Below are 237,064 nucleotides of genomic sequence, written 5' to 3'. Positions count from 1 at the left end.
CATGCATTTTGGTGTCCTTAAAGGCAGTTTTTTCCCCCTTTCCAGCCCAGTTGAACTGGCTGGCCAAGCTGTTGTCGAGGAGGCTACGCAGCATCCGCCTCACCGTGACCCCTACATCAGTTCCGCCACAAAGGGCTAAGGTAGACACCTGATAGAATAAAATGTAGCATGAAGACAATGTGAAAGTATTCAGTGTTTATCATTGTTTCATTGATTCACAACGACATTAAATATTTGTGTTTCCTTTTGCAGGTGTTGCAGATGATTGGAAAAGAAAGGTAAGAATAAGTACCATCAGCTGCTTTTGTTTGGCATTTTCCTTGACCAGGGCCTCTGCTGCCAAAAACTCCTCCATGGTGGAGAGTGGGAGCTTGGTAAGGGGTGATGTCTGGGGTGTGTCTTGTCTCCCCATCTCTCTCCTTTGGGCCCTGACCTCTTGCTCCAGCCTTCCTATCATCCCCTTCATCTCCCTGTTTTCCCCCTTCAGCTCCCTGATTTCCTCCCTCAGCTGGCCAAGGAGAGAGATCACGGTGCTGATGCCCATGTCTGTTAAGTAACACGAAACATTAGGACTTTTGTTACGCATTGCTTGTCATTTTTGAAAAGTGATTACAGTTGAGGACTCACCACGCAGCAACTCATTGTTCCCCTGTTGGGATGGCAGAGGTGTGGCTGAAATATCAGAGTACAATTTAGTTCACTGCAGGGTGCTTAATTTAAATGTCTGTTCTAAATTGACAATTTTCATGTTGATTGATTTCCTCTTTGACTTACCATGGAAGCGGTGACGTGGCTGGGGTGAATCTGAAAAATTGTATGGTCAGTTGATCAGAACACATCTACATAGATGTTTTTTTTTTAGTCGTTTATGGCATAAATCAAGGCAATGTATAGTTACCATGGGTTAGTGGCTGACTGTGATGTAGGGGGCCTGGCGGGGTTTCTGACGACGGTAAATCTGAAAAATAGTAAGCAGTCAGTTTCCCTCCCTCAGCTGGCCAAGGAGAGAAATGACTGTGTTGATGGCCATGTCTGTTAAGTAACACCAAACATTAGGAGTTTTATTTCACATTGCTGGTAATTTATGACCAGTGAATACAGTTGTGGACTCACCACGCAGCAACTGATTGTTCACCTGTCGCAACGGCAGAGGTGAAGCTGAAATGTCAGAGAGTACAATTTTGTTCACATTTAGTTTAAAACACATCTACAGTACATAGACATTTTTTTTTTTCAGTCATTTATGGCATAAATCAAGGCAATGTATAGTTACCATGGGTTAGTGGCTGGCTGTTAAGTACAAGGCCTGGTGGGGTTTCTGACGGCAGTGAATCTGAAAAATAGTAAGCAGTCAGTTGATCAAAACATCTTCACTTACTTACTGGTATTTTAGTTTCTGGCATAAATAAAGGAAATGCATAGTTACCATGAGTTAATGGCTGGCTGTGAAGGAACTGGCTGGCTGGGTGTCTACTGGCTGACTGGGTGTCTAAAGACGGAAATGAAATCATTATTATTTCAGACAAGTTCTAGGTCTTCAGTAGAACAACAAGAAGTGGTACATATAGTCACCTTCATTAAGGGAGGGGAATTGCCACTCGCTGTCCAGCTGAGTGGCGTCAATAGATGGTGGCCTCCTCCCCTTACGCCTTGGTTGTGCCTCCTTCTCGCTGTCCTCCTCAAAATACCTTTTGTTTGGACTTTAAAATAAACACAGGACCTTACTGCCACAGCTCAAAACACAAACGAAACTGTACTTGAACTTATAACTGCAAGTTGTGATTTAAAAAGAATTTTTACCGTCTTTTCCTGGGCCCCATCTCACCATCAGACTGCAGGTCTGCTGTAAGGCAGCCTTCCTCCAGCGATCGGTTGAGGCAAGACCTGGCTTTGGCAAAGGTGGCTGAAAGGGAAGGCAGTCTTAATGATATTGGCTTAATGCAATATTGAAGTATTGTCATTGGTTTAATGAAGTAGCTATGCAGCTCACCACAGGTTGTCAGCACCCTGATTTTTGGGTGGAATTGCCATCCTTGTCCCGGGGGGATGGAGTTCATGGCGGCCTTCTCAGCTTTTTGGCCACTATAGGGTGGCCAGTAGCATCCCACTTCTCCGTCCACCTCTACCACCCAGCTGAGCGGCACAACTGCTGCACTCTGGTCCTGGAATTCCACCAAGTTCCAAAGCTGTGCCATCTATAATAAAAATAATAATAAAACAAAGCACTCCATGGAAAGGATAGTTAGTGCCTGCCATTCAGCTGGAGTACTCCAACTGTCCAGATTCTAATGTAAAAGTAAATGTGTTCTTTGTGTGTGTGTGTGTGTGTGTGTTTTTTTTTTTTTCTTTTTCTCCCCATATAGGTTTACGAATGGTGACGAAGAGGGATTGCCACAAAGGTCTCTCCATCTGGGAACAACACACATTTGCCCTGGACAACCTCAAGCTGGTCAACGTTAAGGCAGCTGTCTATGCCAAATACTCTGTAGCAGCCAATGCTTTTGGAGGGGCAAGGATAGTGGAAATATGACTCCCTCCTCTTGAATTTCATGTAAACCACAAAGACAGAGTCACAATGTTTAATTATGTTTTTCACCATTACGATTTCATTTTTAATCACTAGGCAATCATCGCCCTGCTTTGAAGAAAAACAGAAATCATTGAAATGCACTTTTTTAAATTGCTGGCCGGAACTTAAGTGTTGGGGTAATGGGCCCTCCTGGTGTGGGTGTAACAGCTGTGGTTGTGTAGGTGGTGGTGGAACTAAACGAACTGGCTCCTCTGAAAGGCGTTTGACAACCTGTTGTAAAGGTTGAGATGGCTTGCGTAGCATTTTTTTTAGTTTACCCAAATAATTCTCGTAAGGAAAGGATGAGATGTTGTCTAGGGAACCATACAGGCGGTACTCATGTGTCAGATGTATCGTTTGATGTACGCTAAACACAATCTCGTCTTTACCATACACCTCTCCAAAATGCTTCACAAAAGCCATTAACAATTTTTCGCAAAAACAAACCATACTTTCAGAAATGTTTGGTGTGAGTAGCAAAAACATGGCCACAGAAAACAACATGAAGTTTTCATAGAGATCTTGTGGAAGAATGTCCCTCAGAACTACTGGCCCACTGTAAATCATAAATTGCCGCAGCTCTGCCGCTTTCCACCTATCAATTTCGGCGAGTTCACGGGGTTTTCATGCAAATTCAGCTGGAGTATAGGGACGAAGCTGTATCAACTTTTCAGAGATGGCTTTAATGGCTCTTGTAGGCTGCCTTGTAGAGTTTTTCCCCCTCATCCAAAAATGTATCAACTTTTTCGTAACGCCTAGGCAACATAAATGCATGTAATCTATTGGGAAGGCAGACACCATTTTCACCAGACCAGTCAGAGGACTTCTGTTGATGTGGTGGTCCTCATCTACCATATTTTCAAACTCCTCGTCTGACCTTAGCCTAACATCAGTGTCTGGATACGTCATTTTTTTCTGCCAAATACCAGTCTGATAGCACTTATCGCATCCGGAGTACCCATTATGGCATTTAATTTGTTTTACAAATGCTCGAGCAGGAGCATCACAAATGAAGGATGAAATGGCCACCCTCAGCTTTCTACCTCCAAATGTTACCCCACTGCAAAGCAGAGCAGATAGGTCTTTAACAAACTGCGTCAGATAATCAAACACATTGGACAGGGTCTCTGCACATTTCTGACCAGCAAAAATAATACTTTTTAAGACCATTTTAAGACCACTGAGTATAAAAAATAAGACCACTACCGCGGAACAAATACGTACAGTAAAAAAAAAAGCACACTCTAGGTTAAGTTCAAAGCATTTTTTTTAAATAAATAAGTGCATCTTCTGCAGAACCCACAGTATTTCTGCCTTCAGCGTAGCGGTTGGGGCGAATGCCGCGAAAGCACTTGTGCTGGGACCCGGAGACCAGGGCTTGAAATTAACTTTTTTTCTTTGTGTCCCCCAGTGGTCCCGAATTCTGTGTTGCATTGTCCCGAATGGAAGCAATAGTGTCCCCATTTTTTTCCTCTCTGAAATAACCAGTGGTTAATATTATCATATGAAGTTACTATTATATTTATAACTATGCGATTTTGAACCCTTTATATCATTTTTACAATAAGTCACAAGACACAAGCGACACATGTCCTATACATCATCTACTTCAAAATTACAGTTATTGCATTTTCAGTTTATTAAACTTTGGCGATCTCACTGTATGAATAGATACCCGTTTATTTAAAGGGGCCAACTAGCTCATTCAGAAAATGTTTCAACTCCCTACATCTGCAGTACACTTTAGTTGAAAATAAGACCCCTTTTATGTTCATTTCATCTACTTATACCTTGAATATCTGTTGGCACTTATAAGGCCAACTTATCATTTTCACCATTACCGTTATCCATTTTATGAACTTTCCGTTATCCATTTTATCCATTTTTTCCGTTATCCATTTTTTCCGTTATCCATTTTATCCATTTTTTCCGTTATCCAGCCACATCATTCCTGTTGTATTTTATAACGTGTCTAACAGTGTTCATTCAGTTCATTCAGTTGCTAGCGTTGCCTGCAGACCAGGCGATGGCACTTTGGATCCTGAAGGTCCCGGAGACGTTATGTCTGGGCTTTCAGTTTCTTCCCCGCGGTCGGTCCGCTTCAACCACTTCAGCATTTTTGTTCTGGCAAGAGTCGGCGCAGCGTGTGCGGTAGCGATTCCATTCCAAGTCCATATAATGCGGACTCCGGCCGAAGATTCTCGAACAGAATGCGCTGCTCTGTAGCCTACGGATGCAGGGGCATCGAAAGTGTAGCTACTATGTATTTTTCGCTGTTAACGTTTTAAAATTAAAATTGACAAATTAGGTGAATGTCTACGTATGTGTTACGGCTTTGTAAATAATATTAATGTAGAACTTTTTTTCTAGATCTATTTTTTTCCATTGTCCCGGGATTGTCCCAGATATAATAATTTTGTGTCCCGATGACATTTTTTATGGTCCCCGGGACGTCGGGACACCGTTAGTTTCGAGCGCTGCCGGAGATGCTAAAGCTGGCGTTGCACTTTTTGTGACCGTAGAGGCGAACATTGGCATGAGGACTGTTGTTGCCCGACTAGCAGCATAGCGCATATGCTTTTCCCCTTTCGAGTGAGCGTCAAGGGCTTTACAGCCCATTGTTGTTAACTTGATGTCTTTCCGACATACCTTACATCTCGCTTCATATTCTGAAGTTGCTGTTGTTAGCCAACTTTTGTATTTTGGCTCCTCAAGCCACTTGTTACTAAACTTACACTTCCCCATCTCCGTTCATGTTCAAGTTCAACCACTTCTTCCTCGTCTGCTCTACTCTCAATGGTTCTACTACATGGATAAAAGAACACACTGCCCCCTGTGGCGTGGTTCCTGCGCTATTAGAACTAGTGCTAGACACACAACGGCTCTTGTGCTACTTGTTCAGCATCTTGATAACAAACGACGCTGGTTGAATAAATAACGTTAGCGCGGAAAAAAAATCCAGACATATGTTTTTTTTTTCATTTACCGTAGGCTACCCGGATGAAATTTAATACCTCCCATGTGAATTTTAATACCATAGCTCAAAAAATAGCGAAATATAATGCTTTTTAAGACCTTAAAAAACACATATTAAAAATAAGACTTTTTAAGACTTTTTAAGGATCCGCGGAGACCCTGATTGGAGGGTTTTCCAGGGCCACAAAAGATGCCAACTAAAAATGGTGTTCTGGTGTAATCGCAATCAATCAGTGCCAAAATAGGCCAAAACTGAAGCTTGGTGCTTTTGAAAATAGGGAGACCATCGATGTTAAATTGAAGTCTTATTGTTTGAATAACATCTGGTAAATGGATGGTGCTTAATTTGGACAAAATTCCCTTTGCCAAGCCAAAATGGTAGTATTCCCCATTACCTACAGTCTGTAATGGTACTGCAGGCTTAGTGCCCAATAAGGTCCGAGCATCCTAGGGCAGTTCAGGGTGGCTTGTTCTCAAAATGGTCAACAGCGCAGTAATGGCAATCAAAGGCACAGAGAATGATGCAGCCCAGTGTTTTAATTTTTGGTGAAGCCCTGACTCTTCAAAAGAGTCACCATCAATATGACTGTCACCCTCTGAAGACATGCTACTGCTGTCAGACTCTGCATCACTGCACCCTCCCAACTCAACAGAATCTCCACCATCCTCATCTAAACCCATTGATGATGCAGGCCTGGGAGAGACTGGAGGAGCAAGAGAGACTGGAGGAGCAAGAGAGACTGGAGGAGCATGATTACGCAGAGCTGACTCAAAATCAGACAGAATCTGCCTTTCTAACATTTCAGTAGCCTTCAAAACACGTCTTCTTTTTGACCAATAAGAAGCCATATTCTCTCCCCTAAAGAAATAAATGACTGCAGTACCTTTTGAGGGAATGTCGTGGTAGTGGTCTTCAGGTTCCATTGAGGTAAACATGGGGGGGGGCAAAGACAACATTTACGTCATTACATTTGAAATAACCTTACACACACACACACACACACAGGTCAAACAATTGTTTTATAGAAAGTTCTGTTTTAACACCAACAATGTTTTAATGCCTGGATTCATGTTGTAATGGCTGCGACCCATAGGCCTACAGTGTTACAAAACTTAGAGTTTAAATCTAGCATGTAGGCCTAGGTTGCATGTTGTTTTGAGCTGACCTGTTCGTTTGTGTAGCCATGGCGGCCATGAACTTCAAAGATTATCCAGGCTACTTCTGTAGTGACCACTTTGTTTGAGGTACCACGAACGAAATTGCTTATATTCCCTCAACTCATACAAGAAACATGCAGAAACAATGCATCTGCATGTTTGTTTCAAGTGGACACACGCACGCACACACACATTTACGCCATTACATTTGAAATTACCTTACACACACACACACACACACAGATCAAACAATTGTTTTATAGAAAGTTCTGTTTTAACACCAACAATGTTTTAATGCCTGGATTCATGTTGTAATGGCTGCGACCCATAGGCCTACAGTGTTACAAAGCCCAGCCCCCACAAGCTAGGTGTAGGCTAGCTACCAGTTATAACCGCGGCCTGTATACTCGATTGAAATGCTTTTTTTCCAAGACCACAACTATGACCAGTTTTCGGCTAAACAATGCATCTGCATGTTTATTGTATGAATTGAGGGAATATAAGCAAAGTTGGTCGTGGTACCTCAAAGAAAGGTCACTACAAAAGTGTTGGTAGCCTGGATAATGTTTAAAGTTCATGGCCGTGACCCAAACACAAAGCCGCTACACAAAATAACAGGTCGGCTCACAACGACATGCAACCTAGGCCTATGGCGTAGGTGATATGACTGAAGTTCATCTTCTTAAACTGCTTGAAATTGTATTTAAAATTCCCTTTACTAATAGCGACTGAATAATGGTACGTACCAGATGTCCAGGGATGAATGAAAAAGTAGCGTCTATCAGCAGGCCGATCCACAAGAGAGTCGCGTTCCAACTAGTGTTGAAGTTAACCTGCAGCCAGTATACAGTAACGCAAATGACGTCATGCAGTAAACAACGGTGCATTATGGGATAGCATGGGTCATCCAACGACATCGCAAGGCCTGCCCTTCTTTTTAAATCATGCCTTGAAATCAACAAACTGTAAAAAAAAAAAAAAAAAACTTTCATAGAAGGTCAAATATTGCTGAGTTCAGACAGTAGACCTAAATTGGTTTTATTCCTTTTTTCATCATTTACTTATCGTTTACTTGCCATTATCACTTAGCCTATATAGGCCTACTTACTCGTGTCTATGTGTAAGCAGCATAAGACAGACAGACAGACACACACTAGTGGCAATTTATATTCTGAGCAATCCTACCCATGTTGAAAACTGGCCGGCAAAAGTGACGATGGTTCAACGTCGTATATTCAACCTTCTCTGACGGTCGACAGATCAACCTTTACCCACGTTGATTCAACGGTGATAAATCGACCCTCTCAGACGGCGGAGAAATCGACGTTTCACGGCGCCGTTTCAACGTTGATTTTCTGACGTACGACGGAAACCGACCATTCTGACCAAAACTCTACGTCGTTTCAACGACCCTCTGCTATCGGGGCTGTCATTACAAGGTTATGAAAATGAATTGAGAATGAATTTAATTTGCAAAAAAGTTAACATATAATAACAGTAAAAATAGCAATGATAATTATGAACATATGCATTTTAAAGAGATACAACAATTAAGGAGCATATCAGGAACAGATAAAGAAGAGGATCCATATCTGATTGTGAAGTGCAGCGCTGGTGGCTCAGTCTGCAGCGAGAGACAGACAGACAGACGGTGGGTGGGTCAGTAGGCTATATAGGTGCTATTTTCAGTAGCAGTATATATTTTTAGCAAGATCAATGCCATTTGGCCAAATACATACCAATATTAATGCGACGGATGAAGACCGTCTCAGCCTCAAATCTTCCTCAACATCTCCCAGTCTTTGCCGATGTTTAGTTGCCGATCGGCATTTAGTTTTGCCGATTTCAACCAGTTGAGCATCGCGAATGAATGAATTAATTAACGAAGCCACAAACTACTGCAGAACCGTTACGGCGTAGAAGAAGAGTTAAAAATCGCCATTACATTTTTTATCTTGCGCACCCCCTAGTGGCAGCTCGTGCACCCCCGGGGGTGCGCGCACCACACTTTGGGAAACACTGACTTAGGCTAACATCTGCATGTATACGGGCAATACATTATCACACAGAGAAAGTGGACATTGAAGTTGCTGTGAATTTCGCTGTAGTGGATGACCTACCCAAAATACAACAACACAATCAATCAAAATTATGTGCTGCTGCTTCATTTTCACACAACTTTTACGATTTTCACACATTTATAACATCATGTGCTTCCTTTTGAGTTACTGCAATTTCAGAATCTGGAAGTAATGTAGATATGGGTGGTAGAATTGGGAAGAGTTTTGGTAGTTGTAGTGCATTTTGCAAAAAAGTTTATTCATTAAGTTGAAAGGGTTAAGTGACAATTGTTTCATATTTTTACATTTTCACATTTTATTGCAGAGGTTACATACATACGCATATACACATGCATATATACATAAGCATATACATGCAAACAATGAGCAAGAAAAAAGTAAATATAAGTAAACATTTAGCATTACCTACAAGCATTTATTAGTGTGTGTGTGTGTGTGTGTGAGAGAGAGAGAGAGAGAGAGAGACAGACAGACAGACATAGAGAGAGAGATTGCAAACAGAAACTTCTTGCTGTTACAGGATCATATGACAAAAGGTGTTTTTGCCTTCTGAGGCAGAAGCTAAACAATTGGAGACGAGCGCTTGGGAGAAGAAAACGTCACTGTCTGAAGAGGTTCTCTAACAAGGCTATTTTGCTTTGAATAGCTTACCGTTGACTGGGTAAATAATGTCTTATGTCCTCCTTACGTTTTCTTTTACTGCCCGACATCACTGCCTGTGTGCTGTTTTGCTGTAGCAGCGAGCTGGATGCTGATTTTACCGCTTGCTACTGCTTACAGCCAATGACAACAAAAAACCATAGCAACGTCAAGGCAACGGGAGGTGGGCCAATCAAAGCTTCATAAAGCTTTTTTACCTGCTGTCCCCACCAATAGTCAGCCGTCTTTGAGAGGTCTGTTCACAGCTGAAAATCAGCTGGAAGCGATACCGCGTTTGGTGTTTTTATTCAGCGTTTCCCGAATCACGGCTTCTCCATTCAAAAATGGTATGGACATTTTAAACTCAGCTGAATATTGGTATGGACGCGTCCATACCGTCCATACGCATTTTTACGCCCATGGCACCGAGTCATAGTGCGAGACTCCATGAAACGGCGAGAAGTTTCAACAAAATACAGCAAATACTGTGTAGAACATGACTCTAAGGTGGTGTTTACATTAGACCGTATCAGCGGATCATCAGATTAACATTTTTAAAACAATTCGCGTGCACACAGCAACGCCAATACACGGATACGCTAATCACATGACTAATTAGACGGCACGTCACATGATCCCAGTGCATATCGGGCATGCGCAAGTCACTCACCACTTGCAAGTGGAAGGATGGCAAGCGAACACCTTCTCCAGCAGATAAACACACCTGGCTGTGATGTTCATGTTCTCACTGAGTTTAAGCGCCTGAAGGAGGTAAATAAGTTGAAATGTGTAAATAAACCTCAGTGCAGCTCAGCGCTTCCTCCTGCGCTCCAAATCACTCCGCCCTGAACAGCGAGTGCCCTCTGGAGGGTGCGCACTCCGGCCCTGCGCAGCTCACAGAGCGCGCGAGTGAAGCGCACGAGCAGTGATTCGGGACTGAGCCGCTGTGTGTGTGATCCCAACGCCAGCGAATCAGGAAGGTGGATGTCACAGTGACGTTGTCCAATGACGACGTCAGCTAGAGCTCAGCACTGCGTTTCCTCGTTCCTCAGTGTTTACACAGCACCGGATCAGATACGAACTGGGTTGAATACGTGGGCCCTGGCGGATTCAAGTTGTTCCGCCTGTGGAGTCGTTTCCCGGCGTTTTAATGTGCACGGACAGTGCATCCGCGACGAAAACGAGACGGATACGGTCTAATGTAAACACCACCTAAACTCCACAAAGGCGTTACCAGACAATAGAGTGAAACCAGAGGTGGATTTACATGACTGAACATGGAAATAAGAAGCCCCTACCCCACTCCACCCGACTTCATCCCACAGTGTTAACACCCACACTCACTATATTTAACACGATGGTGCTAAATCAACTCCTGCTGTGTTCGAATATTTTATTTTTATCCTAAATATGTACACACGTGATAATGTGCTAAGAAGAGTTAAGTCAATACTGCAGAGCTTCATCAAACACTATTATTCAAATGATACAACACTCAAACCAACAAACAATGTCTATTTTCATGTCCAACACAACTTTAAACTTTTTGTGTTCAGGAAGAAAAACAGTATCACACTTGTGCTGAGTTCTTGAAGTGCTTAGGCTTTTTCTCTTTAAACTTCTTTTTTTTTGCCAGCTCGCTTCCTTTTCTTGTCAGAATTTAACCAGCCAATAGGATCCGAGGTTCGAGTTGGGTTACTGGAAAGAAATGTTCAGTACAGTCTCCTCAAACAGGAACCAAATCAGATTCTATTCTTCCTCACCTGACTACAACGACAACGACAATGATGGTGAAGAAGAAGAAGATGAAGAAGATATTGATGGTGTAGATGATGTTTGTTCATTTCTTGTACTACTTAAACCTATCTTTCACTACATTGCAATTCTGTTTAAAACAAAAAAAAACTCTGAAAATTCAAGATGAAGCAGTAAAAGTGACCTGATGTTGAACTGAAGTTGCTTACATGGAAAAGGAAAACTTCTGCAATTAAATGTTTCATAAAACAACAGATGTGCGTTTATTTATTATTTATTAGGATTTTTTTTAATCATGCTAGCATGTTTTCTTTTGCCCCCTCCATACTATATTACTACTCTGTTACTCTATTATTACTACAGTAATTACTACATTGGTGGTGATTATTATTATTAAATTAAATATAGGGGGAAAACAAAAAGAAGTGCACTAATGACAGCTTGCTTGTGATTTACATTCTTTATATGAGCAATATGGGGAAAATACAGGGGATGATCAAGCACACACACACACAGAGAGAGAGAGAGAGAGAGAGAGATCTTATAGCAGTCTGTTTAAGTTTATAATCATCAGAGTGGGTAAATTAAAAAAAAAAGCTATAAATAATAAACAGAGTTTTATGAATCACACAGCAGCCTTTTAAACCTGTTCACTTTGGGATATTATGCAATAATCCGCCCGCGCTGACTGAAAGTCGCATAGCTGCCAACATTGTTGGCCTGTCCAGGTCTCCATCTAACCAGTAGACAACCAAGTGATGGGGGGGAAAAGCTGAAAATTGGACTCATCAGAAAGGATGACCTTACTCCAGTTCTCTATGGTCTAATCCTTATGGTCTTTCGTAAACCTCAGTCTGGCTCTTCTTTGCTTCTCATTGATGAAGGGCTTTTTTTCTGGCTTTGCATGGCTTCAATACCACTTGGAGGAGCCTGTTTCGAACCGTCCTTGCTGTGCACTTAACCCCAGCTGTCATTTACTGTTCTTTCTGTAAGTCACTTGATGTCACCCTATGGTTGAGTTGACGATCATCCCGGTAAGTGGAGAGTCAATTTCTCCCTCCGCCCATCTGTAACTTTGTTGTCCCCAATGTCTCTTGCTTGACCTTGCTCTTATGAACTGCCATCTTTGAAATTTTGAGGATTGAAGCAACCTGACGCTCACTGTATCCCTCTGCCAGTAAAGCCAGAATTAAGCCCTTCTTTTTCTGACTCAGCTGGCATGAATAGATATTTTTGTAATCCAGTTAAATTTACCGTACTACTAGCACTGTTTTTTTTCCATCCAAATTGATTCTACTGCAAGAGGATAGCAATGACCACAGCAGTGGTTTTTATACTTTTCCTTGTTAAATAAGATGTGGATCAGGTGATTACCTAATCAGTACCTCCTTAAGTAAAATTAGGTGTGCTTGTGTTGGAACTGCAGCACAGGCACTGGAATGAAATGGTTGCTATCCATAGAGATGCTGATGTAAGAAAAAGATTGAAATGGTCTCTTAATTTTTTCCAAAGCTGTGTCTCAAGGAATATTCTGCTCTAAAACCTTTTCACAGACATGCTTATATTTGGAAAACCTTATAATTCCAAGGTCCTTATTTACCGGTCTCATATTACAGCGTCATACACACTGAGGACTTTATTCGAAACACTATACGAACACTAGAGCCTCCCTTTGCTTTCAGAACAGCCTCATTTTTTCATGGCATGGATTCTAGAGCATGTTGGAAACATTCCTTTAAGATTCTGCTTCATGTTGCATCATACAGTTCCTGCAGATTTTTCACGTGCGCTTTCATGCTGTGAGTCTCCTATTCTACAACATCCCAAAGGTTTCCTACTGGATTCAGATCCGGTGACTGAAGTCTGAACACTGAACTCATGTCATGTTCATGAAACCAGTCTGAGACGACTTTTGCTTTGTGACATGGTGGATCATGCTAGATGCAACCAGATGGTAAATTGTGTCCATAAAGGGATGCACACGGTCAGCAACAATACTCAATCTGACATTCAAGCAATGATTGATTTGGTGTTAACGGACCCAAAGTGTGCCAAGAAAACATTCCCCACACCATTACACCACCTCCACGAGCCTGGACTGTTAACACAAGGCAAGTTGGATCCGTGGCTTTGTGCCAAATTCTGGATCCATGGATTTGTGCCAAATTCTGACCCTGACACCTGTGTGCCTCAGCAGAAATCGAGATTCAGCAGACAGGCTATGTTTTTCCTGTCTTCAGCTGTCCAGTTTTGGTGAGCATGCCCAGTGCAGCTTCCAGGGATGAGAATGGGACATTTAAAACAAACTCTGAAATGTCTGCCAACTTTCCCACATACATATTTTTTATATATATGTTTTCAAATTCAGTGATGGTTTAAAACGTTTATAAACTAAGATAAGTCCCTACAGATTTTTATTTTATATATATATATATATATATATATATATATATATATACACACACACACATATATATATATATATATATACACATACATATATCTTGTGAGCAATAATGGAGGTAACCGTAACGATATATTAGATTCCTCCTGACTCCATCTTTGACAATTTAAGTAAAACGTACCTTTGTGCTTTTTGTTTTGATGTGCTCCTGGATGTTTCTAGCTCCTCTGTTTCCATAATTGATCATATCTCAGCACAGAATACACAGAACCTTTCCCGGCACGTCCACTTTTCGGATACGTTCCGTCAGGCACGTCGTCACAGTTTGTGTCCCTATCTGCACGGTAACGCTACTATCGAGCCATGCCCATCGGAAACAGTTCTTTATCCTGTTCGATTTATCGATTTCCCTGGCACGATCCTCATTTTTGCGGTCCAAAACTTGCGCCATATTGGCGAAGTAACTTTGAAAACTAACCAAAATAACTAGAACTTAAGTGATCAAAACCGTGTACGTATAGCTTGTTTCTCCGTGAATTGTAGAAGTGAGAAGAAAGCAATGACGATTTCCGTTATCACAGCTGCAACTAATTCTGCGATGAGTGTTGACAAAAGATGCTGGCGGGTGGTTGGTCGGTCCTGCCTGCTTGTGCCACCACAAGCCTCGCCTCGTGCTTGAGAGAGATCCAACCCCGAGAGTAGCTCTATGCACCCTGAAGTGTACAGAGCTTGGAGTTATTGACAGCACTACAACATTGAAAATCTCAGGGGTCAAAGGTTAAATCAAGAAAGCTGTAGCACTGATTGGTGCACAAGAACCAAAGGTTTCACAATGTATATTTGCTAAATCAACTTGGCATATGCTTGCTTTAATGGAGGACAAAACTCTATACAATTGGAGAAAATGGTCGATCAACAGCCTGTTTAGTGACAATACAATTGACGTTATTATAGACTGTAGTCCAGTGGAGGAGTGTAAGGCCCAAGTATTGGTGCTCTGTGTAAACAGCAGAAATCACACTCTCCCATTGGAGTGCAACATTAATCTAGATGAAGAGAACACTACAGAAAAACTGCAGTCAAGTTTACATACAGGTCATGGCAATATTTGGGCTTTCAGTAATTTCATGGGTGGCACGGTAGTGTAGTGGTTAGCGCTGTCGCCTCACAACAAGAAGGTCCGGGTTCGAGCCCCGTGGCCGGCGAGGGCCTTTCTGTGTGGAGTTTGCATGTTCTCCCCGTGGGTTTCCTCCGGGTGCTCCGGTTTCCCCCACAGTCCAAAGACATGCAGGTTAGGTTAACTGGTGACTCTAAATTGACCGTAGGTGTGAATGTGAATGGTTGTCTGTGTCTATGTGTCAGCCCTGTGATGACCTGGCGACTTGTCCAGGGTGTACCCCGCCTTTCGCCCGTAGTCAGCTGGGATAGGCTCCAGCTTGCCTGCGACCCTGTAGAACAGGATAAAGTGGCTAGAGATGATGAGATGAGAGTAATTTCATTGAACTGTTCTTTTTCTGTGGCAGAATGATTGTTTAAATTAAAGATGTATGCTGTATAAACAAATTTGGTGCACAAGTTAATTTTCTTTGGGTTTCTGAAATCAACACCGTCAAAATTAAACATCTCATATTTGGGTAAAACGTCTCTTTGCGAGATTCACCTTAACCAAACATTTGTTTACAAGCTTCTGGCAGAATTCTGGTTTGATATTTCAAGACTTATGATAGAACTGGTAGAGTTCAATTAATTTTTGGCATGGACTCAACTTAAGCACAGTCCACATATTTTCAATAGTGTTGAAGTCAGGACTTTTAAGCTTATTAGCCTGCTTTGACTGAGTCATGCTTAGGTAAATGCAGTTTATAAATAATTTGTAACAATATCTTTATTTGGAAATTGGTACAAAAATTTACAACAGCCAAAACATTAAGTTAAGACCAACAGTGAGTGGTACTGCTGTCCATTACTGCTAAATATAAAATTAAATACAAATCTGAAACCTCAAGTGAAACTGAGGCAGTGTAAATGCATTAAGGTCGAGTCCGCAACCATGATGGGGTGCAAGTAGAGTCCGTACATCAGCTCAGTGCCGTGCCATCAAAATTCAAACAACTGAAGGGCTTTAAAAAGTCCCAGTCCAGAGTGGCTCAGGAGCTGCTCAACATTTCTTTTTTTTTTTTAAAGATTTTTTTTGGGCTTTTTTCACCTTTATTGGATAGGACAGTGTAGAGACAGGACAGGAAATGAGTGGGAGAGAGAGATGGGGAGAGATCAGGAAATGACCTCAGGTCGGAATCGAACCCGAGTCCCCGGATTTATGGTATGGCGCCTTAGCCACCTGAGCCACGATGCCCCCACTGCTCAACATTTTTAGTCTCCTTTTTAAATGTTCACACTTCTTCCTGAGATGCTCCTTGAAGTGCAGGAGCTTTCGCTCATTGCTCTGCAGTCCCACAATGAACTCCGTGGCGTTTTTTTTTTTTTAAGATGACCACCTTGGCTGCCTTCTCGTTGTTGGCTCCAGCCAGGACCTCATCATTCAGCACAAAGCGACTCCGCTTGAGCTTGTTACGCTGCTGGCGCTCCAGGACCTTGCGAGTCTGCCACAGTTTTTTGTCCTTGGGGTCCAACACTTTGGGACTCATGACGATTTGTTTGGGCGCCTGCACACCTCCACCACTACTGTTGTGGAAGCAGAGCCACTTAACAGCAGGCTGTTCACTGCACATGCATGGCTGCACCGCGCGGTTGTGCTGCTGGCTGGTCATGTGACCCCACTTCAGCACCACAGGGCTTGCATCACACTTCTCAGCAGATTTCCTTTTTTCTTCTGTCACATCAATCTCCTCCTCGTTGTCACCTACAGGGGGGAAAAAAAAAAAACACCCTAGTCAAATCCCACAAGAAGCACCATCACCCTAATCAAAGCCACACCCACACCAGTAAATGACTGGAGTTGGGAGACTGAGAACAGCAGGCCACACCCCCTCACACAAGCACTTGTACTTTAACGTTCTAAACAGCAGGCAATGCACCAGGGGCGTATCAAGCTTTCCAAAATTGGGGGTGTTCTGGAATGGGGAAGCCATATCATTAGAAATCGGTTTATGGCTATGTACATGCCCGGCGTGTACACTGATGTACCGTACTGTCAATGACCGATATGGAACTTTTTCATACCCATGGTCCATGGATGCAAATGAAAGGGAGGACAGCAGAAAGCCTATAAATCCAGTTGACTCCAGCCAAGTTCTGCATTTCATGCAGAGATCTATCATGTTGGGTTTTGGTGTTGTTACTGCCAGGGCTATGTAATTATTCAGTAAGTGAAGGCAAAAAGTATTGAGTGATAATTCTAGGTAACAGGATACTGTTCTATAACAGAGATGTCAGTATTGCTGCCTACACTAGTATACACTGATATAAACAAAACCAAAAACTTCACATAGCCCAAGAAGTCATACTTGGTGTATAGATCATACACCATCATGCATAACAGGGACTGGGATCGCTTTGTGTGAGCAGGAGGCATGGCTAATCAGTTCATGTTGGAGAAGCGCAGCATCCTGGAAGGACCTCTTTAGTATAGCATTCAAATAAGACGAGGCAGTTCCTGCTTTTAATGTCTAATTATTCAAACTCGTGTATAAAACTTGTTTGCATCATGCATTACATGCATGGCACCTGGGACAACTGTTTGAACGACGGCATCGCAAGCGCTTTGAGAAGGGTCTGTCTGCAGAGCCAGGCACAGTAAGCACCGCATACGACGTCAAACCTGGAACAGTGAATCAGGAGCGGTAAAACTGGTGTTGGCTCTGCAGACAGATACTGTATTATTGAGCGCTTTCGGCACGCTACGCAAACTGGCTATTATATTCACGCAACTGCTGATTGGTCGGGTAAGAAAAACTGTTTTGAGTCCATTGCATGGCTGTTTTTTGTCTAACGTTATGGCAATAGTTTACTTCCTTGTTACACTTTTTATAGTAGCTGTATAATTTTCATAATGATGTCATTTTAATCTGACAAAAGTGCAGGGGATGAAATGGTGTTTCAACAAAAGTGGGGGGGATGAAACGTATGCATCCCCCGCGGGTGATACGCCCCTGCGATGCACGTTTATATTCATCTTATGCAATTATATAAGCTGTACTACTACTAAATAATAGGACCTACCGGACTCACTGTCACTGCTCTCAAAGTTGGGTGGAGCGTCCAGAGAGCGCTCGTCACACTCCTTACTGAACTTCTTACACACTGTGGGCAGGTATGGAAACACCACTGAAGGGTCCGAAACAGAGTTGACATTAACGTCCTGCAGGTAGCCGGCGTTAGAAACAGAGTCCTCTGAGCACTCGCTCTTCTGACTTGAGCTTTTCCGGGCTGCTCTGAGGCACGCAAGCCGCTCCGAGACTGCCCTCTCCAGCTTTGCTGCTGCCGAGAAGCTGCTCCACATGCAATCCTGGATAATAATGGACTTGAGCAAAGTCTGTGACGAATCTGCATCGCAGATGAAACTCTGGTTCACCAAGTCATCCCCAAGGAACTCTGTGACCATCTCGAGCTGATCAGCAGTGGACGGGAAGGAGCTGGAGAAGGACGAGCGCCGGCTTGGGGACAGAGGAGGAGTGGGCAGGAGCTCGAACTTCTTCCAGATGTCCTCACTGAGAGCCGGCGGCTGCCCGTGCTGCTGTGTGTAGAACTCATCCTCCTCTGTGTCAAAGTAGAAGTAGGGCTGGTACGAGTCGTAGTCATAGTCGTAGTTCTTACTGATCACGTTCAGCGGCATGATGACTGCCTTTAAGAGGAAAGGTAGTTAAATTAAAACCCACACTAGTGATGAATCGACTCCAATGAGCCGACTCATTTGACTGCTCAGCAATAAAAGCAAATTCAACTCTTTACCACATCTTTAATAAAAATGGATAAACGGCACTTAGAAAAAACATTACACTAAACAAGTTAAAATTAAAAATTAACATTTATATAGACTGCTCGCTTAAATGACTCGATTCAAATGAGTCGACTCATTTCCAAACACCAAGAGTCATGCTCATCTCTGCACCACTGACCCCAAAAACAAATAAAAAGATATCAGGTACCACTTTAACAGCAGTGTATACAGACAAAAAGTTATTTATAGAATAACAGGACTACATTTTGGGGAACAGCTAAGAGAGGAATGAAACCGACTCACAAAACGGCTAGAATGAACAAAACTAGCTTCCTAGCCACTAAATCTACTTAACCATTAAATTAAGGTCAGGGTACAGTTTATAAACGCTAAATTAGACCTCAAGGACGTTAATTCATTAGTCTAACCGAGTTAATTTCGACAAAAACAAACAAAAACCTTAAACGACTCTGAATCAGTTAGTGACAGCAACCGAATCGTTTGGGTAGTAAAGCAGCGAGTGCACTATTTGTTTGCTTGTTTATTTACTCACCGTAGCAGTGTCAGAGGAACAACACGATAAAATAATATTCACACCGTCTCCCTGCTGAGTGAAAATAATCCCAGGTGTTAGAAATTCACCGCGCCGGGTTCTCTACCAGCCAGAGCGCGCTGTGATTTTTCTCCAGCCGGTCTCGAGTCACTACAGAACCTCCAGCCGGCGCCTTTTAATCCTTTATTCACTCGTGTGGTATTAATGCGCGCACACACCGCTTTTCCCCGCCAAATAACCATTGCGTAGTAAAGCAACATACGAATCAAATCGTGCTTTCAGTCCTCTCTTTTTCACATCACAAATCACCACATCGTATTAGACAATCTCTTTTGATTTGTGTAATCGTGTAGATTCGGTAAAAATGTCTTAGACACGGAACTATATTTTCTGGCGGAGTGATTCAGTCAGTCAGCAGTAGGTTCAGTGCATGTGTCTGAGAGTGGGAGGATTCAGTGTTGCCAGATTGGGTGGGTTTGGATGGGCGGGCCCAGGCTATCTCACACCCAGAGAGAGACATACTCTGAGCAGGAAGTTGAGGGCAGTGAAGTGGAAGTTGAAGGCAGTGATGTTTATAAAGGGCACATTTCACTCTCACCGCAGTGTGAGACGTGTCACTGAGGGAAAAGTACAGTTCATATAAACACACACTCCACTCAGTGAGGATGAAACTAGGATGGAGGCCGAGACAGTCGAGAGAACACATGCTTAGCCGGTTGTAGATGATTATTTCGCCTTAAACTTTACAATTATTACATGTGAACAGAGGCGATTCTGGAGTCTGTTGTGGCCCCAAGCAAAAATTTCCAGGGGGCCCTTCTGACCAGTGTTCATCACCAATATGTTATAAATAATCTGATACCAACGAAAAATGTATGAAACCAAAGTTTTTTAAATTCCAAATGTGAAAATACAATGGTAAAGAACAATAAAAACAATAAAAAACAAAATAAATAAGCCCTCTGGCCCCGACTCTCGGGGGGCCAGGGGGCCCCAAGCAGTTGCCCGCCTTGCCTGTTCACAAGCTGCGCGTCTGCATGTGAACTTACTAAATTGACAGACCAGTTTTCTGTTTTTGAACTTTGGACTCTTATGAAGACTTTCCTTGAAACTAACTATCATCGAACTCCGATTTCGTTTGCCCATAACACATCTGCCATGGGAGACAAACGGTCAAGAGAGAAAGGCAAGTCCAACAGAACTCTTTCATTTACATCATTAGTGCAAGATTTGGGAAACAATATGGACATATCTGCAATAAATGGGCATGCATACGCCCAAGTTGAAGTCGTTTTACTCCCCGAATAGGCCCCTTCCACTCCCGCCATGAAAAAGGGAAAGATGGAGCCAACTCTCTCCGAACTGCAAGACAACATTTAGTCATGAAAGTGTTCCGGATTTTCCCGGAATTCCGGATTTTTAGATTTTCATGAAAATTCCTCTGGATTTTTTCCGCTAATGACGAAATACCCGGAAATCCGGATATTTGACAAAACTCTTGAAAATCTCCGGTTTTCCGAATGGAGAAATTTATTTTTCGGATTTTTCGCGTTCTGAGACGCGGCGTAATACTTCGCATCGTCCTTGCATGGGTGCAGTCCTTAAATAGCCCAAACACAGTTCATTGATTAAAGACAGGTGTTCTTTGTTAACGGCGCGCGTGCCGGAGCTCGTTTGGCGCGCACGCCCAAGGCATGCCTTCAGATGCACGTGCTAAGGCACGCAGGACTGACACAGTTCTGCGCAAGCGCAACACAATCGCACTAGAAAGCATGTTCAAGCTGCCAGTGCAGCTGCAGGAGGTGGCGGTAACAGACCAATAGACTGGACGCCAATCGCTGTAAGACAACAAAAAGACGACGAAGAAGACTTGGGGAGGACGTCACACGGAACGTCGTTGATACCAGAGAAGAGAAGAGCTGCAGTGTTCAGATGTCGCTATAGCGGTCTTTTCAGAGAGAGTAAAAGGGATTAGGCTGCATGTGTGTGTGTGTGGACCGGAAATAGAAGTAGAACTGTACAGTGAATGGAAAGTGGACAATGGCAGAAGAATCAGATGGTTATAGACAAGATAAAGAGAAGGTGGATGATGATGATATGTTTTGGGAGGAAGTGAGGAGAAGGCAAGTGAGACGACGAAGATCAGATGGTAGCAATAGTAGCGGATCTGTAGAAACAGTTAAGAGAAGTAAACCTATGAGTAAACCTGATAAGGAACCAGCTTGGAAAGTTATAGTTTTTGAACAACAAGGGCCAGATTTATGCCCCATTCATGTCACCAAAGCCATAGAAAAAGAAATAGGTAAAATCAATCATCCACGCTTCTTAGGAAATGGAAGACTAATGATTTTTGCGATATCTGAAGATCAGAGAAGGGAAATCTTAAAGAAAACATCACTAAATGGATATAAAATAACATCACACGTCCCAGGAGCAATATCTAAGAAAAGAGGAGTTATAACAGGGATTCCAGTTTCAGTATCCATTGAAGATATTAAGAATAACCTGAAAGGAGGAGAGATAGTGGATGCAAAATGACTCACCAAAGGTAAAGAGAAAACAGAAAGCCTCTCGATTTTACTTTACTTTAAAGATGAAATGCCTGACAAGATACAAATGGGTTTCATGTGCTACCCAGTGAGAGAATATATTCCTCCCCCTTTGCGATGTTTTAAATGCCAACGATTTGGACATGTAGCAGCCCAATGTAAGGGTAAACTTAGATGTGCAAAGTGTGGAGAAGGACATGAATATGGGAAATGTGGAGAAAATGTTCAGTTAAAATGCTGCAATTGTGGAGGTCAGCATAGTGCTGCTTATGGAGGATGTGAGAGGCAGAAAGAAGCAAAGGAGGTCCAGAAATATAAAGTAACTTATCAAGTCTCATATGCAGATTAGAGCCCTGCACTCCCGTGGGAGTCCCGCGGGACTCGCGGGACCCGCTGCAAAGCAGTGCGGCGCGGGACAAATTTTGAAAGCTCATTGCGGGTGCGACTGGAAGTGCACATATGCCCGCGGGCGGGAGCGGGAGTGCACATATACGGCGCGGGTAGGAGCGGTGATAAGCTGCAGTCCCGCTAACTAAAAACGTGCTTGAAATAAAATTTATAAATTATTAATTTATGTTTATCATATATAATTTGTGCTGGATATTTTATTTGGCATTAATAAAAACATTTTAAGATGCCTAAATTTGCAGAGAAAGTCAGATTGCCAGATTGAGTGAGAAATGGCATCTTAAACTTGCCATTGATCACCCTAAGGGGAAATTCTTTGATCACTCTAATGACTCGCAGTTCACACCCAGGTAGCAAGAGAACCATGAGTGAACTGATTTACTGCTTGCGTTAGTCTACAACTTTAATCAGAGAGACGTTACACAGTGACGGTAGGCTTGACTCAATGCTATCCCAGAAATCCTTCCTGTAATATGCAAATTTGGCCGTTTAATCAGAGGCGGCCAAATTTGCATATTACAGGAAGGATTTCTGGGATAGCATTGAGTCAAGCCTACCGTCACTGTGTAACGTCTCTCTGATTAAAGTTGTAGACTAACGCAAGCAGTAAATCAATTCACTTCTCTTACTAGCTCTGCTCTGCAATAAAAAAAACAAAACAAAAGATTGGTACAAAGCAAGCCCATTCACTTTTTTATGCTGATCAGAGAATTACAATGGTTTCTCATGTGATAAAAATGTGCGATTTACGATTAAATATTTTAATCGTTTGACAGCACTAATTATTATTATTAGAGATACTACATGCTGAATTCAGAAACAAAGTAAACAATAACAAATATGAGCTGTAGATATTTATGCTCAAATCCACTCAAAGTAGGGGGCGGGGCACCATCACGCTGTGTCAAGACAAGAACTTTCCTGAGAAATAACGCGAACGTCTGCATCATGCGGGATTTGCGGGCGGGAGCGGGACAAAATATGGCAGGCGCGGGCGGGAGCGGGACTGAAAATCATAATTTTTTTGTGGGCGCGGGCGGGAGCGGGACTGAAAATCATAATTCTTTGCGGGCGCGGGCGGGAGCGGGACTGCACAATGCGGGCGGGAGCGGGACTGAAAAATCCGACCCGTGCAGACCTCTAATGCAGATGCATTAAAGGAAATAAATAAAGCTAAGAAAGACACCAATGCTAATAGAAATGTCTCTCCATCAAAGCAAGTTTCTTGGACTCCAATAAGTTATGCCCACAGCTCTAGCTTTGTAAGACAGAATGATGATGGGACCAATATGTCTCAGCTAACAAAGGTAGGCCTAACAAAGTCTAACCCAGAGCCAAAATGTTGTGAATGTAAAACACGCATTACAAATGACACCCTTTTGATTAAGGAAAATGAATTTACTGCATTCATTTGTACCATAGTAAATGTTACAATGCAACACTCTAGTAAGAGTGACCGAATTAGATCAGTTGTAAAAACTGCAAATGATTTTTTGGGTATTATAACTAAAGCTGATGAAATTCATGAAATGTTAAATAGCAAGTATGGAGAGTCACAAGTTGGTTAAATGCCTAATGGTTTTTATCATTCTCCAGTGGAATGCAAGAAGTCTGATTGCAAATGGACAGGAGTTTAAAAGGTATGTTGAAGAATTAAGCAGTAAACCAGATGTTATATGCATTCAGGAATCATGGTTAAAACCACATTTAGATTTTGTCTTAGAAGGTTACAACAGTATAAGACAGGATAGAATAAAAGATAGAGGAGGAGGGTGTGTGACCTTTATCAAAGAAGGGATATCATACAGACATTTAAAAACAGCTGAAGAGCATGAATGTATTGTGAGTGAAATTTTTAATGGCGATAATGGCAAATATACAATTGCTAATTATTATAACCCATGTAAAGCTTTAATAAATGGGCTGTTGAAAGATATTTTCAAAAGATCTCATAGAGAAATATGGTGTGGGGACTTTAATGCCCATAACAGTCTATGGGAAGTAATTATACAGATCTGAATGGGGAAGTTGTAGAAGAAATGATAAATGACAGAATGCTTGTATGTTTAAATAATGGTACTGGTACAAGGATAAATGTATACAAAAATAAAACATCATGTATTGATCTAACTCTGGTAGACAGGAAATTAGCCAGTATATGCGAGTGGGAAGTTAATATCCTGGAAAATAATACAGAGAGTGGACTACTATTAACAGACATCAGTGACCACCTACCTATTTTTAATGTATATTGCTGTAATTACAGCAAGAAAAAGGATACTAAAAATTATAAATATATAAGAATGAAAACTGAAGAAACCATGATTGCACTAAAAAATGACTTAATGATACAGGACTGGAATGTAGTTTATAAAGAAAAAGATGTTGATATAGCATATGAGGAATTTTTAATAATATTCAATGAACTATATAATAATTGTCCTATAAAGAAATACAGTAATATACATAAATATACAAATAGTCCGTGGGTCACCAAGGGGCTACAAAATGCCTGCAAAAAGAAAAATATATTATACAGACAATTCTTAAAGCATCGAACTATAGAGGCAGAGGAAAAATATAAAAATAAATTAACTAATATTATGAGGATATGTAAGAAAGACTATTATAATAAATTAGTGGAGAAAAATAAAAACAATATTAAAGGTATATGGACTGTACTAAATGGTATTGTGAGAAATGGATCCAAAACTACAAATTACCCGGAGTACTACACTGAAAATGATAATACCATAAATAATATGGAGGATGTGGTGAATGGTTTTAACCAATTCTTTGTAAATGTGGGACCAGATTTAGCGGCAAAAATAAAGGAACCCGAGACAACACAATGTGGGGAAATAGAAGATATGGGGGACAGAAATCCAAGTACAATTTTTCTAACTGCAACTGATGATGAATAAATTATGCAAATTGTAAGAAAATGTAAAAACAAAACCTCTGCAGACATGATATAGACATGTTAACAGTAAAGACAGTTATTGAGGGAATTGTGAAACCACTCACCCACATCTGCAATTTATCTTTTCAATCAGGTACATTTCCAGACAAAATGAAAATTGCAAAAGTGATACCATTGTTTAAAACCGGAGATAGACACCATTTCACAAACTACAGGCCTGTTTCTTTACTCCCCCAATTCTCCAAAATACTTGAAAAACTTTTTTCAGATAGATTGGACAAATTCATTGAAAAACACAACCTCCTTACGGACAGTCAATATGGATTCAGAACGGACAGATCAACATCGATGGAACTAATAGAGGAAATCACAAACTGTATAGACAATAAAAAAATAGCAATTGGAGTGTTTGTGGACCTAAAAAAAGCATTCGATACTATTGATCATAGTATATTATTAAGTAAACTAGAAAAGTGTGGTGTTAGGGGAGTTGGGTGGAGCTGGCTGTCGAGCTATCTAAGAAACAGGCAACAGTTTGTGCAGATAGGTGACCATAAATCTGATTTCATGAACATTACATGCGGGGTACTACAGGGGTCAATATTAGGTCCGAAATTATTCATATTATATATCAATGACATATGTAGAATTTCGCAAGTACTGAAATTTGTTTTGTTTGCAGACGATACCAATATTTTTTGTTCCGGTGAGAATTTGCAGCAGACTTTAGAGACAATCACAACTGAAATAAATAAACTAAAACTATGGTTTGACAAAAATAAATTATCATTAAATCTAAGCAAAACAAAGATCATGTTGTTTGGGAGACACAAAATAGATTGTAATGTAGAATTGATAACAGACAATACTAAGATAGAAATGGTACAGGAAATTACATTTCTTGGTGTGATTTTGGATCATAAAGTCTGCTGGAAACCTCATGTAGGATATGTACGAGCAAAACTGGCAAAGTGCTCGGCAATTCTGTGGAAAACAAAAGATATTCTTGATTGCAAATCTATGCATACTCTATATTACTCATTATTTTTGCCATATCTGACTTACTGTGTTGAAGTCTGGGGAAACACCTACAAAACCACTCTGCAGCCGATATGTACAATACAGAAAAGAGCAATAAGGACAATAAACAAAACAGGATACAGAGATCACACAAACCCACTATTCATAAAATCACACATGTTGAAATTTATGGATCTGGTCAAATTCAGAACAGCACAAATAATGTACAAAGCGAGAAATAACCTACTGCCAAAAAATATACAAGGAATGTTTAGTGAGAGAGAGGGGGGATATAATCTAAGGGGAGGCTTAAATTTTAAAAAAACAAAGGTTCGAACAAATATGAAAAGCATGTGCGTATCGAGCTGTGGGGTGACTTTATGGAACAGACTGGAGACAGAAATAAAACAAAGTGCAAATATAAATCTGTTTAAAAAAAGGTACAAAAATATTTTTAAACAAGTATATTGAAGAGGAAGTATGTTAACGGAGGATGATGAGGGATAAATAGAATAAGGTTGAGTGTTATATTAGAACTAACAGTATATGGTATATATAGTTTATTTATGGGGATAGTTTATATCTTCTTATTTACAGGGATAGGTATGTAGTAGATATTTATTTTTGTAATTATATATTTATATAGATATTTATGAAGTGTATATATGGTATATAGTATATATATATTTTTTAATTATATATATATATAGATATTTATGAAGTGTATATATGGTACGTAGTATATATTTATTTTTGTAATTATATATTTATATGAATATTTATGAAGTGTATATATATGGTATGTAGTATATATTTATTTTTGTAATTATATATTTATATAGATATTCATGAAGTGTATATATGGTATATATTTTTATAGGTGTATTAATATTAATATAGTTTGGATTTCGGGGTAGTTAAAAAGGGGTGGGAAATTAAAAAAGCATTGTACTTCTTCCCACTCCTTTTTTGAACAATGTGCGGTGTTTTGTAATGTCTTAGCTCTTTATGTTATTTTATTTATTTTTTCAATTTCTCATTTTCTTTCTTTGTATGTACAAATAGTTACATACATTTTTTTTACATGTTCGAAATAAAAATAAATTCATTCAAATTCATTCATTCAATGTACATCAAAGAAAAAGGCTTAAAAGTTATAACTTGTTTTAGTGAAAATAAGCACTAAAATGCACTAGAATGCAGGATTTTGCGTGTTATGTTATTAAAATATTTTCGGGGGATGTTGCAAACCCCCCCCCATATCTTAGTTTGACTTTCAAAAGTTCAGGGTTTTTTTCTTTGCTCCACTTTCATCTTTAAACATTGTGAGGTTGGTAGCGGAAAAAAATGAAAGAAAACGCAGACTCTTTAGCCTGTTTGATAAAGAAAAATGCGGATTCGATTGAGTCTCTGAAAGATTCGACGGAATTTCTTGCAAGAGAGGTTCAGATCGTTAAAGCTGACATGACATCATTAAAGCAAGTTAGTGAGAAGCACCAGGGAAAGCTTACAGAGGTGGAAGACAAATTTAATGAAATAGAACGCTATCATCGTAGATGGAACTTAAGATTATATGGACTTGAGGAAAAGGAGATGGAGAAGTGGTGAAGGAATGTGTGATCGACATTTGTAAAGCTATCATACAAAGCAACAGCAGTGAGGATCTGCGATTTCACGTGGACTTATCCCACAGAATTGGCAAGAAGGAAAAGGGGAAAACGCACCAAGTCATCACTTGTTTCACGTCGAGATCTACACGGGAATTGGTGTGGAAATGCGTGAAGGATTCTGGCTACCTCAAGGATAACAAGCTCAAGTTTGGAGAAGACCTTACTTCTAAGGATAAGGAGGCGTGCAACATGCTATGGCCTCAGATCGCCGAGGCTCGTAAACAAGGGAAAAAAGCCTTCTACGTTGGCGCGAAAGCCATTATCAGTGGCATAGAGATCAGAGCCTGTGAATGAATTGCATTATTAACGTAGCCTCTGCCTTCTTAATGTACAGTTGAAACCGTATATTTACATACACTTTAGGAAAAGACACAATCTTTTTTTTTTCTCATAGTCAGACATGAAATCAGACATTCACGTTAACCTTTTCATGTCTGTCTGAATATTTAAAATTATTTCAATGTACTTAATGCCAAATTAATCAGAGGAGTTTTTTATTCAATATTTTAATTGCTTTTATCAAATCAGAAGTTTACATACACTGCAGTTTGTGTGCCTTTAAACAATGTAGGAACGCCCAGATGATGATGTCATGTCTTTGGAAGCTTCTGATAGGTTAACTGGCAACATTTGAATTAATTGGAGACACACCTGAGACACACACCTGTGATTGTATTTTAAGGAACACCTCAAACACAGTGCTTCCTTGTACACAACATGGGTAAATCTAAAGAAATTGATCAAGATCTCAGACTAAGAATGGTTAACTTGCACAAGTCTGGCTCATCTTTGGGGGAAATTTCAAGAAGCCTGAAGGTGCCACGGTCTTCAGTTCAAACCATTATACGAAAGTATAAACAATGTGGGAATGTCGAGCCATCATACCGCACAGGAAGGAGACGGATTCTGAGTCCCAGAGATGAGCGGGTTCTGGTCAGTGCTGTGCGTAAGAACTCAAGAATGAATGCAAAGGACCTCGTGAAGATGATGGCTGAAGCTGGTAAGAGTGTGTCACTGTCCACGGTGAAACGAGTTCTGCACCAACATGGGCTGAAAGGCCACTCTGCCAGGAGAAAGCCATTACTCCAACACAAACATAAACAGGCCAGATTACAGTTTGCAAATGAACACAGGGGAAAGGATCTCAATTTTTGGAGACATGTCTTGTGGTCGGATGAAACTAAAATTGAGCTGTTTGGCCATAATCAACAACGATATGTTTGGAGAAAAAAAGGAGACGCTTACAATCCTAACAACACCATACCAACAGTGAAACATGGCGGAGGCAGCATCATGTTGTGGGGTTGTTTTGCTGCAGGAGGTACTGGTGCACTTCACAAAATCAATGGAGTAATGAAGAAGGAACAGTATGTGGAGATACTGAACCAACACCTGAAAGCATCTGCCAGGAAGTTAAAGCTTGGCCACAAATGGGTCTTCCAAATGGACAATGACCCGAAGCACACCGCCAAACTGGTCAAAAAATGGCTTGATGACAACAAAGTCAATGTTTTGGAGTGGCCATCACAAAGCCCCGACCTCAACCCTATTGAGCATTTGTGGGCAAAGCTGAAACGACATGTGCATGCAAAGCAGCCAAAAAATATGGCCCAGTTATACCAGTTCTGTCAAGAGGAATGGGCCAAAATTCCTGTCAAGTATTGTGCAAAGCTTGTTGAAGGTTATCCAAAACGTTTGACCCAAGTCAGACAGTTTAAGGGCAATTGTACCAAGTACTGATGAAGTGTATGTAAACTTCTGATTTGATAAAAGCAATTAAAATATTGAATAAAAAACTCCTTCTCTGATTAATTTGGCATTAAGTACATTGAAATAATTTAAAATATTCAGACAGACATGAAAAAGTTAAAGTGAATGTCTGATTTCATGTCTGACTATGAGAAAAAAAAAAGATTGTGTCTTTTCCTAAAATGTATGTAAATATACGGTTTCAACTGTATGTAGGTTAGGCTATCAAAGGCCTACTATCAAGGTTTACTTTTTGTCTTGATTGTTGATTGTTGTTTCTCAATTGATTGCACTTAAGTTCAGCATTTGCTCTCATAAGAACTATGAATGGAAATGAAAACAAAACATTATTTTTCCTCTTTAATACATATATATATATATTTTTCTTTCTCTAGGATACATTTTTCTATCGAGAAACTTTGGTTTGGCAGTCTATAGATCGACTTATTCTTTTTGTTCCTGGTATTGATATTTTCTGAGTCAGAATAATGCAAATGCAGATGTTTTTATGGTTCATAACAGTTTTTCAAAGGTGAAGTTCATCTATGCTGGTTCTAAAAGCTCAAGTTTTTTTGACAGGTTCCTGTTATAGTGCTCAACACGGCACTTTACTTATGTTCACTCAATGTTAGGGGTATTCATGAGCAAATTAAGAGGAAGGCTATTTTTTTATTTTGCAAAAATCTTAAGGCTGACTTTTATTTTCTTCAGGAAACCCATGCTTTACTTTCAGACTTTCAATTTTGGAAAAATCAATGGGGGGATGACATCTGGATGTCTTATGGAAATAGTAATTCAGCTGGGGTGGCAATTTTAAAGGGCTCTTTTCAAGGGAGAGTATGCAAGAGTATATCTGACAACTCTGGAAGATGGTTAATTCTAGTTGTGGAGTTTTTCATCTCATCTCATTATCTCTAGCTGCTTTATCCTGTTCTACAGGGTCGCAGGCAAGCTGGAGCCTATCCCAACTGACTACGGGCGAGAGGCGGGGTACACCCTGGACAAGTCGCCAGGTCATCACAGGGCTGACACATAGACACAGACAACCATTCACACTCACATTCACACCTACGGTCAATTTAGAGTCACCAGTTAGCCTAACCTGCATGTCTTTGACTGTGGGGGAAACCGGAGCACCCGGAGGAAACCCACGCAGACACGGGGAGAACATGCAAACTCCACACAGAAAGGCCCTCGCCGGCCACGGGGCTCGAACCCGGACCTTCTTGCTGTGAGGCGACAGCGCTAACAAGTGGAGTTTTTGAATGACATTTTTATTTTAGGTAACATTTATGGTTATAACAGTAGTGTAAGAAACAAAACCCTGTTTGAACGGTTTGAGGAGCAAATTCATGCACTGACAAATACCTTTGTGAATGCTAAACTTATCTTGGGAGGGGATTGGAACTCTATAAGTGATCCCCTTGTAGATTGTTTCCCCCCCAAGACCAATGGGAGGGTCTTATGGTGAATTTAGAAATTTATGTTTGCACTTAAATTGCTGTGATATATGGAGAACTAAAAACCCTCTACAAATCCAGTTCACTTGGAATAACAAAGACCTGTCTAGAAGGTCTAGGATCGATTTCTGGCTTGTTTCTAATGAGCTATTAGACAAGGTGAAGGAAACAAAAATTGACCCCTCAGTTCTCTCTGATCACAAAGTTATCTCTCTTGCTTTACTGATGGAAAGTTCTCCAAATAAACGCAAGTTAAACTTGTGTAAATTAAACAATACACTCTTAAAAGATCCTATCTTCAAAGAAAAAGCCATAGGAATCATTACTGAAAATTGGAATAAAGCTCAAGAAGAAAAAATATTCGGCAAACACTGGGAATATACAAAATTCCAAATTCGTAACGTTGCAATTTCAAGGGGTAAGGAAATGGCTAGAGAAAAAAGAGCTCTACAAGATAAAACTCTTAAGGACATAATAGCCATTTATGAAAAAGACACACTGTCCCAAGTTGACATCAATAAACTATCTGGTCTACAACTGCAATTAGATGGTATATATGAGAGCATGGCACAGGGTGCCTTTGCTTGCTCCAGACATAAATGGTTGGAGCAAGGTGAAAAGAACACTAGATACTTTCATAATTTAGAAAAAAGGAATGCCAGCATTAACAACATACAGTGCCTTGAAAAGTATTCATACCCCTTGAACTTTTTCACATTTTTCCACCTTACAACCACGAACTTAAAAGTTTTTTATTGAGATTTTATGTGATAGACCAACACAGAGTAGCACATAATTGTGAAGTGAAACGAAAATGATAAATGGTCTTCAAAATTTTAAACAAATAAAAATCTGAAAAATGTGATGTGCATTAGTATTCAGCCCCCCTGCATCAATACTTTGTAGAGCCACCTTTTGCTGCAATTACAGCTGCAAGTCTTTTGTGGTATGTCTCTACCAGCTTTGCACATCTAGACACTGAAATTTTTGCCCATTCTTCTTTGCAAAATAGCTCAAGCTCAGCCAGATTGGATAGAGAGCGTCTGTGAACAGCAATTTTCAAGTCTTGCCACAGATGCTCAATGGGATTTAGGTCTGGACTTTGACTGGGCCATTCTAACACATGAATATTCTTTGATCTAAACCATTCCATTGTAGCTCTGGCTGTATGTTTAGGGTCATTGTCTTGCTGGAAGGTGAATCTCCTTCCCAGTCTCAAGTCTTTTGCAGCCTCCAACAGGTTTTCTTCCAGGATTGCCCTGTATTTAGCTCCATCCCTCTTCCCATCAACTCTGACCAGCTTCCCTGTCCCTGCTGAAGAAAAGCATCCCCATAGCATGATGCTGCCACCACCATGTTTCACAGTGGGGATGGTGTGTGCAGGGTGATGAGCAGTGTTAGTTTTTCGCCACACAAAGCGCTTTGCATTTAGGCCAAAAAGTTCAACTTTGGTCTCATCTGACCATGGCTTCTTGGATTCCTGTTCTACAGGGTCGCAGGCAAGCTGGAGCCTATCCCAGCTGACTACGGGCGAAAGGCGGGGTACACCCTGGACAAGTCGCCAGGTCATCACAGGGCTGACACATAGACACAGACAACCATTCACACTCACGGTCAATTTAGAGTCACCAGTTAACCTAACCTGCATGTCTTTGGACTGTGGGGGAAACCGGAGCACCCGGAGGAAACTCACGCGGACACGGGGAGAACATGCAAACTCCACACAGAAAGGCCCTCGCCAGCCACGGGGCTCGAACCCGGACCTTCTTGCTGTGAGGCGACAGCGTTAACCACTACACCACCGTGCCACCCATAATTGAATGCATCAAGGAATTTTCAAATATATCAGGCTTGCATTTAAATCTCAAAAAATGTGTTCTCTTCCCTCTAAAAGATGACTTATCTCTAACTGAACTTGAAGGTATTCCAGTGTCAGACAAACTGACCTACCTGGGTATTGACATTTGCAAAGATCAGTCAGAAAGAGTGAAATGTAACTTTAACCCCCTTATCCCTAAAATCAAAAGAAGATTTAACCTATGGTTAACGCGTGACCTTTCTATCAAAGGCCGCATTTTACTTTCTAAAACAGAAGGTTTATCTCGTTTAGTTTACCCCGCTAGAGTTCTTGACATCCCAAAATCTATTATTAAAGAAATACACGCTACTTCATTCAATTTTATTTGGAGGAATAAACCTCATTATTTAAACAAACAAGTTCTAGGTAGCCCGTGTGATCAGGGAGGGTTAAATGCTCTAGACTTTCATTCATCCAATACAATTTTCAAAGTGAACTGGATTAAAGATTATATATAAAAAACAAGTTATGGTACCTTTTACCAAATCTTATTTTCCAGAAAGTCGGTGGCATAGAACTTTTGCTTCGTTGCAATTTTCAGGTTGATAAACTCCCTATTAAGTTATCTAACTTTCATAAACAGGCTCTCCTTTGTTGGCTTCTGACTTACAAACATAATTTTTCACCACACAACCATTTAATTTGGAATAATAAACATCACTTTTAAAAACAAATCTATGTACTTTGAAAAGTGGGTCTCCAATAACATTTTATTTATTTCTCAATTGATTAATAACGAAGGCCAATTTCTTACATATATTGAATTCTTAAACAAATTTGCCATCCCAATACAACCTAGAGAATACAGTAGTGTTTGCTGCACTTCCTGACGGTTTTCTTAGAATACTAGGCCCTCAAGCTCCCTGCGAGTGAGATATCACTGAATGGTGTTAGCATAAAAAATACAAAATGCAATAATAGATGGTTAAGACGAATAGTGCAGCTGCCTGCTATTCCACGTTGCAAAAGCTGTTGGGACGGCATCTTTGACGGAATCCATTGGGACAGGGTCTGGTGTTGTGTCAATGATTTTATATTAAATAACAAAGTAAAAGAAATATACTATAAAATAATACACATGTTCTATCCTACCAACTCATCTCATTATCTCTAGCGGCTTTATCCTGTTCTACAGGGTCGCAGGCAAGCTGGAGCCTATCCCAGCTGACTATGGGCGAGAGGCGGGGTACACCCTGGACAAGTCGCCAGGTCATCACAGGGCTGACACATAGACACAGACAACCATTCACACTCACATTCACACCTACGGTCAATTTAGAGTCACCAGTTAACCTAACCTGCATGTCTTTGGACTGTGGGGGAAACCGGAGCACCCGGAGGAAACCCACGCGGACACGGGAAGAACATGCAAACTCCACACAGAAAGGCCCTCGCCAGCCACGGGGCTTGAACCTGGACCTTCTTGCTGTGAGGCGACAGTGCTAACCACTACACCACCGTGCCGCCCATCCTACCAACTTTTTGTTAAAAAAAAATTTAGAGATACTTCAGACTCCTGTGTTTTCTGTGAGAATATGACTGAGACTATTTCCCATTTATTTTACCAATGCTTTTACACGAGGTACTTCTGGACTGAAGTAGAGAACATGTGTGGTGTGTTATGGTCCTGCAGTGTTACACTTAATCAAAAAGATGTTTTGTTTTTTGAGTAAGAAGCTGTGGCAGCGGGGGCGTGGTCGAGCGCCGGTCTGTGACAGGAGGGCGGAGTCAGGGAAGGTAAGTGGCAGAATCACTACACCTGACGGCAATTAACCTGTGTTTGTGTGTGTCTTCCCAGTGACTGCGCCCTATTTAAGGAGGGAGAGTGAGAGCGGAGGGGAGCTTCCCCGGACGAGAACACTCCAGTGTGTGTGTGTGTCTCTATCGTTTAAGTTGTCAGACTGAAAAGTGCGGCAATAAAGCTGATATTTAACCCTGACCTCTGTCCTGCCGTCCTCTGTGCTCCACCCCCACGTACGGAATGTTTACAGAAGCCTTTTGTAAAAATTACATTTTCACCATAAATCTTATCCTGTTAGGAAAATTCCACATCCACAAATGTAAGTTGGGGGGGGGGGACCCTCAATCATTGCATTTAAAAATGAAATCAAATCCTATCTGAACACTTTAATGGGACTATACAGCCAGAAAGCAGACAGGACTCTCTGCGTGCTTGCAGATTTGCATTCCTCTTTGTGATTTATTTTTTGTATTTTTGTACCCCATGTATGTTGATGTATGTATTACGATTTTTGACTTGATCTAATTAAAAAAAAAAAATTGGGAAAATCCTGGACTGGACTGGACTTGTAACACCAATCAGTTATACAGGAAGGGACAGAGCAGGCTATACTTCCTTCGGAGGCTGCGGTCCTTTAACATCTGCAGGAAACTCCTGTGGATGTTCTATCAGTCCGTGGTTGCCAGTGTCCTGTTTTACACCGTGGTGTGCTGGGGGGGCAGCACATCCAAGAAGGACACATCCAGGCTGGACAAACTGATCAGGTGGGCCAGCTCTGTGGTCGGCATGAAGCTGGACTCTCTGGTGACGGTGGCAGAGAAGAGGTCTATGGACAAACTATTGAACATCATGGACGATGCCAGTCACCCTCTGCACACTGTCATCAGCAACCAGAGGAGCCTGTTCAGTGACAGAATGCTCCTTCCCAAGTGCAGGACGAACAGACTTAAAAACTCCTTTGTCCCTCACGCCATCAGACTGCACAACTCCTCTCTGGGAGGGAGGAGGGGTAACAGGAGGACAGAGGACGGGAAGGAGCAGTAGCCTAGCCTGACAATAAGCAATACTGGACAATGTGCAATATAATGTGCAATATCTCTCCTACCGCCCCCCCTCCCCCCTTTTCCCCCTCCCCCTTCCTCTCTTCCCCATATCTTATTCTTTTTATATTTGTATATGTAAATACTTAATTTATTTTAATTTATCTAGAAGTTTTCTCTATTTCTTTTCTCTGTTTATCTGTAATGATGCTGCTGGAATCTTAATTTCCCTGAGGGAACCCTCCCAAAGGGATCAATAAAGTTTTATCTAATCTAATCTAATCTAATCTAATCTAATCTAATCTAATCTAATCTAATCTAATCTAATCTAATCTAATCTCTGTCTCTGTCACTCTGGGGAAGAGGTGTGTTTTCTGTCTGAGTCACTTTTCTTCATCTCCTTTCTGTACTGCCATCCACTACTTTTATAACTATGATTCTGTATATTATTTCTTTTTGTACACCCCCCCTTATGATATCTTGTCTGTTTTCATGTATTTTGTTGTTCCTTCATTACATGGTGTAACATAAGCCTGTGACTAATTAACTAGCCTACCTAGTTACTGTGTAATTACACTGGTTAGCGATTAGCAATCGCGATTATTTCGTGTTTTTTACTCTTTATAGGAGTTGGGGAAGGAGCTCACCCATGCTGTGTGTGTACATGTCTCAAGTCTCATGTATTGAGCGTGACAGTCACGCTTTTCGGCAGTGTTGCCAGATACTGTTGATGTTTTCCAGCCCAAAATATGTTCAAAACCCGCCAAAATGCACTTAAAACCGCCCAAAATGTAAAATGTACTTGATGCCTATCTTGTGAAGTAAAAATATGCAGCTAAAGACCAGTATACTATTTGTAAATCGAACAACAATGCAAACAACTTCTAAATGGCAACATGAGACCGTCAGTGCTGGAGGTGAAAAATCTGCTGTCTGGTGGGGGTGTGTGTGTGTGTGTGTGTGTGTGTGTGTGTGTGTGTGTTGTTATTTTAAGAATTTTGACTTTTCCATGTTTTACCCCCCTAGAAATATGGAGATGGTCCATCTATGTGGGAAAATGTCAAATTTTATTAAATTGAACTTTGCTAACCCCCTTGTACATACCCTCTGAAAGTTTCCATTCTTACAATATGACAAAATACATTACAGTGCTGTTTGATATTAGAATGCTGCTTTTTTTTAAGTTATCGATGAATGCGAACCTCTTCAGGTATGCCACTAGGTACGACTACAACATTTTCAGTGCAGATGATCATTATTTTAAGGTAATAAGCTTAGTGGTAAGTAACCTTACATTCAAGTAAATTAAACATATGGTAATTCTAAGTTTTAAAGTTATTGATGAATGTCACACTCTTCAGTAATACCTCAAATATGAACTATTTTTAAGCACAGAGGATCATTACTTAAGGGTACTACCGGTAATTTAGTTTTAAGAACCAGTATGCACAAATGATTCATATCTGAATTATATCCCCCAATGTATTAAATAGTCATTATTTGTATTCTTGCAGGTAAATAATGGCTTCTGTTGCAACGCGGTCAAAAGCTAAGAAGATACTAGGTGTAGTAGAGTACATAGAGCAGGCTGAGTTCCCTTCTGGGATGCTTCCAACAGGGAAGGACATCATTCAGAATACGCTCGATCTGCTGCGGCCGAAGCGTGCTGGTCAAGCACAGAGATCCAGGGATGCTGCTGCTCAGTTGTTGGCAGAACTTGTTCAAGAGCACTGGTTATTTTGTAACTTATACACCATCCACACCAGACATATAAAGAAGCTAGTGTTGCCACCTGTCCCGGTTTTTCCTGATTGTCCCGGATTTTCATGGTCTGTCCAGGAAAATAAAAATAAAAATCCGGGACACTGAATGTCCCGGTTTTTTGTACATAATGGGCAAAATGTGTATTTCAACTTGCGAGCCAGCTGAGAACCAGTTTGCTTTTCCGAGCTCGCCGTGCTAAGCGGAGCCACGTCATTACGTCGCTGTATACGTCGGTTACGGCGCTACGTTTGCATAAACCTTGGCGCGAATATCAAAGCAAAAACACAGAAGAAGCAGCAGCAGCAACAACAACAACAATAATAATGATGATGGCTGACTTCGCGTTTGTACAGCTGCTGCTTCTCGTCGCTTAAAAATGGCGATCTTTCGCGGCCTTGTTATTGTTGTTGGTCTTAACAACTCGGCCCCCCCCGCTGACGTAAGCGGTTCTTTCCTCTGGCCCAGCAGAGAGTTGGTGCTAGCCTGGAACCGGTTTTTCTGGCCCCAGAGCCAGTTCTTTGTCAGTGGAAACAGAAAACCCGGTTCCAAACTAAGCACTGGCCCCGAACCAGCCCTGGAACTGCTTTGGTGGAAAAGGGGCAATGGAGGATGCTTGGACTGATAAAAGAAACAGACTCTCTGTTGCAATGGTGAAGGCTGAGCTTCAAGTCAGGCTAAACTTTCAGTTGTCCTGTACTGAGTTCAAGACATTCATTGAAAATCAGCCAGGACTCATAGCAGCAGCAAAGAAAAACACCAAATATAAATGGAAGATTAGGTAAGGTTTTGGTGAATTAAATGAAATCCAAATAGTCTTATCTGCCTACTCCTGTATGTACTGTATGTGCCCAGTTATATGTCCTCCTATGTATTTGTTTAGCCAAGAGCAGCAGAGGCACAGGCAAGCACAAGCAAAGCACACACCACACTCTAAGCAATCAGGTAAGCTGTTTGACACTACACCTTACATTGTTACATTCAGGTATTCTTAGATACAATGAAAAATTAGATTATTTTTATTCCACATAAGCAAACAAACAACTTAATTATGTATTCCCCTTTTACCTGTGCCCACTACTGCCCCCAGGTGTCCACAACCAAAAACTGTTGGAAATAAACCAAAATAATGAAGACCTGCTATATTATGTAAAGCAATTAACTAAACAAATAACTAGCAAAAGCGTCATTTTTACTAATTAGAGCAATACAATTTCAGCGTAGAAGGGCGATTTTTGTCTTGGGTTAGATGTGTGAAGGGCGCCGTTGCTTACAAGCAAAAAGGTCGATTGGATGGTCGAAATGTCCAGGATTAGCATTTTACAGTTGGCCAAATATTGGTATTTTGATTGATTGATTGATTGATTGATTCCGAACAGTAAAGAAGATATAAAACAAACAAAAAAATAAAAATAAAAAATGCAATCATCAAAACATCGTCATAAACAGAATAGCGTAGCCACAAGGCAATAACATAATAATGTTCGGAAAGGATTAGGAAGAAGTAAATAACTTATCAAATCCTAACCCTCTATACCACCGCTAATCAAACGTCACTTTCCACCATAATAAACTATATATACAAAAGAAAGAAAAAACAACAACAACAACAACATACCAAGACAAACCAACATGGTATAATATCGCCCAAATCAAATCATATATATACAAATACTTATGCTATGCATATATACACACATACAATACATATATACAGTACATACATATACACATACCTATAAGTATACACATCCATACGTACACAGACGCCCATATCATAATTATGCATACTATGCTTATATATTATATACAATTATGCACTATACATACATATATATATATATATATATATATATATATATATATATATATATATATACAAACACACAAATACTCACTTTTTATATAATATATCCGAATGTACCCATACCCACATATATACACTTACATATTATCAATAGCATTTTATTGTAGTTCCTCCTCCCTATACCTCATAAAGATCTGTTCCTTATACCTTTTTTTGAACTGGTTTATAGTTGTACATTTCATGAGCTCCACATTCAAACTGTTCCATAGCTTTACTCCACAAATAGAGATACTGAACATTTTTAACATTGTCCTAGCACTGCGAATTTTAAATTTCAATTTCCCCCTAAAATTATTGCCCCCCTCTCTATCTGAGAACATTGTTTGGATATTCCTTGGTACTTTATAATTCCTTACTTTCTACATTACTAAGGCAGTTTTATATTCTATAATACCCCTGAATTTTAAACATTTTGAATTTAAGAATAGTGAAATAGTATGATATCAGTAACCAGCACTATGAATTATTCTTATAGCTCTTTTTTGAAGTATAGTTATTGCATGAAGTGAACATTTATACGTATTTCCCCACACCACTGAGCAGTAATTTAAGTATTTCCATACTTGGATCATACAGTACACTAAATATCACATAATTATTTCCATACTTAGATAGATCATCTCCATATTTTGGAGGGGGTAGAAAAAATGTTTTGGTCTAAACCCCCCCACTCGGCTGAATCAGATTATAACTCTGTAATCCTCTGCTGTGTTCTGAATCCTACATGCACCAGTAGGTGGCGCACACGCAGAATATTCTGTAGGCTATGTTAGGCTACGATGCATATCTAACATCTGTATTGCTGAGGTTATTTATTTTTTGTCTTTTATTTATTTATCTTTGTATTTATCTTGTTTGTTTTATTAATTTTATAGGCCTAATTATTCTGCTTAATTTATTTTTGTCTACATCCATGCATTTTCTTCATCTGTTATCCTGATTTTTGTGGATTTGTTAGATTGTACCTGTTTTACACTACCGTTCAAAAGTTTGGGGTCACTTTGAAATGTCCTTATTTTTGAAAGAAAAGCACTGTTCTTTTCAATGAAGATCACTTTAAACTAATCAGAAATGCACTCTATACATTGCTAATGTGCTAAATGACTATTCTAGCTGCAAATGTGTGGTTTTTGGTGCAATATCTCCATAGGTGTATAGAGGCCCATTTCCAGCAACTCTCACTCCAGTGTTCTAATGGTACAATGTGTTTGCTCATTGCCTCAGAAGGCTAATGGAGGATTAGAAAACCCTTGTACAATCATGTTAGCACAGCTGAAAACAGTTTAGCTCTTTAGAGAAGCTATAAAACTGACCTTCCTTTGAGCAGATTGAGTTTCTGGAGCATCACATTTGTGGGGTCGATTAAATGCTCAAAATGGCCAGAAAAATGTCTCGACTATATTTTCTATTCATTTTACAATTTATGGTGGTAAATAAAAGTGTGACTTTTCATGGAAAACACAAAATTGTCTGGGTGACCCCAAACTTTTGAACGGTAGTGTATATACTTCAATTAAAAAAAAAGTGAGGCTGCGATGCATGGCTGAATGCAACATGAGAAGAGAAAATGGAGATGGATTGCGTCATTCTTATTTACTAGTTTATGAGTTCAGTTTCTGCACTACGTTACACACATTCATATTAGTCTTACAGTTACATCGACTTTTTTTGGTTTAAATAATACTTAATGAAATTAATGTTTATTGTTATTGATTAATTTAGGCCAGTGCTCGAGTTTGGTTGTTTAAAACAGCTAAGGGTAAACTAGGTCTCTGACTCGCCTCAGTTGATCAAAGAGAGCTGATTTCCTTCGCATATTCAACAACATCATTCGGCTTCGGTGTTTACATTCTCTCCCATCTCTGCTTTCTAGTGGGAGTGAACATCTGATAAAAACCCGCACAACTAACGTCAAAACCGCCCAATCTGGCAACACTGCTTTTCGGTCTTTTGTCGCGCACTCCCGCCACACATTGCATTTCTCACGCTGAAAATAAATTATAATATAAATGTCTCTGGCGCGCCGCTATCGCTATGGAAACGGCAGGAAACAAGCACGTCTCTCATGAGTCGAGCCTGCCACTTACCAGCCAATCAAATAAAGGGAAAGGGCGGGGCTACACAATAGCCAATCAGAAGCACTATTGTATCTGGGTCGATAACGCAACAACCAATGAAAAAAGCATTGTTATCCCGGAAATTGTTCACGTTCCAACCAAGCATATCCTTAATCAATGTTGGGAGCATGGCAAGGCAAACTTTAATAGTTTTGGGTGGGTTGGAAATGATCAGGCTGGAGAGCTTGGCTTAACCAAGGTGGCCCATAGCTCTGTGGTACCACTGCCAGCTATTCCCCCCTGGTTTTTTATTATGCCTGAGGTGGATCTTAACCTGGTGAAGATGCGCGAGGAAGCTGAGGATGATAGTAATGTGAAATATTTAACCAACTTTCACATTCGCAATAACTATCCTGAAGGGGTTCAAATTTTTACAGACGGCTCTGAAGATCCTGAAACTGGGAAAACTGCAGCTGCGGTTTTTATCCCACAGTATAAGACAAAAATAGCAAAAAGGACGTCTGACCACCTTGCAGTTTATTCAGTGGAGTTATTTGCCATTTATCTTGCTTTAATGTGGATTGATGACACTAAATCTAGATTCAATGTCATATGTTCTGACTCCCTGTCAGCATTGAATAGTATCCTTCACGGCAAGTCTAAGTGTAGGCCTGATTTACTTTGTGAGGTACTTCAATATCTTTTTAGACTACACCAGCAAGACATTTTAGTAAATTTCCTGTGGGTTCCATCCCATTCGGGCATTGCAGGAAATGAGGCTGTGGATCAGCTTGCCAAAGAGGCTTTGAAATCTGAAATCCAGTCTAACATCCCACTAAGCAAAGCGGAGGTCAAGGTTATTATATTCAGGAAAATGTTGGGTGCATGGCAGGGGCGGTGGGATAGGGAAAGTAGGGGCAGCTTTCTACGAGCAATTCAAAAACAGGTCCCTTCAAGAAGATTGGGCAGCGGTAGCCGTAGAGAAGAACAAGTAATCACAAGGCTTAGAATAGGTCATAGTAGATTAAATGGCAACCTCCACACAATTGGCAAACATGCCACTGGTCACTGCATCTACTGTCAGGAAAGAGAGACTGTAAATCACGTGTTATTAGAATGCCAAGCTTATAGTGTCCAGAGAGCAATTCTGTTAGAACGAGTTAGAGAGCTAGGGGAGACTAGGCTCACTCTTGATAGGTTACTTGCCTTCTCAGTACCATCTGCTTGGAAGCATGTTTTTGAGTTCCTTAAAAATACAGGCCTTTTAGGTAGGATTTAGTGTATTTATTGTTTTTTTTTTTTTGGTCACTCCTCCATTGAAACTCCAACTAGATAGTGTCGCAGTTCCGCAAAAATACAGTTGGTGGCGGTAATGCACCATAGTGGATGCCAACCGCCATTAAACCTTAAAGAAGAAGAAGAAGAAGAAATTGTTCACGTGATTCTACTACAACCACCTTCTGAAAGTTTTGTTCAGTGGACACCATAAGGATGAGCTCCGAGCAGCACAGAGCAAGTCATATCCTGTTTTAACCCTTTGATGCAAAACATATCAGTCCCCCCAGGATTTCGTGGGCGGTTTTCCAAAAAATTGCGATGAAAGTTGCGGTGTTTTTTTAGGTGTTTGTTGCGATTACATTGCAGGAGGAAGTGAAAGTTGCGAGAAATTGTTGCGATTTTCTCTTTTTATGATTAAAATTGAGTGATATGTTAAATATGAAGTTATTGAGAAATGGTCCTATAAACAACTTTACCAATATAAAAGATTAGCAGGACTACAAAAATGCAGAAAAATAGGCTTTACTTATCCAAATGCACCTGTTGGTTCAAAAGTTAAAGTGCAGAGAACCTCACAGCACAACATGAAGTTACCTTCAAATATAATATAAATGCCTCAGCTTTCATGTAAGAAAAAAAAAACTATTAATACTAGTGCTGTGTGCAGGCAGTCTCTCCTGAAGACTAAAACAATAATTATAAACTAATAAAATAAATGGCTCAGGCTTCATAGAAGAAAAAAAAACAATTTGAACAGAATTTCACAGTATGATGTTGAAGCTGCCTAAACAATGGAAAATAAAATACCATTTTGGCAAAAATGTTGGCATCCATTAATTTCTTGTATTAAGTAAAAAATAAAGTGCGCACAGTGCTTCACTGTAAACATAACACACTTTCAGTAACAGAATTTAAGCCTATATAAACACTGACTTGCCACATACTCTTTCTCTTGAATGTATACAAATATTTATGGACCTAACTGTAACATAGAATTGTATGACCCAGACAAATATGACCACCAGCAGGCCTCATTGTGTAGTAGAGATTACTAGCCTGGCACAGCCATCCCCACTACTATACCCCCACTACTATATCCCCCACTACTATATCCACACTACTATATCCCCCACTACTATATCCCCACTACTATATCCCCCACTACTATATCCCCACTACTATATCCCCACTACTATATCCCTCACTACTATACCCCCACTACTATATCCCCACTACTATATCCCCACTACTATACCCCCACACTACTATATCCACACTACTATATCCCCCACTACTATATCCACACTACTATATCCCCACTACTATATCCCTCACTACTATATCCCCACTACTATATCCCCACTACTATATCCCCACTACTATATCCCCACTACTATACCCCCACACTACTATATCCACACTACTATATCCCCCACTACTATATCCACACTACTATATCCCCACTACTATATCCCCCACTACTATATCCACACTACTATATCCCTCACTACTATACCCCCACACTACTATATCCACACTACTGTATCCCCCACTACTATATCCACACTACTATATCCCCCACTACTATATCCCTCACTACTATACCCCCACACTACTATATCCACACTACTGTATCCCCCACTACTATATCCACACTACTGTATCCCCCACTACTATATCCACACTACTGTATCCCCCACTACTATATCCCCCACTACTATATCCACACTACTGTATCCCCACTACTATATCCCCACTACTATATCCCCACTACTATACCCACACTACTATATCCTCACTACTATATCCCCCACTACTATACCCACACTACTATATCCCCACTACTATATCCCCCACTACTATACCCCCACTACTATATCCCCCACTACTATATCCACACTACTGTATCTCCCACTACTATATCCACACTACTGTATCCCCCACTACTATATCCACACTACTGTATCCCCCACTACTATATCCCCCACTACTATATCCACACTACTATATCCACGCTACTATATCCACGCTACTATATCCCCACTACTATATCCCCACTACTATATCCCCACTACTATATCCCCGCTACTATATCCACGCTACTATATCCACACTACTATACCCCCACTACTATATCCCCACTACTATACCCCCACTACTATATCCCCCACTACTATATCCACACTACTGTATCCCCCACTACTATATCCACACTACTGTATCCCCCACTACTATATCCCCCACTACTATATCCACACTACTATATCCCCACTACTATATCCCCACTACTATATCCACACTACTATACCCCCACTACTATATCCCCACTACTATATCCCCACTACTATATCCCCCACTACTATATCCCCACTACTATATCCCCCACTACTATACCCCCACTACTATACCCCCACTACTATATCCCCACTACTATATCCCCACTACTATATCCACGCTACTATATCCACACTACTATACCCCCACTACTATACCCCCACTACTATATCCCCACTACTATATCCCCACTACTATATCCCTCACTACTATACCCCCACTACTATATCCCTCACTACTATACCCCCACACTACTATATCCACACTACTGTATCCCCCACTACTATATCCACACTACTATAATCCCCCACTACTATATCCCTCACTACTATACCCCCACACTACTATATCCACACTACTGTATCCCCCACTACTATATCCACACTACTATATCCCCCACTACTATATCCCTCACTACTATACCCCCACACTACTATATCCACACTACTGTATCCCCCACTACTATATCCACACTACTTTATCCCCCACTACTATATCCCTCACTACTATATCCCCCACTACTATATCCCTCACTACTATACCCCCACACTACTATATCCACACTACTGTATCCCCCACTACTATATCCACACTACTGTATCCCCCACTACTATATCCACACTACTGTATCCCCCACTACTATATCCACACTACTGTATCCCCCACTACTATATCCCCCACTACTATATCCCCCACTACTATATCCCTCACTACTATACCCCCACACTACTATAGCCACACTACTGTATCCCCCACTACTATATCCACACTACTATATCCCCCACTACTATATCCCTCACTACTATACCCCCACTACTATATCCCTCACTACTATACCCCCACACTACTATATCCACACTACTGTATCCCCCACTACTATATCCACACTACTATATCCCTCACTACTATACCCCCACACTACTATATCCACACTACTGTATCCCCCACTACTATATCCACACTACTATATCCCCCACTACTATATCCCTCACTACTATACCCCCACACTACTATATCCACACTACTGTATCCCCCACTACTATATCCACACTACTATATTCCTCACTACTATACCCCCACACTACTATATCCACACTACTGTATCCCCCACTACTATATCCACACTACTATATCCCCCACTACTATATCCCTCACTACTATACCCCCACACTACTATATCCCCCACACTACTATATCCCTCACTACTATATCCCCACACTACTATATCCACACTACTGTATCCCCCACTACTATATCCACACTACTGTATCCCCCACTACTATATCCCCCACTACTATATCCACACTACTGTATCCCCCACTACTATATCCCCCACTACTATATCCACACTACTGTATCCGCCACTACTATATCCACACTACTGTATCCCCCACTACTATATCCCCCACTACTATACCCCCACTACTATATCCCCCACTACTATATCCACACTACTGTATCCCCCACTACTATATCCCCCACTACTATATCCACACTACTGTATCCGCCACTACTATATCCACACTACTGTATCCCCCACTACTATATCCCCCACTACTATACCCCCACTACTATATCCCCCACTACTATATCCCCCACTACTATATCCACACTACTGTATCCGCCACTACTATATCCACACTACTGTATCCCCCACTACTATATCCCCCACTACTATATCCACACTACTGTATCCCCCACTACTATATCCCCCACTACTATATCCACACTACTGTATCCGCCACTACTATATCCACACTACTGTATCCCCCACTACTATATCCACACTACTGTATCCCCCACTACTATATCCCCCACTACTATATCCACACTACTGTATCCCCCACTACTATATCCCCCACTACTATATCCACACTACTATATCCACACTACTGTATCCCCCACTACTATATCCCCCACTACTATACCCCCACTACTGTATCCCCCACTACTATATCCACACTACTGTATCCCCCACTACTATATCCCCCACTACTATATCCACACTACTATATCCCCACTACTATATCCCCACTACTATATCCACGCTACTATATCCACACTACTATACCCCCACTACTATATCCCCACTACTATATCCCCACTACTATATCCCCACTACTATATCCACACTACTGTATCCCCCACTACTATATCCACACTACATCAACACTTGATTCCTGGCACATATTTGTTTATCTTTACTAGTGGTTTGCAAAAGTAGTAATCGAGTCTTCACACTTTGTTTTAATTTGAAATACCACAGATATTCCATTTATTTATTTTCTAAAAAAAATAACATCAAAGCTGTCAAGGTAAGAAACATCTGCCTAGTTGAGGTGATTGACACTGGCAAAGGTGAGTGGAAAATTATAAATTGTAGGTAGGCCTGTTGATATTATTAATAATATTAATAATAATTGTGTGCAGCACTTAATAAAGGTCAAATAAATAGGCCTATAAAATAAATACATTTAAAAAAACAGTGAAATTATAATATGATCAATAGATCAATATCCCACAGCAGTTGTGCTGTGTCCTTCACGTCATTGCTCTCATCCATGGCCAAAGCAAAAAACTTGAATTCTGACGCTCTCTCATTCAGCTGGTCAGACAAGTTGTCCCCCAAATCTTCGGTTCGCCTGGTCATAGTAGGTGTGGAGAGACTCACCGCGTTGAGCGCATCCTTCTTGTCGGGACACACCTCCTCGGCCACAGCAAGCATGTATACTTTAACAAAGTCCCCATCAGTAAACAGCTTTCCATGGGTAGCTAGTAGCTGAGCTACCTTATAGCTAGCTCGGACAGCAGCCTGGTTGATCTGGGTTTGGCGAAGGAATACATTCTGTTGTGCAGCCAGTCCGCATTTCATCCTCTGAATCCTGTCTTCTCTTGTTTGCCCTCGCAAACTAACATACTCTGTGGTGGGTTTCGTAGTGACGACGCAGATTATATTCTTTGAAAACCGACACACTTTCTTTACATACAGTGGTGCTTGAAAGTTTGTGAACCCTTTAGAATTTTCTATATTTCTGCATAAATATGACCTAAAACATCATCAGATTTTCACACAAGTCCTAAAAGTAGATAAAGACAACCCAGTTAAACAAATGAGACACAAATATTATACTTGGTCATTTATTTATTGAGGAAAATGATCCAATAGTACATATCTGTGAGTGGCAAAAGTATGTGAACCTTTGCTTTCAGTATCTGGTGTGACCCCCTTGTGCAGCAATAACTGCAACTAAACGTTTCCGGTAACAGTTGATCAGTCCTGCACACTGGCTTGGAGGAATTTTAGCCCATTCCTCCATACAGAACAGTTTAAACTCTGGGATGTTGGTGGGTTTCCTCACATGAACTGCTCGCTTCAGGTCCTTCCACAATATTTCGATTGGATTAAGGTCAGGACTTTGACTTGGCCATTCCAAAACATTAACTTTATTCTTCTTTAACCATTCTTTGGTAGAACGACTTGTGTGCTTAGGGTCGTTGTCTTGCTGCATGACCCACCTTCTCTTGAGATTCAGTTCATGGACAGATGTCCTGACATTTTCCTTTAGAGTTTGCTGGTATAATTCAGAATTCATTGTTCTATCAATGATGGCAAGCCGTCCTGGCCCAGATGCAGCAAAACAGGCCCAAACCATGATACTACCACCACCATGTTTCACAGATGGGATAAGGTTCTTATGCTGGAATGCAGTGTTTTCCTTTCTCCAAACAAAACGCTTCTCATTTAAACCAAAAAGTTCTATTTTGGTCTCATCCGTCCACAAAACATTTTTCCAATAGCCTTCTGGCTTGTCCACGTGATCTTTAGCAAACTGCAGATGAGCAGCAATGTTCTTTTTGGAGAGCAGTGGCTTTCTCCTTGCAGCCCTGCCATGCACACCATTGTTGTTCAGTGTTCTTCTGATAGTGGACTCATGAACATTAACATTAGCCAATGTGAGATAGGCCTTTAGTTGCTAAGAAGTTACCCCGGGGTCCTTTGTGACCTCGCCGACTATTACATATCTTGCTCTTGGAGTGATCTTTGTTGGTCGACCACTCCTGGGGAGGGTAACAATGGTCTTGAATTTCCTCCATTTGTACACAATCTGTCTGACTGTGGATTGGTGGAGTCCAAACTCTTCAGAGATGGTTTTGTAACCTTTTCCAGCCTGATGAGCATCAACACCACTTTTTCTGAGGTCCTCAGAAATCTCCTTTGTTCGTGCCATGATACACTTCCACAAACATGTGTTGTGAAGATCAGACTTTGATAGATCCCTGCTCTTTAAATAAAACAGGGTGCCCACTCACACCTGATTGTCATCCCATTGATTGAAAACCCCTGACTCTAATTTCACCTTCAAATTAACTGCTAATCCTAGAGTTTCACATACTTTTGCCACTCACAGATATGTAATATTGGATCATTTTCCTCAATAAATAAATGACCAAGTATAATATTTTTATCTCATTTGTTTAACTGGGTTCTCTTTATCTACTTTTAGGACTTGTGTGAAAATCTGATGTTGTTTTAGGTCATATTTATGCAGAAATATAGAAAATTCTAAAGGGTTCACAAACTTTCAAGCACCACCGTACAAGACAAACTGCACGGTCCTTACACTGAACGAAAAAAATAATCGGTGGTCCACTGTTCTTTAAAAACTCTGCACTCTCTGTCAGCTTTTCGCTCACCGCTAGCCATTTGCTGTCCTGAACACTGACAGTTCTCTGCGCGTGCGCTGCCTGTCACTGCTTGATCGCAAGCATATGATGAAAATTCGGAAAATATGAATAGTTCATTTTATAACTAAATATCAATTTTAATTGATAAAATAAACAAAATATAAGATGCAGACATGTTATTATTTGCTAAAAAGCAATTTAAAAAAATAGGCCATGACCACTTTTGGGGATTGCCTCATAGGGCCGGTTCAAGTGGTGGGGGGCAGAGGGGCTGAGGGGCCGGTCAAAGGGGGGTGGTGGGCCGGAGTCGGCCTGCGGGCCGTAGTTTGATGACCCCTGGTTTAAATGATCCCCTGGCTAACAGCTCCACTTGTTCACAGGCAATAACAGACGCTGGTCAGTAATAATAACAGTGACACTAACGTGTGTCACTTATTAAAGCAGCATGTGAATACCAGTAAGAGTGAAGATTTTTTAAAAAATTTGTCATTAGTTATGAAAGACCCTTTTATGAAAGATTAAGTTTGTATTGTTCCAGCAGGCAGCACTGGCCTTTCTGGTCAGAGCTGTGGAGTATGCCATGGATAAACTCCTGTTGGAAGATGCTCTCCTGAAACATGCGAGATTTATTGATGTGCAGCTGAGGGCTGAGTGTGGGGTTGAAGATACCCTCTACTTTCTAGACAGGCAAGGGTTTTCACATAATGACTACATATTTTTAAGTTTAATGGTCATGATCACAAAACAAATCTGTCTCTCACTGCATTCTAATCAGTCTTGTACACATTGTGCTCTTTTTATGATACCAGGAACTCCTTCCTTTTCATGACCCAAAGGAACAGGACCAAATAAGTGAAGTTTATGGAGTACCAACTGATGGACATTGCCATGCCCCAGGACCCAACATCCTTTGACATTGAGGAGTTTTGGGGAAGAATGTCCTCAAAAAAAGAACAAAGTAAGAAATTTTTTGCACACAACATGACTTGCTCATTATTAAGATAAAAGGAAAATATTTAAATAATAGAGGCCCTTGGGTTCTTTTTCAAAGGTGACTGGCTTGAACCAATTTGGGAGGCTATCAAAGATTGCAACCTTGGTTTTGGTGCTTCCTCATTCAAATGCTGATGCCAAGAAGGTATTTTCAGTGGTCGGTCTGAACAAAACCTCAACCTGAATCACCTTGTCTCTGGACGGGACATTGGCCTCTATCATCTCATCTCATTATCTCTAGCTGCTTTATCCTGTTCTACAGGGTCACAGGCAAGCTGGAGCCTATCCCAGCTGACTACGGGCGAAAGGCGGGGTACACCCTGGACAAGTCGCCAGGTCATCACAGGGCTGACACATAGACACAGACAACCATTCACACTCCCATTCACACCTACGGTCAATTTAGAGTCGCCAGTTAACCTAACCTGCATGTCTTTGGACTGTGGGGGAAACCAGAGCACCCGGAGGAAACCCACACGGACACGGGGAGAACATGCAAACTCCACACAGAAAGGCCCTCGCCGGCCACGGGGCTTGAACCCGAATCTTCTTGCTGTGAGGCGACAGAGCTAACCACTACACCACCGTGCCGCCCTGGCCTCTATCATGACCCTGAAAATGGCTGGACTTGAGCCAAACTGTTTTAAATGGGAGCCAACAACACAAATGATGAAGGACTCCAAAAAGGCAATAATCAGTTACAATAAACAACACCAGTCATAATCTCTCTCTCTGCTCTCTCACACACACACACGTACACTTATTCAATACATGGAAATTGAATAAAGACTTTGTATTTGGTTGAATTGTCAGTGCCATGTGTCATCCTTTCTTCTGCAAGTCTGAGCAGTTATTAATAATGATAATAATTAATAATAATAATTATTAGTGTGGGCGGCATGGTGGTGTAGTGGTTAGCGCTGTCGCCTCACAGCAAGAAGGTCCGGGTTCGAGCCCCGGGGCCGGCGAGGGCCTTTCTGTGTGGAGTTTGCATGTTCTCCTCGTGTCTGCGTGGGTTTCCTCCGGGTGCTCCGGTTTCCCCCACAGTCCAAAGATATGCAGGTTAGGTTAACTGGTGACTCTAAATTGACCGTAGGTGTGAGTGTGAATGGTTGTCTGTGTCTATGTGTCAGCCCTGTGATGACCTGGCGACTTGTCCAGGGTGTACCCCGCCTTTCGCCTGTAGTCAGCTGGGATAGGCTCCAGCTTGCCTGCAACCCTGTAGAAGGATAAAGCGGCTAGAGATGATGAGATTATTAGTGTTATTAACAGCAACACTAATAATATTATTAATTCCTGCGACCCGTTCAACTGGCCCCCCAAACCAGGGGGGGGGGGGGGGGGGGAGATGTCACTCTTGCCTGCATTCAAAACTTGAGAGTCCTGATAAATTACTGTTGTGACCCTTAGCATGTTAGCTAATTTTTCTTATGCTAGGTCCCGCTAGCATAAGAAAAATTAGCTAACTAATCTAGCTAGCTAATCTAGCTAACTCCGTTACATAATCTAGCAAGGAGTTAGCTAGATTAGCTAGCTAACTCCCACTGTATTTGAATGGGAGGCTAGGCTATCCCTGGACATTTATTTAGCTTTGGTTGCTCCGTAAAGTGTTGCAAATTATCTGGGAAGCCTGTAATGTATTTGTTTGGTTTTATTTTACTTTATACTGTGTAAATATAGTGCTTGGGTTACGTGCCCTATCTCTGTCACCCTGGGGAAGAGGAGTTGGGGAAGGAGCTCACCCATGCTGTGTGTGCACATGTTGGTTTTGCAGTAAAGTTTTTTTTTTCTCATTTAAACTTTATTAAGTACAATTAAACAGAGCGAAATCAAGAGAAAAATACAGATATGAGCAAGACATTCCAAGAACAGACTTAAAAAACAGAAAAAGAAAAAAAAACAGAATAGACTAGAGAGTAATTAAGTGTGCGAGAGCATATTTCATGTAAACAAATTTAATGATTTGCAAATGTTGATAGTCTTTAAAGCCTTTGTATTTTTCGATGAAGAGATTGTCCTCATATATTGTTCAAGTTCTTTTAAGTACAAAGAGTTCAGGCTTGGGCGGCACGGTGGTGTAGTGGTTAGCACTGTTGCCTCACAGCAAGAAGGTCCGGGTTCGAGCCCCGTGGCCAACAGGGGCCTTTCTGTGCGGAGTTTGCATGTTGTCCGTGTGGGTTTCCTCTGGGTGCTCCAGTTTCCCCCACAGTCCAAAGACATGCAGGTTAGGTTAACTGGTGACTCTAAATTGACTGTAGGTGTGAATGGTTGTCTGTGTCTATGTATCAGCCCTGTGATGACCTGGCGACTTGTCCAGGGTGTACCCCGCCTTTCACCCGTAGTCAGCTGGGATAGGCTCCAGCTTGCCTGCGACCCTGTAGAACAGGATAAAGCGGCTAGAGATAATGAGATGAGATGAGTTCAAGCTTTCTGTTGATGAATTTGCACTTGTGTATGTGAAACTTTGCTAAAAATAAAAACATGTTTATAAAAAAGAATGCAACTTCATCTTTGTGATTACAATTATGAAATCCAAAAATAACATTCTTATAGTAAAGGTGAAAATCAGAAAAGACAGAATCAGCAACATACCTGTGGAAGTCCCTCCAGAATTTATAAGTGAATTTACATGACCAAAACAAGTTTCAGGATGCTTTTGGCAGAAAGAACAGTGAACATCAATATCATTCTTAAATCTTGATAAATATTGTTTTGCAGGGTAGAATTTGTGTATCAGTTTAAATGAGATCTCTTCTTTGTGGTAACGTCCAAACTTTTTTCCATTCAGTATCAGACACAAAATGGGCCCAATAAAATGATGCTGGTGGGACAGAGACTAGGCCATCCTGAAACATGGCTCTTACGTTGGGGTTAAAAAGCTTACCAGATGAAAAACAAACCCTACTAAGAGAAGACTGTGATACATCAGGAGGATTGAATGATAAGGGAGGAGAGCTGTAAGAGCCCCTGAATAGCATACACAGACCAGAAGGAATAGCATCAAAAACCACTGAAAATTCTCTAGGTGTTATTGGTATATTATATCTCATAAGAAATTCAGAATAATTATACAGCAACCCGTCTTTTTTGAACAATTGACTAACCGTAACAATTCCGTTGTTAGTGTTTTGTTTTTATAAACAATATTACGGTTATTCCAAATGAAGCAACTCTGCAGAGAGAAACTGTGTTTGTAAATCAATGTCCATGCGAGAAGAACCTGTCGATGGAAGTGAGAAAGTTTCAGTGGTATTTTTGGGATGCTGTAATTGCAGAGCAGCAGGAAATTAAGGCTGCCTAAATTTGAGAATACATGATGCGAAATGAAATTCCAAATAGATGTGGGGTTTTTCAAATACTTTTTGATCCGTTGGTTTTGCAGTAAAGTTCCCGAAAGGAATCAGCTGTGTCGGGGTCACTTTTTATACCCACCCCGGACCAATCACAACGCAGAGCAATAAACGACTGGTTACACAGCACATCAGCTGGTTCCACATTGAATGAATGTGCATATTTGCACATATGTGCAAATATGTTGAGGTCCTGGAACCTCTCTCCAAAGGCCTGGAGTAGTTTTGCACACTCCCCAGCATATTCAGATGTCACAGCAGGGTTTTGTTCTTGCAAAGTAGGAAAGTGCACAGTGTTTCCCCTTTTCAGTTGCACTTGCCACAGCTTCAGTTTAGCTTCAAATGATTTCACATTTGAAAACATTTGAACCCATCACACCCTGGTCACATGGCGGCACAGTGGTGTAGTGGTTAGCGCTGTCGCCTCACAACAAGAAGGGCTGGGTTCGAGCCCAGTGGCTGGCGAGGGCCTTTCTGTGTGGAGTTTGCATGTTCTCCCCGTGTCCGCGTGGGTTTCCTCTGGGTGCTCCGGTTTCCCCCACAGTTCAAAGACATGCAGGTTAGGTTAACTGGTGACTCTAAATTGACCATGAGTGTGAATGGTTGTCTGTGTCTATGTGTCAGCCCTGTGATGACCTGGCGACTTGTCCAGGGTGTACCCCGCCTTTCGCCCGTAGTCAGCTGGGATAGGCTCCAGCTTGCCTGCGACCCTGTAGGACAGGATAAAGCGGCTAGAGATAATGAGATGAGCTGAGACACCCTGGTCACAATCTGTTTAATCTTTTCCCCTCAGGGAGGCGATATAGATCACTGTATGCAAAAACAACCAGACACAAGAATAGTTTTTTCCCCTCAGACTGTCTCTGTGATGAACAGCTAAAATTCAGATTCATATATCAGTAATATCACTTGCAAAATATCTGCACACTCATACTGTTATTCTGTGCTCACTGTATACTTTATCTATTTCATACTTGACTTACTTGGATTACTTTGCACTATGCACCTATTGCACCAATTTTTTGTTTGTTTGTTTGTTTTGTGTATACGCTTTTTATCTGTTTTGTACTATGAGAGCTACCGGAGAAACCGGAGTCAAATTCCTTGTGTGTCCCCACATACCTGGCAATAAAAGTGATTCTGATTCTGAAAACAGTGAGCTGAAAAGCTGGTTGGGACCTCGGAGCTTAACATTCAGTTCTGAGAGGTACTTGATAATATCCACCATGAAGGCCAAATCACACAGCCACTTGCTATTACTGAGTTCAGCGACTGGTTTGCCCTTCATCTCCATGAACTGCTTTACTTCTTCCCTCAAGTTGTAGAAGCGTGCAAGCATATCTGCACGACTCAGCCACCGCACCTCACAATGGTAAACCAGGCCTCCGTACTCTGACTCAAGCTCACTCAGTAGCTCTTTAAACTGGTGGCTGTTAAGTCCTCTGCTTTTAATGAAGTTGATGGTGGAAACAACAGTAGTCATCACATTATTGAGCTTCAGGGAATGTGCACACAGGCTCTCTTGGTGTATGATACAGTGGCACACAACCAATTTGGATTCAGACTGAGACGACTCATTTCTTTTTTTAACCAACACAGTCAATCCTTTCTGCGCACCAACCTCAGATCTTCTGTCTGTGGACTTTTGACTGTCCCACATTTTAAACTGGCATCTATGGGTGGCAGATCATTCAGTGTTGCTGCTCCTAAACTTTGGAACTCATTACCACAATCGCTTTGTGACTGTTCCACTCTTTTTCCTTCAAAGCCAATTTGAAAATTTTCCTCTTTACCTCACACTACTCTTCCTAGTGTGGCCTTTTTTTTTGTAACTCCTGTGTAAAGTGTCCTTGGGTTTGTGAAATGCGCTATATAAATTGAACTTATTATTATTATTATTATTGCCAACACCAGCAGCACTCATGCAGCCCCACATAAGGACACTGCCACCACCATGTTTCACTGTAGGCACCATGCAGTTTTCTTTGGATTCCTCACCTTTGCGACGCCATACAGTTTTGAAGCCATCAGTTTCAAAAACATTTATCTTGGTCTCATCACTCCAGAGTATAGAGTCCCAGTAGTCTTCATCTTTGTCAGCATGGGCCCTGGCAAACTCTAGGCGGGCTTTTTTGTGCCTGGGTTTTAGGAGAGGCTTCTTTCGTGGACGGCATCCATGCATGCCATTCCTCTGCAGTGTACGCCGTATTGTGCCACGGGAAATAGTCACCCCAGCTTGGCTTTCTACTTCTTTAGATAACTGCAGTGAACTTGCATGCCGATTTTCTTCAACCCTTCTCATCAGAAGACGCTCCTGTCGAGGTGTTAACTTCCGTGGACGACCTGGACGTCTCTGTGAGATGGTTGCAGTTCCATCTTTCTTAAATTTTTGTACCACTTTTGCTACAGTATTCTGACTGATAAGTAAAGCTTTGCTGATCTTCTTGTAGCCTTCACCTTTGTGGTGGAAAGAAATTATTTTCTCTGGGGAATTCTGAAGAGACAAGTTGAGCATCACTCTCCATCCAGCATCCAGTCACTAAAAGAGGTCATTGTTGAAGAATGGAAAAAGATTTATGTTGCAAAATGTCACCAACTTGTTCATTCCATGCCTAGAAGACTTGGTGCTGTCATTAAAAATCATGGAGGCCATACAAAGTACTAGATGTAGTAGTTTTTGTTGTGGGGTGTACTCATTTTTGCACCACCCTAATTTGAGTAAAACTGAAAAATGTGTAATCTAAGTTATATTATTAACCTTACTTTCCTGTTATAAGTTAAACAGATGTTATATTAAACTTTGTCTTGTCAACATTTTGGAAATCGTTTGTGTTTATTGAGATATTGTTTAAAATGTTACTTTTCAAAGGGGGTGGACTCATTTACGCTCAGCACTGTGTGTGTGTGTGTGTATATATATATATATATATATATATATAAAATTATTATTATTGTGTGTGTGTGTGTGTGTGTGTGTGAGTAATTATGAAATTGTCTTGCGGGCCGGATCAAACGGTCTCGTGGGCCGTATACGGCTGCAGGCTGGACGTTCCCCACCCCTGACATAGAGCCATGTTTGGGGAGTCTGCCGCATGCTGTTGGTCAAACTCCAAACGTTTTCTTCAGCAATGACCTTTTTTCTGGCCACTCTTCCATAAAGCCCCACTTTATGGAGTGTATAGCTTAAAGTGGTCCTATGGACAGATACTCCCAACTCCGCTGTGGATCTCTGCAGCTCCTTCAGTGTTATCTTTGGTGTCTTTGTTGCATCTCTGATTAATGTCCTCCTTGCTCAGTCTGTGAGTTTTGGTGGGCGGCCTTCTCTTGTCAGGTTTGTAGTGCTGCCATATTCTTTCCATTTTGCTATAATGGATTTAATGGTGCTCCCTGGGATAGTCAAAGTTTGGGATATTTTTTATAACCCAACCCTGCTATACTTCTCCACAACTTTGTCTCTGACCTGTTTGGAGGTTCCTTGGTTTTCATGTTGCTTGCTTAGTAGTGTTGCAGAGTCAGGGTCCTTCCAGAACAGGTTGCTTTATACAGACATCATGTGACACTTTGATTGCACACAGGTGGATCTTAATCAACTAATTATGTGACTTATGAAGTGAATTGGTTGGACCAGCTCTTATTTAGGGGTTTCATACGAAAGGGGGTGAATACTTATGCACACTCCAGATTTCTGTTTTTTCATCTTAATTATTGTTTGTGTCACAATAAAAAAACAATGTGCACCTTTAAAGTGGTAGGCATGTTGTGTAAATCAAATGGTGCTAACCCTCCAAAAATCCATTTTAATTCCAGCTCGTAATGCGACAAAACAGGACAAACACCAAGGGGGATGAATACTTTTGCAAGACAGTGTAGATGTAAATACCGTATCCGGAAAATTAAAGCTGAAATTCTGATCTCATATTCATGTTTTGATCTCAAAGCCAAATGTCTTCAGTGTATAGCAAAAACCAAAGAATTGGCCTTGCTGTTCCAATACCTTTGGAGGTGACTGTGCTTAGACATTTATTCGTTAAGATTGTACTTTATATTAAGTTACTTTCTAACTTTGCCTTGATGGCTCCCTGCAAAAATCATGTTTCATAAGGAGCCAGTTTTACAAAGTTTAACATGGTGGTGGGGCGGCACGGTGGTGTAGTGGTTAGCGCTGTCGCCTCACAGCAAGAAGGTCCTGGGTTCGAGTCCCGGGGCCGGCGAGGGCCTTTCTGTGCGGAGTTTGCATGTTCTCCCCGTGTCCGCGTGGGTTTCCTCCGGGTGCTCCGGTTTCCCCCACAGTCCAAAGACATGCAGGTTAGGCTAACTGGTGACTCTAAATTGACCGTAGGTGTGAATGGTTGTCTGTGTCTATGTGTCAGCCCTGTGATGACCTGGCGACTTGTCCAGGGTGTACCCCGCCTTTCGCCCGTAGTCAGCTGGGATAGGCTCCAGCTTGCCTGCGACCCTGTAGAAGGATAAAGCGGCTAGAGATAATGAGATGAGAATTCAGTTTATAATCAGATACTGGCTGTAGAATGCCTATGGTGCTCCTGCTCCATCACATCATCATCAAAACAGTGAACCACATTCAAAAAGACACGAATAAAACAAATTGGTGAACAGACAGATGTCACTGCGATTATTTTCCCACTGATTTAAAAGTGAGTGAAGTGATGGTGATGAGGCTTGTGTTTAAATCCCAGAGTAGCTTTTACCCCAGGTGAAGAAACTGAGATGGATGTGGATGATACACACGAAAGTGGAGTGCGATAATATGGAGGTCGAAGAGTTACTCCAGGTTAAGATGGAGCTCTTGGCAAGATGAAGAATGTTAGTGATAGTGGTGAGTGCAAAACTTTTGGCACTCAGCAGAGGGCACTGTTTCTCTACAGTGAGGTTTTAAAAGAAAACAAACAGCAAATCAGTTGGATCAAATAGCCACCGCAAGTGCATTTGGTTATTTTTTAGGGGAAAATATAATACTTTGAGATATCATTTCTCATAACAGTTAATTAAAACATGATTGTGAGTGTTTGTTTCATTACATTTACTAAAATTTGGGTCTTTGGATCAGTTGTGATGTTATTTTTATCAGTCTCCAGAACAGTTCTGCCTCTTTTCCCATGAAATGTCAAGCTGTTAAACTGTTACTAAAGACCTACTTTTGCATTAAAGGAAAGTGAAAATTAATAAAATAAAAGAGAAAAAAAACCAGGATGAAACATCTTGAACCACATTGTCACCCTTTAATCACTGTGGAATAAAGCTGTCATTGTCTGAACTGGACAACTGTAAATATCTGAACATCGACTGTGCATTTCCTCTGCTTTGGTTCAAGCAGTAATGTTTAATACAAAAGGAGCATGGCCAGACATTGCTCATCATCACAAACAAAATCAAACAAATGAATGCTGTAGACATCATAAATACTTGTGCAGAAATACTTGTGTTTATAGTTACAGTAGTGTAGGACAGGAAAGGGATGATCAACTGGACTTCATGGTTCATTTTGTGTGATATATATATCTCGATCAGCCATAACATTAAAAACACTGACTGGTGAAGTGAATAACATTGATTATCTCATTACAATGGCACCTGTCAAAGGGTCGGATATATTAGGCAGCAAGAGAACAGTCGGTTCTTGAAGTTGATGTGTTAGAAGCAATAAAAATGGACAAGCGTAAGGATCTGAGCGACTTTAACAAGGGCCAAATTGTGATGGCTAGATGACGGAGCCTGAGCATCTCCAAAACAGCACATCTTGTGGTGTGTTCCCAGTATGCAGTGGTTAGTACCTACCAAAAGTGGTCCAAGGAAGGATAACCGATGAACCGGCAACAGGGTCATGGGTGTCGAAGACTCACCTATTCACATGGGGCATGAAGGCTAGCCCATATGGTCCAATCCCACAGAAGAGCTACTGTCTAACTTTTTCAGCAGTTTGTGCGACAGTAGTTCTTCTGTGGGATTGGACCATATGGGCTAGCCTTCATGCCCCATGTGAATAGGTGAGTCTTCGACACCCATGACCCTGTCCCCGGTTCTCCTTCCTTGGACCACTTTTGTTAGGTACTAACCACTACATACCAGGAACAACCCAAAAGATGTGCTGTTTTGGAGATGATCAGCCCCAGTCATCTAGCCATCACAATTTGGCTCTTGTTAAAGTCACTCAGATCCCCATGTTTGCCCATTTTTCCTGCTTCCAACACATCAACTTCAAGAACTGACTGTTTTATTGCTGCCTAATATATCCCACCCCTTGACAGGTGCCATTGTAGTGAGATAATCAATGTTATTTACTTCACCTCTCCGTGGTCATAATGTTATGGCTGATCGGTATATAATTGCAATAAGTTACATCCTGAAATTGAAAATAAATGGCCAAATTAAATAAGTACTTTTTAAAAATACTGCAACAGGCATGAGCATGAAAAGAAAATGCACGGCAATATCCTCCTTCCTTTTCCCACCACATACAGACTTTATATCACCCATACAAAACGGTACCAGAGTTTATACACCTATGACATTGCATATTAAAAAATAGTGCCTCTAAAATGGCCCGCAAACTTCAACCACTTGTCACTCGGAAGCCATTTTGTTCATCTAGTCATGTTATTAATCTAATACACACTCAAATCTGATTTAAAAAATCTGTCTGTATAGAGATGTATTAGTGTGTGCATCTGTGACTCTATTTTAAACATTTCTAGAATAAAAGGTCTCAGCTGTGGAGCAACATTCGGGTTCAGAGGTCCACGCTCCTGGAAAGGTAATATCTTCTTTCTGCGGTGTATGCAAGATAAAAAATAACAACCAAAGATATTGACATTCCAAGAAGATGAAGTTAGTGTGTGTAGAATTTTTGTATTTATATTCCATGTCAGGGTTCATAAACGTTTAGGACGGCAGCACAGTAGAGCTCAGAGCATAGAAGAAAAGCAGTTAACACGCGACATTGCTTTGGTACAAATCGATATCTTCATTGTCCTCTGCACAGAGGTTTCCGACGACAGCTGGAAAACATCTACCGAGATGTGCATGTGTGGTTGAATGATATTTAATACAATAGAAATCTGTCCTTTCTGTCTTTCATGATTTCTAACTACAGCTCCCTTTTTAAGCATCCTCCATGTGCACATTGCAAAGGGGGAAAGAGCAGCAAAAGGGGGCAGGAAGCGATGAAAACACTGCCCTGCAAAGCAAAAGATCCCTGGTTCCCCCCCTCAACACATCCTCCTACGAGCACTGAACATAACCAGGAGGAATGCACATGAGGCCGACGTCTCAGAAAATCATGAGCTCACTCTTCTTCCTCATCCTCCTCTCTCAGTTCAACGATGTCATCTATCCGGCGGCCAGAGCGCACCTCATTCATCGGAGCTGAGTCCTCCCCCTCGATGGTTGCCTCCCCGTCACAATCTTTCTTCTTTTTCTGGGAAGAGGAAAATAAAATCCATTTTTAAAAACTGTTAAAACCTTACTAAAAATGTATCAGCCTGAAGGGTGTAGAAATGGAAGAGGGAGGAATGCTGGCTGAGGAAAACTCAAATTTCATCAAACTAGGTCAAGGTTCTTTATTGTCATTTGCATGTTTCACACGTAAACGAAATTTGTGCCTCAGGGCCAGCAGCGTATATAAATAGAAGAATTAAAATTAAAAATAAATATAAAAATAGAATAGAAAATAGTGCAACCGTGATTAAAAAGTGTTCAGGTGAACAGTAAAAACTTCAATATGTGCAAAATGAGGGGAGTTGGGGGGCAGCATCAGAGCTTAGGCTTAGTGTTCATTAGTCTCACAGCTTCTGGGAAGAAGCTGCGCTGGAGCCTTGATAGTTTGGCCCTGATGCTGCAGAGTCTTTTTCTGGAGGGGAGGAGACTGAATAGTCTGTGTGCTGGGTGGGTGGAGTCACCCATGATGCAGGCCGCTCTGCTCCTGCACCGGCTGTTGTTGATGTCTTCTATGGACGGCAGGCTGCAACGGGTGATCTTCTGTGCTGTACACACCACCCTCTGCAGAGTCTTCCTGTCCACAGCTGAGCAGTTTCCATACCAGGAGGTGATGGAGGAGGTCAGTGTGCTCTCCACCACACACCTGTAGAAGGGTCCCAGGACCTCAGGGCTCAGTCCGGCCTGCCTTAGCCTCCTCAAAAAGTAGAGGCGTTGGTGGGCCTTCTTGACCATGCTGGCTGTGTTCGTGGTCCACTTCAAGTCGCTAGAGATGTAGACCCCCAGGTACTTGATGCTGTGGACCATCTCTACAGCTTCTCCTCCGATGCAGAAGGGGGAGGGGGCGTGGTCACCTCTCCTGAAGTCCACAACCATTTCCTTTGTTTTCCCCACATTGATGCAGAGATTGTTGTCCCTGCACCAGTCCACCAGGTCCTCCACCTCCTGTCTGTATGCTGACTCGTCACCGTGGGATATCTGTCCCACCACCACTGCTGTGTCATCCGCGAACTTCACAATACGACTGCCTGGATGTTTAGCCGAGCAGTCATATGTGAACAGAGTGTAGAGCAGGGGGCTGAGGACGCAACCCCGGGGGGAGCCGTTTTTGAGGATGATGGTAGAAGAAGAGACACCGTGGATCCTCACTGTCTGTGGCTTGTGTGTCAGAAAATCCAGTACCTAGTTGCAGAGGGATGGTGGTAATCCAAGCGGCAGCAGTTTGTTGACTAAAGTCTGCAGGTCGATCGTGTTGAACGCCGAGCTAAAGTCCAGGAAGAGCAGCCTCACGTAGGTGTCTCCGCTCTCCAGGTGGGTGAGAGCAGAGTGGACGACGGATGAGATGGCGTCCTCTACAGACCTGTTCCTCCTGTACGCATACTGGTCTGGGTCCACATTCATGTCCACCTTCTCCTTAATGTGGTCCATGACCAGGCGTTCGAAGCATTTCATGACTATCGGGATGAGAGCCACTGGTCGATGGTCATTCATGCTCCTCACTGCTGCACACTTGGGCACTAGAACGATGGAAGATGTCTTCAGACACACTGGCACCACATCCTGGGAGAGGGAGGTGTTCAAGATATCTGTCCACACCTCAGTGAGCTCATGTGCGCAGGCTTTCAGGACCCTCCCCGGGATGTTGTCTAGTCCTGCTGCCTTGCGGGGATTGACGCATATACTGAAGTAGTTGGCAATAAAATAGAGTGCCCTCCAGAATTATTGGCACCCTTGATAAAAATAAACCTAAATGAATATATAGAAATCATAACACGTGCAATAAGTGATCATTTGAACTCAAAAATACAGGGAACAACACAAAGCAGAGGGTTGTTTCTCCCTCAAAGTGGGTTAATAAAGGATAAACATATTTAACAGTTATTCCACGAAATCGAGGCGTACGTGAGCTGATAAGCCATGTATGACGAGATTGAGTGGAATAACTGTTTTATTATATCTACATTCACTGGATTTTGAGAAACAGAGCATTTTTATTCTTTACAAATTTGATAAATAAAAACTATATACTCTCAGTAGGAGTGCTGAAACCAACAGCGCTAACCAAACTACAAACATGGCTGCCGAAAACTACAATGACCAAGATTCACAGAAAGTTCTATTTTGGTCTCATCCGTCCACAAAACATTTTCCAATAGCCTTCTGGCTTGTCCACGTGATCTTTAGCAAACTGCAGATGAGCAGCAATGTTCTTTTTGGAGAGCAGTGGCTTTCTCCTTGCAAATCTGCCATGCACACCATTGTTGTTTGGTGTCCTCCTGATGGTGGACTCATGAACATTAACATTAGCCCATGTGAGAGAGGCCTTCAGTTGCTTAGAAGTTACCCTGGGGTCCTTTGTGACCTCACCGACTATTACATGCCTTGCTCTTGGAGTGATCTTTGTTGGTCGACCACTCCTGGGGAGGGTAACAATGGTCTTCATTCCCTCCATTTGTACACAATCTGACTGTGGATTGGTGGAGTCCAAACTCTTTAGAGATGGTTCTGTAACCTTTTCCAGCCTGATGAGCATCAACAACGCTTTTTCTGAGGTCCTCCGAAATCTCCTTTGTTTATGCCATGATACACTTCCACAACCATGTGTTGTGAAGATCAGACTTTGATAGATCCCTGTTCTTTAAATAAAACAGGGTGCCCACTCACACCTGATTGTCATCCCATTGATTGAAAACACCTGACTCTAATTTCACCTTCAAATTAACTGCTAATCCTAGAGGTTCACATACTTTTTGCCACTCATAGATATGTAATATTGGATCATTTTCCTCAATAAATAAATGACCAAGTATAATATTTTTGTCTCATTTGTTTAATCAGGTTCTCTTTATCTACTTTTAGGACTTGTGAAAATCTGATGTTGTTTTAGGTCATATTTATGCAGAAATATAGAAAATTCTAAAGGGTTCACAAACTTTCAAGCACCACTGTAGATGGACCAGTAAATTGAGAGCTTTGCCTTTTGGCTCAGCTCTCTCTTTACCACAACAGACTGGTTTAGCGTCCGCATCACTGCTGACGCTGCCCCGATCCATCTGTCCAACTCCCGCTCCCTCTTACCCTCACTCGTGAACAAAACCCCGAGATGCTTAAACAACATGCGCCACCATTTTGTTTTTCTTCTTCTTTAGGTTTTTTTTTGGTGGTTAGCAAACCAACTTCACCAACGGTGGCACTACCGCCACTGACTAGGCTGGAATGTGGAACAGGAGATATGGGGGGTACGATAACACTATATTCTTTCAGCTATCTCTGTTTCTTTTAAATACTTGATAATTTTTGGGGTTTTGTTATCAAGTGGAGTTTTTATTTCGTCCTTGGTTGGTTCAGCAACATGCTCTGCCATTTTGTTTTTCTCTACTCACGGTATATGAGCTGATAGCCTATTAGTAGAGTAGCCAACCAGAGAGTGTGCGATTCCTCAGATCCAGTGAATGTGGTTAGAATAAGTGTGCCATTCCCTCTAACCAACAGCGATTTGCCAAATATTAGATTTTAATTTATTAATGAACAACATCATGCTTTTTAACCATTTATAGCTACATTTAATGTTATGGAACGTCCATAACACAAGTTATTCCTGTTATCACTTACATTACAGAAGCTACAGTGGACACAAAGTCTACACACCCCCATTAAAAATCAGGTTTTTGTGATGTAAAAAAACAAACAAACCAGAAACCAAGATACGTCACGTCAGATCTTTTCCATGTTTAATGTTATACAGCAGAACAAAATTCAAATGAAATACCAACAGGAACTTTTCAGGAATAAAAGAAAAACCTGGTTGCACAAGTTATTAAAGATAGAACATTGGAAAATGGTCAGAGATTATATATTGTATCTTGGTTTCATTTTTTTAACATCACAAACATGCAGTTTTAACAGAAGTGTGTAAACTTTTATATCCACTGTATAAACAGTTGTTCTCTCTCCCTTGAAGTTAAAAAGAAAAACCCTGTAACTCGTCATGTTACTGAGAAACCAGAATGTACAAAGTCCTCTGTCCTGAAGACTTTCCTGTGTCTGCAAACTTATTGACTGATTATGTAGCATATCTGTCCCTGTAAGTTACTATGAAAATGATAATGTATTTGAAGAAGTGCATTAATATAAACCTATCATTTACATTACGGCTAGAACTACTGTCAGAGCTGCCGTTATAGAAAATTAATCAACAATTTCTGACTTGTGAAGTCAACAGTGTTGTGAAACAACAGGATATATATAGCTGTGTTAAAAAAAAGAGACCACTGCAAAATTATCAGCTTCTCTGGTTTTACTATTTATAGGTATGTGTTTGAGGAACATGAACATTTTTGTTTTATTCCATAAACTACTGACATTTCCCCTAATTTCCACTGAAAAATATTGTCACTTCAAGCATTTAATTGCAGAAAATGACAACTGATTAAAATAAAAAAAAGACGAAATGTTTTCAGACCTTGAATGACGCATAGAAATCAAGATCATATTCAATTTTAAAACAACACAATACTAATGTTTGAACTTTGGATGAGTTCAGAAATCAATATTTGGTGGAATAACCCTGACATTAAATCACAGCTTTCATGCATCTTGGCATGCTCTCCACCAGTCTTTCACATTGCTCTTGGGTGACTTTATGCCAGTCCTGGTGCAAAAATTCAAATCAGCTCAGCTTTGTTTGATGGCGTCTGACAAGCCAACTTCCTCTTGATCACATTCCAGAGGTTTTCAATGGGGTTCAGGTCTGGAGATTGAGCTGGCCATGACCGGGTCCTGATCTTGTGGTCCTCCATCCAAACCTTGATTGACTTCGCTGTGTGGCATGGAGCATTCTTCTGCTGGAAAACCCAATCCTCAGAGTTGGGGAACATTCGTCAGAGCAGAAGGAAGCAAGTTTTCTTCCAGGATAACCTTGCACATGGCTCGATTCGTGTGTCCTTCACAAACAAAAATATGTCCCATTCCAGCCTTGCTGAAGCACCTCCAGATCATCACAGATCCTCCACCAAATTTCACAATGGGTGCAAGACACTGTGGCTTGTTGGCCTGTCCAGGTCTCCATCTAACCAGTAGACAACCAGGTGATGGGGGGGGAAGCTGAAAATTGGACTCATCAGAGAAGATGACCTTACTCCAGTTCTCTATGGTCTAATCCTTATGGTCTTTAGCAAACCTCAGTCTCGCTCTTCTTTGCTGCTCATTGATGAAGGGCTTTTTTTTCTAGCTTTGCATGACTTCAATACCACCTGGAGGAGCCTGTTTCGAACCGTCCTTGCTGTGCACTTAACCCCAGCTGTCATTTGCTGTTCTTTCTGTATGTCACTTGATGTCATCCTATGGTTGTTGAGTGACATTCGAAGGAGTTGACGATCATCCCGGTAAGTGGAGAGTCAATTTCTCCCTCCACCCATCTGTAACTTTGTTGTCCCCAATGTCTCTTGCTTGACCTTGCTCTTATGAACTGCCATCTTTGAAATTTTGAGGATGGAAGCAGCCTGACGCTCACTGTATCCCTCTGCCAGTAAAGCCAGAATTAAGCCCTTCTTTTTCTGACTCAAAACTTTTCTTTTTTAATGCTTTTGGCATGAATAGATATTTTTGTAATCCAGTTAAATTTACCGTACTACTAGCACTGTTTTTTCCATCCAAACTGATTCTATTGCAAGAGGATAGCGATGACCACAGCAGTGGTTTTTATACTTTTCCTTGTTAAATAAGATGTGGATCAGGTGATTACCTAATCAGTACCTCCTTAAGTAAAATTAGGTGTGCTTGTGTTGGAACTCCAGCACAGGCACTGGAATGAAATGGTTGCCATCCATAGAGATGCTGATGTAAGAAAAAGATTGAAATGGTCTCTTAATTTTTTCCAAAGCTGTGTCTCAAGGAATATTCTGCTCTAAAACTTTTTCACAGACATGCTTATAATTGGAGAACCTTATAATTCCAAGGTCCTTATTTACTGTTATCATATTACAGTGTCATACACACTCACTGAGGACTTTATTCGAAACACTATACTAACACCAGAGCCTCCCTTTGCTTTCAAAACAGCCTCATTTTTTTTTCATGGCATGGATTCTAGAGCATGTTGGAAACATTCCTTTAAGATTCTGCTTCATGTTGCATCATGCAGTTCCTGCAGATTTTTCACATGCACTGTGAATCTCCTATTCTACAACATCCCAAAGGTTTCCTACTGGATTCAGATCCGGTGACTGAAGTCTGAACACTGAACTCATGTCATGTTCATGAAACCAGTCTGAGACGACTTTTGCTTTGTGACATGGTGGATCATCATGCTAGATGCAACCAGATGGTAAATTGTGTCCATAAAGGGATGCACATGGTCAGCAACAATACTCAATCTGACATTCAAGCAATGATTGATTTGGTGTTAACAGGCCCAAAGTGTGCCAAGAAAACATTCCCCACACCATTACACCACCTCCACCAGCCTGGACTGTTAACACAAGGCAGGTTGGATCTGTGGCTTTGTGCCAAATTCTGGATCCATGGATTTGTGCCAAATTCTGACCCTGACACCTGTGTGCCTTAGCAGAAATCAAGATTCAGCAGACCAGGCTATGTTTTTCCTGTCTTCAGCTGTCCAGTTTTGGTGAGCATGCCCAGTGCAGCCTCATATTTCTGTTCTTGGCTGACAAAAGTGGGACCTAATGTGTTCTTCTGCTGTTGTAGGCCATCAAGCCTCAAGGTTTGACATGTTGTGCATTCTGATATGCTTTTCTGCTCACCACAGTTGTACAGAGTTGTTATCCGAGTTACTGTATCCTTTCTCTCAGCTCGAACCAGTCCATCAATTGACTTGTATTGGATTGAGCACTGAGCTCAGCCTTCATCAGTTCTACTTTCCTACATCTTACAAGAATTGCCTGAGTATTAACAGACACTTGCACATGCTGTAGCAAACTAGCTTGAAGTATAGTTAATGAAATGAAACAAGGCCAAGAGATAGAAATTACAAAAGGCAAAGCAAGAGAGATGTCCTTATGATGAGTCCAATCATGGATTCTGTAAGATTTGATGGTACCTCCTCACCTGTTTCCGGTAGACATAGCAGGCTGCGATCGCTACCATTGTAGACTCTCCAAGGAAGCCAGCTAAGAGAGATCCAACCCCTAGAGTAGCTCCATGCACCCTGAAGTGTACAGAGCTTGGAGTTATTGACAGCACTACAACATTGAAAATCTCAGGGGTCAAAGGTTAAATCAAGAAAGCTGTAACACTGTGATTGGTGCACAAGAACCAAAGGTTTCGCAATGTATATTTGATAAATCAACTTGGCATATACTTGCTTTAATGGAGGACAAAATTCTATACAATTGATGGAGAATGTTTGATCAACAGCCTGTTTAGTGACAATACAATTGACATTATTATAGACTGTAGTACAGTGGAGGAGTGTAAGTCATAAGTATTGGTGCTAAGTCATAAGTATTGGTGCTCTGTGTAAACAGCAGAATCACACTCTCCCATTGGAGTGCAACATTAATCTACATGAAGATAACACTACAGTGCAGAAAAACTACAGTCGTGGTCAAAAGTTTACATGCAGTAATATGAATGTCATCTTGGATATGAATGTCATGGCAATATTTGGGCTTTCAGTAATTTCTTTGAACTGTTCTTTTTTTTGTGGTAGAATGATTGTACAGCATACAGCTTTAATAAAAAAAAAAACACTAGAATTTGGTGCACAAGTTTGAATTTTCTTTGAGTTTTCTGAAATCAACACCGGGACAAAATTATACATACAGGGTCAAAAATATACATACAGCACACCTAATATTTGGGTAAATGTCTCTTCGTAAGATTCACCTTGACCAAACATTTTTGTTTACCATGAACAAGCTTCTGGCAGAATTCTGGTTGGATATTTCATGACTCTTCATGGTAGAACCGATAGAGTTCAATTAAATTAGTTTTTTTTTTCTTGGCATGGACTCAACTTATAAGCACGGTTCATATATTTTCAATAGGGTCATGACTTGCTTTAAGATTAATATTAGCCTGCTTTATCCTCCACAACCAGCTCTGATGCTTGTTTGGGTTCATTGTCCTGTTGTAACTCCCAAATTGTGTTCAAGTTTCTGATGGTTTATGCTGAAGAATTCTGAGGTAGTCCTCCTCCTTCATTATTCCATCCACTTTATGCAATGAACCAGTTCCACTGGCAGCAAAACAGCCCCAGAGCATGATGATCCTACCACCACCACCAGCTGGTACAGTGTCCCTCTGTACATTGTAGGTGCAATTGGTAATTAAGTGATCAATCTCATTAAATCATTGAATCAGTCTCATTAAATCAGTCTCATTAATTAATACCATTAATTTTGGTGCTTAATAATAAATTACCAAACAGCTAAATTTTGGTATATTCCAAATTATTATGATCACTTACCGTGTTACATAACTCATATGCACCTTGGAATTCTTTGAGGTTGGGTACTTCAAAAATATCAGAACAACAAATAAACACACACAATTTCAATAATTAATTGAATTTATTATAACAAAGATAAAATGAATAATAACAGTTGGAATCATTATATACAAATATGATATATACTTGATGAGCGTGTGTGTGTGTGTGTGTAGGCCTCGTGGTAAACAAAAGGTTAGCCTAGCTTGCTAACGAGACAAAAGAATTAGCCGTGTGGCTAGCTAAGATGTGTTTGTGTGTGTGTGTGTGTGTGTGTGTGTGTGTGGAAACAAAAGAATTGGCTCTGGTAGCTAACTCCACGTGGTGGAGGCCTTGTGGTCCCTTGAGACAATACAATTAGCCCTGGATGCTAATGAGACAAAAGAATTGGCCGTAGGCTAATTTCACTAGCTTATAGCATTACTAAATCCACTGAAACCTTGATAAGGTCAAGATATGTGTAAGAATGAAATTAAGAGTGTTAGGAAGGAATAGAAGAAAGCATGCAACAGCCTATCTATTAAAACAACTGAGAGGTCAAAACAAAATAGAACAATCATCAATTCAACATCCTACGTGTTTACAGTGTACACAATTAAACCGTTCCTGAGTTTAAATTCACACTGCTTCATAAAAAAGCTAATTCCTAAGACTAGTTTTATGCCCAAATGCCAGTCTCTTACTTCAGTATCTCGCCTCTATCGGAGGATTATGAGAAGATGTTCCGAGACTTTTGGAGTTTCACCATTGTGAAGGACGTGAGTCGCTTCCGTGGAAGGCAGAGGATTCCTTGGTCCGACGCGTGGTCGCTCGTGATGAAAAGAAATTCTCTGATCAGACAATGTGCACAGCTTTTTAATTAGAAGGATCTGGTCACTTCTAAACTTTAAATGAACTGTTCCGGGCTGCAGTTCGTAACGTTACTATAATAGACAAACAAACCGGCTGTAGCTCAACCGAGAGAGAGATGGCACGATTTAAGTGGTCTACCGTGGCCAAGGGTAAACAAAAACCGTGTTGAATCGTATTCTCGGGAGAAAGACGTCTTTTCTTGGGTTTTCTGGTGTGGGGTATCTCTTTGTGTCCAGATGGCTTGACATCCAAGACGAGAGAGACGGAAGCGTTGTTCCGTTACTTATGCCTTCAGGGAGGAAGTGACGTCATGGAGGACGTGACGTAGGTGATCCCGCCCAGGCGTGACGTAGGTCAACGCGGAAGTTGGCTGATGGGAAATGTAGTTTGTTAAAGGGACTGTGTTGTACCTACAACATGGTGGTCATTGTGGCCAAACAACTCAATCTTTGTCTCATCTGACCATACAGCTTTCCTCCAGAAGGCTTTTTTTTGTCCATGTGGTCAGCTTCAAACTTTAGTTAAGCTTGAAGGTGTCAGTTTTGGAGCAGGGGGTTATGTCTTGGATAGCAGCCTCTTAGTCCATGGTGATCTGAACTGTTGACAGTGATCCATCAGCTTCCAGTTCATGGCAGGGCTGTGCCATGGTGGTTCCCAGGTTGTTGCTGACCATCCAAACCAATTTCCTTTCAGCTGAAGATGACAGTTTGGGTTTTCTTGAAGCAAAGTGGCTTGGTAAAGTGACTATGCCTCACAATAACTTATATACAATTGTTTGAACTGATCTTGGAATTTGCAGTTGTTTAGAAATGGCTCCAAGAACCATTCCGGGGTTGTGTACATCTGCGATCCTCTTTCTCCGATTTGCACTGAGCTCCTTGGACTTTCCCATTGTATTATGTGTTGGTCAATCCAATGAGTGCTGTAAACAAACCCTTTTTATGAAGGCACAGAGAAGCTACCAGCTGTAGTCAATCATGATCACTCAAAGGAAGTTAAGAGACCTTGGCCTTGCCAAGATAAGAGACATTTTGGAAGTTTCAGCACCTCTGAATTAATAATCTAAGTCAGCGTATGTAAATTTGAACCTGTATGTATAATTTTGACCCTGTGTTGATTTCAGAAAACCCAAAGAAAATTAAAACTTGTGCACCAAATTCGAGTGTTTTTTTTAATTAATGCTGTATGCTGTACAATCATTCTGCCACAGAAAAAGAACAGTTCAAAGAAATTACTGAAAGCCCAAATATTGCTATGACATTCATTTCCAAGATGACATTCATGTGACTGTATGTAAACTTTTGACCCCAACTGTACGCTGGATGAGAATTTTGTTAATTAAGCACAGATGGCTTCTACAGAAATCCAAAATGAAAACCATTTAAAGTACTTATGGTGGTAATTCACACATAGTCTGAGCACTGATGTAACTATTAAAGCAATACTCGTATTATAAAATATGTTGTGGAAAAGTCATCATTTTAATATATTTATTTGGAAGACTGATGCTGAGTCACTCTATGTGTTCTTCATTCATTCATCTTCAGTAAACGATTCATCCTGGTCAGGGTCGAGATGGCTCTGGAACCATTTCCAGGAACACTGGGTGTGAGATGTGAATACAGTGGTGCTTGAAAGTTTGTGAACCCTTTCGAATTTTCTGTATTTCTGCGTAAATATGACCTAAAATATCATCAGATTTTCACACAAGTCCTAAAAGTAGATAAAGAGAACCCAGTTAAACAAATGAGACAAAAATATTAGACTTGGTCATTTATTTATTGAGGAAAATGATCCAATATTACATATCTGTGAGTGGCAAAAGTATGTGAACCTCTAGGATTAGCAGTTAATTTGAAGGTGAAATTAGAGTCAGGTGTTTTCAATCAATGGGATGACAATCAGGTGTGAGTGGGCACCCTGTTTTATTTAAAGAACAGGGATCTATCAAAGTCTGATCTTCACAACACATGTTTGTGGAAGTGTATCATGGCATAAACAAAGGAGATTTCTGAGGACCTCAGAAAAAATGTTGTTGATGCTCATCAGGCTGGAAAAGGTTACAAAACCATCTCTAAAGAGTTTGGACTCCACCAATCCACAGTCAGACAGATTGTGTACAAATGGAAGAAATTCAAGACCATTGTTACCCTCCCCAGAAGTGGTCGACCAACAAAGATCACTCCAAGAGCAAGGCGTGTAATAGTTGGCGAGGTCACAAAGGACCCCAGGGTAACTTCTAAGCAACTGAAGGCCTCTCTCACATTGGTTAATGTTAATGTTCATGAGTACACCATCAGGAGAACACTAAACAACAATGGTGTGCATGGCAGGGTGGCAAGGAGAAAGCCACTGCTCTCCAAAAACAACATTGCTCATCTGCAGTTTGCTAAAGATCACATGGACAAGCCAGAAGGCTATTGGAAAAATGTTTTGTGGACGGATGAGACCAAAATAGAACTTTTTGGTTTAAATGAGAAGTGTTATGTTTGGAAAAAGGAAAACACTGCATTCCAGCATAAGAACCTTATCCCATCTGTGAAACATGGTGGTGGTAGTATCATGATTTGGGCCTGTTTTGCTGCATCTGGGCCAGGACGGCTTGCCATCATTGATGGAACAATGAATTCTGAATTATACCAGCGAATTCTAAAGGAAAATGTCAGGACATCTGTCCATGAACTGAATCTCAAGAGAAGGTGGGTCATGCAGCAAGACAACGACCCTAAGCACACAAGTCGTTCTACCAAAGAATGGTTAAAGAAGAATAAAATTAATGCTTTGGAATGGCCAAGTCAAAGTTCTGACCTTAATCCAATGGAAATGTTGTGGAAGGACCTGAAGCGAGCAGTTCATGTGAGGAAACCCACCAACATCCCAGAGTTGAAGCTGTTCTGTACGGAGGAATGGGCTAAAATTCCTCCAAGCCGGTGTGCAGGACCGATCAACAGTTACCGCAAACATTTAGTTGCAGTTATTGCTGCACAAGGGGGTCACACCAGATACTGAAAGCAAAGGTTCACATACTTTTGCCACTCACATATATGTAATATTGGATCATTTTTCTCAATAAATAAATGACCAAGTATAATATTTTTGTCTCATTTGTTTAACTGGGTTCTCTTTATCTACTTTTAGGACTTGTGTGAAAATCTGATGATGTTTTAAGTCATATTTATGCAGAAATATAGAAAATTCTAAAGGGTTCACAAACTTTCAAGCACCACTGTACACCCACCATGGTCACATATACTCACACATGTGCACACACTCATTTACACCAAGGGGAAAATTAACATAGCCAATCTATCTACTAGCATGGGAGGAAACCCACATGGACACAAGGAGAATATGCAAAACACCACAGAGAGAGTAACTCAGACTCAGGAATGAACTGTAGACCCTGGAGCTGTGTCAAATATTTTCAGTGGACCTTCACGAGAGTTTAAGTAGGAAATAAAACAAAATGCATTCTGTTGGGGGGGGGGATCAGTGATGGCGTGGTGTAATGCATAGTGAATTTCCGTGACCACCCTAAATTTGTTTATTTTCCAGCACACACACAAGTGTTTTTTATTCATCTTATACCACAACAATCTGGCAGCAATAATTTCTAATATGTTAATGAACAACACATGCTTTTTAACCACAATGTTGCTGAATGTCTCTGAGGCAAGATAGTCCCCTTACTGGTTTCTCTTTTATGAGAATAATATGACAAAGAACGCAGCTTGCCATGGTAAAGAGAAACCTGGAAGTGCAATGTCCTTTGTCCTGATCACTTTCCCATGGCAGAGAACTTATTCACTGTTACAAAGCACTGACACCAAAGACCTGTTTCATAAACATTAAGTAAACATATCCATATTGAAAGCTTCAATATATCAACTATTGGAAGAAATTTTTCTTGTTAAATAGCACAACACATTTTTTTAATCTATTTTTTAATCAGCCTTTGACTTTATATCCACTGTACAACTCTGTTCACACTGCTGTTACTATAGAAACACTAATGTATTAGAACAAGCACATTCATATAAACCTATCATTTGATGTACCACTGGAACTAGTGTAATAAATAGAGGCTGGTGAAGGAAAGAATTTATATCGACTAATTTACAGTAAGTTACAAAAGAGATGAACTTGTTTTGCGAACATTCCACAAACATGAAAAGAAAAGTATGACACATCATTCTTTAACTTGTTCCAGTCTGCCAGCAGAAGGGAAGTAGACTTATCAGGCATTTTCAATCAGGATAAACAAATGAATTATTTTATCGTTGCAAGTCTGTTATAAGATTAGCCAGGACACTGATGGGTTCTTGTGTGTAAAGTATTGTGACTCTTTAGCTGCTTTTACATGGGCACTTGTGCTGGAATAAGTCATTCCCGGAACAGCTGCCTGTCTAAACACGATTTGTTCCGGAACAAGTTGACACCGGTAGGTGAAACTTGCTCCCCTTTTTGAGGTGGCGCAATTTGCTCCTGCTTACCGTCTAAACACAATTGGTGGCAAGTAGGAGGGATTACGCCTGCGCAGTAGCGTTCATCCGGGTCATTTTTCATCCAGACAAGACTACTTCATGGCAGTGTTGTAGTCAAGTCATTAAACCTCGAGTCCAAGTCCAGTCTCGAGTCCCCAGTGCTCAAGTCCAAGTCATTAAAAAAAATTTTCAACTCGAGTCCGAGAACAAGACTCCAACCGCACCATTTGACGGGGACTGTTTTAGCGCCATTAACATTAGTTTGTTCCTGAACATGATGTATGAACAGGTGAATGTGCTTCTCTTTATCAGGGAGTGTGAAGTATTCTGTCAGAGATGGTTGGGAGACGGATGCAAGTGCAGAAGATCTCATCTCATCTCATTATCTGTAGCCGCTTTATCCTGTTCTACAGGGTCGCAGGCAAGCTGGAACCTATCCCAGCTGACTACGGGCGAAAGGCGGGGTACACCCTGGACAAGTCGCCAGGTTGTGGGCTGACACATAGACACAGGGCTGACACATAGACACAGACAACCATTCACACTCACATTCACACCTACGGTCAATTTAGAGTCACCAGTTAACCTAACCTGCATGTCTTTGGACTGTGGGGGAAACCGGAGCACCCGGAGGAAACCCATGCGGACACGGGGAGAACATGCAAACTCCGCACAGAAAGGCCCTCGCCAGCCACGGGGCTCGAACCCAGACCTTCTTGCTGTGAGGCGACAGCGCTAACCACTACACCACCGTGCCGCCCAGTGCAGAAGATGTGTTTATTAATACAAGTGAAGACAGATAAACAATCCAGAATGGCAGGAAAAATCGTAAAACAGTGAAACAGGCAAAAGGTCGAGCGAGGCACAAACAGGCTATCGTAGACTCGGCAGAATCAAAGACGAGAAACAGGAAATCAGGGATCAGGAAACCAAACAAGGAAATAAGGCTTGGTAATGTGTCAGCAACGCAACTCAATACTTCGCAAAGGAAGTGTGTTTTCATAGTTTTTATATTGGCACGCTGATTGCGCCTGCACAGGATTAAGGCGCAGAGTCGTTTACAGCATGCGTGAGAATCTATCTGATCCACACGTCAAGGTATGCAGGTGTGACACTTTTGCATGAAATTAGTACAAAATTAATGTAGATATAAATATCTTATGCCAAATTATTATGGCATGTTACAAAAAATAAAGAAAAAATCTGAGTCCTAATCTCCAGTTTACAAGTCTGAATGCAGTTAATGCATGAGTCCAAGTCATCAGTGCTCAAGTCCAAGTCAAGTCACGAGTCCTTAAAATTAGGGCATGAGTTGGTCTCGAGTCTGAGTCCTGGACTCGAGTACTACAAGCCTGCTTCGTGGCAAATTCGTATCTTTTTATAGCTCCAGACTGAGCATTGAACCAGTTGGACAAGGACAGGAACTACTGTCATCAATATCAACTTAAAAGCGATTCTCTCCTGCTGTTGACGTTCTTGGAACATCCTGATGTGACACCGGGCATTTCTGTTTATGTTCTGGATCCTTTGTCATCGTCTTTTTCTTATAAGAACCATGAAAATGTTGAAAAATATGAAAGCATGTCTTTCATCACAGCCCACTATCGTGCTTCTGATCACTGATTTGTGCATGCACACTTTTGCGTTCACCTGTCTAACTTCCTATTTGCCACCGATAGGGAGTGAGCGTGTAAACACGAAGGAAGGTGGCTGCAACTTGTTTTGGGAGCAACTTGTCCCTGCTGCCCGTGTAAAAGCAGCTATTGTTTAGCTGGTGGTATGCAGGGCAAAAGGAAATGTGAGTGTGCGCCCCCTGCTGGACAAACAATTCACAATAACACCTCTCCACAATAACACTGGTACAGAGACAAAACAGACACCATGACTAAAGCTTTTCTGACAGTAAACCACTGTATACAAGTGCCAAAATACAATTATAACATTTAAACCTAGTAGGCTTTTTAAAAAAAACCCTGCAAATTCCTAAAGCCCTGAGTGTCTACTTTCATGTGAGCCATTAACCACTACTATGGAGTGTAACATCACAAATTAATTCAATGCTGAACACAAGCATCTCAGAAACAGGAAGAAATGACATTTTTTTAGCCTTTGGAACTCAATGCCAATGGTGTTGATGGGGAATCGTCCATCACAAGTCCAGTTCTTTGTTTTACTAATTTGTATGCCACCCTGAAAATATCCTTGATAATTCCATTTCAATCCTACAAACATTCAACCACACTAACAAGTATCTTGGATGAACGCATGAACAGATGCATGTACAGACCACCTGAATACATGATTTCTCCACCACTCATAGGTGGAGGCGTAAAAACATTATCATTGGCAAACTGCTGTGGTATAAGAGAAACACTTCAGGACATGCTCTTATTGAAAAGTAATGAACTTCAGAGTGGTAATGGTACCCCTGCTTTGTGTTGGACTGCATCACACCACCCAACCATTTAGTATTTTTATATAATGGCCTGCTGACAAGTGTTTTATCACTTATACTAGTGAATCTCAAAAAATTAGAATATTGTGAAAAAGTTCAATATTTTCCATCAGTTATTTAAGAAAGTGAAAATGTTATATATTATAGACTCATTACACATAAACTAAAATGTTTCAAGCATTTTTCTATTTTAATTAGTATGGCATACAGTACAAAAACATAAAAAAAAATCTCAAAATATTAGAATATTTCATTTCGAGTTTGAGTAAAACAGTATGAACACAGTGTATCTCTCGGTCTAGTTCAGTACACACAACCACAATCATGGGGAAGACTGCTGACTTGACTCTTGTCCAGAAGATGATCACTGATGCCCTCCACAAGGAGGGTAAGCCACAAAAGGTCATTGCTGAAAAGGGTGGCTGGAAAAGGTGCACAAGCAACAGGGATGGCCGCAGTCTTGAGAGGATTGTCAAGAAAAGTTGATTCAAGAACTTGGGAGAGCTTCACAAGGAGTGGACTGAGGCTGGTATCAATGTATCAAGACCCATCATGCACAGACATCTTCAAGAAAGGGGCTACAACTTTTGCATTCCTAATATCAAGCTACTCCTGAGCCAGAGACAATGTCAGAAGTGTCTTATCTGGGCTAAGGAGAGAAAGAAATGGACTGTTGCTCAGTGGTCCAAAGTCCTCTTTTCAGATGAAAGTACATTTTGCATTTAATTTGGAAATCACGGTTCTAGAGTCTGGAGGAAGAGTGGAGAGGCACAGAATCCAAGGTGTTTGAAGCCCAGTGTGAAGTTTCCACAGTCTGTGATGATTTGGGGTGCCATGTCATCTGCTGGTGTTGGTCCACTGTATTTTATCAAGTCCAAAGTCAACACAGCCATCTACCAGGAGATTTTAGAGCACTTCATGCTTCCATCTGCTGATGAGCTTTTTGGAGATGCTGATTTCCTTTTCCAGCAGGACTTAGCACCTACCGACAGTGCCAAAACTACTACCAAATGGTTTGCTGACCATGATATTACTGTGTTTGATTGGCCAGCCAACTTGCCTGACCTGAACCCCATAGAGAATCTATGGGGTATTGTCAAGAGGAAGATGAGAAACACCCGACCCAAAAATACAGATACGCTGAAGGCCACTATCAAAGCAACCTGGGCTTCAATAACACCTCAGCAGTGCCACAGACTGATCACCTCCATGCCACACCGCATTGATACAGTAATTCATGGTAAAGGAGCCCCAACCAAGTATTGAGTGTATAAATGAATATACTTTTCAGAAGTTGGACATTTCTGTATTGTAAATCCTTTTTTTGATTTATCTTGGGGAATATTCTAATTTGAGATACTGGACTTCTGATTTTCATGAGCTATAAGCCATAATCATCAAAATTAAAACAAAAAAGGCTTTAAATATTTCACTTTACATGTAATGAATATAGAATATATGAAAGTTTACCTTTTTGAATTAAATTATGAAAAAAAGGAACTTTTTCACGGTATTCTAATTTTTTGAGATGCACTAGTATAAGAGTCAAGTTACATGTCGTATCTATTCAGCCGTTTCACTGTTGAATTTTCTGTTGAAAAATCCATCCACTCATTTTGATTTTTGCACACTACACAGCACACCGCTGACCATTCACAGAATTTAGCAGTACTAAGTGGTGACAAATGTACAGAAGAAGTACAGAGAAAAGCAGAACAGTGGCAGGAGTTGACACTCACCCCATGTAGGGCAGCACCATAAGACTGGTGATGAGCACGATGATTCGCAGCACAGAGCTTGGTGCCAGGACGAAGGTTTTCTTCAGGGTCATGAGCCAGCCGGTTAGGTGAGCACGCACCGTCACTTTTCAAACAGTAACAATAAAAGCAGGTCACACTGAATTGCTCCATAATGAGCTAGAAGAAAACACTTATTGGATGGATGTAGTAATCTAATATACCGTGCAATGAGGGGCTCTGGTTGAAATTATAGATTCTCAGAGGTGACTGGCGCAGCCCTGAAGAAAATAGTACTATGCCAGTCACTGAAGAGAATCCATAATTATTGGTGCCTCTTAGTACATGGTATATTAGATCTATATCCCTCTTCAAAAAATTCCAAACTAAAAGTGTTAACCACGAAGAATTAGAAATAAATCTGAAAAAATATTGGTCTAAATCACCGTCTTCGTCAGCTGTTCCTCGCATTGACCGTATCGCTTGAGATTGTGACGTCAGTTCATGGAATATCCAGGATATACCATGACTGACTCACACCATACCCATTTTTAAACTATTTGCTGTCACAAAATACATTGCTTAATCAATGGTGGAACTATTTCATGCCACGTGAGCCATCCTTAGCCAATCCCTGCACGGGAATTTTTTGATGAGGGATATAATTCAGAAAAAACACTATCAGGCTGAAATGTTACAGAATGGTCATTTTCATTACCTGTTTGAAGACAAATGTTTGCAAAAACTACAGAGGTAGGGCTGGCAAACTGGTTTTACATTACCAAATGTAGCCAAACAGGCCAAAGCACAAAAATGATTAAGGATACAAGTACATATTCACTCACCACTTTAATAGAAACACTTGCACATTCATGCATTTATCCATTATCAGCCAACAATGTCGCAGTTTGCAGTACAATGCATAAAACCATGCAGCTGCAGATCAAGAGCTTCATTTAATATTAGGCGTGTAACGATATATCGTGCAACGATAAATCATGATACAAATTTATAATGATTCAAATCAATGAAATAACAAATGAATCGTGATTATCATCAGGCTGTGTAATCTCTTAGTTTATCCTCGCTGTAATTGTGTTGCTTAGATGCATAATGTACAATAGCGGGAATACACGTGACTTCACCCTGGACGGAAATAACACAGCACTAATGCTACAAAACACAGACACACGCACACACACACAGCTAAAATGGGAAAGAGCTGTTGTGTGATTGATGTGCAAATATATTTAACAAGAAATCAGAGCTCTCTTTTTACAGAATGCTGAAAGCTAAAGAAAAGGGAAGCAAATGGAGGGAGTACAAATGTTCATAAAAGATTTTTACGAAAAGGCCAATTTATTCTTCACTTTTTAAATTTTAATTTATAATAAAAGGAATATTTTAGTTAATAGGCTATTTTATTTTACTCCAATTTTGACAAATGTGGATACATAATTATAATGATTAATAATATAATTCCTGGTTATTAAGACAATTTTTTTTTTAAATTCAACAAAAGGAATGTTAAAATTGACAAAGAATAGGAAAACAAATGTTGCAGGTTTTTTGTTCATAATTTTTCTTTCTTTATTTTTTCAAAAATATTGTGGAAAAATCAAATCGTGAACCCAATATTGTGAATTGAATCGAATTGTGAATTGGGTGAATTGTTACATGCCTATTTAGTGTTCATATCAAACAGCGAAATGGGTGAAAAGTGTGATCTCTGTGACTTTAAAGAACTGAAGTCATTTTTAAACTTGCTTTATTTCTTAATTAACATGTTATTCAATTACGTTTTCGGTTTTAGTAACCTTATATTGTGACTTGTATTGGCAACTAATTGCAATTAAATATTATACTTATCGGCCTGTTCGGTTTTTAGCCATGTTGAATTTAGTTTGTTTGGTCCACGGCAGGTGTTGCTTATCCGCGCGATCTTCACAAGACTTGTGCGAGACTTCGAAACGTGAAGTGTCAGCCAGGTGTCAGTGCCACCATTTTGAAAACTGTTTTCCAAACGAAGTATTGCACAAAAACAAGTTTAAAGGCGTCACGCAGTGGCGATAAAAGTCGCATTATTCTGCACCAGAATGCTTTCGAGATTCGAAATAAATTGACCGTCGATTTTTCAAAAGCTTCCCGCGGTTGTAATCGGTCCTTATTTGGTCATGCCCATCACTTGAAATTTCCCGCGTTCGCAGCGCCCCCTCTCGGTCAATGGAACAGCTGCGTGACGTCATACCAGTAACCACTCGGTGCAGTTGCAACGGCGGACACACCAGAAAATAGGAGCGATGCTGAGGAAATTAGCTTTGATTTTACCGATACAGAAGAAGAAAATGGCCCACAAGTAGAGATTTTGACAGCTGAATGTCCTGGTGGTATCCAGCCTTACAGATTTGAACCTGAGCGCTCATCTTCAGAAGAAAATGAGGACAGTTCTGACGACGACAGAAACGAAGATGAGAATGAAGAAGACCGGCGACTTGAAGACTTGTTTTGGTTGGTTTCTCTGACTAAATCACTACTTGTGTGTATTTTTAAAGACCATTTTCACTTGAATTAGAATGCTGTGTGATTAATCTATGATTATGTGTAATACTGATAGCTGTAGGGGGTGAAAGTATAGCTAGAAAGATTGAATTCTAGCAACTTGACAGCTTGCGATCTCGCGAAATGCAGTGGGCCTTCTGATACAGTAGACCCCTTGATATTCCAGTTTTCATCATTTTCCTTTTATTGCGGTTGATTTTAACTTGGGCGGCACGGTGGTGTAGTGGTTAGCGCTGTCGCCTCACAGCAAGAAGGTCCTGGGTTCGAGCCCCGGGGCCGGCGAGGGCCTTTCTGTGTGGAGTTTGCATGTTCTCCCCGTGTCCGCATGGGTTTCCTCCGGGTGCTCCGGTTTCCCCCACAGTCCAAAGACATGCAGGTTAGGTTAACCGGTGACTCTAAATTGAGCGTAGGTGTGAATGTGAGTGTGAATGGTTGTCTGTGTCTATGTGTCAGCCCTGTGATGACCTGGCGACTTGTCCAGGGTGTACCCCGCCTTTCGCCCGTAGTCAGCTGGGATAGGCTCCAGCTTGCCTGCGACCCTGTAGAAGGATAAAGCGGCTAGAGATAATGAGATGAGATTTTAACTTGATATTCAGTATGTTATAGGCTGGGAGTATTGAGCTTTGTATTGTATTGTTTAGTAAACGTACAATCGTCAGTAATAAGTGATAATTATTAGTTAAAGGCAGCTCTGTGGCATAAATCTTTCAATTAATCTTCTGTCATCCATTTGCTAAAATTATGTGCCACATATGTTATCAAGACAACACTTCATGTGACAAAGAAAGATATGACAAATACATAAATGTATGAAAATAATTTTGTACAATTAATGATTGATACATAGAAACACTTAAAACATGTTTTTAAAAAAATATTTTTTTTCTATCAATACCTAGCCATGACCTTGAAATCAGATCCATTGATAACAACAGTCACAAATAGTGTTCAGTGTTCGTTGTTACAGCCAAACACAATACACCGATTAGGCATTTTGTATCACAGAATATTAATACATCATTTCATAGTGTTTTGAGTGTTCAAAACTATCCACAAACTGAATAAATCCACAAAATCCGCAATGTAAACAACTCTGGTAAACGCACGCTATAGAGAAAACATGCGACAGGCCAGCATCACCCAAGGGAGGTTACTGGTATGACGTCACACATAAGTTGACCTAGTTAACGGCTGGCTGCCTAAATCTGGCTGTGTGCGTCAACTTTAAATGCTTGTAGCGGGCGCATCGTGACACTGAGATCGCGGGAAACCGAGGGGCTTGAATAACCCACCAAACCCGACATTTTGACACATGATATAGCCTGATTGCTGAAATTACCGCACGACGCCTTTAAATGACGATTACTGCCGACTTTTTTTCAAACTTTCCTGATTGCTATCAAAACAAATAAAACTTCCGGCTTGATTACGTCAGCATTCGAAAGAGGGCGCACGCATCTTTTGACAATGTTGGCAGATGTTGGCCACTTTGATTTCCGTTGTACGTTTTACTTCCGTCCTACGATGTCCCGCACAGGTCTCAGCGAATCTCGTTTACGGCCATCGCTTTGACATATGGACTGATATATTACAGAGCGTATTTCAAACACTCATAACATGCTATAGCAGTGACAAAATAGCGATCAAAAATGCATTCCTATATTTAATAAAATGAGAAATAGAATTTTGATAATAAAAAAATTTGCCTTCAGTTCTTCTTTAACCATCCAGTCATCAAATCACCATTCTTTACAAGCGTGGTACACAGAAAAGGATCTCACAGTTCACAACAACTGACAATACAAGAACTGGACAGAAAAAGATCAGGAAATGTTTTTCCAATTTTCAGCTGTGCAGTTTTGATGAGCCTATGTCCACTGTAACCTCAGATCCTTATCCTTGGCTGACAGGAGTGAAACCCTATGTGGTCTTCTGCTGTTGTAGCACATCTGGTTTAGATGGTTTAGTGTTTTGTGCTTACGAAGATGCTTTTCTGCTCACCAAAGTTGTAAAGTGTAACTATTTGAGTTCCCATAAACTTCCTGTCAGCTTGAACCAGTCTGGCCATTGTCCTCCGACCTCTTTCATTAACAAAGCGTTTCTGCCCACAGAGCTGCCACACACAGGATGTTTTTTGCCCTATTGTTTGTCAACTCTAGACACTGTTGTGAATGAAAATCCAAGGAGATCAGCAGTTTCTAAAATATTCAAACCAGCCTGTCTGGATCCAACAACCACCAGGTTCCCTGTATCTGCATGACTTTATGCATTGCATCACTGCCATGTGATTGGCTGATTGGATAACTGCATGAACATGCAGGTGTACAGGTAATTCCTAATAAACTGGTCATTATAGTCTTTACTATCCACTATATCATATGCCTTTTCCCTTAGACAGCATAGTACAGTTACTAACATGAATCCAGGTATACAGTATATATACCGGGAAAGGATCTTCACAACATCGCAACAGAAGATCTATTTTTAATTCCTTAAAGAAATCATTTTTAGCCATGATAAACAATCATTTTCTAGAACAAACCTTCACATTCTTTCATGTGACGGTAATATTTATGGTGCATTCTTTTTGGTCTCTGTGGCACCAAAAAATGGTTAAAGAGCCACCAATCACAAATGCCTTTAGGATAGTGACTCCCTAACTTGTTTGTCAGCTAAACCCCTCGTCTTAAAGGGTTAAGTCAGCTCACCCTTCCAAGAAGCCTCTGTGCCAAGTAGCGAGTTGCCATTTTTGCATGCATGGATGTTCCACTGTTGGAAAAATGAAACGACTGATCGTTTTCATTTGGTTATTCCATTGTAATGGACCAGAACTGGCCTCGGCTGTCTCACAGGCGACCACAAAGGAAAGAAAATATCAGGCATGTTCTATTAAAAACTTCCACGTATGACACGTGGATGAATAACAAGTTCAAGATGGATTTCGAAGGGATCATTAACAGTGAATTTGTAGACGTTTTGCTGCACAGAGAACGAAACAAAAACAACAAGCTGGATTCTGGGAAGGGTGAGTCGGCCCCATTAAATACCCTTCGATATTTAAAATGTGAAATACACCAATCAGCCATAATATGATCACTGACCGATGAAGTGAATAACATTGGCATCTGTCAAGGGGTGGGATATATTAGGCAGCAAGAGAACAATCAGTTCTTGAAGTTGATGTGTTGGAAACAGGAAAAATGGGCAAACATGAGGATCTGAGTGACTTTAACAAGAGCCAAACTGTGATTGCTAGATGACTGGGTCTGAGCATCTCTAAAATGGTACATCTTGTGGGGTATTCCTGGTATGCAGTGGTTAGTACCTACCAAAAGTGGTCCAAGGAAGGATAACCAGTGACTTGGCGACAGGGTCATGGGTGTTGAAGGCTCACTGATTCGTATGGAGCATGAAGGCTAGCCCACATGGTCCAATCCCACAGAAGAGTTACTGTAGCACAAACTGCTGAAAAAGTTAATGCTGACACCTTTCTGTTTTAGCCAGCATTACCTTTTTCAGCAGTTTGTGCTACAGTAGCTCTTCTGTGGGATTCCTCGGACCACTTTTGGTAGGTACTAACCACTGCATACCGGGAACACCCAACAAGATGTGTCATTTTGGAGACGCTCAGACTCAGTCATCTAGCCATCACAATTTGGCCCTTGTTAAAAGTCACTCAGATCCTTATGCTTGCCCATTTTTCCTGCTTTCAACACATCAACTTCAAGAACTGACTGTTCTCTTGCTGCCTAATATATCCGACCCTTTGACAGGTGCCACTGTAATGAGACAATGTTATTCACTTCACCGGTCAGTGGATTTAATATTTACGCTGATTGGTGTATAGTTACATTTTAAATTTGTTGTATTTTTCGTATTACAATTTAAACGTGAAAACATCTCTTTTACATTTGAATTAGTATTTAATGTGACATTTGGGACAATCTCTCAGTTGGGAAATCCGGCTTTAGGAAACCAAAGCATCACTCTGAATCTTTGTCACTCATTGCGGTCGAGTACCTGTGTCCATTTCCCACTGCGTATGAGACACCTGAAAATACAGATTGTCTTCTAGAGGTTGTTATTTATAATCCTTAATAACTATATTAACAACATTGTTTCTCTGATGTAGTTTTTGGTTTACAATCGAATGTATTTTTCATAATGGCAGTTGCCTGATGGTGATTTGGTTTTATTCTTATTTCCCGTTCTCTTCATATGCCCCTGTTTAATAGTTTCCAGCATGAGCAAGAGAAATAAGGACAATGATTTACCACATAACACTGTACCATACTGTCTGATAGAAAAGCACTTTTATTTTCCCTATCTCCTGTAAAATGCCCTATGCCCTCTTCTTATAACTGTCCTGTAAAAGTGTGATCATAATCATTGCTATTTACAGCATGGCTCCTCTGACAGCAGCTAAAGTTTACTGCTAAACCTTCACCAGATTATATAACACCATTACTCATCATGAACATTTCTACATGTGTGAAGTTACACAGCTGCCCAGCGGTGCACTTTTGTAGAATCTGTAAGGGACTTTTTGTATACACAGGTACTGTATATATCCGTAAGTGTGTGCAGTGTGTGTGTTTTGGTGTTTTACCTGGGAATGGAAAGAAAGAAAAGATTCGTAACGGGGCAACACAGAGCTCAGCAAAGGCATGGTTCACACCTATGATGTCCACCAGGATACGCTCAGAGATGTGTGGTGTCCAGAAAACCACGAAACAGAGCTGTGCAAACACACAGATGGCCAGTAAAACACTACAAAGTTGTTTTCAGATTTTGCCATTATCAAGCTTAGTGGGGGAAAAAAAAGAAACACCATTGGACAACCCTTCACCAGCAGGGCATAAAAGCTGATAATGATTTTAGTAGCTTTTATTGTTACCTCGCATGGGACGGAGTCCACCAGGGGGCGAGGTATTGTTTTCGGTCGGGTTTCTTTGTTTGTTTTTTTGTAAACGATATTACGGGAAAACGGTTGGATCAATCTTCATGAAACTTTCATGATAGATGGGCATTGGTCTCAGATAGAACCTCCAACATTTTGAGGGTCATCCGGTCAACGTCAAGGTGACCAAAAAGGTTAGGGGGAAAAAAAAAAGCTCTGAGCTCAGACTGCAGGAGCGCTGCCTCGGAAAGACTCCCACAAACACGCTGACTGGATCACTATCTGCCTCATTTGCATACACTGTGCTGTCATTATATGGTTATATTTTACTTCTGTGATTTTTTTTTTAAATTGTTCATTTTTGGATTACGCTTCATTTTTGTGGCTACTACCTCAGAGTACCGTAAATATATATGCTATATTTACTGTGTGGTTTCTTAGTTCGTTTACATACGCAAAGGAAAGGGTTTTGGCCATGCCCACTTTTAAACCCCACTGATGATAACTTCCCCGCTCTGTTGATTTATTATTATAAATTATAAATAAATGGACTAGACTAAAGAAATCGCTTTCAGACATGTTTATGCTTATTACAGAGGGAAAGTGCGTTCCACTGAGCTCTAGCACCGGGCCATTTCCGGGAAATAAGAGTTTGGGTCATGGCAACAGCGCGTGTATGTCGGCTTCGGTTCAGAGGTTTCAGTTTCGAAAACTATAAGAGGTAAGAGTAGAATAATATAAAGTACAGACACTTGGTATATCTTACTTCTGTGACTTTAAAATTGTTCATTTTTGGATTAGGCTTCATTTTTGTGGCTGCTGCCTCATAGAGTAAATGTACTAGTACATCTCAAAAAATTAGAATATTGTGAAAAAGTTCAATATTTTCCATCAGTTATTTAAGAAAGTGAAAATGTTATATATTATAGACTCATTACACATAAACTAAAATGTTTCAAGCATTTTTCTATTTTAATCAGTATGGCATACAGTACAAAAACATAAAAAAACCCATCTCAAAATATTAGAATATTTAATTTCGAGTTTGAGTAAAATAGTATGAACACAGTGTATCTCTCGGTCTAGTTCAGTACACACAACCACAATCATGGGGAAGACTGCTGACTTGACTGTTGTCCAGAAGATGATGATCACTGATCCCCTCCACAAGGAGGGTAAGCCACAAAAGGTCATTGCTGAAAAGGGTGGCTGGAAAAGGTGCACAAGCAACAGGGATGGCCGCAGTCTTGAGAGGATTGTCAAGAAAAGTTGATTCAAGAACTTGGGAGAGCTTCACAAGGAGTGGACTGAGGCTGGTGTCAGTGTATCAAGACCCATCACGCACAGACATCTTCAAGAAAGGGGATACAACTTTCACATTCCTAATATCAAGCTACTCCTGAGCCAGAGACAATGTCAGAAGTGTCTTATCTGGGCTAAGGAGAGAAAGAAATGGACTGTTGCTCAGTGGTCCAAAGTCCTCTTTTCAGATGAAAGTACATTTTGTATTTAATTTGGAAATCACGGTTCTAGAGTCTGGAGGAAGAGTGGAGAGGCACAGAATCCAAGGTGTTTGAAGCCCAGTGTGAAGTTTCCACAGTCTGTGATGATTTGGGGTGCCATGTCATCTGCTGGTGTTGGTCCACTGTATTTTATCAAGTCCAAAGTCAACACAGCCATCTACCAGGAGATTTTAGAGCACTTCATGCTTCCATCTGCTGACGAGCTTTTTGGAGATGCTGATTTCCTTTTCCAGCAGGACTTAGCACCTACCCACAGTGCCAAAACTACTACCAAATGGTTTGCTGACCATGATATTACTGTGTTTGATTGGCCAGCCAACTTGCCTGACCTGAACCCCATAGAGAATCTATGGGGTATTGTCAAGAGGAAGATGAGAAACACCCGACCCAAAAATACAGATATGCTGAAGGCCACTATCAAAGCAACCTGGGCTTCAATAACACCTCAGCAGTGCCACAGACTGATCACCTCCATGCCACACCGCATTGATACAGTAATTCATGGTAAAGGAGCCCCAACCAAGTATTGAGTGTATAAATGAATATACTTTTCAGAAGTTGGACATTTCTGTATTGTAAATCCTTTTTTTGATTTATCTTAGGGAATATTCTAATAATTTGAGATACTGGATTTCTGATTTTCATGAGCTATAAGCCATAATCATCAAAATTAAAACAAAAAAGGCTTTAAATATTTCACTTTACATGTAATGAATATAGAATATATGAAAGTTTACCTTTTTGAATTAAATTATGAAAAAAGGAACTTTTTCACGGTATTCTAATTTTTTGAGATGCACTAGTATATGCTATATTTACTGTATGGACATGGGATCAGAAAACAATTTTATTTATAAGCAGTAGCCACATGGACCCATAGGGTACCTATTTTTTTGCGATATCTTCTTTCATATTCATCATAAGTGCGACTGGGTGAGGTTTGTTTTGCCTGGCAACACTTGTTAGTACAGTTTTCTTTGACTAAGTGCCACATGACTTTCCAGTTACATGAACCTGCTGTCCATAATGAAGCCCCACACAGGGGAAAAGTTGAAATCCTACTGTAGATGCTGCACTTGAGCGATTTTGTCTGTGAATTTTTCCATTGATTCATCACCAGTAACCTCTTTATCCGAGTCAGGGCTGTGGTAGGACCAGAGACACTAGCGTAACTGGGAGGGACTTCAGGTTTTTAAATATTTTAATGCAGTTCCAAATTCATCCTCGTGGGTGTTTAATATAACACACATACGGCATAGCTGATTATACTGTACATGTGTCAAATAACATGTTTTGTCCAGTAATTGTGCCATAACCACAATCATAAAAGGTCAATTGAGTCATCGTTACAATATCATATTTAACTGCCACTAATGTGAAATAAACACATCCCTTCGTGCCTTCCCCCCCCCCAACTGAATTTTAATGACCACCAGCTTTTATGGTGAGAAACCGGATTAATCGAAATCATGCTGTGGCAGCGGGGGCGTGGTCAAGGGCTGGTTTGTGAATGGAGAGCGAAGCCGGAGAAGGTGAGGGGCAAAGTGGAAGCACCTGCTGTGGATTAATGTGCTGTGTCTGTGTGTCTGTGTGCAGTGACGGGGAGCAGATAAAAAGGGGAGAGGAGCAGAGTCTTTCGTCTTCCCCGGGCTGAAGTTGCGCCGTATGTCGTGCCAACAAGCTTTAGTTAAAAACTGCTGAAAAGTGTGTGTGTTTGACAAAATAAAAACCTAAAAAGTGAACCTGAACCCGCCTGCCAGTTCATTCAGTGTCCACCATAATCAGGGAAACGTTACACATGCATTTCCCTATTTCAGTTTGAAAGCACTTCCTGAAGATAAATGAATCAAAAACCCTTTCAAGTCCGGGACAAAACAGCTCAAGTGTTATATAACATTCTAATGTTGTTAATGAATAACATCATGCTTTTTAACCATTTAATGTTACTGAATGTCTCTGAGGCAAGATAGTTCATAGCATTCGTTCCCTTGCTGGTTTCTCTTTTTTCTCGCTTATGAAAACAATGTGACAAAGAACGTAGCTTGTCAGGGTGAAGACAAACCTGGAAGTGCAATGTCCTTTGTCCTGATGACTTTCCCATGGTAGAAAATTTACACACTGTTACAAAGCACTGACCTCAAAGACCCATTTGATAAATATTAAGTAAATATATCCTTATTGAAAGCTTCAACATAACTAGAAGTTTTGCTTGTTAAATAACACATTTTAGCATACTTTTAATTAGCCTTAGATTATATATTTATCATACAACTTCCTTCAGAGAGCTGTTACTGTTAAGAATTGTGGTAATAAGAATTGCAAAATAGCTCAAGTGCAGTCTCTACAATAAGACTCAATCTCCTACTTTTTGCCATGATATCTGCTAACCAATACAATTTAAACAAGTCAAAGCTTAACCAGTATTTCCACCACTAATGAAACTAACTACACCAACAGCTGGTGTTTATATGTCCATTTTATGTAAGCACTCCTAATTCTGGCTCTCAGAAGCCACCAGATTATTGAAATCCTTACTATTTTCTATTACACTGCAACCCTGGGCGGCACGGTGGTGCAGTGGTTAGTGCTGTCGCCTCACAGCAAGAAGGTCTGGGTTCGAGCCCAGTGGCCGGCGAGGGCCTTTCTGTGCGGAGTTTGCATGTTCTCCCCGTGTCCGTGTGGGTTTCCTCCGGGTACTCCGGTTTCCCCCACAGTCCAAAGACATGCAGGTTAGGCTAACTGGTGACTCTAAATTGACCGTAGGTGTGAATGTGAGTGTGAATGGTTGTCTGTGTCTATGTGTCAGCCCTGTGATGACCTGGCGACTTGTCCAGGGTGTACCCCGCCTTTCGCCCGTAGTCAGCTGGGATAGGCTCCAGCTTGCCTGCGACCCTGTAGAACAGGATAAAGCGGCTAGAGATGATTAGATGAGATGAGACTGCAACCCTGCTATGACTAACTCTTCTACTATGAACTTTCGCATATAATGAACTACGTTTGTGTTTCCTGCCTTTAATGACAATGAGTGGGAGTCTTAAAAAAAAAACACCACTGTGTCACGTCTATGTGCTCAGAGCGTGCAGCAGATTACAACACTCATGCAGCACCATTAGGACTAATTACAGTACTATGCACCTGTTCCGGATTACAGTGCAATCACAGCGTGTGCTTATAAGCACTCTCTAAACACGCAGACTTGGTGAAGTATATGCGCCGTACCTAGTGTCTCACATTACCAAACCTTGTATCTGTGTGTTGCCTTTCTGGTTTTGATTTTGTTTTGTGCATTTGGACTCACTTTTTTTGCCTCTGCCATTCTGTTTGTGCCTCTTATGTTTCTGAACTGTTTGCTTGTCTGTTTGGAAATAAACACTCTTCCTGCGATTACACCTGTCATTTGCCTGCTTACATGACACACTGAGGGCCCGTCCACACGAGTACGTTTTTGTCGAATCCGCATAAATACTTTATCGTTTCGGCCTCGCGTCCAGACGGATCTGGCTTTATCGAGGTGTGAAACCGGTATTTTTTGAAAACGGGTCCCAGAGTGGGAAAATCCTAAAACGCCGGATAACCCGGAGTTGTCTGGATGGCGAATGCAGATTTTTTCAGAAACGATGACGTATAAGCCCCGCCTCTCTAACCTTTAACCTCAGCCGCTGCTGCTAGATGCGTCATAACAACAACAATGGCGGACTACAGGCTTCTACCATATAGTTCCACTTCATTGTCGGTCCACACAAAAGACTCTCCTCTTCCTCTCAGAGTTGTGCTGGCCATGATCGTCCTCTTCTCGTGTTATGAGCTTGTTTGTAAACAGCACGTGACCTTTATACGCATGCTCCATGGCTTCTCTTCCGGTTTTAGTGTATTGGTGTGATGGTGTCACAGCGCCACATACAGGCCTGGCATATGTACTACAGCGTTTTGGGTCGTTTCCAGTGAATCCGTGTGGACGCAGATATTTCTGGAAACGACACCGTGTTTACGGAGATTTTTTTCAAAACGACAGCGTATTGGGTGAGGCCGCGTACTCGTGTGGACGGGCCCTGAGTCATGAGTTCCTCTTCCCACCAGAGACAAACAATAAGCAATCAAGTCCACAGTCAAGTTAACAATATGTGTTAACGCCACAAAACAAAGGCTTAAGTAGCCCAGTTTAGGTGTCGATCACTAACAATTATCGAGAATGGTGATCAAAGAATCGATAAAAGGATTAAATGACTGCTGATACTGTGAAACTTAACACCGAGTTAAAGTGTACCGGTGGCGTTTTTATACCCCCCACCCAGCCCTGTGGTGCGACATAAATGACATCATTGGTGATTTGCAACACATGAATGAACTGAGGCTACATCCACACGACAACGGCAACGAGATGTTATTTAAAAATATATCGCGTCCAAATGGGCAACGATCAGTAAAATATCAGGTCCATATGGCAACGCAACGCTTGCTGAAAACGATGCAATACACATGCCACACCTCTAGGGGCGCTGTAAGACGGTCCCTTCGGAGACACCAGAACAATAGAAGAAGTAAGGACGCATGCGCATAAACTATTATGCGCGAGACTTCATATTAGCCACAAAGTCAGGAAAATCTGTTCGTAAAATTACATTATAATGACCAAATACAATGAAAAGTATTTTTCCAGTCTCACCTGTGAAAGGTAATCCCATGTGATCTCGTTTGGACGGCAAACCTGTTGGTACAGTTAAACGCAGCTAATCTTTATTCTCCGCTTTGACCTATCCAATATGGCGGCGAGGATGACGTATGATTCTACGCGGAAGGCGGCGTCTTTAATGGTCCGGAATAAATTGAATGCTACACGTTGGTGGATTAATTTGTTGTTTCTCACCTGTGAAAGGTAATCCCATGTGATCTTGTTTGGACAGTAAACCTGTTGGTACAGTTATAGGATTTGTTGACAACTCGCATCGAGTTCGTTACACTTCTACCCAGCATGAAGCACTCACAGTCATGTGGTTGTGACGTCATCGTAAACAAATCCGTTCTACTCATCCAGACGACTTCACAATGGCAACGTTGCCAGATCTTTCCACTCTGGAACCCGTTCTCAAAAAGATTGCGTTTTGGGCACCCAAAACGCTGGTGCCGTGTGGACGCCAGGCCTAAACGATAAGCAATTGTATCGGAGTCACCTGAATCCGTTGCCGTGTGGACAGGGCCTGAATGGTGAGGATTTAGAAAACGTAGTGAGTCAGTGGGTGGACATTGACAATGATACACTGGTAATCTCCATCATTTCCAGAACAGATGAAGAAATCATCACTTCCATCTATTCGTGATCCTTTAACTCAGTCAATTAACTGCAATAGTGACTCGGAAGGAGAAATTCATGATAAGGAGTATGTGCCTAAAATTTCACATATAACATGAGTGTTTGGTGTGACAAGCGAGTCCATTTCAGTATTATGAACTTTCTGATATAACGGACTATTTGGACTTTCCGATATAACGGACTCCCCCAAGGAGTTTGTTATTGCGGGGTTGCGGTGTCCAACTTAATGTGCGCAGGTAATTGACCACCAAAAGTAGTTGAGACACACTATAGTTCTAATTTAATTCACAATTTTACCATTTTACGTCCATAACTAGTAGCTTGTTGGACAGTTATATAACAGTCTATGTGAAAATAATAAGTCAGTTGTACTGGTAAAATATTTTGCAAAGATATTTCACCACTTGCTTTGCTTCCTCAAACCTAAAATGAGTCCAGTCACCCTGACTTGGCTACTTCTGACCATCTAAACTGACGTTGATAGCTGAAAATCTTCACAGTCTGTGGGATAGCTCTTTACAGCATGACTGGATTATACTCTCTGTGAAGTAACACCCCAGTGAGTGCCACCCTGGCAAACATCTGGAAGCAAGTATCCATGACACACAAGAAAAGCTACTTCCTGTTATTGCCCTCAGACTCTTGAAAATGTCTCTGGTACATTCCTTAGAGAAATAAATAAATAAAGAGTATAATAAAAAGCTGTACAGAGTACAAAAGGTGTTGCCGGAAATCAGGGGTTATCAGACCACATGTTCCAGATGCAAATTCAGGAAAGTATTTCAGCAGATCAAACTGAATACTTGAAATACTAATGTGACATAAACAATGCATGGAATTCAGAAACTGGCTGTAGTTCATTGGCTTCAGTTTTCTGAACATTAACCAGTGCAGCTTCTGTGGAAATCCTCTGTTGCAGCCAGTCACATACACTTACGTTAATTATTTACATCGAACCAGAGACTAGTTAAGTTTAATTTTTAAGTTTAAGTTATTAAGGACATGTGCATTAATTAAAATGTCACATACAGTCCTGTGCAAAAGCCTTAGGCACCCTATATTTTTTCATACAAACTTTATTATAGATTTCTATTTTCTGACTTCTACATTATCGAGTCAGTACAAAAACATTTTAGAGTTCCAATCATTCCTTTTCCAGCACAAAATTAAATGTTACAGAAAAAAATGCTTGTATCTGAGTAGCATTCATAAGATACCGCTTTTCAGATTAAAAAAAACAGTGAAGGCGACTGGGTTTCCCTGCAAAATTAAAGGTAGACTGCCTTTCAGATTTTTCAAGTGTAGGTCGTTAAAAGAATTTTCCCCGACACCCAGTTATTTTTGTTTAGTGGACTGAAAGCTACTGAATTCGAAATACAGACTTCCAATTTTATTAATTTTTAAAAATAGAACAATTAATGAATTTATGGCCACGTGGCCCTAAATTCTCTGAAATTTTTTCCTGCTTCACCATGACCCAATTCAAGATACTACGTCATGCATCACGTGGTGGGCTTTCCCTGTTCACGCAAGGCATTGTGGGATACAAATTTGAAACAGGAGAGAACAATAGAGGACGTGAGTGTGCGCATGAAACGTGAAAGACCGACTGCAGTAACGGAAAACGAGAAGAAAAGATGTTATGTTGCGAAGGAAACGAAACGCAGGACCAAACTAATAAATATCGGCGGTCAGCGAGCACCTCGGTGTGATCAGCTGTTGGTTTAGCGACAGAATGATGGCACTGTCAGTGCACGGTCAAAGGTAAACCTGTAAATGGCAGTAATGCAACACTGTGGATGCCAGCTGCCGTAAATCCCAAAAGAAGAAGAAGAAAAAGATAAACCTGTACATGTGCACACGGACTTCCTCTGTGTGCTTGACTGCACGAAGCGAGTGATTTCATGCACATTATTTGCCCAGGAATCCCCTCAAATTAAATAACTTCCCAGCCACAGAATGACCTGGGGTTTTTGTGAGATATTACAGAAATAAACATATCACAATGACCAAATTTCAGAGGGAACTATATTTCACTGATTTTATGAAATTGAAAGGCCGTATAGCTTTAAGAAGCAAGTATGACAGTCAAAGTGTCCAGAAGAACTGTGGCTGGTTCTGCAAGATGCTCAGTAAAACCTACAACTCATTTCCTTATAAAACTGCACTCACAGTACCTGAGACTACTATTTTTAAAACAAAGGGTCGTCTCACACCAAATATCAACTTTGTTTCATTCGTTATGGCTTACTGCTGTTTATAGTATTTTTTTTTTAATGTTGAAACATTTCATTTAGTTATTTTTTAAGCCATTTTTGGTCTACCACATTTCTTTCCATGCGCCTAAGACTTCTACACAGTACTGTATATACAATTAAATAAACATTAGACAAAACAAACACAAATATCACTTAATTATAGGAACAAATACCAATCTATTTCATTTATATCATTTAAAATCCCTTGACAAAAGTGACAATTGATGTCCTACAGGGCTAGAAACATAAAGACATGGGAGAGTCTTTAATTTCAATTTCAGAGATTTTCATTTTGGTTTCCCTGTATGCAATAAACATAAAGTGTTTAATGACCAATGGATCATTCTCTATCTGCAAGTTCAAATATTTTTTTTACGTCTTATTTATTCAGAGTCTGTAGCCCGAGGCATGAAACAATTCATTTCAGATTGTTTTATTTATAGCTTTGAACTAATCATTAATGTTTAAGCATTAAAAGGCAACTGCTGCTGCCAGTCAGTCATATTAGTTGCTTATCCAGGCTTTTGTAGGAATTTTATGCAACTGAACCATTACAAATACTTCAATAACCCTAGAATTTAGAGTCGAATAGCTTGGAATTGATGAAGCACCACAGATGAGGCCCGAAACGTCTTTAACACAAATCCAATTGACTTGATTTACTGGGACGTTTCACTGTTTTTATTGCACCTCTTGTACATGTTCGTATGTAAAATTCCAATTTTATTTGATTATAAATAATTTTTACATTGAAACTGTTACTACAGTAGAGGGAGGTAGAAGAATCATTAGCAGACATGGCAAATGGTACATTTTCCATGAACATAACTTTTAATTTAAAATACAAAAGCTTGTCAGATAAAGATGAAAAGGAAGAAGAGAAGCCAATTTCATAAAAAAGCAAAAATCAACAAAACATTTGGTCATGTTGGGTTCGAAATGTCAGTTACTCTATGTTAATTTCTTGTTTATAGAACTGTTACAGTGGGGCAAAAAAGTATTTAGTCAGTCACCAATTGTGCAAGTTCTCCCACTTAAAAAGATGAGAGAGGCCTGTAATTTTTATCATAGGTATACCTCAACTATGAGAGACAGAATGGGGGGAAAGAATCCAGGAAATCACATTATCTGATTTTTAATGAATTAATTGATAAATTCCTCGGTAAAATAAGTATTTGGTCACCTACAAACAAGCAAGATTTCTGGCTCTCACAGACCTGTAACTTCTTCTTTAAGAGGCTCCTCTGTCCTCCACTCGTTACCTGTATTAATGGCACCTGTTTGAACTCATTATCAGTATAAAAGACACCTGTCCACAACCTCAAACAGTCACACTCCAAACTCCACTATGGCCAAGACCAAAGAGCTGTCAAAGGACACCAGAAACACAATTGTAGACCTGCACCAGGCTGGGAAGACTGAATCTGCAATAGGTAAGCAGCTTGGTGTGAAGAAATCAACTGTGGGAGCAATTATTAGAAAATGGAAGACATACAAGACCACTGATAATCTCCCTCGATCTGGGGCTCCACGCAAGATCTCACTCCGTGGGGTCAAAATGATCACAAGAACGGTGAGCAAAAATCCCAGAACCACATGGGGGGACCTAGTGAATGACCTGCAGAGAGCTGGGACCAGAGTAGCAAAGGCTACCATCAGTAACACACTACGCCGCCAGGGACTCAAATCCTGCAGTGCCAGACGTGTCCCCCTGCTTAAGCCAGTACATGTCCAGGCCCATCTGAAGTTTGCTAGACAGCATTTGGATGATCCAGAAGAGGATTGGGAGAATGTCATATGGTCAGATGAAACCAAAATAGAACTTTTTGGTAAAAACTCAACTTGTCATGTTTGGAGGAGAAAGAATGCTGAGTTGCATCCAAAGAACACCATACCTACTGTGAAGCATGGGGGTGGAAACATCATGCTTTGGGGCTGTTTTTCTGCAAAGGGACCAGGACGACTGATCCGTGTAAAGGAAAGAATGAATGGGGCCATGTATCGTGAGATTTTGAGTGAAAACCTCCTTCCATCAGCAAGGGCATTGAAGATGAAACGTGGCTGGGTCTTTCAGCATGACAATGATCCCAAACACACCGCCTGGGCAACGAAGGAGTGGCTTCGTAAGAAGCATTTCAAGGTCCTGGAGTGGCCTAGCCAGTCTCCAGATCCCAACCCCATAGAAAATCTTTGGAGGGAGTTGAAAGTCCGTGTTGCCCAGCGACAGCCCCAAAACATCACTGCTCTAGAGGAGATCTGCATGGAGGAATGGGCCAAAATACCAGCAACAGTGTGTGAAAACCTTGTGAAGACTTACAGAAAACATTTGACCTCTGTCATTGCCAACAAAGGGTATATAACAAAGTATTGAGATGAACTTTTGTTATTGACCAAATACTTATTTTCCACCATAATTTGCAAATAAATTCTTTAAAAATCAGACAATGTGATTTTCTGGATTTTTTTTCTCATTTTGTCTCTCATAGTTGAGGTATACCTATGATGAAAATTACAGGCCTCTCTCATCTTTTTAAGTGGGAGAACTTGCACAATTGGTGACTGACTAAATACTTTTTTGCCCCACTGTATATATCAAGGATATTACATGGTTGCGCAAAGATATCTTCAAGTGGTGAATATATTTCACGAGTGATTGAAGTGAAAAAGTGATATATTTTTCAACACGAGAAGATATACTTCGTGCCACTGTGTAATGTTCTTTATATTATATGGACACATCCACAAAAAAAAAATTACACAAGTTAATCAAAAGAATTTTAATTTTGAACCAGTTCACCATTTTGACAACGCACATCTAGTCAGCGAGAAAACACTGGGAGTGATATCATTGGAGTAAAATATCTGGAATTATTATACATACAGGACACTTTTTCCATGGAATAAAAACGTGTTCTATTCCCTTCTCTTGGGTTTCATTCATTTGGTTCAATAGCATGCAATATTGTTAGCATATCGCTTATCCTACATGTATTATGTCACTCTACCCAATGGAGAATGAGCGTTGAATATGGTTTACGATATTGCATGGTTGTCAAGACAACATGACGTCACACATTAGAGCTGATGCGAATATCCAATGAGAGAGTTCTCTGCTGTGCAGAAGCATTTCTTTGTTCGCTGGGAAAGACACGTTGAACACCTGAAAAGCTACCAAAACTTCATTAGATATTCTTCACGCATATTTACAAGCAGTGGTGAACCATTACTATTAGAGCTGGGACTTCAGCTCAGCTAAAACTTAGCCAGACACCAAAAAAGCAGCAAGGCAAAGGATTTTGCAAGGGATTAGCGGCAGGCTGCCAGGTTGCGCCGTTGTGTGTAGCTGTCAATATTGATTTTAAAAGTAACTAAGTAAATTACAGAGGGAAATGAATACTTAAGTCTGAGTGAAAAATACTGTGGCGAGTGTGCATGGAAGAAGAGTCTGGAGACAGAAATTTTAGTTTCTCAGTCATTAGCCTGTGCTACTTGCTCTCGATAGCACTGGGTTGACCGCTTTATTAGCGTTCGCTAACGCTACTGATGAATGCTACACCGGCTGGAAGGTGACTTCACTGCTGCGCTGACGGCGCCAATTCGTGGTTAAGCTAGCGTTGCCCTTCGAGTAGGCTGAGGGTGATAAATTTTTGGTCCCTCCCACTATAAATCAAAATCTGATTGGTTAATTCATCTGTCACTTCCTACATAAACATACACTGCCATGGCCTTCTGTCCCAGCAATGGAGTCCTAACCAATGAGTGAGGCACCTCTAAACTCTTCTCATCCTAGAGACAACAAACAAAAAAATCTCATTGGATAACTCGATTTTAATGTTTTCAGGACAGTACCCCTTTCATTTATGAAGCAAATTTGATAGAAAATGAGGCCAAATTAGAATTAGAAGAGAATAATTATAATGAAATTATGAAAGAATGAAAGCAATTAAATATAACATTTGAAATGCTGATATGTTTGGGCCTTCTCTGAAGGTCTAGAAGGCCCTGACGGTTCCCCTCTGTTTACAAGAGAAAAACATATCAACAGACATCGAAAAACTGGAAAAGAGAGTGTGTGTATATAATAATAATAATAATAATAATAATAATAATATTGGCTGGCTTTTTTTCGTGGTATATCAGATATAGTCCCTTCAGCGAGCATGATGTTGAACTTGTCTTCGACTTGTTCAATATCATGCTACCGCAATGGAATATATCTGATAGACCACTCAACGCCAGCCAATATTATTGAAATATGTCACTCAGATCTGTGACGTATTTTGTATGAAAAATGCAAGTTTTTCAACACAAGAAGATAAACTTCATATCTTCAAACTAACGTGATTTTCTTTTTATTATATTGACGCATTCAGAAACAAAAAGTACCCGAATTTATCAAAACAATTCATTGAGGTCTTCACGAGTGACATATTGAGATTTATGTCACGGTTTTGGTTCTCCATGTCCTGGATGTAGCCTGTATGAAAAATACTAGTGGCGTATTTCCCAGTAAAACACTCGTGTCCATATAATATAAAAGCAATATTGCACTCGCAATTGTGTGCTTATACTGTGCTTAGCTCCAGCCATACTGGTATTCAGTATAACTACACTTGGGCTCATATGATATTGCTTAAATGTCCTTTCTGGCTTGTGACATGTTGTGTTTCTGCTTATGCTGAAGCAAAGTAAATAAAATAGCAGAACTGACCAGTAGAAGATAATCATAAACATCAGGATGTCTTTCCTAAAGGCCTCTATCCTATTTCCAGTCTCCTCTATTTTGTTTATTCGTAGATATTACACTCTGTCAAATGGCAGTGGAGACCAGTAGACATACTGGTGCCTATAAAACACGGGCGATTGCTCTAAGACAACGAGGGAGGCTCAGCCTCCTCTAAAAATGACGAACATCGTGTAGGATGAATTGCGCTAGGCTTATGTTATAGCCGACCTTATAACATTGCTATTTCAGATCCAGAATCATAGAAATATATGTGCTCAACCCAACTACAGTGCAAAATCATTCCGTTATAACTTTCCCCAGTTCGCCTAATGTGTGCGTGAGTTTTTCCCCCTCGTGACAGCGTGATGCAGCCCAGCCTCAGTGGACTTCAATGGCATTTGGGAGCTATGCGCTTTTCAATCTCAAAATGCAAGACGATTATTGGACAAATACTGCGAAAACGCCCGCCCACCGGACTCCCAGCCTCAGTGGACTTCAATGGCATTTGGGAGCTATGCGCGTTTCAATATCAAAATGCAAGACGGTTATTGGACAAATACTGCGAAAACGCCCGCCCACCGGACTCCCAGCCTCACAGTGGGAGGGACATGACAAAGCTTTCCGCAAGGAGACTGGTGATTGGTGAAAGCGGCCGGATATTTTCTTTGATTGACAGCTCGTTTCAAATATAGACAGGCAGCGGTGAATTTCAGTTCGGTCCCATGCGGATTCGCGAGTGGTGTGGTGTATTGTAAGAGATCAGCTTACATTTCGATTTCATTCATTACATACGGTTTCTACCAGCTTTTTTAGTTTGTATATATTTTCATTGTAAATAAAGTGTAAATATAGTGTTGTCGAGTTTGCTATCTTAGTTCCAGAAATGTCGTTTATTTGAGTGACTGAACTTGAACTTGAGGGGGCTAGTCAGCTAGCAAGAAAGCTGCGCACGGATGCCAAGCATTGCTGATTTAATTTTGGCGAAGCCATTTGCCAGTCTTCCTTTCGAGGAAAAAATTAAAATTAAAGAGCAGGGTAGACCAATGCCTCAAATTGACTTGGTGAAAAAGATAGGGAATAATACTCGTTCCTTTCAGCTCTCCTGATACGAGAAAGTGAATTGGCTAACAGCAAGTGACCCACATCAACAACAGTAAATAGGCTACTTTAGTAATATGTCATGGATGGACCAAAAATATAGAATCTATTTAAAATGTTTATGCTGAGTATATTATATTGGAATATATATTTCTCTGGATATGAATTAAACACAGCTACAATTTCGAAAACATTTTTAAACAAAAACACAGCCGAGAACATTTCACACTACAGACCTGGATTAAAAGTGAAGGGTTATCAAAATTGTCAATAAAACATTTCTCAGTCAAAATAAGTAAAATATAGGGCACGTGTCATTGAATGAAATGTGTGGCACCCAGCTCTATGTTTGGCTCCCCAAGGTCAGTGCTTGTGCCTATTCCAGAACACTCTGCTGTTACTGCTGAGGTTCCTGACAAAGAGCTGCTTTCAATAATGATCAATTTTTAAACAACATGCCACAATTTTAAAATATAAAATGTTAAAATATACCCCCCCCAACACCACCATCATGTATATTGGACAGTAGGCTAATGGGCCAAAAGAACCTGTTATTTCACAGTTTGTGACCCTGCCAACAATCAGCCAGATCAGAGGCAAGAGTATGGGCAAAATTGATGTGTTTTTTCTTTTTTCTTTTAAAATCTGGAAATATCGTAACCGACCAGCCTCCCCTGTTTGAAAGACTACCAGCCGCCACTGCTATAAAACCAGTAGCAGTAGAGGCTGGAAAATGATACAACTGGACTGGATTCAAGTCAGTAATGTAAAGAAAGTGTTTTTTTTTTTCTTTAAAAAGGTATAGTGTTTCACTGGCTATATTTCTGGGTTACGAGCAGGTGCAGTGTGTGTGAATAAGCCCAATCCAGAAATTTTTACTGCAGAAGTAATTTACAATGGCAGCATTCTGACTTTAATATCAGATTCACACAGAAGCTACGATAAGGATGAGCAGGAGGTAGAGATGAAGAAGACGAAGAGCAGCACTTACTGTGATTGACAGAGCCATACAGACAAACGTGAAACGCTTGATGTACGACTTAGTGACCGTCGTACCACAGTTTGCCAACTTATTGCTTGGGTTGTTCTAGAAGAGAGAGAAGAAAGTCATTTATCAAAATCATCATTTATACATTCATACAGGCACAAGTTAGGATATGAACCCTGGTTTAATGATCCTTCTTTGCCTGTGACATGTTGTGTGTGTGAGTTTGCTGAGGCAGGATGATGCAGGTGCAGTAAATCAGTCACTCAGAAGTGTAGCACAAAGATCAGTTGAAGATAACAATCATATACGCCAGAATGTGTTTTCTTTATCTTAATTCCTAATCCAATGTCTTCTCTGTTCTGTTTATCCATAAATAATATACTCCATAGACATGCTGGTGCCTACAAAAGCAGTAGAAGTGGAGGCTGGGAAAATTACACTTCACACACATATTTGTCATGGTAAACAGGTGTTTTTGGAGGTGGATATTGTCACTGGAATGAATTTCTCCACCTACTCAAATGCTAAACTGGTGCTTTAGTTTGGAACCTTTATGCACGCACAGCATGGTGGCTAATAAGTATTGTGCACAACAGGAGTACTAATTTATATGGTTATACAGTACCGGTCAAAAGTTTGGACACACCTACTCATTCATAAGTTTTTCTGTATTTTGACTATTTTCTACATTGTAGAACAATACTGAAGACTGGTAATGTATATATATATATATATATATATATATATATATATATATATATATATATATATATACACACACACACACACACACACACACACTGTATAAACACAGTATATACTGTATTTATATTTATATACTGTATTAGTTCTTCATACTAACATAACATATGTAGCCTCAAAAAATAAGTCAACTCAGTCAATTCTATTACTTATTATTTACAGGCCCCTGGGGCCATATTCTGAGTTTCTTTCTGAATTTGCGGATTTCATCTCAGACTTGGTTATTTCCTTTGACAAAACTTTAATTGTTGGAGACTTTAATATTCACGTCGATAACCCAGAACATCCTTTTGAAAACAGCATTCTTGTCCATTCAGTACGGGTTCATCAGAATGTCATAGGACCGACTCATAATGGTGGTCATACTCTTGATCTAATACTAACATTTGGGTTAAATATAGAAAATATAGTCACACTTCCACAGTCTGAATCTACCTCAGATCATTATCTCATCTTATGCAAAATATGTCTGAACAGTAATATACAGTGGTGCTTGAAAGTTTGTGAACCCTTTAGAATTGTCTATATTTCTGCATAAATATGACCTAAAACATCATCAGATTTTCACACAAGTCCTAAAAGTAGATAAAGAGAACCCAGTTAAACAAATGAGACAAAAATATGATACTTGGTCATTTATTTATTGAGGAAAATGATCCAATATTACATATCTGTGAGTAGCAAAAGTATGTGAACCTTTGCTTTCAGTATCTGGTGTGACCCCCTTGTGCAGCAATAACTGTAACTAAACGTTTGAGGTAACTGTTGATCAGTCCTGCACACCGGCTTGGAGGAATTTTAGCCCGTTCCTCCATACAAAACAGCTTCAACTCTGGGATGTTGGTGGGTTTCCTCACATGACCTGCTCACTTCAGGTCCTTCCACAACATTTCGATTGGATTAAGGTCAGGACTTTGACTTGGCCATTCCAAAATGTTAACTATTCTTCTTTAACCATTCTTTGGTAGAACGACTTGTGTGCTTAGGGTCGTTGTCTTGCTGCATGACCCACCTTCTCTTCAGATTCAGTTCATGGACAGATGTCCTGGCATTTTCCTTTAGAATTCGCTGGTATAATTCAGAATTCATTGTTCCATCAATGATGGCAAGCCGTCCTGGCCCAGATGCAGCAAAACAAGCCCAAACCATGATACCATGATAGATCCCTGTTCTTTAAATAAAACAGGGTGCCCATTCACACCTGATTGTCATCTCATTGATTGAAAACACCTGACTCTAATTTCACTTTCAAATTAACTGCTAATCCTAGAGGTTCACATACTTTTGCCACTCACAGGTATGTAATATTGGATCATTTTCCTCAATAAATAAATGACCAAGTATAATATTTTTGTCTCATTTGTTTAACTGGGTTCTCTTTATCTACTTTTAGGACTTGTGTGAAATGACCACATGCAGCTAGAAGTTGCGTTTGTCCGTCCCGAGGCGCACATACAGCCGTGGGACTCTTTTTGACATTGGCAACACTTTCTTCTGTAAGTTAAACCTGGCACACGCTAAGGAGCTACATGACCTCGGCCTACTCCGGCGGCCCGCTTTGACATCGACCCCCACTACTGCTGCACACCCGCAGAGGAAGCGGCGTAGGCGGTGCGAGAGGAAGCAGAAGCGGGGAAAGTGCGGGGGTATCCGGGCCAGGCTAATGGCTAATCCACACAAGCTGGCTATACCGTCCATCGTACTCGCCAATGTACGCTCCTTGGATAACAAACTGGATTATATTCACCTTTTGAGAGCGATCCAGCAGGCTGTGAGAGAGTGATGTGTTTTTGTGTTCACAGAAACATGGCTCAACGACAGCATACCGGACTCCGCCATCCAGCTCGACCGGCTAACATGCTATCGAGCAGACAGAGCCCTCATTGAAGGAGGTAAGACCCGCGGCGGGGGGGGGTCTGTGTTTACGTCAGGGATGCTTGGTGTCAGGACGCTGTGGTAGTTTGCAGACACTGTTCACCCCTTGTGGAGTTTATGATCATCAAATGCCGGCCCTTCTATCTACCGAGGGAGTTTTCTGCCATCCTGCTTGTTGCAGTTTACATTGCTCCCAGCTGCAACAACAACGATAGGGACAAGGCACTGAGTGAACTGTACTGTGCCATCAGCGACCAACAGACAGCCCATCCAGAGGGACTTCTCATCATAGCTGGGGATTTCAACCACGCAAATCTCAAAACAGTGTTTCCTCAGTTACATCAACACATTGACTTTGCAACACGGGGAAACAACACACTGGACCAGGTTTACACTACACTGAGAAGAGCATACAAGGCCTCCCCCCTCCCCCATCTCAGTGCTTCAGACCACATCACTGTTATGCTAATGCCAGCATACAGGCCGAAGGTCAAAGTGACCAGACTGGTCCAGAAGCAGGTACGGGTGTGGCCAGAGGGTGCTTCCTCAGCACTTCAGGACTGCTTTAACATCACAGACTGGGACATGTTTAAGCAGGCAGCCACTTACAACCACCAGATCAACATCCAGGAATATTCAGACACTGTTACAGCCTACATTAGTAAATGCACTGATGATGTCACGGACACTAAGACCATCACAGTACAGGCCAACCAGAAACCATGGCTGACAGGGGAAGTCTATCGGTTACTGAAAGCCCGGAATGCTGCTTTCAGAGCAGGTGATAAGGCTGGTCTGAGATCAGCAAGAGCCAACTTGTCCCGTGGCATCAGACTAGCAAAGAAGCAGTACAGTAGCAGGATAGCCCATCATTTCACTGACAGCAGAGACACAAGGAGCCTGTGGCAGGGGATACAGACCATCACAGACTATAAACCTTAACCACAGACCTGTGACTAGGACATCACTCTGCTGAACAGTCTAAACAACTTCTTTGGACGGTTTGAAGCCAACAACAGCATGCCTGCACAGAAGACACCACCCCTTCCAGATGACCAGGTGCTGTTTCTGTCTCCAGCCAGTGTGAGGAGATCCCTCTCCAGGATCAACACCCGGAAAGCTGTAGGACCTGACAACATTCCAGGTCGTGTGCTAAAGGACTGTGCAGAGTAGCTCACAGAAGTGCTCACAGACATCTTCAACACCTCCCTGAGCCAAGCTGTTGTCCCCACCTGCTTCAAGAGCACTAGCATCATCCCTGTTCCAAAGAAGGCCTCTCCATCCTGCTTCAACGACTACCGCCCTGTGGCACTGACCCCCATCATTATGAAGTGCTTCGAGCGGTTAGTCATGCAGCACATCAAATCCATCCTCCCTCCCTCCATGGACCCGTACCAATTTGCATATCGAGCCAATAGGTCCACTGATGATGTAATCTCCACCGCTCTTCACTCAGCTCTCACTCACCTGGACACTAAGGACTCTTACATGCGGATGCTGTTCTTAGACTTTAGTTCAGCATTTAACACAATCATCCCCCAGCAGCTGATTCAGAAACTGGACTGTCTAGGACTAAACACATCCCTCTGCAACTGGTTGCTGGACTTCCTGACCGGAAGACCACAGGCAGTCCGGGTCGGCAGCAACACATCCAGCACCATCATACTGAACACAGGGGCCCCTCAAGGATGTGTGCTCAGCCCCCTTCTCTTCACCCTGCTGACCCATGACTGCACACCAACACACAACAGCAACCTCTTCATCAAGTTTGCGGATGACACGACTGTGGTGGGACTCATTAACAACAATGATGAGTCATACTACAGGGACGAGTTGAGCCAACTGGCCGCGTGGTGCAGAGACAACAATCTCTCTCTTAATGTGGAGAAGACGAAGGAGATGGTTGTCGACTTCCGGAGAGCCTCCACCCAGCATCCTCCACTGACCATCAATGGTGCCGCTGTGGAGAGAGTGAGCAGCACCAAGTTCCTGGGTGTGTACCTCACCGAGGATCTCTCCTGGAGCAGCAACACTGCATCGCTGGCCAGGAAAGCTCAGCAGCGCCTCTACTTCCTCCGCAGACTGAAAAGGGCTAGAGCACCAGCCACTATCATGCAGACCTTCTACCGTGGAACCATCGAGAGCATCCTGACCAGCTGCATCACTGTGTGGTACGGCGGCTGTACTGCATCCTGCCGGAAGACCCTGCAGTGCATAGTGAGAGCAGCTGAGAAGATCATCAGTGTCCCCCTACCCTCCCTTCAGGATATTTACAAGACACGCCTGGCCCGCAGAGCACTCAGCATTGCGGGCGACTCCACCCATCCCAACCACCACTTCTTCAGCCTCCTGCCTTCTGGGAGGAGAATGAGAAGCCTCCGGGCGAGAACCAGCAGACTGAGAGACAGCTTCATCCACCAAGCCGAACTCCCTCCCAGGCCAGTACCCCCTTCCCTTAATACACAAACCAAATGTCACCAGCCACTTTAACGAACTGTAACGGAATTCAATTGCACTATGTTAAAACTGTTTACAATACTGTCTACACGTTTTTTTTAAAGTTAATTGCACTATATAAAAACTGTTTAGAACACTGTTTACACTTTATACATATCTGCCATATTTATACTTACACTGAAAATTCTGCTCATACTGCCATATTTATTTATACTGATAATTACTATACTGTCAGACTGCTGTTCCCATTTACATTGTTCATTCTGTTTATATTGTCATTCGTCACATTTAAATTTATACCGTTAATTCTGTTCACACTGCCACATTTGCACTTTCTGAATTGCCACTGTCTTTCTTAGATAGCTTTAGCTTGTGTGTGTAAATACCCCCCCCCCCCCCCCGGTTTTTTTCTTCCTCTTTTTAAAGTTTATATCTTGTACCTATATTTTATATTTCATGTTTATTACTGTTTGCACCGCAGATAAGAGGGAAACAGAATTTCAATTCTGTGTATGTCCTGCACATATGGCATTATTGACAATAAAGTGAACTTGAAGTAGGCTTTCTGATTACACAGTAACTCTGGATGGCCTTTCTGTTCTTCACGTGCAGCCGTAAAAGACCTCGGGGTGATTACTGACTCCAGTCTTTCATTCGAAACTCATATTGATAACATTACCTGGATAGCTTTCTTTCATCTTAGAAATATTGCTAAGATAAGAAATTTAACGTCACTACATGACGCAGAAAAACTAGTTCATGCTTTTGTTACCTCTAGGTTGGATTATTGTAATGCCTTACTGTCTGGATGTTCCAATAAGTTCATAAACAAGCTCCAGTTAGTTCAAAATGCAGCAGCAAGAGTCCTTACTAGAACTAGAAGATATGACCATATCATCCCTGTCTTATCCACAGTGCATTGGCTCCCAATCAAATTTCACATTGACTATAAAATACTGCTAATGACCTTTAAAGCACTGAATGATCTTGCGCCACAGTACCCGAGCAAACTTCTGCTCCTCTATGACCCGCCATGCCTACTTAGATCAAAAGGTGCAGGCTATCTGCTGGTACCTCATATAGTGAAGGCTACATCAGGGGGCAGAGCCTTTTCTTACAAAGCCCCACAGTTATGGAATAGCCTTCCAAGGAGTGTTCGGGACTCAGACACAGTCTCAGTGTTTAAGTCTAGGCTGAAAACATATCTGTTTAGTCAAGCCTTTTGTTGATAGTTTTTTTTTTTATTAGGTAAAGGAGTAGATCTGGAGGGTCCTCAGGCATAGAATGTTTTGGTAAACAGGGATGTATGGATGCTGTCAGTCCCCCACTCTCACACATTTACTTGGGTTTGGTGATGGTGGAGTGGCTGCCGCTTTATATCCCAGGGCTCCCTCACATCTGTGTTACCTTCTGGCTCTCCCCTTTTAGTTACACTGTCATAGTTAGTGTATACTGTTCTTACTCATTAGGTGACATTGGGCATACCTAACAACCTGTGTTCTCTCTCTCTCTCTCTCCCCCCTATCTCTTCCCTCTGTCTGTCTCTCTCTGTCAAGCTACATGTCGATCCTGAGACACCAGTGATGCTGACCTCTTCTGCTCTTTGGCCCTGCCTGATCCATCCTGATGCCTTACGTCTGGCTGGAATCTCATCACATTGCTCCCGTGGAGCACGGCCCCATATGGACAGTCGAAAGTCGCACTTGTAAGATGGCTCTGGACACTTACAGTAATGCATCTACGGCTGAAGACTACAGTTGACATGATAACTTTAGGACTGCAGTTGTCATGAACAGTTTTGCACTCAAGTTTCCATCAATGAGCAGCTTATAAATTCAACAAAACAGACTTCATGCTAAAACTATAATGAATTTCCTGGTTTCACAGTTATACTTTGTGACTCTATAGGATAGTTATAGAAGTGAGTTATTTATAATCATGCTATCTGTCTTCACCCAAATGAGGATGGGCTCCCTTTTGAGTCTGGTTCCTCTCAAGGTTTCTTCCTCATGTTGTCTGAGGGAGTTTTCCCTTACCACCATCACCACAGGCTTGCTTATTGCGGATAAATTAGGGATCAAATTAGCTCATGTTTAAAGTCCTTAATTTTCTGTAAAGCTGCTTTGCAACAATGTTTGTTGTTAAAAGCGCGATACAAATAAACTTAACTTGACTACTGTATCACTATGTCATAATATATCACCATATATGACTGGGGAAGCCATGGCCTAATGGTTAGAGAAGCAGCTTTGGGACCAAAAGGTCGCTGGTTTGATTCCCTGGACCAGCAGGAATGGCTAAAGTGCCCTTGAGGAAGGCACCTAACCCCCAACTATTCCCCAGGCTGCTCTGGGTATGTTGTACGTTGCTCTGGATAAGAACGTCTGCTAAATACCATTAATGCAATGGTACTGTATATCTTTTGGTTTACCTTACCTTGTCGAAGGCAGGGTAGATAACACGGAGCTCAGTCAGCCACCCATATGGCATGTGACCCACAGGATACGTGGCTGTCAAAACTGCAACTGCCTAGAAATGAATACATACAAAGAAATGCTCTTAATAAGACACCTAATAATGCCACAATGGGTCATAATTCAGCAAGCAAGCTAACAAACCTCAGGGTTGCCAGTGTCACCACTTTTACACCAGGTCTGTAATAAGGTTGTGTGTAAAAATTGGAAAAGGATTAATTTTTTTTGCTTGTTTTTTTTTTAAAGCAGTCCGCAGCTCTTGTGCAGCAAGTAATCAGAATTAAATGTAATTAAATGCAATTTCCACAAGCATAGGCAAACAAAGGGAAAGAAGAAGTGCAGACAGTGTATCAGAACCATTTTGATTGAGCAAAGGAATATCCTGCATAATGGCTATGTCATAAAAAGTCTTGACCAAAAGGCAGATATTGCAAATACCACAAATCAGAAATGCGTCCCCCTTTTCTAAACTCTGGAACATTTTGGGATAGTTATTTTTATAATTACAATGCCTGCAAATAAAAATTCTTATTCCGTTTAACATAATAACTCGGGTCACCAGTGTTACATGGTAATTACGGAGCTGTAATAGAGAAATAAAATCTTTAATATCATTCAGCTGCTATCAAACATCATAAATGCACTGGCACTTGAGAACAGGAGTCTTAGGACAACGTCAATGTAAAATGAGAAGTACAATCAACATTATGTGCACACACACACACAGTTAAACCTACAGTCTCCCTGTGCCTCACGAAATACTCCATAAAGTTTGATGCCTGTATGGAAACTGAAATTGTTTGACAGTAAATCCAACCCTGGATTCAAGCTGCGAGTTCTGCCTTTGGTTGAATGCATGAGAGAGTATTTGAGGAGAAAGGCATACAACCCCGATTCCAAAAAAGTTGGGACAAAGTACAAATTGTAAATAAAAACGGAATGCAATAATTTACAAATCTCAAAAACTGATATTGTATTCACAATAGAATATAGACAACATATCAAATGTCGAAAGTGAGACATTTTGAAATGTCATGCCAAATATTGGCTCATTTGAAATTTCATGACAGCAACACATCTCAAAAAAGTTGGGACAGGGGCAATAAGAGGCTGGAAAAGTTAAAGGTACAAAAAAGGAACAGCTGGAGGACCAAATTGCAACTCATTAGGTCAATTGGCAATAGGTCATTAACATGACTGGGTATAAAAAGAGCATCTTGGAGTGGCAGCGGCTCTCAGAAGTAAAGATGGGAAGAGGATCACCAATCCCCCTAATTCTGCGCCGACAAATAGTGGAGCAATATCAGAAAGGAGTTTGACAGTGTAAAATTGCAAAGAGTTTGAACATATCATCATCTACAGCATAATATCATCAAAAGATTCAGAGAATCTGGAAGAATCTCTGTGCGTAAGGGTCAAGGCCGGAAAACCATACTGGGTGCCCGTGATCTTCGGGCCCTTAGACGGCACTGCATCACATACAGGCATGCTTCTGTATTGGAAATCACAAAATGGGCTCAGGAGTATTTCCAGAGAACATTATCTGTGAACACAATTCACTGTGCCATCCGCCGTTGCCAGCTAAAACTCGATAGTTCAAAGAAGAAGCCCTATCTAAACATGATCCAGAAGCGCAGACGTCTTCTCTGGGCCAAGGCTCATTTAAAATGGACTGTGGCAAAGTGGAAAACTGTTCTGTGGTCAGACGAATCAAAATTTGAAGTTCTTTATGGAAATCAGGGACGCCGTGTCATTCGGACTAAAGAGGAGAAGGACGACCCAAGTTGTTATCAGCGCTCAGTTCAGAAGGCTGCATCTCTGATGGTATGGGGTTGCATTAGTGCGTGTGGCATGGGCAGCTTACACATCTGGAAAGACACCATCAATGCTGAAAGGTATATCCAGGTTCTAGAGCAACATATGCTCCCATCCAGACGATGTCTCTTTCAGGGAAGACCTTGCATTTTCCAACATGACAATGCCAAACCACATACTGCATCAATTACAGCATCATGGCTGCGTAGAAGAAGGGTCCGGGTACTGAACTGGCCAGCCTGCAGTCCAGATCTTTCACCCATAGAAAACATTTGGCGCATCATAAAACGGAAGATACGACAAAAAAAGACATAAGACAGTTGAGCAACTAGAATCCTACATTAGACAAGAATGGGTTAACATTCCTATCCCTAAACTTGAGCAACTTGTCTCCTCAGTCCCCAGACGTTTACAGACTGTTGTAAAGAGAAAAGGGGATGTCTCACAGTGGTAAACATGGCCTTGTCCCAACTTTTTTGAGATGTGTTGTTGTCATGAAATTTAAAATAGCCTAATTTTTCTCTTTAAATGATACATTTTCTCAGTTTAAACATTTGACATGTCATCTATGTTCTATTCTGAATAAAATATGGAATTTTGAAACTTCCACATCACTGCCTTCCGTTTTTATTTACAATTTGTACTTTGTCCCAACTTTTTTGGAATCGGGGTTGTAAGAACTGATACCAAAATATTGGTATGTAAAGCAGTTGTTTTGCCATCTCTCTTGTATGGCTCGGAGTCCTGGACCACATATAGACGATACCTCAAAGCACTGGAAAAGTACCACCAGTGCTGCCTCCACCGTATCCTAGGCGTCACTTGGTAGGATCGATGAATGAATTGCAGCATCTTGAAGGAGGCCAACTAACACTGAGGGTATGGTAATACAAAATCAACTCTGATGGTTGGGACACATCCTTAGAATGGAAGATTCCCGTCTCCCAAAACAAGTCCCCTACAGTCAACTTGGCTCAGGAAGAAGGGCACGAGGGGGTCAGAGAAAATGCTTTAAGGATAATCTTAAAGCCTCCTTAAAGTCATGTCACATCAGTGTAGACAACTGGGAGGGCCTTGCCCACAACAGACCAGGATGGCGAAAGGTTGTCTACAAAGGTGTGTCTGACTTTGAGCTAGAGAGACACCCCAAGACTGAACTGTTGAATACTTACGCACACTCCAGATTTCTGTTTTTTCATCTTAATTATTGTTTGTGTCACAATAAAACAACAGTTTGCACCTTTAAAGTGGTAGGCATGTTGTGTAAATCAAATGGTGCTAACCCTCCAAAAATCCATTTAAATTCCAGCTTGTAATGCAACAAAACAGGACAAACACCAAGGGGGATGAATACTTTTGCAGGGCACTGTAATCCAAATGAATGATTATAGGATATAAAACTAGACCGGACAATTCCCCGGGGGAAATTGTGAGAGGATGCAGTGCGCGAAGCAATTCGGTCACGCATGTTTGCTGGCCGTGAATGTGTGACCTGCAATGATGTTTCAATGCAATGATTATGTGTGTGCTTGAGACAGCAGCCCCCCCCCGTCACTCACTGCTCCCAGTCGGCATGGCGACGGGCCTGAGAAAGCACAGAGTGACACATAATCTTGTCAATTTTTGGCTGATTTTTGCTTAGGATCAGGCCTCGAACAATGACAAATAACTCGACACCGAAAGCAGCTATTCACAAAATTCTTTCACGGTGAGCGCTAGAAGGGTCTCCTGAATAAACTGATGTAATTTTTTGTCTGTAGTCTTAAAAATGAGGACAGTAGACCGACTTAAAAATGACTGACTTTTCTGTCACGTTTATAATGGGTGTCAATGAGCTAAGACACACAAGGTCTTGAATTTTGTGCTGTGTTTTACGAAGGACCAGGCCTCGAACAATGACAAATAACTCGACAACGGAAGCAGCTATTCACAAAATTCTTTCACAGTGAGCGCTAGAAGGGTCTCCTGAATAAACTGATGTAATTTTTTGTCTGTAGTCTTAAAAATGAGGACAGTAGACCGACTTAAAAATGACTGACTTTTCTGTCACGTTTATAATGGGTGTCAATGAGCTAAGACACACAAGGGCTGGAGTTTTCTACTGTTTTTTATGAAGGACCAGGCCTCGAACAATGACAAATAACTCGACAACGGAAGCAGCTATTCACAAAATTCTTTCACAGTGAGCGCTAGAAGGGTCTCCTGAATAAAATGATGTATTTTTTTGTCTGTAGTGTTAAAAATAACGACACTAGAGCGATTTAAAAACGAGTGACTTTTCTCTCACGTTTATAATGGGTGTCAATGAGGCCTGTCAGCTGCCCTGTCCTCAGTTTGACGCTTGTCATTCAAAAACTGTAAATCCTATCGTTTAGGTAGACACATTGTGTGAATCAGGACAAGTTTTACTACTACTTTTGAGAAAATCATGTCTGTAGAGTGAAATTTGTGGCTGAAAACACAGTTTAAGCGAGAAAGTTTGAGCTTTATTTTCAACCTCTCTCCACTCTAAGTTAACGAGCTTCACTGGTGTGTAACGCAATAGACACCCATTCAAATGCCGGATTTTCTCCCAGAACCCACATGGCGGTTGAGCCGGGACTGATCCGAAAGTGTAGAACCTAGCAGAAAAGTTGAATGCCAGATCCACAGAGGAGAAGTTTTCCTGTGTTTTAGAGTTTGAATCACGTCTCTAGGTTAAAGCATGCCAGAGCAGCGGACATTTGAAAAACGTTGAAAAAGTGCTTTTTTTTCAATTAATTCCATAGAAATGAATGGGGTTTTTTTCGACAATTTTTTCGCGACTATGTCGCGAAAAAATCGTATTCTGTAGAGAAAAGTAATAGCATAGCGAGTCCGATCGAGCCGCACGTTTTGATATATTGTTTGTCTGTGTGCGACGTACGGTTATTGAGTTATTCGAAATCAAAATTTGCGTAGGAAGAAGAAGAAGAAGAGAAGAAATACGTAGAAGAACAATAGTTGCAGTGCTTTGCACTGCAACCTATGGGCTCCCCTAGGGGAGCCCATAGGTTGCTGTGCTGCAGCACTGCATCCTAATAAGTAGAGCAGTATACGTGATATCTATAAAATAGCAAATAATGTCTCTAATCACAATATATATGTAATGAGATTTACTGTCTTAATGCTACTTGTGAATTAGAAGCTTTGTGAAATAGAGGCTCACATGTAGCTATTTATGAGCTCATTCGTGCTTCAGTTGAGTAACAAGAGAGACAAGAAACTCTGGCATAGAAAGGATATTAAAAAAATAAATATTTTTATTTACTGAGAAAAGCGATCTTTTTAGATGGCAAGAATCACGTTGCTATGGCAACTGGATTGTTTACTAGTATCTGTGTCAGTACTGCCTATGCATTATCTAGCCGAGTGAAATTTAAACTTCATAAAAGTGAAGTCTGTTGATCTGCATATTTTGTTGCCAGTAAAAATCACCCAGTTGCAGAAAATTTCTGATTAGATTTTGAGAATTAGAAGACATTATTTGTCATATATACATGACAGCACAGTGAAGTTCTTTCTCTGTATTCAACCCATCTGAAGCAGTGAACACACACACACACACATATATATATATATGAGAGAGAGAGAGAGAGAGAGAGAGAGATGGAGAGCACAGTGGCGCCTGGTGATTTTTTTTTTAAGAATTAGAAGCCTTTATTTGATGGCTTTGTGTAATGAAGGGAAAAGGTGTTCTACAGTGCTGGTAACATCGCAGGTGGAGATCCAATTTCAGTGCAAATGGTTGCGTCCAAGTAAGCCTATTTTTTTTTTATCAACATCATAACTTTTAAAATGGATAAATTCTGAAATTCAGAATTCATCAGCGTACATTACACCATACAATGGAGGTGGAGGCGAAGTAGAAAATACAAGTTTTGGTTGATAAAATATTGAACTGCACAAACCTTACTGCATTGTCCAGCTTCATGGCTCCAAAGGAAGTAGGTTACTCTAAGGGTCAACCTTTAACTTCTGATGTCATCTAAAACCTGATTGGTTGAAATTAATTTATGGGAATACAAAATGTTCCAAGTCTCCCTCATCCCAAATTTCCCCGCTCTCCCCTATAATTTCATGTCAACATTAAAACATGCTAGTTTACCGTGCCTTGCAAAAGTATTCACCCACCCCACCCCCCCTTGGTGTTTGTCCTGTTTTGTTGCATTACAAGCTGGAATTAAAATGGATTTTTGGAGGGTTAGCACCATTTGATTTACACAACATGCCTACCACTTTAAAGGTGCACATTGTTGTTTTATTGTGACACAAACAATAATTAAGATGAAAAAAAAACAGAAATCTGGAGTGTGCATAGGTATTCCCCTATGCATAGGTATCTCCCCCCCCCAAAAAAAGGTAAATACTTTATAGAGCCACCTTTTGCTACAGTTACAGCTGCAAGTCTCTTGGGGTATGTCTCTATTAGCTTAGCACATCTAGCCACTGGGATTTTTGCCCATTCCTCAAGGCAAAACTGCTCCAACTCCTACAAGTTAGATGGATTTCGTTGCTGTACAGCAAACTTCAAGTTATGCCACAGATTCTCAATTGGATTGAGGTCTGGGCTTTGATTAGGCCATTCCAAAACATTTAAATGTTTCCCTTTAAACCACTCCAGTGTAGCTTGAGCAGTATGTTTAGGGTCATTGTCCTGCTAGACCATGAACCTTCGTCCCAGTCTCAAACCTCTGGCTGACTGAAACAGGTTTTCCTCCAGAACTGCCCTGTATTTAGTGCCATCCATCTTTCCTTCAGTCCTGACCAGCTTTCCTGTCCCTGCAGGTGAAAAATGTCCCCACAGCATGATGCTGCCACCACCATGCTTCATTGTAGGGATGGTGTTCTCAGGGTGTTGGGTTTGCACCACACATGGCATTTCCCATGATGTCCAAAAAGTTCAATTTTTGTCTCATTTGACCAGAGAATCTTCTGTGTGTTTGGGGAGTCTGCCACATACTGTTGGGCAAACTCCAAATGTGATTTTTTTTAAGCAATGGCTTTTTCTGGCCACTCTTCCATAAAGCCCCACTCTGTGGAGTGTATGGCTTAAAGTGGTCCTTTGAACAGATACTCCCATCTCCACTGTGGATCTTTGCAGCTCCCTCAGCATTATCGTTGGTGTCTTTGTTGCAGCTCTGATTAATGCCCTCCTTGCCCGGTCTGTGAGTTTTGGTGGGTGGCCTTCTCTTGTCAGGTTTGTAGTGATGACATATTCTTTCCATTTTGCTATAATGGATTTAATGGTGCTCCGTGGGATATTCAAAGTTTGGGATATTTTTATAACCCAACCCTGATCTATACTTCTCCACAACTTTGTTTCTGACCTGTTTGGAGTGCTCCTTGGTTTTCATGTTGCTTGCTTAGTAGTGTTGCAGAGTCAGGGTCCTTCCAAAACAGGTTGATTTATACAGACATCATGTGACAGATCATGTGACACTTTGATTGCACACAGGTGGCTCTTAATCAAGTAATTATGTGATTTATGAAGTGAATTGGTTGGACCAGCTCTTATTTAGGGGTTTCATACGAAAAGGGGTGAATACTTATGCACACTCCAGATGTCTGTTTTTTCATCTTAATTATTGTTTGTGTCACAATAAAAAAACAATGTGCACCTTTAAAGTGGTAGGCATGTTGTGTAAATCAAATGGTGCCAACCCTCCAACAATCCATTTTAATTCCAGCTTGTGATGCAACAAACCAGGACAAACACCAAGGGGGATGAATACTTTTGCAAGGCACTGTATTCAATATGACAGTCGACTTTTTAATGTTTGGCTAATTTCGTTTAGCATATTATATCAAATAAGGGTTTTTGCTTCTGTTCAAGATGGATATTTAGACAGTGTTATGAATAGCACTTTAATTACTTATGACTTCAGTTAACTCTGAACTGTATGAGTTTTAAAATGAATAAAAAAATACCTATAAATGTAGTAATAATACCAAGTATTTACGATACAGGAACTCAGAAAAACAGATAAGTACCTGGAGGTTGGAAAATGATCATGTTTTCTACCTCATTATCGCCTTAAAAAGCATCATGAAAAAAATTACAGCTTCCAAAACTGTCTTTTTATTAGCAGCAGCCTTGGACACAGGCACCTCTAACTCAGCTTCGTCTCTGTTTACTTCTTTCCTCGCATCATGGACAGCTCTTCCTTTCCTCTGGCTTTCTTTATATTGTCTAACTATTGTAACAACTCTGTAAATTATGGTGTGTTTCATATATAGCAGATGCATATGAAGGCACTGGTGTGTATCATGTGCATTTGAAACGTAAATAAAGTACTAACAGACAAGAGCTTGGGTCCATGCACCCAAAGTCAGTTCCTCAATTGTCAAGAACTGTGTTTATCATCATGATATTCGTCATGTGTGTGTACATGAGTGTGTGACCTCAGTGACCTCACTGACCTCAGTGGCTGCAGAAGTGCCTTTCAGGTCACGGGAAACAAACAAGTTGACGATGGGTCTGCTGATCCGCTGTGTGGCTAAGATGAGAGCCAGAGGCCACCAGAAATTCAGCATCTTTTTAATAGTGGCATCTCCCTACACACACACACACACACACACACACACACACACACACACACACACACACACATGCAAGATTAGAGGAACACACTAAGGGAAGTTGAACCCAACATTTACGTCAGGCTCTGTGAAAGGATTGTGCTTAGTAAAATCACATGTAAAGTAGCTGCTGCAATCATTTACATCCCTGCTTTGTGAGAACCAATGATTTTACACATTTTTAGGTTTACACAGCTCAAAAAAAAAAAACCAAACAAAACAAAATCTTCTAAAGATATGTAACGGGGCCCTCAGGATTAGAAATAGGAATCTTTACCCAATTGTGGTACGTGTGGAAATTTGACTTGCAACTTTCTGTTTTCATAGCTTGTGGATAGACTACTAGAAATGTTTTTAATGTACATACTGTATGCCAAGTACCCCAGAGAGTTACAATACTATGCCATGTATTTGAGTAATACTAGATGAAGAGGTACACACGCCGACTTCAGGGCCACTGGAGTCCGGGATGTTGTCGTGAATGTTTCGGTAGTAGCCCAGCCCAACGATGGTGAAACGCACCAGCGCTCCCATGTACAGAGACAAGATGGGAATCAACAATGGCTCCACACACTCCAGATGACTGTGCAGCAAGATCGCCACAAAAACAATCTGGAGAGAGAAAAGTGTAGAATTCAGCAGTAAGTGCAGCTTCTGAACAATAAACCCATAAGCCGTAAAAGAGTTAATGAATGAAGTCAAACCAAACTTACTGACCTAAGTTTCCCAAAAGCATTGCAGCACAAAGATCATCGTTAAATGTTCAAGCGAGCAACACAATGAATGCTCTCTCTCCTACTTAAGATGGTGTTAAGAGGCTTTTGGGAAACCCACCACTGGTTGGTTGGTTGGTAAGTCAATAAGTGAGTAAGTAAGTAACTAACTAACACTGCAATCATCCTGATTGAATTAGCACTTAGGGAGTGTAAGTGATATGGCCTGACATAGTTTACCTGTGCTAAGACATCAGAGATAGAGGCGCAGCCAACCAGGAAGCTGTGCTTGTGCTTTAGTAGGATTCCAGCATGGGTCCAGGCCTGGAAACACACACACACACGGACTCACGTCATGGTCATTCAAACAAATTGCTCTAGATTTAGCACCAGAATAACAGTAAGCTTCTGCAAAAGGTCCCTATGGACACTGTGCTATTTGGAAATGAGACAAACTATACAGCATGGACACCACCAGGGGGATACTGATGGTTCTCCAGATCAGAACAGGTGGTGAAGATTGGCACTGCAAGCAAAAATGCATCTCCACATGCACTCACACACTTTTGCACACACACACACACACACACACACACACACACACACACACACACACACACACACACTCCATCTGTCCTAAAAAACGATATACAGCCAGTTCTGGTGGTCTGTGGCATGAACGCCAGCAATGTGAGAACTGTCAGTGTTTGATAAGAGATGGAAGAAGGACAGTGAAGTTGCTCACCATGGCATCCAACAGAGGAAATGCGGCCAGGTAGAGAAAAGCCTTCCTGGTCTTATTGCCCACCGAGTCGTCCACATGATGCAGTTTGTTAATGATGTAGTAGCCGAGGTCGGTATAGGCTGAGCCAGGCATAAGAGAAATGAAATAAAATCAGTCAGCAACTCTTACTAGTCAAAATGTCTATAAAAATATAGCATTTTTAGAAGTGTCTGATATCAGTCTGACATTATTCCAAAAGTATGTGGACACCTGATCATCACAACCAGTTGTTCTTGTTGAAGATCCATTTCTAAAACCATAGTTAGTCCCTTATGGAGTTTTATTCCTATCTTTACTCAAGAGGATGATCTTTCAATTTCTCAGACTGCTTTTGTACACTCGTGAATCTTCTGCTCACAGATTTCTCGCGCTCTCTCGGATTTTGGTGGCACAACCCTATCCAAATTCACCAACCAATAGAATGCAAGGTATGCCGTTGACTAATGAAATCATCACTGCCTCCTTGGGTACATTTGCTTTACTTACGGGCAAGTTACTGTTTAACTGGAAGCCAGTGTGCAATGGGGCTACTATATGCAGCAATTATAGTAAAAATAAACATGGATAATGATAAAAGTATTAACTCCAATAAGTCCAACAAGAAAACAAGTGAATTACTTATGATGCAGGAGTGGAGGAACCCTGTTAAACAGTAACTCACCAATAAGTATGTAAAGTGAACACACCCCAGGAGGGTTAGGGTTAGTTGGCCTAGTGGTTAGCGTGTCCACCTCTCAACTGGGAGATCGGGAGTTCTACTCGTGGTTGGGTCATACCAAAGACCATCATAAAAATGGTACCTACTATTGTCTGGCAAGGCATGCTGCAATACAGATGCGAGTGGGGAAGTCAAACTCTCACGGTTACCAGAGGACTAGCCCCCCACTGTAACCCTAGCTGTATAGGCGAGAGGCCGAGGGCTATCAAAATGGAGATCGGCGCTGCACCCATACGCCTTAAAGAGTTGGTTAGTACTGGGACAGGAGACTGCCTGGGAAGACCAGATTCTGGCTTGAGAGGGACTTTGATTTGATTTGACCCCAGGAGGGAGGCAGTGATGATCTCTTGGTCAGTGTCATACCTTGTATTCTATTGGTTGGTGAATTTCGATCGGGTTGTATCACCAAAATCCAAGACAGAATGCAGAAACTTGTGAGCAGAAGATTCATGAGTGAACAAAAGCAGTCTAAAACTGAGCAGAGGCTATTTGAGAGAGAAAGGAGAAAATATTGCAAAATCTGAATGTGAAATGAATAAATACTGCTCTCAGATTGAAAGACCACACTCTTGATTAAGATTAGAATAAAACCTTATACTCCCTACTTCCCTGTTATAATAACCTCCACTCTTCTAAGGCTTTCCACTAGATTTTGGAGTGTGGTAGTGGGGATTTGTGCTCATTCAGTTACAAGGGCATTAGTGAGGTCAGGCAGTGATGTTGCAAAAGAAGACCTGGTGTACAGTTGGTTTTCCAAATTCATCCCAAAGGTGTTCAGTGGGATTGAGGTCAGGGATCTGTACAGGCCACTCAAATATTTCCACTCCAACTTTGGCAGACCATGTCTTCATGGTGCTTGCTTTGTGCACAGGTGCATTGTCGTGCTGGAACAGGTTTGGGTCTCTTAGTTCCAGTGAAGGGAAACTGTAATGCTACAGCATACAGAGGCATTCTAGACAATTGTGTGCTTCTAAATTTTTTTTGGTTACAGTCCGGCGTACACATACTTTTGGCCATATAGTGTGGTGGAAAAGCTAGCACGTCTCTATTCTTTTTATCTTATACTTGAATTGTCTCTTACAGTGACAATTAAGGATGTTTCAATAAATAATTTAAGTTTAAAGAGTAAAAAGATACCATTTAAATATAGTTCCATAATATCAGTCAGTTTTAATTCCATCTGCCAACTTAATAGCTCAGCAATCAGCAGCTCTGCTTTAAACTCATATCTACAATGCAGATGCATGCTATAAGGTCTCTCTCTCTCTTTCTCTCTCAGCCCTCTTCCTGTTTTTCATCTTATGTTTCTTTTTGCTGCATCTCCTTCTCACTGTCTTTTATTTCTATCTCACATTATAATGATACTAAAGTAGTAAAGTCAAGTGTTCAGACAAAAGTGTAAGTGCCTCTCTACCAAACGATTTGCTGTATTTAAAAAAAAAAAGGATGTTAGGTTACTGCACACAGGATCTAGACAAGATGGAGGCACATGGCCAAGGCTTTAACAGTGTAGGCTGTTATCCTGCCATCATCATATTATATTTTAGGAGGTAGTTGCCATCTTAAGCCCCATAATAATTCAACCTAATTTTGGTCATGGCATCACCAGCTAGCTGTAATTTGGTACCTGGGCGAGACCTGTGAAACCCGTGGCACACTAAGTAGGAGGACAGTAAAGTGTTTTGCCCACTGTTTAATGACCATATAACACCAGCATCTAAATAATGCCATTTTTCCATCTATGTATCTATTTCTGTAAAAGACAGTGCACAAGCGCAGAGATCCAACCATGCAAGAGGAATACACTGAGTACGTGTACAGCTACCAGGAAGAAAACACTCAGTGTCAACACTGTGGATGGAACCATGATCATGAACATAGCGTTCTTTATTGCAGTGTCATTATCACCAAAGATTGTGTGCATATAAAAATTACAACCCAGCGCACATCTGGCACCAAAGAGAGTTCACAGACATTTACTCCAGTAAGGCTGAAGCTGAAATGTGTAAGTAATCGTCTCTAATCAAGAGACATGTTTTTGTGGAAAACCAAATCTGTGGATTGCAATTAGAAAACAGAAATATGCTTAGAAAAACAGAAGAATGTCCAAAACTGTCAAACACCAGAATGAAAAGACATCCCAGTATACTGTATAGTGTATAGTTGGGAGTCTGTGAAAACCCATTGGATGCCACTGTTAATGGATGCTGGCAAAATGACAAAAAAATGGGCCAAAAAAAGTTTTGTCCCAAAATGTTTTTTTCCCCCTGACTATAACATTCTCTACACTACAAAAAATGACAGCCTAGCTAGACAAAACTATCTTGAATATAGTCAAAGCTATCTAATATTTCCTATAATTAGATTAACCCCTTGGCTGCCACCCATAATTAATTGTAATGTGCCGGGTATACAGGACAAAAATAGGTCAAAATTTGGATATTTTGATAATCTTTCTCTAACTTGTTCAGAACTTTATATTTTTAATATTTGTATAGAAAAATCACAAAAAACACTGTTGTAGAGTAAAAATAACTTTAGTAATCAAAAACATAAAAAAAAAAAGGTCTCGTCAATGAGAACCTTTCCATAAACATGAATTACTAGTACTTGGAAACACAATGTACATCAAGTAACTGGGTACCATTTTTATGACAATCTTTGATATGACCCAACCGTGAATAGAACTTGTGGTCTCCCGACTGAGAGGCAGACATGCTAACCACTAGGCCAACTCATGGTAATGTGCCACTGTGAAGTAAAAGTAATGTGCCATGTAAAGTACATACCGTAAAAAGAGGTGTTTATGATGAGTAGCGTACGTCATAAGGCACAGCGGTAAAGGATTTCATGACGTACGTGATTCGTTCAAGAGCATTGAAAGGGTTAAATAAACCAAATATAAAATAGTCTTGAAATATTGTTGTCCTATTGGCAGGTAATTAGGCATGTTACAATTCACCCAGTTCACGATTTGGTATAATTCAGGATATTTTTGAAAAAAAAAAATTAAATGAGGAAAATTTTATTTCCAAAAAAATCCAACATTTATTTTACAAATCTTTATCAACTTAAATAAATTTGTTTGTTGAGTTTCTTAAATAGGCAGCACGGTGGTGTAGTGGTTAGCACTGTCGCCTCACAGCAAGAAGGTTCTGGGTTCAATGGGCCAACGGAGGCCTTTCTGTGTGGAGTTTGCATGTTCTTCCTGTCTGTGTGGGGGTGCTCTGGTTTCTCCCACAGTCTAAAGACATGCAGGTTAGGTTAATTGGTGGCTTTAAATTGACCGTAGGTGTGAATGGTTGTCTATGTGTCAGCCCTGTGATGACCTGGCGACTTGTCCAGGGTGTACCCTGCCTCTTGCCCATAGTCAGCTGGGATAGGCTCCAGCTTGCTTGCGACCCTGCACAGGATAAGCGGTAATGGATGGATGGAATTTCTTAAAATAATAATAATTATTATTTACCCACATCTGTAAAGGCTGAAGAAAAATATAATGGCCTGTTACCTAAAAAAGTTAATAACAAATCAGCCATTTCTTAAAAAACTTTTATGAACATTTTTATTACCTCCATCTGCTTCTCTTTTCTTTAGCTTTTGACAGTATGTTAAAAGAGAGCTAGGATTTCTTGTTAAATCTATTTGTACAGTTGATCACACAACAGCTCTTTTTCATTTTAGATCTGCTTTTTTGTGTTTTTGCGGCATTAGAGCTGTGTTACTTCCACCAAGGGTGAAGTCTCACATATTCCCACTATTGTACATTATTGAATCCTTTGGTGTCTAAACGATGCAACTACAGCTAGGAAAAACTAAGAGATTACGCAGCCTGATAATAATCATGCTTCACTGTTTATTTTAGTGACTCGAATTGTCATAAACTTGTATCACAATTTTCTAATTCTTAGCATTTACTTCTAGAAAGATACAATATTATCTTCCTGTAGAATAAGAACACTTAAAGCCTGAGATGTGTAAAAGAAAAAAAAGGCTGAAAAATCTTACATTTGAATAAATCTGATGATATAATAAATTTCATATAGATAATTATTAGCTACAGCTTTGTGCATGTTCAAGATATTTTCACTTTTTAACGAATATGTTTTTGCCGAGTCCTTTAAGAAATCGTACATACATTACATTTCATGCAAACAATGTATAAGTGCTTTTATTACCTTTCTGAAAATGCCTAGGCATTTTGCAATATAGCCTTTTCTAGAAAACGGAGCCAATTTTACAAACCCAGTTGCAAAAATGGCTCTAGGCTATGAATAAAGGTTGTACAAATGTATACACAGTTGTCATGGCCGTTTTACTTATTACTTTGCATTTAGTTTATTATATGCTAAATCTCATCTCATTATCTCTAGCCGCTTTATCCTGTTCTACAGGGTCGCAGGCAAGCTGGAGCCTATCCCAGCTGACTATGGGCGAAAGGCAGGGTACACCCTGGACAAGTCGCCAGGTCATCACAGGGCTAACACATAGACACAGACAACCATTCACACCTACGGTCAATTTAGAGTCACCAGTTAACCTAACCTGCATGTCTTTGGACTGTGGGGAAAACCGGAGCACCCGGAGGAAACCCACGCGGACACGGGGAGAACATACAAACTCCGCACAGAAAGGCCCTTGCCGGCCACGGGGCTCGAACCTGGACCCTCTTGCTGTGAGGCGATAGCGCTAACCACTACACCACCATGCCACCCCTATATGCTAAATTAAAATGCAAATAAATAAATAAATAACCAACCAACCAGTGTGACAGTCTATTGCAACTCAGTGGAATCTTTAAATCTTTTCCATTTTCACTTTTGGAGGTAACCAGACTGCAAAACTCTATTTCTGACTGAGATACATGCCAGAGAGAAACATTTCAGTTCAGGGAAATCTGTAGTTTTCTATAGCATATAGGCATAAATCATCCTTTTGACCATGGTTCGAATTATGTGGGAGCTGAGATCCCATAGAGTAAGGACTGGCTCCCATGAAAGCAGTAAAATCATATATCTGTGGGGGTGTCTAAAAATGCAGCATCATTATATTTTAATCACAAATAAAGCTCATTTTCCTTCAATATACTGAGTAATATTTATGTTAAAGATAGACAAATAGCCTTAAATAATAATAATAATAATCATGTTTTCCGAAAGAACACATTACAGCTCGGTGCATACTCTCGTGAATGCAGCACCATCACACCATTATGGACGCAAATAAATATCCTTTTCAATGCTCATGAACATTAACAGACACACACACACGTTAATCCTTTCAGAAGAAGAACCACTTGACCTTGGTTTCATTCGTGAGTTAAGTTTTCAAAAAAAAGATCACGACCACAGCTTGCTGAAAACAGACCACTTTGGTCTACTTACTTTCTGGTAAGAGAATGGCTTTTACTTTCTACTAGTAGAAATGCATTCTCCCTCTGTTTAAAGGGATCCTTCAGTGGATTTACTCTTCAACTTGTGTTAAGTAAAAGTATTTGTTGATTTCAACAGTCAAACATTCATTTTTGGAGACCAAATAGTCATCTCATCTCATTATCTCTAGCCGCTTTATCCTGTTCTACAGGGTCGCAGGCAAGCTGGAGCCTATCCCAGCTGACTACGGGCAAAAGGCAGGGTACACCCTGGACAAGTCGCCAGGTCATCACAGGGCTGACACATAGACAACCATTCACAGTCAATTTAGAGTCACCAGTTAACCTAACCTGCATGTCTTTGGGGGAAACCGGAGCACCCGGAGGAAATCCACGCGGACAACATGCAAACTCCGCACAGAAAGGCCCTTGCCGGCCCCGGGGCTCAAACCCAGGACCTTCTTGCTATGAGGCGACAGCGCTAACCACTACACCACCGTGCCGCCCGAGACCAAATAGTGTTCTAGAAAAATAAATTTTTATTAAAATACCAGATGGGCCTCCCGTGGAAGTGACGTACGGTATGCGATGACGTGGCTTAGTGGAAGCTTGGAGCAACCTGGCTGTTTATATCCTCTGCTTACATCGTGGTTTTCTTAGTTTTACAAATATTTTTTTACCGAATTTATACGTCTTTAAAATAAGTAAAGTTTGCCTCATTGCTCAGCATATAAATGCCAAAATGATGCTACAAAGAATTACCTGGCCAGAATCGTCCGACTATTCGCAAGAAATGGATTCATGCCATCAGAAGACTTCAAAACAATCTGCCTGCGGTGCCCTACTTATGCTCCGAACATTTTGAATCATCCTGTTTTGATGAATCGATAGAATTAAAAGCAAGATTAATGAGGGCTTCCAGAATAAAAAGAAAGAAAAGACAATGCCGCGCCAACAATATTTGCCCATTGGTTTAGCTCCAAAAGTCCACTGATGCAGTGCTGAGCGGCAACACGGACAACACCGGGAGGTTAGTTTCGACTTTGTTCTACTGGTGATTCTTTGTATACTATTCAAAAAAAGTAGGGGATATTGGATTTACAAGTAGAATGAAATGCAGATCATGAGGTCAGGAAGGAAACAAATGACAGAAAAACATTAAGGAAACATTTGTCAATTTATTAGAAACCCTGTGTACAGTCAGTAAAGGACAGATTCTCCAGAATAAGGGTCAACACAAACACAGGGTCACACAGCAAATTTACCACCATTTTGAAATCGAGTCAGTAGCGGGTAAAACCCCCTCGGCGTGGCATACTCCTAACGAGACGTCCCAGGTCATTTTGGGGAATGTTATTCCATTCCTGTTGCAATGCTGCAGCAAGTTCTTGGACATTGGCAGGAGGTTGTTGACGTTGGCGTAGCCGCTGTCCAAGCATGTCCCAGACATGCTCGATGGGGGAAAGGTCCGGACTGAGTGCTGGCCATGGTAATCTGGTGATATTCTGCTGCTGGAGGTAATCTGTAACGATCCTGGCCCTATGACATCTGGCATTGTCATCTTGGAAAATGAAACGGCGGCCATAACGACGTGCAAACGGCACAACATGGGGTGCCAAGATGTTGTCCCGGTAGTACTGCCCTGTGACATGTCCAGCAACAACATGCAAGTCTGTTCTGCCGGCAGCAGTGATGCCTCCCCACACCATTACAGAGCCACCCCCATACGGATCATGTCTAATGACGTTAACATCATGGAAACGTTCGTTACGTCGGCACCAAACCCTCCTGCGTCTGTCCAGGAAGTCCACAGTGAACCTCGACTCATCTGAGAACATTACGTGGTTCCATCGGCGATTATCCCAGCGTTGATGATGACGACACCATTGGAGTCTGGCCCTAATGTGACGATCCCTCAAACAGGGAATGACACGAGGACGTCGGGCGTGTAAGTGAAATCTGTGCAGTCGATTCCTGATGGTCTGGCCACTCACTACCAAGCCAGTATCCCTTCGAAGTTGAGACCTTATCTGATTTGCTGTTACCATACGATTTCTCAAGGCAATAGTGCGGATGAATCTGTCCTGAGCCTGAGTTGTTGCCCTTGGTCGACCGGATCGTGGTCTATCCTGAACAGACCCTGTAGCACGATGTCTGGACCATAATCTGCTGATGACAGACTGGGAAACATTCAATGCTCTTGCCACAACGACCTGTCTTGTGCCAACCTGTAGCATGCCAAAGGCACATAACCTCTCATCCTGTGTTAGACGGCGCATGGTCTCTGTTTAATTAACGACTTCAACCACTGATAATCTGATGCTTTCTCTTCAAAATCTTCCTTTGGAGTGGCTCTAACCTTCCAATTCAGAGTCATGCAAATTTGTGGCACGACCCCCTTGATCATCAGTAGCATCCCGTGCTGATCATGAGAGTGTCATTGATGTGTTTGGGTGATGAATTTCTTTGGAAATGCTTCCTCAGTAAGGAACTATACAACATGCTTTCGTATCCCTTTGTATATGTGAAAATTTGGATCTCAAAATAAAATATCCCCTACTTTTTTTGAATAGTATAGTATAATAGGGACGGATCCAGCCCAAGAATCTGACAGATGCACATTTGCAGAAATATTTTCACTAATTTTACCAGATCGCTATGGATTTTCACAAGGGCATACAGCACACCGAGCCCTTTCCGAAGAGGCCAGCCACGGCCCATGACGACCACGGTTGAGCGTAGTTATAGCCCATATAGCCGGCTAGCAGTAAAGTAAACAAATGCCCAATGACCGATGCCAAGTGGTGTGCATATATCTCTGCACACGCATTGGTCTGGATCCATCCCTGGTGAATTGTAATCGGCATTCCGACGCGTTGTAGGCTCTTCAGCGTATACTGGAAGAAAATACGGGTAACAAAGAAAACACCAATGTTAAAGAACAATCACTGACAGATCAAGAGACGGAGCATTCAATTGAGCTTCAGGTCGACTATACTCCAGATAAGAGAATTACTCAGAACGTTTTGCATGAAACTCACTCATTTGAAATTTCCGAAATTTTATTTCATGCTAGTTTCAGTTTCATTTATGTGCTTGGAGCATGAACTGACCGGAAAGAGGGATCTGCTTGCTGTGCAAACAGATGAACCAGTCACTGTTGAAATCCAGACAGAAACAGTTGTCTTTGAAGACAAGCTGATCCAGTGTTCTTTGTTGCGAGATGAAAGTGTCTCATTCGATGATTCATTCAAACTCTATTAACAAAACCACGATGTAAGCAGAGGATATAAACAGCTGAGTTGCTACAAGCTTCCACTAAGTCACGTCATCGCATACGTCACTTCTGCAGGAGGCCCATCTGGCATTTTAATAAAAATTAATTTTTCTAGAACAGTATTTGGGCTCTGAAAATGAATGTTTGACTGTTGAAATCTACGAATATGCTTATTTAACATAAGTTTAAGAGTAAATCCACTGGAGGATCCCTTTAAAAGAGAACTGAAGTCATTTTTAAACTTGCTTTATTTCTTAATGAACGTGCTATTCAGTTACGTTTTCGGTTGTAGTAACCTTATATCGTGACTCGTATTGGCAACTAATTGCAATTAAATATTATACTTATCGGCCTGTTCGGTTTTTAGCCACGTTGAATGTAGTTCGTTTGGTCCACGGCAGGCGTCGCTTATCCGCGCGATCTTCATGAGACTTGTGCGAGACTTCGAAACGTGAAGTGTCAGCCAGGTGTGGCCGCCATTTTGAAAACTGTTTTCCAAACAAAATATTGCACAAAAACGAGTTTAAATGACGATTACTGCCTACTTTTTTCAAACTTTCCTGATTGCTATAAAAAAACAAACAAAACTTCCAGCTTGATTACGTCAGCATTCGAAAGAGGGCGCGCGCATCTTTTGACAGCATTGGCAGATGTTGGTCACTTTGATTTGCGCTGTACGTTTTACTTCCGTCCTACGATGTCTCGCACAGGTCTCAACGAATCTCATTTACGCCCATTGCTTTGACATATGGACTGATATATTACATAGCGTATTTCAAACACTCAGAACTTGCTATAGCAGTGACAAAATAGCTATCAAAAATGCATTCCTATATTTAATAAAATGAGATAAATAGAATTTTGATAGGGCGGCACGGTGGTGTAGTGGTTAGCGCTGTTGCCTCACAGCAAGAAGGTCTGGGTTCGAGCCCCGTGGCCGGCAAGGGCCTTTCTGTGCGGAGTTTGCATGTTGTCCGCGTGGGTTTCCTCCGGGTGCTCCAGTTTCCCCCAAAGACATGCAGGTTAGGTTAACTGGTGACTCTAAATTGAGTGTGAATGGTTGTCTGTGTCTATGTGTCAGCCCTGTGATGACCTGGCGACTTATCCAGGGTGTACCCCGCCTCTCGCCCGTAGTCAGCTGGGATAGGCTCCTGCGACCCTGTAGAGCAGGATAAAGCGGCTACAGATAATGAGATGAGATGAGAATTTTGATAATAAAAAATTTGCCTTCAGTTCTCCTTTAAAGTGTACACTATAGGAAAATAGCAAAAACAATATGTAAAAAAAAAACAATAAAAAAAGACTACTCTTGTGTGTATGCAAGTATAGCCTAACGAATCACGTAGCCTCTTACTCACAGAAAGTGCACCTGTTAAGCCATTTATTAATATATTTACTTGCCAGGTCCACACACCATTCTTTTTTTTTCTAAATTATTTATTTATTTATTTTCACGAGACCCCCACAAAGATGAATTCATAATTTGAACCCTGCTCTTGCCTGTCCCTGTGCTGTTTGTCAGGCTTTAACAGAGTCTTGTGCTAACTTCTGATTAGCTAGCAGGCAAGTTAAAGGTCCACTATGTAGGCTTTAGGGGTCTCTATTAGCAGAAATGGAATATAGTAATCATGAATATATTTTCATTAGATTCGAGTATAATTATTTGTAATTACAAATTGTTGTGCTTTTGTAAGCTTAGAATGAGCCCTTTAGTATATCTACATAGGGTGCGGGTTCACTTCCACAGAGCTGCCACGTTGCGCCGCTACAGCAGCCCAAAATGGTCAAACCTCCAGAGAGCGCTTTCTCTGTTTCTCATTTTTATCCCCTCGGCATATAATGCGGGGGGAAATAGCTATCACTCTGTCTGTCTGTCTGTCCGTCCGTCTGCCTGTCCATCTGTAAACATTTTAGTTTACGGAGCATAACTCAAAAACTATTAGGAATTTTTTTTCACGAGACCTGACAGTTATGTTAAGTGACTACAGGAGTTGTGCCTTTTGACATTTTGGGATTTCTATGATTTTTATTTTTTCCGTATTTCCATGGCTACCAATTCAACTTAGGAAAATTTGGAGTGGAGTTTCATGTGGGGATATGTCATCTGATGACTCTTGTTATAAGTGGCAGCATGACTCCCGAAGGAAGCACCAGAAGGAAGAAGAAGAAAGGAAGACAAGGCAGAAGGAAGAAGAGGAATCAGTGTTTGATGGTACTGGCTAACAAGCTCAAGAACCAAAATTTGGACAAATGGAGGCTGATATTTATTATTTAGCATGAGAAAAAGCAAGAGAGTGTGAATGTAAGTATTGAAAGTATGCTCTGGGCACCTGACAGCCACTGTATGTTCTAATATACGCTTGAAAAGGGAGGGGTAAAGGAGGTGCATTCGGTTTATTGAATCCTACATAGTGGCCCTTTAAGACATTCTTCTTTATGACCCATATTTATATACAATCCCAATTAGCAAACCTTTTTGATGACTGTTACTTGTCAGAGTGAATTCTGGGACACATCCTCAGACTAACCTATCAGCGTGTGGAAGATGATGGCTACAGTTCCGGCAGCGACCATACACAAGACGGCTTTAATCCGGTCGCGTTTGCTGTTGACGAACACCAAACCCACGTTCTTGAAATCGCTCATAGGCCCAGTGAAGAACTTCATCAGAGAATAGGCCAGACCGTAACTGGCCAGCATTTCCACTGCATCCTCTTTGACTGTCGCGATCCCTCTGTTTAAAGCCTACAAGAAACACAAAAACAAACCCAAATCAATTCATCAGTCCCACCACCTGAGCTTGGTCCAGTATTTTCAGCTGGCAATATACAGCCACTCCATTCATCTCGAGCACGTGCTCTGCTCTGAGACACAATGCTCTGTGTAAATGTTGTAATAAGGATCAAATTCAATCACATAAAAGAGTGTTGAATATATAATTCAATATTTACTCGTACGTATCAGTTAACTTTGTCATTCATAGCCCTCTGAATAAGAGCTTAAAATCTTTAGATTGCCATCAACGTTACTGAATGTTACACAAGAAACTTCAAAAGGTCCAGACAACAATGTGTTTCAGGAAATTACAACCCCGATTCCAAAAAAGTTGGGACAAAGTACAAATTGTAAATAAAAACGGAATGCAATGATGTGGAAGTTTCAAAATTCCATATTTTATTCAGAATAGAACATAGATGACATATCAAATGTTTAAACTGAGAAAATGTATCATTTAAAGAGAAAAATTAGGTGATTTTAAATTTCATGACAACAACACATCTCAAAAAAGTTGGGACAAGGCCATGTTTACCACTGTGAGACATCCCCTTTTCTCTTTACAACAGTCTGTAAACGTCTGGGGACTGAGGAGACAAGTTGCTCAAGTTTAGGGATAGGAATGTTAACCCATTCTTGTCTAATGTAGGATTCTAGTTGCTCAACTGTCTTGAGTCTTTTTTGTCGTATCTTCCGTTTTATGATGCGCCAAATGTTTTCTATGGGTGAAAGATCTGGACTGCAGGCTGGCCAGTTCAGTACCCGGACCCTTCTTCTACGCAGCCATGATGCTGTAATTGATGCAGTATGTGGTTTGGCATTGTCATGCTGGAAAATGCAAGGTCTTCCCTGAAAGAGACGTCGTCTGGATGGGAGCATATGTTGCTCTAGAACCTGGATATACCTTTCAGCATTGATGGTGTCTTTCCAGATGTGTAAGCTGCCCATGCCACACGCACTAATGCAACCCCATACCATCAGAGATGCAGGCTTCTGAACTGAGCGCCGATAACAACTTGGGTCGTCCTTCTCCTCTTTAGTCCGAATGACATGGCGTCCACGATTTCCATAAAGAACTATAAATTTTGATTCGTCTGACCACAGAATAGTTTTCCACTTTGCCACAGTCCATTTTAAATGAGCCTTGGCCCAGAGAAGACGTCTGCGCTTCTGGATCATGTTTAGATAGGGCTTCTTCTTTGAACTATAGAGTTTTAGCTGGCAACGGCGGATGGCACGGTGAATTGTGTTCACAGATAATGTTCTCTGGAAATATTCCTGAGCCCATTTTGTGATTTCCAATACAGAAGCATGCCTGTATGTGATGCAGTGCCGTCTAAGGGCCCGAAGATCACGGGCACCCAGTATGGTTTTCCGGCCTTGACCCTTACGCACAGAGATTCTTCCAGATTCTCTGAATCTTTTGATGATATTATGCTGTAGATGATGATATGTTCAAACTCTTTGCAATTTTACACTGTCGAACTCCTTTCTGATATTGCTCCACTATTTGTCGGCGCAGAATTAGGGGGATTGGTGATCCTCTTCCCATCTTTACTTCTGAGAGCCGCTGCCACTCCAAGATGCTCTTTTTATACCCAGTCATGTTAATGACCTATTGCCAATTGACCGAATGAGTTGCAATTTGGTCCTCCAGCTGTTCCTTTTTTGGACCTTTAACTTTTCCAGCCTTTTATTGCCCCTGTCCCAACTTTTTTGAGATGTGTTGCTGTCATGAAATTTCAAATGAGCCAATATTTGGCATGACATTTCAAAATGTCTCACTTTCGACATTTGATATGTTGTCTATGTTCTATTGTGAATACAATATCAGTTTTTGAGATTTGTAAATTATTGCATTCCGTTTTTATTTACAATTTGTACTTTGTCCCAACTTTTTTGGAATCGGGGTTGTAATTATGTCTCTAAGAGCCTTTCACATGACATCATCATAACTGCAGATTTGTTTACATGGCCATGTTGCCTGGTGAGCTTTGTATTTACCAGTGACCGGCACCAGTAGACGCGAGTGACTGTAAGCCCAGTTCAGTAAACATCTACAGATAAACTTGTAGAAGTTACATCTAAAAGAACAATGCCAGAGACCTGTAGTGCTTTTGGATGGAATAACAGACATGGACATAAGCCTCATTTAACTTTTCACCACTTCCCAGCAAACCCAGAAAGATGAGAAAAATGGCGAGCTGCAGTTAAACAGGAAGACTGGATAATAACAAAGCATTCCCATGTGTGTAGAGAACATTTTATATCAGGTTAGTATGAAAGCTCTGTGCACCTGTTATGTCTCCTAACACTTTTTCTAGCTCAAGGCCATTCAGTTATAACAGTCCCAAACAGTGGTGCTTGAAAGTATGTGAACCCTTTAGAATTTTCTATATTTCTGCGTAAATATGACCTAAAACAACATCAGATTTTCACACAAGTCCTAAAAGTAGATAAAGAGAACCCAGTTAAACAAATGAGATAAAAAATATTATACTTGGTCATTTATTTATTGAGGAAAATGATCCAATATTACATATCTGTGAGTGGCAAAAGTATGTGACCCTTTGCTTTCAGTATCTGGTGTGAGCCCCTTGTGCAGCAATAACTGCAGCTAAACGTTTCTGGTAACTGTTGATCAGTCCTGCACACCGGCTTGGAGGAATTTTAGCCCATTCCTCCGTACAGAACAGCTTCAACTCTGGGATGTTGGTGGGTTTCCTCACATGAACTGCTCGATTCAGGTCCTTCCACAACATTTTGATTGGATTAAGGTCAGGACTTTGACTTGGCCGTTCCAAAACATTAACTTTATTCTTATTTAATCATTCTTTGTAGAACAACTTGTGTGCTTTGGGTCGTTGTCTTGCTGCATGACCCAGCTTCTCTTGAGATTCAGTTCATGGACAGATGTCCTAACATTTTCCTTTAGAATTTGGTATAATTCAGAATTCATTGTTCCATCAATGATGGCAAGCCGTCCTGGCCCAGATGCAGCAAAACAGGCCCAAACCATGATTCTACCACCACCATGTTTCACAGATGGGATAAGGTTCTTATGCTGAGCAGCAATGTTCTTTTTGGAGAACAGTGGCTTTCTCCTTGCAGCTCTGCCATGCACACCATTGTTTTTCAGTGTTCTCCTGATGGTGGACTCATGAACATTAGCCAATGTGAGAGAGGCCTTCAGTTGCTTAGAAGTTACCCTGGGGTCCTTTGTGAACTCACCAACTATTACACACCCTGTTCTTGGAGTGATCTTTGTTGGTCAACCACTCCTGGGGAGGGTAATCGTGGTCTTGAATTTCCCCCATTTGTACACAATCTGTCTGACTGTGGATTGGTGGAGTCCAAACTCTTTAGAGATGGTTTTCTAATCTTTTCCAGCCTGATAAGCATCAACAATGCTTTTTCTGAGCTCCTCAGAAATCTCCTTTTTTCGTGCCATGATACACTTCCACAAATGTGTTGTGAAGATCAGACTTTGATAGATCCCTGTTCTTTAAATAAAACAGGGCGCCCACTCCACGGTGGTGTAGTGGTTAGCGCTGTCGCCTCACAGCAAGAAGGTCCTGGGTTCGAGCCCCGGGGCCGGCGAGGGCCTTTCTGTGCGGAGTTTGCATGTTCTCCCCGTGTCCGCGTGGGTTTCCTCCGGGTGCTCCGGTTTCCCCCACAGTCCAAAGACATGCAGGTTAGGTTAACTGGTAACTCTAAATTGACCGTAGGTGTGGATGTGAGTGTGAATGGTTGTCTGTGTCTATGTGTCAGCCCTGTGATGACCTGGCGACTTGTCCAGGGTGTACCCCGCCTTTCGCCCGTAGTCAGCTGGGATAGGCTCCAGCTTGCCTGCGACCCTGTAGAAGGATAAAGCGGCTAGAGATAATGTGTGATGTGTGAGGGCGCCCACTCACACCTGACTGTCATCCCATTGATTGAAAACACCTGACTCTAATTTCACCTTCAAATTAACTGCTAATCCTAGAGGTTCACATACTTTTGCCGCTCACAGATATGTAATATTGGATCATTTTCCTCAATAAATAAATGACCAAGTATAATATTTTTGTCTCATTTGTTTAACTGGCTTCTCTTTATCTACTTTTAGGACTTGTGTGAAAATCTGATGATGTTTTAGGTCATATTTATGCAGAAATATAGAAAATTCTAAAGGGTTCACAAACTTTCAAGCACCACTGTAGATCTAGAGCTAGCCTCGGCTACGCAAGTTAACATTCAACAAGTCCGTAAGTTGATGTAGCAAGGACAGAACTTTGGTCTAGATGGGAAAGTTTTTAACAGGTTGCATGTTCTGGCCCTGTTTGGTACAGTCTACTGGTACACACACAAGTGTGTCATACTTAGCAGCTTTATTGCACTACAAAAAAACATGTCAAATGGCAAATGTATGAACGTTAAAATGTTTATCTGGATGTGGGCTTTGCACGTGATATATTTTATTAGACCTCATGCTTGGTTCGACTAGCAGCACGTTTGTTATGTACTGATAATGTAGACTCGGCTAAACACCATAAAATATGCTAGATCTAGGCCTTGGCTTGTTTATTACTGTTAGAAGTCCATGTTTGAGCTTATCTTTGTCATAATAAGGTATTTTTCTTTATCAGGAATTTCCCATAACATTCTGGCATGAAACCTGCCTTGAAATATTGGTAGGCATCTGTACTTTTGTCTGCCTTTAGCATCTCTCTGGTTTATTTAGAAATCCCAAATACAACCCCGATTCCAAAAAAGTTGGGACAAAGTACAAATTGTAAATAAAAACGGAATGCAATAATTTACAAATCTCAAAAACCGATATTGCATTCACAATAGAACATAGACAACATATCAAATGTCGAAAGTGAGACATTTTGAAATTTCATGCCAAATATTGGCTCATTTGAAATTTCATGACAGCAACACATCTCAAAAAAGTTGGGACAGGGGCAATAAGAGGCTGGAAAAGTTAAAGGTCCAAAAAAGGAACAGCTGGAGGACCAAATTGCAACTCATTCGGTCAATTGGCAATAGGTCATTAACATGACTGGGGACAAAAAGAGCATCTTGGAGTGGCAGTGGCTCTCAGAAGTAAAGCTGGGAAGAGGATCACCAATCCCCCTAATTCTGTGCCGACAAATAGTGGAGCAATATCAGAAAGGAGTTCGACAGTGTAAAATTGCAAAGAGTTTGAACATATCATCATCTACAGTGCATAATATCATCAAAAGATTCAGAGAATCTGGAAGAATCTCTGTGCGTAAGGGTCAAGGCTGGAAAACCATACTGGGTGCCCGTGATCTTCGGGCCCTTAGACGGCACTGCATCACATACAGGCATGCTTCTGTATTGGAAATCACAAAATGGGTTCAGGAATATTTCCAGAGAACATTATCTGTGAACACAATTCACCGTGCCATCCGCCGTTGCCAGCTAAAACTCTATAGTTCAAAGAAGAAGCCCTATCTAAACATGATCCAGAAGCGCAGACGTCTTCTCTGGGCCAAGGCTCATTTAAAATGGACTGTGGCAAAGTGGAAAACTGTTCTGTGGTCAGACGAATCAAAATTTGAAGTTCTTTATGGAAATCAGGGACGCCGTGTCATTCGGACTAAAGAGGAGAAGGACGACCTAAGTTGTTATCAGCGCTCAGTTCAGAAGCCTGCATCTCTGATGGTATGGGGTTGCATTAGTGCGTGTGGCATGGGCAGCTTACACATCTGGAAAGACACCATCAATGCTGAAAGGTATATCCAGGTTCTAGGGCAACATATGCTCCCATCCAGACGACGTCTCTTTCAGGGAAGACCTTGCATTTTCCAACATGACAATGCCAAACCACATACTGCATCAATTACAGCATCATGGCTGCATAGAAGAAGGGTCCGGGTACTGAACTGGCCAGCCTGCAGTCCAGATCTTTCACCCATAGAAAACATTTGGCGCATCATAAAACGGAAGATACGACAAAAAAGACTCAAGACAGTTGAGCAACTAGAATCCTACATTAGACAAGAATGGGTTAACATTCCTATCCCTAAACTTGAGCAACTTGTCTCCTCAGTCCCCAGACGTTTACAGACTGTTGTAAAGAGAAAAGGGGATGTCTCACAGTGGTAAACATGGCCTTGTCCCAACTTTTTTGAGATGTGTTGTTCTCATGAAATTTAAAATCACCTAATTTTTCTCTTTAAATGATATATTTTCTCAGTTTAAACATTTGATATGTCATCTATGTTCTATTCTGAATAAAATATGGAATTCTGAAACTTCCACATCATTGCATTCTGTTTTTATTTACAATTTCTACTTTGTCCCAACTTTTTTGGAATTGGGGTTGTACTAAATAGTTCAGGATGTCGTAGCAGGGCCGGAGTGGGCCCCTTTTTCAGCCCGGGAGTTTCATGCCCAAACCCGGCCCACTTTTTCCATCAGGAGGACTTTGAATAAATGAAACTGCAGCTCGCTCTTACAATGCCTTTTTATTGTTTATAGTTCAGGCATACGTTGGTAAGTTAACAGAAAGCACTTCACTTAAACAATATGCTTAATTCAAATTTAAATCAGATAAATATTTAAAAGGAAAAAAAATATGTGATAAAGATGAAAACGTATTTATCTTTGTACAGGAGCAATAATTTGTAATTAAAATAATTTGAAATTAAAATAGCATTTTTCTTCCCAATGCTCTATTGTTATTGTTTAGATTTATACTAAACTCATAAGTAGCTTGACTACATGCATATTTATTAGGCTACCTACAGCATCAAAAGCCTCCTAAGCAGTGCACTGGTTTCTGCAACTTTATTAATAACGGTGTCATTATCTATAGACATGAGAATTTCCTTCTCTGTGTACATTAACATGAACGCCTCCAAGAGTTCCTGAGACAGTGAGCTTCGTAGCCTATTTTTCACGCATTTTAAAGATTAGATTAGATTAGATTAGATAAAACTTTATTGATCCCTTTGGGAGGGTTCCCTCAGGGAAATTAAGATTCCAGCAGCATCACAACAGATAAACAGAGAAAAGAAATAGAGAAAAACTTCTAGATAAATTAAAATAAATTAAGTACTTACATATACAAATATAAAAAGAATAAGATATGGGAAAGAGAGGAAGGGGGGAGAGAGAGGAGGGAAAAACTAGATAGAACTCGATGCCAATGGCGTCGATGGGGATGCCTCCGCCCGGTAGACTACACGCCTTATTAAGTTGCGATTTGGGGATGGACATTTGACCTCACAGTAATCTTGACCTGGTGAAATTACTTGCATTAGCCTCGGAGACACTGTGTTCACAAGGTTTTCGGACAGACATTTGACCTTACAGTGACCTTGACCTTAGACCTTTTGATCTCAAAATCTAATCAGTTTGTCTTTGTCCCCAAATGCACAAATGGTGAAAGTTTGGTGAAATTCCTTTCATCTGCCTTGGAGATATTGTGTTCACAAGGTTTTCGGACAGACATTTGACCTCACAGTGACCTTGACCTTAGACCTTTTGATCTCAAAATCTAATCAGTTCATGTTTGTCCCAAAGTGCACAAATGGTGAAAGTTTGGTGAAATTCCTTTCATTAGCCTTTGAGATATGGTGTTCACAAAGTTTGGGGATGGACGCATGCATGCATGGACGGACGCACGGACAGACGGACAACCCGAAAACATAATGCCTCCTGCACCTTACAGTGGCGGAGGCATAAAAACATTATGCCTCCTGCACCTTATGGTGGCGGAGGCATAAAAAAGATGCAGAGAAGCTCCGCTCGCATGCAACCTGAGTGCTTGAAAGGGTCAACAGAAACTTATATGCCAGCCCAATTACATGGTAAGCATCTGTAAGGAGGTTATACTGTGAGAGGATCAGATAAACACAGATGGCCTCCTCGGGATCATCAGTAGCGTCAGAAGGGGTTTGCTGCTCCGACGCTACAAAAACATTCCATTAATGAGATGCTATTTAATGGGAAATTTGGTCTCTGCAATTATCCCAATCGTGAATTAGTGAAATGCACACAGTGAACACACAGTGAGGTGAAGTACACACTAAATTATACCTGTAAATTATGTTATTATTATTGTCAGCTTGAAAATGGATATTTGTGATTTAATGGTGTGTATTGGGCTCTACAAAATAAACTAATGCTAAACTGACATTGCAAACGTTGCACAATAGCCTTACACTGACAGTAGGCTACAAAATTATTTCCATATTTCTCTTTACCGGCTGCAACTGAGGTCTGTCCTCTGGAAAACAGGTCTGTTAATTTCACACATTTGGCAGCATCAACGCCTTTCTTCTTTTTGTCCTGGCCTTTTCGGCTCCACCTGACCGCTTCCTGCTCTCCATCACCACATCACTGACGCTTCGCACTATTCTGTTGCTATATTTAATTTTACCGCTCCAAAAAAGACAACTTAAACATTTGGGAGGGGAGAATTCATCAGATGGTAGAACCCATCTAATCTACTGCGCTGTAGGGGCTGCGCTGTCAGATGAATGGAGAATGAATGCAAGAAGAAGATTAGATAAGTGTCAAAATTATTTTTTCCATCCAACCAGCCCAAATTTGAGATTGACATGAGCCAGCCCATCGGGAATCCTCCCGAATCTCCCGATTACCCACTCTGGCTCTGTGTCGTAGTGTCCCAAATCCAGTAGCTGGTTTGCTGAACACTTTTCAAGTGGAATAAATACATTTGTGGATAAATTAAGAAGAAGAAGCCTTTATTTCTGTCACATGTACACAAGCATAGTCAAATTCCTCCTCTGCATCTGAAGCAGTTGACACGCGCACACACACAGAGAGAGAGAGAGAGAGAGAGAGAGAGAAAAAGAGTGCAAGCGCAGCGGGCAGAATAAATAATAAATAAATACATTTGTGGGTAAATTATATGGATTTGTGATGCCTGCATGTTTCAGCTTTTGGATGTAATGTGATCTGCTGGTATAATATACATTTTTAATAGTTTCAGAGAGATTGTACTGACTGCAGTCGTCTCGATTTTCATTATTAACTGTCGTGACTATGTTTCTTTATTTGCCCGGCAATATGGCGGATGCTGCGTGATAAACAAAAATCTGTGATGTCAGTGAAAAGGCCCCATTTATGTCTAGATTTGTGAACATAGAGGTTAGACTTTTGTAATAGTACACAAAGTTTCTTTAGAGTAGTTTCAGGTCCGTACTCCTTCATTAGTTGTGTAAGTAACATGCACCAACAGTTGTAGGATGTGAAAGAATCTGACATTAAAGTATGTCATAGGAATTGAACCATGTCTGTTAACTGAGTCTGAACACATAACTGGCATTCAACTGCTGCTGGCATTTCGGATTAAAGATTAAGAATAACGCATCCGAGACCCAGCTACATTTCTATGAATGATCCTAATCAGCATCATCACAGTTGACATCTAACACACAATTCCTCTCTGTAAGAAGTGGCATGCTGGTACACACCAGGAAGTTTCAAATGTTACTATTTATCTCATCTCATTATCTGTAGCCGCTTTATCCTGTTCTACAGGGTCGCAGGCAAGCTGGAGCCTATCCCAGCTGACTACGGGCGAAAGGCGGGGTACACCCTGGACAAGTCGCCAGGTCATCACAGGGCTGACGCATAGACACAGACAACCATTCACACTCACATTCACACCTACGGTCAATTTAGAGTCACCAGTTAACCTAACCTGCATGTCTTTGGACTGTGGGGGAAACCGGAGCACCCGGAGGAAACCCACGCGGACACGGGGAGAACATACAAACTCCACACAGAAAGGCCCTCGCCGGCCACGGGGCTCGAACCCGGACCTTCTTGCTGTGAGGTGACAGCGCTAACCACTACACCACCATGCCGCCCTGTTACTATTTAATACTGAAAAAAACAACTTGAAAATGATATAACAGTTAAATGTCCACAATGCTGAAATAGAAAAGGATGTATTGTGTCAGCTGATGGAAAATGCTGATGGTGATGTATTCATAACCCCACTGTCTCGAGACCTTCCTCTTTCCTCAGGATCACAGCTGTCTTTTTTAGGCACTCTGTAATTATCACATGCCATTTTCCAACTTCAAATTACACGTAACTGACTCATATACAGTGCTTTATATATCTGCATTTAGACCACAGCACTGTTGAACTCTTGTATCTGAAGGTGTGGGTTAATTTTCGATAACAGCAGCTTTGACAATCGTTCAAGTTTATGTAAAAGCACTTGCTCTAATATGCTACCATTTCTATAATTAACAGCTCATCCAAAGGGACTTGTATGGCAGATGCGCCACAATCAAAACCTAACAATAAACAGACTTTTTACATTTATGCCAGTAAATCAGGCTGAAATGTGCAAGTAATGGTCTCTAATCAAGAGACATGTGTTTGTGGAAAACCCAATTTGTGGATTGCAGTTAGAAGATAAGAGAACAGAAAGATGTTTAGAAAAACAGAAAAAAAGTGTTCAAAACTGTCAAATACTAGAATGAAAAAATATCCCAGTATACTGTATACTGGGAAAACCCATCGGATGCCACTGTTAATGGATGCTGGCAAAATGATTAAAAAAAAAAAAAAAGTGTTTTACCCCAAATTGCGTGTGTTTTTTTTTTCCTGACTATACAGGGCTTTCCACAAGCGCCGGCTGCCGGCAATACAGCCGTCTACACAATTCAGTCCAGCCGGCTACTTTAATGACTATTATTTTTGTAGCCCACAGGCTCTAAATATTAATTTTCGATTTTAATAAAATTAAATGTTTATCTAGGGCGGCACGGTGGTGTAGTGGTTAGCGCTGTCGCCTCACAGCAAGAAGGTCCGGGTTCGAGCCCCGTGGCCGGCGAGGGCCTTTCTGTGTGGAGTTTGCATGTTCTCCCCGTGTCCGCGTGGGTTTCCTCCGGGTGCTCCGGTTTCCCCCACAGTCCAAAGACATGCAGGTTAGGTTAACTGGTGACTCTAAATTGACCGTAGGTGTGAATGTGAGTGTGAATGGTTGTCTGTGTCTGTGTGTCAGCCCTGTGATGACCTGGCGACTTGTCCAGGGTGTACCCCGCCTTTCGCCCATAGTCAGCTGGGATAGGCTCCAGCTTGCCTGCGACCCTGTAGAACAGGATAAAGCGGCTACAGATAATGAGATGAGATGTTTATCTAACGGACTGACAATAATGTCAAACTGAACCGCACTCATTTAAAGTTGTGATTCGCGCTGTTTGTACCGATAATAACCACAAATTCCCCGCCGACTTCAAGGGAGAGTAACTCATCCGCGGCCCCGACATGCGGTGTGTGTGCGCGCGCACTCGGCGGAGGCAGTAGTGTGTCGGGGCCGTCGGAGGGAACAGAAGCAGAGATGACGCTTATTTTGTCTCCGGTAAACCAGTCTTCTCTCGTTCAATTACGTGCTGGCATCAAAAGACACCGTTGGTTGTAAATGAAACCAAACTGAGTGGTTGTAGTGTATTTGCATACACAAATGGAGAAATGTTCGCTGAGTGTGTAATTGTGTAGCCCCACTGCAGACCGTTGTCGTTGTTAATTCATAGCATGCTCAGCTGCATGAATGTGTCATGCACCGAAAATAAGAGATTTACAAGCCAGGAACGCCTCATGATGCAATACGCAAGAAAAGAAAGAAGATTTACTGCCATTTTACTTTGTATTTGAGTAAAGTGAATAAATAAATGCATGGCCGTAACGGTGGCCATTGAGGACACCGAGGTCATGTCCTCGGTATTTTTTTCAGAAATTTCAAATTGGTCTACGCTGAATTCGAGCAGTGATCAATGTAAAACGCAGCGTCCACATCCACATATCTGTATTTCCCCCCAATAAAATTCACATTTGTCTAATGTCATCTGAAATCTCTCAGCCTCTATCTCTATCGTTGCTGTGTCTAACGCGACGTACATGGATTAAAGTTTTCCGTCGCTACGACGGATTTCCGTCAACTGGGAGCGCTAAAGGTCAGTAATGAGAGTGATGCAGATCCAAGGGAAAAAAAAGGGGGGGTAGGCCCATAGGTCTGACACCGATGTGATTTAGAACTTCACCAAGCTGCTGTGATTGCCTGTTGTTGAACCCTTTCTTGTGCTATGTTTGAGTATATGTAAAGGAATAAGTTGTTGCACTAGATAGGCCTAAATAAATAAATACAGCCTCCGCTACTGTCTAGTCCCGGGGAGGCTCGGCGTGGGCCACTGATGAAACTATTTGGCTGTCCGACTACTAGGCAACTAGGTTACTTGTCTACTACTAATACTAGGCCTTTTGTAGTAGTAGTAATAATGATATTTGCCTACTGAAAGGTGATTAGGTGAAAAAGTTGAAGCTGCAGCAAGATCTATGCTATTAAGCGTTTTAGGTTAAACAGGCTTCGGCAGACAACGTTCTGGAAAGGCTGTGTTTTTCTTTGGTTTGATTAGCCTACGATTTAATCTTTAAACATTATGGCTTCAGCAGTTCGCTTAAACATTGGAGACTGCAGAGTCGGGCTGCAAGATTTCCCGACACTTGTTTAAGATGACAAACTTCATAGTAAGGAGAAAATAATTCCACAGTATTTAGTGCCTCGTCAGTCTCAAAAATTAATAGTGAAGGACCAACGCGAATTAAGTCCCAAAAAAACATCTCGTAGGCCTATATTTTACATTTTCAAAAAAGTCCGGAATTGGATGTCGGTCAGTGGAGTGTAATGAAGTGTCTCATTCACTAAGCACAAAAGGTCGGAAAACAGTGGAGAAAACAGCTATTGCTTAAATAGGCTACTAATGGTTTACATTAGTAATTTAATGTATGTGACAAATAAATTCATTGATTAAATAGATAAAGAAGCCAATACTCCGAAGCTCAAAATTCAGGAAAGTGGCTCCGGTGTCGCAAGTGCACAAGAACAGTTATTTGAAAGTTAACCTAATGAATTTGTGCGTGCGCATGTGATTTCATGAAGAACCGGGACAATTGGCATTCGGTGAAAGATTCACACCTATTACTCATTATATTCACGCGTGCCCTCTCGTCCACTGTTGCTTCGTTTTCCCGATTTACACGCGTGTCTGAAGATGGAGTTTTCAGAAATCTCCACTCTGCCCCGAGTTTGCAAAAGTAGCTGTTTTCAGTGACTGAAACCTCCGTATAGGTGTGAATGAGAGGTGCAACCGAATAAATAAACATGCGTCTTTTTTATCCGGCTACATGTAGGCTATCACTGCGCAAAGCCTCTAATGTTGAAATGGTAGTAATATTTGTTAAAATAATAGTAGGCTAATTTCCACATTAATCGGTAAAATGGCCCAAGGGATGTGATGGGGTGTGTGTGTGTGTGTGTGTGTGTGTGGCCGTTTTATAAGGGGAATGATTTGAGATTTTTATTTGAGAAGGGGGATGCCTCCCCCCCCCAACTCGAGTACTGCGTATAAGGCCACCGGATATAGGCCCTTTGATTTCCATCACTAGAGCGCGTCAAATTACTTTCGGTTTTGCCAGCATGGACGCGCTTCTTTTAAATGAAGGCACAGATGTGTCAGACATCGACAAAACGGTAAAGAACAAGTGGAGATGGGCTTGGCTAAATGAAATGGGCGATAATGGCAAGCCATTTAGTTCATGGTGCAAAAAGATGAAAATGGCAGGTGTGTGCTTTTGTGTAGTTTGCCATAAAAAAAGTCTATGGAAGCAATGGCAAAAAACTAGATGCCTTTGTCTTCACTGCGAAGAAGCAGAAAAAGTGAACTTTCACTTTACTTTTCTTTCAAGTTCTTTCTGTTCCACTCTTTTGAAAGCATGGTTCAAGTTCAACTGCACTTGCACTTTTTGAAATTGTTGAAATAAATTTGCACTTTGCGCTGAAAACTTGATGTTTCATCATTTATAGCCAGTAATGACAATGGTAAAGTTAAAATTATGTAAATGTACTATAAGTAGGAGCCTAGGGGATAATGGACAACACGGCGTTTAAAATTTGACGCATCGCTGATGTGGTAGGGGCCAACGACATGGAGCTTTTTTTTTCAGTCAGATGATTTTTTTTTGCTTTAATCCATGGACGTAGCCTATACTAGTGTCGGCCGGGGAAGTTGGGTTTTGGATAAAACAGGCAGGGTGTAGTCTACGCTCTGTCACATATGCCTACCTAACCTAACGTAGGCTAATAGTCACATCGCATTATAGAGCTTTACCTGAGTGCAAAATGAAAAAGTTGCAACAAACTAAATTAAGGTTTGGACAGCCAACAGAAGAGCAGGGAAAGAGAAGGAGGGAAGGTGAGAAAATATTGTCAGTGCAGTGGCAGACCGTTCAGCGGTGTCATGCCAACTTTCCAAGGGGAAACGTTTCATTGTCATTGCCTATTACATTTTAGTTAGCATTTCGAGAAACATTCAAAACTACGTTGTCACAGGCAGCCCTGTGCAGAGCTGAGTAAACGGGCTTGTTCGAGTAACTCTCTCTCTCTCTTTCTCTCTCACTCACTCACACAGACACACAAATACAGACACACACATACACACAAATAATACACTCTCACACACTCTCTCTAATACACAGTCTTCACACAGAACTAATAGCTCTACATTCTAATGTAATTTAAGATAATGAAATGTAAATAATGCCAATACTTCAGGTAGCTGAGCAATACACTCAGTTCAGTTTTGACTTTTATGTCAGACAAAACTCCACAGTTCTGATGGCACAGTTTTAGAATTGTTAAAGTAAATGTGTTGTGAGCCAAACTTACATTACAGGCAATGGTGAGAACACTGTGTTTCAGAGAATGCATGCAAATGGATCTCAGTTCAGGACAGCCAGATAGACTGATGCCTTTACATTACTGCTCAGAATGTCTCTACACATACAGACACCCACAAATAACACACAAACTCTCTCATGCTCTCTCTCACACACACACTCACTCACACTATTATTAAGGTGTAATACTAAAGCTTACAATTCAGCAGTTCACACCCTTTCTGTCATGTGTATGCTGCAATGTAAATAATGCCAATACTTTAGGTAACTGGTACTTTAGGTATGTATACTCAGTTCAAGAGTTCACTACTTTTCTACTTTTATGTCAGATAAAACACCGCAGTTATGGTGCCACAGTTTTAGAATCGTTAAAATAAATGTGTCCTCCACCAAATCTATCCTTATTTATTTATTTAAGTTGTGCTAGGGGACTTCGGTGCTGTCAGCCATGTTTGACCTCGGTATTTGAAAAATCCTGGGTACGGCCCTGAATAAATGGTCTGTGGAAAATACATTTAATCCTGGGAACTGCGTGCACAGAAGTTTATTTTGTATTTACTCCCCCCCCCACTACTTATTTATCATGGCTGGCTAGTATGAGCCTTAGTGGAAAACCCTGCTATAACATTTTCTGTACTACGAAAAATGAAATCTTAGCTAGCTAGACAAAACAAGATCAACTGTGAGCTACTCCTCACTTACATATCCCCCCCCGCTCTCGCTTATATCAGAATGCAAGCAATCGAAGGAATAGGACACTTATTATGAATGTTGACTTCAACAAATAATGAACCCTGAAACAAGTAAGTAAAGAGCAGTGTCTCTCCCCAGGGATTTCAAATAGCATCCTGGTAAACTGTCATTTTGAAACAGCATTTTGCTTCTTGAAATAGCGTCAAAATCCACCCTATATGTTCCGTAAACACATTCAGTCGGTAAACAGGAAATCGATGTGGGACAGACCTGAAAACGGTAGACATGGTATAGAACCCCAACCTGAAGCTCGGTAGCAAATATCAAGCAGTTGTGATTTGTAGTTCCTGAGAAAAATGTTAGGAAAAATTTGTAAATCCACGCTATATGTTTCGTAAATACATGAAGTCGGAAAACAGGAAGTTGATGTGCGACAGACCTGAAAATGGTATAGAACCCCAAGCTGAAGTTTGGTACCAAGTGGCTATGATTTGTGGTTGCTGAGAAAAAAGGTATTTTGGACAGACAGAGATAAGGACAAGGGTATAAATATCTAGTATTTCCTGTTATGAGATTAAATAAATCAAATATAAAATAGTCTTGAACTCGTGTTGTCCTATTGGCAGGTAATTAGGCATGCTACAATTCACCCAATTTAAATGTGTGGTTATTTAACACAGAAAAAACATAATTGTTGATGTGTATTGAAGAACTCTCATGTATCAGCACTATATCAGAAAAGGCTCTCTGACTTTTTTTGCGCTTTGCAGTTTTTCTGTAACATGACGTGTCTGATATGAACTAACAGGAATTACCCATAACAACAAATATCACTATCAACGGTGAAAAATCACAACCTTTTTTTCATTAACAAATGAAACATTTTAAATTGCAAATCACTCTAGTATAAGAGGAGGAAAATATTTAAATAATATTGGCTGGCATTGAGTGGTCTCATCTCATCTCATCATCTCTAGCCGCTTTATCCTGTTCTACAGGGTCGCAGGCAAGCTGGAGCCTATCCCAGCTGACTACGGGCGAAAGGCGGGGTACACCCTGGACAAGTCGCCAGGTCATCACAGGGCTGACACATAGACACAGACAACCATTCACACTCACATTCACACCTACGGTCAATTTAGAGTCACCAGTTAACCTAACCTGCATGTCTTTGGACTGTGGGGGAAACCGGAGCACCCGGAGGAAACCCACGCGGACAGAACATGCAAACTCTGCACAGAAAGGCCCTCGCCGGCCGCGGGGCTCGAACCCGGACCTTCTTGCTGTGAGGCGACATCACTAACCACTACACCGCCGTGCCACCGCATTGAGTGGTCTATCAGATATATTCCATTCAGCTAGCACGATACTGAACGAGTTGAAGACGAGTAGCTGAATGGAATATATATGATATACCACGAAAAAAAGCCAGCCAATATTATAATTATTATACGTACACATTCAAAATTCTCTCAAAATCTTCCATATTTATCAAAAGAAACCTCGCGGCCATGCTTGTTTACAAATTGTCACAGTCGTTCACTATCACATAAGTATTACATGTAATACGTATTTTATGGCATTTTCAATTCACTGTGAGTTACTGCAGGTGCCGCCGGCAAACAAAGAAATGGTTCTGCGCGTGCATAGCAGAAAACTCTCTCATTGAATATTCGCATCAGCTCCGACGTGTGACGTCATGTTATCTTGACAACCACAAAATATCATAAACCATATTCAACGCTCATTCTCCATTGGATAGAGTGGCTTAATACACATAGGATAAGCGATATGCTAACAATATTGCATGCTATCAAACCAAATGAATGAAACCCGCTAGAAGGGAATAGAATACACGTTTTTATTACATCGAAAAAGTGTCCTGTACGGTATGTATAATAATTAAATAATATTGGCTGGCTTTGAGTGGTCTATCAGATATATTCCATTCAGCTAGTATGATATTGAAAGAGTCGAAGATGAGATATAGACAAATATATGAGATATAGACAAATGTATCTGATATACCACGAAAAAAGTCAGCCAACATTATTATTATTATGATTATACATACACATTCCTTTTGGGTGTTCAATGCATCTTTCTCTTTCAAAATTCTCTCAAAATCTTCTGCATTTAATGAAGCAAACCTGGCGGCCATGTTTCTTTACAAATTGTCACAGTCGCTCGTGAGTGTGGAAGTTTTATGTCTCTGACATGTCACGCCATGTTGTCTTGACAACCATGCAATATTGTAAACCATATTCAACGCTTGTTCTCCATTGGGTAGAGTGACGTAATACACGTAGGATAAGTAATATGCTAACAATATTGCATGCTGTCAAACTAAATGAATAAAACCTGCTAGAAGGGAATAGAGCACGCTTTTATTCCATCGACAAAGTGTCCTGTATGTATAATATTTTGTAGTAGGCCATACCACACCACCCTCATATGGATTATTTTCCTAGATCAAGGCCTATTGTATTTCATTCCTTACATCTAAACAAGGTTTATCTACACCACCAGAAATGTGTGCATTTCAGCTTCTTTCGTTCTGAATTTAAAGCTAAAAATGCAGCCTCAGAGCAATTCAGTGTGTTGCCAGCTTGCTCTTCAATAAAGGTGACGCCACTGAGGGACAGATGGTGGATTCCACTAAACCCTTGAGATCATGCTCCTCCCATGTCCTTCCTTCATGTCACCAATGCAGGAAAAGAGCAGAGATATGAATATCAGCGTCCACTTCCACACGACACAGACACGCACACAGACTCTCAGGACTGAGGACACACTGATTACAAAGCAAAATGAAAGAGTGGCATGGTTCGGTCACGTGTCACAGAGCCACAGCATGAATCTGAATCATGAATCAGAGAGAAAAGGAAAGAGAGGTGGAACTAAAGAATGAAACTTGTATATAATATACAGCTCCTTATCTAACTGGCATCTAGTCTACATTTACAACTAAACACTGTGCGAAGATTTTCAAACGCCATCTTTAGCCAACGTGTTTTGACTCCAATGAAAGACTAAAGCATTAAGTCTGGGGAATACAAGAAAAAAAAAAAAGACCGCACTGATCATTCAGCTGATTCAACAAGACGAACACGAGACAAACGGAAATGACAGTCCAGATGCCTCTCAATAATTCATCTCAGGCTCCAGTTTGTGCCACTCCTTATCTTCCTAATGCTTCTGTTGCCGTGTGTGCATGCATGTGTGCGTGTCATTAATTCATTTCTAAATGCCTTACAGCAGTGTTCAGAAAGATAACAGATGTCAGCTAATGAGTGTGGTCTGACAACTGAGACTCCCAATACATTTCTTGACTATTTCGCTCCAGATGGTTATAGATTGCGATGCACTGGTTGCCATTACAGCTGTGGTATTTTCATACAGCTTTAGATAACTTTTCATTTTCCAAATCCAGCTTTTGGACCCTACACTGTCAGAAAGGGAGTACAGTAGGAGTCTATTTCTGTACCCCAAGGTACAACCCATGGGCGTCGCCACCATTGAATGTGGCGGGGACATGTCCCCTTCACATTGCATAATTCTTCGTTTGGACCCCCCCAGATTAAACATAAAATATTAGTTCACCCAGCGCCGTTTCTATTGCTTCGTGAAAGAATCCGTTCCACTTGATCGATAAGAGAATACACAGACCACTGAAAATCCACTCTGGGTTTTCCGGGTGTTCCCTACAACAACTCACCGCACGCAAGTGAACTGACTCTCAGTGCAAGCAGAGACATTTTGGTGCAGGCTGCTGGAAAGTGGAGGAGGTGACGTCAGCCCCATTGCCACCTCACAATGTCTAGCTTTTGCTAAAACCTTATTCTTTTGTTATATGCCCTCAAAATTAACCCTAGGCCACGTTAAATTAATGTTCAACTAAACAGTGAAATAAGCTTAGCCTAATGGGGTATTCTTGGTTGATGATGAATTGTTTGCAGTATTTGCTCCTCCCCAGACACAATGGACATAAGGAAATTCTTTACAAAGAAGCGGAAAGTCAGTCAAAATTTCCCCACAGGACGGGTTTTTTTGTCCCAATGGAAATGTTAGTGCAGTTGGCTGGCTAGTCAATGTTCGGAGATGTATCAGCTAGCTTAATGTTAGCTATCATTTAATTCAAACCCAGTCGGCCTGCCTTACTGTAATGCCAAGAATGAGGTGAAGTCTGCTCTGATGATATTTATTGATTCCCTGTTGTGATTTGAAATTGCATACAGTGAGTGACCAGTCACCAGAATATAATACTTCTGTAGCCTAATTTAGGCTACTAGCGTCAGCTACGCCTATTATAGTGCACAGAGCGCCACCTGTTGGTATTCATAATATCAGCAAAAATGAAATAATCATATCAGAAAAGTTTATTGGGAGTTTAGTATATTTGTCAGCAAGTATAAAATTACTGCATCCAAAAATTTTATTGGGAATTTTTTTGCATCCAAAAATTTTATTTTAGAGTTTCTGTATTTTCTGCATAAAACGGTGCTTGGTTCATGGTCCGACAAATTTAATTTTTTAAATTCACATGATGAGAAGACCACTGGGTTAAAACAATTGGTGATCACAACCACTAATGAAACAAGAATATGTAATTTCTTATTTTATTATTTCCTGCTATGTTCTTGACTTTTTAAAGCTCACTTATTTCAGTTGTTGATAGAAAAAACAATGCTTAATCCGTCTCGATCTCTCTTGACATAGGAGATTGATACTGCGAGTGAGTCAGAGGCAGGGTCAGCATGTCGGGACAGTGGAGAGAGTTCTATTGCTGAGGTGAGTGATGAAGGGTGCTGGGCAGTTAAGATAAACTTGATCAGGTGAACATGAGGGACATTTGCCAGTCTTTTGTCTCTCTAAATGACAGAAGGTGGCACATTTTTGTAATCTGAGCAGGAAGAACTTGTTTTGTCTGGTCTTTGGCAGTTTTCTGGAAAGTAAGATGGGAAATCAGTGTATGGGGAAGGAATAGTAGAAAGGAAAGCAATGGAGAGAGATGGATGTTATTCCAGGTGGATTGTGAAGGAAAGGTGGATAAAAGTTATGAAGTGGTAGAAATTGTAGTGGCACCAATGTAAGAAGGAGTTATATCTATAAATCTGTTTGTTATACTGATCTGTAAATGTTACTGTAATACCACCATTGCATGTTGGTTGACAAAACTGCACTTGTTCATTGTGTGAAGTTCTCTTTTATGTGTCATTGCTTGAGACAGTGTAATTTTGTGTTATGAAGACTGCATGATGCCATGTCATTTTTGTTATGAGTATCACTAAATCAGAAAAAAGTAAAATGCACCCACTAAAGTCACTGTTGGTGAAACTATTCAAAATAGTCATTGAATTAAGTGACTTGTAGATAAAATTAGGCATTTCACAACCTGTTAAAAATACACCAGAATGCAGGAAATGACATCTAATTAATTAAAAATGTTCTGGGGGAGGACCCACCAGTGTGTCCCCTCCACATTAAAAATGCTTCTGACGACCCTGGTACAACCTACACTAATATATCCCCTAGGGCTCATTATTGGACCTCAAGGTAATCATGTGTACATTTTTAGGGCCAAAAAGGTACATACAGTCATGTGAAAAAGAAAGTACATCCTCTTTCAAGTCTAGGTTTTAAGTCTTATCTCTCATTATCTGTAGCCTCTTTATCCTGTTCTACAGGGTCGCAGGCGAGCTGGAGCCTATCCGCTGACTACGGGCAAAAGGCGGGATACACCCTGGACAAGTCGCCAGGTCATCACAGGGCTGACACATAGACAACCATTCACACCTACGGTCAATTTAGAGTCACCAGTTAACCTGACCTGCATGTCTTTGGACTGTGGGGGAAACCGGAGCACCCGGAGGAAACCCACACGGACAACATGCAAACTCCGCACAGAAAGGCCCTCGCCGGCCACGGGGCTCGAACCCGGACCTTCTTGCTGTGAGGTGACAGCGCTAACCACTACACCACCGTGCCGCCTAGGTTTTAAGTGTCAGGACATAATAAAAAAATCATCTGGTCCTTACCAGGTCTTAAAATTAGGCAAATGCAATCTCAAATGACCAATAACACATGACATATTCACCCTGTCATTATTTATTTAACAGTAAGCCAAAAATGTAGTAGCAGTGTGTGAAAAATTAAGTACACCCTTACTGCTTCCATAGAAATTATGAAGGCAATTAGCAGCCAGGTGTTACTGATCAAATGAATTTGATTAATTGATCATCAGCAAGTGTGGCCGCCTCTTAAAAAAGCAGAAGCTTTGGCAGTTTGCTGGTCTAGAGCACTCAGGTGTATGTTAACACAATACCAAGGAGGAAAGACATCAGCAATGATCTTAGAGAAGCAATTATTGCTGCACATCAGTCTGGGAAGGATTATAAGGCCATTTCCAAACAATTTGGAATCCATCATTCTACTGTGAGAAAGATTATTCAGAAGTGGAAAACATTCGAGACAGTTGCCAGTTTGCCAGGAGTGGACGCCCCAGCAAATTTACTCCAAGGTCAGACTGTGCAATGCTCAGAGAAACTGCAAAAAACCCAAGAACTACATCTAGGACACTACAGGCCACAGTTAGCAAGTTAAATGTTAAAGTTCATGACAGTACAATTAGAAAAAAACTGCGCAAGTATGGCTTGTTTAGAAGGGTTGCCAGAAGAAAGCCTCTTCTATCTAAAAAGAACATGGCAGCATGGATTAGGTTTGCAATGATGCATCTGAACAAGCCACAAGCCTTCTGGAACAATGTCCTTTGGACAGATGAGACCAAAGTGGAAATGTTTGGCCATAATGCAGAGCACCATGTTTGGCGAAAACTAAACACAGCTTATTGGCACAAACACCTCATACCAACCATCAAGCATGGTGGTGGAGGGGTGATGATTTGGGTTTGTTTTGCAGCCACAGGGCCTGGGCACCTTGCAGTCATTGAGTCAACCATGAACTCCTCTGTATACCAAAGTATTCTAGAGGCAAATGTGAGGTCATCTGTCCAACAGCTAAAGCTTGGCTGCAATTGGGTCATGCAACAGGACAATGATCCCAAGCACATCAGCAAATCTACAGCAGAATGGCTGAAAAAGAAAAGAATCAAGGTGTTGGAATGGCCAAGTCAAAGTCCAGACCTCAACCCAATTGAAATGCTGTGGCGGGACCTTAAGAGAGCTGTGCATAAACAAATGCCCTTAAACATGAATGACCTGAAGCAATGTTGTAAAGAAGAGTGGGACAAAATTCCTCCACAATGATGTGATAAACTGATAAAATCATACAGAAAAAGATTGCTTCAAGTTATTGCTGCAAAAGGTGGTTCTACAAGCTATTGAATCATGGGGTGTACTTACTTTTTCACACATGGATTCTGCATTTTCACTTAATTTTTGTTAAATAAATAACACGGTGGGATCTGTTGTGTGTTGCTTTACACCTGAGGTTAGATTTGCATAATTTTAGGACCTGGTAAGGATCAGATTATTTTTTTTTTGTTATGTCTTGATTGGTAAAACCATGTAACTGGAAGAGGGTGTATTTTTTTTTTCACATGTTCCCACTCAGTATATAAAGGGTACAAATAAGTACCTTAGAGGGTACTACCTCAGTGACAAGCCAATGTACCCCTAAAGGTACAATAATGGACTTTATTTTCCAAGAGTGTACTGTAAGTCAAAAGAATGAAGATATCAATCACACTTTTACAAACAATGGAAATACAGTACAAAGCAATTCGTACCACTTCAATGTTTATCAGTGATGCAATCCCATTTACAATTTCAGCACCTTTTATTTGTTCACTTCACAAGCTTTCTGAGATATACTGCTGTTCTGAAACTCCGAACTGTGGTCTAACTGCTGAAAAGATTCTCCGCTGACTGACAACAGACCTAGAGACAAGTGGCATCTCTAGTACTTTACATTATGAATTAGCATTGAATTCATTAAAATGGCTGAGTCAGGTTGGGACGAGGACTAGGCTAGGGAGGTTCGAAAGTCAGAAAGAGAACGAAGAGGAAAGACAAAGTTAGTTATACATTACTAAAAAACCCATAGATCATTTACAGTGCACTTGTAGACCTTCACGTCTGTGTAAACTCCATCTTACTCACACTATGAAAGTCTCACAAAATGACTACAGAGGACTAGAGAAAGATCTCTAGATGTACAGTACTGTGCAAAAGTCTTCAGCATCCTATTTTTTTCATACAAACTTTGTTATAGATTTCTATTTTATGACTTCTACATTATCGAGCCAGTACAATAACATTTTAGAGTTCCAAACGTTCCTTTTCCAGCACAAAATTCAATGTTACAGAAAAAAAAAAAAAAGTTTGCATCTGAGCATCATATTACATAATGTCAGGTACGAGGTAGGCGGATGAATGTGCAAAAGTGATGTTTATTTACAGTGAAAACCACACAAAGGTAAACAGTCCAAATCAGCAGGGAAATTCATGAACATAATACAAGCAAAGGGTTGGGCGTGGCGCAAACAGGATATCGAAGGCAGAGAGAAAATGAGAACGAGAAACAGGAACAACAATCCGGAAACCAGGAAATCAGAAAAACAGGTAGTAGGGCTCGGTAATGCATACTGACGTAGCATAATACTTTGCACTGATATTGCATCTGAACAGTCCTTAAATACAGTGCCTTGCAAAAGTATTCATCCCCTTTGGTGTTTGTCTTGTTTTGTTGCATTACAAGCTGGAATTAAAATGGATTTTTGGAGGGTTAGCACCATTTGATTTACACAACATGCCTACCACTTTAAAGGTGCACATTGTTGTTTTATTGTGACACAAACAATAATTAAGATGAAAAAACAGAAATCTGGAGTGTGCATAAGTATTCACCCCCTTTCGTATGAAACCCCTAAATAAGAGCTGGTCCAACCAGTTCACTTCATAAATCACATAATTAGTTGATTAAGAGCCACCTGTGTGCAATCAAAGTATCACATGATCTGTCACATGATGTCTGTATAAATCAACCTGTTCTGGAAGGACCCTGACTCTGCAACACTACTAAGCAAACAACATGAGAACCAAGGAGCCTCCAAACAGGTCAGAGACAAAGTTGTGGAGAAGTATAGATCAGGGTTGGGTTATAAAAAATATCCCAAACTTTGAATATCCCAGGGAGCACCATTAAATCCATTATAGCAAAATGGAAAGAATATGGCACCACTACAAACCTGACAAGAGAAGGCCACCCACCAAAACTCACAGACCGGGCAAGGAGGGCATTAATCAGATATGCAACAAAGACACCAAAGATAACACTGAAGGAGCTGCAAAGATCCACAGCGGAGAGGGGAGTATCTGTCCATAGGGGCACTTTAAGCCGTACACTCCACAGAGTGGGGCTTTATGGAAGAGTGGCCATAAAAAAGTCATTGCTTAAAAAAATCACGTTTGGAGTTTGCCCAACAGCATGTGGCAGAATCCCCAAACACATGGAAGAAGATTCTCTGGTCAAATGAGACTAAAATTGATCTTTAGTCTCTTTTGTGTTGGCCATCATGGAAAATGCCATGTGTGGTGCAAACCCAACACCCTGAGAACACCATCCCTACAATGAAGCATGGTGGTGGCAGCATCATGCTGTGGGGATACTTTTCATATGCAGGGACAGGAAAGCTGGTCAGGATTGAAGGAAAGATGGATGGCACTAAATACAGGGCAATTCTGGAGGAAAACCTGTTTGTGTTGGCCAGAGGTTTGAGACTGGGACGAAGGTTCATGGTCTAGCAGGACAATGACCCTAAACATACTGCTAAAGCTACATTGGAGTGGTTTAAAGGGAAACATTTAAATGTCTTGGAATGGCCTAGTCAAAGCCCAGACCTCAATCCAATTGAGAATCTGTAGCATAACTTGAAGATTGCTGTGCACCAATGCAACCCATCTAACTTGAATGAGTTGGAGCAGTTTTGCTTTGAGAAATGGGCAAAAACCCAGTGGCTAGATGTGCTAAGCTAATAGAGACATACCCCAAGAGACTTGCAGCTATAATTGTAGCAAAAGGTGGCCCTATAAAGTATTGACTTGGGGGCAGGGGGTGAATACCTATGATGCACACTCCAGATTTCTGTTTTTTCATCTTAATTATTGTTTGTGTCACAATAAAACAACAATGTGCACCTTGAAAGTAGTAGGCATTCTGTGTAAATCAAATGGTGCTAACCCCCCAAAAATCCATTTTAATTCCAGCTGGTAATGCAACAAAACAGGACAAACACCAAGGGGGATGAATACTTTTGCAAGGCACTGTAGGTGCACATATAACTCCTTAATTAAGTTCAGGTGTGCGTCGTTAACGGTGCTCGTGCTAGAGTCCACTCGACACATGCGCAGTCCGGAATGTGCCAGAGTGTTATTCAGGTGCACATGCCACAGCACACAGAACTGACACATAAGAGACCACTTTTCAGATTAAAGGTAGACTGCCTTTCAGATTTTTCAAGTGTAGGTCATAAAAAGAATTTTCCCCGACACCCAATTATTTTTGTTCAGTGGACCGAAAGCTACTGAATTCGATTCACAGACTTCCAATTTTATTTGATTTTTAAAAATAGAACAATTAATGAATTTATGGCCACGTGGCCCTAAAGTCTCCACTATTTTTTCCTGCTTCACCATGACCCAATACAAGATCCTACGTCATGCATCACATGGTGGGCTTTCCCCGTTTGCACAAGGCATTGTGGGATACAAATTTGAAACAGGAGAGAACAGAGGACGCGAGTGTGCGAATGAAACATGAAAGACCGACTACAGTAACGGAAAGCGAGAAGAAAAGATGTTACGTTGCGAAGGAAAGGAAACGCAGGACCAAACTAATAAATATTGGCGGTCAGCGAGCACCTCGGTGTGATCAGCTGTTTGTTTAGCGACAGAATGATGGAACGGTCAGTGCACGGTCAAGGTAAACCTGTAGATGGCAGTAATGCAACACTGTGGATGCCAGCTGCCGTAAAACCCAAAAGAAGAGGAAGGTAAACCTGCGCATGCGCACACGGACGTCCTTTGTCTGCTTGACTGCACGAAGCGAGCAATTTCATGCACATTATTTGCTCGGGAATCGCCTCAAATTAAATAACTTCCCAGCCACAGAATGGCCTGGGTTTTTTTTTTTTAGATATTACAGAAAGAATCATGTATCACAATGACCAAATTTCAGAGAGGACTAAATTTCACTGATTTTATAAAATCGAAAGGCCATATAGCTTTTAAAAAGAAAACATAATAAAGGCTACTGGGTTTTGCTGCAAAATTAAGAAGCAAATGTGACAAAGTGTCTAGAAGAACTGTGGCTGGTTCTGTAAGATGCTCAGTAAAACCTGCAGCTCATTTCCTTATGAAACTGCACTCATTGTACCTTAGATGACTTTTTGTTTTTCTAAAGCAAAGGGTCATCTCACACCAGTATACAGTATGGACCTTGTTTCATTTATTATAGCTTACTGCTGTTTCTAGTATTTTTTTTTTAATGTTGAAACATTTCATTTTTTAAGCCATTTTTGGTCTACAGCATTTCTTTTCATGTACCAAAGACATTTCCATAGTACTCTATGTATGTCTATATTAAGTTCATAGAAACAAACACCATATTTTGCCCTTGCATTGGTTCTTGAAAACATAACCACATTTAATTAATTTGTGTGTGTTTTTTTTTTAAATCTAGGATGTTGAACTTCTCTAATACAACAGTAAAGACAGTGAGAAGGTGCTGTGCAAATAAGTACTTCATCTACTGGTAGTAAATGAAGCCCATGGAGACAGACAAGTCCCAGAAACTACTAACATGTCTACAATGATACAGCATAGCTACTAACTGTTTTATGAGCCACATATAGAAACACAAAAGTGAAAATATAGAGTTCTGGTATTCATTGGGGTTTTACTCCAAAAGCACCGTAGCTAAACTATTATTGAGGAAGCCATGGCCGGTTTAATTCCCTGGACCAGTAGGAATTTGGTAAGATGGCGGCTTGCAGTGGTGCAGCGGCTTCTCGGCTCCCGGTTAGCGTACGACCCCTTCCTATCTTTTCTATTAACTCGTGCAACAAACTGAGGCTGAAATACAGCGCACAGGATCTATTTATTCTGGGGAACCTGAATGTGGGACTGAAACCAGACGTCAAGGCAGCGTTAGGACGTTTTGAGCTGCTAAAGGAGAGTGGACGAAGGAAAACAAAGCAGCAGCATGCAAGGAGACAACAGTGCGCCCGGAGGCAGAAGAGGGGGAAGAGAGCCGGCCTGCTAGCGAGGCTCAGGGCTAACAACAGACCCGCTCTTCCAACTCTGTTCCTGTCTAACGTCCGCTCTCAGGACAACAAGATCGACCTGTTTAGGCTGAGACTGAACTTCCACAAGGAGATGAGGAATTGCTGTGCTTTCCTGCTCACTGAGACCTGGCTGAATGACAACATGCTGGACTCCGTGTACCACCTGGACGGACTACTTTTCTTCCGCGCTGATCGCGATCAGCTGTCGGAGAAAAGCCGTGGTGGAGGACTCTGTGCTTATATCAACAAGAACTGTTGCACAAACTGCGTCCTGGTAAGCCAGCATTGTTCTGAATCTGTGGAATTTATGTTGCTAAAGTGCCACCCGCATAACCTGCCTCGGAAGTTTATGGTAGTGCTGCTGCTGGTGATTGTTTACATTCCTCTGAGTGCACATGCCGGCATGGCGCTGACGGAGCTGCACACGTACGTCAGCGAGCTACAGAATCAACACCCAGAGGCATTTTTTGAGATTGCTGGGGACTTTAATCACGCCCGCCTGACGGACTGCCTGCCCTGGTTTTACAAGAACATAGACATTGCAACCAGGGGAGGCAATACTCTGGACCAGGTTTACACCAGCAAGCGGGGTGCGTATGTTGCGGTGCCACGGCCCCACCTGGGCTTCTCTGATCACATCTCCATCCTGCTGGTCCCTGCCCATCAACCTGTGCTGATAAACAACTGGCCAACACAGAAGACCATCACTGTGTGGCCCAGCACAGCAGTCCCTGCACTGCAGGACTGCTTTGAGTGGACTGGTGTGTCTTCAGGGAAGCTGCTACCACCGGTGAAGGTGTAGATCTGGAGGAGTACACCTCGGCCGTCTCCAGCTTCATCCAGAAATGCATCAATAATGTCACCACCACCAAGAACATCACCATACGTCCCAACCAGAAGCCGTGGATGAATGGTGAGGTTCAGTGTCTCCTGAGAGCACGTGACACAGCTTTCAGGTCTGGAGATGCACTGCCACTGAGAGCGGCGAGGAGGGACCTCTACGCGGGTGTGACACGGGCAAAAAGAGCACATGCTGACAAAATCCAGGGCCACTTTGCATCCAACGACCCTCAAAGCATGTGGCAGGGCATAAAGGCAATCACAGGCTACAACAAGAAGAACGCTGAGTGTCCTTGGGACCCATCCCTGCCAGATGCCTTCTATGCCTGTTTTGAACCCGCCGACCTCCCTGCCCGCACCAGGCTCATTATCCCAGAGGGTGAACTACCATCATTCAGCATGTCAGCAGACGACGTGAGGAGGACTCTGCAGTGTGTCAACCCCCGCAAGGCAGCAGGACCAGACAACATTCCGGGGAGGGTCCTGAAGGCCTGCGCACATGAGCTCACTGAGGTGTGGACAGACATCTTTAACACCTCCCTCTCCCAGTCTGTGGTGCTAGTGTGTCTGAAGACATCTTCCATCGTTCCAGTGCCCAAGTGTGCAGCAGTGAGGAGCATGAATGACTATCGACCGGTGGCTCTCACCCCAATAGTCATGAAATGCTTCAAACGCCTGGTTATGGACCACATTAAGGAGAAGGTGGACATAAATGTGGACCCAGACCAGTACGCGTACAGGAGGAACAGGTCTGTAGAGGACGCCATCTCATCCGTCGTCCACTCTGCTCTCAGCCACCTGGAGAGCAGAGACACCTACGTGAGGCTGCTCTTCCTGGACTTTAGCTCGGCGTTCAACACGATTGACCTGCAGACTTTAGTCAACAAATTGCTGCCACTTGGATTACCACTATCCCTCTGCAACCGGGCACTGGATTTTCTGACACACAGGCCACAGACCTGGTGGACTGGTGCAGGGACAACAATCTCTGCATCAGTGTGGGGAAAACAAAGGAGATGGTTGTGGACTTCAGGAGAGGTGACCACGCCCCCTCCCCCCTCTACATCGGAGGAGAAGCTGTAGGGATGGTCCACAGAATCAAGTACCTGAGGATCTACATCTCTAGCGACTTGAAGTGGACCACAAACACAGCCAGCGTGGTCAAGAAGGTATGGAAACTGCTCCTGGTATGGAAACTGCTCGGCTGTGGACAGGAAGGCTCTGCAGAGAGTGGTGCACACAGCACAGATCACCCGTTGCAGCCTGCCGTCCATAGAAGACATCTACAACAGCCGGTGCAAGAGCAGAGCAGCCCACATCATGGGTGACTCCACCCACCCAGCACACAGACTATTCAGTCTCCTCCCCTCCGGAAAAAGACTCTGCAGCATCAGGGCCAAACTATCAAGGCTCCAGTGCAGCTCCTTCCCAGAAGCTGTGAGACTAATGAACACTAAGCCTAAGCTCTGATGCTGCCCCCCAACTCCCCTCATTTTACATTTTTGCACATATTGAAGTTTTTACTGTTCACCTGAACACTTTTTAATCACAGTTGCACTATTTATTTATTCCCCCCATTCTATTTTTATATTTATTTTTAATTTTAATTCTTATATTGATATACGCTGCTGGCCCTGAGGCACAAATTTCATTTACATGTGAAACATGCAAATGACAATAAAGAACCTTGACCTTGAATGGCTGAAGTGCCCTTAAGCAAGGCACCTAACCCCCAGCTGATCCCATGCTGCTCTGGGTATGCTGTACATCACTCTGGATAAGAGCATCTGTTAAATACCTGTAATGTAATGTCATGATGTAACAGCTAATATCATTAAATTGCCTTGAATAAACAAAAATTATTCACATCTTTAATCTTGAGATTGAAAATGGTGCAACATTCAGCTATATGATTAATTCACGTGATGCAAAACAAAGTGGATTGTTTTGCAATCAGAGCAAGTCCTGAAAAAGTGTTTTATTCTCCTTATACCACAGCGATTTGTCAATAATTACCATTTGTATTATACTAAAAAACAACACTTTTTAAAAACTATTTATAGTTACAGTGGTGCTTGAAAGTTTGTGAACCCTTTAGAATTTTCTATCTTTCTGCATAAATATGACCTAAAACATCATCAGATTTTCACACAAGTCCTAAAAGTCGACAAAGAGAACCCAGTTAAACAAATGAGACAAAAATATTATACTCTGTCATTTATTTATTGAGGAAAATGATCCAATATTACATATCTGCGAGTGTCAAAAGTATGTGAACCTTTGCTTTCAGTATCTGGTGTGACCCCCTTGTGCAGCAATAACTGCAACTAAATATTTCCGGTAACTGTTGATCAGTCCTGCACACTGGCTTGGAGGAATTTTAGCCCATTCATGAAGGTTCAGTTCATGGACGGATGTCCTGACATTTTCCTTTAGAATTCGCTGGTATAATTCAGAATTCATTGTTCCATCAATGATGGCAAGCCGTCCTGGCCCAGATGCAGCAAAACAGGTCCAAACCATGATACTACCACCACCATGTTTCACAGATGGGATAAGGTTCTTATACTGGAATACAGTGCTCTTCTGATGGTGGACTCATGAACATTAGCCAATGTGAGAGAGGCCTTCAGTTGCTTAGAAGTTACCCTGGGTTCCTTTGTGACCTCGCCGACTATTACACGCCTTGCTCTTGGAGTGATCTTTGTTGGTTGACCACTCCTGGGGAGGGTAACAATGGTCTTGAATTTCCTCCATTTGTACACAATCTGTCTGACTGTGGATTGGTGGAGTCCAAACTCTGTAGAGATGGTTTTGTAACCTTTTCCAGCCTGATGAGCATCAACAACGCTTTTTCTGAGGTCCTCAGAAATCTCCTTTGTTCGTGCCATGATACACTTCCACAAACATGTGTTGTGAAGATCAGACTTTGATAGATCCCTGTTCTTTAAATAAAACAGGGTGCCCACTCACACCTGATTGTCATCCCATTGATTGAAAACGCCTGACTCTTATTTCACCTTCAAATTAACTGCTAATCCTAGAGGTTCACATACTTTTGCCACTCACAGATATGTAATATTGGATCATTTTCCTCAATAAATAAACGACCAAGTATAATATTTTGTCTCATTTATCTGGGTTCTCTTTATCTACTTTTAGGACTTTTGCGAAAATCTGATGATGTTTTAGGTCATATCCATCCATCCATCCATTATCTGTCACCGCTTATCCTGTTCTACAGGGTCGCAGGCAAGCTGGAGCCTATCCCAGCTGACTATGGGCGAAAGGTGGGGTACATCCTGGACAAGTCACCAGGTCATCACAGGGCTGACACATAGACACAGACAACCATTCACACTCACATTCACACCTACGGTCAATTTAGAGCCACCAGTTAACCTAACCTGCATGTTTTTGGACTGTGGGGGAAACCGGAGCACCCAGAGGAAACCCACGCGGACACGGGGAGAACATGCAAACTCCACACAGAAAGGCCCTCACCGGCCACTGGGCTGAAACCCGGACCTTCTTGCTGTGAGTCGACAGTGCTCTTTTAGGTCATATTTATGCAGAAAGATAGAAAATTCTAAAGGGTTCATAAACTTTCAAGTACCACTGTACATTTGTTTTGGCGCATCTGCAAAATAAGTTAGTTCCTGTTGTCACTTACATTATAGCAGCTACATTAAATTTTCATGTTAGTGACACTAAAAAGCATCCTGGAGATTTTCCCACGGCAGAAACCTAACTGACTGTTACAAAGCACTGACACTTGAGACTCCTTTCATGAATGTTAAATAAAACATGCTGTTCTCCTTACAGAAAGCCTCTTCATGTCAACAACTATACATTTTATAGCATATAACATATTTCTATCTATTTATTACCATACAAGTAACTGTGAATAAGTTAATAATTACATTAGATAATATAAACATTCTTTTTATTACACGTCTGCACTATTGTCAGAAAATTAATCAACACCTTCAGATGGAGAGTCAGGACTTCAACAGCACCATGGTATAAAAGATATATAACAGTTTCACATTAGTTCTGTACTATTCTAGTCGTAAATTTAGATAAAATTAAATGATCACTGAAACAACATTGATAACAATTCAAATCGGCATCTAATAACAACAAACTACTTTATATCAGTGCATAAATACAAACAAGTTCTAAAGAAAGCCTCTGAATAGAAAGCACTCAGCCTTCATTTCTCTCCATCCTCTCTTGGACTGCACACTTTATCAGGGCCTACTTGTGAATCATTATCACGATATGAAGCGATGTTAGCAATATATTGGAAACGAAATGGCAGTGTTAGAGTATGCAAGTCAAATCTAGATGCAAATTGTACGAGCATGCTCCAGTATGAGAAATGGCTCTGTCACAGGGTGTCCACGAATCACAACAGGAACAATTAAATAAACACAGCTCAGCAATATAATGCAATAATGCAATATAAAATACACCGGCGACATAATAATCCAAGGTGACATATGCTGAACTGTTTTTTCATATGGTGCAAATTTAGATACAGAACCCTAATCCTAGGATCATACTACAGAAATTTTGACATGGCTGACAAATTTCCAGTGTGATACAATCAAAGAACAGTGCTATGGTATCTGGGATGGACCAAGACATGTTGAAGAAAGTCTATCCATCCATCCATTATCTGTAGCTGCTTATCCTGTCCTACAGGGTCGCGGGCAAGCTGGAGTCTATCCTAGCTGACTATATGGGCAAGAGGCGGGGTACACCCTGGACAAGTCGCCAGGTCATCGCAGGGCTAACACAGAGACAAACAACCATTCGCACTCACATTCACACCTACGGTCAATTTAGAGCCACCAATTAGCCTAACCTGCATGTCTTTGGGGGAAACCCACGCGGAGAACATGCAAACTCCACACAGAAAGGCCCTCGTCGGCCGCTGGGCTCGAACCCAGGACCTTCTTGCTGTCAGGCGACAGTGCTAACCACTACGCCTCGTAGTTTGAAATCCTACGACTTGTTCGTTCAACAATTTCTTACTGAACAATGATTGGTCAAAGTCATAGCATTTCCAATCTCCTGACCAAGACAAGAATTCATGGCACTATGATTGTCATCAAACTGACCATCCTGAAATACAAAAAATATCAAGCAGTCCCAATAACAGTATGGGATTGCAATATGGCGCCAGTTTTTGATACAGAACCCTGAGTCTGGTTCAGCTTGAGGTCACGACCTGCTCCAGCAAAAACAGTGCATTCATCTCACCCACTATTGTTCAGGGTGACAGAGGATGCACCCCAGGTGACACTCAGGCCATCTGTTTATCAAGCTTATTTTTGGGATCCTATCCAGAATATACAAATGCATCAACCCTGACTCTGAATATGATGAGAAATGGCTGGGAGGTAGATCTGCTCGAGGATCATGCATGCAGAATAGGTGGATCTGGCTGATCCTGCTTGAGCAGATGGCCGCGGTGAGTGAGATTCGATCTAGCTACGCAGAGCCTGGTAACAGTATACAGCCTGATCAAATGCAAATGTCGCAGTAATGCATGTCGATGCACGACTTGCCTGTTCGCCGAGGTCGATGGCGATGTTGGTGATGGCCAGCGGTACGAGGAACCGCACCAGGGGCCAGTAGTGCGCCAGAGCCGGGAGCGTCACCATGTCTCTGCGCGCATCTGATCTGCTGTCCACAAGACCGGCAACAAGACGAGTGCGCTTTTCTAGCGGCGCTTCAGGCCCGTCCCGTCCCTGGCCTCCCACACAACAACAAAAACAACAACAACAACAGCAGCAGCAGCCAGGGCATCGTCAACAATGATGCAGCGCGTGGGAAAAGAGGAGCGTCGCCAGAAATTTCGGCTGACGGCTTCTCCATTGTTCATCCATCGGAAGAGGGGAAACAAAGAATATCAATGTGTGCACTTCAAACAGGGAGCGTCTCTCTCTCCCTCTCTCTCTCCCTCTCTCTAATGCAATCAGCGCTGCAGTAGATGGACAGATAACGGTGCTGATACTCGCTATTATATCATCATCATCATCCTTCCCTGTAACGGCACGTGGGGCTCGGCGCGTACAAGCCCCGCCCATTCATCACGTCACCTTCCTCGCGCGGAAATCGAACCTCTCCTGTACAGTACACACACTATAATTACACAGCTCTCTATAATAAACACTGCCATGTTGCCTAAATACTGCTGTGCTGTCTGTGGGAAACCTTTATGAACCGGTTTTTTTGTTGTTTCAACTTGAAATAAATCAATCAATCACAACACATGCACTTTTCAGAAAATAATTCAAGTTTCAAGGGAGTAGGGGAAACCGGGTATGGTTGTAACACGGGGGGAGTTGTAACGCCACTAATTCCACCAATCAGGGATAAGATACAAGTCATGTGGCAATAATGGCCCTTTTCCACTACCCTTTTTCAGCTCACTTCAGCTCGCTTCAGCTCACTTCAGCCCGACACGGCTCGCGTTTTGACTACCAAAAACCAGCACGACTCAGCTCGTTTCAGCCCTGCTTAGCCCCTAAAACTCGCACCGTTTTGGAGTGGGGCTGAAGCGAGCCAAACCGAGCCGAGTGAGGTTGGGGGCGTGAGCAGACACTCCCCTGTGCACTGATTGGTGGGGAGGAGTGTCCTCACATGCCCACACATGCCCCGCGAGCACGCTGGGATCTGTAAACACCGCAAACCCGGAAGGAGAATAATTATGAATTACGAGAATTTCTGAAGCCTTATGCACCTCGCCTCATCTATACGCTCTTGCCAGTATCTGTTGGCGTTGTCGGTGACAACAAGCCACAGCACCAAGACCAGCAACACTAACGACTCCATGTCCTCCATGTTTATTGTTTACTATTCGGGTCGTGAGACTACCGTTGAAAAGACCACTGAATCAGTGACATACAGAGCATCGTGGACGAGTTCGCGGAGCGCAAGGCTCGTCGTATGCCCTTCAAATAATGCGCGCAGTAGGCTATTGATGTTTTATTATGAGCCATGTACAGTATGTCGCCTAATGTTTTTTTGTTTCTGAGTTACATGTTCGTTTGAAGGACTTAATGTACAAAATAACATAGTTGCACCCCGTAGTGTTGAAATTGGTAAACACAGTGCATTCAGTGAGGTTTGCACCGCCCTCCTTTTATTTCTGACTCTTCCTGTCACCGTTGCAACCTCTGAGCGCTCATTCGTATGCCCTTCAAATAATGTGCGCAGTATAGGCTATTGATGTTTTATTATGAGCCATGTACAGTATCCTAATGTTTTTTGTTTCTGAGTTACATGTTCATTTGAAGGACTTCGTTTTTGTAGCCTAAAATGATGTTATGATAAGCTTTAATAAAGGGCCCGGTCATTTGCCCCGCCCCCGGCCCGGCTCTGACTTGTTCCGCCACTGTCACTGATGTCACTGTTTGCGCTGCTTAACGACATCACGTGACGTCCACCCACTTTCGCTAACTCCACCCAATGTGTCCACCCACTTCCAGCCAGCACGGTTCAGCGCGGTTGTAGTCGAAATGCAACTCCAACAGCCCCGCTCAGCTCGACTCAGCACGGCACGGCTCAGCCGCATTTATAGTGGAAAAGCGGCATTAGAATCTCTTCATAGTTCCTTTTCGACCACGCATGGACATTTGGAAATCGTTGGCGCAAGTTCTCACAGAGAGAAGTGAAAAAAACAAAGTCTGAGGTAAGAAAGTAACTTTTTTTAAATATTTTTTTTCCTAGTGCTTTACACATTGTAGGTAACGTTGTATGAGTTATATCAGGTCAAACTACAGTCTCTAAGGTAAAGAATGGTGTACTTATCCCCTGCTAATGTCAAAGCACCATGCTAATACAGCTAGCTAAGCAATGGATGACAGTGGTGGGGTAGGTTGTAACAAGTTTTTTGAAAGTGTTACAACCATCCCCTTACATACAAAAAATATTTTTTTTTGTGATTTTGATAATTCTGCAGAATGCCTAGAACATGGGTGAGGAAAACAACTCGTGGAGTGGATGCTAAACTACTAAAAAGAGCAGCAGAAGAGATTAGGAAAGGTACATCTGTAAGGGCAGTGGCAAGAAACCATGGCATCTGCCATGTTACCCTTAACAGATATTGGCAGAAGTATAAACTGTTGAAAGACCAGGGATCTCAGGATTTTCAATATGGAGAGTGGATTGTATGTCATACAACATAGTTGGTGAATCTATTTTCCATGTTCATGCAATAAATCGGCATATGAAATGGACTTCTGTTGTTTTTTTCTGTGTTTTAACTACCTGTTACAACCTACCCCAATACGTGTTGCAACCTACCCCAGTAGTGGGGTAGGTTGTAACAAAGGTACACTCTGTATTTGACATAATCAGACAAATTTTGTGATGTAGTTGAGGAGATTTAAATGGTTGCAAACTGCAGTAGACAAATGTGGGTACTTTGCCTAAAAGTTCTACAACTGTAGTTTAAAAAGAAATGAGAGTTTTATGTGCTGAAGAAAAATGTGTTACAACCATACCCGGTCTCCACTAACTTTGATTTCGACATTGGTGGGGACACAAAAGTGATCCAAGGCAGAGCTTCCGAAAGGTGGTTTTTTTTTTTCCCATTAGCAATCATAATTTCATGTGATGCAGATCTCATATGCATACCTGTCAACCCTCCCGTTTTTCCTGGGAACTCCCTTATTTTGACTTATTTCCCGCTGTCTTCCCATTTTTTTTATTTTCCCGAAAATATCCCGTATTTTGACATTATATAAAAAGTCCCGTATTTTCACAATATAAAAAAGTCGGTAGGTCCAGAATTCATGACGCGCCTCTGACAGGAGTTTACAGCAGGAAGTCGGGCCATGAATTCCCGTCCCCGCCCTCTCAGGCATCAGTCATTACAGAACTACGTCCGGAGGCGAGGCTGAGCAAGTGATTAGGTCCAGTGCTGCCAGATTGGGCGGTTGCCCGCCCAAGTTGGGCGGTTTCAAGTGCATTTTGGCGGGTTTTGAACATATTTTGGGCTGGAAAACGTCAGCAGTATCTGGAAACACTGATTAGGTCTGAGGTGAAGATGGCGATGCTAATAACTAAGAAAAACATTAGCCTCTTTTTCTTTGATGATTTCAACAAGTGCGTGGCTGGAATGTTCCCAGACTCTTCCATCGCAAATAAATTTTCCATAGGGAAAACGAAAGCCTCCCAAATAATCAAAGGTAAGCTACACATGTTTACATTAAGTATGTCCTGGCTAAGACCTCATAAATAGCCTAGTGTAAACTAATTGGTGTATTAACTGTTTTATCCACTCATTGTCTCTTTTATTTTCTATCTGAAACTTACCCATTTTAAATCACTCTTGGTTTAATATTTTATATTACTCTATCTATCTATCTATCTATCTATCTATCTATCTATCTATCTATCTATCTATCTATCTATCTATCTATCTAGTGTTCCGAGGCCATGACTATGGTAAAACCATAATAAATTGCAATGGAATTGAATTTATTGACTGGTTATATAATGACCTTTCTTATTTTAACATAAGATACGTATTTTAGCCCTTAATTTGGGAAATAACTGGTACCACTGAAAGCAAATAAAAATAAATGTATAGTTTATTCACAAATGCACTCTATAAACCATAAGCATATTGAGTTTGGGTCTTGGCTATCACCAACATGCACCAGAGTACAGGAAATCACAAATACTAGATAGAAAATTGCCCCCCATTCAACTACACACCCACTTTTGGTGAAGCGTATGACTTTCCGAAATTTTCCCTTATTTTGAGTTAAAAATCTGGGAAATATCCCTTTTTTTCAAACCTCAAAGTTGACAGGTATGCTCATATGTTAACGAGGGCTGAATGGTTAGGGAGTTGGTCTTTGGATCCCAGAGTTGCAGGTTCAAATCCCACCCTTACATCTCCATCCATGGCTGAAGTGCCCTTGAGCAGGGTGCCTAACCCAACATTGCTAGAATCTGATGATTTATTACTTTTACACCACACAATTCCTAATTGGTGTTTAAGCTATCGTTCTGTCTCTTCCACAGAAATACATGAAAATAAGAATTAAAAACTTTAAGCATTTTTAGCATTAAATATTGTTTTTTTTAATTCAATATCTGTATTGTTTGACATGGGGGGGGGGTCTCAAAATTCACTGACTGCCTTATTGAGACACTCATAAATAGGTGCTACTGGTGGCATTTTCTATTCTGTAATTAAGCTCAAATTTAGTTAAAATGATATTTGGATATATAATTTAGTGATTGCCTATTATAGCATGATTATGATTACATTAGTATTGCATTTGTAGTATACCCCCCATTTTTTGTCTTTTTGTTGCCCCTCCATTTTCCATATTATGTCTTTTTGTTGCCTGTTTCTGTGTTCGTAACGTGTGTTATGATTTTCACTGCAGATGTGCTTGTGACTTCTTTTATGTTCATGCTGCAGTTACCAATATTCGTCTGTAGGTGGCAGTAAAGGACCATGGATTTGTTGTATCTAGCCTAGCCTAGTAGTAGTAGAAAGAGGTCTCTGTAAAACGGTGAACGCAGCAGACTCAGCGGCTATCACGCTGTTGATTCTGAAATGCAAGTCGCACATCTGCATGGCCATGCAGTAGCCTACATCTGACTACTTACATTCTGTAAAACCATTAGGTCTATAAATTTAACATTCATTCATTGAGGATATTATCTAACACCAAGTTACATTGCTCCAGCATTTGTTTTTCTCTGCAGCTATGCAGTAGCCTAGCTCTGATGCGTCCTGTCACATTGCTAAACCTGCCTAAGGAGCTGCAGCAATACTTTTATGAAGGGTTTCCATACATCAAAAGGATTTTGTTGAGTTTTTAAAGCTCGACAGAAACCCTGCACTTACATTCTTGACTTTGAAGAAGAATGAACGAATGTCTCGTTTCTTGGGAGGGGGGCCGTCGTCCATGATACTCAAGTCAGCATGCAAGTCGTAGGGCAAGCATGCATGGACATCGAAGTCCAGCTCAATTTGTAGGCTGACGGAGAGTGGGGGGTGCGTGGGGTAGGCCAGGTGTGTACGTGTGAGATACGGGGGGGTTGATGGGCGGGTAGTCACGGCTGCTGTGGGAAGTGTGCTGCTTTTACAGCAGATGGAGTGACAGCTGGGATAGCCAACCATGTAAGTTAGCGAGAAACAGGTAGCTAATCAGAGAATGTATATCTACGTTGGGGGGGGGGATTATTAGCAGTGTCATACATTTAACCCTTTGTGTGCCATATAATCATTGCTCAGGTTAGGACATCGGTTTTATTGATCGTGATTACACAGTAGTGGCTGAATATTGGTAGGGACACGTCAAGTTTATTTGTATAGAATGAAGAAACCTTTATTCATGGGGCGGCGTAGTGGTTAGCGCTGTCGCCTCACAGCAAAAAGGTCCGGGTTCGAGCCCCGTGGCCGGTGAGGGCCTTTCTGTGCGGAGTTTGCATGTTCTCCCTGTGTCGGCGTGGGTTTCCTCCGGGTGCTCCGGTTTCCCCCACAGTCCAAAGACATGCAGGTTAGGTTAACTGGTGACTCTAAATTGACCGTAGGTGTGAATGGTTGTCTGTGTCTATGTGTCAGCCCTGTGATGACCTGGTGACTTGTCCAGGGTGTACCCTGCCTTTTGCCCATAGTCAGCTAGGATAGGCTCCAGCTTGCCTGCGACCCTATAGAAGGACAAAGTGGCTAGAGATAATGAGATGAGAACCTTTATTCACCCTTTATATGCACCCTTCAAGCACAGTGAAATTCATCTTCTGCATTTAACCCATCTGAAGCAGTGAACACACGTGCGCGCGCACACACCAGAGCGGCTGGGGAGCAGTCAGGGGTTCGGTACCTTGCTCAAGGGCACCTCAGCCCAAGGCCACACCACGTCAACCTAACAGCATGTCTTTGGATTGTGGAGGAAACCCACACAGACACAGGAAGAACATGCAAGTTCTCCTCGCCGGCTGCTGGGTTCGAACCTGGAACCTTCTTGCTGTGAGGCGACCGTGCTAACCACTACACCACCGTGCCAGCCTAGCACTTTTAACAATAAACATTGTCGCAAAACAGCTTGACAGAATTTGAACGACTTAAAACATGAGCTAATTTTATCCCTAATCTAGCCCCAATGAGCAAGCCGGTGGCGACGGTGGCAAGGAAAAACTCCCTCAGATGACATGAGGAAGAAACCTCGAGAGGAACCGGACTCAAAAGGGAACCGGGCAACAACAGACAACATGACTATAACATTAACAGTCCTAACATAAAGTCAGCTTCGTTGATGCTATAAACCCCCCACCGACGGAAACCCGAGTGCAAAACCATTCACGACAACCGTAGTCCTAAAGTCAGCAAGTCAGCTGCAGTCCCCAGCCACAAAAGCACCACTGCAAGAGTCCAGAGCGTCCTCAAGGCGTGACTCCCAACTGTCCACATGGGGCCGTCCTCCACAGGAGCGATGCGATGAGACTCCAACCAGACACAGGGCACCAAGATAGATCAGGCAGGTCCGAGGAGCAGAAGAGGTCAGCATCTCAATCCCAGGACCGACATGTAACTCAGAGGGACAGATTTTGGGGGGGGGGGAATCTGGGTCAGCGTCTGGGTGGTGTATGTTATTGACTCGTCTTCCATCCATCCATCCATCCATCCATGCAGGGGTGTAGCTGGGGGGGTGGTCCTGGGCAGCCCATGGGCCCCCCCCTTTGTCAGACCATACATTTTTTTCAATAGATGCATAAGAATATTAGAAAAGCACCCACTGTAAGTTTTCTAACTTTTAAAAAAAAAAAACTAGATTGTCACCTCAGCCTCATTAGGGTTTTGATAACCTTGTATGGACTTCCTGTGGTTTGGATGCGAAAACCCAGTTTGTCACTGTGTGCGGGAGAGGCGGATATAAGTGCAGATATGTTAAATAATACACAGTGCGATATGAGCATAAAGTGCATGAAACGCACACAACAGGCAAACAGCAGGCAAAGTCGTAATCGAGGAAACAGGCAGGAGGTCAAGCGAGGCGCGGACAGAATATCAGAGGCAAAACTATACAAGATCAAGGGATGAGAAACAGGAGTCGAAAAACCAGGAGGTCAACAAGGACAGGGCCAGGAAACAAGGCTCTGTAAGGCACACTAGACACGGCATAATACTTCGCATCGTCCTTGCATGGGCGCAGTCCTTAAATAGTCCAAACATAGTTCGTTGATTAAAGACAGGTGTTCTTTGTTAATGGCGCGCGTGCCGGAGCTTGTTAGGTGCACGCGCAGGCACGCCTTCAGGTGCACGAGCCAAGGCGCGCAGGACTGACACAGTTCTGCACAAGCGCAACATGATCGCACTAGAAAGCATGGTCAAGCTGCCAGTGTAGCTGCAGTCTTTTTAGCTGCGAATTACGAGTATTTCCTCTTGTGTTAATAATTCGTCATGTCAAAACAAGCAAAACTTTCCTCCTTCTTTCGACGTGAAGAGAGGTAAGAAATTTATTATATATTTTTTCCATCAAAGTTGCATTTTGTGGCTTCAAAGCGAAGTTTTAATGTGCCGTTTCTAGAACACAACATCAAGAAAATGTGGAAGAAACAGCAATAACGGAAGAGCCAGTTTCTAAGCTACCTACAATTAGCAATAGTAATTATTTTTTGTTACATAATATACTCAGGCTGCCAGTCAGTGTGTGACCCCCCTTTGAAAAATCCTAGCTACGCCCCTGCTATCCATCCATACATTATCTGTAGCTGCTTATCCTGTTCTACAGGGTCGCAGGCAAGCTGGAGCCTATCCCAGCTGACTACGGGCGAAAGGCGGGGTACACCCTGGACAAGTCGCCAGGTCATCACAGGGCTGACACATAGACACCAATCAATTTATGGTCAATTTAGAGCCACCAATTAGCTTAACCTGCATGTCTTTGGACTGTGGGGGAAACCGGAGGAAACCCACGCAGACACGGGGAGAACATGTAAACTCAACACAGAAAGGCCCTTGTTGGCTGCTGGGCTCGAACCCAGGATGATCTTGCTGTGAGGCGACAATGCTAACCACTACACCACCATGCCACCCCAACTGTTGTTTTTTTTTGTGTGAATAAATATTGTTTCAACTTGAAATAAACCAAACACAACACATGCACTTTTCAGAAAATAATCAACGTTTGGTTGGTGTATGTTTCCACATTCAGGTTGTTTATTGACTCGTCTTTGACTCATTCAATATCATGCTAGCTGAATGGAATATATTAGTATTATAATACATACACATTCTCTTTTCCAGTTTTTCAATGTCCGTTGGTCTGTTTTTCTCTTGTAAATATGCATGAAGGATATCTCATGAAGTTTTGGTAGCCTTTCGGGTGTTCAAGGCATTTGTCTTTTTCCCGACGAACCAAGAAATGGTTCTGCGCATGCACAGCAGAAAACTCTCTCTTTGAATATTCAAGTGGGCTCAGACGTGTGACGTCATGTTGCCTTGACAACCATGCAATATTGTAAACCATATTCAACGCTCATTCTCCATTGGGTAGAGTGGCGTAATGCACGTAGGATAAGCGATATGCTAACAATATTGCATGTTATCAAACTAAATGAATGAAACTCATGAGAAGGGATGTGTCCTGTATGTATAATAATCATAATAATATTGGCTGGCGTTGAGTGGTATATCAGATGTGTTCCATTCAGCTAGCATGATATTGAATGAATCAAAGATGAGTAGCTGAATGGAATATATCTGATGTACCATGAAAAAAGCCTTATCATTATTATTGGTATTATTATTAATAATACATACACATTCCTTTCAGGTGTTCAACGCATCTTTCTCTTTCAAAATTTTCTCAACATCTCCCGTGTTTAATGAAGCAAACCTGGCAGCCATGTTTGTTTACAAATTGTCACAGTCGCTTGCCAGCGCAGAAGTTTTGTGTCTCCGATGAGTGACGTCATGTTGTCTTGACAACCATGCAATATCGTAAGCCATATTCAACGCTCATTCTCCATTGAGTAGAGTGATGTAATACATGTACTGTAGGATAAGTGATATGCTAACAATATTGCATGCTATCAAACCAAATGAATGAAACCCACAAGAAGGGAATAGAATACATGTTTTTATTCCATTGAAAAAGTGTCCTGTATGTATAATAATAATAATAATAATAATAATAAAATTGGCTGGCTTTGAGTGGTCTATCAGATATATTCCATTCAGCTAGTATGATGCCGAATGAGTTCAAGACGAGTAGCTGAATGGAATATATCTGATATACCATGAAAAAAAGCTAGCCAATATTATTATTATTATTATTATTATTATTATTATAATAATACATACACATTCCTTTCAGGTGTTCAACACATCTTTCTCTTTCAAAATTCTCTCAACATCTTCCGTGTTTAATGAAGCAAACCTGGCGACCATATGTTTGTTTACAAATTGTCACAGTCACTCATTAGCTCAGAAGTTTTACGTCTCCGACGAGTGATGTCATGCTGTCTTGACAACCATGCAATATCATAAACCATATTCAACGCTCATTCTCCATTGGGTAGAGTGACATAATATACGTAGAATAAGCGATATGCTAACAATATTTCACGCTATCAAATCAAATGAATGAAACCCGCGAGAAGGTAATAGAACATGTTTTTATTCCATTGAAAAAGTGTCCTGTATGTATAATATTTCCCCGATATTTCACTTCGATGATGTCACTCCCAGCGTTTTCCTGCTGACTAGACGCACATTGTCAAAATGGTGAACTGGTTCAAGATTAAAATTCTTTTGATTAACTTGCATTTTTTTGTTGTGTGTGGATGTGTCCATATAATATAAAGAATGTTACATGGTGGTGTGAAGATATGAAGTTTATCTTCTTGTGCTGAAAAATACATCACTCATTTGCTTCACTCACACATGAAATATGTTCACCAGTCAAAGACAAACTTCATATCTTTGCGCAACCATGTAATATCCTCTATAGCTTGGATCCACGTACATATCTGGATTTGCATCAAAATCTAATCAATCGTTCCTTGACCCATGGTTAATCTTTGCTCAAAATTTCATCAAAATCCATTCACTACTTTTAGAGTTATGTTGGGAACAGGCAAAAAATAATAATTCTTCGATCCGGATACATATCTGGATCTTATATCCACAAACTTATCCATATTTGCAATCAATCAATCAAACAAATGGAGGTGAAAACATCCATCCATCCATTATCTGTAGCCGCTTTATCCTGTTCTACAGGGTCGCAGGCAAGCTGGAGCCTATGCCAGCTGACTACGGGCGAAAGGCGGGGTACACCCTGGACAAGTCGCCAGGTCATCACAGGGCTGACACATAGACACAGACAATCATTCACACTCACACCTACGGTCAATTTAGAGCCACCAGTTAACCTAACCTGCATGTCTTTGGACTCTGGGGGAAACCGGAGCACCCGGAGGAAACCCACGGGGAGAACATGCAAACTCCACACAGAAAGGCCCTCGCCGGCCACGGGGCTCGAACCCAGGACCTTCTTGCTGTGAGGCGACAGTGCTAACCACTACACCACCATGCTTCCCCAAGGTGAAAACATAACCTCCTCAAAAACACAGTCAGCAGAGGCAATAAAAGCTCATCCCTCTTATACTGCAACACAATTTGCCAAGGGCTGCATTTCTTTAAACCACAAGCTGGCCTAGTGGTGAGCATATCTGCCTCTTGATCGTGAGTTGTACTCAGTCAGGTCATACCAAACCCTATCATAAAAATGGTATCTACTGCCATCTGGCAAGGCATGACGCAATACAGATGTGTGTAGGGAGTCAAAAACTCTCGCAGTTACCAGAGGACCAGCCCCCCACTGTAACTCTAGCTCTGTAATAGGCAAGAGGCTGAGGGCTACTGAAATGGAGATCAGTGCTGCCCAATGCACATAAGGGCCTGGTTAGTACTGGGACGGGAGACTGCCTGGGAAGACCAGGTCCTGGCACGGGAGGGACATTGACTTTTTGATATTTCATTCAAGGCAGGGTAGGTATTTTTTTGAAGAAGTTTTTGTTATATTTCTTGAAATTCTCTTTATATCTCGACAACAATGAATAAAAATCAAATGCTCTGACAAAAGAAAAAAAACCATCATCCATCTTCTGTGGCAGTTGCAGGGCTGTAAAAAGCCTGTTTAATCATTCCATTTGGTCCAAATGAAATGATTGGATGGCCTACCTGTCTATCTATGTGCCATCATTGCACATGACCGGAGTTTTCCATAAGGCTCGGCAAACATGTTGCAGATATATTGCTAAAGCTAGTGAGGTAGTTAACAGCTGCGAATACTAACAACAGCCATGTTAATTGTTTCCATTCACTATCACAATGTTAGGTGTTTTGCTACATATGAATGACACATGAGGTAGTTACATGACAATGGCGCACTATACTCCTCCCCCCAACACTCTTTCATGGATTCATCCTCAAGCAGGAGTCAGGCAGTGCGCGTTCATGTGTTTTGAAGGAGTGGCTTTGGAGGGAGCGGGACTCCTGCTGGTTTCTCCAAAATGGCCTACTCTGCCTTTAGTGAGTGACATGTCATACTTTTATCCATTTATATCAATGTATATTTAACATTGTGGAACAGCTGCGAGACAAGTTAACGCCTGTTATCACTTACCTTATAGCAGTTACTCCCTCACCGATGTCTCTTCTTTTCTCTCTCTTGATGTTAGTAAGTTAAAAAAAAGTGCAGCATGTCAAGGTACGGGCGGCACGGTGGTGTAGTGGTTAGTGCTGTCGCCTCACAGCAAGAAGGTCCTGGGTTCGAGCCCCGGGGCCGGCGAGGGCCTTTCTGTGTGGAATTTGCATGTTCTCCCCGTGTCCGCGTGGGTTTCCTCCGGGTGCTCCGGTTTCCCCCACAGTCCAGAGACATGCAGGTTAGGTTAACTGGTGACTTTAAATTGACCGTAGGTGTGATTGGTTGTCTATGTGTCAGCCCTGTGATGACCTGGCGACTTATCCAGGGTGTACTCCGCCCTTCGCCCGTAGTCAGCTGGGATAGGCTCCAGCTTGCCTGCGACCCTGTAGAAGGATAAAGCGGCTAGAGATAATGAGATGAGATGTCAAGGTACAGAGAATCTGTGAAACATACAGTCCCGAAGACTCTCCCACAGTGGAAAACTGATTTGATTCTGACCAATCAAATCAACAGTTATATGTTTTTCATTGTTAAATAACAGCACTTAAAAATCTGTGGAGTGACATACAGTTCCCTGTGAATTGGCTGTTACTACACAAACAATAACGCATTAGAACAAGCACATTAATATGTACATGTGATTTGCCTTGTAACTTGATCCAGTGTCAGGGCTTCTTTTCTAAAAACTTAATAAACATCTTTGAATTGAGAATTCAGCAGCCTGTGGTACAATTAAAATAATGTTTACTACTACTGATACATTTCTTTTTACCTTTTACAATGGTGCTTGAAAGTTTGTGAACCTTTTAGAATTTTCTATATTTCTGCATAAATATGACCTAAAACATCATCAGATTTTCACACAAGTCCTAAAAGTAGATAAAGAGAACCCAGTTAAACAAATGAGACAAAAATATTATACTTGGTCATTTATTTATTGAGGAAAATGATCCAATATTACATATCTGTGAGTGGCAAAAGTATGTGAACATCTAGGATTAGCAGTTAATTTGAAGGTGAAATTAGAGTCAGGTGTTTTCAATCAATGGGATAACAATCAGGTGTGAGTGGGCACCCTGTTTTATTTAAAGAACAGGGATCTATCAAAGTCTGATCTTCACAACACGTTTGTGGAAGTGTATCATGGCACGAACAAAGGAGATTTCTGAGGACCTCAGAAAAAGCGTTGTTGATGCTCATCAGGCTGGAAAAGCTTACAAAACCATCTCTAAAGACTTTGGACTCCACCAATCCACAGTCAAACAGATTGTGTACAAATGGAGGACATTCAAGACCATTGTTACCCTCCCCAGGAGTGGTCGACCAACAAAGATCACTCCAAAAGCAAGGCGTGTAATAGTCGGCGAGGTCACAAAGGACCCCAGGGTAACTTCTAAGCAACTGAAGGCCTTGCTCACATTGGTTAATGTTCATGAGTCCACCATCAGGAGAACACTGAACAACAATGGTGTGCATGGCAGGGTTGCAAGGAGAAAGCCTCTGCTGTCCAAAAAGAACATTGTTGCTCATCTGCAGTTTGCTAAAGATCACATGGACAAGCCAGAAGGCTATTGGAAAAATGTTTTGTGGACAGATGAGACCAAAATAGAACTTTTTGGTTTAAATGATAAGCATTATGTTTGGAGAAAGGAAAACACTGCATTCCAGCATAAGAACTTTATCCCATCTGTGAAACATGGTGGTGGTAGTATCATGGTTTGGGCCTGTTTTGCTGCATCTGGGCCAGGACGGCTTGCCATCATTGATGGAACAATGAATTCTGAATTATACCAGCGAATTCTAAAGGAAAATGTCAGGACATCTGTCCATGAACTGAATCTCAAGAGAAGGTGGGTCATGCAGCAAGACAACGACCCTAAGCACACAAGTCGTTCTACCAAAGAATGGTTAAAGAAGAATAAAGTTAACATTTTGGAATGGCCAAGTCAAAGTCCTGACCTTAATCCAACCGGAATGTTGTGGAAGGACCTGAAGCGAGAAGTTCATGTGAGGAAACCCACCAACGTCCCAGAGTTGAAGCTGCCCTGTACAGAGGAACGGGCTAAAATTTCTCCAAGCCGGTGTGCAGGACTGATCAACAGTTACCGGAAACATTTAGTTGCAGTTATTGCTGCACAAGGGGGTCACACCAGATACTGAAAGCAAAGGTTCACATACTTTTGCCATTCACAGATATGTAATATTGGATCATTTTCCTCAATAAATAAATGACCAAATATAATATTTTTGTATCGTTTGTTTAACTGGGTTCTCTTTATCTACTTTTAGGACTTGTGTGAAAATCTGATGTTTTATGTCATTTATGCAGAAATATAGAAAATTCTAAAGGGTTCACAAACTTTCAAGCACCACTGTAATAAAAAAAAACATGTACACACACACACACACACACACACACACACACACACACACAACATCCATCCATTCATTCATTCATTCATCTCAGGGTTCTCACCAGGATTTTTTTTTAGCGTAATGGGTTATGGCGAGGGAGCGTAGCGACCGAGCGGGGGGATGGTGCGGAGATTTTGAAAAATCATGCCCAAAATTGGCCATATTTGACGTTCCTGGAGGGGATAAATTGCATTTTTTATGTTGTATATCCTTGATGGAAAATTGTTACATCTTTGGATCTTGGCAATGTGTTACCTACTGTTGTATTTCACTGAACTACAAAGGGTGTTGTCAAAAGATATGTAAACTCAGACACAACCAAAGAGATAATGAATGTTTTATTGTATTAAGAAATTAAGAAATGCCTGAGCACATAAATGATTTAAAGCCACAAGGGCGATCACGTTTGGCACATTGGAGCTGAATCCCATGACTAAAATCATATCATTAACCTCATTCTCACCTGTGAATTTCCAGCCTCTGCTCGTCTTCCTCCATCTCCTCCTCTATCTCCAACAGCGGGCTCTCCCCCACTAGGCCTACCTCCATCCTCTGCCCGTTTATCTGCTACCTCCTTTCCTCTGCCTCCTATGTCCTTTCCTTCATCTCCTCCAACCTCTCTTGTGCCTGTCTCCTTATAGAAATATAACGATGGATGGCATGCAGGCAGATTACCAGTGTGTTAATGTTAGCCACAGTGGGATCCAGTAAATTAGCGCTAATTAGGGTATTAGGCAGAAAAAGAAATTTACCAGTCAAAAATAATATTTTATATAATCCTGATAAGCGCCGCAGGTGCGAAGACGAGCGCCGCAGGCGCGAAGTCCCTCTCGGGGGGTCTGGGGGCATGCCCCCCCAGAAAATTTTTGAAATGTAGACTTCATTTCCTGCATTCTAGGACATTTTCAGGGTGAAATGGCGTGTAATTTTTGATCAGAAATATTGCATATTTTTACTTTGTATTTTTTTCAGTTTCACTCCTGAATGTATCAGATGTATGTATGGTGTCTGATTTGGTAACAAAAGTGAAAAGAAAATAAACAACAATGAATTGTATATAATCTTTTGATCTAGTTACAGTATTTAATAAAAAAAAAAACCAACAGTATTCTATTTTACCATACCCCAATGAAACCCCCTTGTTAATCAATGTATCACACATACCTTTTCTGTCTTTTTGTGGAAAAACGAATCAGTTTTTGTCACATTCAATTTGGGGCGTTTGTTGGGATTCATCTTGATCCAGAAGAGTGAGTCAGCAAAAAAAAATGCGGTTCTCCCGCCAAGAAAGAGGAAACTACAACGCAGGGTGTTTGGCAATTTTCGACCAATCAGAATTCGCGATTTATTCAGTCCGCGTGTTACAAGATTCAGTGCGGGCCAAAATGGCGGAAACGATGAAATATTCTGATTTTTCATTTCAAGTTTTCAGTATTTTTCGTATTAAACTGTGTTTCTTACGATTTGTAAATGATGGCGGAACCACACACGGACTGGCCATCGGGAGTAGCGGGAGTTTTCCCGGTGGGCCGGTGGTTCAGTGTGGGCCAGCGGAGAAAAAAAAAAAAAAAACAGTTGCGCGCTGGCCTTTAATATGATAAGCAATGTTAACAGTTTCTTTAACAAACTGTTAACATTGCTTATCATATTAAAGGCCAGCGCGCAACTGTAATAAGCAATGTTAACAGTTTGTTAAAGAAACTGTTAACATTGCTTATCATATTAAAGGCCAGCGCGCAACTGTTTTTTTTTTTTTTTTTTCTCCGCCGGCCCACGCTGAACCACCAGCCCACCGGGAAAACTCCCGCTACTCCCGATGGCCAGTCCGTGTGTGGGCGGAACATAACTGGATTTATCGGATGACATGTGGGAGTATTCATGTGCGAAAATTTTCGGCATTATCGTCCGTTTCAGTATCCGTCTGTGTGTATACTTGCCCGTTGAAATCGGCAATTGCCCGTCAAATTTACGGGTGGACGGGTCTCTGCCTAATACCTTAGCGCTAATCATCCGATACGTGCGCCCTGTCATATTGCTAAACCTGCTTACAAAGTAGACGTTTTCATTCATCAAAGGGCTTTGGGTTAAGTTTTCAAGCGTGATGGAAAACCTGTAGAAGTGGTGCACTTACATTTCTAACTGTGAAGAAAGAGCGAATGTCTCTTTTTTTGCGAGGGGGTCCGTCATCCATTGTCATTCACCGAAGTCCAGCTCAAGAGAAAGTTATCGCCAGGATCTCTCTCTCTCTCTCTCTCTCTCTCTCGGAACTGATTTCCAGGCATGGGTTTCCTAACAAACGTAGGCTGATTTTGACACCTTGAAAACTGCTCAAGTGCGCAGGAAAAAAAAAACTTTTGGCGATGGTGATGAACAACTGAAAACAACCGTTACGCTATATTAAAAATTTAGCGTAGCGGGGGGAAATTACCGTTGCGGTCTGAAATTTTAGCGTAGCGGGCCGCAACCATATAAAGCGCTGGCGAGAACCCTGCATCTGTAGCTGCTTATCCTGTGCAGGGTCGCAGACAAGCTGGAGCCTATCCCAGCTGACTATGGGCAAGGGGCAGGGTACACCCTGGACAAGTCACCAGATCATCACAGGGCTGACACAGAGACAACCATTCACATCTACAGTCAATTTAGAGCCACCAGTTAGCCTAAACCGGAGCACCCGGAGGAAACCCACACAGACACAGGGAGAACATGCAAACTCCACACAGAAAGGCCCCTGTCGGCCACCAGGCTCGAACCCAGGACCTTCTTGCTGTGAGGTGACAGTGCTAACCACTACACCACTGTGCCACCCACACACAATATGAGATCTATAAATATGCAAATGGTGATTGTCCATATTAGTTTCCTGTTATCCAAAACTTTCACCCACAAGGTGCACCAGCGAAAATTCTGGGCCTCCTGACATGTCAATTGCATTTACTGACACTGTTCTTAGTTACTGTACAGATGACTTTACTAGAGGTAACATTGATAGCTAGCTAGTCAACTGTCAAGTTTACATTAATCCAGTACATGTAGATACAAGTCAGACTTTGAATTTCTCTTTGAGTTACTCTTCTAGATTTGACTTTTTTCGGACAATTATTTGATAAAATGAAAAAAGAAAAAACTAGATAGAACTCGACGCCAGCGGCGTCGATGGGGATGCCTCCACCTGGTAGACTACACGCCTTATTAAGTTGTGATTTGGGGATGGACATTTGACCTCACAGTAATCTTGACCTGTGACCTTTTAACCTCAAAATCTAGTCAGTTCACGTTTGTCCCAAAGCGCACAAATGGTGAAAGTTTGGTGAAGTTCCTTTCATTTGCCTTGGAGATGTTGTGTTCACAAGGTTTTCGGACAGACATTTGACCTCACAGTAATCCTGATCTGTGACCTTTTAACCTCAAAATCTAATCAGTTCATGTTTCTCCCCAAATGCACAAATGGTGAAAGTTTGGTGAAATTCCTTTCATTTGCCTTGGAGATGTTGTGTTCACAAGGTTTTCAGACAGACATTTGACCTCACATTGACCTTAGACCTTTTAACCTCAAAATCTAATCAGTTCATGTTTGTCCCAAAGTGCACAAATGGTGAAAGTTTGGTGAAATTCCTTTCATTAGCCTTTGAGATATCGTGTTCACAAGGTTTCGGGACGGACGCACGGACAGACGGACAACCCGAAAACATAATGCCTCCTGCACCTTAAGGTGGCGGAGGCATAAAAACAACGTAAGGAACATCGCCACAGTATAATTAACATTACCGGACAATAATATTTTGACTATTTATGATGAGATTTTTCTCATGTGTCATTTGGATTGGGGTTTACTGTGAGTACAAGTGACGAGACATCTCATCTCATTATCTCTAGCCGCTTTATCCTTCTACAGGGTCGCAGGCAAGCTGGAGCCTATCCCAGCTGACTACGGGCGAAAGGCGGGGTACACCCTGGACAAGTCGCCAGGTCATCACAGGGCTGACACATAGACACAGACAACCATTCACACTCACACCTACGGTCAATTTAGTCACCAGTTAACCTAACCTGCATGTCTTTGGACTGTGGGGGAAACCGGAGCACCCGGAGGAAACCCACGCGGACACGAGGAGAACATGCAAACTCTGCACAGAAAGGCCCTCGCCGGCCACGGGGCTCGAACCCGGACCTTCTTGCTGTGAGGCGACAGCGCTAACCACTACACCACCATGCCGCCCGTGCCGAGACATCTTGCTGGAAAAATGTGATAAATATTACAGTTTGACTCAGTTACAGTTGACTGCTGAGATAAAAGTCATTCCTATAGAAATCAAATTTAACAGCATGAACGCCAAACCACATGGTAAAACTGTTAAACAGTTCTGTCAAACAACACTGATTTTGTAACATCAAATGCTTGTATGTAATTTTAATAACTGAATATTTTCCCAACATGCTTTGGTTCATCTACATATGGCATAGATCAGGGGTGCTCATACATTTTGCAACCAGGAACCAATTTAACTGCTAAATAAATAAATAAATGATTGGTTAAACTGTTATTCTCGGATCAGATGACATGAATTCCACCTGATTTTGACACAATTTTTTTGTAGCTGAGAAAAAATTCCAGCATTAGGCTTGAATATGAATGCCAGGCATGACAAATGGGCTTCGCGTTTTGACATAATCAAAGAACATTTATGTGGCATCAGGGACACCCCAACGAAAAGCGTAGCATGTCAGAATTTTTTGGATTTTATCGCCTAGTTTGACAACTCCTACGATGTATTTTTTGATGTTCCTTCGATAGCCATTATAGACGATTTCTTGACCCTCCTCCCCAACAACGTACAAGGACGTGAACGATGATTGGTCAGGATCAAACTGGTAGTGTTGCCAATCTCCTGACCCAGACATGGCAAGAATTTATGGCATTAATCTGACACGGTGACCATCACGAAAGACAAAAACATTATAGTCTGATCCTGACATTAGAGAATGCAACAAACCAGTGCGATACAGAACTGGGTATTTAGGCATTAAAGGTGCATTCTATAAAATTTGTCAAGATTAGATCTCTAACAGTTAAAGCCAAACAAAACCCAAAAATAAACTCCTTCATACTGACAGATAATATCCATACAAGACATGTTCAAGTGTTCACTTGTTCAAATTTGGACCTGTATACTGTGGACAGATTTATTTTAAAAGAAAAACAAACTTCCCTACACACTACACTGCAAAAAAACCCTTAAAACTGAATTTGAGGTGAAAATTACTTAATACCAGCGAAGTTATCTTGTGGCATGGACAGATAATTTTACTTGACATCTTGGAATAAATTGGTTGCAATCTAGAACTAGGTTTAATAATCTCAGAATTAGTGTCTTGTATTCTTCTAATAGGAAATGCTAGCTCATTTCAACGATTTTCAAGATATTTTCATTTGCCAAGATATCATTTTTTGCAGTGTGCTGTCTTACTCTCTCCGAGGTTCAAATATTGCACACTGAGTACAAATTACATAAGAGAATCCAAGATTGTGACGTCATTTACACCCTACATGACTTACCGAGGCTGAGATCGAGTGGATACATCACTTCTAAATTGTTGTAAACAACCCTGAAGATGTCCGAGTGTCAAGCATTTGGGTGTAAAAATAAGTCCGATCATTGCAAAGGGAAATTTTCTTTTTTGCCATCCCCAATCCTGTAAAGGATATTACTTTTACAAGCGACAAAATGGCTGCATTTTATTGGCTCTGGTCACACTGTGGACAAATTTCATTTCGGCAGGCGAATTTCTGCAACCCTGTAGAACAGGATACAGCGGCTAGAGATAATGAGATGAGATGAGACAAGGTGGTTTGTAAAGACCACTTCATGGCAGAATGCATCACGTTGGAAAAGATCACAGAAATGGGAAGAAAATGCAATCTGTCAAATGCACTTGGCCAAGCTTACATACACAAGATATCTAAATCCCAGACATAACAGCCTTGTCAATAACTACTGGCAAATTTTTTGCATACTTTATTAATCCCCGGGGAGAAATTAGGCTTTGCTTTAACCCATCTAAAGCAGTGAACCAGCAACTGCTCCCCAGGCTGCTCTGGGTATGTTGTATGTTGCCTGCAATGTAATAAATAAGATTTGAATATTTTATTTTTACTCCTTGAAACCAGCCCATTTACATATGCTTGCCATGCACACAAAGAACCTACAGTGGCTCAACTAGAGTTAGCATTAGCAAAAACAGTCATGACTTCACTTTCAAGTGCACACAGCAATTCAACTGCTTGAAAGCCAAGTTAGAACAATATAAAGGCATGGATTTTTGCTCATAATGATTTATGAAGGCTGGTTTTTTTGTGACGGGCCCATACAAGCTTGAAGTTCTGGTATTAGTATCATCAGCTACAAGGCAAGCTGTTTAACCTCTTGAAAGCCAAGTTATAACACTATAAACATGAAACTCAGCTCGTACTAATTGATAAGAATGGTCAAGAATGCCTTTGCCATCCTGTTTTCCTGTGCAATGAAATGCAAATCCATTGAAAGTAGTTGATTTGTTATGTAAAGCCAGCCATTTGAACAACTCAAAGCTTTATACAGATTGCACGGACATACTTATCCAAGAGCAACTTCAATTCTGCATCCAGCTTCATCTCTTCCTCCATCCTCAAAAAGTGCTGCTAACGTTTATTCTGGTTTTACTGTGCTGTTTTGTCATTGAGGGTTATTGCCCCCCCCCCCCCCCCCCTTTTTTTTTTTTGAAGTGCAGCATAGTGTTTTGCTGACAGAAATATCTGCCTGTGCTGGGTGTTTGGTGATTTCAGCCATATCCCCCCTCCCAAACAAACTGAGATGGGCATGGAACAAAGGGGCATTGCAGAGTGTCTGTGAAATGACTGACACTAGGACCATGTAAGGGCCATTCTCAGAAAATGTGATGAGTAACGGTAAAGACATTTAAATTTGTGTGTACACTAATTTTAGTTAATCCCTGTAAATATATTTAATAGACAAAAAGCAAGAGATATTATTATGAAAAACTAATGCCCAGTTGTTGTCTTTACCGTTACCCTGTAATGGTAAAGACATCTCATGGCATTTTTGGGTTACTGAGTACAGAAAAAAAGGAAACTAAATTATGCATTTATTATCCCATCCTAACTTGCTACTTGGCCAACTAAACTTTTTCAACATGCAGCATCATCATCTTTATCATTTGAGGGTAATGGCAAAGACAGTTAATTTCCTTGACATCTCAAAATTTCGTATTTACCTGATCAGTTTCCTGGATTCCAACATTCATGCACCAGTAATTTTTTTTCAAAACGGCTGCTCAACATCCTGGTCCTTCCTTATGTAGCTGCACTGCCCTCTATTGTCAAAGCCCTGAGTTACAGCATGATTTTACCATTTGGGTAACGGTAAAGACATCAAGAAAGTTGCGCATATATTTTAGGCTATATACCAAAAACCATTGAAGCAAAGATCATGATATTTTCCACAGTAAAAAGTGAAGGTATAGTGGTAATATTTCAGAAAGAAAAGCGAAAAAATAAAAGACTAAGGAATTATTTTCATTGAAATTTCACTAATCCTCATTTAGACACACGGCGGTAATGATGTTTTGGTATATTTAAGCAAAATAAAAATTTTTGCAAATGCAGACAAGTTGTCTCAAATTTTTTGACTGGTCTATTAAATTCTTTCTTAAAATAAATGTATTATAGAGAGCCAGGATTAATGGTTTTAGAGAAAAAACAAACTTCATGTTTAAAACTGAATGTCTCATTTTCTGAGAATGGCCTGTAAATATAAATAAACACACTGGACTCTTGCAGAGTTCCACAGTTTCTTTAAACCACATAATGCACTAATGCTGAGGCTGTGGCTTAAACAATTATTTTTTAAAATCATGTCAAATACTGTACAGGTTTTTTTTTTTTGTATTATTTATTTGGGTGGCATGGTGGTGTAGTGGTTAGCACTGTCGCCTCACAGCAAGAAGGTTCTGGGTTCGAGCCCAGTGGCTGACGGGGGTCTTTCTGTGTGGAGTTTGTATGTTCTCTCCGTGTCTGCGTGGGTTTTCTCTGGGTGATCTGGTTTGCCCCACAGTGCAAAGACATGCAGTTAGGTTAACATGGGGTGGCTTTGGGCTGAAGTGCCCTTGAGTGGCGGCGCACACGTATGCAGCGGCTTGTCCAGGGTGTACCCCGCCTTTCGCCCGTAGTCAGCTGGGATAGGCTCCAGCTTGCCTGCGACCCTGTAGAACAGGATAAAGCAGCTAGAGATAATGAGATGAGACAAACAAAAAACCTATTGCACCTTTAAGCCCTGGTTTTAGTCTCCATGCTTCTCAGTGCTCATGCAGACACACCCACACCCTCCTGTGGATGGAACGTGACATGACACCCATGACTCACTCGCCAATTAGACGGTTTATTGTCTTGCCTGAGAGAAACATGCAATCTTCACAGATCTGAAATAAAATTACATTAGTGTTTCTTGTACGATTTCATTCTTTGCAGCAATTTATGCTTGGTAAGACAATATATGCAAACCGATGGAAAACAAAAGCTATGTAACAAATGTCTTTCATAAAATAGTAAACCTAAATTACATTAAAGAAAAATGTTTAAATGCACGGACATTCTGAAAGTCACTGCTTAATCATTTATAAAAAAGACTTCAGTCAGATCAGGACTTCCTTTTGGAATACCTAAAATTGCACTTTTTCATTTCTAATTTAAATCCAGTCTCTTCCAAATAGATTTCCCATCATTCTGTTAATTGTTCTGGTACACACAATGTAGTCCCTGAATTTTGCATCAGCATTTCATTATAGATTTGCTAAACCTGTGCAAAAGTGGTCTCATCAACAAGCATTTATATTGCATTATCACAATTAAATAAATATACAACACAGAAGGAAATTTGAAATGTGAGGAGGGTTGGCAATTTAAAAACTCAGTCCATTTTCAACGTAGTCTTTTCAGAAAATCATTTGCATAAGGTAGAAACTTTAGCAAGTCTATATACAGGGGTTTTCCAGATGCTGTTCATGGAGGGGTGGATGAGATAAGCTACTGCTTGCTTTCTACCTCAGTGTTTTTTTTTTTTTTGATTCAGAAATATTTTTAGACTGAATCCGTGTCTTTTTGGAACTCGCTGATAACAGTATAGACATTGGACGCTGTTCAAGTGCATTTCCATATGACCTACTGACAGCATGAACAGTAACGGTTCACTTTAATGCGTTTTGGAGTTCCAGCATTTAGTTATAAGTTATGAGTAAGTACATTTACAGTTCCTGCAAGAAAGACACTTTACTTTCCATTAATTAATGTAATAAGCCTAGCTTGAAATATACATGCGAAAAAAAAAATTATATAAATGGAATTGAGTGAGGTCTGGTGTGACTCGGCCTCATGGCCATCACTGACCATTTTATTTAGCTCTGCTAATGTTTCGCCAGCATGCACATAGGCTCATTCTTTATAAATGTTAGCTAGCTCATTTTAAATGAACGGCATAAGCTACCGTAGCTATATTAGTTACCTTGGACTGAGAAGGTCTGCAATGAATTCACTTCAGTGAAGTGCTTCTATACAGCTGTTGCCTATTACATCAGAATCCCTCATTGCCAAGAAATGATAACAGCCGAGTGTCAAGAACATCATACTGAATAAGAGCCGTTTTGCACCTAACATTATCTGTAGACACTTTAAGTGCCGAGTTTTATGTTTAAAATATTGGTAACAGGTTACTGGTACTGTAGGAAGCTACTGTAGTTTCTCATAATATTTCTGCAGACCACTGACTGCAATCTACTTCGCTTTGACCGCCAATCACTAATCCTGAAATATGCTCAGACTGCTGTTATTTCATGTTGTCCGTCATTTCATCCGAGCCCATATACACCAGTCTAACAGGAGCAAAGTTGAACATACACTGTCTTACAAAAAATACTCAACCCCCTTTGGTGTTTGTCCTGTTTTGTCGCATTACCAGATGGAATTAAAATGGATTTTGGGGGGGTTAGCACCATTTGATTTACACAACATGCCTACAACTTTAAAGGTGTACTTTTTTTTTTTTTACACTGTGACACAGACAATAAGATGAAAAAACAAATCTGGAGTGTGTATAAGTATTCACCCTGCCAAAGTCAATGCTTTGTAGAGCCACCTTTTGCTGCAATTACAGCTGCAAGTCTCTTGGGGTATGTCTCTATTAGCTTAGCACATCTAGCCACTGGGATTTTTGCCCATTTCTCAAGGCAAAACTGCTCCAACTCCAAGTCAGATGGGTTGTGTTGGTGTACAGTAATCTTCAAGTTACGCCACAGATTCTCAATTGGATTGAGGTCTGGGCTTTGATTAGGCCATTCCAATACAATTAAATGTTTCCCTTTAAACCACTCCAGTGTAGCTTTAGCAGTATGTTTAGGGTCATTGTCCTGCTGGAATGTGAACCTTCATCCCAGTATTAAACCTCTGGCTGACTCAAACAGGTTTTCCTCCAGAATTGCCCTGTATTTAGTGCCATCCATCTTTCCTTCAGTCCTGACCAGCTTTCCTGTCCCTGCAGATGAAAAGCATCCCCACAGCATGATGCTGCCACCACCATGCTTCACTGTCGGAATGGTGTTCTCAGGGTGTTGGGTTTGCGTCACATATGGCATTTCCCACAATGGCCAAAAAGAACAATTTTAGTCTTATCTAACCAGAGAATCTTCTTCCATGTGTTTCGGGAGTCTGCCACATGCTGTTGGGCAAACTCCAAACGTGTTTTCTTAAACAACGACTTTTTTTCTGGCCACTCTTCCATAAAGCCCCACTCTGTGGAGTGTACGGCTTAAAATGCTCCTATGGACAGATACTCCCAGCTCCGCTGTGGATCTTTGCAGCTCCTTCAGTGTTATCTTTGGTGTCTTTGTTGCATCTCTGATTAATGCCCTCCTTGCCTGGTCTGTGAGTTTTGGTGGGTGGCCTTCTTTTGTCAGGTTTGTAGTGGTGCCATATTCTTTCCATTTTACTATAATGGATTTAATGGTGCTCCGCAGGATATTCACAGTTTGGGATATTTTTTATAACCAAACCCTGATCTATACTTCTCCACAACTTTGTCTCTGACCTGTTTGGAGGCTCCTTGGTTTTCATGTTGCTTGCTTAGTAGTGTTGCAGAGTCAGGGTCCTTCCAATACAGGTTGATTTATACAGACATCATGTGACAGATCATGTGACACTTTGATTGCACACAGGTGGATCTTAAATCACCTAATTATGTGACTTATGAAGTGAATTGGTTGGACCAGCTCTTATTTAGGGGTTTCATACGAAAGGGGGCGAATACCTATGCACACTCCAAATTTCTGTTTTTTTTTTTTTAATATCTTATTGTTTGTTTCACAATAAAACAATTTACACCTTTAAAGTGGTAACACCAAGGGGGATGAATACTTTTGCAAGACACTGTACATTAACAGATTTTATTTCAGATAAATGAAGAGAAAACACTCTCCATTTACCATGAGAGAAAGCGAGGGTCCTGTATCAGTCCATCTTTCACACGGAAAAATTAAGACAAGACTAAAGATAACTGATGTGAAATAAAGGGAAGGGGTGAAGCTTCCAAGGCGTCAGGTAATATCAGAGAGTTCAAAACACCTGCGCAAATGTCAGGTCATTCTAGATTCACATGTCGATTAGCTGATCTGTCATTTTAACTGGAGGAAAAATAAACAAAGACTCCTCAGTACACGTCAATGATGAATTCTACGCAAAAAGCATAAAATTTGCAAGGTCTGTAGCTGAAAATCATCTGACATAAAGCCTTGAGACCTTTGAACTATGTTGGTCACGGTCATCAGATTTTCTCTAAAGAAGTGTAGTTTTTCCTGTTCCACTCTTCGGCAAGTTCCATTTGGGCCTGATTGACTTGTCATGTTTTGCTGAATGGAGTTTGGGCTGTTTAAGCACTGGCACATTATAGTGTCGATCATCCTCTGTGACCAGGCTAAGGCAAGGCCACTCTGTCCTGTGGTCATCTGGGTAGTAGGTGATGAACTCCTCAGTGTCCGTCTTGTAGAGCCGAAAGGCCTGAAGCGTATGCTGTAGGGAGTAGCCCAGCAGAAACATCTCCACCTGCAACAGACAAGAAAGGAGCTTAGTGACTCATATTCTTCACCAAGTGGCTAATATACAAACATCTGAAATGGCATAATAGGATTCAGCTCAGTAAACACATTTTACCCTGACTTCAGCATATAAAAGTGTTCGTTAACACACTACAGACATGATATAACGTGTAGGCACTGCTGAAAAGCAGAGCTCCTGATGAGTGTATGATGAAAATATTTGCAAGGGCACAAAATCAACCTGAATTGCAGCACCCTTAGGACTAATTACCATGCACCTGTTCCTGATTAGAGTGCAATCACAGCGCATACATATCAGGACTCTCAGTAACACAGACTTTGCGAAAGCCTTGTATTTTGTATCACTTTTTTGGTTTTGACCCCGTTTGTATTTGGAATATTGTATTACTTCTGATATCCTGTCTGTGCCTCACTCGACCACGGCGTGTTTTTTGACTCTGCCTTTGTTGACATTTTGGATCTGCTTGCTAGCGTGCTTTCAATAAAACTTCCTGCACTTACATGACAGAAACTGTCAATTGTCCAAAAAGCTAGTAGACTAATAAAACTTTGAACTAGTTTTATATGAAATTGTTGTGAATATTTTCCATAAAATGTGTTAGTAAATAATTCCATTTATAATTTTTAAAAAGCAAATTAAAAATAAAACGCTGGAACCCCCCATCTATCTAATGTTGATAAAAGATACAAATTTTGTTGTCCGGTGGTCAAGTGTTTGAGATACGCTGCTTTGCTCTTACAATCAAGTTTTCTGTGGTGGTACACGTTCATACGGACATCGTACGGTCAAGCCATCAAAAATCAGGTCAATGCATCTCTCTTAAGCATGGGGCTACGCTCCACATGCGAAGCGCATGGGGAGCTCTGCTATTATGCTAATTTTTTTTCTTGAAATCCAGCTTGCCTGTGACCCTGTAGAACAGGATAAAGCAGCTAGAGATAATGAGATGAGATGAGACACGTTTGTGCTTGCATTTGGTATTCTGAATGAGGACCTAAATCAAATAGAGAATACACACTGTTGCAGCATATTCGTATAATACATGAGGAACACTTGGTCAAACTTATTATTATTATTATTATTATAAAACTAGAGGTACTGTGCCAAGGGCACAATGGTATCCCATTGCCACACCTGAGGCCTTCAGACAAAGGTCAAGGTCACAGAACTGAGAGAAATGAGGCCATTTGTCTGGAATCTGATGACAAAGGGAAAAGGATATAATACTTCCATGGTTAATAATATTAACTAAGCAATCTTTCACCAGTTTCTTGATGCAGCCCAGTGAAAAATATACAGAACATTGATCTGACCTGTCAAGGTCACTCCAGGGCAAATCCAGTGTTCCCAAATGAAAGCCCATATAAGACTTCCTGTTCATGGTTAACAGTAACATGGCCTCATCTTGCTCCGTTTTTGAAGGCCACTGAAAATATTTGACCTAATATTGACCTAGGTCAAAGGTCAATCGGTCAAAACTATAAATATTCATTAAAACATGCTTTTCTATGGCAAAGGAGCAAGGCTAGCTCAAAGACCATGAAAAATCGACAAAAGTCTGACTTTTTGCTATAGGGTCACCTAATTGACAAGTTCAAGGTCATGTAACTCAGCGAAAAAAAGGTCAAATCTCTTAACCGATGCGAACTATTTTGAAGCCCCCCAAACAGGTTCTCCGCACCCCATTTGGTGAAAATTCATGAAAAAAATGAGGGAGGAGGAGCAGCGATTTAATGCATAGGTGACCTTTGACCTAATTCTGGCAAAGGGTCAAGGTCAGAGGTCAAATGAGTACAAAACAATATTAAGGTATAAGGGCCGTGGAAGATGGCATGAAAGAATTTTGTCCAGCTCGTCCTGGTACTGCACCAGGTGGTCCCATTCATAGCCACTCCTGAAAATGTTATGATGTCATAAAATGGCATCATGAAGTCATGTGATGCCATGCATGATATGGAGATCACAGATGGTCACTACCTACATGCACACCAAGTTTCATCCGGATATCTTGAAAACTGAGCGAGAAATGACCCTTGTCCAACTACTACGACGTGTACACTAAACTTAAGCAAATTTCAAGATCCCATTTCAATAATGCTATTTACATGGGATGATGACGACAAAGAATAATCGTGATATACAACCCCGATTCCAAAAAAGTTGGGACAAAGTACAAATTGTAAATAAAAACGGAATGCAATAATTTACAAATCTCAAAAACTGATATTGTATTCACAATAGAACATAAACAACATATCAAATGTCGAAAGTGAGACATTGTGAAATTTCATGCCAAATATTGGCTCATTTGAAATTTCATGACAGCAACACATCTCAAAAAAGTTGGGACAGGGGCAATAAGAGGCTGAAAAAGTTAAAGGTACAAAAAAGGAACAGCTGGAGGACCAAACTGCAACTCATTAGGTCAATTGGCAATAGGTCATTAACATGACTGGGTATAAAAAGAGCATCTTGGAGTGGCAGCGGCTCTCAGAAGTAAAGATGGGAAGAGGATCACCAATCCCCCTAATTCTGCACCGACAAATAGTGGAGCAATATCAGAAAGGAGTTCAACAGTGTAAAATTGCAAAGAGTTTGAACATATCATCATCTACAGTGCATAATATCATCAAAAGATTCAGAGAATCTGGAAGAATCTCTGTGCGTAAGGGTCAAGGCCGGAAAACCATACTGGGTGCCCGTGACCTTCGGGCCCTTAGACGGCACTGTATCACATACAGGCATGCTTCTGTATTGGAAATCACAAAATGGGCTCAGGAATATTTCCAGAGAACATTATCTGTGAACACAATTCACCGTGCCATCCGCCGTTGCCAGCTAAAACTCTATAGTTCAAAGAAGCAGCCGTATCTAAACATGATCCAGGAGCGCAGACGTCTTCTCTGGGCCAAGGCTCATTTAAAATGGACTGTGGCAAAGTGGAAAACTGTTCTGCGGTCAGACGAATCAAAATTTGAAGTTCTTTATGGAAATCAGGGATGCCGTGTCATTTGGACTAAAGAGGAGAAGGACGACCCAAGTTGTTATCAGCGCTCAGTTCAGAAGCCTGCATCTCTGATGGTATGGGGTTGCATTAATGCGTGTGGCATGGGCAGCTTACACATCTGGAAAGACACCATCAATGCTGAAAGGTAAATCCAGGTTCTAGAGCAACATATGCTCCCATCCAGACGACGTCTCTTTCAGGGAAGACCTTGCATTTTCCAACATGACAATGCCAAACCACATACTGCATCAATTACAGCATCATGGCTGCATAGAAGAAGGGTCCGGGTACTGAACTGGCCAGCCTGCAGTCCAGATCTTTCACCCATAGAAAACATCTGGCGCATCATAAAACGGAAGATACGACAAAAAAGACCTAAGACAGTTGAGCAACTAGAATCCTACATTAGACAAGAATGGGTTAACATTCCTATCCCTAAACTTGAGCAACTTGTCTCCTCAGTCCCCAGATGTTTACAGACTGTTGTAAAGAGAAAAGGGGATGTCTCACAGTGGTAAACATGGCCTTGTCCCAACTTTGAGATGTGGTGTTGTCATGAAATTTAAAATCACCTAATTTTTCTCTTTAAATGATACATTTTCTCAGTTTAAACATTTGATATGTCATCTATGTTCTATTCTGAATAAAATATGGAATTTTGAAACTTCCACATCATTGCATTCCATTTTGATTTACAATTTGTACTTTGTCCCAACTTTTTTGGAATCGGGGTTGTACTTTATAGTTTTGTCAGACAAATGTGTCTAAACAGGCTGCAAATTTAAATTGAGTCAGAGTTAGCAAAGTGAAGCAGACATTTTCATACAAATGTATTTAGCTGTTTCTAACCTGTCATCTAAGTACAGATGTGTTAGCACAGTGCTAACATACACCAGCCCTGTGTCCAAAATCACTCCCTACTCACTATATAGTGAGGTCGCCATTTTCTAGTGCTGTCCGAATGTATAGTGAGGATTATTTACACCCTATATAGTGCACTCAAAGTATCCCACAACACATCACGAAAAGTAGTGTACAACCGATGGGCACTAACCAAGCAATATATTCCATCATGCATTGCAGTCGTGCTGAAAAAAATCAAATCAAAAGCCTCAAATTGGATTGAATAAAAGGCAGTGGCAAAGAAGAAAGTATTCAGCCTTGATTTAAAGGAACTGAAAGATGCAGCAGACACAAAGTACTTTGTATTGATTAATATGGGAAATACGCTCAGTATAATATGGATTTATTACAAAAACACACGCATTTATTATTTTGAAAACCCACCAGCCGACTGATCTGGTACGTTTTAATTGTGCGACAGTAATGACGTAAATAACAGCGCGACGGAGTAGTGTCCGCAAGCGTTTTTTCATTTTACCAATGAGCTCACTATATACAACCCCAATTCCAAAAAAGTTGGGACAAAGTACAAATTGTAAATAAAAACGGAATGCAATGATGTGGAAGTTTCAAAATTCCATATTTTATTCAGAAAAGAACATAGATGACATATCACATGTTTAAACTGAGAAAATGCATCATTTAAAGAGGAAAAATTAGGTGATTTTAAATTTCATGACAACAACACATCTCAAAGTTGGGACAAGGCCATGTTTACCACTGTGAGACATCCCCTTTTCTCTTTACAACAGTCTGTAAACATCTGGGGACTGAGGAGACAAGTTGCTCAAGTTTAGGGATAGGAATGTTAACCCATTCTTGTCTAATGTAGGATTCTAGTTGCTCAACTATCTTGGGTCTTTTTTATTGTATCTTCTGTTTTATGATGTGCCAAATGTTTTCTATGGGTGAAAGATCTGGACTGCAGGCTGGCCAGTTCAGTACCCGGACCCTTCTTCTACGCAGCCATGATGCTGTAATTGATGCAGTATGTGGTTTGGCATTGTCATGTTGGAAAATGCAAGGTCTTTCCTGAAAGAGGCGTCGTCTGGATGGGAGCATATGTTGCTCTAGAACCTGGATATACCTTTCAGCATTGATGGTGTCTTTCCAGATGTGCAAGCTGCCCATGCCACACGCACTAATGCAACCCCATACCATCAGAGATGCAGGCTTCTGAACTGAGCGCTGATAACTTGGGTCATCCGTCTCCTCTTTAGTCCGAATGACACGGCGTCCACGATTTCCATAAAGAACTTCAAATTTTAATTCGTCTGACCACAGAACAGTTTTCCAAGATCCACTTTGCCACAGTCCATTTTAAATGAGCCTTGGCCCAGAGAAGACGTCTGCGCTTCTGGATCATGTTTAGATACGGCTGCTTCTTTGAACTATAGAGTTTTAGCTGGCAACGATGGAAGGCACGGTGAATTGTGTTCACAGATAATGTTCTCTGGAAATATTCCTGAGCCCATTTTGTGATTTCCAATACAGAAGCATGCCTGTATGTGATGCAGTGCCGTCTAAGGGCCCGAAGATCACGGGCACCCAGTATGGTTTTCCGGCCTTGACCCTTACGCACAGAGATTCTTCCAGATTCTCTGAATCTTTTGATGATATTATGCACTGTAGATGATGATACGTTCAAACTCTGCAATTTTACACTGTCGAACTCCTTTCTGATATTGCTCCACTATTTGTCGGCGCAGAATTAGGGGGATTGGTGATCCTCTTCCCATCTTTACTTCTGAGAGCCGCTGCCACTCCAAGATGCTCTTTTTATACCCAGTCATGTTAATGACCTATTGCCAATTGACCTAATGAGTTGCAATTTGGTCCTCCAGCTGTTCCTTTTTTTGTACCTTTAACTTTTCCAGCCTCTTATTGCCCCTGTCCCAACTTTTTTGAGATGTGTTGCTGTCATGAAATTTCAAATGAGCCAATATTTGGCATGACATTTCAAAATGTCTCACTTTCGACATTTGATATGTTGTCTATGTTCTATTGTGAATACAATATCAGTTTTTAAGATTTGTAAATTATTGCATTCCGTTTTTATTTACAATTTGTACTTTGTCCCAACTTTTTTGGAATCGGGGTTGTAGTCCTCTATATACCAATTCCCTATATAGTGAGTAGGGAGTAGTGAACGAGTGAGTGATTTCAGACACAGGGCAGGACAGGAAGACTTTTTGATTGATTAGATTAGATAAAACTTTATTGATTCCTTTGGGCGGGTTCCCTCAGGGAAAATAAGAAATTAAGATTGGCATGTTATTATCAGTATTGTAATATTTGCTCACTTTTTTCCCCCTTTTTACATTTGCTCACTAGTTTTCAGCACAAGCTTTGTATTCCGTTAAAACCGAAATGAGTCCTTGCACTTGTTGGAGGTTCTAATTCACTCTCCACAGAATTTGCAGCCAAGTTCTAGTCTTGTGCATCCACAAAGAAAAAAAGAGGCAACGATTACCTGGGATAAACCAACACAAAACAAAAAACGTCTGTCTTTTAGCAGACAAGTTACTGATTAAAAACCTTATAGAAGGTTTCAAGCAATACGTTCGTTTTTTTTTCTGTGGTGAAGGCATAACTTGATACTGCTCTTACAGTATAGTACACAAGCAAGCTACCACTAGGTATCATTGCTGCTCAGGAGATCAGGATTCTTTGTTTTTATAAAGCTTCATTGAAGTTCTCACCTGTTCTAATCCTCCGCTGAAGCCCACATGTCTAAGATGATTCGTGAGGAAGCTCCTGGGACATTTGGAGGTGTCGCGGGCAAAAAGAAGCCAGCAAAAGTCAGGCACACTGGAGCCCTTCTTCATGTCAGAGTGCAGCTGAATGACCGTTTTCAGCATCAAGAACTTCAGGGCTTCCAGCAGCTCATATTCTTCACGCCCCCCAACAAACAGCTGCTGGCAAACACGCTCCCGCTCTGCTGGACTCTCACACTGCAACATCTCCTGCCACTGTGGGAACGTAAAAGGAGAAGAATCAGTCAGTCAATCATGTCTTCAGGTCAAAGTCACACACAGTTCATGTCTACCCTTGGGACACTTTATTCATTATAATGTTTCATAATTAACAATAATAAATATATCCCTCCTTTTCACAAATATTAAATTCAAGGCTGCATCAAGTAGAAAAAATATGTATGAATTTAAACACAGTAAATCTTCCAAAAGTACAAAATGAGAAAAACTTAATCAATTTTCCCCGTTTCCAGTTGAGAGTATGTCATGCGCATTCTGGCTGCCGCTTCTCACCGGACCTTTTTATTTTCTCTCCTTTTTTTGTGCATTTGTGTAGTTTGATGTTTGAGTGTTTTTGTCCGCCGGTTGTGGTGTAGCTCCGGACCCAGTTTTGGGCGTCAGTTCCCTCCAGGCCTTGGTTCGCCATGGGTGATGCCTGTGCTCCTAGCTATGGACTGCAGTGAGTTCATTGCTCATTTTAACATCGTGGTTGTCCAGCGCTCTGTGCAGCAGTGCTTTAGTGCAATGTTACTCGGTGGCATCGTGGCGGCTGTGCAGGTGGTTTGGGACATACCAGCGCTCTGTGTGGCGGTGCGTCTGTGTTCGCTTTGTGGATCCATGGTGTGGTGTTCCGGGCAGTGTTGCAGTGGCTGTGCTGGAGGTGTGGGACTTGTTTTCGTCCGCCTTTTGATGGGACTGTGGCTGCTACACCATTGGAATGACATCCTGACCTTTATTTGGTGGACTTTTTTTTTTTTTCCTCCCTATAATTGCAAAGCAACCTTGGGTTTTGAGAAAGGCACTATATAAATTGAAATTATTATTATTATCATCATCATCATCATCATCATCAATTACTGCTTGCATTGACAGGTTCAGGAAGTGCATGCCTACATTGGTTGTTGGAACGTTAACCAATTCCTAATATTTTAGCAGTGTATGAATTACATTTATTGTAATACTGACATGTCTACTCATGCTAAACAGGAATATACGTTCAAAAGTTTCCAACTCGTGTATTAGCTCTCTGGCAAGAGCATCAACAAACCCTCAGGCTCTCAAAGTAACAGGGCTCAGGGTAAAAGAGTGGCAGCTACTACCAATTTCCACTTGAACTCAGATTTCAAAATCACATCTAAGAGTTCATTTACTCCTGTATAATTAATTAATGATCCACTCTCAGTACTTATCTGTACATTTATGGCGTTTAGCAGATACCCTTATCAAGACCAACTTACAGAAGTGCTTTGAAGCTTCAGTCAATAAATAAAGTACATTTTCATACTAGTTCACGATGTCAGGGACTAGGACTATTAGCAGTCTAAAATCCTTCTGGAGGAGGCAGAACAGTATTTAAAACAAGAGTGCTCTGAGAGCACAATATCCCCTGCTCGCAACTGTGCCATAACTCTGGTAAAATGTGACCGAATCGACAAAATTAAAAAATGTGTATTACCGATATATAACAAAGAATCCTGTCAAGTTTCATGAAATTTCTCCAAAAATTGTGGGAGGAGTTGATTTCAGAAGGTGAGTACCCTTCCCGGGATGGATGGATATCGCCACAACATAATCCCCCTTTGGACCTTTCGGCCAGCGGGGGATATTAAAAACAAAAAAAACCCCACACAAGACAGTTTATAATAAAAGTGCGAATTTACTTGGTTCTCAGAAAGACACCGGAGGTAAAACTATGCCTACAACTGCATCTGGAAGGTTCTTCCAGGCTAATAGTGACTTACAGGTTAAGCTGACGTTTTCATCAGCATTTGGCAAAGGGTTTAGTTCGGTGCAATGCAACCCATAACATCAACAGCAGACTTTCACACAGCGGCTGTTATAAATATGCCTTAGTGCAAGGACTTTGTTGACAGCTTTGTGGGGACTTGAACAGACCCCAGTCACAAGCACACAAACTCCATGGCACATGTTCTGGCCACTTTGATGAATCACAGACTTTGTTTGGGTTTGGCCATATGCTTGCCGTTGATGTCCGTGTTGCATTTCTGGTGGTCTTACCAAATGGAGTGCTACAGCTACAGTCTGCTGCCCAAAGGCTGAGCACAAACGTACTGATGACACCTTGGTGAGGATTGGGGGGCGGGGGTGGTTAGTTGAGGGGAGGAGATTGAGCAGTCACAATGCTCCTTCTATACTCCGTGGGGAGGGCCCTAGACATGTCTTGCATCACCATCATTAAAGCAATCAGTCTCCTAATGAACATGGAGAGCTTCCTGACATCATGAGAGGCTACACAGTAAGAACTGATTTCCTGAAAATATTATCCACGCCATTGAGCTAATCTGTGACTGATGATATCAGTCACAGATTTTGTTAGCAACCTCATCAGTGAGCCTACTTGGGGAGTGGGATACCAGATGCGAATGTGTTCTTGCCTCAGTAAATGGGACCTAAGGATTAGCGAACTGGAAATGCACTGCAAACACAAGCAGTCCAGTTGAGAGTATTGCACGATTGGAAAGATAATGACCATGGAGACCTCTTTTACAGGCTGGGGAGTGATGTGGTGCCACAGAGAGAGTCAATAAGAGTGTCAATTTAGCCCTACTGTTGTTTTTGCCCCTTCCGAGGCAGCAATGGTGAGGTGGGTACATTTTCAACATTGGATATTTATGCAATCTCTGAGTGGCGCTGGCACCCATAGGTGGTAGCTCACATCTTGGAAACATTTTAGCAGGAGCATGTGGACCTCATTGTCAATGCAAAGTCTTTTTCACCTGTAGTATGAATTCTTCCCATGTTGCATAGAATTCAACAGCTCGGCGACAGAATCCTACTTGTAGCCCCAAAATGGCCAGAAAAGCCTTGGAGCCTTGACTGCCGCCACCTTCACAAATTGTTGGAAGGCCATGCTGGCTTTCTTCCAGAGTAAACTCCAAGCACCTTCCTCCCTTGAGCAGTTCTCTGGTGGAGACTGAGATTTGGCGCCCACAGCTGGATGAGAACCATGATCTAACAGTCCAGGAGATACTACTGAAGTCAATACTATGGCGTACTGCAACTAGCTCACTGGCCCTCAGGGCCTTATGCCCTTAAGTAGAAGTTATTCTTCTAATTGTGTTCATCACTGGTTGGACATAGCGCATTGTCTAATTTCTAGTATTTTGACTTCTCTACAGTGACAACACGATAGCAACATGGTTCATTTGTTTCACACTGCCTCTGGAGGACCACAATTACACACACACACTTAACATTTGTTGTTAATAATCCTCTTACAAATGCAGCAAGACTAGAATGTCATTTCAAGCAGTCTGGCTTTTAAAGAAAATATGGGAGCCTTAATTTTTTTTAAACCAGATTACAAATCTTTTGGATTACACTGATATGAAAAAGATATTAAATACAGTTGCAGTCAGATGTTTATGGGTCCGTCTCAGAAACTGGTCTCTCATTTGGGACATTATGGTCAAAAAATAAATTTTCAAATTTTTCTATTTTTTATGCATTTACCTAACACTCTTTCTTTTGTCATGTTTAATAAGAATAAAGATAGTATCTTGCTTTATCTGGCCTCCACTGTGGAAATTTTTTTTGATTATAATTCAAACGCTTTTGTAAAATTGATTTCCATATAAAATAACTCCATCATGAAGAATTAAAGCCCCTCCTTCACAGATGAGTGAAAATATTGAATAGATTTTCTCTTTTTGATTGCTTGGGTTAAAAATGCCAAGTTATGATGACTGAATTGATTATTCACTTAAATATGAATAATATGATACATTTTGGGTATTTGATATGGCGAAATAGGACACAATGGAAAAATCAAGAAAATCTTCTCCGTGCTCTCACGGAAGGCGGTCACATTCTCTGCCTCTCCTTCCCCTTATCTTTCCTGCTTTGCTTCTGCTGTCTTGTCTGTCTATTGTCTATACTTTTGAGAGACTCCGCACTGCTCTCCAAACTAAAATCATGGAATTGATAAACTGGTCTCTTCACGCAATTGACACAATCTTCTCGATGAGAAGCCTGGGTTCGGGGGGAACCAGCCTGTCATGCCAGAACGTTTGCAGCTGGCTATACGATGGATGCGTGGGAGAGGTGGCGGGTCGTGTGCCTGGCGGTTCTTTCTGTGGAGGACACTGAAGACATCTACCTATGTGGAACCATGATTACAGGACTTTTGCTGATTGGATTAGGCATTGCCCTGGTTTATCGAGGAAATCAGAAAACGGTGACAGCTGTCCAAAGCCCCATAAAGCTTCCTGACATGATTGAAGCGGTGGGCAGAGCTGTCGGCACTCAGACTGTGGCTATTAGAACTTGAACCGCAACATGGACAACATCATGGAGAAGCTTTTGGCTTTGCAACAGAAACTGGATCGATTTGGAGACCAGAATGGACAAACAGAGTAGTCGTGTAAAAGAATGCGTCTACTCGGCCCAAGACCAAACAATTCCAATCTTATCTGATTTCGGCTCCCTCAGCCAGCACTGGCCTTGGCCAACGCGGTTGCTGGGACAACAATTCCCCTGGAGAACACTGCTGTTAGACTCTCTCGTATTCCTTCCCCCACTTCCCACGGTCGCCGTTTTTACCCCCAGTGTGACAAGTGGGTAAGCGCCGTTGTCGGGCGCAGGACCGGACTGCTTGTTTGTGCTGGGTTACCTATACCTCTGCCCCTACCCCCGTCCCCCCTCCCATGATCGCCCCCTCCCTCACCCCCTTCCCCTCAAGTCCCGAGTTTTCATGTTGTGTTATTTTGTGCTAATGTGCTGAGGTGTTTTTTTTAATGTTCCCACACTGTACTCCCCATAGGAGCATAGTGTGGGGGTTGCTTTTTTTTTTCTCCTCCCCTTCCCTCATGTTACTCTGTATTTTTCATCCCTGTCTTCCTGTCCTGTCTATTCCCCGTGTCAATTGTATGCATGCATGTATGTATACGGACGGGTTGACAGCTAATTTCACTAGTACTTGTGACTACGTGACAACAAAGGCTTCATTCATTCATTCATTCATTCAAGAACACACTGGAAAGATGAGAATAACGGCGGTGGTATAAGAAGAGCTACTGTACCGGCTAAAGGTCACGCGGGTCTCTGCTGCGGCACGCGAGCAACGGGACATCACTACCACACCGGACGGAGCACAAGGTAGGGGCGGAGCAAAACAACTGGCCATAGATTCTATCAAAAGTTCGATCTAAATTGACCATGGTTGCAAAATATTGGCCAAAAATATAGCCTAGTAAACTAGACCCAACCGCCTAGCGGCCAAAAATATTTTTTGCCTAGCGAGTGGGTCTAGCCTCGCACCATATAAACAAAAACACCCCAGGCATCAAATCGTGCCCGCCAATCACAACGCAAGGTTTTTGTTTGGATTCTTTGGGCGGGCTTTTGCAGGAGTGATGACAAAGCTGCGCGACGCTGGAGAAAGCGCAACAGGAAAGATGGCTAATGAACAGCGCGCATTTGACTCCGCTTTGGAATCAGTTTTAGAAGAATTAGACTTGGAGTTTTCGTTGAAACATGAGCAGGAAGAGGCTCTCCGCTCATTCCTTTTCAAGAAGGACGTTTTCGCTGTTTTGCCGACCGGCTATGGCAAAAGTCTGATCTACCAGCTGGCTCCGCTCGTAGCCAAAAGGATGGGGTTAGTTTGTGCAGAACGAAGAATTAATAAACAGCTTTGAAACATTACTTTTTGATTGTTTCTTATTTTCCCGTTATTTTAAATTTAAGGGAAATTATCTCACCAAACACCACTAAATAAAAACTCTCAAAAACAGTTTAATCAAACCCTTGAAAAACACTTGGAAAAAAAATGTGTATGTGGTACAGACTCCAAACTTGTGGTCATTATCTCCAAACTTCTTAATATCTAGAACCTGTTTATTAATTAATACGCATTTTGAAAAAATTATTTAATTTCAAGGCCTCCCCCACTGCTTTCTGTCGCTCTGACTACGTCACAGTCACTGTTGCGCTGATTGGTCCGAGCGTTGGCCTATACGCACAGAGACAGTTTGAAAGACAGCGGTTTGTTCCTCCTACCCGCTTCGGAAATGTTTACGGATCGAGGCCAGACTAAATATTCACATTTAGTCTGGCTTGCCAGGCTACCAAAAATACGCAAACACTACGAAATATGAAGGTAAGATGAAAAAGAAACATTCTGTTGCCTTATACTGCAAGACAAAAAAAAAAAAAGTGTCAAAACTCACCTTTTCAGTGATAACGTCCGAACAGATCACCCGCGTAACAGAAAGACCGCAAATGGAAGCACGATCAACTTCTAACTGTTGGAGTGGAAAATTCCATTCTACACATGCAAATTGTTAATGTGTGTCCTTCCCCGCACAAATAACACGCTACGGTAACAAATAGACCACAACTCCTCATTTTATAGCTCAGAAATTCATACAAGACCAGCTACCATCGTAACATATTCTGTAAGAAACATATTCTATACCGAACTTTCAGCTTTCGTTTTAAAAAACAAAATCTCAGATTTCATAACTAAATGTTTATATGGCGTAGTGATTTTAAGTTCCTACTTTTGGTGAGGTAGTGACCTTGACCCTGAGGCTTTCCGTTTAGATCAAAACACACGATCGTATTGGTTTTGGGTCTGCGGAAAATGGAATTACGACGGTGATCAAATATTTTGCATGATGTTTTATTACGGTTATGATTATTCTGTGAGCGCACCAATCCTTAGGTGTATAAAGTTACAACTTAAAATACAATTAGTGATAACTGTAGACTTTTCAGTGGACTACAACCTTTTTAAGGGAAAGCGATGGAGTCAACCATTTATCATGTCCTAGATCAAGTCGCCATTTTTCCAAAAAAATTTGCAGAATTTTTGCCAAATTCTGAATATTCACATCAAAGACTTAGTTTTATCTGTATTATTTCTTTCATCATTTTATTTCAAATTAAAACCAACATCACCATTCAAAACTGTATAGTTTATTGATTGAGTATATTTAGTGGGGTACCCACACTACCCAGTTTCTGAGACAGACCAATATATACACACAAACATGAACGTAATCAGACATGAATCTCATGAGGCTTTCAATGATTTCTCTGAACTGTTCTTTTCCTGTGTCAGAATGATTATACAAGACACATCTTTAAGAGAAAAAAAAACACAAACACACATTTGTATACATGCATTAAAAAAAAAAAAAAAAATTACATGCGCCGACTTTGATTATTAATTTAGTGGTTCTGAAAGATCCAAAAGGTCTTAACTTGCTGCTTTCAAAATGATACCTTCAAGCTCAACTGAAGTTTGCAGCTGACCACATGGACAAAGGAAAAGCCTCCTGGAATAAAAATGTCTTATGGTAGATGAGACAAAGATTAAAGTTGTTTGGCCACAATTACCAGAGGTACATCATCCACTGTTAAAGTCAACTATTAAAGTTTGCCGATCATGGCAAGTATCCTGATGTGCCCCCTGCATGTTTAATTTAAAAATAAATTATATCAACAATTTATTCATTTAAAAAAGTTATGATATTGCTAAAAATAGGCTTACCAGGCCACAACCACTTGCGCCGAAACTGGATGCCCGCCTGTGATCTTACTGATTCACTTAATAGCAAAGAGCCGTCAAATAAAGGCTTCTAATTCTTTAAAAAAAATCCCCAGGCACCACTGCGCTCGCTCTCTCGCTCTGTGTGTGTGTGTGTGTGTGTGTGTTTTAACTGCTTCAGATGGGTTAAATGCAGAGAAGGAATTTCATTATGCTGTAATGTGTGTGTGAGACAAAGGCTTCCAAGTTTAAAATTCTAATCTGTAAATTTTCTGTAACCATGTGATTTTTACTGGAAACAACATATGTGAATCGACAGACTTCACTTTTATGAAGTGTAAATCCCACTCGGCTAAATAACGCCGAAAAACAAACAAAAGCATGTCACATAAAGCCACAAGGGAATTTTTTTTTTTTTAAAAAAGGCACCGTGAGTAGGCGGTGATGGAGTGTTTATAGGCAGCAAAAGATTCCCAAAGGCTGGATATGGGTCTGCTCTCTGTTTACTTGTGTGCGTGTTCACTGTTTCAGTCATCGGGCTTATTTTCACAGCCAAACAACTAACACTCGGGCATCTTTAGGGTCATTTACAATTTAGAAACGATATATAGCCACTAGATCTCAGCCTCGGAAAGTCATGTGGTGAGCAAGTGACGTCTCAATCTAGGATTCTCTCGCATAATTTGTACTCGGAGTGCAATATCTGAACCTCAGAGATAGTAAGATGTTGGCACCCCAGGACACTGCTTTTCTTTCAAAATAAAATCTGTACACGGTATACAGGTACAAATATGAACAAGAGAACACTCAAACATGTCTTGTATGGATATCATCTGTCTATAAAGTTTAATTTTTGGATTTAAGCATGGTGGTGGCAGCATCACACTCTGGGGCTGTTTTGCTGCTAGTGGACCTGGAGCATTGCACAAAGTGGATGGAATAATGAAGGAGGACTACGTCAGAATTCTTCAGCATAACCTCAAACCACCAGAAACCTGTACACCATCAGGTGCTCCAACAGAATCATGACCACAAATGCAATGGAATAAATAAAGCAGGTTGACATTAAGCTTAAAACAATTTCTGACCTCAATCTTATCGAAAATATGCCGACTGTGCATAAAAATCGGGTCTGCGCCAGGAAACGGACAAATTTAATTGGACTCAACCAATTCTGTCAAGAAGAGTGGTTAAATTTCAAGATTTTTATATCATATACACAATAACAGACACAGCAGTTTATTATTGGGTAATGAAATTCTTATTTTGCAACTGCCTGACCAAACTACGCTTACCAATATAAAAAGATATATATGAAATATAAAATATAAAATGCATATGGAATGCAAAATATAAAGGTAGAGTGAAAAATGAAGATAACACTAAAAAAAAAAAAAAAAGAGAGGCAAACAAACCGTGTGCAAATATAGAGGTAGATATACTGTGCAATGTCTTTTTAAAAAAAAAAAGGGAGAGGCTAACAATGTGCAAACATAGAGGTAGATATACTGTGCACTGTCAAACAGAAGTCTGCCAGATGCTTGTTGATGGCTTTCAAAAGCATCTGGTTAAGGTGAAACTTGCTAAGGGACTTTTAACCAAATATTAGGCGTGCTGCATGGATAATTTTGACCTTGTGTCGATTTCAGAAAAACCAAAATAAATTAAAAACCTGTGCACCAGATTCTTTTTTTCCCTATAAAGATGTTATACAATCGTTCTGACACAGGAAAATCACAAAGCCCAATATCACCATGACATTCAGGTCTATGTATGTAAACTTCTGACCGCAACCACATATGCTGTGAAATAGGACAGAGGTTGTATTAAATGTTACCCTGACTCTCAGGAGCTTCAGACAATGCTTCAACTGTTCCACTGCTCCTCCACCTTTGCTCCCAAAAGGAAACCTCCATTCTTCCACTAAATCTTGCACACACTGCAGCTGTATTAAAAACAAAACAGACAGCTAGGAATCTCTGATTAGGCCTATTCAATTTCACCACAGACATACTAGTATGTCATTGTGTTTCTATTTATATATTCTAAGCCAAAAACACAGGACATTTTGTTTATCTAAGAGCAGATTTTTTTTTAAGTCTGTGTAATAAAACCATAAATGGAAGATATATTACTAGTTACGTTATAAAATCCATCCATTATCTGTAGCCGCTTATCCTGTGCAGGGTCGCAGGCAAGCTGGAGCCTATCCCAGCTGACTACGGGAGAGAGGCGGGGTACACCCTGGACAAGTCGCCAGGTCATCGCAGGGCTGACACAGACAACCACTCACACCTACGGTCAATTTAGAGTCACCAGTTAACCTAACCTGCATGTCTTTGGACTGTGGGGGAAACCGGAGCACCCGGAGGAAACCCACGCGGACACGGGGAGAACATGCAAACTCCACACAGAAAGGCCCCCCCCCCATCAGCCATTGGGCTCAAACCCAGAACCTTCTTGCTGTGAGGCGACAGTGCTATTCACTACACCACCGTGCTGCCCATACATTATAACAGTCTTACTATAACTATAATAACCATAAAAATGCCAACATATAAATAAATTTACTGACTCTTGACTGTAAACCGTGTCTAAATGGGGCGTTCGTAAAATCTAAGAGTACATTTTGTGTAAAGTATAAATGTTTTTGGTTTCTTGCAGAATACTGAAGACAAACCTGAACAAACTCAGCATCTTGCAGCCAGTTACTGAGTTTGTCAGACTGGTTGAAGAGCTGGAATAGGGTCGCCCTCAGAGCGCAGTAGTTATCACCTCGTACTCTGCGCAGACTCTCAAACTTCTGAGCTACTGCTTCATATCCCTAAAGAAAACGGCACATGGAATTGGTGTGAAAGTAAGTACTGGCTGATGCAGAGAAACGTCCAGCACTGTGTATAGCAGTGTTCCTCCAAGTAACCCTTCACGGTCCATCTTATCTTCTTGAAGCATCTGTACAAACCCTGTAATGCATACCTTTCTGATAAGGTGGCTTTTGGTGGTGTTTCCTTTCCATTCTCTCTGACTGTAGGAGAGCAGACCCTCAGGAGCTGACACACTGCTGTGGTCCTCAGAACTTGGCACTGAAGCTAGAAAAACAAGATCAACTGTGAGCTACTGCTCACTTGCATATCTCCCCCGCTCTCGCTTATACTAGAATGCAAGCAATCGAAGGAATAGGACACTTATTATGAATGTTGACTTCAACAAATAATGAACCCTGAAACAAGTAAGTAAAGAGCCGTGTCTCTCCCCAGGGATTTCAAATAGCATCCTGGTAAACTGTCATTTTGAAGCAGCATTTTGCTTCTTGAAACGGCATCAAAATCCACGCTAAAGGTTTTGTAAATACATTCAGTCAGCAAACAGGAAGTCGATGTGCGACAGACCTGAAAATGGTATACAAGGTATAGAACCCCAACCTGAAGCTCGGTACCAAATATCGAGCAGTAGTGATTTGTAGTTGCTGAGAAAAATGTTACGAAAATTTTATAAATCCATGCTATAGGTTTCGTACATGGGTCCATCTCAGAAACTGGTCTCTCATTTGGGACATTATGGTCAAAATTTTTTTTTCTAATTTTTTTTTTTTTTTGCATTTACCTAACACTCAATGTTTCTTTTGTCATGTTTAATAAGAATAAAGATAGTATCTTGCTTTATCTGGCCTCCACTGTGGAACATTTTTTTGATTACAATTCAAATGCTTTTGTAAAATTGATTTCCACATAAAATAACTCCATCATGAAGAATTAAAGCCCCTCCTTCACAGATGAGTGAAAATATTGAATAAATTTCCTCTTTTTGATTGCTTGGGTTAAAAATGCCAAGTTATGATGACTGAATTGATTATTCACTTAAATATGAATAATATGATGCATTTTGGGGATTTGATATGGCGAAATAGGACACAATGGAAAAATCAAGAACACACCGGAAAGATGAGAATAACGGCGCCGGTAAAAGAAGAGCGACTGTACCGGCTGAAGGTCGCGCGGGTCTCTGCTGCAGCGTGCGAGCAACGGGACATCACTACCGCACCGGACGGAGTGCGAGGCGGGGGCGGGGCAAAACGACTGGCCGTAGATTCTATCAAAAGTTCGATCTAAATTGACCATGGTTGCAAAATATTGGCCAAAAATACGCAAACACTACGAAATATGAAAGTAAGATGAAAAAGAAACATTCTATTGCCTTATACTGCAAGACTAAAACAAAATAAAACTGTCAAAACTCACCTTTTCAGTGATAACGTCCGAACAGATCACCCGCGTAACAGAAAGACCGCAAATGGAAGCACGATCAACTTCTAACTGTTGGAGTGGAAAATTCCATTCTGCACATGCAAATTGGGGCGGCACGGTGGTGTAGTGGTTAGCGCTGTTGCCTCACAGCAAGAAGGTCCGGGTTCGAGCCCCGTGGCCGGCGAGGGCCTTTCTGTGTGGAGTTTGCATGTTCTCCCCGTGTCCGCGTGGGTTTCCTCCGGGTGCTCCGGTTTCCCCCACAGTCCAAAGACATGCAGGTTAGGTTAACTGGTGACTCTAAATTGACCGTAGGTGTGAATGTGAGTGTGAATGGTTGTCTGTGTCTATGTGTCAGCCCTGTGATGACCTGGCGACTTGTCCAGGGTGTACCCCGCCTTTCGCCCGTAGTCAGCTGGGATAGGCTCCAGCTCGCCTGCGACCCTGTAGAACAGGATAAAGCGGCTAGAGATAATGAGATGAGACATGCAAATTGTTGTGTGCGGGGAAGGACACACATTAACACGCTACAGTAAAAAATAGACCACAACTCATTTTATAGCTCAGAAATTCATACAAGACCAGCTACCATCGTAACATTCTGTAAGAAACATATTCTATACCTAACTTTCAGCTTCTGTTTTAAAAAATAAAATCGCAGATTTATAATGATTTTTATATGGCGTAGTGATTTTACTACTTTTGGTGAGGCAGTGACCTTGACCCTAAGGTTTTCCATTTAGATTAAAACACACGATCGTATTGGTTTTGGGTCTGCGGAAAATGGAGTTACGGCGGTGATCAAATATTTTGCATGATGTTTTATTGCGGTTATGATTATTCTGTGAGCGCACCAATCCTGAGGTGTATAAAGTTACAACTTAAAATACAATTAGTGATAACTGTAGACTTTTCAGTGGACTACAACCTTTTTAAGGGAATCCGATGTAGTCAACCATTTATCATGTCCCAGATCAAGCCGCCATTTTTCCACAAATTTGCAGAATTTTTGCCAAATTCTGAATCGAGTATTCACATCAAAGATTTAGTTTTATCTGTATTATTTCTTTCATCATTTTATTTCAAATTAAAACCAACATCATTCAAAACCGTATAGTTTATTGACTGAGTATACAGTATTTAGTGGGGTACCCACACAGTACCCAGTTTCTGAGACAGACCCATATACATTCAGTTGGTAAACAGGAAGTCCATGTGCGACAGACCTGAAAACAGGACACGCAGTATAGAACCCCATGCTGAAGTTTGGTACCAAGTGGCTATGATTTGTACAACCCCGATTCCAAAAAAGTTGGGACAAAGTACAAATTGTAATTAAAAACGGAATGCAATGATGTGGAAGTTTCAAGATTTCATATTTTATTCAGAATAGAACATAGATGACATATCAAATGTTTAAACTGAGAAAATGTATCATTTAAAAAAAATTAGGTGATTTTTAAATTTCATGACAACAACACCTCAAAAAAGTTGGGACAAGGCCATGTTTACCACTGTGAGACATCCCCTTTTCTCTTTACAACAGTCTGTAAATGTCTGGGGACTGAGGAGACAAGTTGCTCAAGTTTAGGGATAGGAATGTTAACCCGTTCTTGTCTAATGTAGGATTCTAGTTGCACAACTGTCTTAGGTCTTTGTCGTATCTTGCGTTTTATGATGTGCCAAATGTTTTCTATGGGTGAAAGATCTGGACTGCAGGCTGGCCAGTTCAGTACCCGGACCCTTCTTCTACGCAGCCATGATGCTGTAATTGATGCAGTATGTGGTTTGGCATTGTCATGTTGGAAAATGCAAGGTCTTCCCTGAAAGAGACGTCGTCTGGATGGGAGCATATGTTGCTCTAGAACCTGGATATACCTTTCAGCATTGATGGTGTCTTTCCAGATGTGTAAGCTGCCCATACCACACACACTAATGCAACCCCATACCATCAGAGATGCAGGCTTCTGAACTGAGTGCTGATAACAACTTGGGTCGTCCTTCTCCTCTTTAGTCCGAATGACACGGCGTCCCTGATTTCCATAAAGAACTTCAAATTTTGATTCGTCTGACCGCAGAACAGTTTTCCACTTTGCCACAGTCCATTTTAAATGAGCCTTGGCCCAGAGAAGACATCTGCGCTTCTGGATCATGTTTAGATACGGCTTCTTCTTTGAACTATAGAGTTTTAGCTGGCAACGGCGGATGGCACGGTGAATTGTGTTCACAGATAATGTTCTCTGGAAATATTCCTGAGCCCATTTTGTGATTTCCAATACAGAAGCATGCCTGTATGTGATGCAGTGCCATCTAAGGGCCTGAAGATCACGGGTACCCAGTATGGTTTTCCGGCCTTGACCCTTACGCACAGAGATTCTTCCAGATTCTCTGAATCTTTTGATGATATTATGCACTGTAGATGATATGTTCAAACTCTTTGCAATTTTACACTGTCGAACTCCTTCCTGATATTGCTCCACTATTTGTCGGTGCAGAATTAGGGGGATTGGTGATCCTCTTCCCATCTTTACTTCTGAGAGTCGCTGCCACTCCAAGATGCTCTTTTTATACCCAGTCATGTTAATGACCTATTGCTAATCGACCTAATGAGTTGAAATTTGGTCCTCCAGCTGTTCCTTTTTTGTACCTTTTAACTTTTCCAGCCTCTTATTGCCCTGTCATTGTGTTGCTGTCATGAAATTTCAAATGAGCCAATATTTGGCATGAAATTTCAAAATGTCTCACTTTCGACATTTGATATGTTGTCTATGTTCTATTGTGAATACAATATCAGTTTTTGAGATTTGTAAATTATTGCATTCCATTTTTATTTACAATTTGTACTTTGTCCCAACTTTTTTGGAATCGGGGTTGTAGTTGCTGAGAAAAAAAAGGCGTTTCAGACGGACGGAGATACCGGACGGACGGATGGACAGAGGTAAACCAGTATACCCCCCTTCCTTCGGAGTGGGAGTATAATAAATATACGACCCTTGAAAACAACCTTCTAATCTCAAACCATAATACAACAGAAAAATGCACTACACTACAAATACACTGAACCATGCCTTCCACAGCAAGAAGTATAAAGGGAGATTTCACCTAATTTCACCAAAAGTATATCCACTGTTACAGTGTGAAGTAATTTTTCTGTTTTGTTTCTAATAAATATGCAAGCCGGCACAAACTTGGAGGAGAGAGGTTATACAGGTGTTGTCCGTTCAAGTTCAGTTCTCTTACCTCTTCACTTTATTCGCTACTCTTAATTCTAAACAAGAGCTCTTTTCCCAGAATATTTATAACCAAGCTTCCCTGACTCAAGGTCACCACACAGATAAGCTCTGGTGTGACATCTTTCTCAGGCCCTTTCACATTCCTGTTCTCTGTTTCAATACAGTATTCAGCACACACACGTACGTTCATGCACCATGTTTCATGTTTGTGACATATTTTCAACCCAGACCAGTTGGTCTAAAACATAAGGTAACACCACACATAGAAATCACACTATGGCTCTGTAGCCAGCATGGGGAATTGGAAAACTGGAAAATTAGCACCACCGTCCACTTTAATAAAAACACCTGTATACCTGCTGATTTATGCAGTTATCCAATCAGCAAATCATGTGGCAGCAGTAGACTGAGCTGACAGGAAGTGTATAGTAACTCAAATAAGCACTCTTTACTGGACAGGTGAAGAGTGGAACAAGACCAGGTGATTCCCCCCACCTCGAATCTTCAACTGTCCAGTCTGGGTGAGTCTGTGCCCATGATAGCCTCAGATTCCTATTTTTGACTGACAGGAGTAACCCATCCACCTCAAGGTTTAATGTTTTGTACTCAGTAGTCAAACCAGCCCATTTGGCACCAACAACCCTGCCATGATTAAAGTCATGGAGGTGACACTTTTTTTCCCCTCGTTCTGATGCTTGATGTGAACATTATCTGAAGCTTTGTGGGTGGCACGGTGGTGGAAGTGGTTCGCACTGTCGCCTCACAGCAAGAAGGTTCTGGGTTCAAGCCCAGCGGCCGGTGGGGGCCTTTCTGTATGGAGTTTGCATGTTCTCCCTGTGTCTGTATGGGTTTCTTCCGGGTGCTCCAGTTTCCCCCAAAGAAACTAACCCCAAAGGTTAAGTTAACATGGGGCAGCCTTGGGCTGAGGTGCCCTTGAGCGAGGCACTTAACTCCCAACTGCTCCCCGGGCGCTGTTAGCACGGCTGCCATATGATGAATAAAGTAGTAGTTCTTCTTTTCACCTGTATCTGCATGATTTCTTATATCGTGCTGCTGCCACACGATTGGCTGATTGGATAAACATAAAAGCATTTGGAGAGCGCAGACCTCTGACAAGGATAACAGCAGACTCTATGATGTGTAAATCTACAACCGTGACCACTTTATAGGTCTTGATAGCTTTCCAAAACTATTAGAATTAAACTGCCTGGCCAAAAACAGTTGCCATTTGGATTTAAATAAGCAAATACTTGAGGGCATTTGATTTGATAATTAATGCAGTGATTTATTTGCGTCAGATGGCAGCAATGCTTTTAACCCCAGCTGATGCAGTGAGTAGCTTCTCATCTATTTAACAAACATGTCAGAAGATGTATCCCGTGGTCATGGAAAAGATGTCACTGTGTTTCAGAAGGATCAAATTATTGGCCTGCATCAAGCGAAGAAAACAACTAAGGTGATTGCTAAAATGACTGGAATTAGGTTAAGAACTGTCCAATGCATTATTAAAACCTGGAAGGATAGTGGTGAACTGTCAACTTTGCAGAAAAAAATGTGGTTGGAAAAAGATCCTGGCTGACCATGATCAGAGATCACTTAAATGCTTGGTGAAGTTGAATCATTTAAAATAAATAAACAAATAAATAAAAAATCTACAGTCACACTCACGGCTATGTTTAATAGTGAACACGAACATTTCCACACGCACAATGTGACAAGAACCCATAGGATTGGGACTAAACAGCTGTGTGTCCAGAAGAAAACCATTTGTTAGTGAGACTAATCAGGAGAAAAGGCTTCAAGTTGCGAGGGAGCATAAAGATTGGACTCTGGAGCAATGGAAAAAGATCATGTGGTCTGATGAGTCCAGATTTACCTTATCCCAAAGCGACGGGTGCATCAGGGTAAGAAAGGAAGCAAATGAAGCGATGCATCAATCATGCATAGTGGCCACTGTACAAGCCCCTGGAGGCAGTGTGATGATCTGGGGCTGCTTCAGTTGGTCAGGTCGAGGCTCAGCAACATTATGTTGTAACAAAATGAAGTCAGCTGATGACCTGAATGACCAGATTATCTCATCAGTGGATTTTTAATTCCCTGATAGCATGGGCATATTTCAGGATGACGATGCCAAGATTCATCAGGCTCAGATTGTAAAAGAGTGGTTCAGGGAACATGAGGAATCATTTTCACACATAAAATTAGCCACCATGGAGTCCTAACCTTAACCTCAGTGAAAGTCTTTGGGAGAAAGTCTGTTGGAGAAGAATTTATGGAGTAGTTCAACTCTCCGGTCACTGATACAAGATCTCAGTGAAAAATTAATGCAACTCTGGACAGAAATAAATGTTGGGATATTACATAATAGAGGTCTGCGCAGGACAGAATTTTCAGTCCCGCTCCCGCAAAGAATTATGATTTTCAGTCCTGCTCCCGCCCGCAAATCCCGCATGATGCAGACGTTCGTGTTATTTCTCATGAAAGTTCTTGTCATTGGCTTGGGGAATTAAACATGCTGAGCTTAGCTGAGCTCTCCACTGACCGATCCTTCACCTAGCGCACGTAGTGAGGGTGCGCGTTGCCAGGCGGCATGCGCAGCTGAGGCTTTACAGAGATACCCAACACACCTACCAAAATCTACAGTGGATATTAAGAATATTGTACATAGCTTATATGTCACTCCTCACATTTACATTCTAGGAAATACAAGTAGGCCTATAAGAAATTAATATAATTTAAAGACACAGCGTGATGGTGCCCCGCCCCCTACTTTGAGTGGATTTGAGCATAAATATCTACAGCTCACGTTCAGGGGTGCGTTTCCCAACCAAGTTAGCATTAAACCAATATGGTACGATGCAAGTTTGAACTAGAGGGCTCTATCTCAAACACAGAAGAGCGGAAAGGAATCGGAAACGTACGCGAGATTAGACCACATCCGCAAATTTAGGCATCTTAAAATGTTTTTATTAATGCCAAATAAAATATCCAGCACAAATTATATATGATAGACATAAATTAATAATTTATAAATTTTATTTTAAACGTTTTTAGTTAGCGGGACTGCAGCTTATCACCTCTCCCGCCCGCTCCCGCATTGTGCACTCCCTCTCCTGCCCGCTCCCACATAGTGCACTCCCCCTCCCGCCCGCAATGAGCTTTCAAAATTTGTCCCGCGCCGCACTGCTTTGCGTCGGGTCCCGCGGGTCCCCCGCGAGAGTGCAGGGCTCTATTACACAAGGTTGTAATCAAAGCTAATGGTAGTCCAACGAAATATAAAATGTGCACAACTTTATTTTGGCCAGGCAGTGGTGTATCCCAGAGGATTACTGGTACCAGTCAATGTGGATTGTGATGTACAATGGCTACGTTTTTGTCACTATTGAACTTTACTGCCATCTACTGGAATTTGTGGCATTGTTGGGCGCATACTTCCAGTAAGGCCAAATGCTGTATATGGCAATGTTAGTGAAAGTAAAACTAAATTTGTGGATCCACCCTGTGACTCCGCTCCACCCCAAAATTTAATGGGTTCTTCCTTGGCCCATGCTACACCCGTCCACCAAGTTTCATGGAAATTAGGTCAACAGATTCTGTGCAATCCTGCTTACAAACAGACAAACTGCACCGAAAACATAACCTTGTCAGAGGTAATGAGCAGGTGTATCGTGTTCCTATTAAAGCAGACAGTGATTATAAACTTTGATTCTTCAGAATACTTTATTTTTGCTTTAATACCTGCATTAGACAGCTGCTTCTCCTGTCTTTCCTGTTCTATTTCCTCTGCTGCTCTGTATAGATCCTCCTCACTGTGAAAGAGGGATGTGGTCAAAACATGAAACGCTGTATGAAAACTGAACAATATAAAGCTGTATACATTCTCATTCATGTCAAAATGGTGACTAGTTTGACCCACTGAGAAGCGCAGCACCTGTTCTCATCCTCTGCTGTTGACATCTCCTCTGGACGCTGCTTGCTCAGATGACTATGCTGATTTAAAGACTTGGCTTCTTCCTCAGGAGCTGCTTGGATACTGGAAGTCATCTCTCTGCTGTTTTCATGTTTGGATGGACAAACATTTTTTTCACTGGCAGCAACTGGAACAGTTTGACTGGGCTTCTTGACAGATAGTCTACAGGATAGGAATTGGCACATTATTGCCAATATCAGTCTGTATCAATCATATAATACCAATACCAACCATTTGCTCTGCCCCAGATACCAAGGCTGCAATTATATGGAGAATATGTGATAAGCAATGATGACGATAGTCTCCTCCAGAAGTACTGGAACAGCAAGGTCAAATAATTTGTTATTGTAATACACTGAAGACGTTTGGTTTTGAGATCAAAAGATGAATGAGACTATAGAGCAGAGTTTCAGTTTTCGTTTCCTGATATTTACATCTAATAGTTTTAAACAACTTGGAGCACGGCACCTTTTGATTGAACCCACCCATTTTACAAGTGATCAAAAATACTGAAACATGTGAATGACGGGTGTTTCTTGTTGCCCAAGTTGAATCTCACAGATTGATTTTTAAACAATAAATAGCTTTGAATATTGACTCGCTATGAAGCCGTGGGTTTCACCGCTTTTTTGTTTTTAAAAAGGATAAACCAACATGAAGACCAGAGAACTGTCCATGGGAGAAAATCAAACCATTTTGAAGAGAAGAGAAAAGAGGGAAACTCTATCAGAGCCAGATGATAGAAAAACCAAAGAAAACCCCCAAAACAACAGTCAATTACATCAGCAACAACCTACACAGGGCAGGGGTGAAGGTGTCACAATCTACCACTCGAAGAAGACTTCCAAAGCAGAAATATAAAAGGCCATACCATAAGATGCAAACCACTCAGCAGCAGTAAGAATCAGAAGGCCAGACTGAAATACAGAGTTTTGTCACTCATCTCTGTATTTCTTTGTCACGCAAAGAAATACAGAGATGAGTGACAAAACTTCTGCAACCAAGATTAACATCTATCAAGGTAACGGAAAGGCCAAAATGTAAAGAAAGAAAGAACTATGCATAGTGGAGATGGAGTCATGGCTTGGGCTTGTGTGGCTGCTTCTGGAACGGGCTCGCTAATCTTTATTGATGTAGCTCACGATGGTAGCAGCAAAATGAATTCAGAAGTCTATAGAAAATGTTATGTCTGCCAATTTACAGAGAAAATCACCCAATCTAATTGGGAGGAACTTCATCATGCAATGAGACAATGACCCAAAACACACTGCCAACACAAAGGACTGGTGGGGGAGTGGAAGGTTTCATACTGGCCAAGTCAAATCACTAGTTGAGCATGCATTTCATCCCCTGAAGAGGAGAAACCCTCAAAAGAACTGCGGTACAAGCTTGGAAAAGCATCACAAAAGAGGAATGCAACAGTTTGGTGATGCCAGTGGGCCATTTGCTTGAGGCAGTTATTGCAAGCAAAGGATACGCAACCAAATATTATGTATCATTTACTTTAATACTACCTGTTCCAGTGGTTTTGCTCACTTAAAAATCGGATGGTCTACCACCAAAGGTACCAAGTTGTACCACATCTAGATATAAATATTAGGAAATGAAAGTTGAAGTCTCATATTCATCTTTTCATCTAAAACACAAATTTCATATTGAGATTATAGAGTGGTGCTTGAAAGTTTATGAACCTTTAGAATTTTCTGCATTTCTGCATAAATATGACCTAAAACATCATCAGATTTTCACACAAGTCCTAAAAGTAGATAAAGAGAACCCAGTTAAACAAATGAGACAAAAATGTTATACTTGGTCATTGATTTATTGAGGAAAATGATCCAATATTACATATCTGTGAGTGTCAAAAGTATGTGAACCTCTAAGATTAGCAGTTAATTTGAAGGTGAAATTAGAGTCAGGTGTTTGTCATCCCACTGATTGAAATCAGGTGTGAGTGGGCACCCTGTTTTATTTAAAGAACAGGGATCTATCAAAGTCTGATCTTCACAACACATGTTTGTGGAAGTGTATCATGGCACGAACAAAGGAGATTTCTGAGGAGCTCAGAAAAAGCGTTGTTGATGCTCATCAGGCTGGAAAAGGTTACAAAACCATCTCTAAAGAGTTTGGACTCCATCAATCCACAGTCAGACAGATTGTGTATAAATGGAGGAAATTCAAGACCATTGTTTCCCTCCCCAAGAGTGGTCGACCAACAAAGATCACTCCAAGAGCAAGGCGTGTAATAGTTGGCGACGTCACAAAGGACCCCAGGGTAACTTCTAAGCAACTGAAGGCCTTGCTCACATGGGCTAATGTTAACGTTCATGAGTCCACCATCAGGAGAACACTGAACAACAATGGTGTGCATGGCAGGGTTGCAAGGAGAAAGCCACTGTTCTCCAAAAAGAACATTGCTGCTCATCTGCAGTTTGCTTAAGATCACGTGGACAAGCCAGAAGGATATTGGAAAAATGTTCTGTGGACGGATGAGACCAAAATAGAACTTTTTGGTTTCAATGAGAAGTGTTAAGCTTGGAGAAAGGAAAACACTGTATTCCAGCATAAGAACCTTTTCCCATCTGTGAAACATGGTGGTGGTAGTATCATGGTTTGGGCCTGTTTTGCTGCATCTGGGCCAGGACGGCTTGCCGTCATTGATGGAACAATGAATTCTGAATTATACCAGCGAATTCTAAAGGAAAATGTCAGGACATCTGTTCATGAACTGAATCTCAAGAGAAGGTGGGTCATGCAGCAAGACAACGACCCTAAGCACACAAGTCGTTCTACCAAAGAATGGTTAAAGAAGAATAAAGTTAATGTTTTGGAATGGCCAAGTCAAAGTCCTGATGATGTGGAAGGACCTGAAGCGAGCAGTTCATGTGAGGAAACCCACCAACATCCCAGAATTGAAGCTGTTCTGTACGGAGGAATGGGCTAAAATTCCTCCAAGCCGGTGTGCAGGACTGATCAACAGTTACCACAAACGTTTAGTTGCAGTTATTGCTGCACAAGGGGGTCACACCAGATACTGAAAGCAAAGGTTCACATACTTTTGCCACACGCAGATATGCAATATTGTATCATTTTCCTCAATAAATAAATGACCAAGTATCATATTTTTGTCTCATTTGTTTAACTGGTTTCTCTTTATCTACTTTTAGGACTTGTGTGAAAATCTGAAGATGTTTTAGGTCAGTTATGCAGAAACATAGAAAATTCTAAAGGGTTCACAAACTTTCAAGCACCACTGTACATGTTGCTATATATTAAGACTACAAATTTTAATGCATCTGAAGGGATATTATTCAGCCCCTAGGCAATCTGTGGCTGGTGTGGTTCTGTCTTGCTGACCATTTCAAGAAGATTTGCGGAATGTAGGCTATATTGTCTGCTATCCCAGTTTTATTCGTTGATAAATGTTCTCAGAGCAGAATGTATCACAAATCAATTTCTCTCATCTCATTATCTCTAGCCGCTTTATCCTGTTCTACAGGGTCGCAGGCAAGCTGGAGCCTATCCCAGCTGACTACGGGCGAAAGGCGGGGTACACCCTGGACAAGTCGCCAGGTCATCACAGGGCTGACACATAGACACAGACAACCATTCACACTCACATTCACACCTACGGTCAATTTAGAGTCACCAGTTAACCTAACCTGCATGTCTTTGGACTGTGGGGGAAACCGGAGCACCCGGAGGAAACCCACGCGGACACGGGGAGAACATGCAAACTCTGCACAGAAAGGTCCTCGCCGGCCACGGGGCTCGAACCCGGACCTTCTTGCTGTGAGGCGACAGCGCTAACCACTACACCACCGTGCCGCCCACTTTATTCATCTCGGAGAGAAATTCACAGATTACACCAGCACAGAAACTATACTGAAGCATAATAATAAATAAAGGACAAGAATATTTTAAGAACTAAATTTAGATTGAGATACTTCTAAAGCTTCTACATGCTTGCTTATATGACTCTTTTACAACCGAGAGTCGATTCTGAATCATTGTGTTAGGAATCACTAGATTCCACACAGTGCTCCGAGTTTTGGGTTGTTTTACAGTCAGGGTACAAAGTTTGTGTCACAGGGGTCCAAAATTCAAATTGATTCAAACTGGTTCTTGTACCAGTTTTTAAGTGAAGGACAAGTTAAAGAACAGATTTCAGGTCATTTTTTGACGTGTGTGTATGGTAGTTTTGTGTAATCTGCTATAAGATGGGAGAAACAAATGAAGTGATTCTCGGAGAGGACTTTTTTTTTTTTGACAATTCAGAATCCACTACTTCCATAGTGCTTTTAAATATAAGGCTGGAAGCTTTGTGTTAGTTGTCTCTAATATTTATGTCCCAATATCTTGACCACATTTTAGGATGAAAATAATCATTTTAAATGTTACTTTATATTGAAAAATTAGCTGTCTCGGAGAGGACATTTTTTTTGACACAATTACATACTAATTTGATCAAAATAGTCTGAAAACTTACTGGCATTCAACATTAAAACTTAACTATGTTTCCAATGATATGGAACCAAATATGTGTTTTATGGTATAAAGAATGATTAAGTGCATCCCTTTTGGAGCTACCTGTGGTCAAAAAAAGCACTTTTTCTAAATGACACGAGTAATTTTGCTAAATATGACACATATTGCCATACATTCACCAAAAATAACGTTATCACCAAAGTTTTTTTGCATGGTAAATAGAGCTATCACAGGGCCTTTTGATATTGAAGATAAGTGTTAAATGTGATTTTTAATGACAGCATTAAAATGTGATTTAAAATGACAGCATTTTAGTTATGCTGTCATAGTTAGTTGCCGGAGTCCCTGCTTGTACTCAGTGCAATATGTATACTGTTCCTACTTATTCAGGTGACATTGGGCATACCTAACAACCTGCGTTTTCTCCCCCCCAAAATCTGTCCCTCTGAGTTACATGGAGTCAACAGGAAATCTTTTGGTGGAGAGGGTGGAGACCTCGACTGGCTGTCGTAGCCTGCCGGAAATCGGCCGTCAGACATTCTGTCGCATGTCCCAGACCCGGTGAAATGTAACTGAATTGTCTTGGCCAGCCCTAAGGGTCCCATCTGCATCTCATCATTGCTGAGGAGTGTGCTCCCATCACCCAATCAAGCATCCAGCCAGAGCAGGTCATGATATTTTTTTAACCATATTAACATGCCATTGTTGTGTATTATGCCTGATGTCAAGACTCTCGTCTCTGCGAGCCTACCACACAGATTTAATACTTGTGTCATTTTTAGGGCATACCTAACAACCTGTGTTTTCTCCCCCCCATCATCTGTCCCTCTGAGTTACATGTTGGTCCTGGGATTGAGATGCTGGCCTCTTCTGCCCCTCGGACCTGCTTGATCCATCCTGGTGCCCTGTGTCTGGTTGGAGTTTTATCGCATCGCTCCTGTGGAGGACGGCCCCATGAGGACAGTTGAAAGTCACACCTGGAGGATGCTCTGGACTCTTACAGTAATGCTTTTATGGCTGAGGACGACAGTTGACTTGCTAACTTTAGGACTGCAGTTGTCATGAACAGTTTTGCACTCAAGCTTCCATCAGTGAAGAGTTACAACATCAACGAAACTGACTTCATGTTAAAACTGTTAATGTTATAGTCATGTTGTTGCCCAAATGAGGATGGGTTCCCTTTTGAGTCTGGTTCCTCTCGAGATTTCTTCCTCATGTCGTCTGAGGGAGTTTTTCCTTGCCACCGTCACCACAGGCTTGCTCATTGGGGATAGATTAGGGACAAAGTTAGCTCATGTTTTAAGTCATTCAAATTCTGTAAAGCTGCTTTGCGACAATGTTTATTGTTAAAAGTGCTATACAAATAAACTTGACTTGATTTTTAGCTTGCGTACCCTGATTGTAAAACAACCCTTTTCAGTAAAACACTTCTTTGTATTAGTGTTAAAGGAATACGCCACCCCCAAGTGAAATTGAGTCAGTCCCTGCAGTCCCTAGAGTTGGATGAGTGAGCCAAAGCGTTTTGTAGCCGACCCAGCCATTGTCCTGATATGGAAACGTCCCGGTTAGCTTTAGGTGGGGTTTACATTAGACCGTATCAGCGGATCATCAGATTAACGTTTTTAAAAACGATTAGCGTGCACACAGCAACGCCAATACACGATTCGCGTGCACACAGCAACGCCAATACACGGATACGCTAATCACATGACTAATTCGGCACGCAAGTTGAAATGTGTCAGTGCGGCTCATCGCTTCCTCCTCAGCGGCTGCGCTCCAAATCACTCCGCCCTGAACAGCGAGTGCCCTCTGGAGGGTGTGCACTCCGGCCCTGCACAGCTCACAGAGCGCGCGAGTGAAGCGCACGAGCAGTGATTCGGGACTGAGCCGCTGTGCGCAAGTCACTTACCACTTGCAAGTGGAAGGATGGCAAGCCTAAAGACAATCGTAACTACACAATGGGCAGTATTTGCATCAGTATTTGCAGTATTTTCATACTTTTATACTCTTTAACGAAAGGTGATACAAGGCGGAAGTCCGCGCCGTTTTTCAGCAGTCGCGTCACATGACCAACGCCAGCGAATCAGGAAGGTGGATGTCACAGTGACGTTGTCCAATGACGGCGCCAGCTAGAGCTCAGCACAGCGTATCCGCGTATTCTCAATGTTTACACAGCACCGGACCAGACACGATCTGGATTGAATACCTGGACCCTGGCGGATTCCCGTTTCCAGGTGTTTTAATGTAAACGGACAGTGCATCCGCGAAGAAAACGAGACAGATACTGTCTAATGTAAACTTGGCCTTAGCTTAGCGTAGTCGCTGTAATCCGGCGTGTCCAGCTAGCACTGTCGTTGCAAAAGTGAACCAAATAACTCAAGATTTTTTATAAATTATTTCTCATGACCTGTACATTCACATCGAGTACACATATCAATGCAAATTAACACGAAGGGATTTACTAGACCAATTTATATCTGGAACTATTTTCGGCCACAGCACAGGCAAAGCACCGCTGCAGGCGCAAAGACACCGCGCAGCACCTGAAACCCCTGGTTTCCCTGGTAACACTGGTGTATTGACGGAAGTTGTGGTGCTGCATGGTGTCTTTGCGCCTGCAGCGGTGCTTTGCCCGAAAATAGTTCCAAATATAAATTGGTCTAGTAAATCCCTTCGTGTTAATTTGCATTGATATGTGTACTCGATGTGAATGTACAGGTCATGAGAAATAATTATAAAAAATCTTGAGTTGTTTGGTTCACTTTTGCAACGACAATGCTAGCTGGACACGCCGGATTACAGCGACTATGCTAAGCTAAGCTAACCGGGACGTTTCCAGATCAGGACAATGGCTGGGTCGGCTACAAAACGCTTTGGCTCACTCATCCAACTCTAGGGACTGCAGGGACTGACTCAATTTCACTTGAGGGTGGCGTACTCCTTTAAAGGAGGTGTGTGTCAGACAAAAAAAAAAAAAAAAGAAAGAAATCGCCGACTCTCTCCCTCTCTCTGACTTTCATTTGTTCACAACCTCGAGTCTGAATTTATGTCTCGACTCCGTAGATTCATGAATTCAATGAATCGACTCTCTTTGGAATTGACTCCCAAGACTAGATTGTCTGCTGCTTTGATGATTTGTTCCAAAGTGTGCTCAGAGTTATTGTGCATCATTAACACGTCACACAATACACTACATTTTTAAGAGTTTTGACTCAAATCAATAATAAACCTAAAATCATGCAGTACTTACTGTATTTTCTTGGACTTCTTGCTCTCACTGCAGGACTCAGAAGCCCCGGGACACTGAGCTACAGCTCCCCGAGTGCTTTTGGTTTTGTTAGTCTTGCGGTTTCGACCATCTTTCACACCTGGCTCAGTGGGACGCATGTTGAAATGCACACAGCATCTCTCTCATCAAGCAGCAGCTACACAAACAAACAATGCGAAGTAAACAAGCACTTATAAAGTGCCTCACATTTAGTAAACACAGCTGCACTTCCGCAAAATAGGACAGCTCTTTACATTTTTGTTAAGCCTTTTAGCTAGTTAAATAAATGATGGTAGCGTACTGCAAACAATGACAAAACAAATGGAAATAAACGCAGGTGGATGTGTATCTCAATAGTCAATTTCTTCAAATGTTTATTTACCTTTAAAATATCCACGAAAGCTAACATCTACATTAAAGTTAGCAACAGCCTGCTAACCTAAGCGCCAAGAAACAGGCGCTTCCGGTTTGCAAGGGCTGTTGGGAATTGTAGTTTCCACAAACTGTTACAAAGCGCTATTTGCACCCATTGTGCAGTTTTTGGTCGAAATCAGTGATGGTACATTTATAAATAGACACCACGGCGCCATTTATTTTCACTGTACAGTTTTGAAGCCTTTTCTGGTCTAAATGGGAGCCGCCATCTTGGAAATATTGGAACCAGATCACTGAGCCCTGTATAAAATCTGGAGAGTGAAGCCACGTGGCCGCCATTTTACCACTCACATCGCGTGTATTTGGCTTATGTTTAAGAAAGAAAGAACACTTGTGAAATTCTTCTCTGTATTTAACCCATCTGAAGCAGTGAACACACACATACCCAGAGCAGTGGGCAGTCATGCTAACAGCACCCGGGGAGCAGTTGGGAGTTAGGGGTCTCGCTCAAGGGCACCTCAGCCCAAGGTCGTCCCATATTAAAGGACATATTCTGGAACAATTTCGTTTTTTTTAAAAAATATGAAAGTATGTCCCTTTACACACTCATCCAGAAGGGTAATTTTGCACAAGGCCGTCTGTCTACAGCAGAAAAAAATAAAATAACAAAAGGCGTCTGGAAAAATCCCAAAGGAGTCTGGAGCCAGATTCGTGACGTTACCTGTGGAAGCACCAGCAGGCTGCGCGAACTTTGCACGGTTTCAGTGCACAGCCTGTGTAGACCAAACGCTCCCATTTCTCTCTCATCGTCCGGTCTTTTAGGAAACGATGAGTACTAATCCCATCAAGATTGGTGTTGCTACACCCTCCTACGATACATCTGTTAACCATTTTAATAATTACGTGATAACGTTGAAGAAATTTGCAGAAAACCACCAGGTCGTTTTCTCATAAACAAACCAGCGCTGACGTAGGATTCAGAGGGAGGCGTCCCGCACGCGACGTCACGAAAATCAATGTTTCCCGGGAAATCCAAATGCCAAGTTTTTTCAGAGGCGGACCAATTCGCCTCAAACGGCTTGATTTCAACTGAATTTTTCTGGTATTGCACAAGGTAAAAAAAATTGCAGAGAATGCAGAATGTTACAGATATTTGACCAAAGTTTAATATAAAATAGGAGAATTACATTGATATTGCTCCTGAATTTACCTGTGATATGCCCTTTAACCAAACCACATGTCTTTTGAATTGTGGGGGAAACCGGAGCGCCCGGAGGAAACCCATGCAGATACGGGGAGAACATGCAAACTCCACACAGAAAGGCCCTCGCCGGCCGCTGGGCTCGAACCCAGAACCTTCTTGCTAACCACTTACACCACCGTGCTGCCCTAACAAAGAACAACAACTTTTATTCATCACACACTTGTGAAATAGCTCTCTGCATTTAACCCATCTGGAGCAGTGAACACACACACATACCCAGAGCAGTGGGCAGCCATGCTAACAGCACCCAGGGAGCAGTTGGGAGTTAGGTGCCTCGCTCAAGAGTGGTATAACCGTGGCATACGATCATATTTGCCCCAAGAAAAGTATCTTCTGAGTTTTTTTCCTTTCATTACCTCCTCTTATTTTCTCAACTTTACCTACATATCTTTATAGTGCTCCCCTTCACTGTGACTGTTTGTTTGCTTATTTCCTTTTCCAGTTCAGTCACTGATCTTTTTTTTTTGAACGGCTCTTTTACTCCTACTATAATTATTTTTATGGAGATTATTTCAGTTTTTCTTTGTACAGGAAATCATATTTCGGTCGCCATCTGGGAAATAAGTCGTTGACCGGGAAATATGACCAACCTTGATTTAAGAGTACTTATCAATATACTTGCACTCAATTTAAACTAAAATCATGTAGTTAAAACAGACAATCATGCCTGTTTTGGCAATTTGTGCAAATAGGTGCGACATGTAGATGAGACTTAGGTAAATGAAAATAACTACTGACCAAACTAGAACAATAACATCTCTCTTTTAATTTGCATCCCTCACTGCCATTTCTGCTTAAGGCTATGGGCCTTCTTTCATTTAAGCCCGGCGCACTCGGGTGATGTTCTATCGCTAGGTCATGCAACTTTTTGACGCAAGCGAAAAATTGCTTTGTGTATGGATATTGGCAACGGTGATTTTTTTGTTGCTTGTGACAGATTGCAGGTAACAAACATGCTTGATATTTTGCGACCAAAAAAAAATCACCAGTCGCTGACTTGTTGCAGAGATATCGTCGCATGTGTGTCTTTGCGATAACGAAGCGATCACCTCCAAAGGCTAAGCCAATCCTTGCCCACGAAGTAGTTACGTGATTTCCACGTGACTTGCATCCCTGCCCTCGAAGTAGTCACGTGATTTCCACGTAACTTGCATCCCCCCCTCACCAAATCGCCCACTGGTAGCAGATAATGCGCACGTGCAGCTATCCAAGAGGGGAAACTTGCATCCAAAAATTGCAATACGCTTGCGACAAGAAGTCGCCCGTGTGCGCCAGGCTTTAGGCTACTGAGGCTAATTTACTCAGTTCATTTTGCTTTTTGAATTTGAGCCGTTGAGCTTGAGCCCTCACATTTAATCTCAAACATGTCTAGACTTTGGCTTTGATCTAGTCTGGGACATTTCCATCGAAAATCTGACACAGTCACAGTGTTCATCCCAGAGATCAATATCAGATTTTCAACAAAAACAGACAAGATGAAGAGACAGATTTTCTGTTATTTTTTTCTTTTGCTCTTGCAAACCATCATAAAATGTTAGAGGGGGTTCGCACAAATGGCACTGTGCACACGTGTAAAAATGATTACACTATCAATACTCACAGGTGAAATGTCCATCCACAACCTTTGACTTGATGGTTTGTACAGTTTACTGTGGCACATGCAAGCATTTTTCTTGTAATTTTTCTCACCAACTACATAAATAACTTGTCCAGTTTTGTGTCGCTTCCAGTAGTTTAAATGACCATTCTGCTCCGCGATGTGAGTGGTAAGATGGCGGCCAGATGGCTTCACTCTGACAAGCCTATGAGCTCTCCAGATTTTATATAGAGCTCAGTGAGCCAGCTGCTGCTCAACAGTGCCCTTAGAACTAGAGCAAGCATAGTAAAGACCTTGGAGCCAGAGCATGCACAGTAGATACAGCCGGACAGACAGATCCGCCTCTTATCCACCCATATTGGTGATGGATTATGGAGTTTTAGTCCTATCATTAATCAAGAGCATGATCTTTCGATTTGAGAGCAGTATTTACTTCACTTTTCATGTTCAGAAAATCTTTTCAGAAAAATTTTGCAATGTTTGAATTTTGAAATGGGGTGGCATGGTGGTGTAGTGGTTAGCACTGTAGCCTCACAGCAAGAAGGTCCTGGGTTCGAGCCCAGTGGCCAGCGAGGGCCTTTCTGTGTGGAGTTTGCATGTTCTCTCCATGTCTGCGTGGGTTTCCTCCGGGTGCTCCGGTTTCCCCCACAGTCAAAAGACATGTGGTTCGGTTAATTGGTGGCTCTAAATTGACCGTAGGTGTGAATGTGAGTGTGAATGGTTGTTTGTCTCTGTGTCAGCCCAGCGATAACCTGGCAACTTGTCGAGGGTGTACCCCACCTCTTGCCCATAGTCAGCTGGGTTAGGCTCCAGCTTGCCTGCGACCCTGTAGAACAGGATAAGCGGCTACAGATAATGGATGGATGGATGGAATTTTGAAATGTTTGAATTTTGATAGGGTTGTATCACCAAAATCCGAGACAGAGCACAGAAGTCTGTGAGCAAAAGATTCACAAGCGCACAAAGCAGTCTGAGCATGAGCAGTGGATTTTTAAAAAAATTTTATGGGGGGGGGTGGAATTGCAAAATCTGAACTGTCTGTTTGCTGCCATCCTCATAGTTGAAGGTCAGAGATCCAGGAAGCCATCAGCTAGCTCCATGAATTCTCTTGGGTGATTATAGTACACCAGAGGGACCCAAACCCTCATCTGGTGGCGGGTACACATACACAGTTGACCTAATCCGCATGTCTTAGGACTGTGGGAGGAAACCCATGCAGGCACAAGGAGAACATACAAACTACACACAGAAAAATCCCCATCAGCCACTGGGATTAAACCCAGGACCTTCTTGCTGTGATAATGCTAACCACTGCACCACCATGCTGCCCAAAAGCTGAACATGAAATGAATAAATACTGCTCTCAAATTGAAAGCCCACACTCTTGATTAAAGATAGGAATAAAACTCCATAATAGACAGTGTAATTGAAGGCACACACTGAAAGATATCAGTTGAACAGCAACTTAAGATGGTGCCTTGACTAAAAATGGCAAGTTCAGTATTAAATAATATGTTAAACATGAAACTTTAGTTGTAAAATTTTCACAAGTATATTGATGATATACTTTGGAACTGCTTTCTTGCAGCTGAATTACAAAAGACACAGCTCAACATGGTCAAGTTGAAGGCATACAAGGGTGCTGCTGGCAGCTCCATACTACTCACATCTGAGAACAGCTCAGATATTCACACCTATGGATAATTTAGAGTGGCCAGTTAACCTACTGTAACTGTATGTCTTTAGGCTGTGGGGGAAACCAGAGCACCCGGAAGAAACCCACACAGACACAGGGAAAACATCCAAACTCCACACAGAAAGGCCCCCGTTGGCCACTGAGCTTGAACCCAGAACCTTCTTGCTGTGAGGTGACAGTGCTAACTACTGCACCACCGTGCCGCCCTAATTACCAGGTGGTGAAGTGGTTAGCACTGTTGCCTCACAGTAAGCAGGTTCTGGGTTTGACCTGCTGGTTGACAGTCCAAAGACATGCAGATTAGGTCAAATGGCTACTCTAAAAATTGCCCAAAGGTGTGAATGGCTGTTTGTCTCAGTGCTGTGATAGACTGGCAACCTTTCCACGGTGTGCCCTGCCTCTCACCCAAAGTCAGCTGTGATAGGCTCCAGCTCACCCACAGTCCTTAGTGGATAAGTGGTAAAGACAATGAAAATGTGAATAGTAAATTTACCATTGTCAGCTATAAGCTACACGAAATGGAGGTGGTCAAAGCAGATGAGTTCAAATATCAATATCTAGGAGTGTGGAAGAGAAGTGAAGAAGAGAGTGCAAGCAGGTTGGAATGGATGGAGGAGAGTGTCAGGAGTGATTTGTGACAGAAGGTTGCCAGCAAGAGTGAAAGGGAAAGTGTACAAGACAGTAGTAAGACCAGCTATGTTGTATGGTTTGGAGACAGTGGCACTGCCAAAAAGACAGGAGGTTGAATTGGAGGTAGCAGAGTTGAAGATGCTAAGATTTTCATTGGGGGGGCAAAGTTGGACAGGATTAGAAAGGAGTATATTAGAGGAACAGCACATGTAGAACGGCTTGAAGACGAAGTGAAAGAGGTGAGATTGAGATGGTTTGGACACGTACAGAGGAGAGATCCAGCGTATATTGGGAAAAGAATACTGGAGATGGAGTTATCAGGTAGAAGGAAAAGAAGAAGACCAAAGATGAGATTTATGGATGTGGTGAAGGAGGACATGAGGACGGTTGGTGTGACAGAAGAAGATACAGAGGACAAAAGGAGATGGAGGGACATTATTCACTGTGGCGACCCCTAACCGGAACAGCTGAAAGAAGAAGAAGGTTGTCAGTAAAAGATATTAAAACTTTGAGTGATGATTGACTGACAAAGCTATTGTATGCTAGCTAGTTATGGGGTGTTACAGGAGAGATGGTACCTCTGATGGGGGAACATGTTGCACTCTTTGGAGTAGTTCGTCCTTTTTGGTCCTCACTGTACACTTAACTCTCACCTGTGGCTCCTAGTAGCTGTTTGCATGCAATAGCGACCACACCCCAGGCAATGGTTTTGACTGGCCAGCTAAACCTGGTTGAGGGTAACTGACGGGTTTGAACCCTCAGTGAGTTAGGGTTTGTCTACCAATGCATGCAAAAACTGGACTAGGCGGACTGCATGGAGGAGACCACCAGCTGGTGGTTCAGTAAGCAGGAAGGTGGACCCAGTAAGTGTTGTGGACCGCAATCAGGGCACAGTGAGACACGAAGGAAACTGTTGGCCATCCACTGCATTCCGACTTACCTCCAGTCATCCTGACTTGTCTTACCACTGGATACAGGTGGGCTGGGACATGAGAGTGAGGCTGACGACTGTGCGCAACTCACCCTCACTATAATCCAACTCATGCGCAAGTCACGATGCTAGCTAGTGGACATTGTCCATCATTTTAATCAAAGTAATGTAACTAGAAGTAGCTAATGTAAGGTACCAACTAAAATATACCCAGGGGACCAGGCCCTACAATGTTTAGGCGCTTCAGGAGTCATGCCTTAAGGGAGAGCAATATGTCATGTTCACCTTGATCCCCAAGATGCTTAAGGGCAAGTGGCAGAATTGAAGTTTGTACCACAACATGGTCATCAGCACCTGATGTAGCCTGGGTCCAATGGGTGATGTTTTCACCCTCAAAGCATTCTGAAAGCAGCCACTGCCATATATTGCTAAGTCACATGTAACTCTTTTGAGGTGGTGCTTAGGGCTCAACCAATGGGGTGCATGGTTCTCCACGGATTGAAAATATAGGGGGGTGGGGGTCAATCGGATGACCTTGAAACAAATTTGCATAAATTTACATATGTCATTTGCATAACATTTGCATGAAATACTCTCAAATAGTAATCATTTAGAATAGAGGAATCAATTGGACTGGTACAAAACACATCATACATCAAACATTACACACTTACACATCATATTCAGACACATTGTTTGAAATGGAACTGGAAAAAATATTTTTTATTTAGCAAACTACAAAAAAAAGAACAGAAAAGTACAGAAAATTTTTTGTATTAACTATATTCACACTGCTCCACAAAAGCTGACATTGTTTGAAATGGAAATGTAATTGCAGGGACCACTGGAAAAATACTTTTTTTTAGAGAGTAAAGTACATTGAAAAGATGTTGTTTTAACTATATTTACACTGCTCCATGGCTATATTTACACTGCTCCATCCATGTTCACCAGTTAACAGTCTAAGAAGATAAAAAAGAAAAATGACATTGTAATTTAAACTCATTCATACAGACTCAAGCAAAATGCATTGTAATAGTTACACAGCCTAACATGATCTCTAAAATATGGTTGCACAAAATGCTTTGATATTTGAAAGAAACTAACTCAAAATTACCTGCTTTCCTCTTTTCCTAAACATCCACATCAATGTATAACAATAACAATCAGTTATCTCGAACTTGGTGTCGATTCACATGTTATTATAAAGGCGTGTTATCTCCCGGCGCAAGAACAATGTGTCAAAAACGTCAAAGTGTGAAACGCTTTTCTTAGACTATAATCGTCAGACTGACTAAACTAATTGCTGGTAAATGAGTTTCACACTCGGGTGTTGTTGCGTTGTCGGTACTCCAACAGAGAAAGGCTATCTGTCACAAAGAAAACAAAGGGACGTCTCTTCCTTTTGTAAAGGGGCGGCAGAAATTAAACGGGGGCGGGAATCACAGAAAGGGGGGTGGCCTGCACCTCTAAAACCCCTCGTGGAGAACCCTGGGGTGGACTGGGGCACTTGGGCACTTGTTATGGCCCTGGATTTGTGATTCTGGAAGCTTATGTCTCTGACAAGGTGTATGGACCTTCAGAGGATGTAGGAGCATTGGTTTGGCCCTTGGCAACCTATTGGTGCCTTGTGGCCAGTTTGCTTTGTTCTATTGGCTTTGTGATTCTGAAACCTTCAACTGCAGCCCTAAAGGGAATCCCATGTAGGGAAGACATGGCAGGGTTGCTTCGTACGATTGGGACAGCCACTTTAATTCTCGCTAGAAAATCACCAAATAAATGCCCATGTGTATCAGATAAGTGATATTATTCTATCCATATTCACTGGATATGAGCAATTGCGTGCTCTGATTGGCTACTCTACTACTAGGCTATCAGCTCATACACCGTGCATGGAGAAAAACAAAATGGCAGAGCATGTTGCTGAACCAACTGAGGATGAAATAAAAACTCTACTTGAAAACAAAACCCCCCAAAATACAAAAAAGCAACAAAATATGGAATAAAAGTATTTAATGGGAAGAACATATCTTTTTTTAATTTTTCAAGAATTATTATTATTGCATTTTTTACAAATTGCTACTGTCATTTCACCGGTTTGTTTACATTCTAAGCAGAAATTTTTTTTCTTAAAAAAAAAGTTATTTTGTCGGATGTTTTGTATAAAGTTTTTATTTATCAAATTTGCAAAAAAAAAAAGCTCTGTTTCTCAAAATCCAGTGAATGTGGATAGAATGAAATAGATATTCCACTCAATCTCGTCATACATGGCTTATAGCCTACTCGGCGCTACACGCCTCGTCGCCTATCACCTCATATCTGACTTGATTTCGTGGAATAACTGTTAAATATAATCTCTGCTCAGGATGTCATCACTATGTCTACATTTGATACTGGGAATCTTATATCTGAAACAAACCTTGATCCATAACGCTTTGTCTCCTGAAGCTACCAGTGATAAAATACAGGGCCCACAGGGGTGTATAGTCCAGGCTGATTCCACACATGCTACGATCCTGTAACCTGGAGCAATCAAGTGAGCAGCTTGGTGGTGGTGCAGCTGACAGCTTAATAAACAACAGAGGGACACACACATGTTCTGTTGCTGTTAATCTCACTGGCTCTGGTGTATGTGACAGAAACAGAGGGACACCTATGCTCCTATCCAGGGTTGGCCTGACACGTAAGCAAACTAAGCGCCTGCTTAGGGCCCCTGTGGCCACCAGAGGGCCCCCAAGAGAGCTTGAATTTTTTTTTGGTACCCATCTATCCATCCATTACCTGTAGCTGCTTATCCTGTTCTACAGGGTCGCAGGCAAGCTGGAGCCTATCCCAGCTGACTATGGGACAAGTCGCCAGATCATCACAGGGCTGATGCATAGAGACACACAACCATTCACATTCGTCAATTTAGAGCCACCAATTAGCCTAACCTGCATGTCTTTGGACTGTGGGGGAAACTGGAACACCTGGAGGAAACCCATGCAAACTCCACACAGAAAGGCCCCCATTGGCCGCTAGGCTCAAGCCCAGAACTTTCTTGCTGTGAGGCGACAGTGCTAACCATTACACCACTGTGCCACTCCAAGCAAACTCTAATGAAATTTAATTGCAAGGAGAAAGTGATTGCAACTTCAGTCAATCCAGCTGCAGGAAATGAACTAAACGTGACACATTTCAGTTTGAGGACTTCGTTGTTCTGTAAATACCAACTGTGAAACTGAGTCATGAGCTGTAAACAGAGGAGAACAAGAATTTCTGATCTACTCAGATCTACCAAGCAACAACATCCATGCCACAGTCAACATTTAACTAAAGCTCTTTACATGTATCTGCATGATTTTATGCATTGTGCTGCTGCCACATGATTGGCTGATTAGATAATTCCATAAATGAGCACATGTAAGAATCTCATCTCATCTCATTATCTCTAGCCGCTTTATCCTGTTCTACAGGGTCGCAGGCAAGCTGGAGCCTATCCCAGCTGACTACGGGCGAGAGGCAGGGTACACCCTAGACAAGTCGCCAGGTCATCACAGGGCTGACACAGACACAGACAACCATTCACACTCACATTCACACCTACGGTCAATTTAGAGCCACCAATTAACCTAACCTGCATGTCTTTGGACTGTGGGGGAAACCGGAGCACCCAGAGGAAACCCATGCGGACACAGGGAGAACATGCAAACTCCACACAGAAAGTCCCTCGCCGGCTGCTGGGCTCGAACCCAGGACCTTCTTGCTGTGAAGTGACAGTGCTAACCACTACATCACCGTGCCGCCTGTACAGGTATTCTTTATTTAAAATAAAGAAATGAAACATTATAACCATCCCTGCCACTTCCACCCTACAAGTAAACGTGGCTTAAATGTGAGTCAGTGGGAACCTTCTGCCACTCACAACACCCACTACATCAGAAACCGCACACTTTTGCACTAAACAG

The 237,064-nt window shown here is 41.4% G+C and overlaps 3 protein-coding genes and 1 pseudogene across 5 annotated transcripts in view; all 4 read right to left on the bottom strand.

The window, feature by feature from the left end:
• Nucleotides 1-5,644, bottom strand: part of LOC132884981 (uncharacterized) — a 6,360-nt gene extending 716 nt beyond the window's left edge. The window contains exons 1-12 of the mRNA XM_060919142.1: nt 5,219-5,644; nt 1,991-2,195; nt 1,801-1,903; nt 1,573-1,700; nt 1,427-1,489; nt 1,274-1,333; nt 1,114-1,158; nt 899-958; nt 775-804; nt 628-672; nt 293-546; nt 1-148 (exon numbers count right to left, since the gene is read on the bottom strand). The exon at nt 1-148 is cut by the window's left edge and continues 12 nt beyond it. Of these exons, the coding sequence (XP_060775125.1) occupies nt 1-148; nt 293-546; nt 628-672; nt 775-804; nt 899-958; nt 1,114-1,158; nt 1,274-1,333; nt 1,427-1,489; nt 1,573-1,700; nt 1,801-1,903; nt 1,991-2,195; nt 5,219-5,314 (1,237 nt within the window). The 5' untranslated portion in view covers nt 5,315-5,644. The remainder of the gene's footprint in view (nt 149-292; nt 547-627; nt 673-774; nt 805-898; nt 959-1,113; nt 1,159-1,273; nt 1,334-1,426; nt 1,490-1,572; nt 1,701-1,800; nt 1,904-1,990; nt 2,196-5,218) is intronic.
• Nucleotides 5,645-15,490: 9,846 nt separating this feature from the next.
• On the bottom strand, nt 15,491-19,210 carry LOC132893376 (transcriptional regulator Myc-B-like; annotated as a pseudogene).
• Nucleotides 19,211-60,085: 40,875 nt separating this feature from the next.
• ankhb (ANKH inorganic pyrophosphate transport regulator b) lies at nt 60,086-166,772 on the bottom strand. The gene is made up of 12 exons (XM_060923087.1): nt 166,335-166,772; nt 131,933-132,149; nt 120,003-120,121; nt 119,498-119,581; nt 118,986-119,156; nt 118,386-118,520; nt 110,092-110,184; nt 102,565-102,660; nt 86,370-86,499; nt 79,205-79,328; nt 68,291-68,390; nt 60,086-61,208 (listed from the first exon to the last, which is right to left on the bottom strand). Exons 1-12 carry the CDS (start codon nt 166,428-166,430, stop codon nt 61,077-61,079), a joined length of 1,497 nt encoding a protein of 498 aa, XP_060779070.1. The 5' UTR covers nt 166,431-166,772; the 3' UTR covers nt 60,086-61,076.
• Nucleotides 166,773-189,284: 22,512 nt separating this feature from the next.
• otulinb (OTU deubiquitinase with linear linkage specificity b) lies at nt 189,285-227,092 on the bottom strand. Of its 3 annotated transcripts, none has more exons than XM_060932416.1 (9): nt 227,007-227,092; nt 226,607-226,781; nt 218,815-219,030; nt 218,637-218,707; nt 210,401-210,513; nt 210,105-210,248; nt 209,262-209,369; nt 199,639-199,908; nt 189,285-193,011 (listed from the first exon to the last, which is right to left on the bottom strand). In XM_060932416.1, the coding sequence occupies exons 2-9, from the start codon at nt 226,741-226,743 to the stop codon at nt 192,745-192,747; spliced, it is 1,326 nt and encodes a 441-aa protein (XP_060788399.1). In that variant the 5' UTR covers nt 226,744-226,781; nt 227,007-227,092; the 3' UTR covers nt 189,285-192,744. The 3 variants fall into 3 exon arrangements, with proteins under 3 accessions (XP_060788399.1, XP_060788408.1, XP_060788416.1); XM_060932425.1 differs by having other exon boundaries at nt 218,830-219,030; XM_060932433.1 differs by lacking the exon at nt 227,007-227,092 and adding an exon at nt 219,100-219,184 and having other exon boundaries at nt 226,607-226,680.
• Nucleotides 227,093-237,064: the final 9,972 nt, after the last annotated feature.

Source organism: Neoarius graeffei, chromosome 1 (genome assembly GCF_027579695.1).
Source record: "Neoarius graeffei isolate fNeoGra1 chromosome 1, fNeoGra1.pri, whole genome shotgun sequence".
Classification (NCBI taxonomy): domain Eukaryota; kingdom Metazoa; phylum Chordata; class Actinopteri; order Siluriformes; family Ariidae; genus Neoarius; species Neoarius graeffei.
The sequence above is the reverse complement of the archived record's forward strand: the minus strand, read 5'-3'. Positions and strand labels throughout refer to the sequence as shown.

Coding starts and splice junctions, on each gene's coding strand:
- ankhb (XM_060923087.1), bottom strand. CDS start 166,430: ATGGTGACGCTCCCGGCTCTGGCGCACTACTGGCCCCTGGTGCGGTTC. Junction 132,150..166,334: donor CCATCGACCTCGGCGAACAG/GCAAGTCGTGCA, acceptor TGTTTCTTGTAG/GCTTTAAACAGAGGGATCGC. Junction 119,582..120,002: donor TTCCTCTGTTGGATGCCATG/GTGAGCAACTTC, acceptor GTGTGTTTCCAG/GCCTGGACCCATGCTGGAAT.
- otulinb (XM_060932416.1), bottom strand. CDS start 226,743: ATGCGTCCCACTGAGCCAGGTGTGAAAGATGGTCGAAACCGCAAGACT. Junction 218,708..218,814: donor AACAGGTGCTGCGCTTCTCA/GTGGGTCAAACT, acceptor CCTCTTTCACAG/TGAGGAGGATCTATACAGAG. Junction 210,514..218,636: donor GAAGCAGCTGTCTAATGCAG/GTATTAAAGCAA, acceptor TTGTTTTTCTAG/CTTCAGTGCCAAGTTCTGAG.